Source organism: Leucoraja erinacea, chromosome 15 (assembly GCF_028641065.1).
Source record: "Leucoraja erinacea ecotype New England chromosome 15, Leri_hhj_1, whole genome shotgun sequence".
Taxonomy (NCBI): domain Eukaryota; kingdom Metazoa; phylum Chordata; class Chondrichthyes; order Rajiformes; family Rajidae; genus Leucoraja; species Leucoraja erinaceus.
The window spans coordinates 5,484,008-5,772,365 of record NC_073391.1 but is presented as its reverse complement, the minus strand read 5'-3'; the positions used below and the strand labels follow the sequence as shown (position 1 = coordinate 5,772,365).

Below are 288,358 nucleotides of genomic sequence, written 5' to 3'. Positions count from 1 at the left end.
GGAATGATACTGTTGCATAGTTAATTTTATTGTGATGTACGCATCCAATAAAGTGCAGACTTGGACAGCGAGGTAGTCAGTAAGTCTGCCCATAGCAAATAGTACAGGCTCAACATACATCTGCAGTGAGATGGCAAAATGAAATTCACATATATATGTATATATCAGTCTGAAGAAGGGTCTCGACCTGAAACGTCACCCATTCCTTCTCTCCAGCCTGTCCCGCTGAGTTACTCCAGCTTTTTGTGTGTATCTTCACATATATATTGTTCAGCTTCATATTCAGATTAATTTATTGTCATGCACTCCAGGGCACAATGTAATTCCAAACTCACATCAAACTTAAAGAGTAAACAGGATGCAAAAGTGGAATGACATATGCAGTGGCAGGGCAAAACAGCAGAAGGGTGAAAGATTGCAGTACAATTGAAATAGTTCAAGCATAAAAGATGCAATAACGGAATAACTGAATGAGGCATAGATAAGAGTAAAAATTCAAGGCAGCACCATCGGGAAGTGAGTGTGAAAGATGTGAGTGGTTCAGGGGTCTGATAATGGTGGAGACAAAGCTATTCTTAAATTTGGATGTCTAGGCATTCAAGCTCCTGCACCTTCTCCCATGAAACATAAAATGTGTTAATTTAGTTAATCGTACCTAGATACAGCAACAAGCTTGTGTTGCGTGCCAACCATCCAGTGGAAAGACAATACATGATTACAATCAAGCCATTCACAATGTATAGATACATGATAATGGAGTAACGTTTAGTGCAAGGTAAAGCCAGCAAGGTCCAATCAAAGTTGCCATCCAGTGCCAACTTAGCAAAAAATCAAATCAGAATTTTGTCCTGCCCACTAACTCCAATGCTTCTTAGATGTGTCCTCATCAACACATCCACATCCAATTTCTGGAACACTGAATCAGCCTTTGGGATTACTCGTCTTCCAATATTTCAGGTGTATTGTATACTGCAGCTGCAGTTAGGACTGGAGATAGACACAACACTCTCCAGAGCATATCTGGAGAAAAGGAATAGCTGACGGATCGAGTCGGAACCCTTCTTTAGACTGGGTTCCGACCCGATACTGCACCTTTTCTCCAGAGATGCTGCCTGTCCTGCTGAGTTGATCCAGCATTTTGTGCCCTACTTTGGTATAATCCAGCAGCTACAGTTCCTTCCTGCACATGCAGTTAGGACATGTAATGAAAATTATAAGCTTTGACAAAAAAAGTGGAAAAGTACAAGTATGGAACAAATAACATGATATGAGTTAAAAAAGATGCACTACAACATCAAGAGTAACAACTGCAAAGTTCAAGTCCTTCCCCACCCCATGGAGCCATACACTCATTTCATAAGGGTGAGACACAAGTCTGGTGATAGTGGAGTGGAATGAGGACATCAGCCTTGCAGGGACCGAATTAACATTAAATACTGATAAGCAGGTTCATGCAAAGCTGCTGTGTATTCTAATTATATAAAATTCAAGTCTCTTTTAACTGCAATGTTATGCCTCTTAGAATAGAAAACTAATAAACAATACAAGTCTTAAAAGGATCAAGTTACAATGATGTATGCAAAAGTGGAGATGAGGTTAAATGAATGGCTCCATTCATTACAGAAGGTATAGGTTCTCAAGTACAGTGGCTTACATCTGCGTTACCCAACAATATTGGACTATATTTCAGAAACAGCTTAAATAAGGCAGGTACTGATTACTCACGTCTTATTTGGAGGTATTGTGGAGGCTATTTTTTAGTTTAGTTTAGTTTATTGCCAAGGTACAATGAAACACTTTTGTTGCATGATATCCATCACCAGAAAGATGATTAGCCAACATGAATTTGTTAGTTGACTAGCAAAGGAAAATCAGTTGGACGTCTTCGATGTTTCAGAGTCGCTTGAATCAATTTTCATGTAAGATTCATGAAGCCCAATATTCTCATATAGTATTGGTGGATATATAGGCAGATACGATAGTGGCATTTAAGAAGCCTTTAGATAGGCAAATAGAAGTGCGGAGAATAGAAGGATATGGATCATGTCCAGGCAGATGAAATCAATATAACTAGTCTGAAGAAAGGTTTCGGCCCGAAACATTGCCTATTTCCTTCGCTCCATAGATGCTGCCTCACCAGCTGAGTTTCTCCGGCACTTTTGTCTACCTTCGATTTCCCAGCAACTGCAGTTCCTTCTTGAACATAACTAGGCATCATGTTCGGTGCAAACATTGTGGGCTGACAGGTTCATTTCCGTGCTGTACTGTTCGATGTCCTATGTTCTAAATTGTATAGAACATCATTTAAATAAGTGGATTTATGCTTCAAGCCAGTAGTAGGGCGCGAATTGTTATTTATTGTACAAGTAATTGGAGAATGCGCATTTGCATTTGGCCAAGTTATATCAGGGGGGATTTGTGAGGATTACGACTAAGTCCTATAGATCCTGCAAAACTACAGGAGCCCTTTTCAGTTTCTGAAAGACACAAGTAGGCAAAGACTTCCTGAGACTATAACGCCTGATTGGCTCTGTGCAGTAGTTGGTCAATTTTACATTCTCCCGGAACATTGAGATACAGGACATCACCCATTTACTACCCTCAGTAACCCTTAAATAAGGACCAATCTTGAATATGTCCTGTCCTTTCCCAGGAACATCCATTCTGGGTCACAGATAAATGTCACCATCCCCTCTCCCCCATCTCCACCATTTCGTTCATGAATAGATTTGTGTCCACAGGACTTATGGATTGAAAATGCAAACCACATTCAATAATTTTCCTAATTCTAGATGTACCAGGTAAAACACTCTAGGGTAAATCAGATTGAAGCAAATCAAGCCAATTCAACATATCCTGATGTAACAACGTGAACATCTGTCTCGTTAACATTGATCAATATAAACTACTTTGTGATCTGTCGATAATTTGCTGATTTGTGATAATCGTAGTCAATTATGCCTGGGAAGCTTTGTAGGAAAGAACTGCCAGTGCTGGTTTACACCAAAGATAAACAACCAGTCTGAAGAAGGGTCTCGACCCAAAACGCCACCCGTTCCTTCTTTCCGCTGCCTATCCCGCTGAGTTACTCCAGCATTTTGTGTCTATGCTTAGCAACGCGATGGTGCTAAATAGTAACCTCAGTGCATTTTGCTTTGAGTCCTAAATTTGTTCCATTAACTTAAATGGAATGAGTTTCTAAGACATAGTAGGTGTACTTATTGGGGTGAAATTTTCGGATGTCAAAATTTTAGAAGGGCACAATCTAGGAGTCATTTAATTAGATTGAACACATGAACAAACTGAACGCCAACATCTTCCAGGGTAAACTGAATGTTCGTGGCTTTTTCTGTGTGCGAATAGGAAAGTGAAAGTAGTAGATTGATTGGTATGTCAATAATACTGAAATAAAAAGCCCCTAGTGGCAGGATGTGCGGGAACATGCTGTTTATTTATCCATTTGTACCATCTGCTCTCTCAGCAACTGTGAGATATGGTCTCACAGGTACATCAAAAGTACCAAAGACAACAAAAATAAGAAGGTGATTACGCATAATGAATTCCCATGATACCAGCAGTAAAACTCAAATTATTGAATGTGCTCAGGTAATTTACTTTGCTTAAACGCTGAGTTGGTACTGACAGAATGCCAATGTCTTCGGGGACATAAATGTGGCAACATGTGGTCCCATCACTTTCACAATGGGTGGCATAATACCTAGTCTGTAATGTAGCAATGTAACGTATCATTTCTGTCACAGACATGGATATACAGTTATAATTGACATATTTAGTAAACATTAATAGCCATTAGCCATTTCCTCGTGTCAAAAACTGTTTTGATGAATTAGTACCGGCAATCCTTCCTTCATTCCTGGCAATCTCTTGTTACGGAGACTTAAATTGGAAAGATATGTGTTTTGCCCTCAGATACAGATTGCTACAACAAAGTTATAGGACAAAAATAAAGCGTTTTATTGTAATAAATTTGTGTTTTTGAATACTCCATTTTTGGCAAAGTCTTAATTTTCATGAATAATAGTTTGAGAATTAATTAGCATGGTGGCTACATTATTGAACTTCCAATCCTATCAGGGCCGGCAGCTGGTAAGCATGACTGATGTGCGGCATTCATCATGTGCAGTATTATGTCACTGTGAATAATTTCTCTTTCACAGTGTTTAACTGAGTGGGTGCCAGTCCACAACCTCTTATCAGCTTCTCCTCAAAAATAATGCCAATTGCAGCACAGCTTCATTAAGATAGGGATAGGAGCCAAGAGTCAAGAGTGTTTTATTGTCATATGTCCCAGATCGAACAATTACATTCTTACCTGCAACAGCACAACAGAATATGTAAATATGTAAGTATGTAAAGAAGCAGGCAATTCAACCTCAGCATCCAGTCCTGGCATTTAATGAGGCCAAAGATAGATACAAAAAGCTGGAGAAACTCAGCGTGTCAGACAGCATCTCTGGAGGAAAGGAATAAGTGACGTTTTAGGTCAAGACCCTTCTTCAGTCAATTAGGTCAAATGCCTCAACACCCATTCAGCTAAGTCTGATTCAAGGTCTTGCATAATGAAAAATCCGTTGACTAGTGTTATTTACATGTTTTATAAAGTAGAACACAGAACGGTACGCCACAGGAACAACCTCTTCAGCCCGCAATGTCCGTGCCAAACATGATGCCAAGACAGTCTGCCTGCACATAATGCATATTCCTCCATAACCTGCATATCCATGAGCCTATTCAAAATCCTCTTAAATGCCACTCTCACGTCTGCCTCCACCATCACCTGTAACTGTGTCCCCCAAACATCATGACATCACAACAGTTTAAAGGAGATGTTCCACATATCTCCCTTAAACTTTGCCCCTCTCATCTTAAAGTTCTGCTCTCCAGTATTTGATTTATCCATCCTGGCAAAGATGTTCTGATTACCTATCCTAGCTATGCCTCTTATAATTTGTTATACCTCTGCCAGGCCTCCCTTCAACCACAGCCATTCCAGAGAAAGAGATACAAGTCTATCTAACCTAATCTTGTAGCTAATACCCACTAATCCAGGCAGCATTCTGCTAACCATCCCCGGCACCTTTTCCGAAGTTTCCATATCCTTCCTGTATTGGCCCAACCAGAACTGCACAAAATATTCCAAATGTGACCTTAATAAATTCCTATAATGCTGAATCTTGACTTCCTTCTCTTATACCTAATGCCTTGATCAGTGAAGGCAAGCATACCATATGCCTTCTTTACCATTTTACCTTGTTTTCCTTGTAGAACTAATGCAACCAGGAATTCAGCCAAAATGTACAATTGTACAAGGCATTGGCGAGACCAAATCTGGAGTATGGTGTACAATTTTGGTCGCCCAATTATAGGAAGGATGTCAACAAAATAGAGAGAGTACAGAGGCGATTTACTAGAATGTTTCCTGGGTTTCAACAACTAAGTTACAGAGATAGGTTGAATAAGTTAGGTCTTTATTCTCTGGAGCGCAGAAGGTTAAGGGGGGACTTGATAGAGGTCGTTAAAATGATGAGAGGGATAGACAGAGTTGATGTGGACAAGCTTTTCCCTTTGAGAATAGGGAAGATTCAAACAAGGGGACATGACTTCAGAATTAAGGGACAGAAGTTTAGGGGTAACATGAGGGGGAACTTCTTTACTCAGAGAGTGGTAGTGGTGTGGAATGAGCTTCCAGTGGAAGTGGTGTCGGCAGGTTCGTTGGTATCATTTAAAAATAAATTGGATAGGCATATGGATGAGAAGGGAATGGAGGGTTATGGTATGAGTGCAGGCAGGTGGGACTAAGGGAAAAAAGTTGTTTGGCATGGACTTGTAGGGCCGAGATGGCCTGTTTCCATGCTGTAATTGTTATATGGCTATATGGTTAATGTGTAGGAAGGAACAGCAGATGCTGGTTTATATGGTCAGGCCGCATTTGGAGTACCGTGCGCAGTTTTGGGCCCCATATCTGAGGAAGGATGTGCTGACGTTGCAGAGGGTCCAGAGGAGGTTTACGAGAATGATCCCAGGAATGATTGGGTTAACGTGATGATAGTTTGATGGCACTGGGCTTGTACTCATTGGAGATTAGAAGGATGAGGGGGCATCTCATTGAAGCTTACCGAATAGTGAAAGGCCTGGATAGAGTGGATGTGGAGAGGGTTCCACTAGTGGAAGAGTCTAGGACCAGAGGCCACAGCCTCAGAATTAAAGAATGTTAAAAAGGAGATGAGAAGGAATTTCTTTAGTCAGATGGTGGTGAATCTGAGGAATTCTTTGCCACAGAAGGCTGTGGAGGTCAAGTCAATGGATATTTTTAAGACGAAGATTGATAAATTCTTGGTTAGTACAGGTGTCAGGGGTTATGGGGAGAAGGTAGGAGAATGGGGTTGAGAGTGAAAGATAGATTGAATGGTGGATTAGACTTGATGGTCCGAATGGCCTAATTCTGCTCCTAGAACTTATGAACATGACCTTATAGGCTGAGTTACTCCAGCACTTTGTGTCAATCCTCGGGAATTCAGACTTTGGTGATTAGGAAATGGATGTATCTGAAATAGAACTAGTTCAAGTCACAACCTTGATATTCGACAAGGACATCAATATATCTTGACCTGTCCAATCATCTGCAACTCTAACAATCATTTGACAGTCAGACGTGGAAAACCTTGACCGTGAATGACTTGACACGGTTTTGCCTTTCTGCCTTGAAAATTCTCGGAGGGAATCATACCCCAATATAGTTCTAACCTGTTCCTTTTGATATATCATAACCTAGCAAAGATCCTCCCTCACTGAGCAACACATTGATACTTTAATAAATATATTTAACCTCACAAAAATTCTGACACTTCAGAATTTAAAACCCAACTTGAAGGTGGAAGAAAGGATTAAATTATGGAAATAAATTGAGTAAAAATCTTTGAAAGGTCTCATCTACATGTAGATGAACTAGATGTGTTGACATAATTTCGGGAGACCCAGCTGAAGCATTACAGTAAGTGTTTTGTTGTTAGGTTAAAATTCGGAGACAAGCCCAAAAATGTTACTTATTGGGTTTTTTTCCCTCAAAACCTTTCTGTGAGGAAGTGGTCTACTAATCCTGAGCCAGTGTAGAAATCTCCTTGTCTCCTCTAATCTAGAAATACTTTTAGTTTGGAGATACAGCGATGCAGCGTGGAAAAAGGGCCGAGCAGCGATCGCTGCACATTAACACTATCCTACACACACTAGGGACAATTTACACTTAGACCAAGCCAGTTAACGTACAACCTGTACGTCTTTGGAGTGTGGGAGGAAACTGAAGATCTCGGAGAAAATCCTATATCCACTAGTGACAAATTTTACATTTACCAACCCAATTAACCTACAAACCTGTACATCTTTGGAGTGTGGGAGGAAATCAAAGATCTCAGAGAAAACCCACGCAGGTCACGGGCAGAGTGTACAAACTCTGTACGGACAGCAACCGCAGTCGAGATCGAACCAGGATCTCCAGCACTGCATTAGCTGTAATGCAGCAACTCTACCTGCTGCACCACCTGGCATTCAAAGTAAGATGAATAGGTGTTTAGGATTCCTGCCCAATATGTTTTGAAAACTTTCTTTGTTCCTAACAGATAAACGCAATAGAGAATGCCATGTGCTATCAAAAGTCTTAAATCTACCCAAAATTTTCAAAGACTGAAGAAAAGATGAAACTGCTGCTTCCAGCAACTATTCCATTCAGCGAAGGTAGCTAACTGTATTTTACTCTAATTAAAATACAGATCTATCGTTATTTTTCTTGACTTTTTCCCCATTCCGCAAGAGTACATCAGTGGTTTATTAATTTTAAAACTGAACATTCAAATTTTAAATTCTGTGAATACTGCTTAGTCTTAGTGCCTATTATTCAAAACGTACCAGTCCTCATGAAACTAAAGTTGGCAGGTAATTTGAGTCGGCAATTGAAAAGCTTTAAAGGAAAGTGGGAAAATGACAAGATTGCATCAGGTTTCATTAAGCAGTCAAAAGATGTCAGAACCTCTCCAGTAATTACCTATTTGGCAGAGAGACACTGAACATACTTAATGGATTCCGGTTTGAAGCAGATAAAGATGAAAGATTGTTTGAAGCAAGAAGGTTTTGTGGTTTTAACCCGAGTAAAATCTCCAAGTAATTCTGCCAAACTCTTATAAAAGGCAAGTGCTATGTAAAATATCATCACTGAAAGATGGAATCGCACCTGTCCTGGGTTCAGGAATAGCATGCACATGGAATAAAGCATGTGAACATTGCAACCAGGGGGAAGAACAAACTAGATCTGGTGTACACCAACATTAAAGATGCATATAAAGCAACCCCCCTCCCCCATTTCGGCAACTCTGACCACCTAGCGGTTATGCTCACACCTGCCTACAGACCCAGGGTGAAACAGGACAGGCCAACGGTCAAAGAAGTCAGAACATGGCCACAGGGAGCTACCGCAGCACTACAAGACTGTTTTGAAACCACACAGTGGGCCATTTTCAGAGAGGCAGCAACAGATGACAGTGGCATCAACCTCCAAGAATACACAGAATCCGTGAACGGATACATCAATAAATGTATTGATGATGTAACGGTGGTCAAAGCCGTCAGGAGGCGTGCCAATCAGAAACCTTGGCTAACTGGGGAAGTGTGTTCCATACTGAGAATCCGGGATGCTGCATTCAAATCTGGGGACAACGCAGCATACAAACTGGCAAGGAGCAACCTATCCCGGGGGATCAGGGAAGCGAAGCGGGTGTATGGACAAAAACTTAATAGCCACTTCGCAAATGACAAAGACACACGTCGCTTGTGGCAGGGATTTCATACCATCACTGACTACAAGCCCCCCCCCCCCCCCCGCTGCGGATATGCCAAAACGACCCCTCTCTACCAGATGAACTGAACGAGTTCTACGCGCGGTTTGAGGTTAAAAACAGCACCCAGACACGTGCACTACTGCCATCTCCCAGTGACCAGTCGCTCAGGCTGTCCGCAGCCGGAGTTAAAAAGGCCTTTGCCAGCATCAATCCACGCAAAGCTGCAGGGCCGGACAACATTCCTGGATGCGTTTTAAGAGACTGCGCCGAGCAACTGAAAGATGTCTTCACAGACATTTTTAACATCTCACTCAGCCAGGCAGTAGTGCCCAACTGTCTTAAGAGTGCCACCATCGTCCCTGTCCCGAAGAAACCAAACCCAGCCTGCCATAATGACTTTCGACCAGTGGCTCTAACACCCATAGTAATGAAGTGTTTTGAGCGACTGGTTATGCAGCATATCAAAAATAGTCTACCTGCCGACCTAGACCCACTGCAGTTCGCCTACAGAGCCAACCGATCCACAGAGGACGCAGTCTCAACAACACTGAACCTCGTACTGTCACACCTTGATCGGAAAAATACTTATGCCAGGATCCTCTTCATAGACTTCAGCTCTGCTTTTAACACAATCATTCCGCAGCAGCTGGTGGAGAAGTTGGAGCTATTGGGGGTTGATGCTGGCACATGTAACTGGGTCCTGAACTTTCTATCGCAACGGCAGCAGACAGTCAGGGTGGGCAGTAGGACATCAAAAACCATAGCCGTGAGCACTGGCTCGCCCCAAGGCTGTGTCCTAAGCCCCCTGCTGTTTAGTCTGCTTACACACGACTGTACTGCTAGACTCAACAACAACTTCATCAACAAGTTCGCTGATGACACAACAGTGGTGGGTCTCATCAGTGACAATGATGAGTCGGCGTACAGGATGGAGGTGGAGCTGCTCACAGGATGGTGCAAATCCCACAACCTCATTCTCAACGTGGGAAAAACTAAGGAGATGGTGGTTGACTTCAGGAGGGCGGGAAAACAACACCATACACCTCTGCACATCGATGGAGCTGATGTGGAAAGGGTCAGCAGCGTGAAGTTCCTAGGACTCCACCTGTCAGATGACCTGACGTCCACGACCAACACCACAGCACTGGCCAAGAGAGCCCAGCAGCGACTACACCCTCTCCGAAGACTACGTAAAGCAGGTCTCCCCACTACACACCTACGGACTTTTTATAGGGGGACAATCGAGAGCACATTAACCTACGGCATCACTTCCTGGTTCGGGAGCTACAAGGCGTACGAACGGCACCAATTAGACAGGATTGTGAAGACCGCCAGCACGATTATTGGTGCTCCACTCCCTTTCCTGCTGGACATATACAGGAAGAGATGTATCAGCAGAGCCATCTCCATCATCAAAGACCCCTACCACCCATCGCATCACATATTCTCCACCCTGCCATCTGGGAAGAGGTACAGGAGCATTAGCTGTAAAACCAGCAGGATGCTCCTCAGCTTCTTCCCGCAGGCTATAAGACTGATAAACGGACTTTGCCCCCTGCCAAAGTATCGCGCACCAACCACCAACCTGGACACACTGCAACAGAGCCACTGTCGTGCCGCTGCTGATCGGAACACCTGTTGATGTTTAGTAGAGAGTAGAGTGTTAATTTGTTCATGATATATGTATTTTTATTTCTATTTATTTTTTACTGCACACTGAATGGACACTGGTTGAGCAACGTTTTTTTGTTTCCTCTGGGTATGTGAGTACTTGGGAAAATGACAATAAAAATATACAATCTCGAAAAACAGCAGGATCTTTGAAAGTCATAAAACAGCTTGAGGCAGGCAAGTATCCAGAACCTCTTCAAGGGAGGGAGAAAGATATGCACACCTTTAAATTAATTCCAGCAACACTGCACTTGTCACCCACTCTATGTCACCAACTGTAAAATATTTTTACTCACGAAAAGCAATAGTACACAATTCCAAATTTGATGCAGCATTAGTGGGCTCTTATACTGCCTGTTTCATTTTGGGGTTCCTGCCATACAAATCACCAAAATTCAACCCCTGGCAAATTCACCGCCTTTCCTAAAGGGGCTGTCCCACTTGGGCGACCTAATTGACGAGTTTAGAAGAGTTTGAAAAAACCTCCTTCGACTATGTAGAAGACCTCCTTCAACCTCCTTCGACTATGTTGAGACTAGCTTCGACTAACTACGACTAGCAACGGGAAAATTGAACACCGAAAAGGGGAGAGTGAAGACTACCTTTTTTGATCTACTTCGACCTCCCTTCGACTATGATGAAGACTATCTATGATGAACGACCTTCGACTACCTTTGACTACCGTTGATTACCTACGACTAACATGCCGATCTACTACGACCTACTATGACTAAACCTACGAGTAAAAAAAGTATTGATTTTTTCCATGATGACCTTTTTTAGTCGCGGGCATTTTTTAAGATATTGAAAAAAATGCCGCGACCTAGCTGAGGCCTCGAGTATGCGGAGACCACTCTCGAGCATGAAGGGGAGTTACGAAGACCTCCTACGACCTCATGTCGACCATGCTGCGAGTATTGAGTCGAGGGCAAACTCGCCAGAACTCGCGGATTAGGTCACCCAAGTGGGACAGGCCCTTAAGTTACTCAAGATCCAGAGTTTAGTTAAGTTTTAGTTTAATTTTAGAATCTGGGGGGAATTGATGACAATATACAGAGAATAATGGTGGATTAGACCAGAGTAGGATTAGAGCAAATGGGTGCTTGATGGTCAGTGTGTGGACTTGGTGGGTCAAAGGGCCTGTTTCCATGCTGTTTCTATCTATGTCTCTAGAATAACCTGATTGTTGTCTCAATGATATGTTGTGCAACTGGCCCACTTCTCCAGCCAAACTGCTACAGTGCAGCTGCAACAGCCTTGACCATAAAGTGGGAAATATCCCAACTTAAATCGTCCAGTAAAACCAGGATGAATATCAAAATACATACGTAACTTTTCTATCTCCACAAATTTTGACTGAATTGCTGAGTGTTTCCAGCATTTTCTGTTTTTTCAGATTTCCAGCACCTGCTGTTTTTCATTAGACTACACTATTCATCTTATTCAGTCCACACTGCTCCCAGATTCCACCACTCACCCACAAACTTGGGGTGATTTTAGTGGATAATTAACCACCAATGATCATATGATCAGCCATGATCACAATGAATGGTGGTGCAGACTCGAAGGGCCAAATGGCCTCCTCCGGCACCTATTTTCTATGTTACTATGTTTAATCGGAATTTGTTTAAGATGTGGGAAAAAGCCCAGCACATGTGGGGAAACCCAACCAGTGATAGGGAGAAAGTGCAAACTCCGCACATACGGTCATAGATTCATAGAGTGCTACAGTGTGGAAACTGGCCCATCGGCCAAACTTGCCCACACCGGCCAACATGTATCAGCTGCACTAGTCCCACCTGCCTGCGTTTGGTCCATACCCCTCCAAACCTGTCCTATCCATGTACCTGTCTAATAGTTTCTTAAATGTTGGGATAGTCCCAGCCTCAACCAGCTCCTCTGGCAGCTTGTACCATAAACCCGCCACCCTTTGTGTCAAAAGGTTACCCTTCAGATTCATATTAAATCTTTTCCCCTTCACCATAAACCTGCAGGTCAGGATCAAGCCTTAGTCACTGAGCTGTAAGACAGTGGCTCTACTGAATCTACCACTGTGCCACCTTGAAGGGTCTATAGTAGCAGCCCAGAAAGGAGTTTGACAATACCTCAAAATTACACACAACCCAGTCCATCACAGAGACCAGGCTTCTGGGTCTCTGTGATGGACTCTGTCTGTACCATACGGCTCGGTAAAGCAGCCAAAGACTTGTGCCACTGGGGTCATCCCTACCTCTCCCGGCTCCCATCTGACAGGAAGTACAGAAGCTTGAAAGCATGCATCACCAGACTCAGAAACAATTTCTATCCCCCTGCTATCAGGTTTCTGAACAGTCCTTGCATAAGACAGGGTACTGTCTGATTCATCTCTACCCCATTGTGGACATTGAACTCTGTCTATGGAACTGATGTGCTACAATGCTCCAATGGTGAGAACTATCTTTCTGCACTCTGTATCTTCCCCTTTGTTTCATCTATTGTTCTTGAGGTTGACTTGTTTGTATAGCATCTGTTTGGATAGCGTGCAAAACAAACCTTCTCACTATACCTCGGTACATGTGACAATTATAAACCTAAACCTGGGAATGGCTTCTACGTGAGAATGGTGCAGAACAGGAACTTCAACCAAACATTTCTGCTGCAGTGCACAGCACACACTGAGAAGCCAGCAACCACGCTTATAATAGTGAAATGCGTATTAAGATCTTGCTCGGGAGGAACTGAGTCATGTTTCTCACCACAAGCAAATTTGCAGCTCTTTTCACAGAAATATGTGTTCATTGTACGACACTCTGCTATCAACTGCAGAGGACTCAGGAGGTTGCCTGCTGATTCTGAACTTTATTTCTATTGATCACAACATCTCCAAATGAGGTGGACAACTACTTTGCCACCTCATACCTTGTTACTGGGGTTGTTTCCGTGCTGCCTTTACTGCATGAACTGAAGTTGCATGACGTGCACGGCAAGGATGGCCAAGGTAACCTATGGACCTGAAGGAGAAGGGTAAAGGGTCTGCCCCACTTGGGCCTCATTTGCGCATCACGCAGATGGCGCACGTAGATTTTGTGAATCCCAAAATCCTGGGACGCCTCGGCCTACGTCACCACGCACCATGCACGCGTAATTCACGCCATGCGCGCATCACGTGCGCGCACGCTGGCGTCATGCATGTGAAGCTTAAATGATGTTGCATAAATGATACGCAAATGGCGCCCAAGTGACCCAGGCCCTTAAGGCTCACACAAATTCGTGGATCCCATTCCTAGGATGTTCAAGCAACCATATTCCATCTCCATGGCAGCACGTTGGCGTAGCGGTAGGGCTACTGCCTTACAGCACCAGAGACCCTTATTCGATCCTGACTATGGTAACAGTCTGTACGGAGTTTGTACGTTCTCCCCATGACCTTCGCGGGTTTTCTCCCTGATCTTTGGTTTCCTCCCACATTCTAAGAATGCACAGGTTTGTAGGTTGTGTTGGACGGAACTGCAGATGCTGGTTTACGCTGAAGATAGAAAGATAGACACAAAATGCTGGAGTAACTCAGCGGGGCAGGCAGCATCTCTGGATAGAAGGAATGGGTGATGTTTCGGTGGAGACACTTCTTCCCGAAACGTCACCCATTCCTTCCATCCAGAAATGCTGCATGTCCCGCTGAGTTACTCCAACATTTTGTGTCAATCTTCAGGTTTGTAGGTTAATTGGCTTGGTATAATGTAAAAGTTGGCCTTAGGGTGATGTTAATGTGCAGGGAACGCTGGTCAGGGCAGGCTCAGTGGGCCGAAGGGCCTGTTTCTAAACTAAACTTAACTAAACTAAACGGCTTGCTAAGGGCAATGTATCAATGTAACCACTGAGTTTTTCTCACAGTGGTGTCAGAAGTCCACTTATGCCTGGATTGCTCTGCCCATGGAGGACATCACTGAACTTCCTAGCCTCCAGGAAGTTGTTGCAACCTGTAGTAGACGATATGTTCCATACCACACCTTACAGCTCATGTGAAAGTCCCTTGCATGGAATATCCAACTTTTCCTCCAGTACAGCCCACCAGACCTACTGGAGTTGCAAACTTCACCAAGATGTGGGGTAGAGGAGTGGGTGATGATAGACTGCATTCATACAACTATTTGTGCGTTCCTTCAGAACTCAAAGCCCTTCATGAACTCCAAGAAGCAGCGGCGGCTCACCATAAATGCCGCAGTTGACTATGAGAAGAACATTTCTCATGGTCATTTCTATGCAACCAAAGAGATTACTCGTTTATTCTTCGATACTGCATTACTTTGAGGACTGTTTGATGGAATAAAATCTATTTCCTCCGTCCTTCTGATGCCTATCCATGCTTCAGTGATTATATCTCTAATGAGAGGCATTGAGCCTCCTGCAGCTCTACGGAGAACATCAACAGAATCCTCAAGAAGTATTCACCAGATAAATGCCTTGATGTTGTTTCATTATACTCTAAAAGCATTCATCATCATTGGCGATGACTCGAAACGTGTATGACCGTCCTCTATATGGAGGACGCCTGTGCGTGACTTTGTTTAACGTGGGGAGACTGGTGCACAGACAGCCACCACACGGTCCTTGACAGATCTGGATCAGGATCCAGTGGCATGGAGTCCAAGACGACCAGAGACCCTTTTCTGCTTCAGCCTTCATCCGCCTTCCCAGCCGTTGTGACGCTCCACTCAGGTCAGCCATCATCCTCTGCCTGTTCCACCGTTGAGGTCTTGGTTAGATTGCTCTTTGTCAGGGACCTCCCCCTCAACCGTACCACCATGGGTGGCCCTACCAGGAGCATAGCACCAGACGGCATCACTCTCAGGATCTCAAGACCACACAAGCTTCTCCACCTCGACCAGGTGACAATCCACAGAGAAGATTAAAACTGCATTGTCTATCATGTGGTTATCACCTTTAACTCTGCCAGAAAGTATTTTTGAGTTTCCATGTCCAATTATAGCAACGTGAAATTCCATCAAGGCTGTATCAAAATCCTGCAGATACTCAAAATCTGAAATAAAAGCAGAAAAGTTCTAAATAGGTCAGGCAATATTTGAAGATGGAAGAGCAGAGATAACATCAAAGACCCGCTGTCAGAACTGGAAAAGGGAGAGAAAAAAACCCAATGGTTTTAACTTGCAGAGAAGGATGAGAGGATGAAGAGATAATGGGAACGTGATAGACTGAGGCAGGGTTTGTTAGTGGTGGTCAGTGGGTTATAGTTAGAGAATTTGAGAACACACCTTCCCCCTTTAAAAGTCTAAGCTTTTTTTCTAATATCAGTTGATGTAATTAATAACCATATAACCATATAACAATTACAGCACGGAAACAGGCCATCTCGGCCCTACAAGTCCGTGCCGAACCAATTTTTTTTTTCCCCCTTAGTCCCACCTGCCTGCACTCATACCATAACCCTCCATTCCCTTCTTATCCATATGCCTATCCAATTTATTTTTAAATGATACCAATGAACCTGCCTCCACCACTTCCACTGGAAGCTCATTCCACACCGCTACCACTTTCTGAGTAATACAACAATGCATACAACAGTAAGACTAATTAGCCAACAATGCCCTTTATCTCAACCTGAAACTTTATCCATTCCTTCTCTCCAGAGATGCTGCCTGTCCCGTTGAGTTACACCAGCATTTCATGTCTATCTTCGGTGTAAACCAGCATCTGCAATTCCTTCCTACGCAATGCCCTACATGGCCTATTATCATGATGTCTCTTGGCACCAGAATATGCTGAAAAAACCATGAAATTTGATATCTGACAAACTCTAATGCAATTTCACTGAAACCACATGCCTAAAGCCATACCCAGTGATCACTGACAAAAATAAGATCACAAATTAAATTTGACCCTTGTGAGGGCCTCAACTAAGATGGATGAGGGGAACCACCTTTCCATAAAGAATATCTATCAATATATTCCTTGAACTACATCTCCTTTGATGTCTCATTTTCACACCTTACCCTTCCTTATCTGTGTGTCAAAGAGTAGGGATTAACGGGTTTCAAAGAGTAAGGATTAACGGGTCCCTTTCAGTGTGGCAGGCAGTGCCTAATGGGGTACTGCAAGGCTCGGTGCTGGGACCGCAGCTATTTACAATATACATCAATGATTTAGATGGAGGGATTCAAAGTAACATTAGCAAATTTGCAGATAACACAAAGCTGGATGGCAGAGTGAACTATGAGGAGGATGCTATGAGGATGCAGGGTGACTTGCACAGATTGGGTGAGTGGGGCAGACACAGTTTAATGTGGATAAATTTGAGGTTATCCACTTTGGTAGCAAAACAGGAAGGCAGATTATTATCTAAATGGTGTCAAGTTGGGAAAAGGGGAAGTACAATGGGATCTGGGGGTCCTTGGTGATCAGTCAATGAAAGAAAGCATGCAGGTACAGCAGGCAGTGAAGAAAGCGAATGGCATGTTTGCCTTCACAACAAGAGGAGTTGAGTATAGGAGCAAATAGGTCCTTCTGCAGTTGTACAGGGCCCTAGTGAGACCACACCAGGGGTATTGTGTGCAGTTTTGGTCTCCAAATTTGAGGAAGGACATTCTTGCTATTGAGGGAGTGCAGCGTAGGTTCACAAGGTTAATTCCCAGGATAGTGGGACTGTCATATGCTGAGAGAATGGAGCAGCTGGGCTTGTATACTCTGGAATTTAGAAGGATGAGAGGGATCGTATTGAAACATATATGTTTATTAGAGGTATGGGCATGCTAGAGGCAGGAAACATGTTCCCAATGTTGGGGGAATCCAGAGCCAGGGGCCACAGTTTAAGAATAAGGGGTAAGCCATTTAGAACGGAGATGAAGAAACACTTTTTCCCCACAGAGAGTCTGTGGAATTCTCTGCCTCAGAGGGAGGTGGAGGCCAGTTCTCTGCATACTTTCAAGAGAGAGCTTGATAGGGCTCTTAAAGATAGTGGAGTCCGGGGATATGCGGAGAAGGCAGGAACACAATACTGATCAGACATGATCACATTGATTGGCGGTGCTGGCTCGAAGGGCCGAATGGCCTACTCCTGCACCTATTGTCTATTGTCAACTGTCTAATGTCTATTGTCTATCGTCTATTGTCTCCCTCTCCCCTAAGTCTGAAGAAGGGTCTCAACCCAAAAGGCCACTAATTTCTCCAGAGATGTTGCATGTCCCTCTGAATGAACTCCTGCATTTTGTATCTATTTTCTCTTAGAGCCTTTAGAGAGAACAGGGTTATAAACATGTTCCATCCCCAGTCATGGTAACCCACTGGAATAACCCAACCTTCCTGAGAGTTTCAAAGTAATGCCCTGTAACATCTGGGGAATGGACAGATAGAGACAAATAAACCACACAGTGACTTGCTCCTTTATGTGTTTCCCTCATTGCTGGAAATTTTAGAAACATATGAACATAGAAAATAGGTGCAGGAGTAGGCCATTCGGCCCTTCGAGCCAGCACCGCCATTCAATATGATCATGGCTGATCATCCAAAATCAGTACCCCGTTCCTGCTTTAGTCCTTTTGCCCTAAGAGCTATATCTAATTCTCTCTTGAAAACATCCACTGAATTGTCCTCCACTGCCTTCGGCGGCAGAGAAAAAGGGGGGAAAGATTTTTCTGCATCTCTGTCCAAAATGGCCTACCACTTATTGTTAAACTGTGTCCCTGGTTCTGGACGTACCCAACATCAGGAACATTTATCCCGTGATTAGAGACATCAAACTCTGGCAATATCAGTGCTGTGCTGGGATTGAATATGTACTTGTCCAGACATTCATCACCAATCAGGAGCAATAAACACCGGACCTAATGTTGTCAGGATCTTGTACACTGCCTCTAAAATATCACTGAAATCAATGGAATGAATTTCGGTGGCACAGTACAAAGTGCTGATGCACCATTTAACATGACCAGCTGAGGATGGTTCACATTGCAGCTATTTGTTGCCACTTGAGATTAATAACCTAAATAAAACATTGGTATTACAAAAGGTCGGGATGATCAGAAATATCTTTGTGCTTTAGTGTGTTGAATCAACACTGATCAAAATAAGTTTATATTTTAGTATTAGTCATTTTGCCCAGCAGGGACTGTTCATTAAAAAATAACATTAAAGTTATCATTAAAGTTACAGCACTTATAAGTAATGGGAGATAAAGTCCTGCTTAGAAAATTGATTTCTTCTGTTTAACAGGGAATTGAGATATGTCTTGAGGGGCTAATAATATAAAGAGAAAGAGGAAATTAGTTTGCTGTTGTTTAAATTCTTAATGAGCATTTGCATGGAAATTGGGAGATGAAAATAACTATTAAACTGGTCTGCATTTCGAACAGAGCGATTTCTGACTGGGGTATTTTCAGATTATGTGATATGCATTTATTGCAAATAATTTTATCCCCAAGAACAATTATGTGAATTCAAAAATGATAGCACATTCTATACCTATGCAGCATATGCAGTAACATCTGTCACCCAACAGAAATTGTCCTCTCATTTACCAGAACCTAACTACATGTGTAATTAAGTGATCCTATGAATTATGCTGCCTGTTGCTACCCAACTGTTAAAGGTTAATGGCATGGCCTAGGATGTGCTACTCATTTCTCTAAGTAATTGGACTGTTCTATGTAAAGGGGTATGTCTCTCTCATACAACACAGAAATGTAACAACAGTACCTCTTGTGCTTGAATCAAATCAATCTTTCTGGCATGCGACTCACATTTCCATACCTCCAACCAAAATAATATTTAATAAGACAAGATATGATATGAAATGTTACTACTTCATGCACACATACAATTCAATCAGTACAGGTTATCTTTGGATAATGGTACAAAATGAATTAATGGTATATTTTACTTAGCTTAAGATTACTTTGCTTAAGTTTCTAACTGACCCCCCATCACCGTAATTCTGCTGCTGCCTCCTAGGGGTTTGAGCTTGGTTATAAACCTATTCCTGCAGATTTCAGATTCAAAGAATGGCTCTTAGTTTAGTTTAGTTTAGTTTAGAGATACAGCGCGGTAACAAGCCCTTCGGCCCACCGAGTCCACACCAACCAACGAATCCTGCACATTAACACTATCCTACACACACCAGGGACGATTTACACATATGTCAAGCCAAGCAACCTACAAACCTGTACGCCTTTGGGATTGTGGGTGGAAACCGAATATCTCGGAGAAAATCCATGCAGTCACGGGGAGAACGTACAAACTCCGTACAGACGGCACCTGTTACTGGGATTGAACTCGGGTCTCTGGAGCTGCAAGCGCTGTAAGGCAGCAACTCTACCGCTGCGCCACCGTGCTGCCCCGGTGAATTATGAATGTTTATGTCCCAATTTTATGTCTATTAATTCATAACCAGAAATGAGCACTGATGGAGACAACCTCCGCTTTGCGTACAGAAATACAGAGCACCCAGTGTGATCAGTCTGTGTTTATAATTATCTATTGATGGCACAAGATAAACAGTTGTCATAGTAACAATGTTGCTTCATCAGTTTTAGTTTTAAATAAATCTGAAAAAAACTTGATTTAATAAACCCAATGCAAAATCTATATAATTAAAAGTCTTATCTTGACTACTTCCTGTCTGCGCTGTATATTGATTTTAGAAAATAAATTCTACTATATATTGCTAGGATATTTGGCCATCTTACTCACAGTCTGCTTCCGCTGAGCAGGCCCCGTGGATTTTTCCCAACGATGAAAAATAAAAAAGATATAAGTGTTTAAAAAACCTTGAGATCCTCTCGCCTGTCAATCACCGCAATGAAAGGAAGGTGACGCCCCTTCGGGGGTGGGAGGGGGGGGGGGGGAATTGGGCAGGACTATAAAACCATGGTTGCCTGGACATGACTCAGTCACTCTGCAAGATCAAGAGGGAGAGGCCATGACTCTCATTCTGAGCTATGAATCAACTGAACTGTGAGTCTGCAATGCACTAGCAATAAATGATTTGTTAGTCCTTAACGAAATTAGTTGTTTGGCCTGCCCGGTGTTTGAAACTTCAATGGGAATGAAATGAAAATGCGATGAGCTGTTTGGCGTGCCCTGTGCTTGAAACTGCAAAAACTAAGGTGGAAGTGAAATTACGAAAATGCAATGAGCTGTTTTGGCTTGGCCTGCCCTGTAGGATATTTGGCTTGAAACTGCAATGGCAAAAGATTTTAGAAAAAATTTCACATAATTGATCGGATATTTGGCATCTTACTAAAAGTCCGCTTCCGCTGAAAAACGCTGAAAAAAAAGATATGAGAAAAAACCTTGAGATCCTCTCGCCTGTCAATCACCGTTAAATGAAAAACCATGCAATCAGCTTTTTTACCTGCCCTGTGCTTGAAACTGGATTGGCATTGGAAGTGAAGCATAAAATGCAATCAGCTGTTTGGCGTGCCCTGTGCTTTAAACTTCAATGTTAATGGAAGGGAAATGAAAATGCAATCAGCTGTTTGGCCTGCCCTGTGCTTGAAACTGCATTGGCAATGGAAGTGAAACATAAAATGCAATCAGCTGTTTGGCATGCCTTGGGTTTAAAACTGCAATGGCAATGGAAGTGAAATCAGAATCAGAATCAGAATCACACTTTATTTGCCAAGTATGTTTTGCAACATAAGAGGAATTTCATTGGCCAGGTCAGTCATACAATTAAAAGTAACAGATCACTTCAAAAACACATTTTAACATGAACATCCACCCAGTGACTCCTACACATTCCTCACTGTGGTGGAAGGTGAAATAAAGTTCAAGTCTCTTCCCTGAATTCTACCTCGGTCGTGGGCCTCGAGCCCTCCATTTATGGGTTAATCTTAACTCCCGTAGCCGGTGGTGTTCGGGCTCTCCGCTCCTGCATCGAGGGAATGTCAGCTCCTCTGTGCTGGACGATTGAACCTCGCGTTGGGGTTGGTGAACCCTCTGTGACGTTGGAGCCCCCGACTCGGCCTCACCCGAGACTGCGAGCCCTTGATGTTAAAGTCCGCGGTGGGAGTGACCTCAGGCAAGGGATCAGCTCCGATGTTAAGTCCACGCCCCGCCATGGAGCTCACGACAGTCCGAGGGGGCTTCCAGCTCCATCGATGGTAGGCCACAGAGCCCAGAGAATGTGATCCGAAAAATGATCACAAAAATGAAAATGCAATCAGCGGTTGGTCAGCCCTGTGCTTAAAACTGCAATGACAATGTAAGTGAAATGAAAATGCAATCAGCCATTTGGCCTGCACTGTGATTAAAACGACAATGGCAATGGAAGGGAAATGAAAATGCAATCTACGGTTTGGCCTGCCCTGTGCTTGAAACTGCAATGGCAGTGGAAGTAAAATGAAAATGCAATCAGCAGTTTGGCAAACCCTGTGCTTGAAACTGCAATGGCAATGGAAGTGAAATGAAAATGCAATCAGCGGTTTGGCCTTGTCTGTACTTGAAAGTGCAACTGCAATGGAAGTGAAATGAAATTGCAATCAGCTGTATGGCCTGCCCTATGCTTGAAACTGCAATGGGAATGGAAGTGCAATGAAAATGCAATCAGCTGTTTGGCCTGCCCTGTGCTTGAAACTGCAATGGCAATGGAAGTGAAATGAAAATGCAATCAGCTGTTTGGCCAGCCCTGTGCTTGAAACTGCAATGGCAATGGAAATGAAATGAAAATGCAATGAGCTGTTTGGCCTGCCCTGTGTTTGAAGCTGCAATAGCAATGGAAATGGAAAAGAAATAAAAATGTAATGCGCTGTTCGGCCTGCCCTGTGCTTGAAATTGAAATGGAAATTAAATGAAATGAGTTGTTTGGCCTGTCTGAAACCACTAATTTCGGCCCACAAGACCGGGAAACCAGTCCCTTTTGCCCAAAATGCCCGTATTAGCCCAGGAGGGGCATTTTGGCCCAAAAGGCCCGTGCCAGGCAAGGAAAATTCCAGACAAAGTGCCTTTCACTGAGATTTCTCTCTGATTTCTTTTTTTAAAGAGCCACTTTGGCCCGTCATGCCTGTATTAGCACAGGAGGAGTCCCTTCAGCGCATCAGTAAGTATTCCCCTGTAAGTATTAAACCTCACCCCAGTATTTTTCTCCCTACTTTCGTTGGCTCCATGTGAGATCCAGGCCAGGATAGACTTTCCTATTTCCTTGCTGTGATCTGCAGAAAAAGATGAGAAATGTCTAAAATTGATTCTCCACCCTCTCTCCCTTCTCTCTCACAGTCACTCACCTGTTTTGGGCAGGATTTCTGGCCGTTTCTGAACTGCCAGCCCACTAGGCCTGAGTGATTGAGCTGCCAGCCCACCAGGCTTGAGTGTCTCAGCTGTCAGCCCAAGAATCCATTTGGCCCGCAATGTCCATACTAGCCCTCTGGAAACCAGTCCCTTTGGCCTACAACACCCATACTAGCGGTCCAGAAAGCCCCCCCCCCACAGACCACCAATATTGGAATTGGTGGAGAGGTGGAATATTGTGTTGGGGGACTATCCCTCCAGTGTGAGCATGGGCCCACTAGTGTGATTTAAAGCTATTTGCACAGATTATTTCTCTCTAGGAACATGAATAAATGATCTTAAATGTGACATTTCAACAGCACTTAATATTGTAATCAAATTAGTTTTGCTGTTTTATTAACACCAACCCAAAAATAATTAAATTAAATGTTACTTATGTTCAAAAATAATGCAATATAGCTTCCAGTCCATGCCGTACATTTCCTAAAATAATTCCCCTGCAGAAATTAGTTTCTAGGTTTATTTTAACATGATTTATTGGAAGCCTTTTTGATGTTGACTCATTTTTATATTGCAAATGGAATCTTAAGTATTTTAAAATATTGTAGCACAAATTTCAGTTTGAATTCGACTTATTAGTAAAGCTTTTAAACTAGTGATGAAAAATTGTGAATAAAAGTGTTGGGGAAAAAACATTATCTAAACAATGGAAATAAAGCTGTATTGAAGTGTTAATGATAATGCAGTCTACACTCCTTAAGTTATAACGCACACTTTAAGCAAGTCTAAACCATGCCTGAAGAAAAGCTTACAACCTCAATTGCTTTGAATTTTTTTTCAGTAAATAAGCTAAGGTGATTTTTTTATGCCAATGTGTTTATATTGAGATAGTTTAGAATAATTGTCCCCTGCTGGTCTCTGAAATTGTGAACTGTTCCCCATCAGTTGGCAGCTATCTCACAATGAAGGCAAAAATCGGTGATAAAATGCATGATCAACTTCGGTACACCAACTGATGAGAGTACATTTGGAGATCATGATTTCAAACCCATCACAAGGCTCATGGTCTACTGTCCATCTACACATGGTCTCCTGCAAGTTTCTGAGACATGGATTACCTCGAAGAACTGGAAAGATACCTCTAATGTCTCTGCCAAATCCTCCAATATCCAGTAAGCAGGTGATATAATTGCAAGCCCAACAACAGGCTCCCAAAAGATAGATACAGAAAGCTGGAGGAACTCAGTCGGTCAGACAGCACCTCTAGAGAAATGGAATAGGTAACATTTTGGGTCGAGACTGCTTCAGATTGGCCCGCTGAGTTACTCCAGCTTTTTGTGTCTATCTTTGCTTTAAATCGGCATCTGCAGCTCCTTCCTCCACATCAGGCTCCCAAAGCAGATACTATATTCTGAGCTCTGTCACAGCAAGTGGGCAGAGGAAATGATTCAAGGGCATTTCCAACCCCTCCTTAAAAAATATATTTAATTCTTGACTCATGACCATTCAAAATGGGAAAGACTCATCTGAGATGGAAGCGAGACAGTGGCGAAGTTTTAGTTTTTTTAGTTTAGTTTAGAGATAGAGCGTGGAAACAGGCCCTTCGGCCCACTGAGTCCGTGCTGACCAGCAATCCCCACAAATTAGCACTATCCTACACACACACTAGGGACAATTTACACTTACACCAAGCCAATTAACCTACAACCTGTATGTCTTTGTAGTGTGGAAGGAAACCAAAGATCTCAGAGAAAATCCACGTGGTCACGGGGAGAATAAACAAAATCTGTACAGACAGCGCCCGTAGTCAGGATCGAACCCGTGTCTCCGGCGCTGCAAGTGCTGTAAAGCAGCAACTCTGCTGCTGCGCCACCGTGCCGAGGTTTCAATGTTAGTCTGGGAGGAGAGCACCGCCTGCCAAAATACCCGTCATTTCCCCCTCTCTACTCATGGCAATACAGCAGAGTTTAGCCTCATCGACTACCTCAGACTACACAGAACTGGATTGGAAGCAAAGTATCTTCAACCTGGGACTGGGAGGGAAGAAGAAAGAAAGGCTTGTGTGAGAGAGAGAACGGAGAAAATGTGCGAGACAGAGATCAGATACAGTTTACAATGTGCGTCATTAACTGTGTCCATCGCATTTTAATAATGCCTTATTCTGAAAGCACTATCATAAATAGGTGGAACCATGAACTCTCTATAATGGAAAGGGAATATTGGTGCTACTGACACTACATTCCTGCTATGATGATTAATGATTGAAGAAAATCGTGTGGTTGAACATTTCCTGAAAATCAACATTCCCTGACTCCGTCTGATGAAGGGTCTCGACCCGAAACGTCACCTATTCGTCTTCCCCAGAGATGCTGGCTGACCAGCTGAGTCACTCCAGCTTTTTGTGTCTACATTCCATCCAGAGATATAGGAATCCATAATAATGAAAAGTGAGACCTGTGAGCTGAGTGGAATTATAAATGGAGGACAAATGTAGTGATAGTCGTGAGAAAAAGAACGTTATTTTGTCTGGACAAACAGAACAATCCTCACTGTGGAAACAGAGAACAGAGATTCCAATATTCCCAGCAAGTTAAAACAACAGATCCAGTCGCACGAGTACAACTAAAGGACCTGTGTAATTATTAGGATGTCAATAGTTTAAATGATGCTGTCTTCTCAAGTTCCATGTTTCCACAAAACAGAAACAGTGGTGTCCACTGAGCTCAGTTCAGTTCAGTTCCAGTTTCAGTTCAGTTTATTGCCACATGTACTGAGGTACAGTGAAAAGCTTTTTGTTGCGTGCTACCCAGTCGGCAGAAAGACAATACATTATTACAATCGAGCAGCACGGTGGCACTGCGGTAGAGTTGCTGCCTTACAGTTCTTGCAGCGCCAGAGACCTGGGTTCGATCCTGACTACGGGTGCTGTCTGTACGGAGTTTGTACGTTCTCCCTGTGACCACGTGGGTTTTCTCCAAGATCTTTGGTTTCCTCCCACACTCCAAAGACGTACAATTTTGTCGATTAATTGGCTTGGTAAATGTAAAAATTGTCCCTAGTGTGTGAACGTCAGTGTTAATGTGCGGGGAACGTTGGTCGTCGCGGACCCAGTGGGCCGAAGGGCCTGTTTCGGCGCAGAATTGCTAAACGAAACTAAACTATACTAATCCATTCACAGTGTATAGATACTGTACATGATAAGGGAATAACGATTGGTGCAAGGTAAAGCCAGCAAAGTCCGGTCAAGGATAGTCCGAGGGACAACAAAGAGGTAGATAGTAGTTCACCACTGCTCTGGATGATTCAGATGCCTGATGACAGCAGGGAAGAAACTGTCCCTGAATCTGGAGGTGTGTGTGTTTTCCCACTTCAGCAGTGTGAAGCAGCACTTCTATAAGTGTACCTCATAGGAAACAAGTGCACCATAATTGATGGTGATAGTGCAAATACTCTTGCTTACTTCCAGACTTGCGTAAAACAAAGGTTAGGGAGATGGTGCTGGGGAGCGATGTGGAGACTAATTCTATTCGACCCACCTCATGTAGCACTTCACTTGGGACAACAGCTCAGATGCTAAGATGCTCATCCCTTTTATAAAATTGTCGACTATTTATTTTCAGTTAATTACCTTTGCCAATAGCCGCTAATTGATTAAGATATCATTCAAGCCTTTCTTACGGCTTTTAGATATTTTGTCTCCCTATTGTAATACTTTCTGGTAATTGCATTATTTCCTTTAAATTCCACTTATTCATAATTTTCTGCTTCTATCGTTCGTTTGCTTTTGACATTAGCCCAAATCTATATTTGAATCTATGAGTAACTACACAAATTAACTGACATAATTGAGATCTGTTGGTACATTACCATCCTGACACAATTAGCATCAGCTCTTAAACATTTAGAACTTATTACACCAGTAGATTAAAATTGTCTCAGATGTGTCTAGCTTGCTGATGAAGTTTGATGTTACTGAAGTCACATTTAAGTGACATTAACTGTACAGGCAATTTTATTCTGAAGAACATTGAATTTCATGCTTATTAGATGAGCAAAGCTCTGGGGAACTATCTTCTTCTCCCTTGTGAAAATGCTTGGCCCACAGTGCTCAGGTTAAGTGAATCGCTGTAATTAAATTTTGCTTTTATAATCTTTTTCGTGATCTGAAGGTCATTAATCTAATTCTAGATTGCCCTGTGGCATTTGCAAAATCAGAGAAATTTTATTTCATTGGCATCTTTCACATATAAATGTTGTACATTTGTGTTTTAATTTGGGTGTTATTCTTATTTTAAAATTCATTCCAAAGTAATTTCTAGAGCGAGGATTAAAAGTTGCAAATATATTGTCACATATTGAAAGAAGTAGCTTGATGTGTGAATCTTCTTTTTTTTGTGAACAAATTATTTATTTTGTAACAATTAAGGACCATCTCAACAAACTTCGGGCATGAGTATTTTCTGGTGCTTGTGCATGATATTTCTTCCATTGTATACCTTGCTGCATTTGAAAACCATGTTCAAGGGCGTCACAATGACTGATTGACAGGTTGTAAAAGTTAAGGGGTGACCAGATCAATTTTAGTTTAGTTTAGAGATACAGTGCAGAAAAACAGGCCCTTCGCCTCACTGATCCCGGTTCATTAACACTACCCTACACACACAAAGGCCAATTTTACAGTTATACCAATTAACCTACAAACTTGGAGTGTGGGAGGAAACAAAAGATCTTGGATAAAACCCATGCAGGTCACGGGGAGAACGAACAAACTCCGTACAGACAAGCGCCTGTAGTCAGGATCAAACCCGGGTCTCGGACGCTGTAAGCCATTAGCTCCACTGCTGCACCACTGTGCCGCCTCTGTTGAATGATGAACTATACCCGAACAATTAGATTACTCGTTCATGACATAGTGTAGGAAGTGCACTACTGCTCCACATGAAACACATACAAATCAAAAATGCATCCCTGTTGATAATTGAACATGCACCCAACTCACATTTGAAAGTCTGAAGAAGGATCTCGACCTGTAACGTCACCCATTCCTTCTATCCAGAGATGTTGCCTGTAACGCTGAGTTACTCCAGCACTTTGTGTCTATCGTCAGTGTAAACCAGCATCTGCAGTTCCTTCCTACACAACTCACATTTATCAAGTGCACTCACTTTTGAGGGATGCAAGCATAAGCCTCCACGTGGCACATCCCGGGCAATACTGATGACAGAAACTGTACCACAGTGACTGACTGAAGTAGCCAATTCTGCAACCACCGACCATCAACCATCACTTACCGACTGGAAAAAACGTGTTATAGAAGATGTCCGGACACGAGGAAGAAGACTCACTTTTGAAAAAGCTGCAATTCTACAATTGACCACTGTTTGGAACAAAGCGTACAAAAGCCATATAATTCGAAGTCTAAACATAATTTATTCTGATGAGGTACTTGTGGTCAGGATATAAACATCATCTGGTTTCATAGGATGGAAGAAATAGGCATTGCACATCATTATCTGTGAAGTTCAACAAATTTGCAAATCAAAAATAGTTTGCTGCCAATGGAAATAGACTAAAATATGATATATAGCCTTTTGTAGAATCATTTCTTGCGTAATTCAACTTCCATCCCAAACTCAAGGTCACTTGCAACAGGGATGTATATACGTGTCTAACTTATTAATGATAATTGTGGATAATTACTATGACACATGAATAATATCAAGTCATACAGTTCAACTAATTTTGGTTGGTGTTTTTACACCCACGTGCATCTTCTTTTATTCCATTAACTGATCCAAACCTTTTGGCATATCCTTTCAATCCTATTCTGTGGTTGCCAAGTTTATTTTCAGATTTTTTCGAGCTCTTTGTCTCAACCACTCCCCTGGTAGCAAATTCAATAACTAATCACTCTCATAATTATGAGTGACTATATTCTAATGTTGGCTCCACGTTTGGTTGTTCCATAAGTAGTTTTATTCAGCATCCATCGTATCCAATCCATTCATAACAACAAAGACCCCTAATCGTTCATGTCTGAGTCAACCTTTGCTAATCTTTTCTGTCCTTTTGGCTCCATGTGTGTTTTCTCAGTAAAATGGAGCCCAGAATTCGACATAGTACATCGTGCGTGGTAAAAGTGCATAGTTAGTGTGATTACTTTTAAATTCAATGTCTTAGAAGTGACATTTGTCTTTTTTGGTTATTTTCACAATCACAATCACAATAATACTTTATTAGACAAGTATGTTTTGCAACATACGAGGAATTGCATTTGCCAAGTCAGTCATACAAATAAAAAGCAACAGAACACACAAAACACATTTTAACATAAACATCCATCACAGTGACTCCTCCACATTCCTCTCTGTGATGGAAGGTGAAAAGAAGTTTAGTCTCTTCCCTTTGCTCTCCTGCAGTCGGGGGCCTTGAGCCCTCCGTTGATGGGATGATCTTGACTCCCGTAGCCGGCGGCGTTTGGGCACTCCGCATCAAGGCGATCAGCTCCTGCATCGGGGGGATGTCAGCTACCCCGCGCTGAACGATCGAATCCGGCCCGCGTCAGGGCTGGTCGAACCTTCCGCGACATTGGAGCTCCCGACATCCAGAACCTCTCTCAAGACCACGAGGTCCCGATGTAAAGTCCGCAGGCCTCAGTTGGAGTGATCCCAGGCAAGGGATCGACTCCGATTTAAGTCCACGGCCCGCGGTGGGGCCCAAGGTCAGTCCAAGGAGGCCTCCAGCTCCATCGATGGTAGGCCGCAGAGCGACCGGAGATCGCGATCCAAAAAATAATCGCATCTCCGGCAAGGAAAGAAACTGAAAACAAATGTTTCCCCCAACCCCTCCCCTTCCCCCTCCCCCCCACATAAAACAAACCAGAGAACATTTGCACAAACTTTTAACACACTTTAAAAATGATTTAAAAAAAGACGAAAAAGACAGTTGGCGGGGCTGCCAGTCATGCGGCATCCCTGGTGGTAAATTGCTGACCTGTTTTGAATTACGTATCATGAGATCCTTTCTGTCCTACCTCAATCCCCTCCCTTCCATTCACTTTGGTGTTTTCTAATAAGTGGTAATATTTCTGGTGTTTCCTATTCTTCACAACTGAGTAATCTGCACTTATGTTCTAGGCATACGCACTGGGGCAGGGACAGTGGTGAGGTCTCGGCAATAGTGAAACGGAGGCAGTGGTGAAACCTCGCCACGATGGAGTCTCGGCGGTGGTGAAGTCTCGCACCGGCGGCATTTGAAAGATACTATCAATACTGTCTCCACAAAATCCTCCACATACACTGAAGATTAGTTTAGTTTAGTGTAGAGATACAGCACGGAAACAGGCCCTTACGGCCCTCCTGGTCCGCGCCAACCAGCGAACCCCGCACATCACCACTATCCTATAACCACTAATGACATTTTTTTACATTTTTCCAAGCCAATTAACCTACATACCTGCACGTCATTGGAGAGTTTGAAGAAACCGATCTCGGAGAAAACCCACGCAGGTCACGGGGAGAAGGTACAAACTCCATACAGACAGCACCCTTAGTCAGGATCGAAAATGGGTCTCTGGCGCTTCATTTACTGTAAGGCCACAACTCAACCACTGCGCCACAGTGCCACTCAGAGCTAAACAAACCAAAAGAACACAAAGAGTTCTGGAGTAATTCAGCTGGTCAGGCAGCGTCTCTGGAGAACATCAAGAGGGAAAGTCTCTGGTGGAGATCCTCCTTCAGACTGAGTGTAGGGAGGAAGAAAACTAGAAGAGGGGAGAGGCAGGAGAAAACGTGACAGGTAATAGGTCTTAGGAGGATTCTCCCCCTACAATCGGTCTGAAGAAGGATCTCAACCAAAATGTTACCTATCGATGTTCTCCAGTGATGCTAGCAGACCTGCTGCGTTACACCAGCAATTTGTGTCCTTTTGGTTTGTTTAATCTTCAGTGTATGTGGAGTTCCTTCTGTACATTAACAGGCATCTGCAGCTCTTTATTTCTACATTTAAACAAACTAATGTTGGTTTCCTCCAACAGTCAACATCACTGGTTTTGAAACCCTAATTACAGTCCTCTTCGGTAGGTCACAATGTTCACATAGACGGCACCAGACTCCTGAAAGAGACAATCTACTCTAAACTCTGTTGTGCTGAAGACTAACAGGTGACTAGTGAATATAGTCAACGACTCCAAGAAAAATGCACCATTCCCTTTCCCTCTGCAAATAACTGGGCCGTGACTGCACAAAAAGGTATACCTTGAGTCCAGGGATTTGAAACACAGAGACCCCCTGCAGAAGGAGCACAACGTCTGACAGTGCCCACCCATCCGCACATCAGGCACTTTCTGCCCTCTCTATTGAAGAATATGCCATAATAAATTTGTATCATCAATCATCTCAGAATGCACAAAACCTGAATGGTAGGAGGTTGTCCTCCATCTCCAGGGATTGCCTACGATCATTGTTTACCTTTTTCTTCCTGTAGATTCAACTTTTCTCATTTAATTCTCTTGATTCATCCACATTGCTCAATAATGTGTTTAACTTTTAGTAGAATGCATTTCTTTAAAACACTATTGATTCTCTTTTTTTTTTAAATTAGAAGCAATTGTACAAGGATAAGACGATCGGCATAACAATTATACAGTTATTGTACAGCTTTATTTTTTAACCTTATTTAACCTTTAAACCAAAAAAAAAGAAAAAAGAAAAAAAAAGAAAACAAAGAAAGAAGAAGGAAGAGAATGAAGAAAAAAGAAGTAAAATACAAAAGAGCAGGAAACAGACCCCTAAGCTACCAAAACAGTGCAGAAGAAAAGAAAGGAAATAAGAAAAGAAAAGATGGAGATATACCTCCCTCCCACCAATCCCTAGCGTCGGATTTTAATTTAAATTTGTGGTTAACCATTCTGTTATTGCATTGATTATCTTTTTTAAAGGATTCCCATTTTCCACTCCCTATTTTATTAGTCTTTCGGGGTTTTTTTTACACTAACCCTCATTTCCACATAATTTGCTTTCTCAATCTATTACCTATTAATCTTTGTCCTACCTATGTCACTTTCAATCCTAGCCCTGAAATATGTTGAAGACATTCAAACAGCTTCAGCGTTGAATCCAAAGACACTTCACTCAGTTATGCTCGCACTTGTACATTATTTCTTTCACAATGGCTCAATGCCTCTTTCAATCCCTTCCATAATGTTCCTTATCAGCTTGCAAATTTTGAGCCTTTTCATTGAAATAGAATTTTTTAAATGAAATACTCTGCTTCAAATTTCTGCAGGTACACCATGTTTTTAGGCTATCATTGGCTTATTTAACAATTCACCCTCTCTTAAATTCAAAGGATGATCTGATGGAATCTTTCCCTTCTGGAGCTTTGGTGGATGTTATTAAATGAGTTATCATTTTACATATCTTCTTTGAACCACTTCTTGACAATAGAATTCACTATGTTGTTTAATATTTATGAGATACTAATAGATTACAATTTGCCAGACTGAATAAAGATATACAAAATTGTTCCTAATTACCGTTCCGTTTTCTCAAGATGATTACAAGTGTTTTACAAATCACATGCTGGTTCTTTTTATCCACACCTGCGGTTCATTTCATTTTACTTCCTTTAATAAGGCTACATTTCCATGTATTAAAGGTTACAAGGCATATGATCCGAGAGTATCATTCAATAATCCTCTATAATGAATACCAATAAAATCATCATTAGAAATCTAAAGATTGCTTTTATTGTATTGTAGGAAGTTCTTTCATTTGCATTTAGTAACTCCAGATAATCACATTTTCAGATTTTAAGCGGAAATAATATCTCTCTTTCTGTAGATTTGATAAATTTAAATATAATTCTTTCATTTCAGATGTTGGGAAGTTTCCATGCAAAAATCAGTGCTAATGAATAAAGAAAATTGCACAGGTTATATTAAACTGGAAATGAATCACTGGTTATCATAGCTGACAAACATAATTGTCATCATCACGGTCTTATTATCACACCTGTGTAATCTGTACTTTGGAGAAAAGGAATAGGTGACATTTCTTTAGGGTTTCGACCTGAAACGTCACCCATTCCTTTGCTCCAGTGATGTTGTCTGACCCACTGAGTTACTCCAGCTTTTGGTGTCTATCTTCGGTTTAAACCAGCATCTGCAGTTCCTTAATACACACCCTGCACTTTTGTAATCTTAAATAGAATAGAATAGAATAGAATAGAATACCTTTATTGTCATTCAGACCTTACGGTCTGAACAAAATTTCGTGCCTGCAGTCATACATACAATCATACAATAATAAACAACAATAAACACAAATTAACATCCACCACAGTGTATCCTCCAAGCACCTCCTCACTGTGGTGGAGGCAAAAATCTTAGGGCTGCAGTCTCTTCCCTTCTCTTCTCCTTCTGCGCTGAGGCGATTCCCCACCGGGCGATGGTACAACCAGTCCCGCGGCTCACCGAACCTAGCAAACGGGCCGGCTCAAACACCGCGGCCCGGGGTGGTCGGAGCTGCCACCCTCCAGTCCAGCGGACGCAGCCGCTGGCCCACGGCTGAACCCCGGACTCAGGTCACCGCCGCCAGAACATCGTCCCAGCCACCGGAGCGCCGTTCCAGCCCCGAGCCGGATCGCCCTCACGTGAGTGCGGTACCTCCCTCGAGCAGGGCCGCTCCGACGAGAGAGCCATTCCACCCTTGGGCTGGGCCGCTCCAACGGGAGCGCCACAGCCCCTCACAGGAGAGTCTCAGCCCCTCGCCAGGCCGCCCTCACGGGAGCGCCACACATAAACACCCCCCCCCCCCCACATAAACACAACCTAAAAACCAAAAACTTAACTAGACAAAACGAAAAAACACAACACAAAAAAGTAAAAACAAACGGACAGCAGGCGAGCCGCAGCCGTTCACCAGCGCCGCCACTACCGAAGCAATTCCAATTCTTTCAGTGGTGATAGTGAAAGCAGATATGATAGTGGTATTAAGAGACACTTGGAGACGCACATGAACATGCAGGAATGGGAGGGATATGGATCATGTGCAGGCAGATGGGGTTAGATTAACCTCGCATCATGGTTGAAACAGATATCATGGACCAGTGAGCTTGTTCCAGTGCTGTACTGTTCTATGTTCTTTGCTCTAAGACATTCCACACTAACTTGCAAAGATTGGCCAAGTCAAGTCAAGATCCACTAGTTTCTTTTGTACAATTTACCTAATTAGTTTAGTTAACATTCCTATCATTGACCTCGGTGACTTCCTGACAGCGCTCAGAGTATGCTTAAAATAAAAAAAGAATATACTGGAATTACTCAGTAGGCCAGTCAGCATCTGTGGAAAGAGAAACAGATTCAATGTTTCAATTGACCCTTCTTCAGAACCATCTGATGTGCTAAATATTTCCAACATTTTCTGCTTAAAATTTTACATTTCCTGCATCTGTACTGAGATATGTGACAGTAAATAAACTTATCGATTTCCCCAACCCTTATGTTGGCGAATCTACTTGCTGAACCCATGGCAGATTTTGACAAATGGTCTTTGTTCTGAAACATTAACCCTGTTTCTTTCTCAACAAAGGATTCTTGACCTTCTGAGTATTTCCAGCATTTTTTTTTTTTTTTCCTTGCACAATTTAACCTGGTAAATTTAACCTGGTAAAGTGCTTTGTAACTCTGATGTAGATCTGTGGCAAAGTGGGTACATTATTGAGAAGTAGTTCTGGTGAGCGTTGCTAACCCATTGCTGAAATTATTCAGGAAAGATAAAGAAAAATTGGAGGGAATCCATTATGATACATGAAACTATTATAGATTTTTTAAAAAGAGCTAATATAATACAAGTGGGTCAAAGGAGGAATCAAATTGATAATTAAAGATTGTTAAAATGGGGTCAAATGAACAAATGAGAATAATCATTAGACAATAGACAATCAGTGCAGGAGTAGGCCATTCAGCCCTTTGAGCCAGCACCGCCATTCAGCCCCAATCTGTACCCTGTTCCTCCCATCTCCCCATATCCCCAGACTCCGCTATCTTTAAGAGTCCTATCTAGCTCTCTCTTGAAAGCATCCAGAGAACCGGCCCCCACTGCCCTCTGAGGCAGAGAATTCCACAGACTCACAACTCACTGTGTGAAAAAGTGTTTCCTCATCTCCGTTCTAAATGGCTTACCCCTTATTCTTCAACTATGGCTCCTGGTTCTGGGCGCCACCAACATCAGAAGCATGTTTCCTGCCCCTAGCGTTTCCAAACCCGTAATAATCTGATATGTTTCAATAAAATGCCCTCTCATCCTTCTAAACTACATAGTATACAAGCTCAGCCGCTCCATTCTCTCAGCATATGACAGTCCCGCCATCCTGGGAATTAACCTTGTAAACCTACACTGCACTCTCACAATAACAATAATGTCCTTCTTCAAATTAGGGGACCAAAACTGCACACAATACTCCAGGTGTGGTCTCGCTAGGGCCCTGCGCAACAGCAGAAGTACCTCTTTGCTCCTATATTCAAACCCTCTTGTTATGAAGGCCAACATGCCATTCGCTTTCTTCACTGCCTGCTGTACCTGCAAGCTTAAAGCCCTGTCGCACGGTACAAGTTCATTCCAAGAGCTCTCCCGAGTTAAAAAAAAAATCAAATGAACAATCGAAATAAATAATAAAACAAATAAATAAATAAATAAACTCGTGGTAAGCACGGAGAATGAACGTAGCGGGTACTTCGGAGCTCGGGGATGTCTCTTAGCGGCTCGTAACCCTAACGGCAGGTACTTGGGAAGACTCGCTAACTGCAGCTAAGCACGGGAAGACGGGTGAAGATTTTTCAACATGTTGAAAAATGTCCAAGAGATCCCCGAGTACCGACGAGTGGCCATTACCGTAAATCTCTGAGCTTGAATCAGGGCAAACTCGGGAGAGCTCTTGGAATGAACTCGTACTGTGGGACAGGGCTTTTACTTTCATTGACTGATGAAACAGGACCCCCAGATCCCTTTGTACTTCCCCTTTTCCCAATTATGTGGATATGAAGGAACAGTGGAACAGCTTATGGATAAAGCAAAGATATTTTAATCGATGACATAACTGAAGTTTTATTGACTGTTTTGATTCTGTTATCCCTAAGATACAAACATTGAATGAGATGCTTTCATTTATATAGAACCATCACAATCATTGACGGATTCAGAGAGTACCTTCCAGCAAAGTAAGAATATTTTGATGTACAGTTATTGTTGTGGTTTTGGAAACACAACAGCCAATTGATCCCAGGAGTCTCACAAAAACAATGATTACAAATGGAATGAAGTTATGTTTCCCAAGGGTCAGAACTCTTATGGATAGGTAACGTTTCTGGGTTTGGCAACTGCCCTGGACCACCAGTGCAGAGAAAGATCATAAGTGATACGAGTGGAAATAGGCCATTCGGCCCATCAAGTCTATTCCATCATTCAATCATGGCTGATCTATCTCTCCCACCTAACCCCATTCTCCTGCCTTCTCCCCATAACCTCTGACAAAAATAAAGTGATGCCTATGTGTAGGAAGGGACGGCAGATGCGGGATTAAACCGAACGTAGACACAAAATGCTGGTGCAACTCAGCGGGACAGGCAGCATCTCTGGAGATGAGGAAAAGGTGACATTTTGGGTCGAGACCCTACTTTAGACTGGGAGTCATGGAAAAGGGAAACGAGGTATGAAGAATAATTAAATGTACTCTGTTCCCCGCCACCACAAGGCATTTTTTGAATAAAATGGCATAGCAATAATGCGTTAAAAAATTTGGATGCATACTTTGTTGAAAATTATTACACTTGTTGCCATGGTGACATTTTTATCTTTTTCGATCATATCTATGTCAGTAGAGGGGAATAAAACATTCTTCAGCTTCTTTCAATAAGAAGTCATGGGACCTTACGTAGTACATCTTTGAATCTGGCAGAGCAAGTTAATTCTTAGGATCTTTGGCTTTATTAAAAGGACTATAAAAAGTACAATATGAAGGAGTGCTGTTAAATATTGGTGAAATAACCTATTGAGATGTTGGCTGCAGTAACTGTTGAAGCCCATACGCCACATGCTAATGCCTTGGAGCAGATGCAGAAGAGATTTATTGGATGGTAGCAGGAATGAAGGACTTCGGTAATAGACAATAGACAATAAACAATAGACAATAGACAATAGACAATAGACAATAGACATTAGGTGCAAGAGTAGGCCATTTGGCCCTTTGAGCCAGCACCGCCGTTCACTGTGATGGCTGATCATCCACAATCAATACCCCCTTCCTGCGTTCTTCTCATAACCCTTGATTCCGTTATCTTTAAGAACTCTATCTGATTCTCTCTTGAAAGCAGCCAGAGAATCGGCCTTCTGAGGCAGAGAATTCCACAGATTCACAACTCTCTGGGTGAAAAGATTTTTTCTCATCTCCGTTCTAAATGGCTTACCCCTTATTCTTAAACTGTAGCCCCTGGTTCTGAACTCCCCCAACATCAGGAACATGTTTCCTGCTTTTATCTAGCGTGTCCAATCCCTTAATAATCTTATATGTTTCAATAAGATCTCCTCTCATCCTTCCCATTTCCAGTGTATACAAGCTCAGTCGCTCTATTCTTTCAGCATATGACAGTCCCGCCATCCCGGGAATTAACCTCATGAACCTACGCTGCACTCCCTTAATAGTAAGAATGTCCTTTCTCAAGTTTGGAGACCAAAACTGCACACAATACTCCAGTTATGGTCTCACCTGGGCCCTGTACAACTGCAAAAGGACCTGTTTGCACCTCTACTCAATAATATAAATAAGCTAGAAACACTAGAGATGTCCTGCTCAGAACAAATAAGGTTAAAAATGGATTTAGAAAGGTTCCAGTAATGACCAAATGTTTTGATAGCCTAAATAGGGGAATGTGTTTTCAATAATAGTATTAACTAGACTAAGTGGGACCTGTTGGGTCCCATGTTCACACGGGATGGCTGGTCCCCAACACAATATTCCACCTCTCCACCAATTCCAACATTGGTCGCCAGTGGGGGGGGGGGGGGGGGATTTCTGGAGCGCTAGTATGGGTGTTGTGGGCCGAAGAGACTGGTTTCTGGAGGGCTAGTATGGACATTGTTGGCCGATTGGATTCTTGGGCTGGCAGCTCAGTCACTCAGGCCTGGAGGGCTGGCAGCTCAGTCACTCAGGCCTGGTGGGCTGGCAGCTCAGTTTCGTAGCATTTGAAGCAGAGTGCAGTGCAGGCCACCACATTCAGTTTCATAGCCACCACATTCAGTTTCATAGCATTTCAAGCAGAGTGCAGGCCACCAAACTGCCAAACAACTCATTGCATTGTCATTAAGGGCTAACAAATCATTTATTGCAAGTACATTGCAAACTCACAGTTCAGTTAATTGACAGCTTACAATCACAGTTGTGGATTCTCCTTCGTGATCTTCCAGAGTGACTGACTCACGTTGAGGCATCCATGGTTGTATAGTCCTGCACCCCCTTCCCCCCAGTAGGGGTGTTACCTTCATTATGGTGATTGACAGGCGAGAGGACCAATCAGCTGATCTCAAGATTTTTTAAATACTCATAACTTTTTTATTTTTCATCGATCGGAAAAATCCTCAGGGCTGCCTCAGCGGAGGAGGACTGTGAGTAAGCTGGCCAAAATCATAGTGATATATGGTAGCGTGTTTTCTAAAATCAATATACAGCGCAGACAGGAAGTGGTCAAGATGAGACTTTTAGTTATATAGATATCACTCCCTGAAGAACCAAAGGCAACATGAGGTTTATTTTTGATACCTTGTATCATTACGATAAGGAATTAAATGAACAAAAGGATGTTGGAGCAGATTCACTGCCCTGCCCTCATCAATCCTCTTGATGACCTCTTAAAAAAATTTGATCAGATTTGTGAGACATGATTTCCTACGCAAAAGCCATACAGACTATCCCTAACCAATTTCTGCCTATCCAAATGCAGGTGGATCCTGTCCTTAGGAATCCCCTTCAATAGCTTTCCCATTACTGACATCAGGTTCTCTGGCCTATAGTTCCTTGCCTTGTCCTTGTTGGCCTTCTTAATTAAGGTACGGCATTAGCCATCTTCCAGTCTTCTGGAACTTTACCTGTGGCTAAAGATGATGCAAATATATCTGCAAAGGCCTCTGCAATTTACTCCCGTGCTTCCCACAAGATCTAAAGATGCACCTGGTCCACCTTAATGCACGGTAAAACCTCCAATACCACCTTTTTGATAGTTTGCACATGATCTAAGACAATACAACTCCTATGCCTCAATTCCTTGCATGACCTCCTCAATAAAAACAGACAAGTTTTCATTTAATATCTCCCCCATCTCTTGTGGTTCTGCACAAGAACTGCAACGTCGATCTTTAAGGGTGCCTATTCTTTGCCGAAACACACTTTTACACTTTGTGCACCTGTAGAATCTGTTGGGATTTTCCTTACTTTACCATGCCTGCCAGCTCCATTTCATGTCTATTTGCCTTCCCGATATCCTGATTCTGATTCTGACTGACTAAATCTGATGTATGCCACTATTTTCCTGACCAACGTCTCAACATCTCTCTTCAACCTGGTTTCTCTGAATTTGTCAACTTTGCCCTTTATCAGAACAGGAATGTGTTGCCTCTGCACTCTTTCTAGCTCACTTTTGAAAGCCTCCTATTTACCAGCCATCCACGTTACTACAAAGAAGCTCTCTGAATCGACCTTTGCAAGTTCCTGCCTAATACCTGCAAAATAGGCCGTGTCCCAAATCTGGACCTTAACCTGTAGGCCATTCCTGTCCTTCTCTATAACTACATTAAAACAAATAAAATCATGGTCACTGATCCCATGTGTTAAAGGCTCCATTTTTAATACATCAGTCATTTGTCTTCATGGGACTGTCCCACTTGGGCGACCTAATTGGCGAGTTTAGAAGAGTTTAGGAGAGTTTGAAAAAATGTCATGTTGAAGACCTCCTTCGAATATGTTGAAGACCAGCTTCGACTAGCTTCGACTAACTTCGGGAAAATTGGACACCGAATAGTGGAGAGTGAAGACGACCTTCTTCAATATCCTTTGACCTCCCTTCGATCTCCCTTCGACGATGATGAAGACTATCTATGACCACCACCGACTACCTTTGACTACCCTTGATTACCTACGACTAACATGTCGACCTACTACGATCTACTACGACTAAATCTACGAGTAAAAAAGTATCGATTTTTTCCATGGCAACTTTTTTTTACTCGCGGGCATTTTTCAACATGTTGAAAAATACGCCACAACCTAGCTGAAGCCTCGAGTACACGGGGACTACTCTCGAGCATGAAGGAGAGTTACAAAGACCTCCTAGGACCAGAACTCGCGGATTAGGTCACCCAAGTGGGACAGGCCCTTTGACTTCATTCCCTAAGAGGAGATGAAGCTTATTATCTCTAGTATGTCCCTCGATCTATTGATTAAGGAAATTTTCTTGGGAAACATTTAACAAATTCCACCCGATACAAGTCCTAAACACCAAAGGAAACTCAGTCTATATGAGTGAAATTATAAACTCCCACTAACACCTCCCTATTATTACAGCTAATGTAATTTCCCTACAAACTGTGTAAGAAGGAACTGCAGATGGTGGTTTAAAAGTTGGGATAGTCCTTGCCTCAACTACCTCCTCTGGCAGCTTGTTCCTTACCCCCACCACCTATTGCGTGAAAAAGTTGTCCTTCAGATTTCTATTAATCTTTTCCCTTTCATCTTAAACCTATGTCCTCTGGTCTTTGAATCCCCTATACTCGGCAAGTGTCTCTTAGCATCTACTCGATCTATTCCTCTCATGATTTTATCACAAAACCTGAACCCTTGGCCCCTGCACCACCATTTCAGCCATGTATTCATCTGGCCTGCCCTTCGATTCCTGCTCTCACTAGCATGGGGCAACTGGGACTAATGCAGAGAGTACCACTCCTGAATGAAGACCTTTAAATATAATCATAAAGGGCACACAATGGAATTCTCCTTCGATATTGTTGTAAATTAGACTTACTTAACAATTGATCATCACACATCTATCCGCAGGGCACCTGACCGCATCATGCATACACCATTTTCTGATTTATCATGCATTTGGACAAGATATGTCCCTGTCACAGACTTGATCCTTCAGACTTCTTAAAAAACAATAAATGCTCTTTTCCCCAACACAGAGTAAGTGAATTGAGGACCAGATGATATAGGCTTAAGTTGAAGAGGAAAAGATTTAGTAGGAATTTGAGGGGTAATTTTTTCAACCAAAGGGTGTATGGAACAAGTTGCCAGAGGAGGTCGTTGAGGCTGCGACTATCCCAATGTCTTGGAAACAGTTATGGACCTGTCCCACTTAGTCAACTTTTTAGCCGACTGCAGGAGACTATGCAGTCGCCACATGGTCGCCACATGTTCGTGGGTGGTTGCCGGGGAGTCGCCTTCATGGTCGTGAGGAGTTCTCGCATTCTGGGAACTAGTCACGGCCGCATTATGGTCGCCACAAAATTTTCAACATGTTTAAAAATTAGCGCGACTAGAATGAAGCCGCCATGGAGAGTAACGTGAATTCTCGTGCCGTACGTGGATCGCCAGGAGGTCGTAGGTTCTTGGAGGCTCTCTTAGGTTGTAGCCGGTGCTGACCGATGAATTTCATTGGCTCATTGGAAAAAAAAAGTAAGCAGTAGTTTTCAGAAGCAAGGATAACCAACTGGCAATGTTAAATGTCCGCCGAGCTCCACAGCCGTGTATCTCTGGCTTCTTAAAAGTTGTCTCCACTCCTTCTCCCCACTTCTCCCCCCTCTCCCACTCTCTCCCCCTCTCTTTTAAAGGACTTACCGTATACTGTGCTTTAGCCGTCTTTTTACAGTGCCAGCCTTCCCGTTCATCGTTTTTCAGGCGGCTGCCGGCAATTTGACTGTCGCCAGCAAATTGACAGTCGCTGGCAGCCCGCTGAAAAATCGCCTAAGTGGGTCAGGCCCATTAGACATGCACATGGAAAGGACAGGTTTGGAGAGATATGGGCCAAACGCGGGCAGGTGGGACTAGTGTAACTGGGACATGTTGGGCAAGTTGGGCCGAAGGGACTGTTTCCACACTGTATCACTCTATGATACAGATTTCACTCTAATTGAAAAAGATAAAATGTTACCAAGTTGCCGGCCACCCCAATACATGAGGAAGTGGAGGCTCTGGAGAGGGTCCCAAAGACATATGTCAGAATGCTGCCCGGATAAGAGGGCATTAGCTATAAGGAGAGGTTGCAGAAACTTGGATTGGTTCTGTGGAATGTCAGAGGTTGAGGGGACACCTGACAGATATATATAAAATTATGGGAGGCATAAATAAGGTTGTCGGTCAGAACCATTTTCCCAGGGTGAAAATGTCAAAGACTAGAGGTTTAGTGTTTAAGGTCAGAGGGGAATGGTTTCAATGAGATGTGCTGGGCATATGTTTTACACAGAACATGGTGGGTGACCGACATGCGTTGCCAGAGATGATAGTGGAGGCAGAAACAATAGACGTTTAAAATCATCAACTAAAAAGCACATTTGTTGTAAAAAAACCTTATTTGATGGCGTTTATGATCCTGATTTGATCCTGTTTATTTGATTGCAAAACCTTATTCAGAAAGATTATTGCAAAGTTAATGAAAATGAATGCAGCTTGCTGCAAACAGTCGAATTTAGTGCACTATATCCAAAGCACAATAGTTATGTTCAATTCAACAGCCATTGACTCACGTAGATATACAGGGAATGGAGGAATATGGATCATGTGCAGGCAGAAGGAATTTGTTTAACTTGGCATCATGTTCAACACAGACATTGTGGGTCAAAGGGCCTGATTGTCTGCTGTATTGTTTTATGTTTTATGTTCTAATATATAATGATTAACTGCAAAAGATAGAATCCAAAATATTAAACGCATTAGTGTTATTCAAGCTATTCTCAACATGGTAGCTTTTTCAACTGAAGGAAGAAAAATCAAACTAAAAACTGACATTGGGAGTTAAAGCTGAAGCTTTCACCTGCCTGTGTATCTCTTTGATTTTCAGGTAAATTATGGAATAGTGGTGAGAATGGCATATCTACATCACTGCTGTCATTGTGATGCTCCTCAGAGATATTTTTTAAGTAGAATGGAATAAAAATGTAAAAATAGAAGCTGTGGGGAAACTGAACAGTAAGGAATTGAATTAATTTTCCTGTACTTGCATTAGCTTAAATGCAGTTGGCCTAGAAATTCGATTTCTGAACACGTTTTATGCTAAATGCTGTTGGGTACTCAGTATGCCAAGAGTTTGCCTTTGGTCCCTGAGTATTTGGGTCACATGCATATGGTAGCATGGTGGTGCAGGTAGTTGAGCTGCTTCCTCATAGCATTAGAGACCCAGGTTCAATCCTGACGTTGGGTGTTGTCTGTGTGGAGCCTGTATATTCTCCCTGTGACTGCCCGGGCTTCCTTCAGTGTTCTGGTTTCCTTCCACATCCCATTGGTAGGTTAATTGGCCACTGTAAATTGTGGCTCGCGTATAGCGGAGCGATGGAATCTGGGTGCAGTTGATGGGAATGTGAAGAGAATCAATATAATAAAATTAATATTGAATTACTGCACAATGGGTCAGTGTAGGCAGTTTCCATGCTGTATATTTTAGCTAAGAGATACAGCGCAGAAACAGGCCCTTTGGCCCACCGAGTCCGCGCCGACCAGCGATCCCTGCACATTAACTCTATCTTACACACACTAGGGGCAATTTACATTTATGCCAAGCCAATTAACCTACAAACCTGTACTACTTTGGAGTGTGGGAGGAAACCATACTTCCTGGAAGGAAATCAGGAGGGTAAAAATGGGGAAGGACATAGCTCTGGCAGATAAGATTAAGGAAAATCTATAGATGTTTTATGTACATCATGGAGAAGAGCGACAGAAAGAATAGGCTCTCTCAGAAACCAAAGTGGTTATGTATGTGTGGAGCTATAGGATATTGGCAAGGTCCTAAATAGTATTTCTCCTCTGCTTTGACCGTGGACATGAAGACTGGGGGATTTTGGACAGATAATGGAAATGTCTTTAGGACAGTTCATGTTGTGGTCAAGGAAGTACAGGATGTACTAAGATGTATGAAGTTAAATAACTCTCCTGGGCCTGGTCAGATACATCTAAGGACACTGTAGGAAGCAAGATACAAAAATGCATGAACCTTGGCAGAGATATATGATTCATCATTAAAGACAGGTGCCAGATGACCAGAGAGTGGCTGCCGTTGTGCCTCTATTTAAGAAGGGAAACAGGGAAAAGCCTGGGAACTATAACTTACCATATGTAGCAGGTAAGTTACTGGATATAATGTTGAGGGATAAGATATATATACACTTGGATAGACAGGAGGCTGACTATGGATATTCAGCATGGTTTTGTACATGGGAGATCATGTCTCATGAATTTGCTTGAGTTTTTGAAGAAGTAACCAAGAAGGTTGATGAGACCAAGGCCGTAGACGTTGTCTTCTTGGACTTCAGCAAGGCCTTTTGTAAGGTACCACATGGTGGACTGCTCTGGAAGGTTAGACTGCATACTATCCAGGAAGAGATAGCTGACTGGTTCTAGAGTTATCTTCATGGAAGGAAGCAGAAGATGGTGGAGGAAAATTGTTTCTCATTCTGGGGGCTTATGACTAGTGGCTTCCCTTAAGGGTTGGTGCTGAGCCCATTGCTGTTTGTGATTTATATCAATGATTTGGATGAGGATGTACAAAGCAATAATGGTATGGTTTCATATGACACTAAAGTAGGAGGTATTATCGACAGTGAAGATGGTTATCAAAAATTATAGCATGATCTTGATCAGCTGTGCAGATCAATGTGAGGTGTTGTATTTTGGGAAGTCAAACCATGTCAGGATCTTTACAGTGAATAAGAAGGAACTGCAGATGCTGGAAAATCGAAGGTACACAAAAATGCTGGAGAAACTCAGCGGGTGCAGCAGCATCTATGGAGCGAAGGAAATAGGCAATGTTTTGGGCCAAAACCCTTCTTCAGACTGATGGAGTATGGGGGGGTGCGGGGAGAAGAAAGGAAGAAGGAGGAGGAGGAGCCCGAGGGCTGAGGGATGGGAGGAGACAGTCCGAGGGCTGAGGAAGGGGAGGAGGCAGCAAGGGCTAACAAAATTGGGAGAATACAATGTTCATGCCCGCAGGATGCAGACTACTGAAGCGGAATATGAGGTGCTGTTCCTCCAATTTCCAGTGTTGCTCACTCTGGCCATGGAGGAGACCCAAGACAGAGAGGTCAGATTGGAAATGGGAGGGGGAGTTGAAGTGCTGATCCACCGGGAGGTCAGGTTGGTTATTGCGGACCGAGCGGAGGTGTTCGGCAAAACGATCGCCAAGCCTCCGCTTGGTCTCACCGATGCAGATCAGCTGACATTTAGAGCAGCGGATGCAATAGATAAGGTTGGAGGAGATGCAGGTGAACCTCTGTCGCACCTGGAACGACTGTTTGGGTCCTTGAATGGAGTCGAGGGAGGAGGTAAAGGGACAAGTGTTGCATCTCTTGCGGTTGCAACGGAAAGTGCCCGGGGAGGGGGTGGTACGGGAGGGAAGGGAAGAATTGACAAGGGAGTTACGGAGGTAGCGGTCTTTGTGGAAGGCAGACATGGGGGGAGATGGGAAGATGTGGCGAGTGGTGGGGTCACGTTAGAGGTGGCAAAACTGACGGAGGATATGTATGTATGTGACGGTATGTATTGTTGTATGTAACGGCTGGTGGGGTGAAAGGTGAGGACTAGGGGGACTCTGCCCTTGTTGCGAGTGGGGGGATGGGGAGAGAGTGCAGTGTTGCGGGGTATGCATCCTGCGGGCATGAACATTGAATTCTCCCAATTTTGTTAGCCCTTGCTGTCTCCCTCCCATCCTCAGCCCTCGGGCTCCTCCTCCTCCTCCTTTTTCCTTTCTAATTTAGGAACTCAAAACTATAGGCTGAGGGTGGGCAGGCTGGAACTTTATTCCTTGGAGCGCAGGAGGATAAGGGGTGATCTTATAGAGGTGTACAAAATCATTAGGAGAATTGATAGGGTGAATACACAGAGTCAGGGTAGGGCAACCTGTCCCAATGGTACTTTATTATCCATCTTTAACATTTATTATCCCTTCTGTTGGTGCACAGTGATTCCAGGGCATACCAGCTTTAAAACGCATTGCAGGTACTAACTCAGGTTACTCTGATAGATATTCCCTAAACCACAATCTTCACCACCAAGAACAAAGCCATCAGGCAATTTGGAATAAATACTATGCAGGTTCCCTTCCAACTCAGATACCATTCTGGTGTGGAAATATACCACCAGAAGAAGGGTCTTGACCCGAAATGTCACCCATTCCTTCTCTCCAGAGATGCTGCCTGTCCCGCTGAGTTACTCCAGCATTTTGTGTCTACCTTCGATTTGAACCAGCATCTGCGGTTCTTTCTTCCCAGATTTCCATTGTAGCTGGGTGCAAATCCTAGAACTCCCGACCCCACAGCATTGAAGGAGTAATTTCACAAGAAGGACTGCAGCAGTTAAAGAAGTCAGCTCCCCCCTGCTAATCAAGCATGAGCAATAAATGCTAGCCATGACCAGATCCCAAAAAATGAATGTAAAAATTAATTCATTTTAGTCCTGTTAATGGGAAGTATGGCTGTTTAGATCAGCAAATCAGATATCAACCAGTCCTGATTTCTCATCCTTTAAACTGATGTAATGATAGTTAAAAAGCTGATACACAGAACTCATAACATCCACTCTGATGGTGAATCCGCTAAGTTCGAAACCCAAAGTGGAACATCTATGCTCATTCCGCATTCTTTCAAAATATTATTTTCAGCAGTTTAAAAAAAAATCTTTGAGAGTATTTCTTTTTCCATCTTCATCAAGATGAAGACCAGAGGACATAGGTTTAAGGTGAAGGGCAAAATATTTAATAGGAACCTGAGGGGGAACGTTTTTGCACAAAGGGTGGTGGGGTGTATGGAACAAGCTGCCAGAGGAGGTAGTTGAGGCATAGACTATCGCATTGTTTAAGAAACAGTTAGACCGGCACATGGATAGGACAGGTTTGAAGGGATATGGACCAAGTCTAGTGTAGCTGGGACATGTTGGCGAGTGTGGGCAAGTTGGGCCGAAGGGCCTATTTCCACACTGTATCGCTCTATGCTTCTATAAGATGTTCAACACCATTCCAGCTCACATTTATCAGACTGCTTGCATTTTCATTGTTTCCACATGCCTTTTAATTTAAAAGCAATTTGATGGAACTGTACTTTGACAAAAGTTGTGTGTGTGTTTTTTTCCGAGCTAGACTGTAAATATCTTCTACATAGTATTTATAATTCTGATCCCAAAAGTTACATTAGCTTCCACACTGCCTGGAACTCCTGAGCCATTAACACAGCGATATTGCTCAGTTTGCAACAATGAAATGTCTCTCGGTGCAACACGATTAGTTTCATTCTAAAGGCATTCCCTGCACGATAATGGACTGTTACTTGATGAGGCAGATAGCAAGAAGTGAAATAGGTTCACTGAGCATGACCCTTTCATCAGTTACTTGGCTGAGCACAAGAGCTTTTATATAACGTACACTCGGGAGATTTCAACAATTTTGCCGAATAATGAAACACATTAAACATGGCTCTTCTATCGAATAGTTGATGAACTTATTATCGCTTAAAGCCATCACAGCCAGGGTGATGATATACCTGAGTCAACATGTGGAGACCTCCAGCAGAAACCTTGGAATACTTTTGAGGAAGATTCCTTTATTTACGCAGCCAGGGATCAATAAAAGCAATCCTCGAACTACATCATGAAGCATAAAGGTTTTATGGTTTTCATTGCACAGTGCAAATGCAGCAGGAACCAGGGGAAAGGGGAAATCCTTATTTTAAAAAAAATAAGGCCAATTAAGTTATTTTGAGCAAGAGCCACAGCCAATCTACTGGAGGAACTCAGCGGATTGAGCAGCATCTGTTGGGACAGGAATTGTCAACCTTCCAGGCCGAAACCTTGCATCAACACTAAGAATGAAGATCATAAGATCATCGTAACAGGAGTAGAATTCGGCCATTTGGCACATCAAGTCTACTCCGCCATTCAATCATGGCTGATCTATCTCTCCCTCCTAATCCCATTCTCCTGCCTTCTCCCCGTAAGCTCTGACACCAGTACTAATTAAGAGTCTATCAGTATCTGCGTTAAATATATCCACTGCCTTGGCATCCACAGCCTTTTGTACAAATAAGTCCACAGATTCACCACCCTCTGACTGAAGAAATTCCTCCTCATCTCCTTCCTAAAAGAACATCCTTTAATTCTGAGGCTATGACCACTGGAGGAAACATCCTCTCCACATCCGCTTTATCCAAGCCTTTCACTATTCTGTACGTTTCAATGAGGTACCCCTCATTCTTCTAAACTCCAGCGAATACAGGCCCAGTGCCGTCAAACGCTCAAGATGCCAAGATGGATGATGGAGCTGAGTAATGGCGGAAGAGGAACAGAGTTTGGAGACAGCGGCAGGTGGTCGGGGAATTGAACTGGCATGCAACGGGGAAATCTCAATTGCCATTGCATGCAAGTGCTCTGTAAATTGGTCACCTAGGCTGTGCAAATGTTTGTTGAGAAAGTGCCACATTAAAGACACTGGGAAAACTGTGGCTCATGAGATTAAAACAATGATAATGCAATTGCAACGACTGCAATGACAATGCAAAATATACCACATGGTGGAAAGCAAAAATGTTGGCTTTCAGCCAGAGATTTTTGCCTCTGGGTCAATATTTGGGCCATTGATTTTTTGACACATAGCCTGAAATTGAGGAGACAGTGAAAAATGATTGCAGTGTTTCCTTTCATCAGATAAAATGTGTTGTATGATCTATGATAGATACCCGTGTATTATCTGTGGGAAAGAACTGGGTTGATGGGGAAAGTTGCTGTTTGCTGTTAATTATAATGTTCTACTTACATACTTTTGGTTACCATACTCTTTCCTTAAAACTATTATAAGAACACTCAATTTAATTAGAATTTCGATAATTTATGGGAATTGGAGATTGAAGTGTAAAAAATCTGCTCTGACCCACTTTGCCCAGTAGATTTATTTCCACCTTGAATCCAAGATAAAGTTTTGTAGCACAATTCTAATTTGGACTCTAAGAAATTAAAAATTGACAAACATGATGAAGATATTACTGTAATGCTTTAAAAATTCTTGCAGGCCACAAGATGAAAAATACATGTAAAATGGTGTGAAAGTCACAAAGATGAAAACAATTGAGCAGAAAAATCAATGATGAAGTTACACGATGTCTAGATTCTGAAATTGTGAAAAAGAAACTATTTGATATTTGCATTTGTTATAATTATTTTTATGCTGCAAATTTATTATAATTCAGGGTCCCAACCCGAAACGTCAATATTCTCCAGAGTTGCTGCCTGTCTCGCTGAGTTACTCCAGCATTTTGGGTCTGTCCATTGTTCATTTTAGGTTTTACAGACATTTTATTCTTAAGTCAAACAAGGAAAATAATGTTTGGCCGTGCAGAAAAAAGGCATAATAAGCTAGATAGAGAAACAGAAAGAAAGTAAGATGAAAAGAAAGAGAAAGGGAGAGTAAGTAGGTTATGATTTCATCATCCTAACCGGCATATGAGGGCTGGTCCCTTTTTAAGAGGAAATGTTTGATAAAATATCACTTTCCACTTTCAATACCTTTGTGAGATGTCTCAAGGTATTCTCCTATTTATTGGCAACTATAGTTGAGCAGAATTTACACATTGTGATTTTTCTATTGAAAGGCTTTAAAGTATTTATAGACTGGGCTGCAGTTTCATAAATATTCATTTGTGAAGACTTAGGTACTTTACTGTAATGAATAGCTTTTCGCTTTGGCTCATTTCTGACTCGATGCTACATTGTGGCTTGTACCTTGAAACCTGGAGCGCGAACCCAATGAATTGTTCAGGCTTCATCTATGAAGATGGGAAAGCACTCCCGCCCCCATCACTCCTCCTCAGGCAACTTGCTAGATGGGAGAAATCACATTTGAATTTGCCAGCTGACAGTCGATCTTAAGTATGCCTTAGGGAGAGGACAATGAGACAGGCCTTTTGAAGTCAACACTGACTATCGGAATTGCTGATATATCATCTTACATGACTTTTTTTACACAGCTGGGAGGAGGGAAGATTGGGACAGCTGTAACCTATAAAATGCAACGATGCCAATGACAGAACTAGGAATGTATCAGGTCAGTAAAATGATGGCCAACACGATAGTATCCAATTTCTACTACTTCCAGAATAGTGAGTTATATGAGTCAATGTATAAACATGCAGTGATATACAGACTGTTTAAGAAGGAACTGCAGATGCTGGAAAATCGAAGGTAGACAAAAATACTGTAGAAACTCAGTCTGAAGAAGGGTCTCGACCCGAAACGTTGCCTATTTCCTTCGCTCCATAGATGCTGCCTCACCCACTGAGGTTCCTCCAGCATTTTTGTCTACCAAGTGATAAACAGGCCTTCTGTTCTACCTTAAGACATTTGGATTTTATTAATATCGTTTTGCATTTAGAATTTTTAATTAATTTTAACAGCTATTAGATCATTTTCAACAGAGCAAAGTGGTTCTGTTGGCAACGCAGTGGTGCAGCTGGTAGAGTTGCTGCCTCACAGTGTCAGAGGCCCTGGATTGATCCTGACATCGGCAGGGCTGCCAACATTGGGTGAGAGTTGAGAGTGGGAAACTGCGAGGGAACGTAGCGACCGATGGGGGGAGGGTGTGGGAGGGGGTGTTCCCCCTCCTATAGTAGGCTCCAGATGCAGCACCAATGCCCCCACTCACCCGGTCCGCTCCTGGCTCCGGGCCGGGGTTAAAACTCCATGGGGTATGGACAGAGCGGTCGACGGACATAGAGCCGCCGGAGGTGAGGGTGGGAGGTGTGTGCCGTGCCTCAGGGGGGAAGGGTGAGGGGGGTTGGTGCTGGGACCACCACCGCCGTAGTGTCTCACCTATCACACCATCTGCATGGGAGAAACTAAACTACTTTTTTTTCCCCCAAAATCATCCCGCAGGCCGGTAGTTTGATGGCCCTGCTTTAAACCAATCCCCTCTTGTGCTTGAATCACATATCCTGGGAAAAAGACTCTGCATTCACCTGATATTCCCTCATGGTTTTTACTCACCTCTAAAACAATTTTTGCTTTATTTTGAACTTTCAGCACCCGCAGATATTTGAGCGTGAGAGATTTTGTAATCAGCGTGAGAGCGTGAGAATTTTGTGAAATGCGTGAGTCTCACGCTCAATGCGTGAGAGTTGGCAGTCCTGCTAATAATGCAAACATTTTATGCAAGTTCCAATTGTTTGGACAAAAATCACTTATTACTGCTTTATAACAGTTAAGTTACTTTAAGACCATTTCAGAAATGATGGCACTCAACAAACAATCAACTAACAAATTAAAGCAAACTAAAAATAAATAACATGTTCCCTTTCCTGACTTGACCTCATAAGTACTTTAACGCTGTTAACAGAGCAAATGGATATTAATCTCAAGAATCAAACAGGGGAAAGTGGGGGCAATTTTGCTTAAATGGTCATTCTAAGCCCATTCAGATCTTCATAGAGTCAGAGTTATACAACATGTACGTGGTTGGCCCAATTTGTCCATGATGATCAAGTTGGCATTCTGCGTGCCCAGGGACTGGCTGTCGTTCCCAGATCAGCTCGCGTCCCAGGGACTGGCTGCCGTTCCCAGATCAGCTCGCGTCCCAGGGACTGGCTGCAGTTCTCAGGTCGGCTCGCCTGCCCCGACCCTGCGAAAACGAATTGAAAAAAAACGTGGTTTTTCGGGTTATGGGCCGGATTCAGCACGTGTGCCGTAGGTTGCCGAACCCTGTCCTAGATGTTTGGCCTCATTGTGGTCCTCCCCATGTTTTACAACCGATTCACCTGGTTAGTTTTATCTCCGGCTGCTTCATGTTGTCGGCGGCTGCACATCCAACCAAGAAAGAAGAGAAGAGAAGAGACGCAACGTCACTCACAGCCGCCAACTGACGCGCTTCCCCAGACCGCACAGATCATTGTGATTTGGCGAAAAAAGACTAACTGTGCAGGGACTGAAGACAGCGTGAGAATTCTGTCATCAGCGTGAGAATTGGTTGAAATGTGTGACTCTCACGTTCAAAGCGTGAGAGTTGGCAGCCCTGTCTAAGGCCAGGATGTGACAACAGATGCACAGGGAGACACATGCACAAAGGAAGACACACACACACACACACGAGACACACACACACACAAACAGAGAGAGAGACACACACACACACACACACACACACACACAGGCACACACACACACACACACACACAGGGAGACACACACACACACACACACACACACACAGGGAAACAGACACACACACCTTTCCTTCCCCCTCTCCCTCCTCCCTCTCCCTCTCTTTCCTCACCATCCCTCTTTTTCCCCTTTCTCCTTCCCTTCCCTCATCCCCTTTCTACATTCCCTCCCCTGCCTCTCTTTGCCTCCATCCCTCCCTTTTTTTCTCTCTCTCTCTCTTTCTCTCCCCACCCTCTCTTTCCCGGGCCGCCCAATGGGGAGCCTGGCGGGCACGGTGTAGCGTGGATTGGCGGCGCTGGTGCTGCCGTGTGAGTTGAAGGGCAGGAGCAAAGATCCTATAGCGGAACTATAAGATCTTTGGGCAGGAGGGAGGGAAGGAGAGAGCGAGGTTGCCGCGGCAGCCGGCAGCGCAGAGCTCGCAGACGGCGCACAAAAACGCTGACACCCGCTGCCCGGGACCGACGCGCTTCCCCAATCCGTGCAGATCGCTGTCATGTGGCGCAAAGAGACAAAGTGTGCAGGGACTGAAGACAGAGTGTCAGCGTGAGAATTCCGTCTTCAGCGTGAGGGCGTGAGAATTGGCTGAAATGCGTGAGTGTCACGCTCAAAGCGTGAGAGTTGGCAGCCCTGCATCGGGTGCTGTCTGTGCAGAGTTTGTCTGTTCTCCCTGTGAATGCGTGGGTTTCCTACGGGTGTTCTGGTTTACTCCCACATCCCAAAAACGTGCAGTTTTGTAGGTTAGGTGGCCTCTTCAAATGACCCCTAGTGTGTAGGAAGTGGATGAGAAAGCGGGATAACATATTACTGGTGTGTACAGCGTCGAAGGATCTGTTTCAATGCTTTATCTGTAAACTAAATTTACCTAAGCTATAGAGCAAAATGGTTAGTTATTTGGTAACAATTGGTGAAATAATTATCATTCGCGTTTGCAAATGCAGTTAATTGAAATACTCTAAACTTCTCATATTTTCTTACAAGATCGAAGGAGGCCCATCAAGTCAAAGCCAGCAGTCAAGGCATCTAATCAGTCCCATTCCTCCATTTATTGATTTGTAATCTATTCAAGGTTCAAAGGTCAGTTTATTGGCACATATACCAACTAAGGTACGGTGAAATTCGAATCACCATACAGCCATACTAAAAAAAGCAACAAGACACACAACTACATACAAATTAACGTAAACATCCACCACAGTGAATTCCCTACATTCCTCATTGTGATGGAAGGCAATGAAGTCTAATCTTCTTCCTCGTTATTCTCTCGCAGTCGGGGCTGTTGAACCATCAGCAGGTGGGGCGATCGAAATCCCGCAGCCGGCTATTGAAGCCTCTGAGTCAGGGCGATCGAAGCTCCCGCGTCGGGGTGATCGAAGCTCCTGCTGCTTGGAGCTCCCAAAGCCGGCGTCTGACCAGAGTCCGCGAGCTCTACAATGTTAAAGTCCGCAGGCTCCCACGGTTGGAACTCAGAGGACGATCTTTGGCAAAGGGATCGCGGGCTCCACGATGGTAAGTCCATAGGCTCCCATAGTTGGTCTCCTGCAAAGGCCGTTAACTCCTCGATGTTAGGCCGCAGTGCAGAAGGAGATACGATACGGATTGCGTCTTTGTTGAGATAAGGGCTTAGAAAAAGTTTCCCCCAAACTCCCCCCCCCCCCACAGCCCCCACATAAAACAAGCTAAAGAACACTAAAACATGCATTTAACACATACAAACAAACAACAAAAGAAGGAAGGGACAGACAGACTGTTGGTGAGGCAGCCATTGCTGGCGCCACCCGCTCACACACCCATTAACTCTCTTCTAATGGGCCTGTCCCACTTAGGCGAGTATTTAGGCGACTGCAGGAGACTATGCAGTCGGCAAATGGTCGGCACATGTTCGCCGGTATTTGCCGGGGAGTTGCCTTCATGGTCAAGGGGGAGTTCCCGCATTCTGGGAACTAGTCGTGGTCTCATTATGGTCACCTCAAATTTTTCAACATGTTATAAAATTAACGGCGACTAGAATGAAGCCGCCATGAAGAATAGTGAGAATTCTCGTGCCGTACGTGGGTTGCCAGGAGGTCCTAGAATGTGTTCCCGGAGGTTCTCGTAGGTTGGAGCCGGTGCTGGCCGGTGAATTTCATTGGCTCATTTGGGGGAAAAAGAAGGTAAGCAGTAGTTTTCAGAACCAAGGAACCGACTGGTAATGTTAAATGTCTGTGGAGTTTCACAGCCATGTATCTCTGGCTTCTTAAAAGTTGTCTCCATTCCTTCCCCCCCCCCCCCCCATCTTTTAAAGGACTTACCGTACGCTGTGCTTTAGCTGTCTTAATTACAGCACCAACCTTCCTGTTCATCGCGGTATCACCTTGGCTTTGCACTGTGGGAATTTTTTAGACAGCGTTCCCCCGCTTGCCCTGTCCCCGCCTGCATAACGGGCTGGTGAAGGAAGCGATGTGTTTGTGTTCCACTCTGACAGTTGCCATTCCAGTTGTTGGTTTTTCAGACGACTGCTGGCAATTTGACAGTCAACGGCAGTCCGCTGAAAAATCACCTAAGTGGGACAGGCCCGTAACTCTCCTGCCATGACCAAAGTTAGCTACAATTTAAAGAAGGTGATTAACCTGCCAGCATTTGTTTGGGATGTGGGAGGTAACTCGAAAACCTGGCAAAACCCACACCTCACAGAGAAAACATGCATTCTCCACAACGGCAGAACCCAAGGTCATGGTTCAACCCTTTTATTGGAACTTTAATATCAGCAGAACTAATTGATGCACCTCTACGGTACCTCAATTGGTAGTGAGTTAAGGGAAAACTAGTTTTCACATATTTTGTATAATTCAGTTATTAAAGGCAGTCCTACAAAGGAAGCCACTGAAGTCAGTTAAATCTAAAATGTGCAGAATTGGTAATCTGTAATTACCTGTAAGGCACATCTGTAATATAATTAAAAAATCACTGTGAAAATGTGACATTGCAGGAAAAGTGTGAGTTGCAGATATAATTCCAACAGCTTTTCCATTTGTTGATTCAATTTTGAAAGTTATGCATGGTCTAACAGTTATTTATTTATGATGCATGTCAGAGATACCCAATGTATTCCATAATTTCCCAAATATTAACAGAGATTATGGTCATGTATTGAGAGTTAATCGAAGCTTTGCCGCAAGTCATTACTTTCATAATTTCTTAAATTATAACATTGAGAAAAATAGTTCAAAGCAAGATATGAAACATTTATTAAGATTTTGCAGCATTCTACACATAACTTCACATTGTGTTGTTTCCAAAACATCCATGATATTTGATATGTAACCAATGAGAAACAATTAAAAAAAATACAAAGCAATAAGCAGAAAGCAATAGTTCATTCTTTAGCTCGTTTTACAGAAGGTTATTCCAAAAGGAATATGGGATTCACACTTTCACACTAAAGAAAGCAAACTCAATGCCAACATTTATTTCAAGGAAGCTTGTATACATAAACAGGGATGTAATGTTGAGGCTCTATAAGGTATTGGTAAGGCCGCATTTGGAATATTGTGAGCAATTTTGGGCACCATGCCTGAGGAAGGAAGGCTGGCTCTGGAGAGGGTCCAGAGGAGGTTTACAAGAATGATCCCAGGAATGAGTAGGTTAGCCTATGATGAACATTTGACGGCACTGGGCTTGTACTCGCTGGTGTTTAGAAGAATGAGGGGGGACCTCATTGAAACATACAGAATAGTGACAGGCTTGTATGGAGTGGATGTGGAGAGGATGTTTCCACTAGTGGGAGAGTCTAGGACCAGAGTTCATAGCCTCAGAATTAAAGGACGTTCTTTTAGGAAGGAGATGAGGAGAAATTTATTTAGTCGGAGGGTGGTGAATCTGTGGAATTCTTTGCCACAGAAGGTTGTGAGGGCCAAGTCAGTGGATATTTTTAAGGCAGAGATAGATAGATTCTTCATTAGTACAGGTGTCAGAGGTTATGGGGAGAAGGCAGGAGAGTTGGGAGGGGGAGATTGATCAGCCATGATTGAATCATGGAGTAGACTTGGTGGGCCAAATGGCCTAATTCCACTCCTATTTCTTATGGCCTTATGACTTCCATAAGGCTGTAGATGATGGGGCAGTAAAATTGCTTACATCTGGGATCTAGTGCTTTCTAAGCAAAGTAAATCAAAAATTAAAGATCAATATGAGGGAGAATGGCATTGAGGTATAGGTCGCCCATACGACTGTGTACAACCTTACATCTCCATCACTTTAAAGGTACATTAAGCAGTTGTGAAGCTTCCCATAAAATAGTTTCATCTGCAATTTAGGTATTGCCACATCCTGCTGCTGGACATGAGAGGCCAATTCTCAGCTCAAGTTTGACATTTTATGGTGTGTTAGCTTTATACAGACCAATGTGTATTGATGTCAAATTATATAAAAAAAACATTATTTTTCCTGTGTCAGAATTTCTTTCGGAATGAATTTCTTTGAAAGGGCACTTTTTATTTCTTGAAGTTATGCATTTCGTTCCTGTGGTTCAATGTATTCCAAGCCCAGGTGAGCAAAGATTTCTTCCTCAGTCTCGGCTTTAAGAAATACCTGCTGCAAAAATGAAAAAAAAAATAAAAAAATTAATCAATGGATATTCAATCTGCATCAGCCATGCAGGTCATGTTCTTTTTAATAATAGTCACCACAAAAATCGGACAGATGCTGTTGACAATCCACAGGGAACATTTTACCTGGAAACACTTCTCTAGTCAATAAGGCTAAATGTGCTATTCAGTGTACAGTGAATTGCTGTCTGCCTCTGAAATTCATTCCAATGTCTTTAATGAAATGAATTTCAAAGGCAAAATACAGTGTCTTGACACTAGTCGACAGTGTGACTAAAGGGCCTGTCTCACATGGCTATGTTCTCGGTGACTGCCAGCGTCATATCAGTGTCGCCAAAATATTTAGAACATTTCGAAATCTATCAGCGCAAATAAATGTTGCGACACTTGGGAAAACCCCGCACGTGATACGTCGTCACGCTGCGTCGCCGCCGCATCACGGCGCAAGTTTTTCGGTGACCTTATACGCCAGCCAATGATGCCGTAGTCGCCGAAAAAAATCAGCAAGTGAGACAGGCCCTTAACACTAATGACCTGAGTTCAATTTCCAGGCAGGCGTCTAATAATTCAAGTTAATTTTTAGAATTTAATGTAGGAAAACAGCTATGTTCTGTTCAGGTACAAATAACCAGTTCTGTTCTTTTTGAGTCTATGCCACTTGTATTGTGTCTTGTTCATGACAAGCATTTTGTAAATTCACAATGGCCTCTGCTGGTTTTAACTTTTAAATTCATCCCTGAACATCCTCAGATTCGCATTAAGGCTTCTTATCGTGAGTGCAGACTTGTAAAATTACCCTCTATTGTGTTTAGATAAATGAAACTCCGAAGCAGTTTAATAGTTTATATAAGAAAGTGAGGAGTCAAACATATCAATGTAAACAACAGGCAATGTCCTATTACCAATCATGTAATCTATCAACACCTACGTGCTTGTGTTATAATAGACTAACATGAATTCAGCAAAATGACTCCTGTCAAGATTTTCAATATTTATTCTACACAATGTATGAATCATCAATGGGTATCAGTATGCCATGCCACACACAAAATAGAAATGTGGTTAGAGAAAATCGCTAGTTCAGGGTGGTTAAAAACAATAGCATTATACATAATTATTAAAACGCCGGATTTTGATTCCATTTAATTCATCTATTATGTTGTCCAAACAGCCATTTCAACGTCCATTGCCGTGGTTATCTAACCTGAAAAACATTGCATTTAAAGTGCAATATTAGAAACATCATCTGTCCACTTCCTTCCACAGATACTGCTAACACTCTGAGTTCCTCCAGCAGTTTGTTTTTGGCACAATATTATTACGATCGGTAATACAGTGAACTCTTTCCTTCGAATAGAATAGTTTCTTTATTGTCATTGTAACATGAACCATGTACAACGACATTTAAAAATGTCAGCCAGTCAGTGCACCATTCAAACATTTCTAAAAGCTAACGATACATACAAGATAAAATATTAAAAGATAAACAACTAAAATAAATATCATGAAAATAGCACGCATAAACTCCCAACCCTCCATCCTTCTGTCGATTTCACAGTGTACCACAGTCCCTTAGTATGTATCGCCCCTGCGTTCCTTGGCGGCTACATTTAGTGCTTTAATAGCAGTGGGGTAAAAACTGTTTTTTAGTCTGTTCGTCCTTGTCCTTGTAGATCTGTACCGTCTGCCTGACGGCAACAGTTCAAACAGGGAGTGTCCGGGGTGGGAAATGTCCTTTATAATACTCTGGGATTTTTTGATGCAGCGGGAACTGTGTAAGTCCTCCAAGGTAAGGAGAGGGCAGCCGACAATCCTCTGGGCGTTGTCAATGGCCCTCTGGAGCGCTTTCCTCTGAGCCGCTGTGCAGCTGGTGTACCACACGCATACACAGTATGTTAGTATGCTCTCAATGGAGCACCGATAAAAGGACAGCAGCAGTTTCTGAGTGATGTTATTCTTCCTGAGCACCGTCAGGAAGTGCAGTCTCTGCTGGACCTTTTTCAGCAGCGCAGTGGTGTTCACGCTCCACGTCAGGTCCTCCTCAATATGGATTCCCAGGAAGCAGAAATCCGCCACCCTCTCCACACAGTTCCCTCTGATAGTCAATGGTACCCTCCCCCATCCAGGGTTGCAATAGCTACAGTCGTCTTGTGGAGTCTCATTGTCCATAACTCTTTTTCACTTAGACAACAGCTAACAATAGCCTTTATCATCGTTACTTTTTTGCATATCTTTCATTCATTTGTTTTATATCTCTCTATATCACCGTCTATATCTTTAGTTTCCCTTTCCACTGACTCTCAGTCTGACGAGGAGTCTTGACCCGAAACTTCACCTATCCCTTCTCTCCAGAGATGCTGTCTGACCCGCAGAGTTACTCCAGCTTTGTATGTCAATCTTAGGAAGAAACCAGCACCTGCAGTTCCTTCCTAAACATTTCTATTATTAGTTGTACTTCAAGAGTCAATATGTATTAATATGTTGGGGTTATGTGAATGTGAGGAAAATTTCAAAATTAGCAAGAGGCACCAATCTTGAAGATATGGTGATCGGTAAGGAAGACAACTATCGGCAGCAAGTGAGCATAGTAAAGCCTCTGTCCCACTTACACAACCTAATTGGTGACCTCTGCCAAGTTTGTCCTTGACTCATACTCGCAGCATGGTTGACACGAGGTCATAGGAGGTCTTTATAACTCTTCCCCATGCTCGTGAGTGGTCTCCACATACTCGTGGCCTCAAGTAGGTCGTGGCGTTTTTTCCAGCCTGATAAAAAATGTTCACGAGTAAAAAAAAAGTTGCATGGAAAAAATTGATACTTTTTACTCGTAGGTAGGTCGTAGTAGGTCGTGATGATAGTTGTAGGTAGTAGTAGGTCAGTAACTGGCCCGAGAAAAAAAATGCAAACATGACATAATTTTATCATGTGATAATTTTCCACTCGTAGCTAGTGGTAATTGGTCTTAGGTGTGGAAGACTGAGGTCGAGGGGGGTCGTAGGAGGTCGTAAAATAGTCGTAGGAGGTCATAGACATAGTCGTAGGAGGTCTTTTACTTCGGCGAGTCAACAAGACCTTGATATGAATTTTTTCAACTCGTCTTGTGTCTTCTAAACTCGTGGATTAGGTCATCCAAGTGGGACAGCCCCTTAAGTCTGGAAAACGAGCAGATGAGTAGTAGATCAAGAGTCAAGTCAAGAGAGAAAGAGTAGTCGTCATTTGGAGGAGGTCCAAACGAAATGCCGTTTGCTGCAGCCATACATTACACACACAAATACCCCAGACACAACATAATAGTCATTTTTACATAGCTGATGGAAGGCCAAAAAAACTATCTCACTGCACTCTCGTAGGTCAAAGCCCCCGCTGGTGGCTTTGTCCCGCGGCCATTGAAGCCATGCCGGGTGGTGCGAGGTCGCTTTTGGTGTTGGAGCCCCGGTCAACTCGCAAGACCCGCGATATTTGGTTTTAGGCCCCGCTCCAGGAGTCTTCAACCCCGCAAACTCGTGGAGAATTCGCCGTTGCAGGAGCCCCCGAAAAGCGGTCTCCCTCCAGGGATCCGCGGGCTCCCGGTGCCGCCGTCCGCAGACCCGCAGCAGCAGCCTCCGAATCAGCAGCAGCAGCAGCAGCAGCGCTCCTCCACCGCTCCACCCACTCCAGTCTCGGCCAGCTCCGCGACGGCAACGGTGAGTCGGCACAGAGTCCCCGAGGTTGGAGGCCGCTCCTCGTTGCGGCCTCAACGCACCTGAGACCCGAGAGGGTCTCCAGTGCAGGAAGAGATTCAAAAGTTTCCCCCCCCCCCTCCCACCCCCACCGCCATAACCCACACACACACCCCAACATAAAATAACAAAAAACTACATAAAAACTAAAAAAAATAATAATAACGCGGACAGGCTGCAGAGGCCGCTGCTGGCCAGAGCCGCGCCGCCTACCGGATACAGTTTAATACAGTGAAACCAGAGGAGATTTTCTTCTCGCAGAAAGAGCTGGAAATGATAATACATGCTAACGATAGTACTTTATTAAAATGTGCAGGTGCAGAGAAACCAAGGTGTATATTGTATTAAACATAGCAAATGGAAGGACATGTTGAGAAAGAAGTTAACAAAAATATGGGATCCCAGAAAACTGGAGCCTCCTCTCTCCCATGTACTGTAGCTAAAAGTCAAAGTCAAAGTCAATTTTATTCGTCACATGCACCCGAAGGTGCAGTGAAATGAATTTAGAATTAGAAATTAATCTCCTTTCTTCAAATGGCAGATTAAGTTTCAAAAATACATACAGTTGCCTAAATGTACCCACTATCACTTTACACGATGCAAGTTGAGTTTATGGCTATTGTCAAGTAACTCTAGCTGTTCATTGCATAGGTCTCATGCTATTCACGGTGGCCAATTACTGCAACACACAGGAGGCATGAACCTGAAGTGCATTAGAAACAGAAGGGGCAACTGCACTGCATATGATAATCCATGTATCCTTTGCCACCTCAAAGTGTTTATCTGTTTCATTATGGAATGAACACAAGGAAAAATTCATATATGGTTATGTTAAACAACCATTATGTTAAACATAACCTTATGAACAAACCAGTAAAAACATCTTTTAAAAAATATTTTAGAGATACAGAGCGCGGAAACAGGCCCTTCGGCTGACCAGGTCTGCGCCGACCAGATTATCCCCACACATTAACACTATCCTAAACACACTAGGGGCATTTTTTTTTTACATTTACCAAGCCAAATAACCTACAAACCTGTATGTCTTTGGAATGTGGGAGGAAACCGAAGATCTCAGAGAAAACCAAAACAGGTCATGGGGAGAACATACTATTGATTTTCTATGGACATAACAAAAAAGCTGTGATCGTGCATAGTCAAAAGCCCATAACTTTCTTAAAAATTAAGAGAACTGAATGACATTTTCAGTTATCATAGATTGAAGCATTCTGAAACAAATATAAAATAATCTTACTTGGATTACCTGAAATTAAAGCATATAATTAGTTAGTTACCCAATTGTAGCTAATTTCAGACTTCAATTACTAGATCTAAACATCTATCCATTTCTTAATAAATGATTTTTATTTTTAAATAGCCTAAGTGTCCAAATAATATTCACAAATAATTCACAATAAAACATGATTTTTAAATCTCATTTGCATTAATTTATAGGCCAAATGGAAGGAATTTAGTGTTCAATTGCTGTAAAAAAAGTCAATTTAAATCAGCTTTTCAGTGGGATCCTGTGGAACGCGCTGGTTTAGAACGTTCACATTGCGCTAGATTTGTGCCCCAAATGCCCAGAAAAATACTGCGGGATATAATGGGGCCCAAATTAGCTACTCGCAACATTAAACTTTGTAAACTTATTCTTAAGAAGTCCTTTTTAACGTAAAAATAAACAGCCTACCTTCCGTTTTCCCCTGTATGAGATCCGACCCGTTGTCGGCGGTCGGGGGTTTAGAGGTTAATTTTTAACCTACTATAACAAGTAAAGAAAACCCTTAAAACTGAAAATAGCTCCAGTTACGGAATCTTCCAGCGATTTTTCGTTAATAATTAACTAGGCTGAAAAACCTCGATTTGAACAGCCTAGGGAAAATCACGTTTTAAACCCGCCCCTCTCTAAACGGCGCCAAAATCGCGCACACGGGCTGGGACAGATCTTCAGCAATGCTTCAGGTAGGCTTTGCAACATACCTACAGTAGGGTAAAGTACCAGAAACATTCCACCTTGCTTGGTTCACTTCACTTCACTTCACTTAGGTTTGGTTTGGTTTGGTTTAGTTTGGTTTAGTTTATTATTGTCACGTGTACTGAGGTACAGAGAAAAACTTTTGTTTGCGTGCTATCCAGTCAAAGAAAAGAATACCTGGATACAATCAAGTCATCCACAGTGCGCAGATAAAGAATCAAGGGTGCAAAATTTATGCATCATCGAACATTGAAGTCCGATAAAGTCTGATTAATAATAGTTCGGAGGTCTCCAATTAGTGTTGTTACAAATTCCTGCCATCAGTGGTGCTCTTGATCTGCTCACTGCCTGTGCATGCGACTCGAGAGGTTGTGGGGTTGGGTTAGTAAAATGCAGGTTTTTATTGGTTGTCAGGGAGGGATTTCCTATTAAAACAAGCATTATGAGGAAATTTTGTTCTGTGATCTCGTTCGTGGTTTTTTAAAAACGTTGTTTAACTATTGAATCGCTGGATGAAAATCATCAGATTAAAATGCCTTAAAAATCACGGATCGCAAGTTCAGGACAAAGCAAAAGGTATGTTCTGTCGGTCGTTTATTTAACATCCTATCTAGTTTTTGGTGTAATTTCATTTTAATCTGATGATGCAAAATATGTTATTTAGGCCCCGATATCAGCCGTGTCTTGCGTGTGACTGCGCAAAATCATGGCGGCGGCAACAATCCGATCTCTGTATCTTAATCCACAAACATCCAGTCTCAAGATAATCAAATTCATTATTTTTTGCACAATCATGTCATAAGAATATCTAAATTATCTATATTGTGTGTTATTGTCTATCCATGATCAATATTTTCATACTAAATATCTGACAAAAAACTTCCACAGTACATAGTTTTTGTCAGATATTTAGTATGAAAATATTGATCATATATAGACAATTACACAACATATAGATCATTCAGATGTTCATGACATGATTGTGCAAAGAATAAGGATTTTGATTATCTTGAGAGTGGATGTTTGTGGATTTTGAACAGATGTCTGTGTAAAATGGCCCTTGTCTGCTGCAGTGTTATAAACCAACAGAGTAAAATTTATGGGGATTAAACCTTCAATTCCTTTGATTTGGCATAGAAATCCTTGACAAAGAGAGATTTAAAAATCATGTTATATTGTGAATTCTTGTGTGAATGGGATCAGTTTGTTATTTAGATACTTTGGCTATTTAAATGTTTTTTTTTAGCCTTTTCTTAAGAATGGGATAGATGTTTAGATCTAGTAATTGAATTTAGATGAGTTTAATTGACTTTATGACACTGATGAAGATTCATTTTTTGTTGGGTATTTACTATTTGTTTTAATATTACAATAATATTAAAGGTACACAAAAGTGCTGGAGAAACTCAGCGGGTGCAGCAGCATCTATGGAGCGAAGGAAATAGGCAACGTTTCGGGCCAAAACTCTTCTTCAGACGTTTCAGCCCGAAACATTGCCCAATTCCTTTGCTCCGTCTGAAGAAGGGTTTCGACCCGAAAACGTTGCCTATTTCCTTCTCTCCATAGATGCTGCTGCACCCGCTGAGTTTCTCCAGCATTTTGGTGTACCAATCGATTTTCCAGCATCTGCAGTTCCTTCTTAAACACAATAATATTAAAGTTTTGATCTTGAGAATATCACATTTTTGAATTTTCAAGGCAGTCTGGGTGTTTATTACTATTTCTGTCACAACGGTAAATTTTGTAATTAGCTACTTAATTAGGTAATTAACTAATTATATACTTCATTTTCAGGCTATCCAGGTAAGATGTACTATATTTGTTTCAGAATGTTTCAATCTATAATTGAAAATTTCATTCAGTTCTCTTAATTTTTAAGAAAGTTATGGGCTTTTATGTCAATTGACTGTCCTCGATAAGAGCTTTTGTGTTCAATTAATGGAAAAGCAATAGGGAACAAAATGCTAATTTCCGAGTATGAAAATGACCATAATTTTTTTAATACTGAAGATATGAAAGTGAATTAGGTGTGAAATTAAAGTTCTTTTTATGCTTTATCTTATGGGATAAATTACAGGTTTTAATTTAAAAATCTCAAAATGTTGTAACATTCCTACCCAAATCAGGTAGATGGGAGTAACGACTCCACTGCAGCTGTCGAGAGGACCGCTCTTTTGCCTGATAACAGCTGGGAAAAATGTGTTCCTGAGACAAAGCTTCCATATAAATACACTTTGAAACTGAAATATATAATGTCATTAGCCACTTTTCCTCTCATCTATCACTTTCCACTCTGTAAGCATGGACAAGTGGGCATTTTGCCAGATTTTTAGCATCAATTAACTGGTTAACAGGAAGTGCAAGAACAAGGTGATTCACCTTCTAATTTTTTCCTCATCTCTTGGGGAGGATCGCTGCCTGTGTTTGGCAATTGCCAGATGGCAATCCAGATTTTAGCAAGTGATCAATTACAGAACAAAACGGCATTGCAACATTATATTGCAAAGCAGCCTGATTACCAATGCCTTGCCACGCAATCTACTTAAATAAAATATTTTCCGTATACAAGAATAGACTCTATGGTATTCTGTACCTTTACACTATATTCCGTAAGTCAATGGAACCTTAATGTCTTGTCAATGTTGTAAAACATACCGTTGATGAGTTCTTCCCCACTGTGGAATAATTTCCATAGTTTCCCAATCAGCATAATTTCATTTTCAAATTATTGGATGCATTAAACCCCAGTTTTAATTTCACTAACAATACACAAAAGCAACTCATATTCCGTGTGTCAACAAATTGCAAAAGACATTTTTGTTTATTTCCCTGCACATCCCTCCACACTGACAATTAATTCCAGGTGCTATTTACTCAGATTCTACCAATGGAAACACAAATAGTTAACGAAGCAGATCTGCCGGATTTATTACCTCTATAAAGGGAGATTTTTTTTTTAAATCATCGTCCTTTCTCACTGGAAAAGTCTGCTTTCTGTTTTATTTGGATCTGGTGCAACAGACCAGGAATGGTGGCAGTCAGCATCATTGTCCAATGTCCACATATGTGCATCCACCAGTCACTTTTAATCAGCCTGTGACTTCCTGCATCATTGCTGTGCTTCCTGGTACCTGAGCCTGAGCAGTGAAACTCCATGCATGCAATGCTGGAAATCTCTCCATGCTGAAAATGTTTTAGAGGGATATAGTCAAACTTGAGCAAGTGGAACAAGCTGAGGTGGACATCTTGGCCGGTATGGACGAGTTGGGCTGAAGGGCCTGCTACCATGCTGTGTGACTATGATTCTAATTGAATGATTTTGGATAGTGAGCACCGCACCAAGTTGGCAGAAAGGATTCAGACCACAAAGCTACCAGCTTTTGTGATGCCTTCGAATACGATATCCCAACATTTAAGAAACAGTTAGACAGGTACATGGATAGGACGGATTTGGACGGATATGGATCAAACACGGGCAGGTGGGACTAATGAAGCTGGGACATGTTGGCCGATGTGGCCAAGTTGGGCCGAAGGGCCTGTTTCCACACTGTATCACTCTGTGACATTGAAGACTATAAAATCTTGCAGGTCGGAATCAAAAGACAATAGACAATAGGTGCAGGAGTAGGCCATTCAGCCCTTCGAGCCAGCACCGCCATTTAATGTGATCATGGCTGATCATCCACAATCAGTACTCCATTCCTGCCTTCTCCCCACATCCCCTGACTCCACTATTTTTAAGAACCCTATCTAGCTCTCTCTTGAAAGCATCCAGAGAACCTGCCTCCACCACCCGCTGAGGTAGATAATTCCACAGACTCACAACTCTCTGTGAGAAAAAGTTCCTCGTCTCCGTTCTAAATGGTTTACTCCTTATTCTTAAACTGTGGCCCCTGGTTCTGGACTCCCCAAACATCGGGAACATGTTTCCTGCCTCTAGCATGTCCAAGCCTTTAACAATCTTATATGTTTCAATGAGATCGCCTCTCATCCTTCTAAACTCCAGAGTGTACAAGCCCAGCTGCTCCATTCTCTCAGCATATGACAGCAGTCCCGCCATCCCGGGAATTAACCTTGTAAACCTGTGCTGCACTCCCTGAATAGCAAGAATGTCCTTCCTCAAATTAGGGACCATAAGTGCACACAGTACTCCAGGTGTGGTCTCACTAGGGATCTGTGCAACTGCAGAAGGACCTCTTTGCTCCTATATTTGACTCCTCTTATTATAAAGGCCAACATGCAGTTCGCTTTCTTCACTGCCTGCTGTACCTGTATGCTTACTTTCATAGACTGATGAACAAGGACCCCCAGATCCCGTTGTACTTCCCCTTTTCCAACTTGACGCCATTTAGATAGTAACCTGCCTTCCTGTTTTTACTACCAAAGTGGATAACCTCACATTTACCCACATTAAAATTCATCTGCCATGCATCTGCCCACTCCCCCAACCTGTTCAGGTCACCCTGCATTCTCATAGCATCCTCCTCACAGTTCACACTTCCACCCAGCTCTGTGTCATCTGCAAATTTGCTAATGTTACTTTGAATCCCTTCATCCAAATCATTGATGTACATTGTAAATAGCTACGGTCCCAGCACCGAGCCTTGTGGTACCCCACTAGTCACTGCCTGCCATTCTGAAATGGACCCATTAATCCATACTCTTTGTTTCTTGTCTTCCAACCAATTTTCTATCCATGTCAGTACTCTACCCCCAATACCATGTGCCCTAATTTTGCCCACTAATCTCCTATGTGGGACCTTATCAAATGCTTTCTGAATGTCCAGGTACACTACATCCACTGGCTCTCCCTTGTCCATTTTCCTAGTTATATCTTCAAAAAATTCCAGAAGATTAGTCAAGCATGATTTCCCCTTCGTAAATCCATGCTGACTCGGACCGATCCTGTTACTGCTATCCAAATGTGCGGCTATTTCATCTTTTATAATTGACTCCAGCATCTTCCCCACCACCGATGTCAGGCTAACTGGTCTATAATTCCCTGTTTTCTCTCTCCTGCCTTTCTTAAAAAGTGGAATAACATTAGCAACCCTCCAATCCACAGGATCTGATCCTGAGTCAATAGAACATTGGAAAATTATCACCAATGCAGCCACGATTTCTAGAGCTTCTTCCTAAAGTACCCTGGGATGCAGACCATCAGGCCCTGGGGATTTATCAGCCATGAGTCCCATCAGTCTATCCAACACCATTTCCTGCCTAATGTGGATTTCCTTCAGTTCCTCTGTCACCCCAGATCCTCTGACTACTACTATGTCAGGGAGATTGTTTGTGTCCTCCTTAGTGAAGACAGATCCAAAGTACCTGTTTAAATCATCTGCCATTTCCTTGTTCCCCATAATAAATTCACCTTTTTCGGTCTTCAAGGGTCCAAGTTTGGTCTTAACTACTTTTTTTCCTCTTCACATACCTAAACAAGCTTTTACTATCCTCCTTTATATTCTAGGCTAGCTTACCTTTGTACCTCATCTTTTCTCCCTGTGTTGTCTTTTTAGTTATCTTCTGGTGCTCTTTAAACATTAAACAATCCACAGTAAAATAATTAAGATGTGGCAGGAGGTTTCCTACGATATTTGCAATAGGAGCCCAGCGGTCTACTTTGTTGATTCAATACTGAGAGAACTTTAATGGACTCAACACAGCAGAAATGGCACAATCAACACAATCGACCTCAAACCTGAGGTGAAACACAAGCTCACTTTAATGGGATCCATTTAAACTGGCAGTTCCAGTCAAAGTGTGCCAGGCTGGCTCATTATAAATTAATGCACCAGATGCAGCACTTTATTTTGAGCTTGGCTATTCAACTCTAGCCTGACACGCTTAAACAGTTTGGGAAGCAAAAATAAATTTAAAATTCTTGTCCTGAGATCGGATTTAAGGTAGGTGTGGTCATCTCAGGTTCATACTGGGTTTTACCTCTAATTTGACCTCTAATCCCAACACACAAATTGATACTCTTAAATCCAGCCCGGCAGCTCTCTCATCCCTCCATTTTGGCTTGCAGGTACACCCAATAATTTCTGTCTATCCATCATCTATTCCCATCTAATTGACAATAGCACTCAGCTTAATTTTGCCTATGCCTCGGGCTTATACTTATCCACAACAAATGCGCATCTTTCTACTGTATTTGATACATCCCCTCAGTCACAGGAGCAAAGATCGCAGAACACCTGGGAAAGATGGACAACCAGAAATGGCCATTGAGTCATTTCACAATTCAGTTCAACGTGTTTCGCTAGCAGCGACTCAATATTATGACCTTAGACACAAAATGCTGGAGTAACTCAGTGGGATAGGCAGTATTTCTGGAGAGAAGGAATGGGTGACGTTTTGGGTCGAGACCCTTCTTCAGACTGGTTGGAGATAAGGGAAACGAGAGATATAGACGGTGATGTGGAGAGATAAGGAACAATGAATGAAAGATATGCAAAAAAAGTAATGATAAAGGAAACAGGCCATTGTAATGGGCCTGTTCCACTTAAGCAAATTTTTAGGCGACTACAGGCGACTAGGCTGTTGCCACGTGGTTGCCGGGGTGTCGCCTGTATGGTCGTGAGTCGTCTCCTCAGTCGCCCAAAGAGTCGTAGCATCTTTCTCGTCGCTGCTAGATTTTCAACATGTTGAAACATTTTCGGAGATAGTCGGCAACTGTGGCTTTGACACCAATGAGCGTAGCTTGACAGTCGAAGGGGGCCGGCAGTCGCCTAAAAATAGCCTAAGTGGGACCGGCCCATAAGCTGTTTGTAGGGTGAAAATGAGAAGCTAGTGCAAATTGGGTGGGGGAGCAATTGAGAGAGAGGGAATGCCGGGGCTACCTGAAGTGAGAAAAATCAATATTCATACCACTGGGCTCTAAGCTGCCCAAGCAAATTATGAGATGCTGTTCCTCCAATTTGCGTTCAGCCTCACTCTGACAATGGAGAAGACCGAGGACAGAAAGGTCTGTGTTGGAATGGGAAGGAGAATTAAAGTGTCCAGCAACCGGGAGATCAGGTTGGTTCACACAGGCTGAGTGTTCCTTAAATTAATGTATTTAATTTCACACAAGACTATCTGTTACCCTACATTACACCATATCTCCAAATACGTAGTGTGGGAAAGAACTGCAGATGCTGAAGATAGACACAAAATGCTGGAGTAACTCAGCGGGACAAGCAGCATCTCTGGAGAGAAGGCATAGGTGACGTTTCGGGTCGAGAATCTTCATGTCAGAAAGAACGATCGGTAGGTTTACACCAGGCATCTCATACAGCACGTGAGCAAGAGCAAAAAGGGAAGGTGAGATGAACAGCAGAGAATCTGGGACAAAGGTTACAGGGAACTCCAGGCACTCTTCAATTTGTCTTCTTTACATTTGCTCGTTGACAAATTGCAGCGGCAACAAAGAAAATGTGATGTGTAGGAAGGAACTGCAGATGCTGGTTTACGCTGAAGATAGTCACAAAGTGCTGGAATAGCTCAGCGGGCCAGGCAGCATCTCTGGATAGAAAGAATGGGTGATGTTTCGCGTCAAGACCTTTCTTCAGACGGAGAGTCAGGGGAGAGGGAGACACAGAGATATGGATGGGTATGGTGTGAAAATGAGACATCAAAGGAGATGCATTCAGGGAAATTGTAGTATTGCGACATTGTTAGTAAGGAGATAGCGACAACAAAGGTTACAGAAATAAAATGTAATCAGAGGGACAGTCAGACTGGTCGGAGGATTAGGAAGGGGGTGGGATGGAGCGAGAGGGAAAGCAAGTTAGAGAAGTCAATATTCGTACCGCTGGGGTGTAAGATGCCCAAGCGAAATATGAGGAGCTGTTCCTCCAATTTGCGTTGGGCCTCACTCTGACAATGGGGGAGGCCCAGGCAGTAAGGTCGAGGTATGGAAGGGAGAGTTAAAGTGTTTAGCAACCGTGAAATCAGGTAGGTTTAGGCGGACTGAGTGGAGGTGTTCAGCAAAATGATCAGCCAGCCTGCGCTTGGTCTCGGCGAGGTATAGTCCACATCTGGACCAGCAGATACATTCGATGCACTGATTGATCAGAGCTCCATCCAAAAGAATGCAACATTAGGAGTGCTGGTGTGGATTAGATTGATCAGAGCTCTACAGTGCAGATAATTAGTACAGCTGTCCAGAGTTGCCTTGTATTGCCTTCTAAATTGATGCCGTTTTCACACGCTTTCCAGGTGAGTTTCCAGGTGAGTTCAGACATCCATGAACCCATCTCTAAGCTGCAAACACCAGGATCATGTCTTTGTGATTGACTGATTATCCCTTTGAAATTGGTTATCGCACCTCTCCCAAGAGGGTTAAATGAAGGCAATCTAATCCACTGCCGTTAACTGTGGAAGTCTGCACGCTGGGCTCAGCTTCCCGACATGTCTTCAACTTCATGGGAGTCATCCCTTCCCAGAGTCTCTCAAACCGATGCTCTCCGAAACATTAAAATCCAGCACGTTTCCTTTCAATCAATTTTGATGAATGCACTAGGGGGCTCTCCAACAGTTCGTCAGTCACACAATCATTTCAAAGTCATAATCTCTTGACTTGAAGGAGCTGGAGATAATTATATTTGTGGCATGAAATATTATCATTTCCTCTGCTTAGCTAACAAAAAATGCTGCAAATGTGATCCATGGCATTTCATGTGCATCCTATTTGTCAAATTGTCATTCATGATCAATAACTCCAATAAACGAGTTAAAAGTGCGAGTTGATGCTTTGCCAATAAACACATTAGCATTTTTCTACACTTTGCATTGGGTAAGTGAATCGCTCATTGAAGTCACCAGTCTGCTATATTCGAGGCTTACCGCACTACAATCCCTGAGAAATGGCTCTTTAATCTCACATTTCATTCTCAACTTCTTGTAATGAATTCCATGCACCAGAAATTGTGCAAAACCATTTGCATGGTTTTAGGTTTTCTAAAATGCATGATGGTAATCATCTACAATCGCTGAATAAGTAACATTTCTTTCCAGATTCTAAATCAATAAATGAGATTCATTCTTTACCATTTTAGAGTCTCAGTCTTACACTGGGGAAATGCAAGTTGACTTCTATTCTAAGCTATGGTGGGGTTTGTCATATTCAAGCGTTTCAATGACATAAAAACTGCTGCATATCACTGACGACCAGATACTTCAAAGATGCAAACTTCAAGCAGAGCTTCCTGACAAGCTGTCAGAAGGATTTTATAATTTCAGCAAAGAGGCAAAGTGCTAACATCATACCGCAGAGGATCTTCAGATGATAATTGATTTCAAAAATGAACAACCGTTTGTCCTCAAATTCCTTAGAATTAAAATCCAATGTCTGAAAGTGATTTGGGGCACAGTTAAGAAAGTTGGTAAGTCAGCCAAGGTGTTGCACATTCACTTCACAGACATAGTCTCTGATATATTGGCGCTAAAATACCAGTCACTTGGATCAATGCCAACTGAGGCTTGCCAGAGATCAGCTTCCGAACAGCTACTGAGCAACTGAGGAAAGGAACAAATATCTTGCTATCATTGTGTAGTCAAGACTTTAGAAACATAGAAACATAGAAAATAGGTGCAGGAGTAGGCCATTCAGCCCTACAAGCCTGCACTACCATTCAATATGATCATGGCTGATCAGTATTCTGTACCTGCCTTCCCTCCATACCCCCTGATCCCTTTAGCCACAAGGGCCACATCTAACTCTCGTAAATAAAGCCAATTTTTAGATAGCCAATATAGCCAAATATAACCAAATATAGCCAAATATAACCAAATGTTGCCAAATTTAGATAGAAAACCACCAAAATTACCATGAACAATGACCACAACCCATGCATTATTTCTAGAGGGGGAGCACGGTGGCGCAGCATCAGCACCAGCGACCCGGGTTCGATCCTAACCAGGGGTGTTGTCTGTATGGACTTTGTACGTTCTCTCCGTGAACACGTGGGTTTTCTCTGAGATCTTCAGTTTCCTTCCACACTCCAAAGACGTGCAGGTTTGTAGACTAGTTGGTTTGGTATAAAATGTAAATTGTGTAGGATAGTGTTAGTGTGCGGGGATCACTGGTCGATGCGGACTCGGTAGGCCGAAGGGCCTGTTTCCACGCTGTATCTCTAAACTAAAGTAAATTAAAAACTAAGGAAGGACAATGGATTGTGTGCTGGGTGCATCTGTGATGTGTGTTGACAGCAATGAGATTTCCTGCCAGTAGTGCATACTTAGTCAATTAGCCTTCAGTCAGCTTCTCCAAAATCAGAACTGTCTTCTATGGTACCAGCCATGTTCATTCTTCACTACTAGTGTTCGTCACTGGTGGAAAGGCTTACATCTCCTTTCATTTTGTTAATTATTCACACTAAACTTTCATGTTCTGCAATGCATAAACTATTAATAGATTATTAAAGAAGTGTCTTTGAGTGTCTGTCTAGCTTATTCACTTTGGGTATATCCAAAGCAATGAATACAAGTACAGCTGATATTTACTAATAAGCATCAACTCCCATTGAAATCATGGAAGTTCACAGTTTCCCTGAGATACAAGTAGAACTCATTGGAAAATCACCGAAATGTAAAATTTCTGTAATCATTTGACCTGCCTTGCATTGGGTTTCCATGCGGGATTGCAGAGTGACACAGTTCAAAGAGCAACCACCAACCAGCTGCAAACATCCTGGTTTAATACTGACCTTGGGCACTGTTGTGTGGAGTTTGCATGTTCTCCCAAAATAGCATGGGATTCCTCAAGGTGATCCAGTTTCTCCCACATTTTAAAGACATAGGGGTTGGCAGATTAATTGGCTATTGTAAACGGCACCTAGGTGTGTGGTAGACTCTAATGCTGGTCGATGGGTATGTGGGAGAATAAAATGGGAGAAGTATAAAATAAGTGCTTAATAGTCATCAGAGGAATGATATGTTTCTATATTGAATGATCGATGATTTTATGTTTCAGATACTTGCAAGGCATAAGTTGCCAGGACAAAGGGGCAGCACAATAGCACAGCGGTAGAGTTGCCATGGAGTTAAACATACTCGCCATATCTATCTGGCGGTCTACTGACACGGCCCGAGCGTGGCATGGGTGCCCTTTCACATTTAGTTTTTAGGGGGAAGGATGTAGATTGATTATGCATGTTAACCAATCACACATAGTTAGCATCATTAACCCCACCCCGCTAGAATGGTTATATTAACACTTGCTTCTGGCAGTTCGAGCAGCAGTTGGCATGTTCTGATATCTAACCATCCTTCATGCTGTTAAAGTTTAAGTGCTGATTAAAGATGATTTTGGATCACATAGCGTGTCTGGAGTTCACCTACAGAGGGTCTGGTCCGGACGCGCTCGGCCTGTGTCAGTAGACCGCCAGATAGATATGGCGAGCATGTTTAACTCCACGGTATGGGTGCCCTTTCACATTTAGTTTTTAGGGGGAAGGATGGAGATTGGTTAATGATGCTAACTATGTGTTAGCATGCATAATCAATCTACAACCTCCTACACTCCAAAGACGTACAGGTATGTAGGTTAATTGGCTTGGTAAATGTAAAAATCATCCCAAGTGTGTGTAGATATTGTTAATTTGCGGGAATCGCTGGTCGGTGCTAACCCGGTAGGCCAAAGGGCATGTTTCTGCACTGTATCTCGAAACTAAACTAAACTAAATGGCTCAATTATAATCATGTATTGTCTTTCTGCTGACTGGAAAGGACAAACGACAAAGGACATTTATTGTCACATATACCAATTAGTGCAGTGAAATTTAAATTGCCATTTGCAGCACACCGATTAAAAATAAACACAACATTACATAGCACGCAACAAAAGCTTTTCACTGCACCTCAGTGCATGTGACAATAAACTAAACTGAACAGAACTGAACTGAACTGAACACCAGAAGAAACCCACGTGGTCACAGGGAGATTGTGCAAACTCCACACAGACAACACTCAAGGTCAGAATTGACCCCAGGTCTCTGGCATAGTGAAGCAGCAACTTTACCAGCTGTGCCATCGTACCACAAGTGATGTGGGGCCATTGCTTTGGGGAAGGTTTTAAGTACAGATGCAGAAAATATTTGCATTTCTTCACACGTAGACTCATCGTTTCCAAGTTTGAAAACTTAGTGGCTGACATGTTGTGAGAAAGTTAAAATGGAACAACAGAGACAGACGTAATTTCGAGGTACTGGCTCCTCCAGTTAATTTAAGTTCTTCCTGTGTGTTAAAGACATAGGAAGCCAGGCTGCCTTGCAGGATAATTGTATACGGTGAGAAGCTGGAGCCAGCATGAGATTTTGAAGGTGTTAAACATGAAAGGTGTTAACCTGACGAAGCATCATCACTGTATATTCAGCTTGTATATCATATTTTGATAACCCAAAACAATTTAAATCAATTAGTTACAAGTATAACAATATTTCTAATACAAAATACCCACCTCCATAGCACAAAGTCAAACAAATATACTTAAATATCAATATACTGAAAATTAAACAACGATATTACAATCCTTGTCAAGGATGCATTCCACCCCCGCGGTGCCCGTGGAGAGTGCGCAGTCCCCACCCTGGTGCGGACGTAACCTCAGAAGGCAAAAGTGAGAGAAAGGTGAAGATGTTCTTCTTTTCTAACAATTGCTTGAGAGGTATTGATGGGTGAGGTGATGCTCAGGAGATGGTGGCGACTTTCAGGTTAAGATAGGTTCCAAGTGGCATGAGTAAAGTCTACAGAATAACTAAGGAGTCAGAATGTCTTTCAAAACCTCACTAAACCCCAAACCACATTGCAGCTAATGCTTTTCTGATGTGTACTCACTATTTTAAGAAGGAAAAAGTGGGAAATTATCAAGAGAAAATATCAGAAGTGGTGAAGAAAGTGTTCTCAATGTTGCATAAGTTGTCTAATATTCAGCTTTGCAAAACAGTAAACAGTTTAAAATATTCAGTTGCCACCTCCTCAGAGATAATATTCAGAGATTATCTCTGACCCTTTTTTAAATATTTATCTCACAGAAGCTATTGGACACAATTCCAATGGGGCACACACAATCACGTCCTGAATATGTATTTCCAGCACAGCAGTATTAAAGCTAATTTTTAATGACCTTTTACAACTGCAGGAAGCAGATTGGGCAAAATGGGCTTTTGATTTTGTTTGTTGCTTGGCACAAAGACAGAGAGGAGATCAGTAAAAGTGACGGCTCAACAGTGCTGTGGTAACTGTACAATACTGATGAAATCGTTGTCATATTGAGTCAACAGTGGGTGGAGATCAATGCATAGGCTAGCTTCTTTTGTTAATTATTTATTCTTGCTTAAATATCACACCTGATATACAGCATTCAGATCCATTAACATGTCTGGAATTCAGCCTTGATCCAAGAAAAATACGCAGCTGTGTATTGCTCGCCTCTTTGTAGCCCACCACAGTGACGGATACTCAGCACTTATACTCTAGTCCACCTCTACTTCCTTACAAGGCTTAGGAAGTTTGGCATGTCCCCTACAACTCTCACAGACTTCTACAGATGCCCCGTAGAAAGCATTTTATCAGGATGCATCACAGCTTGGTTTCCGAACAGCTCCATCCAAAACCACAAGAAATTGCAGCAAATTGTGGACGCAGTACAGACCATCACACAAACCAACCTCCCTTCTATTGAGTCAATTTATACCTCACGCTGCCTCGGCAAGGCCAACAGCATAATCAAGGATGAGTCGCACCCTGGCTAGTCCCTCTTCTCCCCTCTCCCATCAGGCAAAAGGTATAGAAGTGTGAAAACGCACCCCTCCAGATTCAGGGACAGTTTCTTCCCAGCTGTTATCAGGCAGCGGAATCATCGTATCACAACCAGAGAGCAGTGCTGAACTACTATCTACCTCATTGACGACCCTCAGACTATCCTTGATTGGACTTTGCTGGCTTTACCTTGCACTAAATGTTATTCCCATATCATGTATCTATACACTGTAACTGGGTCAAACATCTATTGTCTTTCTGCTGACTGGATAGCACACAACAAAAACTTTTCACTGTACCTCGGTACACGTGACAATAAACTAAACTGAACTGAGCAATAGTTCATAGAATTCCTTATGGGCTTTTCCGCTTGAATGGAATGGATAAATGTCAGACCAGACCAATTGTTGGCCCAAAAATATATTTACATAGAGGACAATTCTGTGTGCTGATAATCAATGGTTCCATGTGCATACTTCTATGTTTCCCATCCAACTCGTGATCAAATGAGAACCTACTTTTCCAAGCTGAGGAGTTCTCTGCCATGGGTGATCTCTGTTATGGCTTTGGATCTGTGGAAATTATGGAGTTATGAGTTCCTTCTCATTAATGCAGCAAAAAAAAAGGGCTCGCCATGTTGGGTCCTTAACCTTTTTCTAGTGCATGCTTGTGATCTATCTGGTAAAATAAACATCTCATCAGATGCTTATTCCACTTTCTAGATATGCAAAGTTAAACATAAATAATGTATGTAATGAAATCTAGATATACAACACTATATTGACACTGGATAGAAGGAATGGGTGACATTTTGGGTTTGAGTCCCAAAACATCACCCATTCCTTCTTACCAGAGAGGCTGCCTGTCCAGTCGAGTTATTCCAGCATTTTGTGTCTATCCTCGGTGTAAACCAGCATCTGCAGTTCCTTCCTACTACAAGGTCACTATAAAGCCTCTGTCCGGTATCTTTAAACAATTTAGAGGCATGGAAGGGTAAGTTTTCACATCTTACCCTTCCATATCCCTAAACTCCCTCTCCCCTGACTCTCAGTCTGAAGAAGGGTCTCAACCCAAAACGTTACCCATTCCTTCTCTCCAGAGACGTTGCCTATCCGAACTGTCTCAGGTGTCTATCTTCAGTGTCAACCAGCATCAGCAGTTCCTTCCTACACCTTAAAACAATCATATTTTAAATCTGTTTCTTCATGTGCATCAAATTCATCCAATGATTTGTCCATGAGAACTAGACATAAGCAAAGTCCAGCTATTGTAATTGACATGTTTCTGCAGAGATATGATCATACATATTTAATACACATATAATTTTTTCATATACCGTGAAACTTAGCGTAGAATTACTTTTACTGTGACTTTCTTATTCACATCAGGAATCTAGTGAAAGTCACACTCCCAGGTCATGAAAACCTGTAAGAAAATATGATTTATACTCCATGCTTTGCGCTGCATGATACTTCTCCTGGGTTGTAGAATACTAAAATTGAATTATTTTGTATCATATATATTTCCAAGGAAGAAAATTTGAAAAGATATTTGATATTGTTCCAAAAATAAAATAACATTTTTAAAGTATTGATTTGGAATCTAGTTTCCAAATCAATATTTTAACATTTAATTTTGTGGTGCAAAATTGCCTTCTACATGTTCATACTTGTGTTATTGACAAAATATTTTTTGATATTTTAGTTACTCATTTAAAGTGCAATTCCCCAGAATATTGCACTGTTAGTCCACTTTTTTTTAATAGTCTTCAAGTATTATGTAACTTTGTGAAACTTTCTGCACAGTTTTCCATTCCTCGTGCCAAGGTAGAGTCAGATCCTGGACTGAAATGGCTCTGATTTGGAGCTCACTCAAGGAGATGAAGGAAATTCAATGCACCATCTGTCCTTGAAGGTTTTAAGTTGGACTTGAAGGGATATGATCATTTAATAGATAAGACACAATATGTTGGAATAATAATTCCTCTCAGGTTGGTTTGCAGCAGGGTTGGCCTGATGACATCTGCAAATCAACAGGTAGACACAAAATGCTGGAGTAACTCAGGTGGCAGGCAGGAGTGAGGGAATGGGTGATGCTTTGGGTCGAGACCCTTTTACTCTGAAGGTCTCGACCCGAACGTCATGCATTCCTCTTCAGAGATGCTGCCTGCCCCGCTGAGTTACTACAGCAATTTGTGTCCATCTTAGGTGTAAAACAAAATCAGCAATTGCTTCCTACACAGATAGACATAGTATGCAGTTTGTGGGCAGCTGATGGAATCATTCAGCACCTTGTGAATTCCTGCTATTATGGAAGACCTGCAATGAGGGCTGGAAATCTAGCAACCCGTCTACTTGGAGCTCTAGGATCATCATTGCAACATGCTGAGCAAAGGTTGGCAGTTTGGGTCAATTCATGGTTCAGTGCCTGCAAAACGGGAAGCAGTAAATGGCACATTTTAAGGTTCAGCCAATGAGTCAATGACCTTGATGGTTAACTCTGTTCAACTCTCTTCAGATACTGCCTGATCTGTTGAGTATCCCTAGCATTTTCTGCTAGTGACATAGCAATTCTGCTTATCATGCGCTTGGCTTAGAGGATAAAGAGTACAACATTTAGTGCAAGATAAAGTCCAATGAAGATAGACACAAAAAGCTGGAGTAACTCAGTGGGTCAAATAGCATCTCTGGAGAAAAGGATTAGGTGACGTTTTGGGTCGAGAGCCGTCTTCAGACTCGAGTCTGAAGAATGTCTGAAGTCTGAAGAAGGGACTGGACCCGAAATGTCACCTATTCATTTTCTGCAGAAATGCTGTCCGACCCACTGAGTTACTCCGGCATTGGGTGTCTATCTTTGGTTTAAACCAGCATCTGCAGTTCCTCCCTAAAGTCCAATGAAGTCCAATTAAAGATATTTCTTCCTAGTTCTAAGATGATTGAATCTTAATTTTTCATCACTTGATGTCCATGCTGTAGAGAAACTCCCATTTTACTAGTATGTTTTTTTCTCATATAACTCATGTTTTCATCTAACATTGGTGATGAAATGACTGAACACTTGAAGAGGTTTTTACTAACCACAAAGCATAAACATTGACATATTAAGGATAGCTCTGCCAAACTGTGTTGACATTTTTTGGGAGCATGGTAGACAGGTAAATATCTATGGTTGTATACTGGTTACCATTAGGCATTTCAGAGGTTCAGAAAATAGTATTATTATAATAAATAAGAGTGCACAGTATTGAAGGTAATTGGTGACATTGGTCAATAGTTAGTTAGTTTGTTAGTAAGAGAGGGAGAGATTATAAATAAAAGGAATTTTCTCTGATTACTAGGAGGTGACACGCGGTGATCCACAGATGTTGGCACTGAATCCCCATCTTATTAACTTTGATAAAGAAATCGAAAAGTTTATATCCTGTCTGCAGATGACCAACTTGGGAGGTACAGTTGCTTTGTTGAATAAGGAAAAGTGAGCTCATCTTTATTCTAAATCAGGTAAGGCCTGAATTTAATACCACTCCCCTTCCCTCAAAACGGGCACATGAATGAACTCACACAAGGAAAGGAAAGATGCCAGTTTATACCGAAGTGGGTATAACTCAGTGGGTTAGGCAGCATCTCTGGAGATGACGAATGGGTGACATTTCGGGTTAGGTCCTTCTTCAGACCAAAAGTAGAGGGGCAGGAACTGGAGGTGAGAAAAGGCCGGAACAAAGCAGCGATGTTAACAGATCATCAAGGAATGGTAAAGCCCACAATGGCCCATTGTTGGCTGTGGTAGAGGTGACTATGAAGGGTTACAAGGATGTGACAGTGGAACCACCAGGACAACTACGATGGGGAGGGAGGGATAGAGGGAATGCAAGGGTTATTTGAAATTAGAGAATTCAATATTCCTACCGCTGGGGTGTAAGCTGCCCAAGTAATATATGAGATGTTGTTCCTCCAATTTGCACGTGGCCTCACTCTGGGAGGGGAGGAGGCCCAGGACAGGAAGGTCAGTGTGGAAATGGGAAGGGGAGTTAAAATGTCTGACAACCGGGAGATACTTAGGCCAAGGCGGACTGGGCATTCAGAGAAAGATCGCCCAGTCTGTGTTTGGTCTCACTGATATATAGGAGCCCGCACCTGTATAGCACCTGGTATAACACCTTTCCTTTTACATAATTACATCAACCAGACACACTGTTTCCAGGTGCAGCAGCAATTCATTTGTACTTCTTCCAATTTACTGTACTGCATTTGGTGCTCATGATGTCTATATTTGGCTCCTTACTCTGTTCAAATGAAGCCACTGTCAGATATAAATATGGCACCTCATGTTCTACCTAGGCATGTTGCAGCACATGGAACTCAATAATAAATTCAACAATTTGAGATAACCAGCCTCTGATGTAACTTCTAACATTGACCATGGAGATGCAAGTCTTTCCAGATTTGCAGGAGTTCCAGTGGAAGCAGAACATTGTAATAGCCAGACCCAGCAGTCAACCATCAAGACTTAGATACAGCAGCTGTAGAAAGTATAATGACCTGAAGGGACAAGGTCAGGAGATGCATCTAGACCATGCATCTTATCCCACCAGACAACTAGTCTTCGTCTGAAGAAGGGTCTCGACCCAAAACATCACTCATTTCTTCTACCAAAGATGCTGGCTGTCCCGCTGAATGACTCCAGCTTCTGTGTATAAGCTGTAATGATTATCTGGCTGATGTTGTGAGCAATAGTCCATTCTTTCTCTAAGCAGCAACTACAGTTTGGTCAACAGAGTTAGACATTTGCTAATGTTTGGGGATGAATTTAAGTTGCTGAAGAGAGATGTCCTGCTGCTTATTCTGCTCAATTTGGATCATGTCATCGCTGGAGTTCAGTTCCGTTTAAGTTAATGTAAATAAAGCATCATATATGCTCCTTTTCTCTAGGGTGGTTTAAATGCTCCCATTGGGGAAACATTCCTGAGCAACAGAATGTATATTTACATGTGCAAATCAGAATATTAAATTGATTGGCTGGATTTTCCAGCCAGCAGCAAAACAATGAAGATTATGAGGATTTAAAAAAAAGTAATAAACGATTGTTTTTAAAGCCATGGGCTTAAAAACGTATTTACTCTGAATGGCGGGTCGAAGGGCCATTACATCAAACACAGATAATATTTTAGTTGCAAATCAGTAGAATCCGACAATTAGGCACAAAATGCTGGAGTAACTCTAGCAGCATCTCTGGAGAGAAGGAATAGGTAACATTTCGGGTCGAGACCCTTCTTCAGACTGAGTCAGCGGAATAGGAAATGAGAGATATAGATGGATATATAGATTGTATAGAACAAATAAATTAAAAATATGCAAAAAATGTAACGATGATAAAGGAAACAGGCCATTGTTAGGTGTGGGCTAGGGGAAAACGGGTTACAGACAATGAGACTCAACAAGACGACCATGAAACTAGTCATCCTACATGGCATCCGGCAATTAACAGTTCAAACATTACTTGTTGTTCTTTGCATATTGTACTATTGAATTGAATGCAAAAGACCAAATCAGTTAAGTCCAAAGCGTTCTGAGTTGGGTTTCTAACTCAGCCTGCACTGCACACTAATGAAAATGGCTGCTCAGAAAGAGTCGAATGACAGACAAACCACATAACAATGTAATCAATGCCAAAACGGGGGACATTATTTTACTGAACAATTAGAGCTAAAATAAATGGAACAACCACTTTATAAATAATACATGCATGTTATGTAACATGCTTACAATATAATCATGCATTTTTAATGATTTTAAATTTGGTAATAAAAACTGCATTTTAATAAATCATGTATATACTTAATACTTAATGGTATCTAGAATTATGAGGAGTGTCTATTTCAAAATTGCACAAGCATACGATTGTTTTCTTGAGCAATAGTTAATAACTTCCTAAAATAATTTGCATCTTTCTCTTCAGCTTGTTTTGGCTTCACGACAAAGCTTTCATTTCTCATGAAAAGACGAAGAGGTAACGCTGATTTTTCTGCAGCACTAAAAGCTTTAAATTCGTGATTGAATATTATAGAAATTCAATACTTTATGAGAAACAGAAAATGGTTTTACCATTACACCCAGCTGTGTTTCAGTTTGCAACAATATTTTAGTGGCTGTTTGTCCTTCAAGAACCATATCAATAGTAATGTAAATGTCAAAGGAAGGTACTTTATAGATAATATATCTGTTAATGGTTAAGACCAGTAAATACAGTATATCCATGCATATCAGTCATTACATATTTGTTCCACTTCTCATGTCCAGAGATTATACCAAACATCTGTATTCCTGGCCTTTTGGACTTTCTACCTCCCACTAACATTTTCTTCTCTCCACACAGTGATCCATAAATTCTGAGGTAGATTTCTGTTCATACTAAAGGGCCTGTTCCACTTGGGCGCCATTTGCGCGTCATTTACGCGACATAATTTACATGTCATGGCGCGCGTCGTGATGCGCATGTGATGCGCGCGTGGTGCGTGCATGGTGCGCATGGTGTGTGGTGAAGTAGGCAGTGACGCGCGCGGCGCCCCAGGATTTTGTGATGTACAAAATCTTCGCTCGACATCCGCGTCACGCGCAAATGACGCCCAAGTGGGACAGGCCCTTTACTGCGCAACTGATGGGGCAATTCGTTCACTACATACAAAACTCACCGAATTTCACTGAGGCCAAAGGAAAGAAAAGCGGAGGGTGTTTTAAAGCTTAGAGTTGGGGCGTAGGGTGGGGTAGGAATAGGTGTTATTTGTTCTGGCAAATTACCACCAAGACAGTAAAAATGAAAATCGCAACATATGAACAAGGAAACCATCAACAGAGGGAAGCCTCCAAAGCACAGATGAAACAATGAAATAAATATTGTTTAAATTTATAAAAAATGTAAAACATCTTGTGTAAATGATTTAGATCCTTGTAATGTAGTCCATGACGAAGTGACAAAAAATATATATATAATACATTTATTTATTAAGCAGATTTAAAAACAACTCACGTTGACCAAAGCGCTGTATAGACCAGAGCAGATGGACACAAACAGAGTCAGGGCAAACAGGAGCGGCAAGAAGTGGCGACAAGCAGCCAAACACAGCGGCACGGCCATTGACTTGTTACAGCCATACGAATAAAAGTAACACAATAAACGATATAATTTATTGTGCTCTGACAAAAAAGCTCTGACATAGGATGAAAACAGAGGCGAAACTGGGCAGATGAGATCAACAATTATGGTTGGAGATGCAGTACACCACACATCTATGATGGATGATAGGAATATTGCTGTGGTCGATGCACCTGATGTAACTGCTTTTCTTTTAAGATTTGCAAGAGTAAAGAGTCAAGTGTGTTTTTATTAGTCGTGTACACTGGGTATGGAATAATGGTATTCTCACTTTCTGCAGATCAACAGTCACATTAACGCAACAGCACAACAAATACAATAATCAATAATATTATAAATGATCAATTGTAGTAGATAACCAGACGGTGAAAGTGTAAACCAAAATATGTAGTGCAACATAAACAATGTCCATAGTAGATTGTAGCTGAGGTCGGGTTGTGGTTATGGATATGCTGGTGGTTCAAGAGGTGGGCCGAGGCTGTACTTCAAGCCATGTTAATGGTTCACAAGTTCCTCTTTCGTTATGAAGAAGGGTCTCAATCCGAAACGTCACCCATTCTGGTAGCAGCGAGATGAGAGCGTGGCCAGGGTGGTGTTTGTCTTTCATGATATTTGTAGGAAGGAACTACAGATGCCGGTTTAAACCGAAGATCAACACAAAGTGCTGAGAGTCAGGGGGGAGGAAGGTAAAGGGCGGTGGGTGTTTGGAACAAGCTGCCAGAGGAGGTAGCTGAGGCTAGGACTAGCCCAACATTTAAGAAACAGTTAGACAGGTACAGATTCAATTTATAATTTTTAATTGTCATTGTCAGTGTACAGTACAGAGACAACAAAATGCAACGAGGTACATGGATAGTACAAGTTTGGAGGGATATGGACCAAGTGCAGGCAGATGGGACCAATGTAGCTGGGGCATGTTGGCAGGTGTGGGCAACTTGGGCCGAAGGGCCTGTTTCCACACTTTATCACTCTCTGACTCTATATGACTATACAGAGATAAGGATGTGTAAGGGGTGAGAACGAAACATCAAAGTGGATGGAGATCAAGGAAAATGCAGAATAGATCATTGTTTGCGCTGGGCCTCACTCTGACAATGGACACTACCAACCAGGAGTAGTTTAGCTCAGTCTGCCTAAACCTACCTGATCTCCCGGTTGCTAAACACTTTAACTTCCCCTCCCATTCCCAATCTGACCTTTCTGTCCTGAGCCTCCTCCATTGTCAGAGTGAGACCCAGCGCAAATTGAAGGAACAGCACCTCATATTTCATTGGGCAGCTTACACCCCAGCGGTATGAACATTTACTTCTCTAACCTCAAGTAACCCTTGCTTTCCCTCTGTCTCCATCCCTCCCCGTTCCCAGTTCTCCCACCAGTCTGACTGTCCCCGATTACATTTAACTAACAATGATCTATTCTAAATTTTCTTTGATTTCCACCCCCTTTGATGTCTTGTTCTCACACCTTACACTTCCTTATCTCTGTATCCCCCCCTCCCCTGACTCTCAGTCTGAAGAAGGGTCTCAATCCGAAACGTTACCCATTCCTTCTCTCCAGAGATGATGAATTTCCCGCTGAGATACTCCAGCATTTTGTGTCTTTCATGATATTACCTTCCTTTTTGGAGGCAGCACTTGCTGATGATCCCTTCAATGGTGAGGAGATCAGTCCCAGAATATCCAGGAAGCATCTTGCCTTCTACAGCAAACACTATTATCAATCGGAACCAAGCCAGCCTGATGCTCAGTGATGTTCCTATATGCAGCAGGGCCTTCATGTGTTGAAGACATAGGATCAAAACAAGCAGTGCCCACAAAACAGATGAATAAAACCTTTCGTTGTCTCTGCAATGCATTTCGTTGGCTCTGTACTGTACACTGACAATTATCCAGTTCAGTTCAGTTCAGTTTAGTTTATTGTCACGTGTACCGAGGTACAGTAAAGAGTTTTTGGTGCATGCTATCCCGTCAGCAGAAAGACAATACATGATTACAATCGATCCATTTTACAGTGTGTAGATACATGATAAAGGAATAATCTTTAGTGCAAGGTAAAGCCAGCAAAGACTGATTGGAAGATGGTCCGATAGTAACTCATTGGGACCTTCGGACTATCTTTGATCAGACTTTACTAGATTTATCTTGGTGTAAACAGTACTCACGTTATTCCTATTATCATAGGGGGGCAGTGTTAGCTGTGAGGAGGATACTAGGAGACGGCAAGGTGACTTGGATAGGTTGGGTGAGTGGGCAAATGTTTGTCAGATACAGTATAATGTGGATAAATGTGAGGTTATCCATTTTGGTGGCAAAAACGGGAAAGCAGACTATTATCTAAATGGTGGCCGATTGGGAACGGGGAGATCAAGTCAAGAGTCAAGAGTCAATTTAATTGTCATTTGGACCCCTGGAGGTCCAAACGAAATGCCGTTTCTGCAGCCATACATTACACACAAATAGACCCCAGACACAACATAATTCATTTTACATAAACATCCATCACATGGTGATGGAAGGCCAAAAAAAACTATCTCTCCCCCCCCCCCCCCGATGTCAGAGTCAAAGTCAAAGCCCCCGGCTGGCGATGGCAATTGTCCCGCGGCCATTGAAGCCACGCCGGGTGGTGCGAGGTCGCACACTGGGTCTTGGTGTTAGAGACCCCGGTGTGCGCTCGCAAAGTCCCGCGGCCATTCCAGCCGCGCGGGGCAGTGATGTTAGCCCCGCTCCAGGAGCTCTTCAACCCCGCAACACGGGCGGGAGAATTCGCCGTTGCAGGAGCCCCGAAAAGCGGTCTCCCTCCAGGGATCCGCGGGCTCCCGGTGTCGCCGTCCGCAGACCCGCAGTAGCAGCCTCCGACTCAGCAGCAGCAGCGGCATCGGCAGCAGCAGCAGCAGCAGCAGCAGCGGCAGCAGCAGCAGCAGCAGCAGCAGCGCTCCTCCACCGCTCCACCCGCTCCGGTCTCGGCCAGCTCCGCGACGGCAACGGTGAGTCGGCACCAGAGTCCCCGGCTTCTTCCCGTTGGAGGCCGCTCCTCGTTGCGGCCTCAACGACAACGGAAACCCGACGAGAAAAAGGTCGGGTCTCCAGTGCAGGGAAAGATTCAAAAGTTTCCCCCCCCCTCCCACACACCCCAACATAAAATAACAAAAACTACATAAAAACACAGACAAAAATAATAAAACGCGGACAGGCTGCAGAGGCCGCTGCTAGCCAGAGCCACGCCGCCTACCGGAGACGGAGATGCAGCAAGACCTGGGTGTCATGGTACACCAGTCATTGAAGGTAGGCAGGCAGGTGCAGCAGGCAGTAAAGAAAGCGAATGGTATGTTGGCTTTCATAGCAAAAAGATTTGAGTATAGGAGCAGGGAGGTTCTACTGTAGTTGTACAGGGTCTTGGTGAGACCACACCTGGAGTATTGCGCACAGTTTTGGTCTCCAAATCTGAGGAAAGACATTATTGCCATAGAGGGAGTGCAGAGAAGGTTCACCAGACTGGTTCCTGGGATGTGAGGACTGTCTTATGAAGAAAGACTGGATAGACTTGGTTTATACTCTCTAGAATTTAGGAGATTGAGAGGGGATCTTATAGAAACTTACAAAATCTTAAGGGGTTGGACAGGCTAGATGCAGGAAGATTGTGCCCAATGTTGGGGAAGTCCAGGACAAGGGGTCACAGCTTAAGGATAAGGGGGAAATCCTTTAAAACCGAGATGAGAAGTACTTTTTTCACACAGAGAGTGGTGAATCTCTGGAACTCTCTGTCACAGAGGGTAGTTGAGGCCAGTTCATTGGCTATATTTAAGAGGGAGTTAGATGCGGCCCTTGTGGCTAAGGGGATCAGAAGGTGTGGAGAGAAGGCAGGTACGGGATACTGTGATTGGATGATCAGCCATGATAATATTGAATGGCGGTGCAGGCTCAAAGGGCTGAATGGCCTACTCCTGCACCTAATTTCTATGTTTCTATGTTTCTATCATGTACCTGTACATTGTGAATGGCCTGATTGTAATTATGTATTATCTTTCCGCTGATGGGTTAGCACGCAACAAAAGCTTTTCAATGTACCTCGGTACACGTGACAATAAACTAAATCAGTACTGTATCACACTGTTAAATGGCAAACCAGTGATGCATCCATATTATACAATTGCAGCCCTATTTCCAATAATATAGTTACTCAGTGTAATACAATAACATGCCGACAGCTAGATATGGTTCTGGATCTGGACATAGACCCCAGACTGCGTTGGCCCAGTTTGATCCCTGAGTCTCTGGTTCCTGTCTCCTGGCCCTCAGCTGATCCCAGAGATCAGATATAGGAACTTGAGAGAAGCAACCTTACACCTTATGCCTCTCAAGCCTTCTCCATCATACAACACAATGATGCCTGATTTAACCTAGACCTCTCCTCCATCCTCCTGCCAGTTCCCCACAACTCTTCATTTCCTCATAAACCAACAATCTGTCCACCTTGGCCGTGAGTATATTCAATGATACAGCCTTCAACTATCTTGAGTGGAGGATTCAAATGATTCATGGCACTTGCATTTCCATTTCCATTTCCATCTTAAATGGGTAACTTTTTGTTCTGAAATTGTTCATGAGCAGAAACATCTCTCAGCACCGACCATCACAAACCCCAACAGAATCTTACCTGTTTCAATAAAGTTATCTTTCATTTTTCTAAACCCCAATGAGCAATGGTCCAACTGCACATCTTTCTTCAATGGACAGCCCTTTTCATGTTTCACACCCCTTCTGTCCTTATCTCCTCATCTCACTCTTTATGTCTTTTCATCACTGGCCTTAGCTTATCCATGTATCACACCCCCCCCCCCCCCCCCCCCCAGCCTACCGACCCCCCCCCCCCCCCCCCCCCCCCCCCCCCCCCCCCCACCTCCGCGATCCCTCCACCCCCCCGATCCCTCCACCCCCCCGCCCTCCCACCCACCTCCCCCACCCCCGTCCCCCTCACCTGTAGCCAGCTATCACTTTCCACACCTTGAATGCCCCTACCTCTCTTCCACCTTTCTCACCCCTCCTACAATTAATCTGAAGAATGGTGCTGACCCAAAACGTCACCTATCCATGTCTCTGGAGATGCTGCCTGACCCGTTGAGTTACTCCAGCTTTTTGTCACTGTGTTGGCATAAACCAGCATCTGCAGATCCTTTTTATTACAATTATGTTGCCTGACCCGTTGAGTTACTCCAGCACTTTGTTTTTTTTTTAATGGTTCCCTGTGTCTGATTTCCTAAATTTGACAGGATCAACATAATTTTGCACACCACTGTCATCAATTAGTCACTGTTCTCATGCTGAGCCTAAATAAAAGAGTTTACAATGATATAATGTGAGCAATTTGTAAATTGGTTGTTTCTCTGGGTTAATGATTTGTTAAGGACTACAGCTCTTCTGCAATTCATACCAAATCAACAAACTAAAACTCTGCATGTGTTGTGTTTAATTTCTCATTGCCATTTGCAATAAATAGTCTAATTAAGAGCTGCCTTGGGCAAAATAAAAGTCTGCACTTGAGAAAAATGTATTTGCTATATCCTTCAATATGCTGAAAATAATATACTTTTGTGCCGGAAATGGAGGCATTACAATAATGGTAAAGATTTTTTACTAAGTGTATCAAGATTCCATAATTTGATATTCATATAAAAAGAAGAACAGTTCACACACTTTCCTAAGCAGTGTAAAATATAAGAAATTCTTCTGCACCAAGTTATGGTTTGGTAATAAATCATAGATTACATTCGCAAGAGTACGTGTCTCTCTCAAATGTCATTATTGCAGCATGTAATTTTAATGTCAAGTAATAGCAGAAGTATTATCCATTAAGTCAATGTCCCGAGGCGCTAAACTCAATGTACAAGCATTACAAATGAAGCTACAGATTGTGTAATAAAACTCCTGATAATATTTCTAAACAGAAATAAATCAGATTCAGTTAAATATCATAAATCACATCTTCTTATTGTTCTGGCCTTTTATCAGGTATGATGTTACAAACACTATTTACATTTGATATCAAAGAAAGTTATACACTAAGGAAAATTTTGCAGTTCATGTTGTATTTTTCTTCAATGCATAATATATCTGTGGAAAATGCAGCTACATATCCAGCATTAAAATTTGACGATACCTGCAGTACACTGGTAATTATGACCTATTTAAGACTTTCTAATCAGACATGATGAGGATGATGTTTTGCTGGATATATCACTTCTAAAGTGGTGAGAAGGTGAGTCCACCTTCATTGTGAGACATCATCTTTGTAAAGGTATTGAAGTTGCATCCTACTCTGCCCTCCAAGTTACATATGACTACAGTCTTTGAGTTGGTGGTGGGTATATGGAACAAGCTGCCAGAGGAGGTAGTTGAGGCTAGGAACAGTTGGACAGGTACATGGATAGGACAGGTTTGGAGGATTATGGACCAAGCGCAGGCAAGTGGGACTAGTGTAGCTGGGACATTGTTGGCCAGTGTGGGCGAGTTGGGCCGAAGGGCCTGTTTTCACACTGTACCACTCTATGACTCTATGGTGCCCTTTTGGTGCAATAATGGACATCATTTCAATTTCTCTCTTCCTCCTTTTTTTACCAAAGGCAAGGTGGACCTTTGGTTTTCTTAAGATGTCACACAGACAGGGAATGACGGTGAGGTATATCTTCACTCCAGTGAGCATGGAATCATAACGCTTAGAAGATTTTGATGCAGTATCTGTGCCCACTAGAGGAGATCTTTATGGTCAAATCACATTGAGCATGCCCTCAAGTAAAGGTTTGTGAATTATCGATCAGGAATAGCTGTATATTTGGCACATTCTCCGAGTTGCATTTGGTGCCCTCGGCAGTATCTGCAGGTGGGGCAGGTGGGAGTACGATACGATATGATAGAACGTTATTCATCTCCGGCGGGAAGTCAGAGGTACAGCCATGTATGCAGTGGAGATGTGGATCTCTTGGGATTAAGTTCCAAAAGGAGATTGATTGTTCCACCAAACCAAACACTGGATGTAATGAAAAGCAAGAAGCTGGAGCTCGAGTCAAGATGTGCCTGATCTGATTGTGGTCACTGCCCTCATGAGAATAGCCAGAAGTGCTTCCTCAAGTTACGTAACTCTATACAGACCTAGTCAAGACCTGGAAGAGAAAGGAAGATGAGCATAAATTAGTCCATTGGGAACTCTGCATGTGCACGTCTGATGCTTCAGGTATCTAAAGTGTTGTCGGATATGTCTGAGGAGTGAAGGGCAGTGTGAAGGATGCAATAATGCGTAATGTGAAAAAAATGTTAACACGTTCTTGTGGTAGTGGTCGCAGTGCAAATGCTAAGAATTGTGTTTGGCCTTTAGAGTTTGTGTAAAAGCATTAACTTTCTTGAAGCTCTCCATCCAGTGACTGATCTTGAATGAATGAATAAATGGATGGATGAAACTTTATTATCACATGTGGCATATCACGGTGAGATTCTTTGTTTACCTACACAAGCATAGAAAAAGTCGCCTCACACTGTACAGGGCGCCAACACAGTTACAAAGTCCCCCTTAGTTTCCGGCACCCCCCCCTTCCCCATACACCAGGACGCCCTTTGTTCTCTCGGCAGTTACCCCCCCTCCCCACATGCTAGGTCCCTCTTTGTTCTTGCGATGCGTCCGGCACCCGTCTGACCTCCGGCATCCTCTGTCGGCCCGTCCTTGACCACCGGTCCTTGCAACAACCGCTGGCACCAGTCCTTAACCACCACCTGATAGCATGGCGGCGCTGACCCTGAGTCTGGCCACGGGGAGCAGCCCCCCGGCCTCTCAAGGCCACTGCCTCCTGGGAGCATTTGTCCCAGGTATGCTGCATCACCCAAATCATCATCTGAGTGCAAGACATTCCTCCTCCTATGGGCAATCTTCAACAAGACCTTCAGAAACCCACAGGAAAAGTTCGTAAAGATCCCCTTCTTCTACTAAGCCAATCTGATGTATGAGATGTTTCATCAGCCAGCGAACTCCACAGCTTCTGAAGGACTGTTGGCTGGGGGCACATGTAATGCTCCAGAAATGTGCTCCTATTTAGAGCGTGCATGCATAAGATATACATCTTCAGACTATAGCGCCTACATGGATTTAAACCATGAATTAGTTATATATTTGCATGCTGAATCAGCAGTAGGCATGTTTTATTACCACAGATGTTATGTGGCATCTTTTGTAATTGTCTCCAATATAGCAGTATCAAAAATAGTCCATGATAGACAATGTAGCTAATATATCATATTCTAGCATAACTTATTTCACCTTATTTCTTGTGCAGATATATTTTACTGCTACAACTGAAAAGAATGAAGCCATTAATTTAATGAGGTCCATGCGTTATTTCTATGCCTTGCTGACAACTAATGTACAAAGCAAAACTTGCTTCCATGAGCATATAAACCACAGGAATATTGTACATAACCATGGAATTATACACAGTGGCAATGTTTAATTTTGAGAAGTTTTACATTATATTTACAACGTGAACTGGCTGAGTTTGAATTAGCACGTTTTCCTGTTAGAGAGAGGAGAGAGAGGAATTGAAATAAAAGTGACTTTAAAAAAATGGTTACATTTCTGGTGTTGAGAACAATCATCACTAATAAGTGCTACTATTAGGAAGAATCAATGCATCCAAATTGGTTCAGAAGCACTGATCAGACGGTTTTACGACTGGCCCCAGCAGTCTGGATTGGATTTTTATCTCAGGCAAGGGACAGAGAGCAATTGTTTCCTTTGCTTATCCATTGCCTTTCCCGTAAGACCAAGTCTATTGTGAAAGGCAAGCCTCATCGGCATTTACTTCTAATGAACATTGCCACCATGAGATGCAAAAGGTTCAACGATTCTCGGTGGCTTCATGCTGAATGTTTGTGGAGGAGCAAAGGGGAGCCCTTCAGTCCTGGGCTCAATGGTGAAATTAAAGGACCCCAAAATCTTGGCCACAGCTCAAAATTAATTGAGGTTGTGCATGACTGTCATTTTGTTTCTTCTGGATTTGAGAGAATGGTACCACGCATTTTGAGAACAATGCCTGGTCTCATGGAGGGACTGTGGGGAATTCAATGCTAGTGGGGCTGGATGTGGCAAAAACCAAAATAACCATTTAACAGCATGTGTTCTCATCACAGTGACACTGAACCCAATGTTCTAACCTAAATATAAGTGTGTATGCTGATTAAGAATTTTATGTATAACACTGATGAAATACTTCAAGACATTGTGCAGTCACAAAACCTGCAGATACTTCTATTCCAAACACAGAGAAGGCAAGATTTATACTGAGCTGGCACTGCTGTTTAAATAGATCTGTTCATCTGCTAACTGCGGCAATGGCTTTTGTTAGCTCCGAACGATTCATTGATGTTCAATCGATTTTTCACTGGAGATGATGCAGAATGAATTTACGAGGATGATCCCAGGACAATAGTTATAACCTTGAGGAATGATTAAATAAAGTTATGTTCTTTGGAACAGATGATGCTGAGTGGAAGGTAAATGGAATTCTATACATTTACGAGGGGTGCAGATAAAGTAAATGAGAAGGTCCTAAAATCGGAGGGCAAAGACTTGTGCAAGGGTGTCAATAGCCAAAGTAATGGATGCAAGGATTAATGAAGAGCTGAGGGAATTATTTTTTACCTTGAGGATGGTTTGTGCCCGGAATTCACAGCCTGAATGGTTGGTGGAGGTAAATAACTGATTCACATTTAATAAGTGGGTTTTCTCCGCGATCTCCAGTTTCTTCCCACACTCCAAAGTGTAGTGCAATGTACAGGGGTGTGGGTTAATTGATTTGGTATAATTGTAAATTGTCCCTAGTGTGTGTAAGATAGTGTAAGTGTACAGGGATTGCTGGTCGGCACAGACTCGGATGGGCCAAAGGGCCTTTTTCTGCGTTTTATCTCTAAACTAAACTAAACTAAACTAAACTAAACTAAACTAAACTAAACTAAACTAAACTAAACTAAACTAAACTAAAGTGCATGGATATTTATATGAGGATCAATGACCTGCAAGTCTATGCATATTATGCAGGAAGATGGCATTAGATTGGGTAGATTTTGGTAACTGGCAGGGTAACAATGGGTCAAATGGCCTCCTTCCGTACCCTAAAGGGCCTGTCCCACTGTACGAGGTAATTCAAGAGGAGTTTCCCCTGATTCGAACGCGGAGAATGTCCGTAGCGGGTCCGTAGGAGTTCGTGGATGTCTCGTAGCGGCTCGTACGAGTAAAAAGTAACCATTTTTATCACCACCATGTAGGTATTTCTACTCGTGGGCATTTTTTACAGTGTTGAAAAATGTCAACACCATTACTCGTATGAGCCGCTACGAGACATCCTCCGAGTTTGAATCAAGGGAAAACTCGGGAGAACTCTTGAATTACATCGCACAGTGGACAGGCCCTTAAATTTACTATAAGTCAACCATCTTTACATCTTGTGAAAACTTGGTTGGCCAAGAAGAGACACAATGGAAGCATACACTCATTTTTTCAAGAATAGGATGTTTTGATGCTTTAGAAGTGAATGTTTATTCCTGTTGGCATTAAATAACCCCTGCAACTCAGTGAAATTGGGAAGAAAAAGACATGGGCCTGTCCCACTTAGGCGACTTTTTAGACGACTGCAGGAGACTATGCATTCACCACATGGTCACCACATGTTCGCGGGTGGTTGCCGGGGAGTCGCCTTCATGGTCGCGAGGAGTTCCCTCATTCTGGGAACGAGCCACAGCCTCATTATGGTCGCCGTGAATTATTCAACATGTTGAAAAATTAGCGACAACTAGAATGAAGCCGCCATGGAGAGTAGCGAGAATTCTCGTGCCTTAGGTGGGTCGCCAGGAGGTCTTAGTCGGTTGCCAGGAGGTCGAAGGTTCTCGGAGGTTCTCGTAGGTTGTAGCCCCCCCCGCCCCCCCCCCCCCCACCCCACCTCTTTTAAAGGACTTACCGTACACTGTGCTTATGCTGTCTTTTTACTGCGCCAACCTTCCTGTTCATCTGGTGTGTGTCTGGTTCATCTTGGTTTTGCACCGTGTGAATATTTTAGACAGTGCTCCCCCCACTTGCCCTGCCCACCACCTGCATAACGGGCTGGTGAAGGGAGCGTTGTGTGTGTGTGTGTGTTCCATTCTGACAGTCGCCGTTCCAGTTGCCTATTTTTCAAGCGACTGCCAGCAACTTGGCAGTCGGTGGCAGTCCGTTGAAAAATCGCCAAAGAGGGGCAGGCCCATTATCAAGTAGACACCTCAGACTTGCTGATGGTCAGACAAGACCCTTAAGATAAGAATATTTGAATCTACAAACACACACTTTGACAATTAATGTAATAAATAATATATATATTATATTATATTATATTATATTATATTATATTATATTATATTATATTATATAATAATAATAATAATATCAGAAATCTAGAACTTCTGCTTAGAACATTCCTGACAAAGAACAAAGATTGAACAAAAAAAACTGAGATGACAACAAGCTAAAGCTATTAACTGCTCTGGGAACAGGGAAATTTAATTTGGATATTATGTTGCTATAGAGTACTACACGAGATGTTAGGTAAAACTGATGAATTGCAAGAATTATATAAAGGATCAATATTGAAAAGTTTTGTTTAGTTTAGAGATACAGGGCGAGAACAAGCCCTTCAGCACATCGAATCCGCACCGACCAGAGATTTTCACACGCTGACACTATCCTACACGTTAGGGATAATTTGCAATCTTTACCGAAGTCAATTAACCTACAAACCTGTACATCTTTGGAGTGTGGGGGGAAACTGAAGTTCCCGGAGAAAACCCACACAGGTCACGGGGAGAACATACAAACTTCATACAGACAGCACTCATAGTCAGGATCGAAGCTGGGTCTCCAGCGCTGTGAGGCAGCAACTCTACCGCTATGCCGCCATGCCGTCAGTGTGTGAAATCAAGTCATTAAAATATGCAGCTCATAATTACAAAACACTAAAATATTAATAGTGCATTTGTCATGGCAGTATACTTTCAAACATTTTGGATCTATTATCTTGCTATATTTAATAGTGCTTTAAATGTGAGGGATGATGATGCTGAATATTGAAACAAGACCCAATGTTCATATCGCATTTTGGAATCAAATGCAAAGAAAAGATATTGAACAATGCATCATTACAAAACGTGGCCAAAGTCTTCTGATTTCATTTGTTGATGACTATACTGTTCGATGCAAAATAAACCAAACTTCATTCAGCCGCAGATAGACACAAAAAGCAGCACAGCACAGGCAGCATATCTGGAGAGAAGGAATGTGTGACATTTTGGGTCGAGACCCTGCTTCAGACTCTTTTCAGCCACACACTGGAACTATATAGGGCCTGTCCCACTTAGGCGACTTTTTAGGTAAGTGCAAGAGACTCTGCGCTCGCCACATGGTCGTCACATGTTCGCTGGTGGTCTCTGGTGAGTCTCCTTCATGGTCGCGAGGAGTTCCCGCATTCTGGGAAATAGTCGCGGCCTCAGTACGGTCTGCAAATTTTTCAACATGTTGAAAATTGGTCGCAATGGAGATAATCGATAATCCTGTAGTTGTAGGTGCAGTTGTAGTGGGGTCGCCATGTAGTTATGTGTGGTCGAGGTAGTCGTAGGTAGTTTAGTTCATCGCCTTTGCGGACCGGTCATTTTCATTGGCTCATTGGGGGAAAAAAACGCAAGCACGATTTTTCAGAACCAAGGATAACCGACTGGTAATGTTAAATGCCCGCCAAACTTCACAGCTGTGTATCTCTGGCTTATTAAAAGTTGTCTGGTTTCTTAAAAGTGTCTCCACTCCCCCTCCCCCCCCCTTCTCTCCCCCCCCCCCCCCCTCTCCCCCCCCCCCCCCCTTCTCTCCCCCCCCCCTTCTCCCCCCCTTCTCTATTCTATTCTCCTCTCTATCTGTAAGAAATGAAATTACAAACAAAGTGGAGTATTAGATAATCAATAGAAAAATGCAAAAAGTGTGAACTCAGATAAAACAATAAAATTAGTCGATGGTATTATGAGAACATGGCGTACAAAATATGTAATGTATAAAAATAGAGAGAGACTAAGGAAGGAACAGAAACCAGTCCATTGTTCTAAGAAGCAACAGGACAGTGCTTGCATCACCAGTGCCTAAAGTCGTGGACTGCAGCATGGTGGTGCAACAGTAGAGTTGCTGCCATATAGCGCCAGGGACCTCAGTTCGATCCTGACTATGGGTGCTGTCTGTATGGAGTTCGTATGTTCTCCCCGTGACCTGTTTAGGTTTTCTCTGGGAGCTGTGGTTTTCCCCCACACTCCAAAGACATGCGGGTTTGTAGGTTAATTGGCCTGGTAAAAATTGTACAATTGGCCCCAGTGTATATAGGATAGTGTTAGTGTGCGGGAATCGCTGGTCAGCGCAGACTCGATGGGACAAAGGGCCAGTGTATCTCTGCACTGTATCTCTAAACTAAACTAAACTAAACTAAACTAGACCAAACAAAAGGAACAATCAGAGCCTTACTCACATTTTCATAAGCCTGTGGATGTTAATGTGATGAAAAGAGATGGGATCAGTTCTGCAAAACCATCATAATTGATCACATATCATTTAAGTTGAATGTCACCTTGAAGTGTCAATGGGAGAGCCACACATGTGGTGGGTAATTTTAGTTTAGTTTAGTTTAGTTTAGTTTAGAGATACGGCACGGAAACAGGCCCTTCAGCCCACAGGGTCTGCGCCGACCAGCAATCCCCGCACATTAACACTAGGGACAATTTTTACATTTACCAAGCCAATTAACCTACAAACCTGTATGTCTTTGGAGTGGGTGAGGAAACTGAAGATCTCAGAGAAAACCCACACAGGTCACGGGGAGAACATACAAACTCTGAACAGACAGCACCCGTAATCGGGATTGAACCCGGGTCTCCTGCGCTGGATTCGTTGTAAGGCAGCAACTCTACCGCTGCGCCACCGTGACTGCTTGTCATTTATATTATCCTGTTGGGGTGAAACGAAACAAATAATATGGAGCAAAATGAATTAAAAATATATTACATGCATAGTAATGGCAGAATAAGAACTATCTAAGAATATTAAAGGACACATGAGAAGGATTTAGAAAAATGTAAGATTACCAACACACTGGGTTAGGTTTAATTGGTGAGCATATGACGCACAAATTATTCTGGATAAAATTCAGTTGTGAGGAGTATTCAAATCTGAAATGGCATGATATAAATGGATTACATTTAGAAAGAACTATGCATTTATATATAATTCTAATTTATTGAGGAGATAAAAGAGAAAGAACATTTTAACAAACCACTAGAATGTGAAGTTCAAAATGTTTCTCAAGATAGCATCCAATGCAGAGAGGTTATGTAAGGTCGGGAAAATGGTACCATACTGAATATGGATCATTAGAAAAAAGCTATGAAGATTTTTAAGTAACTCAAAATGATAGAGCAACGGGATTTTGGTCCCAATGCTGAATCAAGGAAAATGAAGGGAACAAATATGGCAATACTAGGTCATAAGGTCATAGGTGATAGGAGCAGAATTAGGCCATTCGGACCATCACGTCTACTCCGCTATTCAATCATGGCTGATCTCTCACCCTCCTAGCCCCATTCTCCTGCCTTCTCCCCATAACCTCTGACACCCGTACTAATCAAGAATCTGTCTATCTCTGCCTTAAAAATATCAATTGGCCGCCTCCAGGTCCTTCTGTGGCAAGGAATTCCACAGATTCACCACCCTCTGACTAAAGAAATTCTTCCTCATCTCCTTCATAAAGAAACGGCATTTAAATTCTGAGGCTGTGACCTCTGGTCCTAGACTCTCCCACTAGTGGAAACATCCTCTCTACATCCACTTTATCCAAGCCTTTCACTATTCTGTACCTTTCAATGAGGTCCTCCCTCATTCTTCTAAACTCCAGCGCGTACAGGCCTAGTGCCGTTAAACGTTCATCATAGGTTAACCCACTCATTCCTCATGTCAGAGTGGATAGAATCAGGACCAATTTAACTATTTAATGGGCAAAATGATCAGCAAACTGGACCAAAGATTAATAATGAGTAAATATCCACTGGATATCCAGCTGCGCCTTGCATCTGATACTGTGAATCAATCTTCTTAATGGCACTGTACCCAATACAAATTAACAATATCCTGTGAATTTACTCTGCCCACTGATTTGTATTTTCCTCAAGGAGCAATAACATTTGTCATTGTGATCTCTCTCCTGTAAATTATATTGGGCTCCTTTCAGATTTGTCTTGTGTTAGATGATCCAGCATAGATAAGCACAACCTCAATGTCAGGGATAAAACATTACATGGGTGGGGAAATTGAACGGCTAGGATTATTTCTACCATCGCAAAGAAGATGTGAGAAAGAACTGCAGATGCCGGATAAAATCGGAGGTAGACACAAAATGCTGGAGTAACTCAGCGGGTGAGGCAGCATCTATGGAGGAAGGAATGGGTTAGAAGGAACCACTCTGAAGAAGGGACCCGAAACGTCATCCATTCATTCTCTCCATAGATGCTGCCTGTCTCGCTGAGTTACTCCAGCATTTTGTGTCTACCATCGCAAAGAAGGTTATGGACTGTTGTCAGATGTAGACACAAGGAACTGCAGATGTTCAAATCTTGAACAAAAACACACAGTGCAGAAGTAACTCAGTGGAGGAACTGCAGCAGACACTGGAATCATAAGCAAGGAGTTACTCCAGCACTTTGTGTTTTTTGTTTAGTTTCATTTAGAGATACAGCACAGAAACAGGCCATGCGGCCCACCGAGTCCGTGCCGACCAACGATCCCCGCACGCTAACACTATCCTACATACACTAAGGATGATTTAAATTTATATCAAGCCAGTTAACCTACAAACTAGTATGTTTCTGCAGTGTGGGAGGAAACCGGAGATCTTAGAGAAAACCCACGCAGCTCACCGGGAGAGCGTACAAACTCCATATAGCCGGAACCCGTGGTCGCGATCGAACCCGGGTCTCTGGTGCTGTAAAGCAGTAGCTCTACTGCTACGCTACCATGCCATCCTTTTACTTATGAGCTGTTGTCATCAAGGATTAAAAATCGTGAATGTTCTTGAGAATATAAATGGGGAAAATTGTCTCCCCTGATTGGAAAAATTAGAGATGAGCGTTCTTCAATTTAAAATTAGTACTAAGGCAGCAGGACAGTAGGTTAGGAGAAACGTTGCAATGCAGCACAGAATTCTCTGTCATGGTCCACTATTAAGGAGGAACAGGCTGACCTTTTAATAGAAAGATGGATAAACATTTGAGGCAGAAATGTGGAGATGGAGTAATGATGGAGTAATGTTGTAGTAAAATTGATAAATAGTTGATATGTTCTCCCTGTGAACGCGTGGGTTTAATTCGGGATTTTCCCACACTCCAAAAACGTACAGGTTTGTAGATTAATTTGCTTGGTATAAATGTAAAATGTTCCTAGTGTATGTAGAATAGGATAGTGTGTAGGATAGTGTAAGATAGCAGCAAAAGGCCTGTCCTGCGCTGTATCTCTGAACTTAATTAATTCAAAGCAAATCCAATGAGCCGAAAAGCTTCTTTCAATGCACCAAAATGCCTTAACTGGAGGGGAAGATGGGAAGGGTGTACATTGGATTTACGTTGGATTTTCCTGTTTCTCACCACTATCAAAACACTAAATGTCTCAGTTGAAGCACATCCTAATGTTCCTGCTACAGTAGAAATAGTGCCAGAGTTCACCACATTTGAAGAACCAATTTTAGCTTCAACTAGACCAAGTGGGACCCGTTGGGTCCCATGTTCACACAGGATGGCTGGTCCCCCGATGCAATATTCCATCTCTCCACCAATTCCAATATTGGTGGCCAGTGGGGGGGCTTTCTGGAGCACTGGTATGGGTTCTTGGGGTGGCAGCTCAGTCCCACAAGCCTGATGTGCTGGCAGCTCACTCACGGCTGGTGGGCTGGCAGTTGACTCATGGCTATTCCTTGAAATTCCATTTCAAGCAGGGTGCAAGGCCACCAAATTCAAATCCATTTTCCTACCATTTCAAGCAGGGAGCAAGGCCACCAAATTCAAGTGCAGTTTCATACCACTTCAAGCAGGGTGCAAGGCCGCCAAATTGACGTGCAGTTTAATGCCACTTCAAGCAGGGTGAAGGCCACCAAATTCAAACACAGCTTCATTCCATTTCAAGCAGGGTGCAACGCCACCACATTCAAAGGCAGTTTCATACCATTTCATGCAGGGTGCAAGGCCACCACATTCAAATGCTGTTTCATACCATTTCAAGCAGGGTGAAACCATTATAAAACCACCATAAAACCACACAAAACACCACAAAACACCAAACACACAGTTCAGTAGACATTCAGTGTGTTCAGTTGATTCACAGCTCAGACAGAGTCGTGACCTCTCCCTCCCCCATCATGTAGAGACTGAGCCACACCCTCACTTCCAGGTTTTATAACCCCTCCCCCTCTCACTAGAAAAGGTGTGGCCTTCATGGCGTGATTGACAGGAGAGAGATTCTCAACATTTTTTAAACACTAATAACACTTTTATTTTTCATTGATGGGAAGAATCCTCTGCACCTGCTGAGCGGAGGGGGACTGAGTAAGATGGCCAAAAATCACACCTAAGTGGTAGCGTTTTACCTAAAATCAATATAAAGTGCAAACAGGATGTCACCTAAAACACCATTTGGAGTAGTGCCTTTTAACTTCAAGCCAAAGCACCCAAACCACCATTTGCAGTACTGCCTTTTAACTTCAAGCCAAAGCACCCAAACCACCATTTGCAGTAGTGCCTTTTAACTTCAAGCCAAAGCACCCAAACCACCATTTGCAGTAGTGCCTTTCAACTTCAAGCCAAAGCACCCAAACCACCATTTGCAGTGGTGTCTTTTAACTTCAAACCAACCATATATTCATTTTCAAACCACATTAAGGGGACTCACAGTTGAGGAGATATGTGTTAAGTGTTATTCAGAGCTCAGAGAGACGTGACCCTCTGGCTTCCACCATCTTGCAGAGACTGAGTGAGGCACACCACTTCCTGGTTTTATAGTCCCTCTCCCTCCCTCCAGCAGGGGCAGCAGAGAGAATGGTGAATTTTTTTTAAACATTAATATCTCTCTGATTTTTCATCGATGGGAAAAATCCTCTGGTCCACGAAGGTGGACGTGGGCTCTGAGCGAGGTGGCCAAAAATGACAGCCATGGGTGGCAGTGTTCTCTCAGAAATTGCACAACAGTGGGCCAAAAACGGTCAAGATCAGACTTTTTGTAATATAGATTCTGTGGGAATGGGGGTGGCAGCGGGGCAAGGAAAGAACTGTGCCAGAAATGTTATCACCCATGGGAAAAACTCTAGAATGTGTTGTGTGGAGGACACTCATCTGTTTGTCCTCCTGCCAATGGCGCATTGTTTTTACCATATGTAGCCTGTGCAACAGCATACATGTAGAGTGGGGTCAATCTCGTTCACTTTTTCACTAGCACATATTTAACCACATGCATTTTTAGGAATCCTGCATAAGGGGAAGGGGGAAACTACCTTTCAGGGTCCCTACCTGGTCGTTGAGGCAGCTTTTCTCCGGGCTGCAGCTTCGACCCGTCCTCGCGGCCTACCAGCAGGCCTGGAGCAGCGTTTCCTGTCGGGGACCGCCCAGAACCTTGGCTTCGGCGGCGGCACAGCGCTGGATGGCTATCGCGGAGCGGGCGATGCCTTGCCCGGGTCGCCGCACTGGAGCTCCACGGAGTGAGCTGAAGATCGCTGAGGAAAACATCGCGGAGCTGCGGGACTGTGGAGCGACCAGCTGCGGGCGGCGGCGCTGACGTTACACCGGGAGCCTGGGATCTCTAGATGAGATCGCCAGTTGTGGAGCTCCAACCGGCGTGGCCTTGTTGGCTTCGGAAACAGCGGCCTCCAGTACGGAAGTGGCCGTTCCAGGGTTCCCAAGCCGCTGAGAGGACTCTCCCGACGCCGGAGCATCACCCGCCGAGAACGGCCTGGAACATCGGGCCTCCGTAGAGGCAACTGTGGAGGCCTCAATAGGCCCGACTATGGGTGAACTGGGGTTGGGGACTGGACTTTGTGCCTTCCCTCATAATGGGAACCATTGTGGGGGATGTTCTTTACGTTTAAAACTCTTATTAATGTTATGTCTGTATTCCTTCTTTATGTGCTGCAAAATGGCAAGAAGCATTTCACTTCACTACACCTAGGTGTATGTGAATGTGACCAATAAAAAAAAAAACCTTTGATACCTCCTTCAAGCATCTGGCTGTATATAATGTCACAAAGAAAGAGGAAAAGCCATTTGATTCTAACCAAAGTTTGACGTCTTCGTGTTGTGAAAGGGGCAAGCCTGAGCTCATGACTCACCCAGATGCAGCCAGCAACTTTGATGTGGTCTTGTTGAGTCTCGTTGTCTGTAACTCGTTTTCACCCAGGCCACATCTAACAATGGCCTGTTTCCTTGATCATCGTTACTTTCATGCATATCTTTCATTCATTTCTTCTGTATCTCCCTACATCACCATCTATATCTCTTGTTTCCCTTTCCCTTAACTCTCATGTCTGAAGAAGGGTCTCGACCCAAAACGTCACCTATTCCTCCAGAGATGCTGTCTGATCTGCTGAGTTACTCCAGCTTTTTGTGTCTATCTTAGATTTTATACGAAATCTTGTCGAATGGAAAAAAACGATACCAGTTAATTATTTAATAAACTTTCAAATGATCGATGATTATTTTAGATAATGCCAATCTAGAGCGTCATGGATACTGTTTTACTAAATGTGGTACAGAATGATTTTGACAGTCATTTATGGGATATGTATGGGATATGGTAGCCACTGGCGATGCCCTTATTGCTCTTGAGGAGACAGTGTTAATCTGCCTTTCTGAATACTGTAGTTGCAGTTCTCCCAGTGGAGGAACTCCCAGATATGAGCTCGACGCTTTAACCCTATTGATGAAGAAGTGTTAATTACATATCTATGTTTCAATTTCACACGGGAGCTGACAATTAGATGTTGCATGGCTATTGACTTCACCTGTCATTTCCACTACCAGTGGCATGGTGGCGCAGTGGTAGAGTTGCTGCCTTACAGCGCCAGAGTCCCGAGCTCGATCCTGACTAAGGGTGCTGTCTAAACAGAGTTTGTACAATCTTACCAAAGCCAATTAACCGACACACCTGTACGCCTTTGGAGTGTGGGAGGAAACTGGAGCACCCGGAGAAAACCCGTGCCATGACCTGCGTGGGTTTTCTCTGGTTGCTCCAGTTTCCTCCCACACTCGAAATGCGAACAGGCTTCTAGGTTAATTAGCTTTGGTAAGGTTGTAAATTGTCCCTCGTATGTAGGAGAGTGCTAATGTATGGGGTAATCGCTGGTCAAAGTGGACTCGGTGGGTCGAAGGGCCTGCTTTCACATTATTTCTCTAAACTAAACTAATCAAAACCTCCACATGTAGTTGCATCTCAACACTCTTACTTTCCAAGCGTATTGATTGTATATCGGAAATTGGATTCCACTCTGGAACTTTTCCAGCCTTTTGCAGTTTTAGCAGGTGGAGTGAAGTTGTTGGTGTTACAATGCCCTAATTAGCTTGTGAAGTAATCGGAATGTAATTGCTGACAAAGTCATCTCTGGTTGTGATGGGTGGAAAAGCACATTGCACTTTGCCTCAGATTATGTGTTAGGTGTCACTGATCGGAGAAGAAATTCCAGGCAAAGCGTTTGCATGCGATTATTAGCAAAGAATGCTGCACTTTGATTTCAATGCAGTTCAATAGTGTATCTTACAAATTGTTTTTCCACAGACATTTTGCTTTGGCCTTCAAAATCATTTGTGGCACCTTATCAGTATTCATTGATTCCATTTTACCAGAGTAACAGAGCACATTGGACTTAATCTTGAAAGAAAGACTTTCCTTCCCCAAGAGGAAGCGATTGAAATTTCTATTTCCCAGATAATTTTCTTATAACATTATAGAAATAGCCAAGTTAATTGTTACATTTGGAACTGGTTGCTGCTGCAATTCACTTCCCTTGCAATTGTTTAAAAAAAAATAACCATCAAAGGAAAAACTGTCATCTCATTCTTTGGTTTTATTGACCCACAGATGAAAGGGCACTTGAAAAGGAGAATTATAACCAGTGTTTTACAGCAGTAGCCCAGAATCAAAGCTGCACCAAAATGGTTGCTGAGTAGGCAACACACACGAGTTCCTCACAGACTGATAGCAGTGCATGTATGCTCTTTTGTGGTGCTATTTTTGACGCAAGTGACAAAGATGATAGATGGAAAAAGGAGGAACACAGTAAAAGTTATTTGCCTTCCATCAGAGTGTGGAATGTTAGGTCGCCGAAAAACAAGATGGACGTGCTGCCTGCGCTGGTGGGGACTCGGAGGGATTGCCGTGAGTGCAGTGATCTCGGTGTTTGCATGGACATGGTTCCATGAGGTCATCCCGTATTCTAGTGCGAGTGTGGATGTCCTTTCGACTGTTCGGGCGGACAGGGACTGCAGAGAGAGTGACAGCGGTCGGGACAACTCTGGTCACATCACAGTGAAGGAGTGTGTGTGTGGCCCGGACATTGAACTGATCACTGTGGATCTCCGCTTATGCTGTGTGCCCTGCGGATTCTCACACGCCGCTGTGGTGGCTGTTTATGGGGTTTTTTTTATGTACAGTGCATTCAGAAAGTATTCAGACCCCTTCACTTGTTCCACATTTTGTTATGTAACAGCCTTATTTTAAAATGGATAAAATTATTATTTTTTAATCATCAATCTAGATACAATACACCAGATTGAAGACGCAAAAACAGGTGTTTAGAAATGTTTGCAAAGTAATTAAAAATAAATAATTGAAATATCACATTTACATAAGTATTCAGACCCTTTGCTATGGCACTCAAAATTGAGCTTAGGTTCATCCTGTTTCCATTGATTATCCTTGAGATGTTTCTACAAGTTGATTGGAGTCCACCAGTGGTAAATTAAATTGATTGGACATGATTTGGAAAGGCACAACACCTGTCTATATAAGGTCCCACAGTTGACAGAGCATGTCAGAGCAAAAACCAAGCCATGAAGATGAAGGAATTGTCCGTAGACCTCCAAGACAGGATTGTGTCAAGACACATATCTGGGGAAAGGTATAAAACAATGTCTGCAGCATTGCAGGTCCCGACGAGCACAGTGGCCTCCGTCATTCTTAAGTGGAAGAACTTGGAACCACCAGGACTCTTCATAGAACTGGCCGCCCGGCCAAACTGAGCAATCAGGAGAGAAGGGCCTTGGTCAGGGAGGTGACCAAGAACCCAATGGTCCCTCTGACAGCTCCAGAGTTCCTCTGGGGAGATGGGAGAAACTTCCATAAAGACAACTATGTCTGCAGCACTCCACCAATCCGGCCTTTATGGTAGAGTGGCCAGACGGAAGCCACTCCTCAGTAAGAGGCACATGACAGCCCACTTGCAGTTTGCCAAATGGCATGAGAAATTAGATTCTCTGGTCAGATGAAACCAAGATTGAACTCTTTGGCCTGTATGCCAAGCGTCACGTCTGGAGGAAACCAGGCACCGCTCATCACCTGGCCAATACCATACCTACAGTGAAGCATGGTGGTGGCAGCATAACGTTGTGGGGATGTTTTTCAGAGGCAGGAACTGGAGGGGATGTTTTTCAGAGTCAGGATCGAGGGAAAGATGACCGGAGCAATGTACAGAGAGATCCTTGATGAAAACCTGCTCCAGAGCATTCTGGACCTCAGACTGGGGTGAAGGTTCACCTTCCAACAGGACAATGACCCTAAGCACACTGCCAAGACAATGCAGGAGTGGCTTCATGACAAGGCTGTGAATGTCTTTGAGTGGCCCAGCCAGAGCCCGGACTTGAACCCGATCGAACATCGCTGGAGGAACCTGAAAATAGCTGTGCATCGACGCTCCCCATCCAACCTGACAGAGCTTGAGAGAATTTGCATAGAAGAATGGGAGAAATTACCCAAATACAGGTGTGCCAAGCTTGTAGAGTCATACCCAAGAAGACTTGGTGCTGTAATCGCTGCCAAAGGTGCCTCAACAAAGTACTAAGTAAAGGGTCTGAATACTTATGAAAATATTCATAAGTGATATTTCAATTTTTTCTTTTGAATTACTTTGCAAACATTTCTAAACACCTGTTTTCTCTTTTTTATTATGGGGTATTGTGTGTAGATTGATGATTTAAAAAAATGAATTTAATCCATTTTAGAATATCGCTGTAACATAACAAAATGTGGAAAAAGTTAAGGGGTCTGAATACTAACTTAATACATTGTAGTTTTGTATCTTGGTGCTTTTGTGATATGACTGTATGGTAAATCAAATTTCACTCTATCTTAGTTCACGTGACAATAAAGGACCATTGGACCATAGAGATAGAGCTGCCAACAAAACATTATTCATTGACTGGCTGATGTAATGATAAATCTATGATTATACCACATAATGATAGACACAGACAATAGACAATAGGTGTAGGAGTAGGCCATTCAGCCCCTCAAGCCAGCTCCGCCATACAATGTGATCTTGACTGCTCATCCACAATCAACAATAATCATGCTCATAATAATCTGGTAAGCATTGTTCTTAAAAATAATAATTCTACAATTCTTGAGCGTAAGGGGATGAGGGATGATCTTATAGAGGTGTATAAAATCATGAGAGGAATAGGTCAGGTAGATGCACAAAGTCTCTTGCCCAGAGTAGGTGAATCGAGGGCCAGAGGACATAGGTTTAAGGTGAAGAGGAAAAGATTGAATAGGAATCTGAGGGGTAACATTTTCACACAAAGGGTGGTGGGTGCATGGAACGAGCTGTCGGAAGAGGTAGGTGAGGCAGGGAGCATCCCAACGTTTAACAGTTGGACAGGTACATGGAAACGACAGGTTTGGAGGGATATTTGCCCAACGCAGGTAAGTGGGCAGTGACGGAAATTGCTGTTAAAATATGGAGGGGGACACGGGGGACACAATTTCTTGGTGGCCGCACGTGCATGCACACACTCGCACACACACGCGAGGCTTTGGAGGCTTCAGCCGTCGGCACTGTGAATGGTAATTACAGCTCAATCCAGCGCTAAATGTAGCTCAACTCTGCCTGTCTCGCCAGATTAACCTGCAGCCCTGCCTGGACTGACAGAACACCATTCTGGAGCCGTGAAGCTAGCGCTGCTACTCCGCGCTGGCTGTAAACCTGCGCCATATTTCCCTTCAGTTCAGGCAGGGCGGTAGGTTAGCCCGGCAGTTCAGGCATAGTTGAGCTGGGTTTAGCGCTGCTTCTCTGCGCTGGCTGTGGGCCTGGGGGCACCATGCCCATCTGACTCCTGATGTCTCTGGCCACCCGTGGGCGTGGGGGAGGGAGGGGACGGGGATGGTCCAGTGGTGGTTCGGCTGCGATTGCAGTGCCGGAGGGCCAGCCGGCCTGGATCGATCCTGGCTGCGGATGAGGCGCAGGTCTGTGCCCAGGGCTGCCGTTGTGACCCTATGACCTGGGCACGTCTCCCTCCTCCAATCATCGTGCTGAATCATCATGTCCCGCCCCCGTCGCCTGCTGACTGACGTCTCTCTCGTCCAATCGGTGCCCTCGATCAGCAGTCCCACCCCCCACTGTCTCGTGGGAAGCGGAAATTTCACCAGGTTTCAAAGCAGAAGGGGGACTTGTCTCTCCCCCCCCCCCCCCCCCCCCCGGATTTCCACCACTGCAAGTGGGACTAGTGTAGATGGGACATATTGGATGTAGACAAAAAATGCTGGAGAAACTCAGCGGGTGAGGCAGCATCTAAGGAGAGAATGAAGAGGCGATGTTTCTGGTCAAGACCCTTCTTCACCATATTGGGTGGTGTGGGCAAATTGGGTCGAAGGGCCAGTTTCTACACTGTTATGACACCTTGCAGGAGGTTACAGCGATGTTCCTTACTTTATTTTACGGGGAGCAGGTGTGATACATCTGTATAGCATATGAGGTCATAGATTCATAATCATAAAGTAAGGAACCTCCGCAAATCATCACCTATCCACAAATAATAAATAGTATCATTTGCTATTTGCAAGTTAAACATTCACATCCTTCTGAAGACATCAATTATAAATTCACCTGTGAATGTTAGTTTGACCTCTGACATTCCACTGTAAAGGTGCCTCTGTTATATCCACTCTTCAACCCTGATGGGTTTCTCTCTTGTTAGCATGGATATTATCCACATGCTTGTGGGTCTCTGGTGTCAAATAAGTACCCAAGCAAATACTGATTGAGAACCTGATCCTATATGATCTGTCCAGCAACATCACAGCCAATCCTGTGATCAAAACCAGGCTTATCCTCAGCATCAGATTCTCAATCTGTATTTACTTGGGTATCATGTGCATGTATCAATTACTCAACATCAGCCTTTCAATGTCTGTTGACCGTCTTCTACATATTGTTGTGACACAAGGAACTGCAGAAGCCCGTTTGCAAAAAAAAAAAGACAAGTGCTGGAGTAACTCAGCGGGTCAGGATACATGACGTTTTGGGTTGGGACTCTGATTGTGGTGGAGCTGGAAGTTGGATGAGAGGTGGGGGCAGGACAAAGCCTGGCAAGTGATAGGTGGATACAGGTGCGTGGGGACATTGATAGGCACATGGTTGGACAAAGGCCGGAGATGAAAAGACAAAAAATGTGAGATGAGGAGATAGTGATCGAAGAGGTGCAAAGTCAGTGAATGTTAATAGGTTGAAGGGGATGAGGGGAGGGGAAGGGGAGAAAAGGATGCTGCAAATCCAGCATTTCCCCATGGCTTTGATTTGTCCTTTTGCATACCTTTCATTCATTTGTTCTATGTACCTCTACATATCTCTAGTTTCCCTCTCCCCTGACTCTCAGTCTGAAGAAGGGTCTTGACCCAAAACGGCACCTATTACTTTTCTCCAGGAATGCTGCCTGACCCATTGAGTTACTCCAGAATATTGTGTCTATCTTTGGTGTAAACCAGTATCTGCATTTCCTTTCTACACATCAGTCTGAATTTTCACTACATCAGTGATTTCCAGTTGACCCTGCTTTAAAGAGCGTAACATTGAATTTCTTCTGCAGATTTTGAACCAATGTGATTTTCACGATAGTCCCAAAAATCTTGGGCCTTCTGCACAATTATCTCTCACCATGACCACTGCTCATAAAGAGCCATCTACTAACAGATTTACTGTTGAATGCCCGATAGGTAAATATACTGAGCACCGTGCAGAACAATCAGCCTGACGAGACCTTATATGTGGACAAACTGGAATGTGGTTGGATCCAATACCAAGATAGAAGGATAAGTCTCCGAGATATATGGAACAATAGATCAAAGGGGAACCTCGCATGGATACTTTGTAAATGTCAGTGCCATTTATATGGCAACTATTTGCATACCTTGGGTATGTAAGCAAAGAATTTCACTGTGAGATGAGGAGATAATTTATTCATTCTTTCATTTTAAATAGATCTGGCCCATCTTTGTAGGATGCAGATATTGCTTTACTGATGGACTCGAGGCAACTTTTCAGGTTGGAATGGTTTTTCACTTACGTTAGAACAGTCCTCTGGCAGACAGAACTTCAGTTTTGAACCCCTCTCTGTTCCCTTGGTACATAACTACCCTGGAATATTACGGCAAAGTTCTCGTTTGTGAGCTGCCCACTGGTCACGCACAAACAACCAGTGATTTGTCAAATAACCTTAAAACTGTGTTTCACTAAATGTGGGTTACACGTAGCACTAATCCTCATTCAGATTTCCGGAAAGAAAATCGTGAAACTGGGCGAAAATGGGTTAACAGCAGGGCTATAAAAAGTGAGTCGTGACACAGAGCTCGATGTTCGTTCCTCAACGACCACAGGATAGTTGTAGATGAGGCTGCCATTTACACGAGGGATAACATGGGAGAGACAGGGCATGGTGATCTCCTGTGTGTGGGAGTGTTTCTCGGTAATAATAGACACAAAATGCTGGAGTAACTCAGCGGGACGGCCAGCATCTCTGGAGAGAAGGAATGGGTGAGAACTCTCAGTCTGAAGAAGGGTCACCTTCCGAAACGTCACCCATTCCTTCTCCCGCCTGTCCCGGTTAGTTACTCCAGCATTTAGTGTCTATCTTCTCTTCTCCATCTTGAGCGATGGACCCCTTAACTTTTACTCTATGATCCCTAGATGAGGAAACTCTCTGACGTTAATGGACATCTTCACTGCATCAAAAGTGTGAACCTTGAATTCCTTTGTTGTAGACCAGCATCTGCAGTTCCTTCCTACACTGTTTGGTTTCCTCCATTTGCGTCAAACCATTCAGAGTTGTAGGCTGATCAAAGGTCCTCTGATCAGGCCTGCACAAACAAATAGGCTGTGAACAGTGAGGATAAAAAAAAACAAATAGGCTATGAATAGTAACGATTAAAAAACAAATGCTGGCAGATTCCTTGTGCAGAATATTGGCGCCACTGCACAGAACATTTTATTGCCATCCCACTGTTTATCACTGCATGAAGAGGTCTTGGTTCTTTGTGGTTACTTTAGTGCAGCTTTTTAACCACAAAAGTCATAGGCCGTATCTGAAAAGCTTTAATTTATGCCAACAGAGCAGGGAACAGGTTGTGCATGAGTTGCAACACCTGCGGGCATTTGAGCAAAGAACATCTGCACTGGAGTAAATCGTGTTTTAGATGTGCCCATTTCAGATCTCCACTGGGGACAATTTGGCAGTGAAATTTCCCCGTTTGCAACAGAAAAGATGGTTGGTTCAACCTACGATGGGCAAAACAGCTATTATGTGTAATTTGTTCATGAAAACCAGGCACAGATTTATTCAATATTTAGGCTGGCATGTGCAGTGTGGTCTGTACTTCATTTAGAGATAAGCGCAGAAACAGGCACTTCGGCCCACCGGGTCCGCGCCGACCAGCGATCCCTGCACTCTAGCATGATCCTACACACACTAGGGACAACTTCCAACATACCAAAGCCAATTAACCTACAAATCTGTCCGTCTTTGGATGTGGGAGGATACCGGAGCTCCCGGAGAAAACCCACGCAGGTCATGGGGAGAACAAAAAAAACTCTGTAAAGACAAGCACTCATAGTCAGGATCCGTAGAACCCAGGTCTCTGACGCTGTAAGGCAGCAACTCTACCGCTGCACCACTGGGCAGCCTTATACTGTACTATTCTGAGATAAATGCACTCTCAAAAATGAATGGGTTCTCAGATTAAAGAACACTACATAGCATTTTAAAAGCATTGCACCACATGAGATCATTTCTGGCCCGAGCATGCGATCCGTGTGTGTATCCTGATAATGGGATTAGATTTAGCAATGACTGCATAAGCAGCCAGTTCCTACTTTGTACACAGATGGGTAACAAATACTCGATGTTACCCATATCATGACTTAAATATCAGAGTTAATGTATTACAGGGAAACTAATAACAAAATGAGGAGCATTGTGATTATGATGGAATTATGTTATTTACTAAAGCTATGGTAGCTAAACCGGTAGGCGGCGCGACTCTGGTCAGCAGCGGCCTCTGCAGCCTGTCTGCGTTTTTATTATTTTTTGTCTGTGTTTTAATGTAGTGTTTTCCATTATTTTATGTTGGGCAGTGTGTGTGTGTGTGTAGAGGGGCGGGGGGAGGGGGTGGGAGGGGGGGGGAAACTTTTAAATCTCTCCCTGCACTGGAGACCCGACCCTTTCTCGTCGGGTCTCGGTTGTCGTTGAGGCCGCAACGAGGAGCGGCCTCCAACAGAAAGAAGCCGGGGACTCAGGTGCCGACTCACCTCACCGTCGCGGAGCTGGCCGAGACCGGAGCGGGTGGAGCGGTGGAGGAGCGCTGCCGCTGCTGCTGCTGCTGCTGCTGCCCGACCTCCGGAGATTTGGGAGGCTGCTGCTGTGGGTCTGCGGACGGCGGCACCAGGAGCCTGCGGCTCCCTGGAGGGAGACCGCTTTTCGGGGCTCCTGCAACGGCGACTTCTCCCGCCCGAGTTGCGGGGTTGAAGAGCTCCTGGAGCGGGGCTTGACATCACTGCCCCGCGCGGCTGGAACGGCCGCGGGACTCTGCGAGCGCACACCAGGGGCTCTAACACCAAGACCCGGTGTGCGACCTCGCACCACCCGGCGTGGCTTTAATGGCCGCGGGACAATCGCCATCGCCAGCCGGGGGCTTTGACTTTGACTCTGACATCGGGGGGGGGGAGAGTGCAGTGGAGAGATAAGTTTTTTTTGGCCTTCCATCACAGCTATGTGATGGATGTTTATGTAAAATGTAATTGTGTTGTGTCTGGGGTCTATTTGTGTGTAATGTATGGCTGCAGAAACGGCATTTCATTTGGACCTCCAGGGGTCCAAATGACAAATAAATAGACTATTGACTATTGACTATTGACTAAAATAGTCATTACTGCATTCAAATAACTCTTAGTTTTGTGTTTGTGGAATTTCAATGAGTTTTGTTTCGTCCTCAAGAAATTGCCATAATATAAATAATCTAAACAGATAATCTTAACAAAGCTGCACCATGAAGTGCGTTCCATAATCTCCTGTTACAGCAGGAACCTAGAAATATAGAAAATATGTGCAGGAGGAGACCATTTGGCCCTTTAAATGCATCCAGTGAATTGGCCTCCACTGACTACTGAGGCAGAGAATTCCACAAATTCACAACTCTTTGGGTGAAAAGTTTTTTTCTCATCTCAGTTTGAAATGGCCTCCCCTTTATTCTTAGCCTGTGGACTCCCTCAACATTGGGAACATTTTTCCTGCATCTAGTTTGTCCAGTCCTTATACTATTTTATCTATTTCCTCTCCTCCTTCTAAATTACAGTGAATACAAGCCCAGTCTTTCCAATCTTCTTTTCAAATTAGGAGACCAAAACTGCGCACAATACTCCAGATATTGTCTCACCAGGGCCCTGTACTATTGCAGAAGGACCTCTTTACTCCTATACTGAAATCCTCTTGTTATGAAGGCCAACATTCCATTAGCTTTCTTCACTGCCTGCTGTACCTGTAAGCCAACTTTCAGTGACCGGTGTATAAGGACGACCAGATCTCACTGCACCTCCCCCTTACCTAACCTAACCCCATTGAGATAATAATCTGCCTCCCTGTTCTTGCCGCCAACTTTGCTTATTTTCAAATATCTAAAGGGTTACGGGCTGACAAAAAATTCTAGCACCATTTCCCTACCATTGCTGTCATTGCCTTGAATAGGCAGGGTTTTTTTTCAGTACTTTCATCAAAACTTCTTATTTCATCTGATTCTCCAGTAAGATGAAAATACGACCCGGGGCAGAAATCTCCAAGGTGTAATCCATCTCTAATGATATGAATCTTGCTGGAAAAGTCCCTGCACTCCAATGCAGGAGACTAATGCCTAATGTTTAACCAATCCACATTGACAGCATTCACGGAGGAAGATTGAACTGAGGCCTCCTCGGTGATGACAGAATAGGCTTAGGATTTTGACATACTCCGCGAAGACAGCGATGCATCTTCACTGTAAGAGGAGGAAGATACACATTCGACGCTGCCCAGCGCCTCCTGCAACTTGTGATAAGATCTGGAGAAAATTCCGCACTGCAAAGAATCCACCAAAAGCAACCGTGCACAAGGGAAATAACCCACATTCCATGCTCACTAACTGCTGCCCGTCAATATGCTCTCCAAGTACTACTTGTCTGCATCAGACCTATAATCAGCTTTACAGCTGTCACTGTGTCTCATGTATATTTATATCTCAGCAGGGCATACTTTTCAAGATGCAACACATAGTTGAAAGCCTCTTCTTAGCATTTCAAATATCTAATAATTGCAGTGAGATTAAAGTGAACGTTGCACAGTGTTTCGCTGGTACCCAGCTTAAAGTAAAGGCTGGATATGTGACAGCGTATGCATTCTGTCAGCTTATAGTATCTCATAGATTAGAGGAAAAGAGATGGGGCAATTTATTTCCCCCATGTTCAGGCTTACTGCCACCCTTCCGCTCTCTGTTGTCCCCATGTCATTATACTAGTGTAAGCATTGAAATATTTAAGAATACACACCATTCTTAGATAATTTCTATGGATTATTTAGACTGGCATAAGGTCATAAGTGATAGGAGCAGAATTAGGCCATTTGGCCCATCAAGTCTACTCCGCCGTTCAATCATGGCTGATCTATCTCTCCCTCCTAACCCCATTTTCCTACCTTCTCTCCATAACCCCTGGCACCCGAACTAATCAAGAATCTATCAATCTCTGCCTTAAAAATATCCATTGATTTGGTCTCCACAGCCTTCTGTGGCAAAGAATTCCACAGATTCACCACCCTCTGACTAAAGAAATTCCTCCTCTCCTTCCTAAAAGAACGTCCTTTAATTCTGAGCCTATGACCTCTAGTCCCAGACTCTCACTTGTCACTGTGTCTCATGTTGTAGCTTTCTAATGTATAAAACACGGCCTTGGTGGTGCAGTGATGGAGTGGTGAAGGGCCTGTTTCCTGCTTTTGTATAAGAGGGAGAACGTGCAGTTTTACACACTTCAGGCTCTGCTGGGAAGGTTTATGGAACCGACTGTCTTTCATTTGTGCTATTTACTTAATTGTAGGGTTGGAACGGCAGCTTGTTAACACCGTCAGTGACCCGGAGCAAGGTAGAGCCATGCGGCATTAATATCCTCCTCATCAACATTTGCCAGCACTGAGTCAGGGAAAAGCAGTTTTTTAAAATAAAAAGCAGCACAACTGAGATAAGCTGCATTGTGAGGCAAAGCAAGTGGATTCCTCACAGAGGGGGAGAAATCTCCTGGCTTACGAGTGAACCAACTGTACTGCAGAAGGAGATGATCGGTTCCTAATGGTGGAGTTGGCACAAACAATTCGGGCTAATCCCACAGATCCACTCACCCCTATGTCTTCCCTTTCCTCAAGCATTCAGTCATTGAAGAAAATCTATTTCCTTTATTTTTTCCCATCCTCCAGCAACTGTCCATTTAACCCTTAGCTGCTACATGAATGCTGCAGTACCAGCTTCACCAGCACCTCTGTTGACTCCATTGTTGCCTCTGATTTTCTTCTCTATCCGCTCACAAAATGAGAACCTTTCTGACAAGGAACACAAACGTCCCTCTAATTATCGACTGGCAAAACCAAAGCAATTGCCTTCACATTCCATTTCTCGGCTACCAAACCCCTCCCGCTTGCTGGCCACCATCAGAGTTATTGCAACTGTTCTGTGTGATTCTGACCTGAGTTACCAACCCATTATCTTGCCATCATCAAGAATTTAACCTGCAGTACATATCCCCACATCTTCATCATTCTTGCTTCTGGATTTGACTCATTCAGTATTATGCACTTTCTGTATTCCTGGACTCATCGAATGTCCTGTTGGTAGATACAAGATGCTGGAGTAACTCCGTGGGTGACGCAGCATCTATGGAGAGAAGGAATGGGCGGCGTGTTCGTATCCTAACCTGCACCAGCTCCGTCACTCTCTGCACCTGTGCCCACTGATTCGCTAGTCAGGCAACACCTTTGTTTTAAAATACGTACTCTTGCATTCAAATTCCTTCATGATTCATGTAACTTCCTTCTGCCTCATCCCTCTCTGAAATCTCAGTGTTCCTGTAATCCTGTCCTTCTTTCTTTTCCCTGGCTCCACAATTGATGGCATGCCTTTAGCTGTCTAGGCCGAAGCTAAATCTTCCCATTTCTCTTCACCTCTACCACGTTTAGATTAGTCTAATCTGAGCAAGATTTTGGCTGGCTGGCTGTATCTGTTTTAAATAAATCAACATCAACTTCTGTTTGATAATTGATCCTGGCTCCAAGGACTCATGCCAATATGCATTTAGTATAGTTTGGTTTATGATGCAGCACAGAAACAGGCCCTTCGGCCCACCAAGTCCACGCAAACTGCCATCCCCAAACACTAGCACATTCCTACACACTCAGGACAATTTTTACTGAAGCCAATTGACCTAGAAACCTGTACATCTATGGAATGTGAGAGGAAACCTGAGCACCCACGCAGTTACGGAAAGAAAGTACAAAACTACGTACAGACAACACCCATAGGAAGGATCGAACTGTTCACCCATACCACCCATTGTCACGATCGCACCCAGGTCTCTGGCGCTGTAAGGCAGCAACACTAACACTGTGCCACCATGCAGCCCCATATTGCTAACATGAGAGCAGTATCAACTACCACTGCAGCACCAGGCTTTAAGAAATCTGCTGTAGTAAATGTTAAGATATTGTCTACCAAATGTATACAAGGAACAGATTGTCCATCACTTGCAACCTCTGGGTAAAGCCCTTCGAATAGTTTCTTACAAACATAGAAACATCGAAAATAGATGCAGGAGGAGGCCATTTGGCCCTTCTAGCCCGCACCGCCAATCATTGTGATCATGGCTGATCATCCACAATCAGTAACCCGTGCCTGCCTTCTACCCATAGCCCTTGATTCCACTAGCCGCTGGAGCTCTATCTCTCTCTTCAATTCATCCAGTGATTTGGCCTTCACTGCCTTCTGCGGCAGAGAATTCCACAAATTGACAACTCTCTGGGTGAAAAAGTTTTTTCTCATCTCAGTGTTAAATGATTCTTAACGAAACATGCAGATTTTCATAGCCTGGCCTAATGAACTTCATAATGCAAATTTACCAACCTCTAGTCTGTGCAATTTCCACTGCAAGGGAATTTATGTAGGGAGGCATGAACTGCCCTAATCCTGCCTTGGCTGCAAGCCATTCATGCCAATAACTCATCCACATAGATATCACTAGTAAGACTAGTGGCCGATTAGGAAAAGGGGAGATGCAACGAGACCTGGGTGTCATGGTACACCAGTCATTGAAAGTAGGCATGCAGGTGCAGCAGGCAGTGAAGAAAGCAAATGGTATGTTAGCATTCATAGCAAAAGGATTTGAGTATAGGAGCAGGGAGGTGCTACTGCAGTTGTACAGGGTTTTGGTGAGACCACACCTGGAGTATTGCGTACAGTTTTGGTCTCCTAATCTGAGGAAATACATTCTTGCCATAGAGGGAGTACAGAGAAGGTTCACCAGACTGATTCCTGGGATATCAGGACTTTCATATGAAGAAAGCTTGTACTCGCTAGAATTTAGAAGATTGAGGGGGCATCTTATAGAAACTCACAAAATAGCATTTTTCGAGGATGTAACTAGTAGCGTGGATAGGGGAGAACCAGTGGATGTGGTGTATCTAGACTTCCAGAAGGCTTTCGACAAGGTCCCACATAAGAGATTAGTATACAAATTTAAAGTACACGGCATTGGGAGTTCAGTATTGATGTGGATAGAGAACTGGCTGGCAAACAGGAAGCAAAGAGTAGGAGTAAACGGGTCCTTTTCACAATGGCGGGCAGTGACTAGTGGGGTACCGCAAGGCTCAGTGCTGGGACCCCAGCTATTTACAATATATATTAATGATCTGGATGAGGGAATTGAAGGCAATATCTCCAAGTTTGCGGATGACACTAAGCTGGGGGGCAGTGTTAGCTGTGCGGAGGATGCTAGGAGACTGCAAGGTGACTTGGATAGGCTGGGTGAGTGGGCAAATGTTTGGCAGATGCAGTATAATGTGGATAAATGTGAGGTTATCCATTTTGGTTGCAAAAACAGGAAAGCAGACTATTATCTAAATGGTGGCCGATTAGGAAAAGGGGAGATGCAGCGAGACCTGGGTGTCATGGTACACCAGTCATTGAAAGTAGGCATGCAGGTGCAGCAGGCAGTGAAGAAAGCGAATGGTATGTTAGCTTTCATAGCAAAAGGATTTGAGTATAGGAGCAGGGAGGTTCTACTGCAGTTGTACAGGGTCTTGGTGAGACCACACCTGGAGTATGGCGTACAGTTTTGGTCTCCAAATCTGAGGAAGGACATTATTGCCATAGAGGGAGTGCAGAGAAGGTTCACCAGACTGATTCCTGGGATGTCAGGACTGTCTTATGAAGGAAGACTGGATAGACTTGATTTATACTCTCTAGAATTTAGGAGATTGAGAGGGGATCTTATAGAAACTTACAAAATTCTTAAGGGGTTGGACAGGCTAGATGCAGGAAGATTGTTCCTGATGTTGGGGAAGTCCAGGACAAGGGGTCACAGCTTAAGGATAAGGGGCAAATCCTTTAAAACCGAGATGAGAAAAACTTTTTTCACACAGAGTGTGGTGAATCTCTGGAACTCTCTGCCACATATGGTAGTTGAGGCCAGTTCATTGGCTATATTTAAGAGGGAGTTAGATGTGGCCCTTGTGGTTAAGGGGATCAGGGGGTATGGAGAGAAGGCAATTATGGGATACAGAGTTGGATCATCAGCAATGATCATATTGAATGGCAGTGCAGGCTTGAAGGGCCGAATGGCCTACTCCTGCACCTAATTTCTATGTTTCTATGTTTCTATGTAATTGAGGCCAGTTCATTGGCTATATTTAAGAGGGAGTTAGATGTGGCCCTTGTGGTTAAGGGGATCAGGGGGTATGGAGAGAAGGTAGGTAAGGGATACTGAGTTGGATGATCAGCCATGATCATATTGAATGGCGGTGCAGGCTCGAAGGGCTGAATGGCCTACTCCTGCACCTATTTTCTATATTTCTATGTTTCTCAGATTTACCTAACTCTCCCAACCTAGCCCACTCATTACAAAATGAATGGAGACATGGGCGAATCCAAGTGGATGATGTCCAGTAGACTAATCACCTTTGAAGACATGAGAAACAATGGCAAACGGAACAACATCCCCGTTGCCTGCAAACTAACACCCTAACCTTAAATTATGCTGTTTCTGAGCTGCTCGCTGTAAATCTCAAACTGGGCGACTGATATTTTGTTTGTGTCATCCTGTCTTCTAACGTTTTACCCGTTGTTCTTCCTCTTCTGGCCATGCTGCACATCCCGTCTGCCTGGAAAGATCATGACTGTACCATCGGCAGATTAGAGATCAGCAGATGTGGGGGGTCAGCAGAAGGAGCGCAGGTTATGAATTACTCTCACGTGTCATTTCACTCCTGTTGCTGGCTATGATCCCAGAGGTAGTCCTTCCAGTTTTGGCAGCCGTCATTTCCTCTACAAGTGCAGAAGAACTTGGCTGTGTTTTTTCCTCCTCTGCTCGGCACCCGTTACCTATATTAGTGTGCCGGCTGTTAGAGTGGATGACGTGTCTCAGTAATGGGCCTGTCCCACTTAGGCGACTCTTTAGGCGACTGCCAGGGACTAGTTTTAATGGATTTCAGCTTCGGCACTTGGCGACAACTCACGACAGCACACACGACAACCTACGACAACGCCTACGTCAACCTATGAAAACCTACGACAGCAGATATTGTCACCACTGTTGCCGAAAATGTTTCAATATGTTGAAAATATTGTGGCAGTCGCCTGGAGTCGCCCAAAAAAATCGCCTAAGTGGGACAGGCCCATATGTCTGCACATTGTGTTGGGTGGGGGGGGCATCCTGTTATGGTTGAATTACTGAGAATAGGTGCAAGCTAATGTGGTTATGAGTCTTGTAACAGATGCAAATGCATGAGATCGAGATGAACCTGTGAATCTTAGATATGTCCTTGTCTAGAAGGTGTCGTTAGATGTCTGATAAGTATGCCGAGCATTTAGCTGTGCCTGAATCTAGTGGTATATTTGGAAGTACATAGCACTTGATAATGCATTCATTGACTTTGACTAAACCTTTGAGGTAAATGTACTCTTTGTGGTGTTTCAACCATGGTGACCCTTAAGATTGCAAGTAGATGCTGCCTGTCCTGCTGAGTTACTCCAGCATTTTGTGTCTATCTTTGGTTTAAAGCAGCATCTGCAGTTCCCGACTACACTTAACATTGACTGTATAGGCTTAGGTTTATTATTGTCACATGTACTGAGGTACAGTGAAAAGCTTTGGTTTGTATCCAAATCAGTATATACATCTATCTATCTATCTATTATTATATAAAACTCTCGTGCCATCCGACCGGCTGCCGTCCGGCTGCCTTTCTGCCTTTTGATTTGTTCCATCGTGTGATGTCACAATGCCCAATGCTCGCAGATGTCCAATCGGAATGGCCGATGCTCGCAGATGTCCAATCGGAATGGATCAATTTACATGTACGGCTGCCGGCTGCATTTCTTCCTTTGATTCCTTGCCACGCCAAATCCAGACGTACAATCGCCGAGATCTTTTCCATTTCGGTAGAGATTTCACTTTTCTTTCTACGTATCTGCTCCTCATTACATTTTGGCGTGTTTAAGTACACTTTTTTAATCAAATCCCTCCCCCCCCCCCCCCCCCACCCCCCAATATTTCAAAAATAAACTGGCTTCTCACCCATAGAAGCAGCCATTTGTGTAGACATTTCATTTTTCATTCCAACTATCCACTCCTCATTAGGTTTTGTTATGTTTATGTCCACATTTTTCATTAAATCCTTCTCCCCCCCCCCCCCCCCCCCCCCCCCCAACCCACCCCCCCCCCCCCCCCCCCCCCCACCCCCCCCCCCTGTTGCCTCCGCTGGCGCCCGCATCTCGCATTCAAAGATGCCATTTAAAACCAGTCGCACTGCTCATTCCTGAGCCGCTTGAGTTGGAGGACCACGTCTCCCGTGGGGGCTACGGATAGGGAATGGCTGCGTTGGGGGAGCAGACCCAACGGGTCTGCCCTTGGTCTAGTATCAAGTAAAACTCAAGTACAATACGCCATACAAATATATTCCATTCACATATAGCTCCCAGTTCAGATTAACTTTTCAAATGCCTGCTGCATCTACAGTGTACCTGTCCTTTAAGGGCAGCACTAGATTTATTTTAGCTTAGTTCAGTTTAAAGATCCAGCACGGAAACAGGCCTATTTGGCCCACTGAGTCCGCAGCGACCAGCGATACCCGCGCATTAACACTGTCCTCCATAAGGATAATTTACACTTATATCAAGCCAATTAACCTACAAACCTGTACGTTTTTGGAGTGTGGTAAGAAACCAAAAATCTTGGAGAAAAGTCACGCAGTCACGGGGAGAATGGACAAACTCCGTTCAGAGAGCTCCCGTGGTCGGGATCGAACCCGGGTCTCCAGGGCTGTAAGGCAGCAACTCTACCGCTATGCCACCGTGCACCACCAACAACAACTTGCCCAGTGTTGCAAGTTTAGTGCAGTCACTCAGAAATATTGTCAGCTCAGGTTACATGCAGCAATCATGGAATTCATCGGCCACAGGAAGTTGGCAAGAGGATGGGTTGATTCCGCCATCGGATTCCTTGAGTCCAGCAGCTCTCTGTTCTTACACAAGTAAGGAGGTGCAGTTGAAGAGAAGCCAGTGGTTACAGCAAGTCATAACCAAATCAAGAGCTTCCAAAATCTTAGATTTATGAATATTCTGTTATTAATCTCTTGCCCTGTTAAACAGTTTCTATTGATTAACAGATGTCACACTTGCCAATGTAACTTTCTAAACTGCTTTAACTTTTGAGTTGGTAGGAACAGCAGATGCTGGTTGAAACTGAAGATAGACACAAGAAGCTGGAGTAACTCAGCGGGTCAGACAGCAACTCTGGAGAAAAGGAATAGGTGATGTTTTGGGTCGAGACCTTTCTTCAGACTGAAAGAGGAAACAGAAACGAGAGATATAGACGGTGATATAGAGAGATATAGATGCATGAATGATATGCAAAAAAGTAACAATGATCAAGGAAACAGGTCATTGTTAGCTGTGGGCTAGGTGGAACCGGACAAAGAGACTTAACAAGATGACTGAAGCTAGTCCAGTGACTTGGGTGGGGGAGGGACAGAGAGAGAGGGGATGCAAGGGGTACTTAGAGTTAAAGAAATCAATATTATACTGAGTTGTAAACTGCCCAAGCTTTTTGAGCATATTGATTAAACGTTTCTTCCATCTTGCTTGACAATCTCAGTTCAGGATCAACTTTGGTAAGTTATTTAATGCTACTATGTAGAGTCAGGTAATATGCATAAATGGTTCCATAGATTTAATGGTCTCAGAATATCTTTATACTGATGGAATATTTTATATTTAGTGGTCTTAGAATAACATACCTCATTATAAGCGCACTTTATTTCCAGCATGAACAGCTTATTCCGAGCAAACTTTCAGCCCAGAAGCCGATTTGAGCTTGATTCAGTACAATATCACATCATCAAGAAACAACCTATGGGAACCTTGCCTTTCATAGGGAAACACACAAATACAGTATATCCTTTGGCAAACCATCACTCAGATCAGACTTGCAGGTAGTGAACTATTCCGTCTTTAATTAAAAATGTCAACAATATGCCTTATGCAAACTGCCTGAATTAAATCTAGTCTTATTCATATGGTGGTATGATAGATGAAAGTAGTTTTGAACAGCGCGGTTACCTGCCATTGGATGTTACTAAACATTTTGAGCGGCACGGTGGTGCAGCAGTAGAGTTGCTGCCTTAAGGGCCTGTCCCACTGCGGCGACTTAATTTGTGAGGTTAGAAGAGTTTGCCGTCGACTCATACTCGTGGCATGGTCGACATGAGGTCCTAGGAGGTCTTTGCTCGAGAGTAGTCCCCGCGTACTCGAGGCCTCAGCTAGGTTGCGGCGTTTTTTTCAACATGCTGAAAAATGCCCGCGAGTAAAAAAAGGTCGCCATGGAAAAAATCGATATTTTGTTACTCGTGGGTTTAGTCGAGGTAGGTCATAGTAGGTCATAATGCTATCGTAGGTAATCAAAGGCAATCGTAGCTAGTAAGTAAGCGGACTGGTAATGGTAAATGCATGCTAAACTTTATTAAAAGTTGTCTGGCTTCTTAAAAGTGTCTCCACTCTTTCACCCTGTTGTTGGGGCAAATCCTCCAAAATTATAGAAGAACTCGGGGATGATGACCATGGACATTTTTAAAACAAACTTGCTGGCTGCAAAGGAAAAACCCCCAATCCACAAAGGATGAACCAGTTTCAAACCTGTCTGTGGGCCTGGGCATTACACGACTGTGCGAATGGTGTGAACAGAAAAGGCTGAGACGGAGATAATGAGATTATCTTGGAAACACAAAGGAAGGAACCGAGCCTCAGCAGATGGGGGTGAACAGCCCAACAGCAAGACAATCACCATCGTGGATGACCCATCCATCGGGACAATGGGAGCCCATCTAGGCGATGGGATAACGATCAGGCTGAGGTATCATGACATCAGCAAGCCCATTATCATCGGAAGCCTATTGTTCATGCCAGATCGAAAGTGGGAATCATCAAAAGACCCTTTTGTCCAGAGGACCACCTGGGGGGTTTCAAGGGAGAAACTCGGGTATAAAAAGCAGGAGACAAGCCAGAACTCGTGCTCTTTCTGCTCTGCTGGTCGGCTCCCGACCATGCATCAATCTAGCTGTAAGTACCCCAGTGACCTGGTGAAGTTCCCAAAATAGGATAGAGGTTGAGAGAAGAAGGGGAAAGGGGGTCTACTTGTAAGTAAAATTGTGTAAAGTAAGTTTTACGACGTGCTCGATAATTTTCCCTCCATAGTCTTAGTTTAAAGCATAAGTTTAGCCACGTATTATGTAGTGTTGGTGAGATTCGATATCTCATTGTTTAATAAAGCCTGTAAATTTTAGACTTGCTTTGAGTCCGTCTTGTTTTCTGTTTTCTCTCATCAGCACGCTCTGGTCAAGTCAACCTTTTATCATATCCCACCATAATTCCGAGGTCTAGAACCCAGGGGAACTCCTTTTTCGGGCAGTTGGGCCTGAAGTGGAGCAATGGGAACCAAAACCCCTACAGTTCCCCCTTCTCTTCCCTTCCCTCCCCTTCTCTCCGCCACCCCCCTCCGCTCTCTCTAAAGGACTTACCGTAACTGTGCCAGCCGTCTTTTACCTTCCTGTTCATCGTGGGTGTGAATTTCAATTAGCGCTCCCCCGCTTTCCTTGGCCCCCGCCTTTGCAATGTGTACGTGTGTGTGTGTGTGTGTGTGTGTGTGTGTGTGTGTGTGTGTGTGTGTGTGTGTGTTTGTGTGTGTGTGTGTGTGTGTTTGTTTTCGTGTGTGTGTGTGTATGTTTATGTGTGTGTGTTTGTGAAATGTTTCCCTGTGTGTGTGTGTAAATAAATAAAAATAAAAAAAGATTAAAAATTAAAAAATAAATAAATAAATAAAACATATTAAAAATAAAATTGAAATTGAATTTAAAAAAAAAAAAAAGCACAAACACAGAAAGTCCACGACACAACATAACAAAAATGGCACCAAGGTGAGGATGGCACCATAGTCCAGCCAGCCTCCCCTCCGTGGTCGTGTGTGTGTGTGTGTGTGTGTGTGTGTGTGTGTGTGTGTGTGTGTGTGAGTGTGTGCAGACGGTCGATAAAATGCTGAGTGAAGTCAATGTTGCCAATGTAGAAAACAAATAGAAAAGTTAAGTAATTTAAAATGGTCAGAAAACAAAAAATTGGTTTTCAAAATTTGTCCTTTTGTATATCAATCATGTAAATTTAGTACCTTGCTGGTACATGGAGTGATTAGAAATGCAAATGGTATGTTAGCCTTTATTGCAAGAGGAGTTATGTACAGGAATGTAGGTGTTTACAAATATTATATACAGCATTGATGAGGCTATGCCTGGCAGAATGTGCACATGTCTCGTCTCACTACCTAAGGGAAGATATATTTGGGGAGAGTGAGATAGTGCAATGAAGTTTCACCAGATTGATTCCTATCCAGAGAGATTAAGAAGATTGGGCCTGTACTCTCCTGAGTTCAGTATAATGAGAGATGTTGGCATTGCAACAAATGATATTCTATCAGCTTGACAGGGGAGGTGCTGGGATGATAGTTCCCTGGCCTGAAATGCCGAATGAAAGGAATCACTGGCTCAAAATTAGTGGTTGGCTTTGGAGAACTCAGATGAGGAGAAATGTCTTCATCCTGTGGGTACTGAGTATTTGAACTGTTTGAAATCCAACTGGAAGTCTGGTCACTGCCTAAATATGAGACCGCTGATGGAAGAAAGACAGAAATGTGTCATTCACACACGCAATCAGTCTGAAGAAGGGTCTTGACCCGAAACATCACCCATTCCTTCTCTCCAGAGATGCTGCCTGTACCGCTGAGTTACTCCAGATTTTGTGTCTATCTTCGGTTTAAACCAGCACCTACTTCCTATTCAGACAGTTGATGGATGTTTGCACGTTAAGGGATAAATGCATGAAGGAAGTGCTAAGATACAAGATCAGCCATAATCTCATTGAACGAGGGGTCTAAAGGCCCATCACTGCTTTTGATTCTTTATTTTCTCATGATCATTGATAACCTGCACACTATCCAGCTGGGTTTTGCCAGGAATATTCTATCCCATATCGCATCATATCTCTTGGTATCAAGGCAGCATTTGACCAGGTGAAGCTTCAGAGTGTCCTTGCACAACATGAATCAGTAGGCTTCAAGAGGTAAACACTTCATTTGAATTCATTTCTCCTGATATCAATAAATATCTGAGAGCACTGGATACAGCAGTGATGCTGGAACATACAAACTATTGTCCTGGGGTACTGATTAACTGATCCATACTGTTACAGCACCAGCATCCACATAATACCATGGAATTGCAAGTATGCCCCATCCACAAACAGGTGCACAAATTCAATCCAACCTATTACCATCCACTCTCAATGAGAGGTAAGAACACATGAACGTTAGAAAAAGGACCAGAAGTAGGTCTCTCTGCTCTGCGTTTGGCCCACCATTCAATATCATCATGACTGATCTACTTCAGCCTCGTTCCTTCTTCTGAACAAGTTCCCCTTGGCCTTCGATCCTCTGATCCATAAATGCATGCACCTCCACTCTAAATACTTCAAATGATCCAGCTTCCACAACTCCCTCAAGCAGGGAATTCCAGAGATTCACCACTAGAATATCACTACTATTTTTTATTGCGTACCACATTTTAATGATCGAATCATTATCGTGAGAATATACTCCTCTTTGGAGATTCTTCCATCAATGAAATCATCTGGAATCTTGACATCTTGAATTTTCCTCCTTGTGATCTTATGTTTCAGTAAGATCAATTTTCATTCTTTTGGTCATAAATGATAAGTGATAGAAATAGAATGGTTTTTACCCAGAGAGTTGTGAATCTGTGGAATTCTCTGCCACAGAGGCAGTGGAGGTAAATTCTCTGGATGTTTTCAGGGAGAGTTAGATTTAGCTCTTAGGGCTAAGGAAATCAAGGGATATGGGGAATAAGTTGGAATGGGGTACTGATTTTGGATGATCAGCCATGATCATATTGAATGGCGGTGCTGGCCCGAATGGCCGAATGGCCTACTCCTGCACCTATTTTCTATGTTTTTATGTTTCTAATTAGGCCAATTGGCCAATCAAGTCTATTCCGCCATTCAATCATGGCTGATATATCTCTCCCTCCAAACCTCATTCTCCTGCCTTCTCCCCATAACCACTGACAATTATGATACTAATCAAAAATCTATCTATCCCCGCCTTAAAAATATCCACTGACTTGGTCTCAACAGCCTTCCATGGCAAAGAATTCCACTTTTTAGAATAGAATTGAATAGAATAGAATAGAATTGTAAGATTAAACGAGAACTTACCAGTTTGAAGTTTGATCTTTATTTTATGAGGAGTTACGGTGAGGGATTACGTGAAGAAGCCCGTTCAGCCGCACGTGCGTCAATCTTCAAAGCAGCGGTGTGAAATCACAGATAATAATAGTGACTGAAGTATGATAGTAAAATGAAAGAAGACTTGAACCACCAGATGATCTTAATGAGGGCTGGGAGCGGAGGGCACGTAATCCCTCATCGTAACTCCTCATAAAATAAAGACCAAACTTCAAACTGGTAAGTTCTCGTTTAATCTTACAATTCTATTCTATTCTATTCAATTCTATTCTAAAAAGTAGAATTATTTGCCATGGAAGGCTGTTGAGACCAAGTCAGTGGATATTTTTAAGGCAGAGATAGATGGATTTTTGATTAGTCTCTGTGATTAGTCAAAGCTCTGTGATTTCATGCCGTGAGAAACAAGTCTATGCCTGTGGAATAGGTCTTACCTGAATAGAAGATTCGGCGGGTGGCTCTAACGTCCCCTGATAGTGGTGTTCACTGCATTGTGTTGGGATGGCAACCTTGCTGCCAGGAATCGTACCTCTGACATGTGCCCTTCATCCCTTGAGGTATGCTCCACGCTATACCCTCAACCTTGGCACCAATTTACACTGACCCGGCATGTTCTCCTCTTCCATAAGGGAGACATTAAGCAGCCCTACTACAAGGCGCTGCTGGTGCAGCCTCTCCAACAGGCCCACCCTTCAGGGTCAGAAATTGCCCTGGTAAGCTCACCTCCTCCATGAGGGAGACATCATGCAGCCCTTCTACAGGTGCTGCTGCCATACATTTAAGCAGCCCTATTACAAGGCACTGCTGGCCTGGCCTAGAGCAATAGGCCAGCACTGCCATAGACTCGGCATTCCCATTATGCAGCCCTGCTACAAGGCGCTGCTGGCACGGGCTCTCCCATCTGCCCAACACTGCCATAGACTCAGCATCCCCTTTAAGCAGCCCTGCTGCTGGCACAGACTTTCCCATAGTCCCGCACTGACACAACTCCTGATGTTAGGGTGTATCAAGCTTGAGCCTCCTCTCAATAGGGCTCCATCCTGGTCAATCTCCACATTTTCCATTTTACCGGAAGGGAACCCTCCCGGCACCAGGACTGACCGCTTGGGTCAGTTTACCCCATATCTTGGGGACCTCTGTGGTCTGGGCACCGCATTGCTGGTGGATTTCCCCTCCCCCGGGAATCCCAGCACCCATATATATATATTACCGGAGGGAAAAAACCCTACCAGCACCAGGGCTGACTGTTCCGGTCCATTTAACCCCGTTCCTGGGGACCCCTGCGGTCTGAAAGCCGCATAACTACTGGATTCCCCTACCTGGGAACCACAGCCTCTATATGTATATTGGGGAAAACCCTCCCGACACCCGGCAACTATATTTATATCGGAGGAAAAACGCTCCCGACTACTGGAGGTCCCCTCCCCGGGAACCCCAGCGTTTATGTGCCTATTGGAGGGAAACCCTCCCGGCACCCGGAGCGCCTAGAAGTCACTGACCACCCGTCAGCGACCGACTTCGCGACACCCGACAACCCAGCTATCCGCACCTGCGGCAAGAACCGGGGTTTCCCCACAGCCCATAGCTGGTTCCCTCGTCGGGCCTCGCAAATCCTCCGGCAGGAAGCCTCTGGAACAAGAGGTTCCTGCAAGGAATAAAACAGGTAAGAAAAACAAGCTTACCTGAAGTTTAAACTTACCGGGCTGGAGGAGCTCCTGCTGCTCCAACCGGCCGCCTGCACCAATGCGCCTGACGTAATGATGCACGTGCAGCTGAACGAGTTTCTTCACGTAGTCACTCACGTGACTCCGAAGTAAAATGCCTTTTATTGTCATTCAAACAACTTGGTTTGAACGAAATAGCATTTTCTACAGTTTTTACATTACAAAAAAACCCAAACTTTACACAGTTTACATAAACGTCCATCACAGTGAATCTCCAACACCTCCTCACTGTGATAGAAAGCAAAGTCTTATCTCTTCCCTTTATTCTTCTCTCGCGGTCCAGCAGTCCAACTGCAGCGTCAAGGCGAACTAGGGCTCCGATGTTAAAGCCCCCGGCGGGCGATGGTAAGTCCTGTGGCCGTTTAAGCAGGGCGATGTTAGGCCCCGCTCCGAGTCCTTTAAACCCCATGATTCCAGCGGGAGGAGCTCCAAAAAGCGGTCTCCCACCAGTGACCTGGAGCTCCCGATGTTCCTGTCCACCGGGCCTGCGGCCGGAGCCTCCAATTCTCCGAAGTCATGTCGCAGCCGCACGCCACCACAGCTCTTCCCGCACCGAAGTCAGCCAGCACCGTGATGTCATGTCCGCAGGCTCCGCGACTGGAGCCCTCAGGTTATTTCCGGCCGGAGGCCACCGCCGGCTCCTCGATGTTAGGCCCAACGACATCGGAGACCCGACAGGGAAAAAGTCGGGTCCCTGTGCAGGGAAAAGATTAACGGTTTCCCCAGCATCCCCCCCCCTCCACCCCCCACATATACACAGTTAAAAAATATTAAAAACTAGATTCAAGCCACATTTAACAAGACTAAAAATGTTTTAAAAGACAGACGACTGTAGTCGAGCCGCTGCCGTTAGGCGCCGCCAAACTAACATAACTCTAAACTCTAAAGATATGGAAGCTGGCACTTATTCATCTAAAACTTGCCATCTGATGTCTCAAGACATAAGAAACTGCAGATGCTGGAATCTTAAGCAAAAAATAGATGGCTGGAAGAACTCAGTGGGTCAGACAGCATCTGTGGAGGGAATGGACAGACAACATTTTATGTCAGGACCCTTCTTCAGACTGATGGAAAGTGGGGAGAAAGCTGGAACAGAGAACAAGGGCGGAGCAAAGCCTGACAAGTGATATGCAGGTAAAGGTTGGGGCGGTGTGACTGGCAGATAGATGCAGTAAGTGATATTGGCTGGAGATGAAAAGGAGCCAAAGGGATGTCAGATACCAAAATAAGACAAGGAGTGAAATGTAAAGCCAGAAGTAGGGATATGGGTAGAAGAGACCAGAAGTCAGTGAAAGACTAAACATTCGGAAGAAGAGTCTCGACCTGAAACGCCTCCCATTCCTTCTCTCCAGAGATGCGGCCTGTCCCGCTGACTTACTCCAGCATTTTGTGTCTATCTTCAGAGCGAACCAGCATCTGCAGTTCATTCCAACATAAAAAGGCATTATTTGACTCGGGGATGGGAGATAAGCATAAGGAAGATGGGAGATGAGCAAGATGATTAGGATGACGGGAGGTAGTGGGAGAAATGTGTGCCCATCAGGGTAGGGGGCAGGGTAAAGAGAGGGAGCGTTTGGAAGGGGTCTTAATTGAAATTGGAAAGTTCAATGCTCATACGATGGGGTGTGAGCTACTCAAGTCATGAGGTGCTGCTGCTCCAGCCACAGATAGAGAGGTCAATTTCCCATTCCATTACTGACCTTCCTGTGCTTGGGCTTCTCCACTGCTAGTGTGAGGTCACACGCAAACCAGCAGAACAACACTTCATATTCCGCTTGGGTAGCTGACATCCCAACAGTGTGAACATTAAATTCTCCAATTTCAAGTAATACCCACTACTCCGCCCCTTACAACTGTCCTCCCATCCCCATGTACACATATTCCTCCCACCATCTCTTACTACCCGAGTCACCCTGTTTCTTTTGTATACTCATCTCCCACCTCCGAATCATATAGTTCCCGTTTAATCCTCTCTGTTCCCCCCCACCCCCATTTCCTTCCACCCAGACCCCTTCCATGGCTTTACTCTTCCCTCCTTATCCTTATCCCTCCATTTAGCCTTATTCAGTCAGTCCACCCATCTCCCAATGACCCCTCTCACCTGTATCCACTTGTCTGAAGAAGGGTCTCGACCCAAAACATCATCCATTCCTTCTCTCTAGAGATGCTGCCTGTCCCGCTGAGTTACTCCAGCATTTTGTGTCTAATTTCGATTTAAACCAGCATCTGCAGTTCTTTCCTCCACTCTTCACTTGTCAGGTTGTCCTACTCCATCTACCTGAAGAAGAGTCCCAACTCAAAACATTGTCTCCCCATTCCTTCCACAAGTGCTGCCTGACCCATTGGGATTCTCCAGCACTCACATAGTAGCCTGCAGCCTACTTAACAATGAAGAGTTATCACAAGTCACAACAAATACCAATTTTGAATAACATGAATAAAAACTGGAAATTCCAGATGGGTTTCCAGAACACTGTTGACAAGGACTTTGATATATCTAAGATATTATTAAAATCCACAAGTAATCAAGTTGAATCCGATAAATAAAACTGGGAAACATGTATTCTATTGTGAAACCCAACATCACTCAAGAGAAGATGTAAGTCCATCTTGCTGACAATAATCAAATACAACCAAAATCACGAGTGCAGGAAGGACAAAGAATGAAGTAAACATTTTGCAGAATAATTCAGATCTGTTACAATTGGAAAGACAAAGCAAAGCAAAATTCATCAGAGAATTTTTAACCAAATATTATATATTGGGGAGGTATAAGCAATCATCAATGACTAATGGGGCTGTCCCACTGTACGAGCTAATTCAAGAGTTCTCCCGAGTTTCCCCTGATTCAAACTCGGAGAATTATGGTAATAACCGCTCGTAGGTACTCGGGGCTCTCGTGGACATTTTTCAACATGTTGAAAAATCTTCACGAGTCTTCACGAGTTTACTGCATTTCCCGAGTACCTGCCGTTAGCATTACGAGCCGCTAAGAGACGTCCCGAGCTCCGACGTACCCGCTACGTACATTCTACGAGCTTACCACGAGTTTGATTTTTTTTTAAACTCGGGAGAGCTCTTGAATTACCACATACAGCGAGACAGGCCCTTTAAGAAGAATCATCACATTGTTTTTTTTGACAGCAGGTTAATTAATGTCAACATGAAGACAGTATGGCATAGTAATTAAAGGACAAATCATATTATCGGACAAATTACTAGAAGATTATATCATTCCAAAAAAAAACACGGTTTTACAAAATAGCAATTAAAACTTATAAAAGAGATAGTGTTCAACCAAATCCCAATCCACTTGTTGCTGTCTCACTAACCCACCATTGTAAGATTTGTTTGGTATCTGTCTGGGTGCTAAAGAGCTACCAAGACAAGCTTAATCCTTTGCCATAACTTTTGCATTGACCTCATCCATCATGATAAATGTGCCTTAAAATAGTGAGCACACACAATGATCAAGGACAGCAAAGGGGACAAGGAATGGTATTAACTGGGCATTGTGAAACATCTTCTGCATTAATGCCTGTCTTCACCCCACCACTATAATTGCACACGAGTTTTGTGCATCGCTCAGTAATCATCTTATTTGTTATCACTGACTTTTCCCATTTACCGTGGGCTACAAATAATTGCATGTTGGCTGTCCGGAAAGAAAATAAATTGTCATACATTTGGGAGAGTTCATTAAAATCTAATGCTATCCTCATCAGAAAATACTTGACTGTTTAACAGGTCTTGAGTGCATTCTGAGTTCACTTAATAACATCTCTGGAGCCGTAGCAAGAGCATCCTGTGAGCTTGTCAGACTATTCCATCACCATTCACAGTGTAATCCAATGCCCAGTGCCCACCACTGGAAGGTCTATTAGTTTGATGAGCACAAGAGGACACTGACATTGCTCTGGTCAAATCTATCTGTATTTTTATTTGGCTGCTAACACAGTCAAGTTGTCAACTGAGTTTTAAATTATGCCCCATTATAATTCAGACAGAATCTCCTTAAAACGCAACTACTTAAGCAAACAAAAAAATGTGATCTGTTGTGTGTCATTTTACCGTATTTTTATCATAGAGACCATGGTTGTCGAGTAACATCCTTTTCTCTTGGCTGCAATATCTTCTTAAATCGCGTTCAAATTGCTGCATGAGTAACAAAATAAAAGAAAATGTCACATTAGCCTTTCAGAAAATTGATAAAGTCAATTCGCTCTCTTGGCATGAAGTTGTTTATCGGGTTATTAAAACATCGCAGTGCGGTCTCAGCAGCTACTTATTGACCAACTTGTTAACTAGCTCAAGTGGAAATGACACGGTGTGGACGTCAACTGCGTTGAAGTTTGAGACAGAATATATTCTTTTGATACATTTTGACGGTACTGATCAGGAATTAACTTTTAGGCCATTGTCTCTACGGAAAATATACTGTGCGAACCTTTCATTCAGCCAGATGGATTGGATATCTTTGTTTCACCGTGATTTACATCATTTCAATATGTCTGTAAACAAGCCAAAATTGATTTCCCGTAACTTTTTTCACTAAATGCTCTTTGGATCCATCAATACTGCTAACCTGACGATAATACTGTAACTGTTGCATATTCAACACTTGACCCATATAAGTTGGAGTTGGAACATCATCAGACAAATAATTATTGTAAACCAGCATGTTAAATATTCTTCACCATAATGTCTGGTAATTATTATTAAACACAGAAACCCCTGTAGGCCTGAATTGGATAGCTCCTGCAAATGGGTACGGAGAGTTCAATGCACAATTAACTCCTTGGTTCCTTACATGCCGTGCACCATTATCCTGCCACCTGCCCAATTTCATAATTTCGCCAAGCAGTTAATATTAACCATGCTGTTAAACGCCTGTTAGCCTTGGCCAGGGACCAAAGACTGAGCGGTTTGTATTACAGATAGCCTGAAGCACATGAAGCCAGTTTACAGATGTTGAGTGTGATTTGTACTGCAGCAGCAGTCGGTAGTAAAAGTAATCGCAGAAATCATTCCAAAGGAGACCAAATTGCTGGAGAAACTCAGCAGGTGAGGCATCATCTATGGAGCGAAGGAATAGGTGACGTTTCGGATCGAGACCCTTCTTCAGACTGATGTGGGGAGGGGCGGGAAAAAGAAAGGAAGAGGCGGAGACAGTAGGCTGTATGAGTATTGGGAAGGGGAAGGGAAGGAGGGAGACAGACAGCAAGGACTACCTGAATTTGGAGGTCAATGTTCATACCGCTGGGGCGTAAACTACCCAAGCAAAATATGAGGTACTGCCCCTCCAATTTGCAGTGGGACTCACTCTGGCCATGAAGGAGGCCCAGGTCAGAAAGGTCAGATTCAGAATGGGAGGGGGAGTTGAGGTGTTGAGCCACCGGGAGATCAGGTTGGTTATTGCGAACTGAGTGGAGGTGTTGGGCGAAGCGATTGCCAAGCCTGCGCTTGGTCTCAGCGATGTAGAGCGGTTGACACCTGGAACAGAGAAGTGATGAATTTTGCTAGCCCTTGCTGTCTCCTCCCCTTCCTTAACCCTCGAGCTGTCTCCTCCCATCCCCCCGCCCTCGGGCTCCTCCTCCTCCCTTTTTCCTTCCTTCGCCCCCCCCACCCCCTCATCAGTCTGAAGAAGGGTTTTGGCCCAAAACGTCACCTATTTCCTTCGCTCCATAGATGCTGCTGCACCCGCTGTGTTTCTCCAGCATTTTTGTGTACCTACAGAGAAGTCAATGTTCATTCTGATCTGAATATACTGGCAAACAGGGTGATCTTTTCAGATGCTGCAGTGGAGCCTTTGTGGAATAGGAAGCGGTCCTCCCGATAAACCCAACAAAGATAATGAAGACATGTAGATGTGAGTGCCATTGTCAATAGCCAAGTCCTGAGGACCTAGATGGAACACGGCAGGACGTTCAATGATTTTGCATGACTTGCCTAGTTCAGTGATGGGAGATTCAGATGCCACATGAGGACAGCCGCAGCAGTGAATATAGACACAAAGTGCTGGAGTACTGGAGTACTGGACAGGCAGCATCTATGGAGAGAAGGAATGGGTGACATTTCCGGTCAAGACCCTTCTTCAGACTTAGAGTCGGGGGAAAGAGAAACGAGAGATATAGACGGTGATGTAGGGAGAACAAATGAATGAAAGATATGCAAAAACATTTCTGACATCACCATCTACTGTATAACTCCCGTTTCCACCCCCGGACTCAATCTGGAGAAGGGTCTCGACCTATAACGTCACCCATTCCTTTTCTCCAGAGATGCTGCCTGCCCTATTGAGTTACTCCAACTCTTTGTGTCTTTCTTCAGTGTAAACCAGCATCTGCAGTTTCCTTCTGACCTCTGACTGTTCACAGTCCAACAATCGCTCAACTCCCAACAGAGATAATCAAGGACAAACGTGACTAATAAACGGGACGGTGCAGGTCAGAATTAGCAGCAGATGAGTTCAAGCAGAGTGAAGCACTTCCAGAAGGCAACACAATACCTTTCAAGGCAATTGAACATGGATAATGTGCTGGCGTGCTGTACAATGCCCAATCCTCTGCATGCGCTTTGCTGTACTTCAGCCGTGTGGTCAGCGGATAGACTATTTCACCCAGTTCCCAGGCCTAATTTTGTTGCAGCAGCTCCAGTCCATTGGCACAACAGGATGCTGCAGAATGAAATCATTGTGCTGCTTCCTGGGTATTGGGTGAATTCCTGGATGATCTGCTGCCTGTGGTCTGTTGCCAGACAGGGAAACAACAGAGTTCTTGTTGCCGATGGAACTTGTCAGAATTTATGGGCATCCGCAAAGAGCAGAAGAACTATCAATTAGATCTGCACAGAGGAGAAGGAAGCTGCAAAGCCACGAATACATTGCACTTGCTGTGAAATGTGGACTGCTCTCCTTAAATATACAACTTCAATTACGCTCTCTCCCCAACCTCTCAATGCAATAATGTAAGAAAACATGCAAATCGTTGGACATACCTACAACTTCTAATGCAAAGGAGACACCTCCCTGAAGGCCACAGAGAAGCCAGAGCCCGGAGCGCGGGTCTGCAGAGCCCACGGCTGGAGCCTGCGTCGGCGCCATGGAGGCGCCCGGAGAGGACCCGGCAGCGTTACTGGAGAGGTCGGTGCAGCGGCCGATGAAGGCGCCGGTCAACGGACGAGGATGGACCATGTGGGAGTGAGGATGCTGCTGCCGAGGGGAGGATCAGCGAAGGACCTGGTGTGGGGCAACCACCATGAGGGAGGGGGAGGGGGAGACCTGGAGAGATGGACCTGGTGCAGGATACTTTATAACTTTGGTGGTGCCCTTTATGTGGCAACTATTTGCATACCTTGGGTGTGCAAGCAAAGAATTTCACTGTGACTTGTCTTTCATTTCATTCATTCATTTTTGCTTGTGTTCCCAATCACCGAAATCCTTGTCCAATTCTGAAGTCGCAATCATGTTTGCAGCAGTTGGGGAGATTATTGTGAGGATGTTTTTTTTTATTTAGTGTAGATGTCTCATTTAATGTTCCTTGTTGGTTCAAGCAGGAGATTTGATCTCTTAACACTTTAGACAGATATAAAGCTCTGTCCCATGGTACAGGTTCATTCCAAGAGTTCTCCTGAGTTTGCCCTGGTTCGAACTCGGAGATTTACGGGAATGGCCACTCGTCTGTACTCGGGGCTCTCGTGGACATTTTTCATCATGTTGAAAAATCTTCACGAGTCTACCTGTGCTCACCTGCCGTTAGCGAGTCTTCCCGAGTACCTGCCGTTAGCGCTAAGAGACGTCCCCAAGCTCCTACATACCTGCTATGTTCATTCTCCGTGCTTACCATGAGTTTGATTTTTTTTTAAACTCGTGAGAGCTCTTGGAATAAACTTGTACCGTGGGACAGGGCTTTTAGGCTGCTGAAAAATCTCTTCTCCTCATCCACTGTCTTTAGCAGCTTGCGCTGGTCTATGTGCCCTTTATTTAATCTTGTAGTAATGCTGTTAAGCAAGGAAAGCAAACCTACGTCTGGAGTCAATCGATTTATACACAAGCCTTGAAGTCAGAACAAAGCCCTTCAGTACTAGCCCTGCCACTTTCTGCAAGATTTCATAAATTTAAAGAATAATTGAAACACTCGCAGCATTGTAGTTACCTCTAGTAGAAAACAGTTAACTATTATTTGCAAGAATTGAATCTTCAACAGGCATTGTTGAAGTGCCCAGGCATTCCGCAGTGCAACGTTAATAGATGACATCAGGTGGAGGATTGTAAAACAGTGACGATAGATGTCAAAAATTGCAGCAGGTTCTTGAACGGTTGGCCAGGTGGGCTGAAGAATGGTTGATCGAATTTAATACAGAGAAATGCAAGGTCATGCATATTGGAAAGTCTAACATTGGCAGGCGTACAAAAATGAATGGTAGGGCTCTGGGGAGTGATGTAGAGCAGAAGGGTCTTGGAGGGCAGGTACATGCCTCCTTGAAGATGGCATCACAGACAGATATGGTGGTCAAAAAGGCTTTTTGGCTCATTGGCCTTTAACAGTCAAAGTATCGAATATAGAAGATAGGAGGTCATGTTGTAGTTGTATAAGAGGCCATGTTTAGAATATTACGTCCAGTGCTGGGCGCCATGTTATAGGAAAGAGTTTGTCAAATTGGAAAGATACAGAGAAGATTTACGAGGATGAGGATGTTGCCTGGGCTAGAGGGTCTGAGCTATAGGGAGAGGACGAGCAGGCTGGGACTTTATTCCTTGGAACACAGGAGGATGAGGGGTGATCTTATCGAAGTATATCAAATCATGAGAAGAATAGATGCACAGAGTCTCTTGCCCAGAGAAGGGGTATCGAAAACCAGAGAATATAAGGTGAAGGCGAAAAGATTTAATAGGAATCTGAGGTGTAGCCTTTTCACACAGAGTGTGATAGATATATGGAACAAACTGCCTGAGGAGGTAGTTGAAGGAGGTACAATTGTAATGTTTAAGAAACATTTACACAGGCACATCAAAAATATAAGTATAGAGAGATATGAGTTAAACGCATGGCAGGTGGAACTAGTGTAGCTGGGACATGTTGGCCGGTGTGGCCAAGTTGGGCGAAGGGCCTGTTTCCACACTGTATGAATCTGTGACTCTATGGCTTCATTTACATTAACAGTGGTCTACAGTAATTGATCTTATGGTGTCCTTCCAGAGTCATAGATTAATACAGCGTGGAAACAGGCCCATCAGTCCAACTTGCCCACACCAACCAATATGTCCTAGTACTAGTACAACCAGGCTGCATTTGGCCCATTTCCCTCTAAACCTATTATTTTGATGTACCTGTCGAAATGTTTCTTAAACTTTGCAATAGTACCTACCTCAACTACCTCCTCTGGCTGTTCATCCCATCTACCCACCACTCTTTGTGTGAAAAGGTTACCCTCAGGTTCCTATTAAAACTATCCTCCCTCACCATCAATCTATGTCCTCTGTTCCTCGATTCCCCTACTCTGGGCAGGAGACTCTGTGTGTTTACCCGATCTATTCCTCTCATAATTTGTATGCCTCAATAAGATCACCCCCTCATATTCCTGCGCTCCAAAGAACAGAATCCAAGCTTGCTCAACTGCTCCCTTTAATTCAAGCCCTTGAGTCCTGGCATCATCTTTGTAAATCTTCTCTGGAACCTTTCCAGCTTGACAATGTCTATACCCATTTTATACTTACCTTGACAATAGACAATAGACAATAGGTGCAGGAGTATGCCATTCGACCCTTCGAGCCAGCACCGCCATTCAATGGCTGATCATCCCCAAAAAGTATCGCGTTCCTGCCTTCTCCCCATATACCCTGACTCTGCTATCTTTAAGAGCCCTATCTAGATCTCTCTTGAAAGTATCCAGACAACTGGCCGCCACCACACTCTGAGACAGATATCTGCATATATCTAGAACTAGACTAAGTGGGACCTGTTGGGTCCCATGTTCACACGGGAGGACTGGTCCCCAATGCAATATTCCACCTCTCACCCAATTCCAATATTGATGGCCAGTGGGGGGTGGGGGTGCCTTCTGGAGCGCTAGTATGGGTGTTATGGGCCGCAGGGGCTGGTTTCCAGAGGGTTAGTATGGACATTGTGGGCCGAATGGATTCTTGGGCTGGCAGCTCAGTCACTCAAGCTTGGTGTGCTGGCAGCTCACTCACTCATGGCTGGTGGGCTGGCAGTTGACTCACGGCTATTCCTTGAAATTCCATTTCAAGCAGGGTGCAAGGCCACCAAATTCAAGTGCAGTTTCATACCAAGCAGGGTGGAAAGGCCACCAAATTCGTGCAGTTTCATACCATTTCAAGCACGGTGCAAGGCCACCAAATTCAAGTGCATTTTCATACCTTTTCAAGCAGGGCGCAAGGCCACCAAATTCAAGTGCTGTTTCATACTATTTCAGACAGGATGCAAGGCCACCCATTTCAAGTGCAGTTTCATATCATTTCAAGCAAGGTGAAACCACCATAAAACCACATAAAACACCACAAAACCACATAAAACCACATAAAAACCACATAAAACCACATAAAAACCACATAAAACCACACTAACAGTTCAGTAGACATTCAGTGTGTTCAGTTGATTCACAGCTCAGACTGAGAGTCGTGATCTCTCCCTCCCCATCTTGCAGAGACTGAGCCATGTCCACACTTCCGGGTTTTATGTCCCTCCCCCTCCCACCAGAAGGGGTGTGGCCTTCATGCTGGTGATTGACAGGAGAGAAAATCTCAATATTTTTTAAACACTAATAACTCTTTTATTTTTCATCAATGTGAAACTTCCTCTGCACCTGATGAACGGAGGGGGACTCTGAGTAAGGTGGCCAAAGATCAGAGCCGTAAGTGGCAGCCTTTTATCTAAAAGCAATATACAGTACAAACAAGAAGTGGTCAAGTTTAGACTTTTAATTATATAGATGTTAACTGCTTGAGCATTGATGCAAGCTGCCATTCTTGCCACAAAGTGGGCACCATTTTGGAACAGAATCTATACCTGTAGCTCTCAACAAAATTTGAGATACTTAATTATATTTTCACTGCTAATCTCCCATATTGAGGGCTGCTATACTTGAAAACATAATTAAAATAACTGGACTCTGAGTAGTAGTCAGGCATTTGTAGCTGCTGTGATTTCCGTTGATTCCTTGAGATATATAAGTAACACATTTTTTTTTAAATTGATTGTTGCAATGCACTTATTCTGAACTCAGCTGAAACCAGTTACGAATCCTAAAAACACTGTTAATGTATTGATGAATTGTTGGATGAAATTCTTGGATCGAATAGAAAGTGTATGTTTCAAAAGCTCTGCAGCAATTATAACTTCAAACTGCAGCAGATGCTATGGATAAGGCAGCATAACAGCAGTCCACAAACAAAAACACAACTGCAACAAGAACAGATGCTCATTAAATCAATGCTGGTGCTTACTGGAAAAAAAACCGAAGTCTTGGGAAATTTAGGTTCATCTGCCAGACGACAAGTGACAGATTTCACACTTGCAAAGAAATGCTCCAATAACCCGACTTCAAAAAATAGTAATAACTCTGCATTTTAACTTTGGTTAATAACAACAGTCTTGAATGAATTAGAGTTCACCGGTACGGGATACAGTGTATGAAGCTTTGTTGCAGTTATTACTGTTGCCAAGTGTCAACTGAAATTACTTTGTGCCTCCCATTAGTCTGAAGATGTCGCTTAAGTGCTGGCAAGTTCTTGTGGTATTACTATAGTTACAAATTAAGGAAAAGTGATTTGACCTGAACTACTTATTTCAGTAGATGTTACATGGAAATTTATCTTCAGTAAATCATTGTGACTTTTGACACATGGCTCCATTTTGAGGAGTAGTCACCTACGCATGGGAAGACTTTAATCTCCTTAATTATACTAGCTCTTGCACATTATTTAATTTTCCTCTGTGTAGATGTGTGTAGCTGTCAAAGGTAATCAATGTAGTTGAGAAGGTGCAATTGAATGGACAATAGCACAGTTGCCTTTTATTACTAATATACTTCCCACAATGCAGAAAATAAATTTGTTTAATTCTTAAGATGGACACAAAATGCTGGAGTAACTCAGCGGGACAGGCAGCATCTCTGGATAGAAGGAATGGGTGATGTTTCGGATCGAGACCCTACTTCAGACAGTCTGAAGAAGGGTCTTGACCTGTAACGTCACCCATTCCTTCTCTCCAGAGATGCTCTCTGTCCCGCTGAGTTACTCCAGCATTTTGTGTCTATCTTCGGTGTAAACCAGCATCTGCAGTTCCCTCCTGCACATTTTTGTTTAATTCTCCTTGGTTTATCTTCCCTTTCATTTGATGGAATTAACTATTCAGTAAAGGTGGATAGTGATTTACGTTCCGATCCCATTGATGGGAGCCAGTAGTTTCCATAAACTTTGAGGTGGAATGTGGAAAAAGACCATCTTCTGTAGCCTTCTGATCTTGTGCAACGACAGAGTCAGCACAAGTGGTGAGGGACTGTTATAAACAAAGATGTTGCACAAATTCTTCATTCCCCTTTTGGCTCTTCAAGGTTATTATGTTACTTCTTTGCTAAAGCATCTGGTGAGGCGTGTTAAATTTGACGCCAGCACTATTTTACATGATATCTCAGCATTTGCAAATTTAGACTAATTTTCAACATCTCTTTCCTTCCTGGTCAGCCATTCAAACCTTGGATTATTTAATTGAATGTATCCTATCAAATCCCTATCCCCACCACAGCTCTTAGAATAACCACAAATAACTTCCTATGTTATTTGCAGTAAAGATAATCTATCCATCCTGGAGGCATAGAGTGATACAGCGTGGAAACAAACCCTTTGGCCCAACTTGCCCACACCGGCCAACATGTCACCGCTACACGTCCCACCTGCCCGCGCTGCATTTGGCCCATATCTCTCCAAACCTGTCCTATCCGTGTCTAACTGTTTCTTCAGTGTTATGATAGTCCCTGCCACACCAATTCCTCTGGCAACTTGTTCCATACCCCCACCACCCTTTGTGTGAAAAAGTTCGCCCTCAGGTTCATATTAAATCTTTTCCCCTTCATCTGAAACCTATGTTCTCTGGTGCTCGATTCCCCAACTCTGGGCAAGAGACTCTGTGCATCTACCCGATCTATTCCTCTCATGATTTTATACAGATAGATAAAGTGGTCAGAAAGGCTTTTGGCACTTTGGCCTTCATCAGTCAGAGCATTGGGTATAGAAGTTGGGAGGTCATGTTGCAGTTGTATAAGACGTTGGTGAGACTGCATTTATAATATTGTGTTTAGTTCTGGGCACCATGTTATAGGAAATATATTGGCAAGCTTGAAAGGGTTCAGAAAAGTTTTATGATGATGTTGCCAGGACCAGAAGGTGTGAGCTCTAAGGAGAGGTTCAGTAGGCTGGGTCTCTATTCCATGGAGCACAGGAGGATGAGGGGTAATCTTATAGAGGTGTATAAAATCATGAGAGGAATAGATCCGGTAGATACACAGAGTATTTTACCCAGAGTACCCAAAGTAAGGAAATCGAGGACCAGAGGACATAGGTTCAAGGTGAAGGGGAAAAGATTTAATAGGAATCTAAGAGGTAACCTTTTCACACTGAGGGTTGTGGTGTATGGAACAAGCTGCCAGAGGAGGTAGTTAAGTCTGGGATTATCCCATCATTTAAGAAACAGTTGGACAGATACATGGATAGGACAGGTTTGAAGGGTTATGGACCAAGCACAGGCAAGTGGGACTAGTGTAGCTGGGATATTGTTGGCCGGTGTGGGCGAGTTGGGCCTATTTCCACACTGTATTAATCTATGACTCTAGGAGTCTATGACCTCTATCTTTCTTTTCTTTCTTTATTCTTTCTTTATTCTTTATTGTCATTGTAACATGGGCCATGTACAACGAAATTTAAAATGTCAGCCAGTCAGTGCAGCATTCAAACATTTCTAAAGCTAACGAAACATCCACGGTAAAATAATAAAGATAAGCAAATAAATAAAAAACACAGACAAAGCACGCATACACACCCAACCCTCCATCCTTCTGTCGATTTCACCGTTACCACAGTCCCTTATAAGATGACCTCTCATCCTCCTGCACAAGAATAGAGTCCCAGCCTACTCAACCTCTCCCTATAGCTCACACTCTCGAGTCCTGGCAACATCCTCTTCATTTTTTTACACAGTTGCCCCAACTATCATCTTTGGTTGGATATGTAACAAATTATGCACTCATTTTTTTCTAACTGCAGGTACAAGAAACTTGAAATGAAAGCTAACATGTTGAGTATATTTGCAGGTCAGGCAGCATCTGTGGACAGTAAATCAGCATTTATATTTCAGGTTGATAAAACGTCATCATAGATCTGATGACTTCTAATAATAGTTTCAACCTGAAATTATTTTTCTCTTTTTACAAATGCTGCCTGACATATTGAATATTCGCAGGATTTTCTCTCCAATTTTGTTCATGCAGGCATTGCTAAAGAAATCACTTAGAATGACTTCCCTTCTGCCAGTGTATACCAAGGATGATTGTTGGATGTTATCCTCTATCCTGCCCATAAGCTATAACAATATTCAAGGCCATTGCACCAGTGTTCACAAGTGGAGAGATGACTTACCACTCATTGCTACCTGCCTTGGCCCATCTACTACATATCTCAGTAGGTTTCACAAACCTCATGCCGGAGTTGTTACATATCCATGTTGTCAGTATTTCCACCTATTTTTACCACTGTGAGAACAGACTATCAGGTTAGCTGAATGGCAAAAAAGGAAGCTTCATCCGGTTGGCTGCAAGTGATTAGCGCAGTTCCGCAGGGCTCGGTGCTGGTGCCGCTACTCTTCACGTTGTATATTAATGATTTGGATGAGTGGACTGAAGGCTTTGTGGCCAAGTCTGTGGATGATACGAAATAGGTGGAAGGGCAGGTAATGTAGAGAAAGCAGGGACTCTGAAGAAGGACTTGGACAGGTTGGGAGAGTGGGCAGAGAAGTGGCAGATGGAATATAGTGTAGTAAAAGTGTGGAATCATGCATTTTGGTAGTAGGAATAAAGGCATTGACTATTTTCTAAATGAGGAGAGAATCCAGGAATCGTAGGTTTTTGGTGCAGGATTCCCAAAACGTTAATCTGCAAGTCGAATCAGTAGTAAAGAAAGCTACCTAATGCTAGCATTTATTTCAAGAGGGCTTATATACAAAAACAGGGATGTAATGCTGAGGCTCTATAAGGGGCTGGTAAGACTGCATTTGGAATATTGTGAGCAATTTTGAACACCATATCTGAGGAAGGATGTGCTGACTCTGGAGAGGGTCCAGAGGAGGTTTACAAGAATGATCCCAGAAATGAGTAGGTTAACCTATGATGAGCGTTTGTCGGCACTGGATCTGTACTCACTGGAGTTTAGAAGAATGAGTGGGGACCTCATTGAAACATACAGAATAATAAAAGGCTTTATCCACTAATGTTTCCATTAGTGGGAGTGTCTAGGACTACAGGTCATAGCCTCATAATTAGACAGTTTCTTTTAGGAAGGAGATAGGGAGAAATTTCTAGTCAGAGGGTGGTGAATCTGTGGAATTCTTTGCCACAGAAGGCTGTGGAAGCCAAGTCGGTGGATATTTTAAGGCAGAGATAGATAATTTCTTGATTTGTACAGGTGCCAGAGGTTATGGGGCGAAGGCAGGAGAATGGGGTTAGGAGGGAGAGATAGATCAGTCATGATTGAATGGCAGAGTAGACTTGATGGGCCAAATCGAATAATTCTACTCCTATCACATGACCTTATGACCTTTATTTATTTATTTTTTTGTTCATCTTCAGTTGCCGTGAGAGGTGTTCTTATTGACCTGCTCCACCCTGCTTCACATCTTCTGATGCTGGGAGAATTGTCCTTACCAATCCTCTAATCCTTACTGCTCCAACACATTTCCACGACCTCATTCAGTTGTCCACATATGTGAAACCTTCCAATGCTCTGCTGCCTGTGTTGTCTCTTGCACCAAGCTTCCTTTCCAGACACTTCTATCCTTGCCAACCTTATTTGTATCCCATTAGAGACTCGCATCTCCCAATCTCTGTAATCACCTATAGATTTACATCAAGATATATGTGCCCCTTCAGATCTAGCCAAAAACATATTTGTTAACAATTGGTGGCCATGTCTTTAGTTGTCAAGTCTGAATCTCTGGCATTCCCTCTGTGAAGCCCATTCACTTCTCTTGTCCTTCAATGTAGTTATTAAAATCTATCTTTGATCATGCTCTGTCACACACTTCATATTCGCCTCATGCGGCTAATTCTGATTGATAACAATTCTGTAAAGCACTTGTGAAGATTTTATAACGCTAATACAATTTCTTGAAAATTCAAATATTTCTTCAAACAGCTGTATGACCAGCAGAACCGTCTCCTTAACACCCTGATGAATCTATTATTTCTGTCTGTTGATTTTTTAAAGTCAATCTAGAAACCTACTGATTAAACTTAATGGTGCAACAGGATTGCAAGAAATAGTCTGAGGTTTAATGTGAAGAGCTGACAAAAGCATGGATGAGGCACTGCCTGTGACCACAGATACTTGCTAATTACAAGTGGTCAGCAGATTTGGGGGCAGGGAGTGGTATCAAAGATAGGATTTTGCCTAAATTCAGCGATTGACAGAGAAATCAGCCTTCAGTGATGCAGGGTTTCTTGATTGTCGATTGGTATTGAGGGGAGGAAAAAATTGCTCAGTGTTCATTGGAATGTGTCTGATAAGATTATGCCGCTCCATCTGACCCACAAGTAGAGCTTCATTTATGGAAAGATACAACCTTTTATTGTTTGAGAAGGAGCTGCAGTTGCTGGAAAAATCGAAAGTAGACAGAAAATGCTGGAGAAACTCAGCGGGTGAGGCAGCATCTATGGAGAGAGGGAATAGGCGATGTTTCAGGTCGAGACCCTTCTTCAGACTGTTCCTTCAACCTTTTTTTGTTGGATTTCCTGGGAAACCAGGACCATGTAGATTAAAGCGAAAGTACATCATTAAAATGGAACCAAGCAACTTACATCCTAGGTGTAAATAACGGATGCACTTCCACGTATACAATGACGGAACCCTAACCCAAGTGATGATACAGCTCCACCTCTGCATCACTTCCCTCAATCATTCGCCATGGTGGTCTTATTTGACTGTTCACCTGCGGATTATTTAGTTACATTGAAGACTCATTGTCATTTTTCTTGCAGGGAAGTATACTATTGATATTTAATATTTGAACCTACTCTTTATTGAGTCATAGTTGAATACATTCTCATTCAAGAAAACAAGAGATTGTTTTGCAGTCTCTATATTAGCGGCCACTTGGAACGGGACAGAACATAGAACAGTACAGAAGATAGACACAAAAAGCTGGAGTATCATAGCGGGACAGGCAGCATCTCTGGAGCAAAGGAATGGGTGATGTTTCGGATCAAGACCCTACTTCAGAACCGAAACGTCACCCATTCCTTCTCTCCAGAGATGCTGCCTGTCCTGCTGAGTTACTCCAGGTTTTTGTGTCTATCTTCGGTTTAAACCAGCATCTGCAGTTCCTTCCTACAGAGGACAGGACAGTGCAGGAACAGGCCCTTCTGATCACAAAGTTTGTGCCGAACATGATGCCAAGTTAAACTGATCTCATGTGTAGGAACTGCAGATGCTCTTTAAAATCTAAGATAGACACAAAAAGCTGGAGTAACTCAGTGGGGGGACAGTCAGCATCTCTGGAGAGAAGGAATGGGTGATATTTCAGGTCTATTAATCTGAAGAAGGGTCACGACCTGAAACATCACCCATTCCTTACACTGATCTCATCTGCCTGTACATGATCCATATCCCTCTATTCCCTGCACTTCCACATGCCTATCTAAAGCCTCTAAAATGCCAATGTCGTATCTGCCTCCACCAGGAGTGATGTTGAGGTGGGGCTGGATCCATCAACATGCACACAAAAGTGCGTTTGCTCTTCACATTTGTTTGTCATTCTGACAGTACTATAGACTAACATATCTTATTATGTATTTCAGATTTATATTCAAAATCACTAAAAAAAATTCTACATAAGAGATTTTCTTTTATACAAAAAGTATATATATATGTGTGTGTGTGTGTGTGCGTGCATATATATACATATATATACATACATATAAATATGATATACATACACACATACATACACACATATATATATATGTATGAAAATAACCTTTTCTCCCTTGTCCACCCAGCCAAGCTAAACGCTGCATAATTAGTGATTTACAGCTACCTCTGCCTGCTGCCACAGAAGCTTCTTTGATGCTCTTGAGGTGCCAGTAATGATACATGGGAATTTAACATTAAAATAAGCAGCACCACAACTCTCAGCTTTCAAAGACAGGAATCCATTATTTCACACCTATGGTATAAATTTATCTACCTTAATCTCTGACATCAAGTGTTTTTTAGATTATGCAGGAATTTCTGGTTGGACACCACGAATGCTGAAGTATGGAACGTCAGTGAAAATAAAGATAAAACTAAGCTGTTTTAATTTAGAGACCTGTCCCCAGTTAATCATAGATGCCAATCCCCTCCCACCCCCTCTAAGTACACAAACCCTGTGGATTCAGACAGCAAGCCCCTTAGTACACATTGTGCTGAATTCAGATTTCCATTAGAGTTAATTGCTTTTTTTTTTATCATGCTGCAAGTATGTATTGGCCTCATTCCTGCCCCCCAAATTATTATAATTGAGCAGGTCGGTCCACTGTTATTATGTCTTTAACAGCTCCGCTCTTCACTGGCTGAGTAGCCATTTACAAAGGGCAGCCGCAAGCCCAGGCGCGATTATTTGCTGAACAATGCTACTTCAAGCCTGATTGTCCGATTTGTGGAATTTGTATTCCCTCTGCCATTTTGCCAAAGTGAAGCTTGTGTTTTAGGGGAAACATGTTTTCTCTTCCGCTGTCTTCCATGTTCACCACTTATCTGTGTTGCATGTCTGGTGAAGGCAGTCTTGTCAGCATGGATTGAAATTCACGACTTTATGTTCTGTATTGCCATGATCACAGTGAATGGCGGTGCTGGCTCAAAGGGCTCGAATGGCTGAAGGGCCGAATGGCCTACTCCTGCACCTATTGTCTATTGTCTATTGTAGTTAGTTAACATATTCACTTGTCCATTATTGTCCAGGATTTGATGGAGTATGAAAATTGTAGAATCATACGTTTGTAATAGCAAAGACCACTCAGCCCATCAGTAAACTACTACCGTCCTGTCACACTGACATCAGTCATCATGAAGTGCTTCGAGCGACTAATCAAAACTCACATCTGCTCCTCTCTCCCTCACACATTGGACCCTCTTCAATTTGCATAGAGACCAAACTGGGCCACGGACTATGCCATCGCCATGGCAACACACACTGCGCCCACCATCCTGGACAAAGGAAATACATATGTGAGAATGCTCTTCATTGACAACAGCTCGGCATTCAACACCAACATTCCCTCAAAGCTCGTCCCCAAGCTCCTATGTCCTGGACTGGAGGCCTCCATCTGCGGCTGGATATTCGACTTTCTGACGGGCAGGCCCCAGGTGGTGAATATTGGCAGCCACACCTCTTCCTCACTGATCCTCAACACAGGCACACCACAGGGCTGTGTACTCAGTCCTCTCCTGTACTCCAAGTTAACGCACAACTGTCCTGCCAAGCATAGCTCAAACATCATCTTAAAGTTTGCTGACGACACGACCATCCTGGGCCTCATCACAGACAATAATGAGACGCCCTATAGAGAGGAGGTAAAGGCACTTAACAGCTGGTGCCAGGAAAATAACCTCTCTCTCAATGTCAGCAAAACTAAAGAGATGATCGTGGACTACAGGAGACAGCAGGGGAGTGGACACCTCCCCATCCACATCGGTGATGCTGAGGTTGAAAGGGTCAGCAGCTACAAGTTCCTCGGTGTGACATCACTGAGGACCTCTCTTGGACACTGCACACGGACACAGTAACAAAGAAAGCCCGCCAGCGGCTCTTTTTCCTGAAAGGCTGAGGAGGTTTGGCATGAACGCCAGCATCCTCACAGACTTCTACAGTTGCACCATCGAGAATCTGCTGACGGGCTGCATCACAGTTTGGTACGGGAACTGTTCTGCCGCAAATCACTACAGAGAGTGGTGAAGGCGGCACAGCACATCACTGGCAACTGTCTCCCGGCCATTCGGGACATTTTCCACCGGTGGTGCCTGCGGAAGGCACACAGCATCATCAACGACCACAGCCACCCAGCACGCAGAGTGTTCTCCTTGTTAACGTCAGGCAGATGATACAGGAGCATGGCTGCACGTACCACCAGACTTAAAAACAGTTTTTACCATCAGGCCATCAGGCTTCTCAACTCGTAAACACATTTCACATCATCTATATGTTGATTATTTTATGATTGTCTTTTTACCTTACTAATGTCACGTTTATCTTATTTTATCCTTGTTATATTATTGCTGAGGTGACCCATTGTCTTGTCAAACAGATTTCATCGTACCGTTGACCCTGTGTTAACCTACATATGACAAATAAAACTGAATTGAATTGAATTGAAACAATAGAACATTCCTATCAGCCCCACGCCCTCACTCCTTTCTCACAGCCCTGCAAATTATCATTCAAATGGTTTTTCAATACTCCTTTAAGATTGATTCAGTTTCCATCCTTTACATGCTGTGAGTTATGGATCATAACTACTCTCTGAATAAACATGTGTTTTCTCCAGCATCTTGGCCCAAAACTGTAAAGGGGCTGTCCCTCTGTACGAGCTAATTCAAGAGATCTCCCGAATTTCCCCTGATTCGAACTCAGAGAATTATGGTAATAGCCGCTCGTAGGTACTCGGGGCTCTCATGGATGTTTTCAAACATGTTGAAAAATCTTCACGAATCTTCACGCATTTCACGAGTCTTCACCGCATTTCCCGAGTACCTGCCGTTAGCGTTACGAGCCGCTAAGAGACGTCCTGAACTCCGACGTACCTGCTACGTACATTCTACATGCTTACCACAAGTTTTTTTTTTTTTTAAACGCGGGAGAGCTCTTGAATTATTTCGTACAGTGGGACAGCCCCTTAACTCTGTGTCCCCAGTGACAGGGTTATGATGGTACATATGTTACCATCATCAGCTTGAAACGGCCAGTCTCCCTGTTCCACATCAGAGATGCTAGTCTACAGCAAATTTGATCTAGTTTATATAATGTCTAGAAAAAAAAATATGCACGCAAGATTTATCTGAGATATTGAATGTCGAATATTTAGGTGCATTAAGTCGCCCAGTTACACGATCAGCGCAGGTGGATCAATTATCATTTTCATCATGGGCCTCTGCTACAAAACACCAATTATAGTTTAGTTTAGTTTAGAGATACAGCACGGAAACAGGCCCTTCAGCCCACCGTGTCCGCTCCGATCAGCGATCCCCGCACATTAACACTATCCTACACCCACTAGGGAGAGTTTTACATTTACCAAGCCAATTAACCTACAAACCTGTATGACTTTGAAGTATGGGAGGAAACCAAAGATCTCGGAGAAAACCCATGCAGGTCACGGGGGGAACGTACAGACAGTACCCATAGTTGGGATCGAACCCGGGTCTCCAGCGCTGCAAGCACTGTAAGGCAGCAACTCTACCGCTGCGCCACTGTGACAATGTCCAATGGAACGTACACAGGGAATTATTGGGTTGCAATCAGATGAGGATGAGGATGAAGATGAGGATGGGCTGGGGAGGTCTTGGACTGCTATTGGAAAGTGTAGTCATCAGGACTGGATGGCATCAGCCAGGCCAGGCAGTGGTAGGTTGGAACCTGGCTGGTATGTCGAGGGGTATCATGCAGATGGTAGATTGACACAAAATGCTGGAGTTACTCAACGGGACAGGCAGCATCTCCGGAGAGAAGCACGTTTCAGGTCGAAACCCTTCTTCAGTCTTTTGTGTCTATTTTCGATTTAAACCAGCATACTCATGCAGATGGTTGCTGGTTGTGGTTGGGGAAGGAGAGAGCAGTAAGGGAGATGTCGCCAATCAGAGAGGCTGGCGTTTAATGTAGTGTGGGGGCTGCTGGATAACTGTTGGTGTTGAAGGCCAGTTGACAGATCTGTGGGGAAGGCTTGAGCCAAAGGGTTGAGATGGGAGGGAGGGAGGGAGGGGGGGAGGGAGGGAGGGAGGGAGAGTGGAAGGAAGGAAAGAGAAGGCCAGGTAAATAAATATTTATTGGTGGGTTCCCAAATATGGACATCCACAGCCACACACAAGCAAATTAAAATCTAGGAAGTGGTTCATTGAATAACATGAATGCTCCATTTCTGAAGTCATCTGTGCTTTATTGTGCCAAACACACAAAGGATCCATTGAGAAGAGCATTGAGTCCATGATCAGTCCCCAATTACTCCTCAGTTTGATTTTGCTGGCTTATAGTGCACCAAAATGTAATGTTATGCCCCTGTTCCACTTAGAAAACCTGAACGGAAACCTCTGGAGACTTTACGCCCCACCCAAGGTTTCTGTGCGGTTCCCGGAGGTTTTTGTTAGTCTCCCTACCTGCTTCCACTACCTGCAACCTCCGGCAACCACCTGCAACCTCCGGGAACCGCACGGAAACGTTGGGTGGGGCGCAAAGTCTCCAGAGGTTTCCGTTCAGATTTCCTAAGTGGGACAGGGGCATTATTAGACACTATAATTTCCCAGGCATATGGATCCGCATATGGATCCTGAAGAAAAATCCAGGCTGCAGTGATTGAGACAGGTGCTACAGACCTAGCGGTAGTTCTAGCCAAGGTGTGTTAAATTGCCCAGGTGTATCCCATAAACAGAAACCAGAACAAATCCAGCCTGGCAAATGATATCCCGATCAGTGACCTCTCAAGCACCATCAAATTGGTGGCAGGGATTGTTGATGCTGCTAGCAAGAAGCAGATGCTCATCAATATCCTTATCAATTATTTCAGTTTGGATTCCACTACGATCACATGGGTCCAAACATCATTGTAGTCTTGGACAACAGAGCAAAATTCCAAACGGGAGCTGAGGCGAGACAAGGCTGATGATAGGAGCAGAATTAAGCCATTCGGCCCATCACATCTCCTCCACCATTCAATCTTGGTTGATCTATCTATCTCTCCCTCCCATTCTCCTGCCTTCTCCCCATTACCCCTGACTCCCATACTAATCAAGAATCTATCTCTGCCTTAAAAATATCCATTGACTTGGCCTCCACAAACTCCTGTGTCAAAGAATTCTACTGATTCACCACCCTCAGGCAAAATAAATTCCTCCTCATCACCTTCCTGAAGGAACGTCCTTTAATTCTGAGGCTATGACCCCTAGTCCTAGACTTTCCCACTAGTGGAAACCAGCCTTCATGATCAAGGCAGCTTTTGATCAAAATAAAAATCAAGACCTACAAACATTGTGTCAAAATGCAATAACATTAGAGTAAAATATTAGTCTAAAATTACAGTTATGGTTAGATGTGGCTCACATATTTGATCAAAATTCTGCAACCTGCAATTTGAACTAATTTGAAATTGGACAGCTAAAGTTCAATAACAATGTGCAGTGTACCGTTAATAACAATTCATTAAACTTAGTTGGTTAAGTTATAAGTATCTTTGCTGGCATTTAATGAGAATGTGCATTAAAAGAACAGTTTCCAAACTGTACCATGACATTGTTATTGCGACAGTAGGTACTTTGCAGACTAGTTACTGCTTGTTTGATTTCTATGATTTTAATTGATCCTCAGTGGCTGAGGTCATCAAAGATCTTTACTTTCTCTTCGACGTTCTGAAGAATGCTCCTGGCATCAGTTTTATTTTTAATTAAAATGAATCACATTTGTCCTTCTGTGTGATAAGTGCAAATTTGGAAGCTGATAACCAGGTAGCAGAATGCAAGATGTTGAAGCAATTACGAAATTGAATCTACCCTGCAACAGCATTATGTAATCTGAGGCACTTCAATTTGGTATGATGAGCTTTTTCATGTATTCTAAGCAAACATGAGAGCTAAGGAGATGGTTAAAATATAAGCTTAAAATATACAGACTGCAATGGTTCATTCCAAGTGGCAGCAAAGAGTTAGATTGACTTTTAAATAAATTATAGTTTTATTAAGTAAGTGATAAATGTTGCCTTTTCGTGCTGAGCATTGGTCCTACTGTTAATGTAGAAGTTACCAGCAGAAGAGAAACCAGAATGTGTCTTCTATTTCTATTGTTCACAAATATAGGCCATTACTGATCACTTAATGAATAATTTGTGAAGAAAATGACATTTTATATTTCCTTGGTTATTTTTGTTCTTATTTTGCTTGCCAATATCCTTGCCACTAACAAGTAACAAACTGCTTCAGTAAACAACAATGTCACCTTTTATGGGTTATGGCTAGAATCGGCTGAAAAATGGATCAAACAAGTACAGACCATGTCATCACTCAAGGACTACAAGTCCCAAAGCAATCAAGGACTTGAACATGTCTGTACTTCATCCCTTGACCATCTGTTATGCTGCACAATATATACCTTCTCCTTTGTTGCCTTTGTAAAATAAAAGTGAGTCAAAAATAGTGTCAAGGTGAACTGACTGGACAATCATTATACCTGGCAAATGTCCCAGTTTTTGTAGCAATCTTCTACTTTTTGAAGCCATTTTGTGCCTTAAACAAAAGGGCACAAGTAGAAACATTCTGGAGTATCTGCTCAGTGGAGCATAACTGTTGGCAGGAACTCAACCTAAATGACCACTGCAAAATTTTCCAAGTGCCTCAGAGATTTTCAATTCACTGCACGACACTATATTTAATTTGCGATGTTCGTTATGCACTTACAAGCAATCCTCTGTGCTTTGGCTAACTGACTGAGAGTGAAACAAGAGGAAAAGCAGAAATGTGAAGAGACAAGAAAGAAATAGTCACAAAGGCTAATACAACATGGAAAAAGGAAACAACAATGGAATCAATGCCAAACTAATGGAGGCATAGAGAAAAGGAACTAAATAGTTTGGGAAAAATACACAAATCTATAAAATGGAATGAAGCCAGGCATTTCAAAAAGAAATAGAGGTGGGCCTGGAAATCGAAAGAGAGAATTACAAAGTGTTTTGTGGATATGCAGCAGTTTAGGTGCCACATGGAAGGCAACAGATATATTGGAACTCCACTGACTGTAATTTACCCTCCAAGTAATGCATTATCTTAGGGCGACAGCAGTCACCCAACTCTCTATAATCAAACTGTTGGAACTTCCTACCATGAGAGTATCATCACCTCACAGGTTCAAAAAGCTGGCTTAACATCAGTTCTAGAGGACAATTAAGAATGGACATTCAATGTGGGCATTGTAAGTGGCATTGTTATCCTCAGAGTGAAGAAAAAGATCAGATTCATGCAAAAAGGCCCTTCGATTCCAATGTCCATGCTGACTAAGATTCCCATCCAAGCTTGCCCCATTTGGCCCATATTCCTCTAAACCTTTCCATGCATCTGGCCAAATCTATATTACTCAAAATCTGATCTTGACCGCTTTTGACTCACTGTGCTGCGATTTCCGAGAGAACGCCGTCACCTACGGCCGTCATTTTTGGCCACCTCGCTCAGAGCCCCCGTCCGCCTTCCGGGATCAGAGGATTTTTCCCATGGATGAAAAATCAGAGACATATTAATGTTTTAAAAAAATTAGCCATTCTCTCTGCTGCCCCTGCTGGAGGGCGGGGGAGGGACTATAAAACCAGGAAGTGATGTGCCGCACTCAGTCTCTGCAAGATGGAGGAAGCCAGAGGGTCACGTCTCTCTGATCTCTGAATAACAATGAACACATGTCTACTCAACTGTGAGTGCCCTTAATGTGGTTTGAAAATGAAAATATGGTTGGTTTGAAGTAAAAATGCACTGCAAATGGTTGTTTGGGTTGAAGTAAAAATGCACTGCAAATGGTTGTTTGGGATGAAGTAAAAATGCACTGCAAATGGTTGTTTGGGTTGAAGTAAAATGCACTGCAAATGGTTGTTTGGGTTGAAGTAAAAATGCACTGCAAATGGTTGTTTGGTTTGAAGTAAAAATGCACTGCAAATGGTTGTTTGGGTTGAAGTAAAATGCACTGCAAATGGTTGTTTGGGTTGAAGTAAATGCACTGCAAATGGTTGTTTGGGGGGGTAAAAATGCACTTGGGTTGAAGTAAAAATGCATTGCAAATGGTTGTTTGGGTTGAAGTTAAAATGCACTGCAAATGGTTGTTTGGGTTGAAGTAAAAATGCACTGCAAATGGTTGTTTGGGGGGTTTTGGGTTGAAGTAAAAATGCACTGTAAATGGTTGTTTGGGTTGAAGTAAAAATGCACTGCAAATGGTTGTTTGGGTTGAAGTAAAAATGCAAATGCAAATGGTTGTTTGGGTTGAAGTAAAATGCACTGCAAAGGGTTGTTGGGGGGGGGGGGGTTGGGTTGAAGTAAAAATGCACTGCAAATGGTTGTTGTTTGGGTTGAAGTAAAAATGCACTGCAAATGGTTGTTTGGGTTGAAGTAAAATGCACTGCAAATGGTTGTTTGGGTTGAAGTAAAAATGCACTGCAAATGGTTGTTTGGGTTGAAGTAAAAATGCACTGCAAATGGGTTTTGGGGTGAAGTAACAATGCACTGCAAATGGTGGGTTGAAGTAAAAATGCACTGCAAATGGTTGTTTGGGTTGAAGTAAAAATGCACTGCAAATGGTTGTTTGTTTGGGTTGAAGTAAAAATGCACTGCAAATGGTTGTTTGGGTTGAAGTAAAAATGCACTGCAAATGGTTGTTTGGGTTGCAGTAAAATGCTCTGCAAATGGTTGTTTGAGTTGAAGTAAAAATGCACTGCAAATGGTTGTTTGTGGTTGAAGCAAAATGCACTGCAAATGGTTGTTTGGGTTAAAGTAAAAATGCACTGTAAATGGTTGTTTGGGTTGAAGTAAAAATGCACTGCAAATGGTTGTTTGGGTTGAAGTAAAAATGCACTGCAAATGGTTGATTGGGTTGAAGTAAAAATGCACTGCAAATGGTTGTTTGGTTTGAAGTAAAAATGCACTGCAAATGGCTGTTTGGGTTGAAGTAAAAATGCACTGCAAATGGTTGTTTGGGTTGAAGTAAAAATGCACTGCAAATGGTTGTTTGGGTTGAAGTAAAATGCACTGCAAATGGTTGTTTGGGTTGAAGTAAAAATGCACTGCAAATGGTTGTTTGGGTTGAAGTAAAAATGCACTGCAAATGGTTGTTTGGGTTGAAGTAAAAATGCACAGCAAATGGTTGTTTGGGTTGAAGTAAAAATGCACTGCAAATGGTTGTTTGGGTTGAAGTAAAAATGCACTGCAAATGGTTGTTTGGGTTGAAGTAAAAATGCACTGCAAATGGTTGTTTGGGGGGGGGTTGAAGTAAAAATGCACTGCAAATGGTTGTTTGGGTTGAAGTTGCACTGCAAATGGTTGTTTGGGTGAAGTAAAAATGCACTGTAAATGGTTGTTTGGGGGGGGGGGGTTTGAAGTGAAAATGCACTGCAAATGGTTGTTTGGGTTGAAGTAAAAATGCACTGCAAATGTTTGGGGGGTGGTTTGGGTTGAAGTAAAATGGGCAAATGTTGTTTGGGTTGAAGTAAAAATGCACAGCAAATGGTTGTTTGGGTTGAAGTAAAAATGCACTGCAAATGGTTGTTTGGGTTGAAGTAAAAATGCACTGAAAATGGTTGTTTGGGTTGAAGTAAAAATGCACTGCAAATGGTTGTTTGGGTTGAAGTAAAAATGCACTGCAAATGGTTGTTTGGGTTGAAGTAAAAATGCACTGCAAATGGTTGTTTGGGTTGAAGTAAAAATGCACTGCAAATGGTTGTTTGGGTTGAAGTAAAAATGCACTGCAAATGGTTGTTTGGGTTGAAGTAAAATGCACTGCAAATGGTTGTTTGGGTTGAAGTAATAATGCACTGCAAATGGTTGTTTGGGTTGAAGTAAAAATGCACTGCAAATGGTTGTTTGGGTTGAAGTAAAAATGCACTGCTAATGGTTGTTTGGGTTGAAGTGAAAAGGCACTGCAAAGGGTTGATTGTCTAAATTTGACAACTTCCTGTTTGCACTATATTGATTTTATGTAAAACGCTACCATCTTACTCAGTCCCCCTCCGCTGATCAGGTGCAGAGCATTCTTCCCATCAATTAAAAAATAAAAGTGTTATTAGTGTTTAAATAATGTTGAGAATCTCTTTCCTGTCAATCACGCCATGAAGGCCACACCTTTTCCGGTGGAAGGGGGAGGGATTATAAAACCCAGAAGTGGGTGTGGCTAAGTATCTGCATGATGGGGGAGGGAGAGATCACAACTCTGTCTGAGCTGTGAATCAACTGAACACACTGAATGCCTACTGAACTGTGTTTTGTGTGGTTTTTATGGTGGCCTTGCACCCTGCATGAAATGATATGAAACTGCTTTTGAATGTGGTATCGTTACACCCTGCACGAAATGGTATGAAACTGCAACTGCATTTGAATTTGCTGGCCTTGCACCCTGCATGAAATGGTATGAAACTGCATTTGAATTTTGTGGCCTTGCACCCTGCTCGAAGAGGTAAGAAACTGCACTTGAATTTGGTGGCCTTGCACCCTGCTCGAAATGGTTGGAAAATGGATTTGAATTTGGTGGCCTTGCACTCAAGGAATAGCCGTGAATTAACTGCCAGCCCACCAGCCGTGAATGAGCTGCCAACACATCAGGCTTGAGGGACTGAGCTGCCACCCCAAGAAACCATTTGGCCCACAATGTCCATACTAGCCCTCTGGATACCAGTAGTCCCTGCAGTCAACAACACCCATACCTGCTCTCCAGAAAGCCCCCCCCCCCCACTGGCCACCAATATTATAATTGGTGGAGAGGTGGAATATTGCGTCGGGGGACCAGCCCTCCCGTGTGAACATTAGACCCAACAGGTCCCACTTAGTCTAGTATCTTATAAATGTTGTTATAGTACCTGCCTTAACTAACCATCTTCACTGTCTACAATACACCAGTTTTGGAATAATCTGAGAAATTACTAACACACTTAATACATTCTCATTCAAATCATTGATATAGATGACAAAAAATAATGAGTCAACACTGATCCCTGAGACACACCAATAGTCACAGTCCTCCAGACCAAAAACATCCTTTCACCACTATCCTCTATCTTCATCATTAAAGGCAATATTTATTTAATTAGATCCTGGATCCCCCGCAATATAATCGTCCACAGCAGTCTTCCATGTGAAACCTTATCAAAGGTCATATAAGTCACAAGCTCATATTAACTACATTCATGGCCCTGTCCTCATCAACTTTCTTGGAGATCGGGAATGAATGAACGTAAAGAATGATTACAAAAATAGTGCAATGGACTATTTGCTCAAATAAATGGTCTGCAAGCAAAACAAGTAAAATAACTGAGATTTAGTGTTAAAGATACATCTAGATGCGCTGGGATGTATCCTCATTGATGTGACCTGGGGTCATCAGGTATTTTGGGTCTCACAACATCAGACACCCTCGCCCAGGCGACCCAGCCGGGGTTGATTAGGCCCCGACTTGTGTCCCAGCAGCAACCGCCCACGGATCAGCCCTCTTAATCTAACGCCACCTAGTGACTTTCTCTGCGGCTTCAATGCGGACTGAATGGCCCTCTTCTTTGCCAGGTCCATAATGCCCAACTGGTTGGGGACTTTGCAGAGTGAGCGTCCTGCAAAGCCTCTACAGCCCACCTCTATGGGCTCACAGTTTGTCTTCCAGCCACTGTCTTGGCACATCTCCGCCAGTTCTTGGTACTTTGCACGTTTCCTCTCATTAGCCTCTTCAATACGCTTTTCCCAGGGCACTGTCAGCTCCAGAATGATCAGCTTTTTTGTCACTTCGGAGGTGATGATCATGTCTGGCCGGAGTGATGTTGCTGTGATGTGCTGTGGAAATTTCAGCTGTTTGCCCACATTGACATGCAGCTGCCAGTCAGTGGCTGTGTAGAGGAGGCCCATCCTAGTTTTTGGTTCTGGTTGAGGATTTTCTCCAGCTTTGACAAAAGTGATTGATTTCTTTGGGGTGTGGTGGTGTTTGCTGTTACCGATGGCAGTGGCTATGCTCTCAGCAACCACCTTGAGCACCTGGTCATGGCGCCACCGATTGCGACCTTCCCCAAGGGACTTTGGGCAGCTGCTGAGGAGATGTTCTAGTGATGCTCTTCTAGAGCAAAGTGGGTAGGAAGGTGTCTTGCTTTTTCCCCAGACATGGAGGTTTGCTGGGCTTGGTAGGGCATCGTAGACAGTTTGGAGAAGGAAAATATCTTCACTAATTATTTAATGAGATTTTTTTCTCGAGTCAACCTATTCAAATTCTTAAACTACAAGACAAAACACCTGCCAAGATTGTAAGCTGATGACTTATTCCTAAGTCTCTCTGTGCTGCTCTGAATCAAATATTGATGGGAAAACTTGCAAGTATCTCTTGTTCTGATATTTGCAAGGGTTAATTTCAACTCCAGCTACCCAGTATTCACAGTTAAAAATAAGGAAACCTAACTATTCATGACCACTCACAAAATTGATTGGATTTAATGTCTGTCTAAAGTGGAAGAAAGCCATTATAATGTATGCAAATTATAGAACTATTAGCTCAAAAAGTGACTAATGCAATTTTATCTTGACCTTCAGCTACTTTAACTTTCCTGCTTGGCGGAAACCATGCGGCAATTGAATTTACACATCAGCTTAGATTATCTGACACTCATTTTTTTTGTAGAGAGGACCACAGAGAAATATGAGGTGTTGCATTTTGGGAAGTCTAACATGGGCAGGACCTACACAGTGAATGGCATTGCTCAGGGCTGTGTTGTAGAGCAGAGGGATCTAGGAGTGCAGGTATATGGTTCCTTGAAGGTCAAATCGCAGGTAGATAAGGTGGTCAAAAAGGCTTTTGGTACATTAGCCTTCGTCAGTCAGAGTATTGCATATAGAAGGTGGGAGGTCATGTTGCAGTTGTATAAGACATTGGTGAGACCACTTTACTGTATTGTGTTCATTTCTGGGCACCGTGTTATTGGAAAGATAGTCCAATTTGCCTGCAATTTGCCATATCCCTCCAAACCTGTCCTATCCATGTACCTGTCTAACTGTTTCTTAAACGATAGGATAGTCCCACAGCCTCAACTACCTCCTCCGGCAGCTTTTCCCATACACCCATCATCCTTTTGTGTAAAAAAGTGACCCCTCGGATTCATATTAAATCTTTTCCCCTTCACCTTGAACCTATGTCCTCTGGTCTTCGATTCCCCTACTCTGGGCAAGAGACTCACTGCATCTACCTGATCTATTCCTCTCATGATTTTATACACCTCTATAAGATCCCCCCTCATCCTCCTCCGCTCCATGGAATAGAGACCCTGCCTACTCAACCTCTCCCTCTAGCTCACACCCTCTAGTCCTGGCAACATCCTCATAAATCTTTTCTGAACCCTTTCAAGCTTGACAATATATTTCCTATAACATGGTGCCAAGAACACAATATTTTTAAAGTGGTCTCACCAACGTCTTATACAACTGCAACATGACCTCCCAACTTCTATGCCCAATCCTCTGACTGATGAAGGCCAAAGTGGCAAAAGCCTTTTTGACCACCCTATCTACCTGCGACTTGACCTTCAAAGAACCATGCAGCTGTACTCCTAGATCTCTCTGCTCTTTACAACACTCCCCAGTGGATACCATTTACTGTGTAGGTCCTGCCCTTGTTCGACGTTCCAAAATGCAACCTCACACTTGTCTGTATTAAATTCCATCAACCATCCCTCCGCCATCTGGCCAATCGATCCAGATCCTGCTGCAATCGTTCACAATCATCTTCGCTATCATAAATTCAGAAGAACTAGGTGTGATGTAGAAATGTAACATAATTTGCATGCATTGAGATTCTGCAGTGCAAATTAAACTGACACTATTCTTTAGAAAGTTAAGTGCGAAAAGTTCTAAAATTTGATTTCTGTCTGCTATATAATTTTAAATTGTTAGGGTAATAATTATTAAAAAATAATGTCAGCCAGCTATGTCAGTGGAATGTCTGCGGAAGATTTATTTTATTCTTTGGCCAAAGTACTATGTAGGTGTAGATTAGATGTGCCTGACTGCATTTCAATTATTTGCATCAAATTATTCAATGTGACTGTCTGTCCTAAATGGATTTTCACTGCTGCTTCAATCCATATTTAGGTGGTCAAAATACAGATTTACATCAAATTGCTTTTCCTACACGTTACCTTTCACAGATTTGCAGAATGGTTACACACGGGGGAGGTCATTCAGCCTCTTGGATCTGTACTCACTACATATAAGAACAGTCCAGTTTACCCCACACCTCCATTCTGTTCCCCATAACCCCTGCAATTTATTTCCTTTCAGATACTTTAGACTTTAGGGATACAGCACGGAAACAGGCCCTTCAACCCACCAAGGGGCCAGTGGAATCAAGGGATATGGGGAGAAGGCAAGCACGGTTTATTGATTGGGACCTATCAGCCATAATCACAATGAATGGCGGTGCTGGCACGAAGGGCCGTACGGCCGCCTCCAGCACCTATTTTCTATGTTTCTATGCTATGCGTCCACGCCGACCAACGATCACCCTGTACACTAACCTACGCACCAGGGGCAATTTAACAATTTTTACCGAAGGCAATTAACCTACAAACCTGGACGACTTTGGAATGCGGGAGGAAATCGGAGCACCCAGAAAAGACCCACGCGGTCACAGGGTGAACATACACACTCCACACAGACAATGCTTATAGTCAGGATTGAAGTTGGGTCCCTGGGCTCTGTAAGGCAGCACTCGACCATTGCACCACTATGCCGCACCATATTTTAAAATGTAATATTTATTTGGATTGTGAACATTGAAACTACCTCCACCACCAACCTTGAACATTTATTCCAGAGCCTGACCTTTCACTCCATATACAAAATGGTCTTCATTGTGTTTTTGGTTCTTTTGTCACTTTGCCTCTATGTCCTATAGTTCTTGTTTTATCCACTCTTGTTTCGGTGCAAAACGATTATAAATGGCATTACCTGAACACCTCAAAATCATCTCTGTTTTATTTCTCTAGTTTATCCACATAACTGAAGTCCTGTATCCCAGGAATAATTCTAAGCAAATCTGTTCTGCTCCCTCAAAAGCATCATGAGAGTTAAGAGGGTTAAAAATCAAGAGTCGAAACAAAGAACTGCAGATTAATGTCAAGGAAGACTCAAGGAGGACTGTCTCTAACTTCTACAGGTGCACAGTAGAGAGCATGCTGACCAGTTGCATCGTGGCTTGGTTCAGCAACTTGTGCGCCCTGGAGATGAAAAGACTACAAAACGTAGTAAACACTGCCCAGTCCATCATCGGCTCTGACCTTCCTTCCATCGAGGGGATTTATCACAGTTGCTGCCTCAAAAAGGCTGGCAGCATCATCAAGGACCCACACCATCCTGGGCACACACTCATCTCCCTGCTTCCTTCAGGTAGAAGGTACAGGGGCCTGAAGGCTGCAACAACCAGGTTCATGAATAGCTACTTCCCCACAGCCATCAGGCTATTAAACCTGGCTCGGACAAAACTCTGATCATTAATAACCCACTATCTGTTATTTGCACTTTATCAGTCTATTTATTCATGTGTTTATATTTATATAACGGTATAGGGACTCACTGACCTGTTTTGTAGTAAATGCCTACTACGTTCTGTGTGCTGAAGCAAAGCAAGAATTTCATTGTCCTATCTGGGACACATGACAATAAACTCACTTGAACTTGAACTTGAACTAATCGGTATTTTTGACCACCTTATCTGATTACTACGTAAAAGGCCACACAAAGTGCTGCAGCAACTCAACAGGTCAGGCAGCATCTCTGGAGAATATGGATGTGATGTATCGGGTCAAAGCCCGTCATTGGCCTGAAGAAGGGTCTCAACCCGATACATGACCAATGCATGCCTGACCTGACCTGCTGAGCTGCACCAGCACTGTGTGACCTTTTATGTATTAACCAGCATCTGCAATACTTTGCTTCTACTCTTGAGCTGAGTGGAGAGCTAACAAGATCACACATGCCTTCACACTGTTGAGCAAGTATGATGCTCACAATAGGACATAATGGACAACAGACAAAAGGTGCAGGAGTAGGCCATTCGGCCGTTCGAGCCAGCACCGCCATTCAATGTGATCATGGTTGATCATCCATAATCAGTACCCCGTTCCTGCCTTCTTCCCATATCTCCTGACTCCGCTGTCTTTGAGAGCTCTCTCTTGAAAGTATACAGAGAACCGGCCTGCACCACCCTCTGAGGCAGAGAATTCCACAGACTCACAACTCTCTGTGAGAAAAAGTGTTTCCTCATCTCCATTCTAAATGGCTTACTCCTTATTCTTAAACGGTGGCCCCCTGGATGTCGATGGTGCATATCAGCCTACATCCAGTTACCCCCTGGTACTGGACTCCCCCAACATCGGGAACATGTTTCCTGCCTCTAGCGTGTCCAAACCCTTAATAATCTTATATGTTTCAATAACATCCGCTCTTATCCTAAATTCCAGAGTATACAAGTCCAGCCGCTCCATTCTCTCAGCATATGACAGTCCCGCCATCCCGGGAATTAATCTTGTGAACCTACGCTGCACTCCCTCAATAGCAAGAATGTCCTTCCTTAAATTAGGGGTGTAAAAATGCACACAATACTCCAGGTTTGGTCTCACTATGGTCCTGTACAACTGCAGAAGGACCTCTTTGCTCCTATACTCAACCCCTCTTGTTACGAAGGCCGCCAACATGCCATTCGCTTTCTTCACTGTCTGCTGCATCTGCATGCTTACTTTCATTGACTGATGAACAAGGACCACCAGATCCCGTTGTACTTCCCCTTTTCCTAACTTGACACCATTTAGATAAAAATCTGCCTTCCTGTTTTTCCTACCAAAGTGGATAACCTCACATTTATCCACATTAAATTGCATCTGCCATGCATCTGCCCACTCACCCACCTGTCCAAGTCACCCTGCATTCTCATAGCATCCTCCTCACAGTTCACACTGTCACCCAGCTTTGTGTCATCTGCAAATTTGCTAATGTTACTTTGAATCCCTTCTTCTAAATCATTGATGTATATTGTAAATAGCAGCGGTCCCAGCACCAAGCCTTGCGGTACCTCACTAGTCACTGCCTGCCATTCTGAAAGGGACCCGTTAATCCTTACTCTTTGTTTCCTGTCTGCCAACCAATTTTCTACCCATCTCAGCACTCCAGCCCCAATACCATGTGCCCTAATTTTGCCCACTAACCTCCTATGTGGGACCTTATCAAATGCTTTCTGAAAGTCCAGATTCATTACATTCACTGGTTCTCCCTTGTCCATTTTCCTAGTTACATCCTCAAAAAATTCCAGAAGATTAGTCAAGCATGATCCCCCTCCCCCCATCCCCCCCCCCCCCCCCCCCCCCCCCCCCCCCCCTCTGGCATTCCCCCCCCCCCCCCCCCCCCCCCCCCCCCCCCCCCCCCCACCCCCTTCGTAAATCCATGCTGATTTGAACCGATCCTGTTACTGCTATCCAAATGTGTGGCTATTTCATCCATTATAATTGACTCCGGCATCTTCCCCACCATCGATGTCAGGCTAACTGGTCTATAATTCCCCTGTTTTCTCTCTCCCCCCCTCCAGAAGATTAGTCAAGCCCCCCCCCCCCCCCCCCCCTTCGTAAATCCATGCTGATTTGAACCGATCCTGTTACTGCTATCCACATGTGTGGCTATTTCATCCATTATAATTGACTTCAGCATCTTCCCCAGCACCGATGTCAGGCTAACTGGTCTATAATTCCCTGTTTTCTCTCTCCCGCCTTTCTTAAAAAGTGGGATAACATTAGCTACCCTCTAATCCACAGGAACTGATCCTGAATCTATAGAACATTGGAAAATTATCACCAATGCATCCACGATTTCTAGAGCCCTTCCTTAAGTACCCTGGGATGCAGACCATCAGGCCCAGGGGATTTATCAGCCTTCAGTCCCATCAGTCTATCTAACACCATTTCCTGCCTAATGTGGATTTTCTTCAGTTCCTGTCACCCCAGATCCTCTGGCCACTCGTACATCAGAAAGATTATTTGTGTCCTCCTTAGTGAAGACAGATCCAAAGTACCTGTTCAGCTCATCTGCCATTTCCTTGTTCCCCATAATAAACTAATCTTTCTCAGTCTTCAAGGGTCCAACTTTGGTCGTAACAAATGTTTTCCTCGTCACATACCTAAAGAAGCTTTTTACTATCCTGCTTTATATTCTTGGCTAGCTTACCTTCGTACCTCATCTTTTCTCCCGGTATTCTTGCTTCCCACTCAACTTTGCTATGTTCTTCTTCAACTTTTGCCATGTTTGCTATGTACTTCATCTCTTTTAATTTGATACTGTCGCTGACTTCCCTTGTCAGCCATGGTCGCCCCTTACTCCCCTTGGAATCTTTCTTCCTCTTTGGAATGAACTGATCCTGCAACTTCTGTATTATTCTCAGAAATACCTGCCATTGTTGTTCCACTGTCATCCCTGCTAGGGTATCTTTCCAGTCAACTTTGGCCAGCTCCTCCCTCATGGCTCCCTAGTCCCCTTTGTTCAACTGTAACACGGACACCTCCGATTTACCCTTCTCCCTCTCCAATTGTAGATTAAAACTTACCATAATATGGTCACTACCTCCTAATGGCTCCTTAAACCTCGTTCCCTTTATCAAATCCGGTTCATTACATAACACTAAATCCAGAATTGCCTTCTCCCTGGTAGGCTCCAATACAAGCTGCTCTAAGAATCCATCGCAGAGGCACTCTACAAACTTCCTTTCTTGGGGTCAGTACCAACCTGATTTTCCCAGTCTACCTGCATGTTGAAATCTCTCATAACAACTGTAGCATTGCAAGTGGATTGCAAGTATGTTGGACACCGCTCATCTTGAGGAAATGCGATTCCTCCTAATGGATAAATCAGACCAATTCATAACGAGTTGGTCTCCATTCGTCGTTTTTTTGGAATCATATGGTGCAACACAATTGTAAAAAATAACTGTTTCAGGACTGGACGAGGGTTGGTCAAGACTATAAATAATGATCTCCTTTTCTTTTCACTATTTTCTCTCTCAGCTTTCTTCACTTACTCGTTTTCTTTCTTCACACACTATATATTTCACATCTTTCGATCCTTTACTATCTAACTTCTTTTTCTTATTTTCATCTTTTTTCAATGTAACAAAAAAAAAAGAAGTTGTACATAAAATGTATTATGAAAATATATATTAGGCACTTTGGTGCCATATGACTGTGCTTACTTCTAATAAAATAAAATATTTAAAAATAAATAAATAAATAAATTAAAAAAAATAAACACAACTGTAGCATTACCTTTACGATGGTAACCTTTACGATTGTAACCTTTACAATGACCTTTACAATGTTCTACCTCTGGCCAAATCAACTTTCTTTTATGAAGGTTCAGAACGATTTGTTTTTGTTCTTTTACCTTATGTCTTTAATAATGCATTTTAACCACTTTCTTCACCTGCCTGCCTATTTTCAATGCCTTGCGCACGTATACCACCCCTCCCCCAGCCCCTCCTCGAATGTATCTGTTCTTGTACCCCTTTTTTTGTTTGACCCTCCAACTTATATTTCCTCTTTACATCCTTCACATTTCTCAGCACTAAAATTTACTGCCACCAACCCTCATATTGCACCAGCCTGTCCATATTTAATTGAAATGTATCTTTCTCCCACATAATTTGTTACATTTATCTTTCTGTTTTTTGTATTCTTTTTTAATTGTGCCTGTACAGTCAAATCCAAATAATTGATAGATGTTAAAAAAAAAACAGTGATCCAATACTGAGCCAAAATCTCACACCTTAATGACTACAGTCCAGTAGTATTTACCTCCACCATAATGGAGTCATTCAAGAGGTTGGTAAGGGCACTCATTAACCCCAGTCTACCAAGCAGCCTTCATCCACTGTAGTTTGCCTACCGCCACAACAGGTCCGCAGCTGATGCCACCACCCTGGCCCTACACTCATCTCTAGAACACCTGGATAAGTAGGACACCTGGGTCAGACTCCTAGTCATTGATTATAGCTCTGCATTCAATACCATTATCACATCCAAGCTCATCTGAATTGGTCTCCAAATCTGAGGAAGGACATTATTGCCATAGAGGGAGTGCAGAGAAGGTTCACCATACTGATTCTTGGGATGTCAGGACTGCCTTATGAAGAAAGACTGGATAGACTTGCTTTATACTCTCTAGAATTTAGGAGATTGAGAGGGGATCTTATAGAAACTTATAAAATTCTTAAGGGGTTGGACAGGCTAGATGCAGGAAGATTGTTCCCGATGTTGGGGAAGTCCAGGACAAGGGGTCACAGCTTAAGGATAAGGGGCAAATCCTTTAAAACCGAGATGAGGAGAACTTTTTTCCACACAGAGAGTGGTGAATCTCTGGAACTCTCTGCCACAGAGGGTAGTCGAGGCCAGTTCATTGGCTATATTTAAGAGGGAGTTAGATGTGGCCCTTGTGGCCAAGGGGATCAGAGGGTATGGAGAGAAGGCAGGTACGGGATACTGAGTTGGATGATCAGCCATGATCATATTGAATGGCGGTGCAGGCTCGAAGGGCCGAATGGCCTACTCCTGCACCTAATTTCTATGTTTCTATATCTCTCTAACCTTGTGGAACTCGGAGTCAGAATTCCCCACTGCAACTGGATCCTGGACTTCCTGACCCACGGACCACAATCCGTGAGGATGGGTGACAAATTAATGTCCTCTTCCTCAATGTCAGCAAGACAAAGGAGATTGTGATTGAGTTCAGGAACTGAAGCAGTACACACAGCCCAGTCTAAGTTGATGGCACCGAAGTAGAGATGGTCGAAAACTTCAAGTTTCTTGGTATAAATATCAGCAGCAAATCTACTCAGGGAATAGGTACAGAAGTTTGAAAAGGCATACCTCCAGATTCAGGGACGGTTTCTTCTCAGTTGTTATCAGGGAACTGAATGGTTTTCTAATCAGCTAGAGTGCGGTCCTGACCTCCCATCTATTTCATTGGAGACCTTTGAACTCTCTTTAATCAGACCTTTCTCGGATTTCAACGTTATATCTTTGTTCTAAATGTTGCAGCCTTTATCCTTTATCTGCTGTGTGGAGGACTTGACTGTATTCATGTATAGCCTTTCTTTGACTGAATAGCACTCAAACAAAAGCTTTTCACTGTATCTTTGTACATTACGATAATAAACTAAACTAAACTACACTAAACTATACACCTGAGTTATAGGGAGAGGTTTAATAGGCTGGGACTCTACTCCTTGGAGCGTAGGAGGATGAGGGGTGATCTTATATGGGTATGTAAAATCATGAGAGGAATAGATCAGGTAGATGCACAGACTCTCTTGCTCAGTGTAGGTGAATCGAGGACCAGAGGACATAGGTTTTAGGTGAAGTGGAAACGATTTAATAGGAATCCGAGGGGTAACTTTTTCACACAAAGTGTGGTGGGTGCATGGAACAAGCTGCCTAAGGAGTTTGTTGAGGCAGTAACTATCCCACCCTTTAAGAAACAGTCAGACAGGTACATGGACAGGACAGGTTTGAAGGGATATGGACCATACGCGAGCAGGTGGGACTAGTGTAGCTGGGACATTTTGGCCAGTATGGGCAAGTTGGGCCGAAGGGCCTGTTTGCTGCTGTATCTATGCAAGCTGCACTCTATGACCTGGGAGACACCACAGTTGACTGTCCTTGCTCTGCAATCCACTGAGCAGTCCCAAAACCAGTTCTACAAGGGTAGACTTTCTTATCTTTAAGCTTATTCTTGCTTTCTCATTTTCTTCCCCTTGTTGCTATTATGTTCTATTTCCGATCAGCCCATTTTCTATCCCTGCTGCTGCAACCCCTTTTATTCGACAATCTACAATGATAATGACAGGTCCATTATGTGGCCACTTATCAAATGCCTTTTGACAGTCCATGTACTCTACAACAACAATATTTACGCCATTGATTTTCTCTGTAATATTTTCAAAAATTCTATCATGTTAGCTCAACACGAATTGCCTTTTAACAAATCCATGTTGGTTTTCATCATTCACTCCAGTCTAAGCCAAGCTGTTAATTCTGTCCCTGATTTTTCTTCATACAACTTCTCTCATGACCAAGTTGAAATTGACATTGTGCAGGGGTTCGAAAAATATCATCCACTTTGGTTAGACACAAAATGCTGGAGCAACTCAGCGGGACTGGCAACATCTCTGGAGAGAAGGAATGGGTGACATTTTGGTTCAAGACCCTTCTTCAAACTGGTCTCCCCTGACATGAGTCTGAAGAAGGGTCTCGCCCTGAAATGTAACCCATTCCTTCTCTCCAGAGATGCTGCCTGTCCCGCTGAGTTACTCCAGCATTTTGTGTCTATCTTTGGTTTAAACCAGCATCTGCAGTTTCTTCCTACACATAAACCACTTTGGTGTCAGGAGTTAGGGTGAGGAGCTAGCTGGAACAAAGTAAACCTTGAGATGTGATATGTTTCCTGAGCCATTAATAGATTTATTGAGTGTGATATGAGTCTACGTGTCCTGTTGGTTAAAGTGAGATGGGTATCTATTTCATTGTTTATAGCTTTAAAATGCAACTTAACAAGATGTCTACTCACTCTCGAACCACTCCATCCTAATAATGCGTAGGCAAACTGCTGAGGAGGCACAATAACCAGATCGACACGGATAGCCTTCCAGCCTTTAATCATCGTCTTGTTTTCGTCTTCTGTTCCCTTATCAGTCAGTCTCACTGCAGACCCCGAGGCCAGGCTGTGGTCTCTCTTGTCCACAAGTCCTTTGTCTAATTTTAGAATCAGAAAGCATTTTTGGAAATGATCCATGGCGTCATATTTTCTGCTGGGTAGCTGTCTCTTTTCCATAGTGGCCTCCACAACATCACAGAACAGAAGCAAGCCCTGAAAATGGCAGGAATTATGTGTGAGTGAATTATTGATAGAAACACAAAGCAGTTATTCAAAGATAAAATTGTCCAATTTATAAAGCAGCACATCGCAAATATAAAGAAAGTGATATCTGCCTATGACCTTCAGATTAACATTTTTACAGCTACTGTCAAGCTAGTGGAATTCAATTTTTCTCCTTTAGGCTTCTGACAGCTCACGTTATTTGCAAAATAGTTAGGTAAGAAATGGCTTTGTAAGGACACTCCAAATGACAAATCTCATCTCCCACACAGGAGGCCAGTGCTGCCATATCAAGTCACCCTAATTGCTAATGCTAAACCTTTTCAAGATGTTATTTCTTATGACAAGGTTACAATGCAAAAAGTCAACCTGTGCTTCCTTTACTTTATCATTGGTTCCCAGCCCTCTGGAGGGCTGTCAGAATCTGAACAGTCTGCAAAAGGCATTGTTTTTTACAGCACTGTAGTTGGCACTGTAGTTGTACAAAGGATACAGTTGTGAGACTTCTGATCAAATACAAAATATATAAGGAAAGGTTAAGATCGCATAATAACATTTATTTTATATATAAAAAGTTACGATAACATAATAATATTTATTTTATATATTTATATATATATAAATATATAAAATAAATACTATTATGTTATCTGAACTTTTTCATAATGTATAAGAAATGTTCCTTACATTATTGAGGATGTGAGATTATATGCTAGTACAGTGAACACTGAATTCTCTATAATTAAATGCAAATCATTTTTTCAGTAATGCTCCTGGAAGGAATGGTATCAGAGTCATTAATAGTTTGTGCCTGGAGATTGAACTTGGAGCAGGGATTGAAATAGATTAGATTTGAGTTTGCTTTTCCTCAGAGCTCTGGAAAGCATTTTAGGATGGGGGGGGGGGTTCCACACCATGGTGCCATATAAACAGAATTTGCTGTTCTGGCGAGATCCTATTGAAGACCTTGCCCGGCTTAAAAATGATACGTCAGATGTATTCCTTGTGCAGTATAAATTCAATGAACTGTGATCAATAATTTCTTCAGTTAATATTGCAGCCACGAATGACTGAGTCATTAAGAATGTTTGAGGCTGCGATCGTTTTTCGTGCAGTGTACAATAGTAAGATTAAACTAGAACTTACCAGTTTGAAGTTTGATCTGTATTTTATGAGGAGTTATGATGAGGGATTACGTGAAGAGCCCCCTCAGCACGCTTGCGCGGCATACTTCAAAGCAGCGGTGTGGAATCACAGATAGACAGTTATTGAAGTAAACATAGTAAAGAAAAAGACATCAGTTTATCAGTTTGACCCATATTATTGAGGGTGGGAGCGGAGGGCATGTAATCCCTCATCGTAACTCCTCATAAAATACAGATCAAACTTCAAACTGGTAAGTTCTCGTTTAATCTTACTATTTTACTTCGGAGTCACGTGAGTGACTACGTGAAGACTTTAAAGCTCTGTGATTTCAAACCGTGTAACAGTTATTACTTCACTCACTGCCGAAGTCCTTGAGGGAGGAAGTGTGTTATCGTAATCAACCAATGAATCTGTTTGTAGAAAAACACAATGGTATTTTTTAACAATAACAACAAAGAAATTAAATTGCTCCCCTGGGCTTAAATTAAATATTTGCAGTCTGTAAAAAAATTTCTGCAAATAAAGTAGGTTTTGCCAACGGCTTATTATAAAAAGTTCTGAAAGTTCTTTCCCCCGACCATCCTGCTGTAACCAGGATGTGGTCTATAGGCATGTCCATTCTTTTGGCCGTCAACGTGGATGCTGCCCTGGTGGAGTGAGATTTGTACATGTTAGTGTTTATCCCAGCAGCTTTTAGCACCTGCTTGAGCCATCTCGAAACGGTTTGGCTCGTCACCCGACCATAAGGTTTTTTATGACTGACCCATAAGGCTTTTTCACTCCCTCGAATATTTTTGGTTGTGTCTATGTAGGACAGTAGGTGGGGTCATGGCACATAACCGTGGTTCTGGCGGGTAAGCCCGGAATTCCACGACTGGATTAGGTGTTCCTGGTCTGCTCTGTTTGATCAGTCCCTGGATAATGAAAGAGATCTGGTCTGGAGCTGTGATCATGTTGTCCAGTCGCAGTAGGTGTGGTGACTGGACCCTCTGTGCAGATACAAGTGCCATCAACATGAGTGTTTTGAGCATCGATTGTTCCAGTTGAGGGATCTGGCTGGTGGCCATCCCCTGAGGTATGTCAGGACCACACTGACATCCCATATATGGGTGTACCTTGGTCTAGGGGGGCTAGAGTTGTAAATACCCTTCATTAGTTTGACCATCAGCGGGTGGGACCCCATGGCCTGTTGTCCTGGAGCTTGTTCTAAATAGACAGACAGGGCACTTCTAGCTGTGTTGATGGCACTGTAGCTGAGTCCTTCATCGTGGTGAAGGTTCACCAGGAATTCCAGTACGTTGGTAACTGTAGCAGTTGAGAAGGTGGTCCCTGTATCCAAGCAGTACTTCTCCCACTTTTTGATGCTGGACAAGTACTGTTTTCTTGTGGATGTGCGGAGGGATGTCATGGAGTAATGGGAACCATGGCTGTGTAGGCCAGTCGGGAACTGTCAAAATACCTGAACCAGGGTCTATTTGAATTTTGCGTAGTACACGGCTGATGAGGCAGAAGGGAGGAAATGCATAGAAGAAGAAATTTCCCAAATCCAGCGCGAACGCATCTACCGCTGCTGCCTCAGGGTCTGGTTCCCAAGCGACATACATAGGTATCTGGTGATTTAGCCTTAATGCAAATAAGTCGATATCTGGCGTGCCATATTGCTTAATAATCTTTGCAAACACTTTGGGGTTTAACATCCATTCGGTGTTGTCATTAAATTTGCGTGAGCTGGTGTCTGCCACTGTATTTAGCTTACCTGGCAGGTAAGTTGCTGATAGCCAAATATGTCTTTCGACACACCATTGCCAAATTGTGTTGATCAATTTGTTGCATGATATCGATTTTATGCCGCCCATATGGTTAATGTAGGCCACCACCGTAGTATTGTATATTTGCAACCGTACATGCAAGTGATGCATATTGGACGCATATGCTTATAAACCATAAAAGGCACCCAACATCTCTAGATAGTTAATGCCCAGTGTAAGTAGTAATGATGACTCTAGATTAGTCCATCTACCACCTGTGCTGGATATGGAGTTAGTCGCTCCCCAGCCTTGAGCACTGGCACCTGTTTGGATAACTAAAGTAGGGTTAATGATGATGATAGGGCTGAAACTATGCCAAACGTTTTCTGCCCACCACTGTAGTTCTGATATTGCTTCAGTGGGTAATTTCATGATACGATCATAATGACCTGCATGCCATTTTAGTGCCTGTACCTTTGCTCTTTGTTAGTTTTGATGCAAAGGTCCAAATTGTGTAGCCGGAAATGCTGCTACCATTTTCCCAATTACTCTTGCTACTTGTCGAATAGTTGGTCGCTCGTTGACCATTAAATTGTTGCATGATTGTGCCAATTCAGTTGTTTTGTCTTTTGGCAAAGTTACAGACATGTGGGCTGAGTTCACTGTGAAGCCCAAGTAGACCAAGATGGCTTCAACTTAGATTTATCTGGATGTAAGACAAATCCCAAGGTTTCGAACAATTGTTTGTTAGCTGACACAGCTGATATGCCAATTTCATGGTCTTGCCTACTAATAAGATATCATCAAGATATGCCATGACCATATGTTTTTGGCTTCTTAATATTGCCAGGGCTGGTTTTAGTATCTTGGTGAATAATCTTGGGGCTGATGTTAAGCCATTGGGTAATGCTTTAAACTGCCATAGCTGCCCCATCCAGGTAAATTTCAGGTATCTGCGATGATCCTTGTGAAGGGGTACTGAATATTAAGCATCTTTGAGGTCAATGCTTGCCATGAAGTATCCTTTGGAAATCAGTTGTTTGGCAGTAACAAACGTTTCCATTTTGAAATGTAAAACTTGACATACATATTTAGTGAAGTTAAGTCAATGATGATGCGACATCCACCATCTTTTTTAGTTTTAGTGTATATTTTTCTAGTTTAAATTGTATTTTGTATCCACCAATGCTATTGAGTATATACTTGTCACTCGTGATAGACTCCCATGCTTCCTTAAACAGGTGTAATTTCCCCCGTTAGTATTGCGCCCCTACTTTTTATATGCTGGTAGGAACCAGACCCACCTACCTCCATGGTTATAGGTGTTTCTTCTGTCCCTTCCCAGACCAGCGAGTCTTGCGCGTTGTCTGATGTGGCGGTGATGTTTGGGGGTGGCGCATTTTCCATGGGGTCCGCTCTGGGCCTTGCTCTAAAAGAGACTTCAGGTGGTGATATGCGGACCCTGAGCTTTCATCAGTCCCATAGGATAGACGTTGACTGGTGGACGCGATGGGGTGCAGCCGCTTGGGTATTGTTGTTTTGGGTTTGCTCCTCCCGAGGCCTGCCCTCATGAGACCGAAAGTTTTTTAGAGGCCTCTTCCACATCCTTTACTTTTTTCGTGAGGTCTTTGCCAAAGAGCAATGTGTCTGGCTCAGTGGCTGGGGTTTTGCACAACCCCGCAAATTTTGTATTTAGGGCAGGTCTTATATTTCTTTATGGAGGTTATTTATCTCGAACTGCGTGTTGCACAACAGTGCGAGAATTGGTTTGTGGTCATCTCCGTATTGTCCACAGAATGAGCAAATGATGTGATGGCTGACGTCAGGAGCCTGAGGATCCGCTGCAGTTTCAGCTCCTGATTCCGAATATTTGGCCCGACGTGCCCCCAGATTTGGTTGTTGACAGCCGGCACTTTGAGAGACTTTTGGAGCTGTTTAGGAGAGGTTTTTTGGAGCTGTGTAAAATTCTAAGGCCTCATTAACCACCTGCTCCTGTAGAGCCTGTTGGAGTGGTTAATGCTGGTCGCTAGTTTAGGCTCTAATGGCCTTCCTGCACATGGGGCTGCCACGTAGCGGTCCACCGCACCCAGCAGCTCTTCCTGGTCCTGCACCCCTTGCATACTCCCGACTTCTGCAGCCAGCGACCCCTCTTCCTGACCAGCCCAGTCCTGGTCGCCAAAGCTGCCCTCGGGTGAGGAGGAAGCGATGGCCAGTGCACAAAGCACTGTGGAGGGAGTGCCTGAACTCCCCCTGCGAGACTGCTCCTCACGCAGCGCGTCTCGCTGGAGCACCTGCTCCAGGAGCCGCTCCATGCGGCTCTCCCCTGAACGGGTGGTGAGACGTCCCCGTCCGACAAGTCGGAAACCACCGGCCGGATGCTCTTCCTGGTGGCTATACAACCAGTCCGCTGCTCAGGGGCTAGCGGGACTGGCCTCGGCACGGTGTCGGGGATGGCGGAGCGCCGGGTAAGCGGTCCTACCGCCTGTTGCTGCCCCCCCCCCCAGATGGAACGCTCCTCCGTTGGAGTCGAGCGGGGGACAGGTTTGTTCAAGAGCCTTTGTTCTCTGCCTGTAAAAGAAAGCAGAAGGCTCTCCTGTGAAAGAAACCCGACCTCAGGGTACTTACCTGACGGTCCGTTCTTTCAATCTGTAGCGGGAGCGCCTGACTCCCGATGCGGCCGCTGTTGCACTGCTGAACGCAATGCCGCGCATGCGTGCTGAGCGGGCTCTTCACGTAGTCACTCACGTGACTCCGAAGTACAATCAAGGGTTATGTGGACAGAGCTGCCGAGTGAGTTGAAGTAAATGAACAGCTCAGCCATGGTTTTAAAGAATGGTGGAGCAGGTTCAAACAGTACTTCAACTCTTCTACTCCTGTTTCATGTTTCATTGGTCTTAAAGCATCATGACGGCCAAAGTGAACATAGACACCAGTGAAGGAGAAAATGGAGGAACTTATAATGTAAGAGGAATCGAATATAGGAGCAAAGAGGTCCTTCTGCAGTTGTACAGACCCTACTGAGACCACACCTGGAGTATTGTGTGCAGTTTTGGTCCCCTAATTTGAGGAAGGACATTCTTGCTATAGAGGGAGTGCAGCGTAGGTTTACAAGGTTAATTCTCGAGATGGCGGGACTGTCATCTGCTGAGAGGATGGAGCAGCTGGGCTTGTACACTCTGGTGTTTAGAAGGATGAGAGGCAATCTCATTGAAACATATAAGATTGTTAAGGTTTGGTCCTGCTAGAGGCAGGAAACATGTTCCCGATGTTGGGGGAGTCGAGAACCAGGGGCTACAGATTAAGAACAAAGAGTAAGCCATTTAGAACGGAGATGAGGAACACTTTTTCTCACAGAGAGAGGTGAGTCTGTGGAATTCTCTGCCTCAGAGGGATACTTTCAAGAGAGAGCTAGATAGGGCTCTAAAAATAGCAGAGTCAGGGGATACGGGAGAAGGCAGGAACGGTATACTGATTGGGGATGATCAGCCATGATCACATTGAAGGGCTGAATGGTCTACTCCTGCACCTATAGTCTATTGTCTATTGTAATGATGGCTGAAAATAAATAAATAGTGGATGATAAAATAACTTTAATTTTATGATAATATTAAATTACTTATATTCATGATCTGTGCCTGTGACTTTAACCCCACCTGCACAACAAGATGTGATGGATGGTCTGTTGAAAAATTTGTGATTTTAGCCCATTAAACTATTCTTGGCATCAACTCCCAATTATACACATGTGATTAAGGGTGGTGGGTGTATGGAACGAGCTGCCAGATGAGGTAGTTGAGGCAGGGACTATCACACCATTCAAGAACAAATTAGGTACGTGGGTAGGACAGGTTTAGAGGAATATGGGCCAGTGAGCAGGCAGGTAGGACTAGTATGGCTGGGACATGTTGGCCAATGTGGGCAAGTTGGGCCAAAGGGCCAATTTCCACACTGTATGACTATGACTCTATCTATGACTGATGTGTCTCAGAGACAAAAGTGTGTCTTGTGAATACAGTCAAATAGGACATGAATGATGCCTGTACGGCATTTCAAGAGAATCTAAAGGGCCTGTCCCATAGGGCGTCATTTGCGTGTCATTTATGCGACATCATTTACACGTCACGATGCACGACATGCACGTTGTGACTTGCGCATGGCATGCATTATGCGTGCATGGCGCGTGGTGAGGCGGGGGGGAGTAAGCAGTGATGTGCGGTCGCGCACAGCGCCCAAGGATTTTGGGATTCACACAATCTTCGCAAGCCAACTGCGTGATGTGCAAATGACGCCCAAGTGGGACAGGCCTTAAGGTTTGCCCAGCAACAAACCAGCTAGGTATATCCCGCTCCTCTATATCCCGCTCACTCCTCATCCCCCCACTCGTAATGAGGACAAGAGTCCCCCTTCTCCTCACCATCCACCCTACCAGCCGTCACATAAGCACATAATCCTCTGACATTTTCACCACCTCCAATGGGATTCCACCATGACCACATCTTCCCATCTCCTTCCCTTTAGGCTTTCCACAGAGACCGCTCCCTCTGTAGCTCCCTGGTCAATTTGTCCCTTCCCACCCAAACCACCCCCTCCCCTGGTACTTTTCCTTGCAACCGCAGAAAATGCTACACTTGTCGCTTTACCTCCCCCTTTGACCCCATCCAAGGACCCAAGCAGTCTTTCCAGGTGAGGCAGAGGTTCACCTGCACCTCCTTCAACTTCATCTATTGCATTCGCTTTTCCAGGTGTCAACTGCTCTACGTCGGTGAGACCAAGCGCAGGCTTGGCGATCACTTCATCCATCACACCCACTCAGTTCACATTAACCAACCTGATCTCCCGGTGGCTCAGCACTTCAACTCCCCCTCCCATTCCGAATCCGACCTTTCTGCTCGGGGTCTCCTCCATGGCCAGAATGAGTCCCACCACATATTGGAGGAGCAGCACCTCGTATTTTGCTTGGGTAGTTTTCACCCCAGCGGTATGAACATTGACCTCCAATTTCAGGCAGTCCTTGCTCTCTCCCTCCTTTCCCTCCCCTTCCCAGCTCTCCCACAGCCTACTGTCCCCGCCTCTTCCTTTCTTTCCCCCCCCCCACAACATCAGTCTGAAGAAGGGTCTTGACCCAAAACGTCGCCTATTCCTTTGCTCCATAGAAGCTGCCTCACCCGCTGAGTTTCTCCAGCATTTATGTCTACCTTCGATTTTTCCAGCATCTGCAGTTCTTTCTTAAACAGGAAGCTGGTATAATCAGCTTCATAACTTGCAACTAAAAACCAAAACAAAAAAGATTATCCCCAAATCATTAAGATCTACTCAAAAGAAATCTGATAAAATATCATCTCCAGAAGTGTTAATTATGTTAAATATGTTCTTCCCATGTTTTTATTTTGATTGACCCGAAACGTCACCTATTCTATTTCTCCAGAGATGCTGTCTGACCCGCTGAGTTACTCCAGCTTTTTGGGTCTTACCTCATTTTTTAGTTTGATTTTTATTTCACTGAGATCCAAGTGGCATTATAATGAATGCTTTCCGGGGATAATTACGAACCTCCAGTTTCCTTCCTTCTGACTTGTATCCCTGTTACTGGTGCACGTTATGCCTTTCCCAAGAAGGAATTCATTTTTGGATGAATAGTAATTTACAAGAAGTAACAACAGCCTCCATGGGTCAAGAGACTCCACTGATAGAACAGAACAAATGAAGACCGATGCCAATACGAGGAGTCATGAATGAATTTTGTAGATGTTTCTAGGGAACAGCGTGAGTTTCGGTAGCATGGTTTGCAGCCTGCTGCTGCAGGACAGCTTGTGGAGAAAACAGTGAACAAGGTCTGGCTGTCAGAATTGTAATATCCTCAAGATTTCCATTATGGGCTGTCACCAGAGTATAATGTGGCCTCCTTATACCTCCCAAACGTTAATGCTTATGTCGCAATTGCTCTCCCAGCCATGATAAATAGTACATTACCTTGGTGTTAAATACTAAACTACAGAACCAGGCAGCTCTGGGATTGCTCTGGCATTCCTTCCATTCAGTGAACAATGCACTGATAATAAAAAAACAATATTAAGTATCGAAAGATGAGCCAGCAGCTTGAACAGGAAATGCTTGTGAATGGCTTCATTAGTCTTCCAAAGCTAGTTAAACTCGTCACTAAAAAAAATAATAGCAGTCTGTTGCAGCTCCACTAGCAACTACCATGATTGTTCAGTTCAGTTTAGAGATGTAGCGCAGAAACAGGCCCTCTGGTCCACCGAGTCTGCTCCGACCAGCGATCACCTCACGCTAACCTTATCCTATACACTAGGAAAAATTTACTATTTATAATTTTACGAAAGCCAAATAACCTACAAACCTGTATATCTTTGGAGAACCCAGAAAAAGCCCATGGGGTCACAAGGAGAACTTTCAAACTCCATACAGCACCCATGGTCAGGATCGAACCTGCTGTGCCGCTGTGCTAGCAACTAGGCCCACAACCACTGACCTCATGTTTCTAGTATTCCACTATCATCATAGGTTGGATTATCTATTATGTTTTAGTTTAGTTTAGTTTAGTTTAAATTAGAGATACAGCGCGGAAACAGGACATTCGGCCCACCGCGTCTACTCCGATCAGCGATCCCCGCACACAAACACTTTCCTACACACACCAGGGACAATTTACATTTATACCAAACCAATTAACCTACAAACCTCTATGTCTTTGGAGTGTGGGAGGAAACTGAAGATCTCGGAGAAAACAGGGAGAACGTACAAACTCCATAGAGACAAGCGGCCATGGTCTACCATTGCACCACCGTGCCGGATAGATGTTCATGGTGCCTATGTCTTTGAAGCTAGTCATCCAATTTACTGTTCAATAGTAATTTGATAACATAGCTATAACAAAAAGTGTTAATTGACCAATATGGAAATATGCCTCAAAGGATGATTTGAATTCTAAAAAAAACATAGTTTTTGATTTATTTTGTGACTAGGTGATTAAACTGCCGTGAACTTCATCAATTCTATTTTTTGTACAAGTTTCGGCACAGTCACCAGAAGATTTGTGCTGCTACTTTGCGAGCTCCAGACATGTTTATAGCTGGGTGATCAAGCCTCTGAGGGCCTAGCTACAGGTTAGATATTTTGGATTCTATCCTTGTTTGTTCCAGCTGACTGCTAGCATAATGATGAGCATTGGCTGCTGGAGGGTTGGTAAATGAGTGACAGAAAGTAGAAATATATAGATATGCAAGTATAATACCAAATTTTAACAATTCCGCAAAATCTCCAAAGACTGTGGGCAGTTTCCTTTGTTGCAAAGGTCTGTCTGTAACTTCTGCTGAGATACACTGCAGAATACTGAAGTGATGTGAGAAAACGCTGTACTGATTGAGGGTAGATTCCACCAGTCTTGTGATGTGAAAACCTCACAATGAGTTTGGTTGTCCTTCTTATATTCCTCACTAGTTTGCCCTCATATTTTATCTTCTCTCTCTATACTTTCTTTATTGTTCTCCTTTGCTGAGCTCTGAATTTATCCTAGTTTTCAGATCTTTGTGAACATTTGCCTCCTTATATACCTGCACAAGTTCACAAGCTGTAGTAGAATTAGGCCATTCGGCCCATCGAGTCTACTCCGCCATTCAATCATGGCTGATCTCTGCCTCCTAATCCCATTTTCCTGCCTTCTCTCCATGACCCTTGACACCAGTTCAAATCAAGAGCTTCAGCTTAATACCCTCATTACCACCCATAGTTAACCAAGGTTGATCCATCCCTCCCTTGGACATTTTCTCCTGATGGGATATTTTTTTGCTGAGTGCCATGTATTCCCTCCTTAAATGTTTCCTGCTTCCTGTCCTGTCTTGTCTTATCTTGTCTTCTAATATAGAAACATAGAAACATAGAAATATAGAAAATAAGGGCAGGAGGAGCCAGCCCTTCGAGCCAGCACCGCCATTCATTGTGATCTTGGATGATCGTCCCCTATCAATAACCCGTGCCTGCCTTCTCCCCATATCCCTTGACTCCACTAGCCCTTAGAGCTCTATCTAACTCTCTCTTAAATCCATCCAGTGACTTGACCTCCACTGCCCTCTGTGGCTGGGAATTCCATAAATTCACAACTCTCTGGGTGAAAACGTTTTTTTTTCACCTTAGTGTTAAATGACCTCCCCATTAGTCTAAGACTGTGGCCCCTGGTTCTGGACTCGCCCAACATTGGGAACATTTTTCCTGCATCTAGCTTGTCCAGTCGTTTTATAATTTTATATGTTTCTATAAGATAACCCCTCATCCTTCTAAGGAATACAACCCTAGTCTTTTCAATCTTTCCTCATATGACAGTCCCGCCATCCCAGGGATCAATCTTGTGAACCTACGCTGCACAGCCTCAGTCACAAGGATGTCCTTCCTCAAATTAGGAGACCAAAACTGTACACAATACTCCAGATATGGTCTCACCAGAGCCCTATACAAATGCAGAAGATCCTCTTTACTCCTATACTGAAATCCTCGTTATGAAGGCCAACATTCCATTAGCTTTCTTCTGTCGTACTTGCTCAACTGTTTGTTCAGTCTACTTTCCATTGTAATTCCTTTATTGCAATCAAACACATTTGGTTCCAATCAAATTTTCTTACTCTCAAACGGAATGCAAAAATCTTTCAAATGATCATCATTGCATCCCAGGGGATCCTTTACCCTAAGGTTATTTATTGAAGGTGCCTCAGTCATTATTACCAAATCCAAGGTCCAAGTTACCGCAGTCATCATTGCCAGATGCAGATCCTGTTCTCTATTTGATCCCATAACATATTTCTCCGGGAAACTATCCGAATACACTCTATGATTTGGTTGTAACAGGTATTCATTCCAACTTGACCAACCCGACCCACATGAGGACTAAACTCATATCTATTCCTTAATAATTACTTAACTATAGCATTGTGCTTTTAATACACATATATTTTTAGTTTCATATCCTATCCTACAGGTTTTTCATTTCATTGCTATTTTTTACCTCCACAAATAGAAACATAGAAATTAGGTGCAGGAGTAGGCCATTCGGCCCTTCGAGCCTGCACCGGCATTCAATATGATCATGGCTGATCATCCAACTCAGTATCCCGTACCTGCCTTCTCTCCATACCCCCTGATCCCCTTAGCCACAAGGGCCACATCTAACTCCCTCTTAAATATAGCCAATGAACTGGCCTCAACTACCCTCTGTGGCAGAGAGTTCTAGAGATTCACCACTCTCTGTGTGAAAAAAGTTCTTCTCATCTCGGTTTTAAAGGATTTCCCCCTTATCCTTAAGCTGTGACCTCTTGTCCTGGACTTCCCTAACATCGGGAACAATCTTCCTGCATCTAGCCTGTCCAACCCCTTAAGTGGTGCCTGGATCACTCTGAGCCTACATCATCACTCTCAGCTCATCTTATTTCATCTGTTTTAACAGTGCTACCTCACCACCTATGTATTGCCATCAATCCTTAAAACACACATATCCCGGTGTATTAATTCCCAGTTTGACCCCTTGTGTCATTGGGTGGCACCGCACGCGGCAGCCTCGCCAGCAGTTTGTCTGTCATTTCACCGTTTTTGTTATTTTTAGTGTCAAAAGTATGGTTTTGGAGGTTTCTTATTCTTTATTATGTGGGGGGTGAAGGGGGAAACCGTTTTCTCAGTCACTACCTGGTCGAGGATGCCTCTTTTTCTCAGAGTCGCATCTTCACCCCCTCACCTCCTCGCGGCCTACCAACTGGATTAGCGTGGCCTTTCCTGCCGCAGACCAGCCAGAGCTTCAGTATCGGTGCAGCACTGAATTCCATCATGGAGCGGGGCAATGCCTTACCGGGGATCGCCTGTGTTGGAGCTCCGGAGTGTTGGGCCTGCTCTACCCTCACAATGGAAAACATTGATTCCGCTGTGTGGAGATGTTCATGTTAAATTCTATCGTGTGTTGCGTTCTTTTTATTCGTATGGCTGTATGGTAACTCAAATCTCACTGCACCAATTGTTGCATGTGACAATAAATGTGACTTGAACTTGAATTTGCAACCACGTCCATTATTCTGCCTTGTTTCTAGGGCCTGCGTATCAGTTTTGTCCTGTTAACAATCTTTGCATAGTTCCTCCAAGCATGATGGTATTTAGCTTAGAAATAGAACTTCCTTCCTACCCAACAAAATCTTCAGAGATTGTTTAATGGACGTAGGCCTATGACTCATTTTGGTTTTAAATATATATTGTCACATTAGGTAGATGTTTTGCTGACCTGCAGTCATTTGTACTCAGAAAATGGAATAGGTTGCTAGTGTGCCAGGGAGCTTGGTGGGAGACCATTTTGTGCATTTCGAATGAGACCTGGCAATTAATACACCCAAGTCGGTCTTCAGAGCCAATATATTAAATTGCTGCACGTGCACTCAAAAGCAACCTGGAAATAATATCTGGAGATTAAATTTTCAACTGCTGCCACCCTCTGTTCTAATTGGTCTTGAAATTCAGAATTGTCTTATATATGTGCTTCTTCATTATCGGCAGTCACTCGAAAAATGTATGACTGTCCTCTATATGGAGGATGCCTGTGCGTGACTTTGTCTAACGTGGGGAGACTGGTGCACAGACAGCCACCCCACGGTCCTTGACAGATCTGGGTCAGGATCCAGTGGCATGGAATCCAAGACAACCGGGGACCTTTTTCTGCTGCAGCCTTCATCCGCCTTCCCAGCCGTTGTGACGTTCCACTAAAGTCAGCCATCAACCTCCGCCTGTTCCACCATTGAGGTCTTGGTTGGACTTTTCTTTGTTATAGACCTCCCCTTCAACCTTACCGCCATGGGTGACCCTACCAGGAGCATAGCTCCAGACGGCATCGCTCTCAGGATCTCAGGACCATATAACCATATAACCATATAACAATTACAGCACGGAAACAGGCCATCTCGGCCCTTCTAGTCCGTGCCGAACACATAATCTCCCCTAGTCCCATCTACTTGGATTCAGACCATAACCCTCCATTCCTTTCCCGTCCATATAACTATCCAATTAATTTTTAAATGATAAAAACGAACCTGCCTCCACCACCTCCACTGGAAGCTCATTCCACACAGATACCACTCTCTGAGTAAAGAAGTTCCCCCTCATGTTACCCCTAAACTTCTGTTGCTTAATTCTCAACTCATGTCCTCTTGTTTGAATCTTCCCTACTCTCAGTGGGAAAAGCTTATCCACGTCAACTCTGTCTATCCCTCTCATCATTTTAAAGACCTCTATCAAATCCCCCCTTAACCTTCTGCACTCCAAAGAATAAAGACCTAACTTGTTCAACCTTTCTCTGTAACTTAGTTGCTGAAACCCAGGCACCATTCTAGTAAATCTCCTCTGTACTCTCTCTATTTTGTTGACATCCTTCCTATAATTAGGTGACCAAAATTGTACACCATACTCCAGAATTGGCCTCACCAATGCCTTGTATAATTTTAACATTACATCCCAACTCAATGCTCTGATTTATAAAGGCTAGCACACCAAAAGCTTTCTTTACCACCCTATCTACATGAGATTCCATCTTCAGGGAACTGTGCACAGTTATTCCCAGATCCCTCTGTTCAACTGCATTCTTCAATTCCCTACCATTTACCATGTACGTCCTATTTTGATTTGTCCTGCCCAGATATAGCACCTCACACTTATTAGCATTAAACTCCATCTGCCATCTTTCAGCCCACTCTTCAAACTGGCATAAATCTCTCTGTAGACTTTGAAAATCTACTTCATTATCCACAACACCACCTATCTTAGTATCATCTGCATACTTACTAATCCAATTAACCGCACCATCATCCAGATCATTGAAGTACATGACAAACAACAGTGGACCCAACACAGATCCCTGTGGCACCCCACTAGTCACTGGCCTCCAACCTGACAAACAGCCATCCACCATTACTCTCTGGCATCTCCCATTCAGCCACTGTTGAATCCATCTTGCTACTCCACGATGAATACCCAACAATTAAACCTTCTTAACCAACCTTCCATGAGGAACCTTGTCAAAGGCCTTACTGAAGTCCATATATACAATGTCCACTGCTTTACCCTCATCAATTTCACGAGTAATCTCTTCAAGAAATTCAAGAAGATTAGTCAAACATGACCTTCCAGGCACAAATCCATGTTGACTGTTCCTAATCAGACCCTGTTTATCCAGATGCTTATATATATTATCTCTAAGTATCCTTTCCATTAATTTGCCCACCACTGACGTCAAACTAACAGGTCTATAATTGCTAGGTTTACTCTTAGAACCCTTTTTAAACAATGGAACAACATGCGCAGTACGCCAATCCTCCGGTACTATTCCCGTTTCTAATGACATTTGAAATATTTCTGTCATAGCCCCTGATATTTCTACACTAACTTCCCTCAATGTCCTAGGGAATATCCTGTCCAGACCTGGAGACTTATCCACTTTTATATTTCTCAAAAGTGTCAGTACTTCCTCTTCTTTGAATCTCATAGTTTCCATAGCTACTCTACTTGTTTCCCTTACCTCACATAATTCAATATCCTTCTCCTTGGTGAATACCGAAGAAAATAAATTGTTCAATATCTCCCCCATCTCTTTTGGCTCTGCAGATAGCTGTCCACTCTGACTCTCTAATGGACCAATTTAATCCCTCGTTATCCTTTTGCTATTAATATAGCTGTAGAAACCCTTTGGATTTACTTTCACCTTACTTGCCAAAGCAACCTCATATCTTCTTTTAGCTTTTCTAATTTCTTTCTTAAGATTCTTTTTACATTCTTTATACTCCTCAAGCACCTCATTTACTCCATGCTGCCTATAATTATTGTAGATCTCTCTCTCTTTTTCCGAACCAAGTGTCCAATTTCCCTTGAAAACCATGGCTCTTTCCAATTTTTAATATTTCCTTTCAACCGAACAGGGACATAAAGATTCTGTACTCTTAAAATTTCACCTTTAAATGTCCTCCATTTCTCTTCCACATCTTTCCCATAAAACAAAATGTCCCAATTTACTCCTTTTAAATCCCTTCGCATCTCCACAAGCCTTTCCCCAATCAAAAATCTCAACCCTAGGTCCAGTTCTGACCCTCTCCATAATTATATTGAAACTAATGGTATTGTGATCACTGGACCCGAACTGTCCCCCAACGCATACCTCTGCCACCTGACCCGTCTCATTTCCTAACAGGAGGTCCAGCACTGCCCCTTCTCTAGTAGGTACCTCTATGTATTGATGCAAAAATCTATCCTGCACACATTTTACAAACTCCAAACCATCCAGCCCATTTACAGAATGTGTTTCCCAGTCTATGTGTGGAAAATTGAAATCTCCCACAATCACTACCTTGTGCTTACTACTAATATCTGCTATCTCCTTACATATTTGCTCTTCCAGTACTCGCTCCCCATTTGGCGGTCTATAATACACCCCTATAAGTGTTGCTACCCCTTTCCCATTTCTCAGTTCCACCCAAATAGCCTCCCTAGACGAGCCCTCTAATCTATACTGCCAAAGCACTGCTGTAATATCTTCCCTGATAAGCAATGCAACACCTCCACCTCTTGCCCCTCCAATTCTATCACACCTGAAGCAACGAAATCCTGGAATATTTAGTTTCCAATCACAGCCCTCCTGCAACCATGTTTCACTGATCGCCACAACATCATACTTACAGGTGACAATCCAGGCTCTAAGTTCATCCACCTTTCTTACAATGCTCCTAGCATTAAAATATACACATTTAAGAAACCCACCCTCTCTTATTCTCTGTTTATTGTCTTTTTCTTCCTTCTACCCTACATTTTGGGTCAGAGTGCTACCCTTCTCTGCCTCCTGCCTCACACATTGACTGCTTGCTTTCCCAATTTGAGTCCCTCCCCCCAACCGTTCTAGTTTAAAATCTCCCCAGTAGCCTTTGCAAATCTCCCCACCAGGATATTGGTCCCCCTCGAGTTCAAGTGCAACCCGTCCTTTCTGTACAGGTCGCACCTTCCCCAAAAGAGGTCCCAATGATCCAGAAACTTAAATTCATACCCACTGCAACAGTCCCTCATCCACGCATTCATCCTCCACCTCGCTCCATTCCTACTCTCACTGTATTGTATTGTATATCTTTATTGTAATTTCCTGAGTATTCGCATACCCAGAGGAAACAAAAAAAACGTTGCTCAACCAGTGTCCATTCAGTTTGCATTAAAAAATAGATAGGAATTAAAATTAAAAAATACATGTCATGAACAAATTTAACACTCTACTAAACATTCAACAGCCGTTCCGACCGGCAGCGGCACAACAGTGGCTCTGCTGCAGTGTGGGGGTTTGTGCGCGATACTTGGCAGGGGGCAAAGTCCATTTAACAGTCTTATAGCCTGTGGGAAGAAGCTGAGGAGCATCCTGCTGGTTTTGCAGCTAATGCTCCTGTACCTCTTCCCAGATGGGAGGATGGAGAATATGTCATGCGATGGGTGGTAAGGGTCTTTGATGATGGAGATGGCTCTGTTGATACATCTCTTCCTGTATATGTCCAGCAGGAAGGGGAGTGGAGCACCAATAATCCTGCTTGCGGTCTTCACTATCCTGTCCAGTTGGTGCCGTTCGTACGCTTTGCAGCTCCCGAACCAGGAAGTGATGCCGTATGTCAGTGTGCTCTCGATTGTCCCCCTATAAAAAGTCCGTAGGTGTGTGGTGGGGAGGCCTGCTTTACGTAGTCTTCGGAGAGGGTGAAGTCGCTGCTGGGCTCTCTTGACCAGAGCTGTGGTGTTGGCCGTGGACGTCAGGTCATCAGACAGATGTAGTCCTAAGAACTTCATGCTGCTGACCCTTTCCACATCAGCTCCGTCGATGTGCAGAGGTGTATGGTGTTGTTTCCCCGCCCTCCTGAAGTCAACCACCATCTCCTTAGTTTTTCCCACGTTAAGAATGAGGTTGTGGGATTTGCACCAACCTGTGAGCAGCTCCACCTCCATCCTGTACGCCGATTCATCATTGTTAGTGATGAGACCCACCACTGTTGTGTCATCAGCGAACTTGTTGATGAAGTTGTTATTGAGTCTGGCAGTACAGTCTTGTCCACAGTGGTCACGTGGCACAGGTAGTAATCCTGAGATTGTTACCTTTGCAGTCCTTCTCCTTAACTCTCCTAACCTAACTCCCTAAATTCTTCTTTCAGGACCTCTTCTCTTTTTCTACCTATGTCGTTGGTACCTATATGTACCACGACCTCAAGCTCCTCTCCCTCCCATTTCAGGATATCTTGGACATGTTCAGACACATCCCTGACCCTGGCACCAGGGAGGCAAACTACCATCCGGGTCTCCTGTCTGCGTCCATAGAATCGCCTATCCGACCTCCTGACTATAGAGTCCCACAGGAGGACCACACAAGCTTCTCCACGACGACAAGGTGACCCTGCTTCTCACCCCTAGTATCATGTCCCAGAAAATATAGGTGACCACAGCCCTCATGGATTATGAATTCCTAAGATTTATGATCGTCTCTAGTTTAATCTCGTTCCACTCATGATTGGTCGACCTCTTATTTTTAAACTGCGAGACCGAGATACAGAGATCCCGCCTGGGGGAAATATCTTCCCCTTGTCTGAAGAAGAGCCTCAACCCGAAACGTCACCCATTCCTTCTATCCACAGACGCTGCCTGTCCCGCTGAGTTACTCCAGCATTTTTTGTCTATCTTCAGTGTAAACCAGCATCTGCAGTTCCTTCCTACACTCTTCCTCTTTTCCCTCTATGTCGAGCCCTGTTTTAAATTTTCATTCTTCTCAACTCTAGTCTGCTTAATGACCTCAGCCCAAGAATAAATCTGGAGAATCTTTACTGTAAATCCTAGATCACACGTGTACTCTTCCAAAAATACTCTCTCTGCAGATCTTTGTATCAAAGATCAAATATGCAGACAGAACTCTAGCTGTGGTCTCCCCAGCCCCATCACTTCATGAAGTCATCCACGAACAAAAGTTCCAACGAGAGATTAATCGTCAGTTGATCTATAATGTGTGGTGCTTTTTATATTATTATATATATTTTTAATTTATGTGAATTTAATAATTAACAGTTAATTACGTCATAATGCCACACAGCATGGAAACAGGCCCCTTGGTCTGATTTGTCCAAGATGCCCCATCTAAGTTACTTCAATTTGTACATGTTTAGCCCATCTCTTTATCAACCTTTCCTATCCATGTACTGTACCTGATCAAGTGGGTTTTTTTTTAAATTCTGTTATATTACCTGCCTCAATTCATATCTTAAAACTCTCAGTAAAAAAGATGCCTTTCAGGTTCTTATTAAACCTTACCCTCTCAACTTAAACCTATGTCCTCTGGTTCTTGATTGCACTACCCTCAGCATAAGACATTGTCCATTCACCCTATCAATTCCCCTGATGATTTTATATACCTCTATAAAATCATCCCTGCACTGGCTATCCTTAATCAGGCCCTGTCTATCCAATCCCTCAGAATCCTCACCAGTAAAGGGTCTGCCCCACTTAGGTGATTGTTTAGGAGACTACAGGTGACTAGGCTGTGGCCACATGGTCGCCAGTGGTTGCCGGGGTGTCTGTATGGTCGTGAGTCGTCTCCTCAGTCGCCCAAAGAGTTGTAGCGTCTTTCAGGTCACCACTGGATTTTCAACATGTTGAAACATTTTCAGCGACGATGGGTTTGACGCCAATGAGCGTAGATTGAAGTAGGTGCTGTCGTAGATTGTCGCCAGGTGTCGTAGGTTGTTGCCGGTGCTGACTTTGGTGAATTCCATTGTCGGCAGTCGTCTAAAAAATCACCTAAGTGGGACAGGGCCACAAGTTCCTATCACAGATCTTAGTCTCTCCGGTCTGTAGCTCCCAGGCTTCTCCTTGTAGCCATCTTAAATTGAGGCATAAGATTAGCCAGCCTCCAGTTACCTGTCTAATGATGATTCATACATCTCAGCCACTGGCTCCTGCAATTTCTTCTCTAGCTGCCCATAGTGTCCTCAGATATATCCGATCACGAGATGTACGCACCTTCATATGCCTTCAGATGCCCACCATCCCTTGACCATTATATGGGCTGTCCTCAAGACATCGTTGTTATCTGTCACAAGTTTCCTAGTCTTCATGTATTTTTCCAAGGTAGACAAAGGAGAAATACCCATTGAGGTCCTTGCCCATCTCATAGAGCTGCACATATTCATAGCCACGTTGAGTCTGAAGAAAGGTCTCAACCCAAAACGTCACCTATTCCTTCACTCCATAGATGCTGCCTCACCCGCTGAGTTTCTCCAGCATTTTTGTCCACGTTCATGGTTTCTGAGGGGCCATATTCTCCCTTCCCTTTAGTGTACTTTTATATCTTGTTCATTTATCTTCCATAGCTATCTCTTGCACTGTACCTCAGTGCACATGAATATATTAACCTGAATCTAGATCTGAACCTTTTCCCCCTCCTGATTTTTATTTATTTATTTATTAATTTATTTTCAGAGTAGGGTCAATTCTTACAAGTTGCAAAGAAAAGGTTAAAGCGTCTACAATGTTCAGCCAAAAGCATTGAGTAAATATTTCATATTGTTTTTCTCCTGAGATCTTCACCATGGCAGAATCCAGTCTCCTCCATCCAATGCATTCAGTCCATATGATATCATGGGAGCAATGGATATAGCAAATGCTGTGGGACCACACAACATCCCAGTTGTAGTACAGAAGATCTCTACATCAGAACTAGCAGAATAACCAGCCAAGCTGATTAAATTCAGCTGCAACGCCGATACCTGCCTTACAAGGTAGAAATACCCAACAGGCATAACTTAGTCTAAAAAGCAGAACAAATCCATTACAACTCATTGCTGAATTGGTCAATCCTCCATCATCAGTGGGAGAGTCTAGGACCACAGGTCATAGCCTCAGAAATAAAGTACGTTCCTTTAGGAAGAAGATGAGGGGGATTTTTTTTTACTCAGAGTGTGGTGAATCTGTGATACTCGTTGCCACAGACTGCTGTGGAGGCCAAATGAATGGATATTTTTAAGGCAGAGATCGATTCTTGATTATTGAGGGTGTCCGAGGTTATGGGGAGTAGGCAGGAGAATGCGGTTAAGAGGGAAAGATAGATCAGCTATGATTGAATGGTGGCCAAATGGCCTAATTCTGCTCCTATCACTTATGAACATCAAGATTTCAAGGTTTCAAGGTCAGTTTATTGTCACATGTACCAATTAAGGTACAGTGAAATTTGAGTTACCATGCAGCCATACAAAGTGAAAAGCAACAAGCCAAAAGCAAGCAGCAACCACATAAAAGTTAACCTAAGCATCCGCCACAGTGGATTCCACTTCTGCAGAGTGATGTCACAGAAGCAACACCAACTCGTCAATAACTCACTCACCAATGACCAGTATGTGTTGAGCCTGGATTGTTAATAAACAAGACTGTGGATGCTCGAATCTGGAGCAAAAAAAAAACACTAGATAAACTCTACGGGTCAGGCAGCATCTGTGGGAGAAATAAATTTGTCGACATTTCAGTTTGAGACTCTGCTTTGGGAGTGGTGATCTGAAATGCCAACCTTCCTCACCACACACGCTGCCTTACCCACAGAGTTCCTCCAACAGTGTGTTTACAACTCAATGTTGGCCCAAGCTGACACCAAATAGCTTCATTGTAAAAGTGAGATGAGAGCAACTACCCTGACATCAAGTTAACAGATGATCACTTGCGGCTTTAAAGTTTCTGATAAAACCCCAGGCAATGAGCATCACAGGGAAAAACATAAATAGCATAGTGTTCCATGAACAGGAAGGTGGCTGAGGTTGTCTGACATGAATCATCCCTGCTCTAGGGTAGTTTTCTAAAGGTCCAAAATCTACACTTGCTTCTTCAGTGACCTTCATTCAATTAAAAACCCAGTAGTGGACATTTGGCTAAAGTCAATTCCATTCACAACTCTTCGAGGGTGGAACAAAGGAGGACCCGGCCTGGGGAGACTGCCGTGAGGGGGAGGGGGATGAAGGGGTTGTTGTGAGGGAGGGAGAACAAAAGAACAAAGGTGGACGTGGCACGGGATACTTTGTAACTTTGTTGGCTCTCTTTATAGGGTGATTATTGTATACCTTGGGCATGCATGCAAAGAATTTCACTGTGGCTTGTCATATGTGACAACAAAATATTCATTCATTCATTCATTCATTCAGTCAATGAAGCATCCCTTGCATGTATTCAGCAAGATCCAAACACCATTTAGACAAGTAACATTGATGCCACAAGACAGTGACTATCTCCAGTAGGTTCCCCAGACAATGAATACCATGGCTCCGTGGGCAGAGCAGAGGTGAGGGTTCCTGCTGCAGTTGACTCACCTCCTGGCACCACCTCCAAACCCCATGCTCTTACCACCAGTAGAAGGTGAGAAGAATGATCTGGATGGGTAACAACCATCTCCTGGAAGCTCAAAACCATCCTAAACAAAGCAGATGATTGGCACCTATAAATATCCCTGTTTAGCCTTTGTGAGTGTAATGCACAGTGTCTACAGTGTGTACGGTTTGAAACAATACCTTACAGATACTCTGCAGATACTGCTCTGGGCTACTTTGACACCAACCCCATGAATGCTACCACCAAGCAGGACAAGCACAGTAGCTACATGGGATCACGACCACCTCCAAGTCATATGCCATCCATCATCATCATCATCGTTGAAAACATCACCAGGCACGGTGCCTTACAACGCTATGTACGACAGTGATCGCAACTTCTAGTGAAGTGTGGATGGCCGTTGGCTCGCTAAGAGTTCATCCACCCTTTGACAGGTCTTGCATTTGGTCCTGCTGGGGGTCCACAGCCCCCTCCTCACCTGGCAAACCAGGTGGGGGAAACGGTTTAGTCGCCGACTATCCGGCCATGGAGCAGGTAGCACGGGATTACATGGTACCCGTGGCGGGGGGAGCCAAATTTTCTTACGCCATCCAAATTTTGCTAACGTTGTGAATCTTTCATTGTTCCTGGCTTTCATCCTCAAACACTCTAATCTACAGTGAAGGAGTTCCTTGAGCAGAAGAACAACTGGAGTTGTTGAAGTGGCTCACCATCACCTTCTCAAAGACAATTGGCAATGGGTAATTCACGCATACCTTGCCCACATTGCCCAGATCCCCAAAAATGAATTTAAAAAATGCAATAGGTGATACCTACCTGACGGTCTAGCTTACTGAGGGCTTTGTGAAGGAGACCTTCTACATTCCCTTCCTCTAGGCAGCTGATCAGAAGGTCTACGTCATGGCCAACCTCTTTACCTCTGTAACACAAAAAAAGGGATTGGAAATCAAGAGCTATGAGTGGGTTTGGTATATATTTGTTGCATAAATAATATGTGATAGGCAGTAAAATAATGCAAAGCAGATAATCAAAACCATGGACATGATTGAGATTTCATAATTCAAATATTTCGCTGTAGGACATAAGTACATAAAAAGAGAAGTTAAATAGCTCAATATTGCTGCCTGAAGCAACATCTACCGCACAAATAACAAATGGAGTAACATTAAATTCACAGCTCAGAAGAATAAACAACAAGAAACTATAACATAGTGTTAAATCATTTTGTGTGAGCTGGTAATTTATCAGTGAAACAGTGAAGAATTACGAACCACAACCAATGCTTTAAAAATGGGAAGATTCTGTCTTTCATCCAAACTGAATACGGTCTAGATTTGCAACTGACGTGGGAGGAGTGATATTACTTGCCATAAATCTGATTCTGATATCTCTTAAAAGCGCCAGCAATATCAGCAATGTACTAAAGATTAACAAGCTGTGCTGTCTGCTTTTCCGTAAGCTATGTCACAAGACTGAAATGATTAAATAATATAGTGCCGTGCAATGCAATGCCTCTGACTACCTGACAATGATAAAGAAAGCATTATCAAGAGCGAAACAAAATCAATAATGTTGATCCAACTGTTTCGCTATTTTCCAAAATTTTGAAATTAAGTAAATCATTTGGACCAGTTGAATGGACGGTCACTGCATGGACCCATCTATCATTATTTGGACTCTTTTGATGGTTGATGAGCTTATAAATGCATTCATTGAATTACCGAGTTACCAAGTAATGCAAAGTAGTCACAAAACAGAAGCCGTGCTCCTGACCCAACACATCTCTGCTTGTGTGGGAAAGAACTGCAGATGCTGGTTTAAACCGACGACAGACACAAACTGTTGTAACTCAGCGGGTCTGAGAGCATCTCTGGAGAAAAGGAATAGGTGACGTATCAGGTTGAGACCCTTCCTCAGAGTATGCTTGTGTGTGTGCTCCACCAAACCTTCTTTACTCCTTAATCTACCCCCATCAATTCAGCCGCATATTCTGTTCTCCTTTGTGGTTAGCCCAGGTCCCCCTTCAATGAATATACATTATTTGCTATAATCATTCCAAGTGAAACTGCAGTGATGACCCAACCCAATCATAGAGTCACAGAATGATACAGCGTGGAAACATGCCCTTCGGACATTGGCCAATGTGTCCCAGCTACGCTAATCCCACTAATCCTTACATTCTGATTAGCTTAATTCCCACCAATCCCATGGGAATGTGGCATCCTCAAGATCTTTACAAAATTCCAGAGTAACTCAGCAGGACAGGCAGCATCTCTAGAGAGAAGGAATGGGTGACCTTTCGGGTCGTGACGCCTGAAGAAGAGCCTTCCTGAAGTTGGTCTTGACCCAAAATGTCACCCATTCCTTCTCGCCAGAAATGCTGCCTGTCCCGTTGAGTTACTCCAGCATTTGTGTGTCTATTTTCGGTGTAAACCAGCATTTGCAGTTCCTTCCTGCACACATCCTCAAGATCTTTGTGGCTTCCTCTTTTCAACATTAAGGCCAAAAGCATTGAGTGTTCGAGGTGTCCCCTTGGTCACACAATGCCTTTGATCTTGTCTGCTATAACAATTTGCAATGGGACAGGCCATCGATAAACTACCGCCCTGAATGCACCAATTTAACTCCAGGGACCAAGCAGTTTTGAGGCCTGAACCATTCCAATGTTATGAAGTTATTGAAATAATACATAAACTTATTTTAACATTACATTAAAAACGGAACATTTGTCTCGGACAGTAAATGCAGCCAGGAAAACTGAGCTGTTATGGGGTGTGCCTGTACTTTTTGAGGACTTATTTTATAATTACTACTTTTTCTGCATTGCCGTGTGATTGAATAATACAATGGCAAGCTGGGGACATGACATCATATCGTGCAAGCTATTGCAATTCCCTCCAGTTAAATACTCATCAACTGTCTGAAATAACCACATTTAGAATACCATGGCATGTGAAATGAGGTTTCAAATCAGCTATGGCTCCTATTACTATTTAGAAACAACTCAGGAACCTGACTAAGAGAGTTGAATGTAACAGTGATATGGTAACATGGTAGGAGTACTTTCAATCTTTGCAATGGTCTTTTCAGTGGCCACCTGTAGGAATGTAAACACTTATAAATAACTATTTGCCCAACTAAATTCTGCAAGGAATGCTCTCACTGTAGTCCTGAACTAATGAGATCCAGTATTTCTCCCAAGATATTTATTGAGCAGATGCATATCGGGAGGTTAATTACATTTAGTTTTTTTAGTTTAGAGATACCAGCGCAGAAACAGGCTCTTCGGCCCACCGAGTCCGCACCGACCAGCAATCAATCCCCGCACATTAACACTATCCTACACACAATAGGGACAATTTTACATTTATACGAAGCCAATGAACCTACAAATCTGTACGCCTTTGGAGTGTGGAAGGAAACCGAAGATCTTGGAGAAAAACCACATGGTCACAGGGTGAACTTACAAACTATGCACAGACAGGACCCGAGTTGGGATCGACCACCCGGCGCTGAAAGTGCTGTAAGGCCCTAACGCTGCACCACCGTGCTGCCCATAAGAGCAATGAAGAGCAATGTAGATCTTCCCATGCTATGAGACTGCTCAACACTGCAGTCGCCTGGAGGAAGGCATGGGATGAAGCCATTGTTAATAACATTTATGACCCAACAATGAAAATAGTAGTTAGTTTTGCACTACCACAGAAAATGTGGACAGATCCAAATGGATCAAATTCAAAGTGGCTATTTGATCTTCCATCAGGTATCGCTGATCACTAGACATTGTTAAGATAAACTTTTCCTCAAGTTTCCTCAACATTGACCTCTAACTTCAAATAGCCCTAGCTTTCCCTCTCTCTCCATCCCCCCCCCCCCCCCCCCCCCCCCCCCCCCCCCCCTTCCCAGTTCTCCCACCAGTCTTACTGTCTTCGACTACATTCTATCTCTGCCCTGCCCACTCCCCTGACATCAATCTGAAGAAGGGTCTCGACGCGAAATGTCGCCCATTCCTTCTCTCCAGAGATGCTGCCAGTTACTCCAGTAACTGAGTTACTCCGGTATTTTGGGTCCAACTTCTCTTTCCTCAAGACTATTCAACTGGTGAAAGTCTCAAATGGGACAAAACTATTGTTTTAAACAAGACTTTCCAAAGAAGAAGAAGAAGAATTACTTTATTTCATCCATTTCAAACACTTATATGCTGCCTGTGCCTTTCTGATAATTACTGGTTAATCAATGACTTCATTTGCTCTGTGGCTTGAAACTCTCACCATACATCATATCTTAATGCACATGCCTCATATCCATGTTCACCAAAAACCAGCTAATCATGACATGAACTCTCCCTAGACACTCTTGCTCTCCCAAGCATCTTGAGTCAACTTGCCAATTCCCATCTTCTCAAGCAGATCTATACCAAAGTCAGGTGTTCCCACCCAATCATTCATCAATCAGAGTGTATTCCTGCTGGCAGAGGTCCTCCCCAATTCTGAAAGGCAGACAACCCTCAAGTCACATCTCTTTGTATTGGGGCATTTTATGTTAATTGTTAGTTGGGATCTTGCTATACTGTAGCATCTTACCTATTCTGTATTCATTCAGCTTCAGATAAGTGCAAATATAAACAATGCAGCATTTTAGTACTAGTTTGGAGGTCTATTTTGAATTAGGAGACAAGACAAGAGGTGCAGTATGGTGGCGCAGCGGTAGAATTGCTGCCTTACAGCGCCAGAGACCCAGGCTCAATCCTAACCACTGGTACTGTCTATACAGAGTTTGTACATTCTCCTCGTGACCTGCATGGGTTTTCTCCGGGTGCTCTGGTTTCCTCCCACATTCCAAAGATTGTAGGTCAATTGGATACGGTTAAAAAAATAGTAAAATGGCCCTAGTGTGTGTAGGATAGTGTTAGTGTGTGGGGATCACTAGTCGGCGCGGACCTGGTGGGCCAAAGTGCCTGTTTCCGCTCTGTATGTCTATACTAAACTAAACTAAACATCCTCATTGTTAACATCTCAATTTTTAGAGACCAAATCCCTCTTATTAAATCATCCCTTTGCCTCAATTGCAGATAACATTAAGTTCTTATATTTGATGAAATAACATCGTATTCCGTTTGATGTGCCATCTGGATCATTTTCTTAAAATGGTTTCTAATTGGTTCACAAACCTATTTATCTGCACTGAGTTTAAGTGCCATCTGCAAGCTATTTCTATTTTCCATATGATATGGGAAGATTGCTTAGGAGTTTCATTGTGTAATGTAAAAGTCAAAATCCATTCCTTGCATATATAATGGTTCATATTGTCTTCTTAAGACAGCACATCGCCCAGTCAGAAGTACATAAAGATCACATTTTAAAGGCAAAGTTAGTGATTTTATACTTTATTATTCCATTTTACTACAATGAGCAGTGGTCAGTTCAAGAGCTAACAACAATTAAATTGAAGTGTTCTGTTACAAATCAAGCTGTTGCCTATCTGTTCATTTGGGTAAAGGCAGCACGAGAAGTTTTCTTTTGTAAGTTTACCATAGTTCATCAAATTTCTTTGCATCCAAAAAAATACTAGGTAGAGTTAGTGAAATGGCAAAATAACACCTTTTTTTGAAATAAAAATTTGTTGACGTGTGAAAACCTTCCCCTTGCTTCATACACAGTAACTAATATACTATAGATCATAAATAATAACCAGTTGTATTTCCAAAAAAAGGAAAGTACAGCTTGCCAAACTGAGAATATACATCATTAGATTTCCTCATGTAGAAATATTGAAAAATTGCACCATTATTATTAAAAATACTCCACAGGAAATATAAAACATTCAGCATCAAACAGTCTTGCAAGCGTGTCTGTCTCCAATTATTTCTGAAGGTAGAGTCAATGGAAAGGAATTATCAGGCAAAGAGAGGAAAAGATTTAAGGTGTGCACTAAGTATCCGTGTAGAAACGCATCATTCACACTGCCTTCTGGAATCGTAGATAGACACAAAATGCTGGAGTAACTCAGCGGGACAGACAGCATCTTAGGATAAAAGGCATAGGCGCCGCCCAAGTCTTTGTACTAACTTCAGAGTCATCTTGTTGAGTCTCATTGTCTGTAATTCATTTTCATCTTTGGTTTAAACCAACACCTGCAGTTCCTTCCTACACACACGTTCCTACCTTCTGCGAACTGTGGGCCATGACTCCTCAAAGAGAGTTGGTGCTAAGGTCGCTAAGACCATGCATTGGGTGCCCACAGAAGTCTCTTCATAAGCAGTGGAGGGAGTGCACCATCTTACAGGCAAACCCGGTTGGTCATCAGTTTTCCATCTGTGAAGGAGTCTGCATTCTCCACATTAGCAACATTTGCCATCTCAGTCTCCAGAAACTCAGAGTTTTAGTAAGTCATCCTTGGAACATCATCCATTCCTTCTCTCCAGGGGTGCTGCCTGTCCCGCTGAGTTACTCCAGCATTTTGCGTCTACCTTCGATTTAAGCCAACATCTGCAGTTCTTTCCTACACACTTGGACCCGGAGAGTTAATCTGAAAAAGCTAAGACCTCACAGTCATATTCATTGACAGCTCTTACAACAAAAAACGGTAGGGATGCAAATTTGGTCCACAAATGCACTGCAAACATCAACACTCAACCATAAATAATGCAAACAAAATCAATGAAATTATTGTTTTTACAATGCTGCAAGCTGCGTGGAGGTTCGGTGTCAAACTGTGTAGAACAGTAAAATCGGCATGCCAAAACTATAATAACAACATCAAATGTGTACATTTTCAGGAAAGTTAATTCATAACTATGTTTTAAGCTGAAAATAAATCTCTAATTCTGCTTGCTTCAAAGGAGACAAAAATGACAATTAAAATTCAATGTATTGTTATTTCTCTTCTCCATCTGTTTCCATATCATTTTTTGCCTATTATTCCAAAAAGCTGTCACCCTTCAATAATCTCCTTTCCAGGATATTAAAGATGTAAGTGAGTCAACGTAGTTTCAATCAAAGTCATGTAACATCGTCAAAATGAAATCCCAAAGAAGCAACCAGTTTAGTTTAGAGGTACAGGGCGGAAACAGGCCGTTTGAGGTACAGCGAGCCCGCGCCGGCCTGCGATCCCCACACCTTAACATTATCTTACACGACGCACAAGGGACAATTTGCATTTATACCAAGCCAATTATTCTGTAAACCTGTACGTCTTTGGAGTGTGGGAGGAAACCAAAGATATCGGAGAATACCCATGTGGTCACGGGGAGAATGTACAGACAGTGGTCGGGATCGAACCCGCGTCTCTGACACTGTTAGCACTGTAAGGCAGCAACTCTACCACTGCACCACCCACAGTGATGGTTTGAAATTCACAGATTCAGACAGTCTGATACTTTTGGGCGAATACTGCTTTCATGTTATCTACAAATATTCACCTAAGTTCCAAGAATTACAATTTTATTTATTATTGTCTACTCGAAGAATTACTTTAAAAATTGTCCATTGCAAATATGTGATTTCATGACAGCCCTTTTCTTGGGCTTGTTTGCGAGTATCTCTGAAATATAAAATATTTTTAGCTCAATCCTCTATTATATTCAAGGACTGAAACGGGATCCCATGAAGGCATGAAATCCAATAGTAAAAGCAATTATCAGTCAGAGTTTGTTGCCAACATGCCAGGTAGATCACTGTAAGCTTAACTAAATCTCAAGGCAAGGTTAGACAATCCTGCATGTAAAGGGAATTGCAGCCCTCAAGAGAGCTGATTAAACTATGCAGACAGCTAAGTCAGTTTGCATGCATCTTGCAAAGAAAAAAAACATTTTTTGATTAACACTATCTGCCTCTAGATTTTGAGGTCATTCTCTAGAGTGGAATGTATGGCAAAAATCTCAGTTAAGCCAATTGTTTTCTTTCCGTAACTTCCCACATTGGGGAGAATCAATGAAGAGCTTGGTAACTTCACTGGAACATCTGGCTATTTCCCTCTCTAGTTTAGTTTAGTTTAGAGATACAGCGCGGAAACAGGCCATTTGGTCTACCGAATTCACACTGACCAAAGATCCCCGCACATTAACACACACTAGTCCTGAGACCTCTTTTTCCTCAATGTGTAGCATGTGTTTAGTTTAGTTTAGTTTAGTTTAGAGATTCAGCAAGGAATCAGGCCCTTCAGTCCCTTCAGCCCACTGAGTCCGCATCGACCAGCGATATCCATACATTAATACTACCGTACACACATAAGGGACCATTTTACACTTATACCAAGCCAATTAACCTACAAACCTGTACATCTTTGGAGTGTGAGGGGAAACTGAAAATCTTGGAGAAAATCCACATGGTCACAGGGAAAACGTGCAAACTCCATTGAGACAGCACCTATAGTCGGGATCGAACCTGGGTCTCCGACACTGTAATAACTGTTAGGCAGCGACTCTACCTCTGCGTCACCATTCCGCCCAGTAACTCAGCAGTATCTCATTAAATATAAGCAGTATATAAGCAGCATCTCATTAAATAAACATTTGTGCCTCCTGCCTATTAAAACCATATAAGTTCATATGTTTATAGATCCTAGGCGTAGAATAAGATCATTTGGCCCATCAAGTCTACTCCACCATTCATTTATGACTGAACTATCTTTCCCTCGCAACCCCATTCTCCTGCCTTTGCCACATAACCCCTGACACTCTTACTAATCAAGAATCTCCTCCTTGCAATTCCTCCCACCCTGCCTCTTGCAAAGACACTATTCCCTATTCTCAATTTCTCCATTTCTACCCATCTGCTCCCAAGATGACACTTTCCATTCTAGGATATCTGAGATATCCTCATACTTCAGAAAGTGTGGTTTCCCCCCTGCTGTCATAGATGGATCCCTCACCTACATCTCTCCTCTGTGCCCCATAGTAATGCTCTTGCTCCCCCTCTCCCTAGACCAAACAAGGATAGAGATCCCTTGCTTCCAAAGCCGGCCGTAATCTACTCTCGGCTCGGGTAGATCTACCCTGGGTGGATGGGGGCGAGAGGGGGCAGAGAGAGAGTAGAGGGGTGGAGGGGGAAGAAAGGGGTAGACGGGGGGGGGGGGGGGTGTGAGAGGGGAATGGAGAAGGGGGGGGGGGGGGGGAGGGAGGAGGAGGGAGGGGTGTGCTGTCGCTTACGGCAGCACCCCCACACCTCCAGTCGCCGTGCTTCACGCGCTCAGCCCCGGCTCCACCCCCCCTCTCCCCGGGGAGACGCAGTGAACAATACACGGAGGGTCGGGCCGGGGGTTGGAGCAACGTTTACAAACCTCAACCTCAGCTCCCACCCGTCTGCCCAGACCCCGGCATCCGCTCCCACTGCCGGTCCTCTCCCTCCCTTCTCTCCTTCCCTTCTTCCCTCCCTCCCTTCTCTCTATCCTTCCCTCCCTCCTTCCTCTCTCTTTTCCCTTCTCTCATTTGCTCCATCCCTTCTTTCTCCCCTCCCTCCTTTTTCTACTTCCCTCCCTCCCTTCTGTCCTTCCTCCCTCTCTCTCTCCCTCCCTCCCTCCCTCCCTCCTCTCCTTCCCTCCCTCCCTTCTATCCCTCCTCTCCCTCCCTCCCTTATCTCCTTCCCTCCCCCACCCACATAACGCACAGACAACTAACACACACACATCATGAACATACAACTAACACACAAAACTAAGTTAGGGTGGGGTAGAAGCCCAAAGGGTAGGATGGGGCTGAAGCCCAAAATGTAATGCCTGGACTGTTTTTTCACCAATGGTTATTGGTTTTCCAGGATCTATTTAATTAAATCACCTTTTTTTTTTCATTTCACAGTCACTAAAACAAGTGGTATTGTAAGTTTGTATTTTTCAGAGGTGATCTACACATTTTGTTTGTTACTTGTAGGCTTATATGTATGCAATTTTATATTAAAATGCAGCTTAGATCTGTTTGGTCCATTAAGTCGCAGGCACTTTTTTAAGTGCATATTTTGATTACTTTCCATTCTACCATAGAGATATAAAGTCTATAATAGACTTTAATTATATTTCTATGAATCTACAGACCTTGGCTGGGAACCTGGGGCTCACCAAAATTGTTCCCAATTGGGCACGGCAACTCCTAAAGCCGGCCCTGCTTGTTCCACACCTTTCACCTCACCAGTTACCGCACCTAACACCCAGAACTACTTCATATCAAGTCCACACACAAGATTAGAAGAGATTCAGCCAGAGCTGAACACACTTCTCGGCTTCTGCATACAATGGTGTCTGCCTTGTCGCTTCTTGTGCTTGTTGTGCGTTGTGGTGGAGACATTGGTGGAAACAGGGCCGCGACGTGAACGCTCTTTCCTTGACCGAACTGAACAAAATATTCTAAATGCGGTCTCACCAACGTCTTTTCCAACTGCAACTTGACCTTCCAACTTCTATACTCAATACTCTGACTGATGAAGGCCAAAAGCCTTTTTGACCATCTTATCTACCTGAGACTTGACCTTCAAGGAACCAATGCACCTGCACTCCTAGATCCCTCTGCTCTACAACATTACCCAGAGGCCCACCATTTACTGTGTAGGTCCTGCACTTGTTTGATTTCTCAAAATGCAACACCTCACACTTCTCTGTATTAAATTCCATTAATCCTTCCTCTGCCCACCTGGCCAATCGATCCAGATCCTGCTGCAAACTTTCACAACCATCTTCGCTATTTGCAAAACCACTCACTTTTGTATCATCAGCAAACTTGTGAATCTTGCCCTGTATGTTCTAATACAAATCATTGATCTAGGTGACAAACAGTAACGGGCCCAGCACCGGAACCCTGAGGCACACCACTAGTCACAGGCCTCCAGTCTGAGAAGCAACCTCCCACCATTACCCTCTGCTTCCTTCCATGGAGCCAATTTGCTATTAATTCAGCTATCTCTCCTTGGATCTCATGCGATCTAACCTTCCAGAGCAGTCCACCATGTACCTTGTCGAACGCCTTGCTGAAGTCCATGTACACAACATCTACATCAACCTTTTTGGTCGAGTCTTCAAAAAATTAATCAGTTTTGTGAGACACAACCTCCCACATACAAAACCATGCTGACTATCCCTAATCAGCCTTTGCCCATCCAAATGATCCTATTCCTCAGAATACTCTCCAGTAAGTTACCAACTACAGATGTTAAGCTCACAGGCCTATAGTTCCCAGCATTTTCCCTGCAGCCCTTCTTGAAAAGAGGTACAACATTTGCCACCCTCCAGTCTTCTGGCACCTCTCTTGTACAAAGGCATATTGTTAGGTTAAATAAGTGGGCAAAGATATAAAAAAATAAGTATATAATGCAGAAAAATTGAAAGATTGAGTTTGGCAGATGGAAAATAAAAGGGAAACACGTTGTGAAAATGTAAGAGATTGCAGAGCTCTGAGAAGGAGGGGGATCCCATATCCTAGTGCATGATTCGCCAAAGGCTACTATGTAGTCACGGCAAGTAATTCGGAAAGTTAAAATAATATAATAATTTACTGCTCAGTAGGTCAAAAACAAAAGGAGCGAAGTTGGAGGGGCAGTTCAGTTGAGATCACATCTGGGTCCTGTGTACAGTGTTGGCCTCCTTATTTACCAAAGAACGTTAACGCATTGGGAGCATCTTGCTAAAGATTTATTTGACAAACACCAGAAGCAGGAAGGGTTGGACAGACCACGCTTGAGTCCATTGAAGTTTAGATGAGTAAGAAGTGGTGATTAAAAAATACAGAACAGTTGAGAGATATTTAGTTTAGTTTATAGATACAGCACGGACACAGGCCCTTCAGCCCACCTAGTCCGCACCGACCAGCGATCCCCGCACATTAACACTATCCTACACACACTAGGGACAAATTACACTTATACCAAGCCAATTAACTACAAACCTGTACATCTTTGGATTGTGGAAGGAAACCGAAGATCTCGGAGAAAACTCACGCGGTCACGGGGAGGACGTACAAACTCCATACAGACAGCACCTGTAGTCAGGATTACACCCGTGTCTCTAGTGCTGAAAGCGCTGTACAGCAGAAACTCTACTGCTGCACTACTGTGCCACCCTAACAAAGTGGATGTCGATAGAGTTGGTGAGACTATGACCAGGGATCATTGCTAAAAATAATGATCACCCACTTGATAGACAAAACGCTGTCTCTCAGAGGACAGTGGAAGCATATCTTTGAATATTGATAAGTCAGGGAGTGAAGTGTGATTTTCGGTGGAAGGTAATGAAAAATTACAAATATCTGCTATGAAATTATTAAACAAGTGAGCAGGTTTGAGAGACAGAGCCCTGCACCTGCTCCTAATTCATATGCCCCATACAATGCTCCATACATATGATGGCATGTGCTACCAAAAGCCTTGTGGCTACTTAGGGGTCTGTCCCACTGTACGAGGTAATTCAAGAGTTCTCCCGAGTTCTCCCCTGATTCGAGCTTGTTTAATGTACGTAGCGGGTCTGTAGGAGCTTGTGGATGTCACATAGAGGCTCGTAACGCTAACGGCAAGTACTCGTGAAATGCGGTAAGTTCGTGAGGTTTTTTCAACAGTGCGGAGAGTGTCCACGAGAGCCCCGAGTACCTACGAACGGCTATTACTGTAAATCTCCGAGTTTGAATCAGGGGAAACTCGTGAGAACTCTTGAATTACCTCGTACAGTGGGACAGGCCCTTTAGCTCTTTTGACAACTGCAAACAGAGTTAATACAGATAGCACTTCATTTTCTGTCTCAGCTGTTGATATTTTAATGTACATAATCTCCAATTTATACATAAAATTTCCAACACAAAAAACATTGTAATTGGGCTGTCCCACTGTACGAGCTAATTCAATAGTTCTCCCGTGTTTCCCCTGATTCGAACTCGGAGAATTACGGTAATAGCCACTCGTAGGTATTCGGGGCTCTCGTGGACATTTTTCAACATGTTGAAAAACCTTCACGAGTCTTCATGAGCTTACCGCGTTTCCCGAGTACCTGCCTTTAGCGTTACAAGCCGCTAAGAGACGTCCCCAAGCTCCAACGTACCCACTACGTACATTCCACGTGCTTAACACGAGTTTGAATTTTTTTTAACTCGGGAGAGCTCTTGAATTAGCTCGTATAGTGGGACAGCCCCTTTAGTCTCATTTATTTCTTCATTTCAAAGTTTGAATTTCAGATCCAAACTATTTCAGCAAATCTGGCTAAGTACACTTGCCTGTAATGTATAAAGGCCAGTGTGTTACTTTGAGCGCTGAGTTTAACTGCTCACAAAGGTGATTATGTAGGTTTACACAAGGTTGTAAATGCTTCTGCACCGAACTGAACCTCCAAAACATATAATGTTGCTTAGTGAGTGATAACATGTGCACTCCTTGTGCTTGTTAACAATTCTCTCCAAGTTCAGTTTAGTACATAAAAATATTTCTGAAAGCATTTATTCCCTTTTAATGGATAAAATCCTCCTAAACAAAACAGCATCAATCTGCAAGCTCACACATAAAAATGCTCGAAACAACCATTTCCATTTCTGAAAGACAATCAGCCAGTGACATTGATATAAAACAAAGACATTCCAGCACTTAATTATTTAAAGAATCATTCAAAGAACAGTTTGTCAACTTCGCATAAAACTCAGAGATAAAATAGATATAAAAGTCAGAGGAATTACTGTAGGAAGCGTAAACTCAAAGTCTTATTTGTTGTATTGCCAATGCAGGTGGAACGCATCCAGACCAAGACACCAAATGTAACACAAATTAAAGAAAGATATAAAATAAGATAAAATCATTCTCAGAGATGTCGAATATGAAATAAGTCTAATGCAATTTCTCTCAGGCTTCCTGGAGTTCCAGTAACTATCAAGATAAAATTAAAGCGACTTTCTAACAGTTATTGCTTGTCATTGCCTGCTGTTAAGCCGAATGCAAAAATGAGGGCATAGAGATTTAAAGTAGAAAAATGCTTATGACAAATGCTTATGACGTCTTAGCCAATATATATCAGTGCCCAAAGAATGAGTTGGCAATTCCATCAATATCTTTCTTCTGCTATTTATACCAGCATATCATATTCCGCTTTGGCATTTTCAGGCCTGAAGTCATACTCAACTTTGAATAGCACCCCACCTTTTTGTTCAATGTATTTTTGTTAAATATCATTTCTTGTTGTTTTTAGCTACTTAACATAGATGCGATATGTTTGATGCCAAAAATGATACATGCCAACCTATAATCCCAGAGCAGGAGAGGAGTGTTGGTGGAATATTTTTGGGCAGTGATATGCAAAGGGCTTGCGGGTCACACGCATCCTATTAAAAAGGACACAGAGTGCTGGGATAACTCAGCGGGTCAGGCAACATCCCTGGAGAACATGGAAAGGCGACATTTCGTGTTGGGAACCTTCCATTGTTGGTGTTAATCATCAGGCTCTCCTGTCATTTGGAAAACCAATCCAGTACATGTAGGAAGAACTGTTATAAAGATAGACGTGTCATGATTTTTATCCTGGTTGGTGTTTGAACTCCAGAAGATTTTGCAAAAGTTATATTGGACCTATTTTAAATTCCAGGAGCAATGTATCTTCCTGAAATAAAATTATTTGATTTTATAAAATATCTACATCCTATTTTCTGCCTTGGACCAGAATTTCTTTATCATCAAAATGATAATCTTGGCCTGAGATCTCTTTTTCCTCAATGTATAACTTGTGTTTAGTTTAGTTTAGTTTAGTTTAGCTTAGAGACACAGAGGGGAAACAGGCCCTTCAGTCCACCGAGTCCACACCGACCAGAGATCCCCATACATCAACGCTACCCTACACACTAGGGACAATTTTACATTTATATCAAGCCAATTAACTTACAAGCCTGTACGTCTTTGGAGTGTGGGAGGAAACCGAGGATCTCGGAGAAAACCCACGCAGGTCACGGAGAGAAAGTAAAAACTCCGAATAGACAGCACCCGTAGTCAGGATCGAACCCGGGTCTCTTGTGCTGTAAAGCAACAACTCTACCGCTGCACCACCGTGCCGCCCACATGTGCTGGGGTAATTGCGTCATCCCTTGCGGTTCCTATAGTAGAATAACTTGGCTTGGAATAACATGCATTTCATTGTCTCTGTACTGTACACTGACAATGACAATTAAATTGAATCTGAATCTATAAACTAGTTCTACAGCACAGCAGTTGAGATATTGTCTGGCCCACTATCATTTTATGCATCTTGTGCTCTTTGCCATTTCTTTAAATCACAGACAGTGAATTAGCTTGGCTGAGGACTGACTGGTGAGATGGAGAAAGCAAAGACTTTGCCAATCCTCTCCACAATTACTATTGTAGTTATGTTTGATGATATTGTAAATAACAGCAGAAAGATTTAGAAGGAGAGAGATTAACAAAGTAAATAAAATATATTGTCACCTAAAAGCAAACCCTGCAATGTCAATATGTGAAGCAGAGGTAGAGCGTTTCATAATGTTGTCAAGCTGGAAAGTGTACAGAGAATATTTACAAGGATGTTGCCAGGACTAGAGGGTCTGAGTTATAGGGAGAGGTTGAGTAGGCTGGGACTATTCCCTGGATGGCAGGAGAATGAGGGTTGATCGTATTGAGGTGTATAAAATCATGCGAGGAATAGATCGTTTAGATGCACAGAGTCTCGTGCCCAGAGTAGGTGAATCGTGGACCAGAGGACATAGGTTTAAGGTGAAGGGGAAAAAATTTAATAGGAATTTGAGGGATAACTCTTTCACACAAAGGGCGGTGGGTGTATGGAACAAGCTGCCAGTGGAGGTAGTTGAGGCTGGGACTACCTCAATGTTTAAGAAACAGTTAGACAGGTACATGGATAGGACAAATTCGGAAGGATATGGACCAAACACAGGCAGGTGGGACTAGTGTAGCTGGGACATGTTGGCCGGTGTGGGTAAGTTGAGCTGAAGGGCCGATTTCCACACTGTATTACACTATGACTTGACCTCACCTTGTTTACTAATGTTCTTCAGAGATGAAAATATGCTGTCCTTATCTGGTCTGCTCTGTTCTGGTCTGCATGTGGCTCCAGCCACATATCAATCCGTCTGCACCCTAACCGCCTTCTTAGCCTTGCGAACGGAGCACCAAGGCAAATTCCTTGTATGTGTACATATTTGGTCAATAAACTTTTTCATCCACATCCTATGAAAAATGTCATCATCAAATATTACAAAGAAGACTTTCATTTGTCGAATGCCTTTCATGACCCTATAACAACCATTGAAATACTTTTCAAATGTGGTTGGCAACGGAGCAGCTATCTCCCAAAAAAAGCAATAATAAGGTCATAAATGATAGGAGTAGAATTAGGTCATTTGGCCCATCAAGTCTACTCTGCCTTTCTGATCTATCTCTCCCTCCTAACCTCATTCTCCTGTCGTCTCCTCTTAATCTCTGACACCCATACTAATGAAAGTGATCATATTCATAATCATACTTTATTAGCCAAGTATCTTTTGCAACATATAAGGAATTTGATTTACCATACTGTCATACCAATAAAAAGAAACAGAACACACAGACTACATTTTAACATAAACATCCACCACAGTAACTCGTCCACATTCCTCACTGTGCTGGAAGGCGATAAAAAATCAAATCTCTCCCTTTTTTGTCCTCCAGCAGTCGGGGGCCTCCCACCTTCTGTTAACGGGATGATCTTACTCCCGTACCCGGCAGCGTGCCTCCTCGTTGGGGTGATCAAGCTCCTGCATAGGGGGGTAATCTCAGCTCCCCAGTGCCGGGCCATCTACCCTGGGTCGGGGCTAATCAAACGTCGTGCGGCTTTTGGAGCTTCCCGACTCCGGTCTCAACCCAAGACTGCGAGCTCTTTGATATTAAAGTCCGCAGGCCGTGGTTAAAGTGTTGAACCCAGGCAAGGCATCGGCTCTGATGGTAAGTCCACGTCCCCCCGTTGGGGCTCAAAGTCAGTCCCGAGCAAGGCCTCAAGCTCCATGATGTTAGGCTGCAGAGCGACCGGAGATACGATCCGGAAAACAATCGCATCTCTGGCAAAGTAAGAGATTGAAAACAAGTTTCTCCCGACCCCCTCCCCCCCACCCCCCACATAAAACAAACCAGAGTACATTAACACAAACTTTTAAAACACACTAAAAATAACAACAAAAAAGCAGATAATCAGCAGATCATCAGTAAAAGAGGTGCTAATGGAGGAATTGATGTGAACAAACGTGAGTTCCTTTGCTTCAAAATCTGCGCTTTTTTTAAATACCGCTGCCATGTGAATGCCCCAGGATCTAATTTCTGCATTAGTGCCATATTACACAATAGACAAATAGGTCTACTCACTTTATACTCATGACTGTGCAGCCGGACACAGTGCGAACTTTGTCCAAGTTCGCCGACGACACCACGGTTGTTGGACAAATCACAGATGGTGATGAATTAGAGTATAGAAGTTAGATTGATCAACTGACCAAATGGTGCCAGCACAACAACCTGGCTCTCAATGTCAGTAAAACCAAGGAACTGATTGTGGACTCTGGAAGAGGAAGGATGAGGAACCATAAACCAGTCTATATTGACGGGACGATGGTGGAGAGAATCAAAGGCTTCAAATTCCTGGGCACGCCTACTTCTGAAGCTCTTTACTGGACCCAGCACACTGATGTAGTAATAAAGAACACCCATGAACGCCTCTACTTCCTGAGAAGGTTACGGAGATTCGGTATGTTTTGAACTTCTACAGGTGAACAGTGGAAAGCATTTTGACTGGCTGCATCACGGCCTGGTACGGCAACTTGAATGCCCAATAGTGAAAATGACTGTGAAAAGTTGTGAACACTGCCCAGTCCATCACTGGTTCTGACTTCCCCACCATCGAAGGGATTTACAGGAGTAGCTGACTCACAAAGGCAGCCAGTATCATCAAAGGCCCACACCACCCTGACCGTACACTCATTTCACCCCTGCCATCAGGAAGAAGATATAGGAGCCTGAAAACTCCATGTTCAGGAACAGTTTCTTCCCTGCAGCCATCATCAGGCTATTGAACACTGCAACCTCAAAATAAGCTCTGAATTACATAGACTTGGGGGCATTGGTTTTGTCTTTTTTTTGCACGATTATTGTTTGTTTGTTTGTTTTTATGTGTATATGTGTGTGTATGTGCATATATTTATGTGTGTGTGTACACACTGAACCTGTTTTTCTCATTTATTACATTGTTTACAGTGGACTATGCTTACATATTCTGTTGTGCTGCTGCAAGTAAGAACGTCATTGTTCTGTCGGGGACATTTGACAATAAAACACTCTCGACTCTCCTGGTTTCACATTTAAGCTGTGGTGAGAATATGGTAATATTCCTCCCAACCCATGCATTGCATTGGAAATCTGAAAACATTTCACAAAGCAATATTTTTAAAGATGATAAAAAAATTATATTTATATTGCAAGCATGAAACTCAGCATCGAAGAGGTTAATACTGCATATAAAGCAACAAACTTCACTTTCCACAGCTTATTGCTTTTTCCAGGCAGAATTTATTGTGGTTGGAGACAACTCATCTATAGTGTAGATTAATGACCTTGTTTACTTGCTTCCAAAGCACTATCAAAAGATTATAAAATTGAAAGTGCAGAGACAGAGTCGAAGCCATCATGAGACAGATGCGTCTAGAGATATCTGCAGCAAAGTGGACATTCCGCAGCAATTTGTAACACAACTCTAGCACCTTTAATTCTGCAAGTTCACCCACCACTAGAGCACAGGATTAAAATAAAGTTTTCCACATATACAGCCCGTTACCACCTTCAGTGAAACATCTCAAACTACTTCAGCTGGAGTTCATTAATTTTGAAATAAAATCATTGCCATTCTTTACATTTTTAGTCATGCTGCTTGATGTGGGAATGCTAACCCACCCCAAAGAAGAAACCCTGTATATATTCACCCAGACTTCAGATGAAGAGGAGGGAGGGTAGAGGGGCAGTGATCGCTCCTATTTCAGCCAAAGCATAAACCTACTGACAATCAGAATCAGAATCAGAATCGTTTATTGTCATTTGAACATAAGTTCAAACGAAATTACTTTTCTGCAGTCATAAAACAAACAAAAAAAAACACACACAATTACACAATTCCACACAGACGTCCATCACAGTGAATCCCCAAACACCTCCTCACTGTGATGGAAGGCAAAAGTCTTATCTCTTCCCCGTCCTCTATGGCCATTCGTCTCCCGCAGTCAAGCACCCAAACTGCTGCATCGAGCCGATCGAGGCTCTCGTTTTTAGATGTTGGTGTCCCCGGCAGACAATGGAAAGTTCTGCGGCCATTTCAGCTGCGCCGGGCGATGTAAGGCCCCGCTCCAGGTCGATTTAACCCCTCGATTTGGGAGGGCGAAGTTTGCCGTTGCTGAAGCTCCGAAAAGCGGTCTATCACCAGGGATCCGCGAGCACCCGATATTAACGTCCACAGGACAAACCAATGTGGCATGTGATCATCACTCCATGGGATCTGTTTCAGCCTGGGAATGATTTCCCCCATTGCTAAATAATTCAGCAGGAAAATACTCACAGGAAAAATAAGGCTCTTGCCAATGAAACTGAAGATGATTCACATTTTAAGAAAATGATCTAAAATTAACGCATCTATAACCAGGTTATCCATTCACACTCTCGTATTTATATCTAATCCGAGTTCAGAGACAGTGGATAGGCAGGTTATTTTATAGCTTTAGTGAACCAGGAAATAAATTAATGCAGCGGGACAGACAGCATCTCTAGAGAGAAGGAATGGGAGACTTTTCTGGTCGAGACCTATTCCCTTTCCCCAGAGATGCTGACTGACCTGCTGAGTTACTCCAGCAACTTGTGTCAATGTCAGCAAATGAATCTGGTCAGGTGGTCAATAAGGGGATACGAGCAGAGATCAGGACTGATGGGAGTATCACTAGCATTGTTGATACATGTATTAGCAAAACAGTAGTTAGTGAAGAATCAAGGGCCTGTCAAAATTAGACGATTTCTTAGGTGACTGCCAGCATGGTTGCCGGGGTGTTGCCTGTATGGCCGTGAGTCTTATCCTCAGTCGCCCAAAGATTCATAGCGTCCTTCTGGTCACCGCTGGATTTACAATATGTTGAAAAATTTTCGGAGACAGTCAGCGACAGTGGGTTTGATGCCAATGAGCGTAGCTTGACTTCTCCTGACGTAGGTGCTGTCGTAGTTGTCGCCAGGTGACGTAGGTTGTCGCCGGTGCTGACTTTGTTTATTTGTGTTGTTAAAGTAATGATTCTATTTCAAATTTTATGTCGAATGGGAGTCCAGTCACCATTTTTTCGGTGATCTGCTATGACTATGACAGTCGCCGGCAGTCACCAAAAAATAGCTTAAGTGGAACAGGCTCTTCAGGTGATGGTTATTAGTTCGGCGCTTGATGAAGATATGATGAAAACTTGATGAAAACAGTAAAGTTACCGTGGGATTTCAAAGACTGTAATTAGAGGTTGGGTAAGACACACAGAGGCAGATAAATGTACTGTGAAAGGACTGCATTCATCGCTTTTAACTATTGAGCCTGGAAATCACCCTGAATAATTATCTCAGGTGTCCGACTTGCTCCATACCTAGGTCATACATGCATGGTCGTGCATTTCCAGGCTCATCGGCACATAACCATATCAGACGACAAAGGCCATGGGAGGTAAATGGCAATCTTTACTCACATTGTAAGAAAAAAAATGCTTTTACTCAGTTTAAAATTAGTTTGTTCACAGCCTGTGCAATGATGTGAACAGAAGCTGGTCACAAGTAAATGAAGTTAAAGGATATCTATATATTACTAAAACTTTCATCTTGTTTGTTTGTTTGTTTGTTTGTTTGTTTGTTTGTTTGTTTGTTTGCTTGTACATGATTTCCCAAAACTCTACAAAAACGGTAAACGATAGCGCTACAATTTTTGGCCCACCTTACTCACCATTGTCCTGCGGTGTGCATTAGCTAAGTCATTCAGATTGATGGTATATTTTACGTTATTGACATTTTAAACTTTACAAAAAAACACTTTACAAAACTACTTTTCCACTTGCATAGCTGCCTTCGACACTACAATGACATCACAATGGGTACCCGAATTTCATTTACATTAAAAAAAATTGTGATTTTCATTCACATTGATTTTATTCTAATAAAAAAAATTGGTTTTAATCAAATTCTTCTGTTTTCTTTAACAGCTAAAATTGTGTTTAGGTTATTTTAAAGAAAAAACAGTTTTCATTGAGAATTTAATTTTTAAATAAACATTGCGATTTTCATTGTGGGGGTGGGTGGGATTGTATTGTATTGTATTCAAATATATTGTCATTGTCTCAATTAGAGACAACAAAATGAATTTCCCTTTACAGTCAGTATCATAAAAATATGCGGTGGTTTACATATAAATCCTGGGGAGTTGAGGAGGGAGAGTGGGGGAGAGGGCGGTAGAGGGAGATGAGGGGGGAGGGTGAGGTGGGGAGGGGGGAGTGGGGTAAGGGGGGAGGTGAGGAGTGGGGGAGGAGGGGGAGGATAGAGGGAGGTGAGGAGTGGGGGGAGCAGGGGGATAGAGGGAGAGGAGGGGGTAGAGAGGGGATAGGGAGGGAAAAGTGACCTCCCACTCGATGCCCAATTGGTCCGGTTCCCACGTGGGGGGAGCGCCGATGCGGGCCCCCTTCCACAAATGTCGCTTGATTGGCTCCGACCTACTGATCGATGCCCGATTAATCCGGGTCCCACATATGGGGAATTCTCCGACGCCGCCCCCCCCCCCCCCCCCCCCCCCCCATTAATTTTCTCCGACCTCCCGCACAACGTCCGATTGGTCCGGGTCCCACGTGTGGGGTCGATTGATTGGCTCCAACTGCCTCGGCTTCTCCCCCTCTCCCCCTCTCCAGCTCCAGGCCGCTCGGCCCAGCCATTCGTGCCCCCCCACAGCCCCCGCCTCAAGTACAACTTCATCGCCGACGTGGTGGAGAAACCAGGGTCGGCGGTGGTTTATAAATCCTGGGGAGTTGAGGAGGGAGAGTGGCGGAGAGGGCGGTAGAGGGAGATGAGGGGGAGGGTGAGGTGGGGAGGGGGAGGGGGAGGGGTAAGGGGGAGGGAGGAGGGGGGGGAGGAGGAGGGGGGAGAGAGAGAGAGGATAGGGTAGGGAGGGGAGAGTGGTTATGGAGGGGGTAGAGAGAGTGACTGAGGATAGGGGAAAGAAGAGGAGGGGGAGGGAGTGCTGGGAGATGAGGGGGGTGGAGGAGAGGGGTAGGAAGAGGGATGGCAAGATAATGGAGGAGGAAAAGGGGAAGAGAGAGGAGGGAAGGGAAGGGGTGAGGGGAGGAAACAGAGGAGGGTTGGTGGAGGGTGTGGAGAGAGAGGATAATGAAGGATGGAAATAGGAGACTGAAGAGACTGGAGAGTGAGATACGTTCACATTGATCTTATTATTTACAAGTTATTGCCATTTTATTCTTTAGGAACATTGCAGTCGGCTCCCATTTGCCGGCCATATCTACGCAGTTGGGGGAGGGTTGCAGTCACCCGCGGCATAACGGGGATCTCAGGCCTCACGACGGGAACCCGTCAACCATGCCTGTGCAGTTGGGGGCTATGAGTGAGTGGTGGAATATTGCTTTGGGGGACGTGCCCAATGGGTTTGGACTTGGTCAAGTACTGGAATAAAATTGAAGATGAAAAGGAGTAATTAAAATTGCAGCTTCAATATTACATTCTTAAACCTTTCCTATCCATGTACCTGTCCAAGTGTTTTTAAAAGTTGCTATTGTACATGCCGCAACTACCCCCTCTGACAGCTCATTCTATACATCCACCACATTCTGAGTGGAAAAGCTGCCCCACGGGTTCCTGTTAATTTTTTTCCCTTTCACCTTAAACCTATGTCATCTGGTTCATGATACTACCACGCTGCGTAAAAGATTCTGTAAAATCACTCTATCTATTCCCCTCGACATTTTATACACCTTTTATAAAATCACCACCCTGTGCTCCAAGGGATCGTCATATCCTGACCAACCATTCCCTGTGACTCAGACTATTGAGTCATGGTAACATTCCCATAAATCTTCTCTGCTCTCTTTCTAGCTTAATGTCATCGTTTTGATAGGAGGGTGGCCAAAACTGAAACAATGTAATACTCCAAACACGGCCTCTCCAATGGCTAATTGTCTAATGTCTATGTCAATGTCTAATGTCTAATGTTTAATTTGAGGAAGGACATTCTTGCGATTGATGGAGTGCAGTGTAGGTTTACAAGGTTAATTCCCGGGATGGCGGGACTGTCATATGCTGAGCGAATGGAGCAGCTGGGCTTGTACACTCTGGAGTTTAGAAGGATGAAAGGTTATCTCATTGAAACATATAGGTTTGTTAAGGGCTTGGACACGCTAGAGGCAAGAAACATGTTCCCGATGTTGGGGGAGTCCAGAACCAGGGACCACAGTTTAAGAATAAGGAGTAAGCCATTTAGAACGGAGACGAGGAAACAATTTTTCTCACAGAGAGTGGTGAGTCTGTGGAATTCTTTGCCTCAGAGGGCAGTGGAGGCAGGTTCTCTGGATGCTTTCAAGACATAGGGCTCTTAAAAATAGCGGAGTCAGGGCGATATGGGTAGAAGGCAGGAACGGGGTACTGATTGGGGATGATCAGCCATGATCATATTGAATGGCGGTGCTGTCTCGAAGGGCCAAATGGTTTACTCCTGCACCTATTGTCTATTGTCTATAGTCTATTGTCTTGTGCAACTGTAACATAACGTTACAATTTATATAATTAATACCCTGAATGATGAAGGACAATGTGCCAAAACCCTACTTTACCACCCAATCTATCACCTTGGTATCACCTTCAGGGAACCATGTACCTGTTCTCCTAATCCCTCCATGTTACAACACTCCTCGGGCCCTTAACATTCGCCATAACATTCGCCATAACATTCCCCATACCATTCCCCATAACATTCCCCATAACATTAGCAGTGAATGTCCTGCCTCGGTTTGAATCCCCAAAATGCAACACCTCACATTTATCTGCACTAAACTCCATTAGACATTCCTTAGCCCATTTGCCTAGTTGATCCAGATACTGCTGGAATTTCTGATAACCAAGTTCACTGTCTTTGATATCAACTATTTTAGCATCATCTGATAACTTACTAATCGTTTCTTGGACATTCTCATCCAAATCATTGAAACTACACACTCAAGTTACCGATCGCTGAGGCACACCACCAGTCGCAGGCCTCCAGTCCAAAGATCAACCTTCCACCAGCACCCTCTGCTTCCTTCCATGAAGCCACAGAGGATTTTTTGGTACCGATATATTAGCCAGAAGTACCAACCAGTATCTGACATTTTTAGAATCAAATGCTCCATGCACGTCGAGTAAATCTGTGAGTGCCAGAGGTCGGGCAGGTCCACGGTGGATGGCAGTAGCTAGTGCAGGACGTACCGCCAAGAGAACAAAGGAGGAACGGCCGTGAGGGGCCACCGATAGATCAAAGAGGGACCACTGGGACTACATTGAGCACTTTACAACTCTTATGGCGTTATATACACGGCAACTCTTTGCATATTTTGTGTATAGTACGCAAAATGAAGAATTTCACTGTGACATGTCACATGTGATAATAGAATATCATTCATTCATTCACTCAGATGATTGTTTTCTGCTTTGTTGAACTGCCTAGTAACCTGAGTGTGTAGTATTTCGGTTCTGTGTTCCACATGGTAAAATTTCTATATGTAAAAAAACTTGAAAACTGATAAGTAACAGAGCAATAACTGATACTGTAAGTTGCAACTGTAACTAACTGATAAGTAACTGATAGGTTAGCATACAAAAACTTCAAACTTCAGTGGGCTGAATGGCTTGTTTCCGCACTGTTTCTCTAACAAAAAAAACAAAGCATGCTTACTGGCTTCAGGGCAAAGTTTTCTGTGTCTTAGTCATGGATGCAAAAACTGCTGCCCACAATCCACACATGTAGAAGAAGGCGTCCACTGTTTCTGTCTTCTTCTTCTTAAGTATGGCGTGCACAGCCTAAAGTTGTAGGACAACTTGTTCTATTTGATCTTATTTGATTGAGCACGCCAGGTTGATTGCATTCAACAGGGTGGACCAAGTGAAGGTTGCAATCTTCCACCCCACTGTTTCTGTGAAGCCTGCTTTATAACAGATTAAAATAACCTTCTTGAATAGGTTGCAGGCTAGCTTTGAAAAAAGTCTCAGGTGGATGTATTTTAAAGCATTTATTTATGGTGTCTCCCCTTCTGCCCTAAGCATTGATCTATAGCCCCTCACGGGCTCATCAACCTTGTCCAGTCACCAACACATTGCATTAAGCCATCTGATGCATTCCGAACACCAACTCCCTCCCTGACCATAAATACTTTCACGAGGATGTTGCCAGGACGAGAGGGTGTGAGCTATAGGCAGAGGTTGAGTAAGCTGGGACTCTATTCCTTGGAGCGCAGGAGGATGAGGGATGATCTTATAAAGGTGTATACGATCGTGAGACGAATAGATCGGGTAGATGCACAGAGTCTCTTGCCCAATGCATTTCGTTGTCTCTGTACTGTACACTGACAATGACAATTAAAATTGAATCTGAATCTGAATCTAAAGTAGGTGAATCGAGGACCAGAAGATATAAGTTTAAGATGAAGGGGAAAAGATTTAATAGGAATCTGAGAGGTAACTTTTTCACACAAAGGGTGGTGGGTGTATGGAACAAGCTGCCAGAGGAGGTAGTTGAGGCTGGGGGACTATTCCAACATTTAAGAAACAGTTAAACAGGTACATGGATAGGACAAGTTTGGAGGGATATGGATCAAATGCTAGCAGGTGGGACAAGTGTAGCTGGGACATGTTGGCCAGTGTGGGACTGAAAGGCCTGTTTCCACACTGTATTACTCTATAACGCTATGACCCTCCCCAATTCTCCCAAATCTCCCTCTTTGACACTCAACACCATCCCCAAACATCAACACACTCACCAACCACCACAACCCTGAAACTCAAAACCATCACATTCACACTCCCAGACACCCTCCCAGTAGCTGCCTTGACCACAGCCCACCCCAAACTATCAGCACACTCCCTGAGCGCAAACACACTCCCCAAACCACCAGCACCCTCAATGACACTCAACACCATTCCAGGTCCTCAATACCCTCTCTCACTCTCAGCGCTCTCCTTAATGACCAACACTCTCCCTGATCACCAACATAGTCCCCATCACCAACTCCCTCCCGCTCAACACTCTCCCTGACACGCAGTACCCTCCTTCCTTATCCACCTACCGGGGTCAAGGAAAGAGCGTTCACGTCACGGCCCTGTTTCCACCAATCTTTCCACCACCACGCACAAGAAGCACAAGAAGCGACAAGACAGACACCATTATGCAGAAGCCGAGAGGTGTGTTCAGCTCTGGCTGAACAACTTCTAATCCTGTGTGTGGACTCGATAAGAAGAAGATCCACCTACCTCCCTGAGCACCAGTACCCTCCGTGACCACCCACACTCTCCCTGACCACCAGCACACTATCAACATCCTCTCTGACCACAATTCAATTTAGTTTAGTTTAGTTTAGTTTAGTTTAGTTTAGAGATACAGCGCAGAAACAGGCCTTCAGCCCACCGAGTCCACACCGACCAGTGATCCCCGCACACTTACATTATCCTACGCACACTAGGGACAATTTACAATTATACCAAGTCAATTGACTTACAAATCTGTACGTCTTTGGAGTGTGGGAGGAAACTGGAGATCCCGGAGAAAGCCCACACAGGTCACGGGGAGAATATACAAACACCGTACAGACAAGCACCCGTAGTCAGGATCAAACCCAGGTCTCTGGTGCTGTAAAGTAGCAACTCTACCACTGCGCCACCGTGCCTCCCATGCAATATCCCACTGGTGCTGGTTCTATAACATGGCACTGTTACATTGACTGTAGGCCCAGGTGATTACAAGAGGAGGGAGTTACCCTCTTCTTATGATTTGTCATATCCCTGGCGTTGAATGAGCTCTTGTTTGTCCGCCTCCTCCCCGGTGGAAAGATCATAAAGGTGTTCATCACATCCTATGGTATTGCAAAGTTAATCAAGTGGTAGGAAAACATTCAATGCTGCTACTACTCACAACAAAATTTGTATCCAGTTGCCGATCATCAAACATATTTTGAACACATCTGAACCGCAACAATGGAATATGGGGGGCGGCTCTGCACAGGCAAATGTAACGGCCACCCAAATTAGATATATGCATGGACACGAAAGCTAAAGTCACTCAGCGGGTCAGAACAGCATCGTTGGAGAAAGGGAATGGGTGATGTTGCAGGTCGAGACCATTCTTCAGAGATACTGTAATCCGCTGAGTTACTCCAGCTTTTTGAGTCTACCTTCGGTTTAAACCAGCATCTGCAGTTCCTTCCTACACATTAGATATATATTTGCTCTGGACGGTGTCATATTTTAGAGAACACATCTGAGAGCAGTCAGTTCACAATATATTCATGAAGGAGACCTGGCCTTAAACATCTCTGCCTGCTCACACTGAGGCTACTTTGAGCACAGTGTGAAACTAAATTAGCTTTTATATATTTTTGCCTAAAACAAAACGGAACAAAACGCTTATACTAAGTGCTTGGGTAAAACATCCAACTACCTGCACCAGTACTCTCATGTTGAAAAAATATCCATTGCAGTGTCAAATAATTTTTTTGCCCTTGGGACCTGGGTTCCATTTGAGCCAAAACTCAAACAATAAAATTCTCCTTTTGCTGACAACTGTTCGGTCCCTAAGTGGAGCCAATTTGAAAAGTCTGCCTTCGTTTCTTAACAGGCCTGAATTTACTGCAAAAACTTCTAGTATTTCAGCACTAATTGGCCATCTTCTTCGGAAAGCATAGAAAGATGCCTGACATGGGAAATGGAAATGCAAAATCTCAACTTTACCTAGATATGCAGAAATTTCACTCAAAGTGCAAAGCCTAGGGAAAATCACCAGTGATGACTGAAAACTCACTTCTAATGCCTTTATAATGTGATCTCAGCCTCACTGCACAATGGTCGGACGGTGATGTGACATTTACAGTGTAACAGCAGATTACATACATTAAAGGGCGGAACGCTGATGCAGCGGTAGAGTTGCTGGCTTACAACGCCGGTGGTAGCGGTACAACGCCGGAGACCCTGAATAATCTCCACTCCTTGGTTAATGTCACACGAAGGCTTGTTTTTATTGCAGTGTCTAGTTCTCCCAAATACTCAGGACTCAATTTGAATATTTTATAAATGTGCCTAAAATATTTCAGCGTTTACAGAGAGTGTGATTGCTCCTACCACGCTCTCAATATATCCTAAAATAACTGATTAGAGGTGTAGGAAGGAACTGCAGATGCTGGTTTAAACCAAAGTGCTGGAGTAACTCAGGCAGCATCTCTGAAGAGAAGGAATAGATGATGTTCTGGGTCAAGACCCCTCTTCAGTCTCCCATTCCTTCTCTCCAGAGATGCTGCCTGTCCCGCTGAGTTACTCCGCAATTTTGTGTCTATTAACTGATAAGAGGGTTGGCTGCTTTAGAATACATTGTATTTCTAAACTTTACTTTAGACTTTAGGGATACAGCGTGGAAGCAGGCCCTTCGGCCCACTGTGTCCATGCTGACCATTGATCACCCGTACACTAACACTATCCTACACACGAGAGACAATTTTACCAAAGCCACTTAACCTACGAGCCTGCACGTCTTTGGAGTGGGGGAGGAAACCGTGGCACCCGGAGAAAACCCATGCAGTCACAGGGAGATCGTACAAACTCCATACAGACAGCACCTGTAGTCAGGATGGAAGCCGGGTCTTTGGCGCTGTAAGGCAGCAACTCTACCGCTACGCCACCGTGCCGCCAAAAAGATACAAGTAATGTCAGAATAGGTTTCCTCTTTTCTTTTGTTAGCAGTCATTTATGCAAACAAGAACTAATCTTCAATCTAGAACAAAGGTGGATGCATGAAAATGCATCATTGACTGTAGAGAGCCAACTCTCGGTACAGTAGTAAAATAAGCCACTGTGGGGTGACTGTGGGAGGCAGGTTCTCTGGATACTTTCAAGAGAGAGCTAGATAGGGCTCTTAAAGATAGCAGAGTCCGGGGATATGGGGAGAAGGCAGAAACAAAGTACTGATTGGGGATGATCACATTGAATGGTGGTGCTGGCTCGAAGAGCCGAATGGCCTACTCCTGCACCTATTGTCTATTGTCTATTGTCAATGACTCCACAATCAAAATTATTGAGTTTACAACGGGGTTTACATCAGCGACGCAAGAGAAGGCACACCAACCATTAAAGCCAGAAACAATGTTAATTGGGTGATGTTGCTTTAGCAACAAAGTATACACTCCTCCTGATTTCCTTTGCCATTAATTTTATTCCAATCCAGAACTGAACATAAGATTTCACTGCATAAAAGTTAATGTCATGTACTTTTATGCTGGGAGACTGTGTTACTGCTAAAATTGCAAGCAAAGTGATAAAAGTATTTTTACCTTGCTGCATTAAATATAATTCGAATGCATGAAATGTGTAGTGGACATATATGACATTTGTGCTAGTTGAATAGACTGGAATAAACAACATTTCAGCAGTTCTCCACATCCCTTCCTGATTCAGTTAGATTTAGTTACAGTTAGTTCCAGTTAGTCTGATGAAGGGTACTGACCCGAAACGTCACCTATTCCTTCTCTCCAGAGATGCTGCCTGACCCGTTGAGTTACTCCAGCATTTTGTGTCTATCTTCAGTTAGAATAAGAACCACTGGTGCATTTGCAAATTAGCCACAAGGATGTGAATAATTGAAGGACAGAGGAAAAAAAGAGAAAAATGCACTTCAAGGCAAATCTTATCCGAACACCAACCAGCTTTGGAGATAACGGAGAGGTTTGAGACACCGACTGCATAGCAGTGCATGGCAGTGCCAAATCATGAGTACTGGCAAAAGTGCAGAAAGGAAAGCAGATGTTAGAACTCTGCATGAAGAGAGAGAACTGATCAGCTGAGAAGATCATGAGTGAATACTTCAGATGAGGACTTGGACCATTCACGTGGAGAACAGAAAGTTGGAGGAACAGCACCTCATGTTCCGCTTGGGCAACTTACACCTCAGCGGTATGATTTCTCTAACTTCAATTAACCCTTGTATCCCCTCTCTCTCCATCCCTCCCGCACCCTAGTTATTGTACTTGTTTTACTGTCATCCTGTTGAGTTCCTCTGTCTGTTTACTTACTGTCATCTATCCCACAGCCAACAATAACCAATTGTGTGCCCCACATTTTATTGATTATCGGTGTTTATTATATACCTTCCATTCATTTCTCCTATGTACCGTCCATATCTCTCATTCCCTATCCCCTGAATCTCAGTCTGATGAAGGGTCTCAACCTGAATCGCCACCTATCCCATTTCTCCAGAGATGCTGCCTGACCCGCTGAGTTGCTCCAGCTTTTGTGTCTATCTTCAGAAAGTTTTCATGTTTCTTTATGATTAATTATGCTAGTGGCACACCATGCAGTTAGGGTAAGAACTCAAACATTCGTCATAATGATATTCTCAAATCTTGGCATTGTTTAATGTTTGATACCCAATATTAATTTTCCATTGATGATCATAGTGAAAACTGAAGCAGCATGGTCATAGCCTCCAACCACTGAAACATAAGATGTGACCAGGATCTAAGATTTGGATGAAATCATTACTGGTTTGCAATAATACTCAGTTTAGTTTATTGTCACGTATGCCGAGGTACAGTGAAAAGCTTTTTGTTGCATACTATCCAGTCAGCAGAAAGACAATACATGAACACAATCAATACATTTACAGTGTACAGACATATGATGATGGAATAACATTTAGCGCAAGGTAAATCCAGCAAGGTCCAATCAAGGATAGTCCGAGGGACATCAAAGAGGTAAATAGTATATAAGCACTGCTCACTGGTTTTGGTAGGTTGATTCAGTTGCCTGATAACAACTGGGAAGAAACTGTCCCTGAATCTGGTGGTGTGCATGAAATGGCTTGCATGGAATATAAATCATTGAAACCAAGTATTCTTGATGTAACATTACCATACAACATATGTACTTCATGTAGTATTAAGTGTGTACCTTCTAGGAAATGCTACATATGATTAACTGCTCAATATATGAAGCCAGAGGAAGAGACACAAAACCTTAGTCCATTCGCTCCACAGATGCCACCTGACCCAATGAGCTTCTCCTACACTTTGAGTTTTGATTAACTGTCATTGAACAATTGTTTTAGTTTGGAGCTTGCGAGAAGCTGCCTGTCTCTGTGTAGGAATACTGCCTGGCACTCAGTAAGTACTTTTGTTTAATCAAATACTTTTGACCGCAACTTGAATGTAATTAAATATCCTTGAGTATCTGAGAGAATGATTGATATAGGATAACGAGACATGATGTCACAAAGGAAACTGCCATGCCGCGATCTGGATACTGAGCATTGGATATCATCTCTCTCAAATGAGATATCACATAGAACGAACAACAACATTTTTGCATGGGAATTTGTTCTGAGGAATAGACATCAGGCAACTGAACCATCCTACGGTAGTCAAAATGCTGGAGTAACCTAGTGGGTGAGGCAGCATCTCTGGAGAGAAGGAATGGACGACGTTTCGGGTCGAGTCCCTTCTTAAGACTGAACCATCCTACCACAACTAGAGAGCATTATCTACCTCAATGGAGACCCTCAGACTATCTTTGATCGGACTTTACTGGACTATATCTAGCGTGAAATGTTATTCACGTTATTCCTTTTATCATGTATCTGTGCACTGTGGATGGCTCAATTATAATCATGTATTGTCTTTCCACTGACTGGTTAGCATGCAACAAATCTTATCGCTGTACCTCAGTACACGTGACAATAAACAAAACTAAATGACCTGTGACGCCACTTTCAAGGAACTATGCACGTGTACCTAGATGCCTGTGCTCTACAACATGTCCCAATGCCCTCCCCATACCTCTGATGTGGAAGGACAGTCAACCCAATTGTCTAGAACCCTCTCTGCCATAATAAAGCAAACACAGACAGGAATGTGTTCTGGATGTTAATCTTACCTGTTTTGTTTTTAATTGTTCGAAGAGGAATATACATAATTGACTTAGCCAATATTAATTGCGAATCACATTAAGAAATACAGCAGGTATTTTAAGTGAAATTTATCAAAAGTTCATCGGGACCCTGATAAGTTTGAAGGGACCCAGAGCTGAAAAAAAAAACTTTGCCTATCCATGTTCTCCAGGTATGCTGCCTGACCCACTGAGTTACTCCGGTACTTTGCGTCTGTATTTCTTTTCTCATGACTAACTTACCTTGAAATCTAAAAAAGAATTAGAATTCTTCTTTTTCTTTCTGAAATAACCAGCTAGGTTATTTCAGGGCTGCAATAATAGCTCTCTTCGGCAATCTGCAACCCTCTGTATAGCGCATCAAGTGTCTTGGGAAGATTGAGGCTTAGCACTGGAATGATGCTAGTGCTGATGAAGAAAGATGAGGCTAATGGAAAAATCAGCAGCCCTCAAATGCACCATTTCAAGCGAAAAGCCACTTACCCAAAAGATGCATTTCATCTCTGCCTATAATGTCCTCTCATTATACATTTTTACAAAGGACAATAATCCAGGCCATATAGCTTCTACCAAACACAACAAGCTGCGAAGGACTTCTGAACAAATAATGCTAATGAACAATAGCATATTGTCTGAAGAAGGATGCAGACCCAAAATGTTCAATGCTCTTTACAGATGCTGGCTGACCCTCTGAGTTCCTCCAGTGCTTTGCTTTTTGTTGAAGAATAGCCAAATGATTGGAAAATGAATACGAATAAAGACACAGGGAAAGCGTGACAGTTTTATAAGAAAAAATAAGGTTAAAGGAAGAAAGATTATGCAGGGAAGCAAAAGGCTGTGTGAGTGTAAGGGAGTTCTCAAAGTCATATTGCTAGACAATAAGTAAGTCCAGAAGCAAATCAAGCACTGGATGTAGTTCTAGAGGAGACACATAGAGCGACTGCAGGTGCTGGAATCTGTTGAAATAAAGAGTCTGCAGAAGGATATTAGTGAGTTATCTATGAGGGGAATGGAATTGCAGACATTGCAGGTCAAAACCTTGCATCAGGCTCTCAATCTGCAATGTCACACATCCTATACCAACATGGATGCTGCCCTACCGGCTGAGTACCTCAACCAAGTCGTCTTTTTGCTTCAGCTCTAGGGGGATGAAATTGAAAATCAGGGAAGATATTCTAAACATGTGGCATTTCTGTAGTTTTAGTTTTCACATTCTATAACAAATATAGGAGCCACTGGTGAGGCGGAAGAAGCATAAATTATTGTAAAGAAGCTGTACAGTTATACCTGTTTGGAAAGGATACATTTCTAGAGAAGTAGAGAAATAGTCTGAAAAATGACAGCTTTTGTTTACTCCCAGAACAGACAATTTTTACTAAACCCGTTTCCCCCAAGACTCTGCCAAGACTATTCAAAATGCACTATTTGCCTTTTCTAGATCTGTGCTTCCCCATTACCAGCAATACAACTTTATACATGTGAATTGCCCATGTCTACCATGGTGGTGGCCAGTGTCATCTTCTTCGCTGCCGTGTGCTGGGGCAACAGGGCGAAGACCGCAGACGTGAACAGAATTAACTAGCTCATCAGGAAGGCTGGCTCCATCCTGGGGGTGGAGTTGGAGATGGGCTTGAAAGGGAGGATGCTCCGCAAAGTGTGGACCATCTAGGACAATACAGCTCACTCCCTCCATGACACACTGGTCAACCTGAGGAGCACCTTCAGCAGCAGTCTGGTTCCACCAAGATGCAGCACAGAACGCAACAGGAGATCCTTTTTGCTATCAAGCTGTTACAACTCCTCCCCCTTCTGTCGTGGGGTAGACTGACCCCCCTCCCCTTCCCTTCCCCTCCCTCCTCGATCTTTGCACATCCCCAATCCTGGACCATCCTCTGGTCACTTTAATTTCATGTTTCATGTATCTAGTTGTGTTTTATGACTGTTGGCAGACCAATTTCCCTCCTGGGATAAATAAAGTTCTATCGTACCGCATCATACGGTAGTTGTGATCATTACGTCCCTCGAGTTACTGGCATCACGGCCATTCCAGACTGCTGCTGCCAGTCTCTGCTACATCTCAATGTTTGATGTTTCACTTTTGCATTAGTAGCATCCACACTCTGATCTGAGAGGCTAAAACTTCATCTACTCTACCTTCAGCTTCAGCTGGAATGGGCATGAACTGTATTGCTGCCTGCCCCTGAATGCAATCAAATATTTAGGATTATTCCCCACAGAGACCTCACCAACAACCCGTAACCAAGAATAGCTGGCTGTAGCCCTGGAGACTTTCCTTTGCCCCCCTTATAAAGAGAACCTACCTCTGAAATCCAATCAACCAGCCTTGATTAAAATGTTTTCAGAAAATATCCTCTTCAATGTGAGATGCTGCCTCAACCGTTGAGTTTCTCCAGCATTTTTGTCTCACTTCAAAGTAACCATATAATATAATAACCATATAACAATTACAGCACGGAAACAGGCCATCTCGACCCTTCTAGTCCGTGCCGAACACATAATCTCCCCTAGTCCCATATACCTGCGCTCAGGCCATAACCCTCCATTCCCTTCCCATCCATATAACTATCCAATTTATTTTTAAATGATAAAAACGAACCTGCCTCCACCACCTTCACTGGAAGCTCATTCCACACAGTTACCACTCTCTGAGTAAAGAAGTTCCCCCTCATGTTACCCCTAAACTTCAGTCCCCTTAATTCTCATGTCATGTCCCCTTGTTTGAATTTTCCCTACTCTCAGTGGGAAAAGCTTTTCCACGTCAACTCTGTCTATCCCTCTCATCATTTTAAAAAAACTCTATCAAGTCCCCCCTTAACCTTCTGCGCTCCAAAAAATAAAGCCCTAACTTGTTCAACCTTTCTCTGTAACAAGTGAGTGTATGTTTTAGATCATACTTCCTTAATATATACATATGTATATCATAGGACTTTAACTTAACTTAGAGGCTTGCACTGAATTCAGGGATGTAATTCTATGCACATATCATACAAGGCTTGTCTTGAATCCTATCAGGCACTGTCAATGTATCAGACACTGAGAGAAGTTATCAGTAGTTGTTTCATTGTTCACCAAATCTCTCTGCCTCTGGAGCACTCTCCCATCCCTGCAGCATCTACTCACACACAACATCACTCTTCTGCAGTCAAAGGTCTGTCGCTTGTTTAAGAAATTGAACTAGACTCAAAACTACACCTGCGATGCTGCATGCTGAGAACTGTGAAAACTGACAACTCTTCTCCCATCAGGCAAAAGGTATAGAAGTGTGAAAACGCACACCGCCAGATTCAGGGACAGTTTCTTCCCAGCTGTCATTAGGCAACTGAACCATCCTACCACAACCAGAGAGCAGTCCTGAACTAAACACTTCATTGGTGACCCTCAGACTATCCATGATCGGATTTTGTTGGCATTACCTTGCACTAAACGTTATTCCCTTATCATGTATCTATACACTGTAAGTGACTCGATTGTAATCACGTATTGTCTTTCTGCTGACTGGTTAGCAGGCAACAATAGCATTTCACAGTACCTCGGTACATGTTACAATAAACTAAACTAAATTGTATCAGTAGGAAAGGTTGTGTTGGAAAGGACAATTTCAGCATGGTGTTCCATGGTGACATCCACTCTTGTGGAACCTCACAATTATAACTTGTTCTTTATACAAATGGCTTTGGAGACACAGAATATCTTTTCAATGCCTCCAAAATGCAAAGAACCATTTCTAGGACTCAACACCAACAGGAAGTGCAGGTACCACCTTTAAGACCATAAGATAGACTCCTGCTTCAGTCGCCCGACTGTGAGGAAGACTATGTCTAAACTTAGAATGGTCGGTCACCAGAAGGATCATTATGTAGTTCTAGCAGTGTGGCTACAGTGGATGTGATGCCTCTAGTTCTGCCCCTTAATGTACAACATTCTCTTCCACTAAGCAGTAGGGAGAAAACCTTCATTAAACAATTCCACATGGGGTGGGAGATTGCAACCTTCACATGGTCCACCCTGTTTCGACTAATGCAATCAACCCGACGTGCACAAACAAATAGATCAAATAGAACAAGTTGACTTTACAACTTGAGGTTGTGCACGCCATGCGCAAGAAGAAGAATTCAAGATGATCTGTCATCAGGTTAGAAGGCAAAAGTAATTGTTCAATAACTCAGGAGACTGTGAAATCAGCAAAATGATTTCAGCCAAAAATATGAGAAATAAAAATCCACACATTGGTTGGATGGTAAGATGCATCTTTGTTAAATGAAAACCTCAGACAATTTAACGGGAGACATGTGTCCCTCTTGATAACACCATTAGCATTGCCATTTACAGAGTAGACTTCACCCGAGCTTTGCTGATATTGTATACAGCATGGAAATGATTAAAAGGAATACAAATAATTCTTCTGTCAGGTCAGACCTGCACCACTGAATAGGACACTGACTAGAAAATAAAATACATAAATGCAGAATATCTGTTATCATGGACTGTTGAAGATTAAGCAAAAAAAATAAATAACAGGAAGTAGAACCCTAATCACAATTACTAAGAGATAGGGAGTTCTGCTAAAATTAAGATCCTGATTTTCACAAGGATTGATCTTTCTTGTTTTTATTTTAACCCCAATTTTATCCCAGTTTCTCTAGTAGATCTCCAGGTACATTGACGTGTTCCTGTATCAGTAAAAGATGAGCGTGGTCTTAGCAGTATCCAGGGCCCGGTGCATGTATGAAGAGGAATGTTTGTAGATGGTTGTTAATAAGAAATGATAAGAACAATCATAATAATTGTTGCGTACAATAATAAATATGAGTTAATACATCAAAAAGGAAAGGGATTAAAAGCCCAGTATATAATGTAGTGTAGGAATGAACTGCAGAGGCTGGTTTAAACCAAAGTAAACACAAAATGCTGGAGTAACGCAGCATCTCTGGAGAGAAGGAATGGGTGACATTTCGGGTCATGCCCCTTCTTCAGAATAGACATAATATAAAGTATATAATATAGGTCAGATTCGTAAGTTCATAAGTTATAGGAGCAGAATTAGGCCATTCGGCCCATCAAGTCTACACCATTCAATCATGGTCGATCTATCTTTCCCTCCCAACCCCATTCTCTTGCCTTCTTCCCAAAACCCCTGACACCATTGCTAATCAAAAATCCGTCAATCTCCGCCTTAAAAATATCCATTGACTTTGCTACCACAGCCATCTGTGGCAATGAATGCCATAGACTCATCATGCTCTGAATAAAATTCCTCCTCATCTCCTTTCTAAAGGTTTATTCTGAGGCTCTGGTCCTAGACTCTGCCATGAGTGGAAACATACTCTCCACTTGTGCTGCCCTTGCAGTCATGTCATCACGAATAGGGAATTGGATCTACTCATGCCAGAGTTCTTGCCCAGCCTTCTTTAAATTCTAGTGAAGAGTGCTGTCCTTCCTCTCCTTGTCAAATGGGGATTGGGTGGAATTAAGAAGCTGATTTCAAAGCTCCTGCACAATCCTGCGTTGGACATATATTTCAAATCATTGGGAGGAAAAGGTAAACAATTACTGAGGTAAACCACTTCACAAGAAAGCCATTTACCTCTTTGGGAATAAGAATTATGATAACGTGGATTTGTCTGGGGCCTCACCAAGCATCGTGTTGGCCATCAGATTGGCACAGCACCACAATGACATCCCAGTTAATGGCTGGGTTGGGAAAGTTACAACCGAACCTCGTACAGCCTTCATTGGCACCGCTCTCACACTCTGGGAGATTAAAATAAATTAGCATGGCAAAGGCATTACCTCAACATATGAAGTTAATGGAGGGAGGTGCCAACCAGATGTTGTTATCGACTGTCTGATGACCTTCATTAGCATGTTGCATGCTAATTAAGATTGCTTCTCAAAGGAATGGAACACTTGGCATGGATAATAACGGCAATGGAATAATGCAGAGGCCAATTCATAGTTAACAAACTAGCAGAAAATAAGCACCAATTTTCTTTCCAGCACCATTTTTACCAGCATCAATGATATGCCTCAGCACTAAATACATCCCACTAACAGTATTACTAGTTATGTACATTGGGAAAGGAAACAGCTGTAATTAATCCCAACGAATAATTGAATAAAGGGTTTAATTATTTGAAAGAATTAGGTCATCAGGTGCTCTCGGGGCAGCTGTAGTTGACGCAAGTATGGCCCGTTCCCTACTCCTCTGTCTCAGTGATCACACGGCTGGCATAGAAACATAATAAATAGATGCAGGAGTAGGCCATTCAGCCCTTCGAGCCAGCACCGCCATTCAATATAATCATGGCTAATCCTCCAATATCAGAATCTGTTCCTGCTTTCTCCACATTCCATTATTGATACCCTGTCTTCCAATTCACCTGGGGTTCAAAGGTGGAGTGGGTCCAAAGGGTTACGACGTACAAGTTAGCATACAATGCAGACTACGATTTCATTGAATCACAGTCTCAGAGTCTTTATGATGTTTTGGCACAGTACTTGTGCTAAAGTCAATGATTCACCACGTATTGTAGGAATATCATACATCACCTGTATTAACAATATTGTTGCATATAACCATATAACCATATAACAATTACAGCATGGAAAACAGGCCATCTCGGCCCTTCAAGTCCGTGCGAACACTTATTTTCCCCTAGTCCCATCTACCTGCACTCAGACCATAACCCTCCATTCCTTTCCCGTCCATATACCTATCCAATTTTTTTATTTTATTTTTTTTTAAAGCATCCAGGCTTTTAATAGAAACATCACAGATTAACTTAACCCCTCTTGAGCAACATTGGTCGTAGTATCCATACCAACCAAGCATAATGGGCCTGTACCACATACGCAACTTTTTCAGCAACTGGCGGCACCCGTCATAGGTCGTTGTAGGTCGGCGAAAATTTTCAACATGTTGAAAATTCAGCGGCAACCAGAAAGACGCTACGACTCTTTGGGCGACTGAGGAGACGACTCACGACCCTACAGGCGACACCCTGGCGAGATGGTATGGTCGTAAGTAGTCGCCCAAAGAGTCGTACCTTGTTCTGGTCGCGGCTGGCCCGACCTATGACGGGTGCCGGCAGTCGCCAAAAAAGTCACGTAAATGGCACAGGCCCATAGGTGACACATCTGACTCAGCAGCTTATCTCACCACTCTCCCATTCACTAGGATTAGGGGCCAGTGCTGATCGTGGAGAATTTCTCTCAGACTTTCACAAGGGTTTCCCAACCCATATTCTGATGTCCTGTCTCCACATTTACAATGTATAAAATCATGAGAGGAATAGATCGTCTCTCTTGCCCAGAGTCGGTGAATCAAGGACCAGAGGATATAGGTTCAAGATAAAGGGAAAAAGATTTTGTAGGAATTTGAAGGGTAACTTTTTCATACAAAGGGAGGTGGGTGTATGGAACGAGCTGCCGGAGGAGGTAGTTGAGGCAGGGGCTATCTCAATTTTTAAGAAACAGTTAGACAGGTACATGGATAGGACAGGTTTGGAGGGATTTGGGCCAAATTCAGGCAGGTGGGACAAGCTTAGCTGGGACATGTTGGCCGGAGTGGGGGAGCTGGGCGGAAGGGCCTGTTTCCACACTCTATGACTCTTTGACAAACTGCCAGGAAATCTCAGTGAATGAAGTCTATCATGCAGACTGAATCTTTTCTCCATATGGTTTGTATCGTTGCCACAGATTTATTGAACATTGAACACAGAATGCAGAACAGTACCGCACACGAACAGGCTCTTTAACTTACAATGTGTCAGCCAAAAATGATGCCAAGAGCATCAATTATCAATCTGTACCTAATCCATATCCCTCCATTTCCTGGATATCCATATGTCTATCCAACAATCTTTTAAATGCCACTAACGTATCGTGCTTCAAACACCACCATTATAATGCTGCATGACCACTTCCTAGCTCATACTCACTGCTCCAACCAATTACATCAAGCACACAATATGCCTTTTTAACCATTCTATCTACTCTCAGTGAGTTATGGACCGACCCAATGATCCCTCCCTCTATACAATACATCAATGCTGTTAAATGTCAGGTGATTCATTGTATCTTTTCCCCTTACATTTGAACAAAATTGTATATTTTCTCCTTACAATTCCTGTTTTAAATACCTCTCCCCCACTTTCCATTCCAAAGAGATTGGATGAGATAGTCTTCTAGATAATTACTATTTCAGCTGGAGTAAATCCCATTGTGGAAAGTAACACTCTCCCCGGGCTTAGGAAAATGCCGCAATAACTTGATGTATCATGATGAAGTTTGATTGACCTAATTGCCTCTTAAATGCCTCATTTACCATGCAAACTTACCTTGCAGTTTCACCACTTGAAGCTGAGTGGTAGGAAGACATAAACAATGTTTTATTCCATTCATTGGTTAAAATAGAACAATCTCAACTGCAAACCACTGTCTGATATGAATTATTTTAGGAAGTCTGTGTGTTACAAAGATAGATCTGCACTGCTTTCCTCTGTTCTCAGGTAGGACGTAATCCCACTATCTTTATTTCCAGCCACTCTGAATGGTTGTAAATTAATACCGAGAAGTTGCCCACATCTTTTCCGTAATAATCTGGACCTGCAATAATGGCTGGTGGACCACTTTTAGAACGGAAGTGTTTCCTTAAAGTTATGATCTGCTGCCCTAAAGTGTTGCTTATTTCCTGCCTAGGTCTTCTATATCTTTGTCAATGTGAAGCCAATAGATACTATATATTCTTTAGCCACTGCCTTCAGAGTTACTGTACCCAGATATGGTGTTATAGCACAATCTTCCTTTTTAATTCCTTTGGTACCAAACCCTAGCCCTGGTTTAGTTTACTTTAGTTTAGAGATCAGCACAGAAACAGGCACTTCGGCCCATTGAGTCCGCACCAACCAGCGATCCCAGCACACTAACACTATCCTACACACACTAGGGACAATTTACATTTATACAAAGCCAGTTAACCTACAAATCTGTACATCTTTGGAGTGTGGGAGGAAACTGAAGATCTCAGAAAAACCCACATATGTCACGGGGAGAACGAACAAACTCCGTACAGACAAGCATGTGTGGTCAGGATCAAACCCGGGTCTCTGGTGCTGTAAGGCAGCAACTCTACCGCTGCACCACCGGTGGGTGGATTGTATACACTGTCTGTGGTAAAACAGAGTTATGTCTTCATTCAGACCTCTGTCCAAATCTGCCATCAATTTAAAGTGTCGTTATGCACTTGATGCCAAACAGGCTCTTTCAGTGTAGCTCCAGCTATATCCGTTTGATAACAATAATTGCGTGGGCGTCACGGTAGCGCAGCGGTAGAGTTGCTGCTTTACAGCGCCAGGGTCCCGGGTTCGATCCTGACTATGGGTGCTGTCTGTACGGAGTTTTATGTTCTCCTTGTGACCTGCGAGTAATTTCTCCCAGATCTTCGGTTTCCTCCCAAACTCCAATGACGTATAGGTTTGTAGGTTAATTGGCTTGGTATAAATATAAAATTGTCCCTTGTGTGTAGGGTTGTGTTAATATGCTGGTCGGCGTGGAACCGGTGGGCCAAAGGACCTGCTTCCTCACTGAATCTCTAAACTAAACTAAACTAAACAGGCAAATCAATTCCATTGCCAGTAGAGGAATCTGTATTCTACAGATGGTAGTCTCAACAAGGTAACTAATGATGCATTTTGTTTGGATACACTGCACTTAGCATCATTGCTTCACTGGGCCAAAATGATGGCCAACCTCTGCGTTATTGATCTTACTATTTCACATCAGCAGACTAACCCTCAGAAAGGCCAACAATGGCCTGTGGCCATTAACTAGTGTGAAAAGTCCTCCATGGAAGGATTGGTAAAATCTTGTAACAGCATTTGTAATTATCAATGTCAATGTCTCCATTTGAGTGTACTGTTACCACATTTGATCAATACTCATAATGTATATTCATTAGGCTTCTCTCGCTCTGAAGATGACTTCAATTTTCTCTGCTGCATTCCATTTCCTAGTCTTGAAATTCTTAAATACATTTTGCACAAAAAAATCACTTGCTTTTTTAAAGCCTTCTGCTGCAATCGCCTTGATGCAGTCTTTTTGTAATATTTCCCCAAGTAAGTTCACTTGCAGGTTTTCTACCTCTACAGATGTTGCAAATAGAATGTCATCTCAACTGCGCAGACAATTGCCCGTCATCTACTGCTCCGCTAAGCGTAACATTAAGGTCTCTGTGAAGCCAGAAACCCTTAATCACCTTGGGTGCCACCACTTGTATATCAGCCAATTACTCTGTGACACTTACAATGCTTTTGTTCTTTAACTGTTTTTCCACTGACTTTTCAATACTGAGGTACGATACGATAGAACTTTATTTATCCCAGGAGGGAAATTGATCTGCCAACAATCATGAACACAAGATACATGAAACATGACATTAAAGTGACGAGTGGAAAAGATTGGGGGGGGTGCAAAGTTTGGGGTGGTTTGGGGGAGGAGGGGGGGGGGGGGAGGGGTGGGGGGGGGGGAAGAGTCAGTCTACCCCACGACAGAAGGGGAGGAGTTGTACAGTCTGATAGCCACAGGGAAGAAGGATATCCTGTGGCATTCTGTACAGCATCTTGGTGGAACCAGTCTGTTGCTGAAGGTACTCCTCTGATTGACCAATGGGTCACAGAGGGGATGAGCTGCATTGTCTAAGGCACTCCGCAGTTTGAGGAGCATCCTCCCCTCCAAGACCATCTCCCATGAATCCAACAGCCCCCAGGATGGGGCTTGGTAATCCTATTGGCATCCGCGGCCTTTGCCCTGTCCCAGGTTTACAGTAGCTCTGCTTGGCATCCACTTTTACATGGATTTGAGTGGGACCCTACCTAAACTGGGACAATTACAGGCAAGCCAGACAAAACTACACAAACTTAATGTTCACTGTTATAAATTGTGATTAATTTATAAAAGACAGTAGAAATATTTATTTTTGGGAGAAATCAACCTAAAACTACATAAAACGTTTTAGTGTTTTTAAAACTTGAATCATGCCTGCAGAATATTGATGATACTATCTATATATTTTTTGCAAACCACATCCCTTAGTTCACAGCTCCAATCTAGTTCAGTTCATAGGAGCTGCTGCGGGAAGAGGTGAAGTTGGGATTCAGGGCAGGAAAGGTTAATGGCAAGCCATGGGAATGGGCTAAACAGGAGCTAGAACCGAAGAAGAAAGATGGAATCCAAACACATTGAAAGTGGCCAAGAGGGAGACCAGAAACTTAGGGTCTAGCCGAGGTGGGGTGGCTGATAGAGAACATCAGGGGGTGAGGAATGCCCAACTGCCGCAGTATTACAGCTTGGATCTGTATGAGTTTTATTCTCCCTTGCTGCCTGTGAGATCAGCAAGAGAGAATTGTCCTATCCGTTTCCTGCATGAAATTCCATCAACCATTCCTCAACCCATTTGTTAGATCATTAGATCATTGATCAATGTTAGATCATTCCCTTCGTTATCATCTCAGGTTTTGCTCAATAATAGCCCTGATAATTCATGATGAATGAATGTTTCCATTCCATTCTTGACTATCGACAAGTGGCACTGACGCCAGTGGTGATGAAGTGCTTTGAGAGGTTGATCATAGAGCAAATCAACTCCTACCTCGACAAAAACCTGGACCCACTGCAGTTCGCGTACCGCCACAACAGATCAACGGTGGATGCGATCTCGCTGGCCCTCCACTCTGCTCTTGGACCACTTGGACAACAAAAACTCATATGTCAGGCTGTTATTCATTGATTACAGCTCGGCATTTAATACAATCATCCCCTCCAAACTGATTAGCAAACTCGCAGAACTGGGTCTCTGCGCATCCCTCTGCAACTGGATCCTCGACTTCCTCATCCACAGACCACAGTCTGTTCGTATTGGTGGAAATGTGTCAGCCTCAATAACAATCAGTACGGGAGCACCTCAAGGCTGCGTGCTCAGCCCCCTGCTGTACTCATTCTATACCCATGACTGCGTAGCGAACCACAGTGTGAACTCCATCATCAAGTTCGCTGACGACACCACTATTGTGGGGCGTATCACTGATGGGGATGAGTCAGAGTACAGAAGAGAGATCGAGCTACTGTCCATATGGTGCCAGCGCAATAACCTGGCCCTCAACCCCAGCAAAACCAAGAAACTGATTGTGAACTTTGGAAGGAGTAGGAGGGGGACCCACAGCCCCATTTATATCAATGGGTCGATGGTTGAAAGGGTCAAGAACTTCAAATTCCTGGGCGTGCACATCTCTGAAGATCTTTCCTGGTCCGAGAACACTAACACAATTATCAAAAAAGCTCATCAGCGCCTCTACTTTCCTGAGAAGATTACGGAGAGTCGGATTGTCAAGGAAGACTCTCTCTAACTTCTACAGGTGCACAGTCGAGAGCATGCTGACCGGTTGCATCGTGGCTTGGTTCGGCAATTTGAGCGCCCTGGAGAAGAAAAGACTACAAAAAGTAGTAAACACTGCCCAGTCCATCATCGGCTCTGACCTTCCTTCCATCGAGGGGATTTATCGCAGTCGCTGCCTCAAAAAGGCTGGCAGTATCATCAAAGACCCACACCATCCTGGCCACGCACTCATCTCCCTGCTACATTCAGGTAGAAGGTACAGGAGCCTGAAGACTGCAACAACCAGGTTCAGGAATAGCTACTTCCCCTCAGCCATCAGGCTATTAAACCTGGCTCGGACAAAACTCTGATTATTAATAACCACTTTCTGTTATTTGCACTTTACCAGTTTATTTATTCATGTGTGTAGATATTTATATCATGGTATATGGACACATTTATCTGTTTTGTAGTAAATGCTTACTATTTTTTTCTGCGTGCTTAAGCAAAGCAAGAATTTCATTGTCCTATACAGGGACACATGACAATAAACTCACTTGAACTTGAACTTGAACCATTTCAGCCAGTGGCTTTGTAGGTTAGATTGCATGGGATCCAAGGAGAGATAGCTGAATGGATAGAAACTTGGCTTCATGGAAGGCAGCAGAGGGTGATGGTGGAAGGTTTTAAATCATCTACAATTATAATTGGCAGGTTTGCCTTTTGCACATTGTAGAGTACTACTCATTGCACTTTCCCTCATATTCTCGGGGTCTTGCATGAAGAATTTCCCAATTTCTATTTTAATGCACCATTCTATTATTTTTGTAATTGTGTCAACATTCATGTTGATGCCTATATAATTATTTTTTACCCTAATTTGAAATTGCTGCTTTTATTTTTCATCATCTTTTGTATCTATGAAATGTTGAGTGAATTACTGCCTTGTTCATTCACCTAAATGTTGTAAGGACCTTCGTTCTGTGGTTTAATATAGTAATTGTTTGCCTTCCATTGAGACATTGCTCGACATTCACTGTTGAGAATTGATATGCTTGGTTTAGCTTTGCATAGTTGTGTGCCCTTGCTTCATACAATTAAAATATTTGGCAGCTCCAAACTGACATACTGTAATAGTGCTGATTGATTCCCATTGCAAATATAGGGGTGTAATGCTGAAGGTGCTGGTCAGGCCGCATTTGGAATATTGTGAGCAATTTTGGGCACCATATTGGAGGAAAGATATGCTGGCTGTGGAGAAGGTCCAGAGGAGGTTTTCAAGAATGATCCCAGGAATGAGTGAATTAACATATGATGAGCGTTTGACGGCACTGGGCCTGAACTCACTTGAGTTTAGAACGATTTGGGGGGACCTCATTGAAACTTGCTGAATAGTGAAAGCTTTGGATACAGTGGATGTGGAGAGGAAATTTCCACAAGTAGGAGAGTTTAAGACTAGAGGTTATAGCCTCAGAATTAAGGGACCTTCCTTTATGAAGGAGATGAGGAGAAATTTATTTAGAGTGTGGTGAATCTGTGGAATTCTTTGCCACAGAATGCTGTGGAGGCCAAGTCATAGAAACATAGAAAATAGGTGCAGGAGTAGGTCATTCGGCCCTTCGAGCCTGCACCGCCATTCAATATGATCATGGCTGATCATCCAACTCAGTATCCCGTACCTGCTTTCTCTCCATACCCCCTGATCCCTTTAGCCACAAGAGCCACATCTAAATCCCTCTTAAATATAGCCAATGAACTGGCCTCAACTACATTCTGTGGCAGAGAATTCCAGAGGTTCACCACTCTCTGTGTAAAAAACGAGTGGGAAAGGTGGTTTTGTAACGGGGATAAGGAAGGGCAACAAAATGTTGGTTGCGTTTACCATGGAGTAGTAGTAAATTAACACTTTGGTACAAAGTTACTAGAGTTCCAGTAAGCACAGAATACTCCATGTTTTGAATCTCCTCCTATTTATTCCATTCCACTCCATCTCACCCCCACATTCTACCCCCCACTCCATTCAAATTATAATTTTACAAATATGCCTTATGGGAATTTTCTTGCTGCTCAACTATATAGGGCTGTACATTTTTGAACAGCATTGTTCATGCCAATTCAAATCAATGGTAAAATGCACAGAAGCCCAAGGTGAAAATGTACTTTTGATAACTACCTTTGAAAAATCATTGTCTCAGCCCAAGGCAATCCCGCAGGTGTGAACTCGTCACCCATGTCCATTAAAAGACCAGAAGGAATGGGTCAGCAGTAACTATAGACAAGACTGTTGCTCTTTTTGTCAGCTGCACATTCCCAAAGCACAGAACTAAAAATTAATTGGCTACACCATAATGTGATCCAACCATACATTTTGTTCCCTCATGGCATCTGAGTAAATATTTCCCAGGTGTGGTAGTTAATGCTAGGAGTTTCTGCATGTTGAATTCCCACTCTGTGTGAATGTACTAAACATGATCATTGTACCAAACATGTTCTAAACTTAATTATAGTTTCCTCTCTTTCCTCTGCTGATGATGTGGTCAAGGAAATCAGATGGAAGTGTTCCATGGCTTTCAACTTGCTGTTGCGCCAGTTATTTAGCTACTGAAAGCACCACATTCAAGCAGAATGCTGGCCACACCTCCAATCCATACGTACTCCAGCTGAAAGGAGGAGGCTGGATTTGATTTACTGGTGCCTCTATTGTGAATAGCTGACGCAGGGCCGGCCAACACTGGGGACTGGTGGCCATCTTGCCAACCTGTTCTTCACACAACCTGTTCTTCACACAACCTGTTCTTCACACAGCCTTCTTTACAAGCCCAAACCATAAAGAGCACTGTGCAGGAGAAGTCAATGGATATTTTTCTGGCAGAGATAGATAGATAGATTCTTGATTACTACGGGTGTCAGGGGTAATGGGGAGAAGGCAGGAAATGCGGTTAGGAGGGAGAGATAGATCAGTCATGATTGAATGGCAGAGTAGACTTGATGGGTGAATGGTCTAATTCTGCTCCTATCACTTAGCAAAGCTTGCAGCCAAAATTTCTCTTCATACCAACTGCATTCACACTCACGTGACCCAGACTCGAGAAACAGACCTTCTACCATTATTCCTGTATTTAGTCTGCATTCATCGTTTGCTCTAAATATTTGTTCCACCCAAAATTCCAATGCATTTGAGGCTACATCTACACATATAATTAACTTGCAAGTCAATTACAATGCTGAATCGTAAGTGTTAAGTAACTTGGACTGAATGTGCACTTCCATTAGTCTACACCCAACTCAACCCACAGGCAAATCAGAAATACTCAAATGACAATGCTGCAAGATATCTTTCACAACAATCATATACCTATAGGTCAAATCTTTTCCATTGGCTTCTGGTTATGAATTCCAAACTCATAATCTATAAACCATAACTTCCTACAATCTCTAACTGTACTGGGATGAAATAATTTTGTGCTTCTTTGTTATTTGTTTAAAAATTTCATTGAGTACGAGTGAATTTTCGGCCTTGACAAAATAACTGGCAGTATTTCTACTGAACATATGTCTTCATGCACTTACCCATACCCTCATTCCAACACCTTCATGCTCTATTTATATAATAGTATTTGCGGAAAAAACATTTGCACCCCTTTGATGAATGAATTGAATGACTCCTGTGCCTTGACATAAGCACCCTAGAGTATTCCCTAGGGAATAATGTTTAGTGCAAGTAACACCAGTAAAGTCTAATCAAAGATAGTCTGAGGGTCTCCAATGAGGTAGATAGGAGTTCAGCAAGAAAATGTGTGGAGGAGTGTGTTCCCACCAAAACCATCCGCACGTTCCCTAACTAGAAGCCTTGGATAAACCAGGTGTACAATCTACTGAGGACCAGATCTCGGGCGTTCAAGTCTAGTAATGTAGATTCATATCGGACCTCAATGTATGACCGCACTATAAATTGGAGGATGAGATGATCATTTGGCAGCTGTGGCAGAACTTGCAACGCCATCACTTCCAACAAGGTGAAGCCAAGTAGCAGCTCGAGCTAGAACAAGGCATCACTCCCCGACAAGCTCAATGTGATCTATGCTTGCATTGAAAGGGGTAAAACCAATGTGCCTTCTTGGGCCCCCATAGCTGCTGATGGAATTGTAATCTCAGTCACCAAGGTCAATGTCAGAAGATCCTTCATGAGGGTGAAGCCTTAGAAAGCATCTAAACCTGATGATTTTCTTGAAATCACTACCGACCAACAGCCTGGAAATTTTGCGAACACCTTCAACCTCTCATTGACTGGAATGGGCATGCAAGTAAACTAAAGTCCGAGGTTCCCACCTGCTATAAAAGGGCATCAATAATACCAGTGCCCAAGAGGTGTAAGGTAATGTGACTGTTACTGACTACCGTATGTGGTGATGAAATGCTTTGAGAGGTTGGGTATGGCACATATCAACTCTTACTATCGCAAGGACCTGGACTCACTACAATTAGGGTGCCGCAGTGGTGCAGTAGTAGAGTTGCTGCCTTACAGCTCTTGCAGCGCCAGAGACCCAGGTTCGATCCCGACTACGGGTGCTGTCTGTACGGAGTTTGTACTGTCTGCCCGTGACCTGTGTGGGTTTTCTCCGAGATCTTCGGTTTCCTCCCACACTCCAAAGACATCCAATGTCGCTATGTCGGTAAATTGGCTTGGTAAATGTAAAATTGTCCCTAGTGGGTGTAGGATAGTGTTAATATGCGATAATCGCTGGTCTGCGCGGACCCGGTGGGCCGAAGGGCATGTTTCAGTGCTGTATCTCTAAAAGAAATATGCCTTCGTCAACAGTAGATTATCAGTGGATTCTCCACTGTGCACCAGACCACTAGAACAATAAGAAAAAGGGTTGGTGTTCATCAGCATTCAACACCATCATCCCCTCCAAACATGTTATCAAACTCAGGGAACTGGACTCTCTACTCATCCCTACGCAACTGGATCCTCAACTTCCTCTTTGGCGGATCAAAGGCTGGTAATAGTGTACATTTTGGCAACACCACATGTCAGGAAATGTAATTATTTAGAATAATAATTCATACAAAATTAAAAATGTTTCTGCAATGGCAGAAGAATGAAAGCACCTCTACATTAGGAAGTGAACATACAATCAACATTATCTTGACCATTGTCTTATATAAAATGAAAAGGTCACTTATTCTTATTCACAAGAAGGTCATTTTTTTGTAGCCTCAGGTGAATTTGTAAAACATCATTTACACGACCACGCAAATTTCTGTTAACCAGTCTCGTGAGAAGAAAAACAAAACTATAAATAGCAATGAACTAACACTAAGGAACATGCCTGAGGAACATTGGCACAAGAATAATGAATGGGACTAAATACAATCAAATTGAACAGTGATGTGATGGGCCTGTCCCACTTAGGTGATTTTTGAGGCGACTACAGGCGACTAGGCTGTTGCCATATGGTTACCTGTGCCGCCTGTATGGTCGTGAGTCGTCTCCTCAGTCGCCCAAAGAGTCGTAGCGTCTTTCTAGCCGCTGCTGGATTTTCAACATGTTGAAACATTTTCGGAGACAATCTGTGACAGTGGGTTTGATGCCAATGAGCGTAGCTTGACTTCTCCTGATGTCGGTGCTGTCATAGTTGTCGCCAGGTTAACGTAGGTTGTCCCCAGGTGACGTAGATTGTTGCCGGCACTGACTTCGGTTTTTTTTTGTTGTTAAAGTAATGATTTTATTTCAAATTTTATGGCGAAGGGGGTCCAGTCGCCAGTTTTTCAGCGACCTGCTACGACTCTGACAGTCACCGATAGCCGAAGTGGGGCAGGCCCTTGAGAGAAGTAGAGGATGAAGCTGGATAATGAGCAGAATTTAGAAGCAAAGAACTGCAGAATTGTAAATAAAATCAAAGTATAATGTATTGTATTTTACTTCCAGTTGTCACAATTTTTGGGTCAGTTTTCTATAAAGGATTAATTCGTAAGAAATATATTATGTGAATTCAACACACTGATTGCACATTCTGGGCCCTGGCCTTAGGATCTAGCTTTGGCTTTCTGTGTTCCACAGAATGCATCCAAATAGTGATATAATTCCATATCAAGTCCGAAACTAACAATCAGCACAAAGATCAATGCAAAATCAAAACAATGGCTTTCACGATAACATGATACATCCAATGTATTGCAATATGGTGGTGATACAGTGGCGTAGCAGTAGAGTTGCTGCCGCAAATGCCTGTCCCACTTGGCCGTCATTTGCGCGCCATTAACGCGACCTCCAAAAATGTGGTCGTCGCATTGTGACGCAAGGGTAGCGTGTGGGTAGCGCGTATAGAGAGCCGTGGAGGAGTGTGGAATTGTGTGCGGTATCGCGCGGTGCTCCAGGATTTCATACTGTACGAAATCCTCACACGCCACCTGCGTGACGTATCGCATACACAAGCTGACGCATTGGCGTCACACGCTGGCGTCCCGATGTCTCACGTGTATCGCGTGGTGACACATGGTTACTTCACCGTGCATAACTATGCGTCGCCGCGCTCCGCAGTGTATTCTAATGACGTCACGCGCACCAGACGCCATGATGACATGTGATCTGCGCGCGATGTTGCGCGTAACGACGCGTCGACCTATTTCACATATGACGTGTAAATGAGGCGCAAATGATGCCAAGTGGGACAGGCCCTTTATATTACCAGAGATCCGGGTTCCATCCTGTATTTTACGGGTTCTATTAGTACGGAGTTTGTACATTCTCCCTGTGACTGTGTAGGTTTTCTCCGGGTGCTCCGGTTTCCTCCCACTCTCCAAAGAGTTTGTAAGTTAATTGGCTTCGGTAAAATTGTAAATTTTGTGTGTAGGATAGTGCTAGTGTGTGGGGATCACTGGTCGGAGCGGACACGGTGGGCCGAAGGGCCTGTTTCCACGCTCTAAACTATCTCTAAACTAAACTAAACCTCACGTTTTCTAAAAAGCTTGTGTGTAGAAATAAAGATGCTTAATTTTTGATGAGCTCTCGGGGAAAAATTGGATGGAATTCCTAGATAATCTACAGGAAAGGGGAAAGAGTATGTCCAGCTTCTTTAATTACATTTCTGTAAAGGTTTGGCCATTTGAGGCATAAGATTGGAATAAGCATCGCAGAATTGCAGGGATAACGTTTTACTCAGAAATTAAATTTTACCATTAAAAAATCAGCAGCAGACATCATTTTGTTGAATGCTGTAATTATGTTGACTATACCAAAAAAAAATATTCTCTTTAGCTTTAAAAGGCTTTTAAAATTATGATGTGTCAGACTAAGGGTCAAATTTCAAAACCGTTTCTGAGCTGAGCTATTACCTGCCTTGTCTAAGTGCATTTATAATCTTTATGAACCGGTGTGATGGAGAAAACACAAAAGAAAAAAAATGATGATTCGGCATCATTCATCACCTTTATTTGGTGTTCTGCAAATATTTGGAAACTAAAGAAAGGAATAATGGTGTCAATTATGAGAATGAAAGAGGATTTGGGACAAGGTGAAAGAGAAAGAAGCAAGGGAGGAGGATCATGTATCTGCATTCCTCTGATGTATCATTATCTTCCTCCATAAAATGATACTTATTTACAATGAAATTCAAGCTAATTGCCTTAGTTATGTTTTTTTGTGGAAATTAAACTACAAGGCAAATATTTTAATTTCCAATACCAAGAAGACATGTATTGAAAATTGCTCAATTAATAAATGTTGTCATTCTAATAGGGTGGCACAGGTTGCGAAGCTGCTGCCTCACTGCATCAGGGACTCGGGTTCCATCTTGATCTTGGGTGCTGTCTATGTGGAGTTTGCACGTTCGCCCTTGGAAAAGCTTTTCCCACTGAGAGCAGGGAAGATTCAAACAAGGGGACTTGACTTGAGAATTAAGGGACTGAAGTTTAGGGGTAACATGAGGGGGAACTTCTTTACTCAGCGAGTGGTAGCTGTGTGGAATGAGCTTCCAGTGAAGGTGGTGGAGGCAGGTTCGTTTTTATCATTTAAAAATAAATTGGATAGTTATATGGACGGGAAGGGAATGGAGGGTTATGGTCTGAGTGCAGGTATATGGGACTAGGGGAGATTATGTGTTCGGCACGGACTAGAAGGGTCGAGATGGCCTGTTTTCATGCTGTAATTGTTATATGCTTATATGGTTATATGGTTATATGGAGTGCATGGTTTTCCTCCAGGTGCACTGATTTCCTCCCACTTCCCAACGATGTGCGGGCTTGTAGGTCAATTGGGCCTCTGTAAATTGCCTCTTGTGTGCAGGAGGTGGATGTACAATTGGGATAAAATAGTATTAGTGTGAATGGGTGCCCAATGGTTGGTGTGGGCCGAAGGGCCTGATTCCATGTCTGTCTGTCTGTCTGTCTGTCTGTCTGTCTGTCTGTCTGTCTGTCATGCAAACTGGCAAAACACCTTATATTCTGCTTGGTTAGCTTACAATCCAATGGTATAGTAAATAAGTAAGTAAGTTTATTGGCCAAGTATTCACATACAAGGAATTTGCCTTGGTGCTCCTCCCACGTAACAACATGACATACAGTGACAGTTACGAATGACTCAGAAAACACTAAACATTAATAATAATAAAACATTAATGATAAAACACCATTGATCAAGCATGTGAACCAACAAAATACCAGATCAAAGGGAGGTTACAGATATTGAAATCTCAATTATAGGTAACTCCATAACACAACCCCTCTCCCTTCTTCTCCATTATAACCCCACTTCTATTCACCCTGCCTCTCTCCGCTTTGCCCCGTCTGAACTCACACATATTTCCCCCCTCCCCTGTCCTTCCACTGAGCTTCAAAATTCACAACTGGGAAAATGCTGATGTGGGAAAACAAGGAAACTGCTTGTGTCCCAGATAACTACACCTGTGGGAATCGTGTCCAGGTGCAGCTCCTTAACGAAGGCATTAGGGACTGGAGTTGCCATCCGGGAGAACGATAGCTTCTTGATAAGGCATAGAGTGAGTTTGTCATGTCCAAGGTCCAGGGAGAGAGAAAGTGGGTGACCAGAGGAAAGGGAATAAAACTGGAGTGCAGGTGACCCCTGTGACCACCCCTCTTCATAACAGGTCTGCTCTTTTGGGTGCTGTGGGGGAGGTTGACATATCAAAGTTGAGCAGCAGTACCTGGCAAAGCAGTGGCACCGAGCCTAGCTCTGAGGCTCAGCAGGGGAGGGTACTGTCAGGCAGAGGCTTAGTGATAGGTGACCCTTTAGTTAGGGGTGCAGACAGGAGATTCGGCGGCAGCAGTCGAGACTCCAGGATAATATTCTGCCTCCCTGGTGCCAAGGTCCAGGATGTCTCAGGGCGGCTGCATTTTCAAGCAAGAGGGTGAGCAGTAGGAAGTCATGCATGGCATAGGTGGCAAAAGGAATGAGGTACTCAAAAATGAGTAGAAGGAGTTATGTCAAAGGCTACATAGCAGGACCCCCAGGGTAGTACTGGATACTCTGAGTGCCACAGCTAGTGAGAGCAGACACAGCAAGATAGAGGAAGTCATCCTAACATCGGGAGAGAATGAGATATCTCAGGAATCAGAGCTGTGCAGAGTTTCAGAAGATCGGCAATGTCCTCAATGAGTATTTCTATTGTTTTTTATCATGGAGAAAGACATGAAGATTGGGGAACTTGGACAGTCAATGGAAGTATTTGAGGTCAGTCAGTGTTATAGTCAAGGAGGTCATCCTAACATGTATGAAGGTAGTCAAATCTCCCAGCCATTATCAGATATATCCAAGGACATTTGTGGGAAATTAATTAAGAAGGGCTGCATGGAGAAGCCTGGGAACTATAGGGCAGTGAGTCCAACACCTGTGGTCAGAAATTTATTAGAGAACATTGTGAGCGATAAGATAAACTTGCATTTAGACGGACAAGGTTGATAAGGGATAGTCAGCATGGTTTTGTATGGGGAGATCGTGCCTCAAGAATCTGATTGAGTTATTTGAAGCTGTGGCCAAAAAGGGTAATTAATGCAGAGCTGTAGACATGTATATAGATTTCAGCAAGGCATTTGATGTGTCTGCATGATACGCTGCTGTGGAAGGTTAGATCACCTGGGATCCAAGGAGACCTTGCTGACAGGATAGAACATTGGCTTCACTGAAAGAAGCAGAGGGTCATGGTGAAAGGTTGTTTTTCATCTCAAGGTCTGTGACCAGTGGTGTACCTTGGGGTTCTGTGCTGGGCCATTGCTGTTTACCATTTATATCAATGATTTGGATGAGAATGTACAAGGCATGATTAGTAAATTTTCTTACTAAAGTGGTAATATTGTGGATAGTGAAGATGGATGTCAAAAATTGGAGCAGGATCTTGATCGGTTGGGCAGGTGGGCTGAGGAATGGTTGATGGAGTTTTATCGAGAAGGGCGAGGTGTTGCATTTTGGGTAGTTTAACCAGGGAAGGACCCACACAGTGAACGGCAGGGCTGTGGAGAATGTTGTCGAGCAGAGGGATCTAGTGTTGTAGAGCAGAGGGATCTAGTGTTGTAAAGCAGAGGGATCTAGGCATGCAGGTATATCATTTCATGAGAGTGGCGTCACAGGTAAAGAAAGCTTTTGGCAAATTGACCTTCTTCAGTCAGAGTAAAGAGTATAGAAATTGGGAGGTCATGGCACAATTGTGCATGAGACATTGGTGAGGCCATATTTGAAGCATTGTGTGCAGTTTTGATCAGTGTCACTGTTGATAAACTGGAATGGGTGCAGAAAAGATTTACAAAGATGTTTCCAGGACTCGAGGGCCTGAGGTATAGGGAGCGCTGGGTAGGCTAGAACGTTATTTCTTGGGGCACAGGAGAATCAGGGGTGATCTTATAGAGGTGTATAAGATCATGAGAGTAATAAATAGAGCCTTTTACCTAGAGTAGAGCAATCAAGAACTAGAGGGCATAGGCATAAGGTGAGGGGGACAAGTATTAATAGGAACCTGAGGGACAATATTTTTACACAAAAGGTAGTAGGTATATGTAACGAGTTGCCAGAGGAAGTAATTGGGGCACCGTACAAACACAACATTTAAAAAACATTTGGATATGGACAAGGCTTTTGTTACCTGATTAATAGGACAGGTCTGGAGGGATATGGGTCAAATGCAGGTAGATGGGAAAAGTGTAGATGGGGCATTTTGGTCAGCGTGGGCAAGTTGGGCTGGAGTGCCTGTTTCCACACTGTATGACTCCACACTTATCTTTTCATCTCTGGCCTTCGTCCAACCATCTGCCTATTAATGAATTCACACCTGTGTTGGTTTAGGTTCAGCCACATTTTGTCATGTCCTGCCTCTCCTCCTGCTTTCTTTTCCAGCTCCCACAATCAGCCTAAAGAAGGGTCCCAACCCGAAATGCCGCCTATCTGTGTTCTCCTGAGCTGAAACTTGCATATTACCTTGTGTGCTCCGCACCATTTATAAATGAGAAACATCTGCATCATTTTTAATCAGTCCTTGCAAACATGTACAGTCCATGTCTGCTTCAAAGTCTCCACAATTGTCCTTGTACCCAAAAAGGCAAGGATTACTTGTCTTAATAACTACAGGCTTGTCGCACTGACCTCTGTAGTCATGATGACACTCGAAAGGCTTGTGCCTGCCAGGCTGAAAATAATTACCAACTCCCTGCTGGATCCTCCGCAGTTTGTATATTGGGCCCATAGATCTGTGGATGATGCAGTCAACCTGGGCCTGCACTTCATCCTACAGCACCTGGACCGCCAGGGGACCTATGCGAGGATCCTGTTTGTTGATTATAGCTCTGCATTCAACACCATTGTGCCAGAGCTACTACACTCCAAACTTTCAGAGTTGACTGTGCCTGAACCCCTCTGTCAGTGGATCACCAGCTTCCTGACAGACAGGAAGCAGCATGTGAGACTGGGAAAGCACATCTCGGATGCGCAAACGCTCAGCATAGGAGCACCGCAAGGCTGTGTACTCTCTCCTCTCCTCTACTCTCTCTACACCAACGACTGCACCTCCACAGATACCTCTGTCAAACTTCTCAAGTTTGCGGATGACACAACCCTGATTGGACAGATCCAGGATGGGAAGGAATCTACCTACAGACAGGAGGTGTCACAGCTGGCGTCCTGGTGCCGACGCAACAACCTAGAGCTCAATGCTCTTAAGACAGTGGAATCGATAGCAGACTTTAGGAGAGCTCCCCCTCCCCTCACCGCACACATCTGTGGAGTTTTTTAAGTTCCTGGGAACCATCATCTCCAAGGACCTTAGTAGGGGGCTACCATCGACTCCACAGTCAAAAAGGCACAACAGAGGATGTACTTCCTACGGCAGCTGAGGAAGCACAATCTGCCACAGGCAATGCTGGTCCAATTCTACACGGCCAAGATAGAGTCTGTTCTCACCTTCTCCATCATGGTCTGGTTTGGCTCAGCCACCAAGCACGACACCTGGAGGCTGCAGCGAATCGTCCGATCAGCAGAGAAGGTTATTGGCTGCAACCTTCCCTCCATTGATGAACTGTACACTGCAAGGGCCAGGAAGTTAGCGGGCAAGATCATCTCTGACCCCTCTCACCCTGGCCATAAACTCTTTGAATCACTTTCCTCTGGAAGGCGACTCCGGATTGTCAAAGCTGCCACAGCCAGACATAAAAATAGTTTTTATCCACGAGTAGTTGCTCTACTCAACAGCCAAAAATCTGTAGCCTCCCTTTGATCTGGTATTTTGTTGGTTCACATAGTTGATCAATTGTGTTTTATCATTAATGTTTTATTATTATTAATGTTTAGTGTTTTCTGAGTCATCCGTAACTGTCACTGTATGTCATGTTGTTACTTGTGGGCGGAGCACCAAGACAAATTCCTTGTATGTGAATACTTGGCCAATAAACTTACTTACTTACTTACATATGGGGTGGGAGATTGCAACCTTCACGTGTTCCGGGGCGGAAAACCCGGGGGAGCCAGAAGGGACACGTCCCCCCCATATTTTGAGAGGTGGGGGTCATCCCCCCCAAGTTTTTGTGATCCATATTTTAAAATCTCCGCTTTCCGCGAGACAGTGGAGGTGGGACTGAGGATATAGTGCGCGATGATTGGAGGAGGGAGGAGGGGGGGGGGGGGGGGACTGATAGAGTGTGGCGATTGGAGGAGGGAGACATGGCACAGACCTGCGCCTCATCTGCAGGCAGGATCGATCCCGGATGGGTCTCCGGCGCTGTCCCCGAGTGCCCCCCCCCCCCCCCCCCCCCCCCGCCCCCCCCCCCCCCCCCCCCCCCCCCCCCCCCCAGGCCCACAGCCAGCGCAGAGAAACAGTGCTAAACCCAGCTCAACTCTGCCTCTCCCGCCATGTTAACCTGCCTGGGCTTGCAGGAAATATGGCCAGCGCGGAGAAGCAATGCTGGTATCCCGCCAGTCCAGGCAGGGCTGCTGGTTAACCCGGTGAGACATGCAGAGTTGAGCTGCATTTAGCACTGGATTGAGCCTCCGAAGCCTCGCACGCGTGTGTGTGAGTGTGCGCATGCGCACGCGGCCACCAACAAATTGTGTTCCCCGTCCCCTCCATGTTTTGATAGCGAGTTCCGCTCTTGACGTTGTCTGCCCTGTTTCGATTAATGCAATCAACCTGGTGTGCACAATCAAATAAGATCAAATAGAACAAGTTGTCGTACAACTTTAGGCTGTGCGCATCATATGCAAGAAGAAGTTAATTACTTATCATGTACCACGGGAAATGCATCGAGAACTTGTGAACTGATATTGTGGCACCAGTCATTACTCTGTGACAATCCACTGTACCAGCTTTATTTGACCAAGACCTCTTCATTTTTAGAAAAGAATATTGTCCAACAGGCATTGTTCATGAAACCAATTAGGAATCTGCGCACAGCACCACAGGAATCCTCAGAATGCCACAAAGAACATCGTTAAACAAACAAGGCTTTAGTCACCTGAATTAAATTAGAGGACCTTGATTACCCTCAATCATTCACCAGCATTATTAAACTATCAAACACTTCGTATTGAATCATAACACGGTATAGTATGGCATTCCAGAGCAGCTTTAGAGTTGCTGCCTTACATCGCTTACAGCACCAGAGACTCGGGTTCAATCCCGACTGCAGGTGCTGTCTGTACGGAGTTTGTACTCTCTACCCGTGACCGCATGGGTTTCCTCTGATATCTTTGTTTTCCTCCCACACACCAAAGACGTACAGGTTTGTAGACTAATTGGCTTGGTATAAATGTAAATTGTCCCTAGTGTGCGTAGGGTAGTTGTCAATGTGCGGGGATCGCTGGTCAGCACGGACTCGGTGGGCCGAAGGGCCTGTTTCCACGCTGTATCTCTAAACTAAATAACACCAACATCTCAAAACTGACACGTACGCGACGCCCAGCTATTTAATTTGGGAGAAGTCTGAAAAAGGGTCTCGACCCGAAACGTCGCCCATTCCTTCACTCCATAGATGCTGCCTCACCCTCCAGCATTTTTAGTCTACCTTCTTTTATTTAATTTGGGAGACACAAGAAGCTGCAGATGCAGGGTCTTGACCCGAACATTGACCATCCCTTTGCTACCATAGCGACTGTCTGACCCACTAGCAGTATGATTTCCGATTCAACCATGGTATTTTCCTCAGGACCCTTCCCCCTTATCCACCTTGTAGCAAGTTGGTGGGAATGGATCACTTCAAATATGTGTGTCAGTAAGCATCCAAACCATTCCATTTTCACCACGTATTGATGCTGGGCCAGTGTGTAACAAAACCCACCGGCGACACACTGTTCTGCTCCAATTAATCACGTATCCACTTCCTATTGAAAGCATCCTGCCTTGAAGAATTATTTTCAGTGACTCACTAGAAGTGCCTGTCACCACGCAGGTAGCCCTGTGTTCTGTTTGTGCAATATCTAAGAACAGATCGATGGTTTGAATCCCAAGGGCATTAGTTACTGCCAATGACAGGAGAAATAAGTGCCCTAACAAAACTACTCAAAAATAATTAAGTTGAAATCAAGGCTCCAGAAAATCCGAGCAATGCCCACTCTCCCAGGAGACACGTAGCAGAGAAACGGATAGTACTCGTTTAAAATTCATGATTTGTTAAAACAATGCCAGAGGGAAGTCTACATTTTTAATTGAGGTGAGGCTCGTGGAGTGGGAGAGAGCGCAAGGCGGGCAAGAACGAAAATAAAGGCTGTAACTCAGGGCTAACCAGCAGAAAGAAACTGACTCTTGGGAAATTGAGCAGTGGTTGTACCAGAATGTTGCAACTGATATTTGCAAGGATGGTTTGCTGTCACATATCACGACATTGCCCTATTTCCCAAATCAGCTGGCTGGCCCAGTAGTCTGACCAGAGTCACAGGTTCAATACTTACCTCTGCCGCTGTCTGTCATTTCTCCCCCTCACCACTTGGTTTTCTGCTCGTTAGCTACTGGCTCATTATCTGCGTGCTCCACATCATTTATCATTGACAAACACTTCCTCCCTCTGCAGCTGATCTGTAACCATGGGCTGAGCACCGAGCATTTGCAAACTGATATCCTGGTCCCTGCCACAACTCTTTCTTTCTGTGACAACCTTTACTGTATTCTGCTTTCTCGAAAACCACCCACAGTGAAAAACAGGCTGGGATATTCAAGTGCTATTGTAAATTACCCCTAAATGATGATGTGACAAAATGATCAAAAGGCACCTGAGAAGGAATATGTTGCATTTAGTTTAGTTTAGAGACTCAGCGCGGAAATTGGTCCTTCGGCCCACCGAGTCCACACGGACCAGCAATCCCCACACATAAACACAATCCTACACGTACTAGGGACAGTTTACATTTATAACAAACCAATTAACCTACAAACCTACACGTTTTTGGAGTGTGGGAGGAAATTGAAGATCTCGGAGAAAACCCACGCAGATCACGGGGAGACATACAAACTCCATACAGACAGCCCCCGTAGTCAGGATCGAACCCGGGTCTCTAGCGTTGCAAGGCAGCAACTCTACCGCTACCCCACCAAGATGTCGCCCAAGGTGTTGGACTAAAAAGAAAATGGACTGATGGAAATGCTCTGCTTGTCGCTGGCATCAACTGGATAGGTTGAACCACATCTCCTTGTGCCATAATAAGCAAGGCATTTAATGTAGAAACAGTTTGTCAGCTATTTGGTATGGCGAGCTAATGATCATCACCCTTCTAGATTCAAAACATGCCCAGCCATTTTCACACGAGATGTGAGAGAGGACAGGGGAGTTACCTCATGCCATGTTCCAATTTAGGTTCCAATCAAGATTACTAAAACAGATCACTCCAGCATGCAAGACTTTTTGCTGGACTAGGAGGAAGTGGCTGAGGTGTAACGTACTTCAGTTCACTGTCCAAGACAATAATGCAGGAAGAATTTCTACCATTTTACAATATGTCAACGTTAGTGCTTCTGTCAGTATAGACCCGTCCCACTTACCCGACTTTTTCGGCGACTGCCATCACCCGTCATAGGTCGTTACAGGTCGCCGAAAATGTTTGACATGTTGAAAATCCAGCGGCGACCAGAACAAGGTACGCCTCTTTGGGCGACTACTCACGACCATACAGGTTTCACCCCACGAGATGTTGCCAGGGTGTCGCCTGGATGGTCGTGAGTCGTCTCCTCAGTTGCCCAAAGAGTCATAGCATCTTTCTGGTCGCCGCTGAATTTTCAACATGTCGAAGATTTTCGCCGACCTGCGACGACCTATGACGGATGCCGGCAGTCGCCGAATATGTCGCGTAAGTGGGACGCGCCCATTAGGAGTGTAGCTCACCTTTATTGCCTTGAAGCACAGGCAATCACATTGATCACAGCTCTGAGTCTTCACCTCACACACAGACACATACCCCACCTCAGCAGTTAGCTCCTCCACTCTCCTATACTCCTCACAACTTTCAACCTTCTCAATAACTCACACATCATACACACACATTGAACAAAGGACATACAGACAAAGAGTCATGATGCTTCCTGGCAGGCACCTCCTTGTATTCCCTCCAGCCTACCTTTAAGGAATGAGTGTGTTGTGTGATAAGAATTTGATGCATCACTGCACCAGACATTGCAGTCTAGTTGTGAGTTATTGCCTTCAATTATAGGCATATGTTTTATAGCTGTTTCACTTGGTTTGCTTATGCAAATATTTCACAAAGGAATCTGTTGATACTACATTCTTATCAAGGCTGGGATTTGATGCAAAGCAATGTTCTAGCATGAAGAAAATAGAGAACAAGGTTCTTCACATAAAGTAGCTACATTGGCCAGCAGTAGAATCATCAGTAAAGTATGAGCAGATTAATCCAAGATAGACACAAAATGCTGGAGCAACTCAGCGGGCCATGCAGCATCTCTGGAGAGAAGAAATGGGTGACGTTTCTGGTCGAGACTCTTCGTCAGAGTCAGGTTTTGACCTGAAACATCATCTATTCCTTATCTCCAGAGATGCTGACTGTCCCACTGAGATACTCCAGCATTTTGTGTTTATCTTTGGCGCAAACCAGCATCTGCAGTTCCCTCCTTCACAGCAGATTCATCCATCCTGCTTACACATGATACACAAGGCAAATTACATTGTCAGGCTCTGCGGGCAGATCGTAGAACAGAGAAATGCAGTCATATACAGGAAGAAAGAGATGATACTGTTGCTGGTAGTCGGCAGGAAACAGAAGAGGGAGTCCACCGTTGCAATGGATTACAGGTGATGTTTCACATAAAGACATAGCATAAACATTGAAGGGATATTCTGGTCCAGCACTATCAGAGATTTATGAGTGTCTCAAATTTGGAGTGTGAAAATAAGGTTCAGAAGAAATGCATGAGCTGTCTAATTACAATTAAAACACAAAGTACTTGTGCTATAACTCCATGATAAGCACTCAACTAAGAAAACCAAGCCCAAAACCAAAGTATTAACTAACTAAATACACCAATTTACAATAAATTACCCCATGTGCAAAAAAAAAAGCCAGCTACCTACATATTAACTCTCTTTAAAAAAAAAACGAATCCTGTGGATGCAAGTATATCATTGGGGTTATCAAGTGGGCACCTCCCTTCATTGGTGGTTCATTGAGTTAGGCACACAACACCTCAGGAAGGCTCAACAGTTGGTTCTGGCCTCTCACTCTCACCCTCACCCTCACCCTCACCCTCACTCTCACTCTCACTCTCACTCTCACTCTCGCCCTCGCCCTCACCCTCACCCTCACCCTCACTCTCAGTCTCACTCTCACTCTCACTCTCACTCTCACCCTCACCCTCACCCTCACCCTCACCCTCACCCTCACCCTCACCCTCACTCTCACTCTCACCCTCGCTCTCACCCTCACCCCTCACCCTCACCCTCACCCTCACCACTCACCCTAACTCTCAACCCTCACCCTAACCCCAACCTCAACTCTCAACCCCAACCCTCACCCCCTCACCCTCACTCTCACTCTCACTCTCGCCCTCACCCTCACCCTCGCTCTCACTCTCACTCTCACCCTCACCCTCACTCTCACCCTCACCCTCACCCTCGCCCTCGCCCTCACCCTCACCCTCACCCTCACCCTCACCCTCACCCCCCCTCACCCTCACCCTCACCCTCACCCTCGCCCTCACCCTCACCCTCACCCTCACCCCTCACCCTCACCCTCACCCTCACCCTCACCCTCTCACCCTCACCCTCACCCTAACCCTAACCCTAACCCTAACCCTCACCCTCACCCTAACCCTAACCCTCACCCTCACCCTCACCCTCACCCTCACCCTCACCCTCACCCTCACCCTCACCCTCACCCTCACCCTCACCCTAACCCTCTACCCCTCCTAACCCTAACCCTAACCCTAACCCTAACCCTCACCCTCACCCTGACCCTCACCCTGACCCTCCCCTCACCCTCACCCTCACCCTCACCCTCACCCTCACTCTCACCCTCTCACTCACTCACCCTCACTCTCACCCTCACTCTCACCCTCACTCTCACCACCTATACTACCAGTATCTACTAAATAAAGGAAGCTGCAGCTGCACCTCACTCTAACAAATGCTAAATACCTGCATTTATCTTCCACTAATCCAAGCCCGTCATTAAACTTGTAACACCACAAATATCACCCTTGCAAAAGACCGGGATACACTTACACAAACTACATTTACAAAGAATACACATACTGCATATCGTATGTTTCCTTTCTGCCCCCAACAGACACTATTTCTTCTCCACCAAATCCACCCACTGCCTTGCTCTGCTGCCTCTGACACCCCCTTTACAGCCTGAAGCAAACTGTCTGCAGATTCCCAGCTCTCCAAATAGCGACATGGTTGATCTCGCTATGAAACCTCTACAACCCACCTCAACCGGACATACTCTTGCTCTCCATCCTCGCTGCTCAAGTTCTGCTGCAAACTCTACATATCTAAGCCCATTCCATTCATAAGCCTCATCCACTGTTCTCCCAAGGCACCGTCAGTTCTATAAAATACACTATCCACTGACTAACTGCCCATAACGTTGCCTATTTCCTTCACTCCATAGATGCTGCTGCACCCGCTGAGTTTCTCCAGCTTTTTTGTGTAACCTTCGATTCTCCAGCATCTGCAGTTCCTTCTTAAACACTGCCCATAATACTATATCAGGCCTCAAACTAGCACTAATTATTCCCTGTGGAACAACAAGCTTTCCTCCTAAATCTCCCACATCTCCCAATCACTGGCTCCCCGTAACTGGCCTGACTCATACCTGTCTGAAAACTTCCCCCCTCTACCTTTCTCTCCCTCACGGCCAAAATGAATTGCTGCACTGTCAGTCCTGATGCCTACTGAATCCATCTGTACTCTCTTCCTCTTAATTGCTGCAGCTCTGCACTTCAATACCTGGTTATGCCACCAGGTATACTGACCCTGAGAAAGACTAGTCCTACATCCTCACAAAACATGCCTCATTTTTGCCACCCCTGAACACGAGGGACTCCTACCCACTATTTGAGGTTCTGCGGTGATCGCAACACATCATAAATAGCCCTTGACCCGCCTCCATACACCACAGGTTCCTCCAGCTAAACCTCCTATTTTCTACACTTTCCCAGTTCATCCACTGTCCATGCTTAACCTGAGCTACTGCCCTTACACATCTCACTGCTTTCTCCTGACGATGTACCTGCTTGACAACCAATGTTCTCCTCTCTGTTGAACCTGCTTTACTCCACACTGGGTTCCCTGAGATGAGCCCTAAACCTCCTTTCCCTTGCTGCACCCCACCAACAATGTCTGTATGCCTCAGAGCTGCTTGTGCTTCTTCTATTGCCTGCTTTGAGATCCAATCCTCCCTCTAGTTACACTTGGCACCAGATTACTATCTAAAGTGTCCTTACTCCCTGATAATTGCAACTCTAACCTCACCTTAGCACACGTAAACTCTTCTGTTAGGTTAGACAATGGTAAATGGAGAATACCTTTCCCATATAAAGCCACATTACTAAGACACCGTGAAACTCCGAACCATTTCCTAATACGAGAACTAACCAATCTCCCTCACCTTTCCACCTTAGAAATTGGCCTCTCACATACTGTCAATGGCCACAACAACCTAGGGACTAGCCCAAACTACAAACACAACAACTTCAATGTGCCTGGAAGCCCTGACTTCTCTATCCTTTCTAACCCGTCAGTAACATCCTTTCTAAGTTGCTGAACCTGTTCACTGTCATCCAACTTCTTGTTCTACCATCTACCCAAACTTTTAACTGGTTTCTCCATTATAGATGGGATTTCTTCCTCATCCACACAAGACCATTTCTCTACTGCTTTTCCTCTTGCCAAAGAAATGCTTTGTGGCTTACTAGGCTTCATCTTCAATCCAGCCCATTTAAGATGATCATTTAACCTCTAACAACCATCTTGTACAAGCTACTGTTGTGGTCACCAAGGTCATATCATCCATATAGGCCCTGGTTGGAGGGAGGGTAAGTCCATTGTGCCGATGATCCACAGTGATGCTCTACTGGCTCCATCACCATTGTATAATGAAGTATTGGCATTGATGAACTTGCTTTCTGATTACATCCATTTGCTGGGCATAGGACAAATGAGCAGTGATAGGCATGCCCAGGAACTTGGGCAGCTTATTTCACTTGGGCAGCTTACACCCCAGCTGTATGAATACTGACCTCTAACTTCAAGCAAACTTTGCTTTCCCTCTCACTCTCCATCCTTCGCCCCTTCCCAGTTCTTTGACTAGTGACTGTCCTCATTTACATTTCATCTCTGTGTGCTTTGCTGTTACCGTCTCCCATCTAACAATGATCTATTCTACATTTTCCTTGAGCTCCATCCCCTTTGTCACGTTTTCACGCCTTGCATTTCTTCATCTCTGTATCTCCCTCTTTCCTGACTCAGTCTGAAGAAGGGTCCCGACCCAAAACGTCACCCACCCCTTCTATCTAGAGATGCTGCCCCGCTGTCCGCCTGAGTTACTCCAGCATTTTTGTGTCTATCCCAGGAATTGTTGACTCACTGATGAAGACAGAGTGTGGGAATGTGAGTAGATTGGTGACCAAAGCTTGGGCCTGGGATACTGATCTACTTCAGCTTGTTTTGACAAGACTAAGAAAATTGAGGTTGTAATATCCATGGAAGAACTGGTCACTATATGTCGGTGCAGCCGTAGTCATTGTGAGGGGCCCCCATAGGTGGCCAATTATTTTGTTATCCACGAGCCCCTATTCCACCGGAACAATAAGGACTTTACAATACAATATATTCCAAAGTTTTAAGAACTTAATGCTGAAAATGCAGAGACCAGATATGCAATAAACCCAGCTGGAGTAGCAGAGTTATTAGTGCCTGGAGTGGATATTTCAAAGATCTCAAGTGCAGCTTGCAATGAAAAGTTTCATTAACAAAGAATGCGAGGGACAAAGAGAATTTATACTTAGTCTGAAGAAGGGTCTCGACCCAAAACGTCACCCATTCCTTCTCTCCAGAGATGCTGCCTGTCGCGCTGAGTTACTCCAGCATTTTGTGTCTATAGTTGAATTTGCCACTGTATATTAATATAAGCAGATTGCTGATAATATAATTTTATGTATGTAAATGGTTATGGGTTCCCAGGGATTTATTCCATTTTACAGTGCAATATATATACTGTAACTCTGAATGCCTCTTTAAGAACAAAACATGCCATATGGCCATATGGTATGTCTTTGATTTCTCGTTGTACCAGACACTGTTGTTTAGCTGAGTGTTATTGCCTTCAATAAACTACGATCTGTTCATAGCACCATCTCTGTTTATTTGCTAATGCAAGCAGGAATGCTAAGAAACCCACAGACGCTCCTCCTCTTGCACGCACCATACAAGTCGGCACATCCACCCATACAACTCAAAGCCAACCAGACAGATTGTAACTATACCATATTGCCAATTGCGTTGGATGCTAGATGCAGCAAAAACATTCCCAATGTTGTGGGAGTCCAGAGCCAGTGTCACAATGTAAGAATAAGGGGTAGGCCATTTAGAACTAGGATGAGGAAAAACTTTTTCACCCAGAGAATTGTGAATCTGTGGAATTCTCGGCCACAGAAGGCAGTGGAGGCCAATTCACTGGATGTATTCAAGAGAGAGTTAGATTAAGCTCTTAGGACTAAAGGAATCAAGGGATATGGGAAGAAAGCAGGAACGGGGTACTGATTTTGGATGATCAGCCATGATCATATTGAATGGCGGTGCTGGCTCGAAGGGCCGAATGGCCTACTCATGCTCCTAGTTTCTATGTTTCTATGTGTAAGTACAGCAAAAATAGGTGCGATATGCTGGAGTAACTCAGCTGGTCAGATCGCATCTCTGGAGAAAATGGATAGGTGACGTTTGGGGTCAAGACTCTTCTTCAGACTGATTGTAGTAGGTAGGTACAGCAGGGGAAAAAACAGGAAGCAAAAAAAAAAAAAGGACAAAATTACAACACCTGTCCCAGTAAAGTGAAGAGATATCCTTGCAGAGCAAGAGGCTTCCCAAGCCCGAGGGCAGTGCCCTCTTCCTGTGGGCACTGGGGAGACAAACGCTGTCCAAGGGCAGTGCAGCTTACAACCCAGCGGTATGAATATTGACTTCTCTACCTTCAATTAATCCTTGCTTTCCCTCTCTCTCCATCCCTCCCCCATCCTAGTGCTCCGACCAGTTTGACTGCCCTCCTGATTAAATTTTACCTTTGTATGGTTCGTTGTCACCTTCCCCGAGCTAACAATGATCTATTCTACCTTCTTCGGATGTTTGTCCCCTTCGATCTCTCGTTTTCACACCTTACCATCCCATGTCTCCTTCTCCCGACTCTCAGTCTGAAGAAGGGTCTCAACCCGAAATGTCACATATTCCTTCTCTCCAGAGATGATAATCCAGCATTTTGTGCCTAATTGTCAGATGCTACTGATTTGCTCTAGTGGGCCTGCAACTAAAATATTATCTGTGTTTGGTGTAATGGCCCTTCGACCCGCCATTCAGAGTAAATAAGTTTTTAAGCCCATGGCTTTAAAAACAATCGTTTATTACTTTTTAAAAAATCCTCATAATCTTCATTGTTTTGCTGCTGGCTCGAAAATCCAGCCAATTAATTTAATATTCGGATTTGCACATGTAAATATAGATTCTGTTGCCCAGAAATGTTCCCCAATGGGAGCATTAAAACCACCCTAGAGAAAAGGAGCATATATGATGCTTTATTTACATTAACTTAAACGGAACTGAACTCCAGCAACGACATGATCCAAATTGAGCAGAATAAGCAGCAGGACATCTCTTCAGCCACTTAAAGTCAGCACTTTCCACTGACAGAGTTACTTGAAAATTCATCCCCAAACATTAGCAAATGTCTGACTCTGTTGCCCAAACTGTAGTGGCTGCTTAGAGAAAGAATGAACTATTGCTCACAACATCAGCCAGATAATCATTACAGCTTATGCAGCAAAGCTCCAGTGCAGCCATCACTCCTTGCAAAGTCCCAACTCTCTGGAGGAAGAGATACACAAGGGTTTGGTCTTACAAGCGAAAGGTGTGAGGGGTGTGAAATGTATACGCTTGAACTATTGTGTAGGAAGGAACTGCAGATGCTGGTTTAAACTGAAGATAGACACAAAAGCTGGAGTCATTCAGCGAGACAGCCAGCATCTTTGGTAGAAGAAATGGATGACGTTTCGGGTCCCTTCTTCAGATGAAGACTAATTGTGTGATGGGATGAGGCAATTCTAGATGTATCTCCTGACCTTGTCCATTCAGGTCATTATACTTTCTACAGCTGCTGGATCCAAGTCTTGATGGTTCCCAGTCCCGCTGAAGAGACTTACCAGGATGGTATCGTGACTTGCGGGCTTGAGATATAGGGAGAGGCTGGGAATATTCTTTGGGGGGTAAAATTTAAGAGAGATTTAATTGCTCTGGGGCATTTTGTTCCCTCGGAGGGTGGTCAGTAACTTTGAAAAAGTTGCCAGTGGATACGAATGTGACTTCCAAAAGACAATTGTACAGATTTCTGGGTAGGAGGTGTTTAGAGGGATATTGTAGCGGCACCTAGTGGTGGGGCTGGGAAGTCAGAACCTTCGTGACCGCGGGGCTTTGTTTGTTGGCTTTTAGTTAGTAATTAGCGCTCCTCATGTCGACAGGAGCTGTATATGTTAGCTAGACTAGGTACGCGGTATTACGAGTTTTTGTTTGTGTTTTGGAATTAAAACATTTCGCTCAACCTGCCTGATGTCACTACAATATGTGTCAAATATAGGCAAATGGGACGTTCAGAATTTTTTTATTTAAGAAGGAACTGCAGCTGCTGGAAAATCGAAGGTAGACAAAAATGCTGGAGATACTCAGCGTGTGAGGCAGCATCTTTGGAGCGAAGGAAATAGGCAACGTTTCGGGCTGAAACCCTGAAGAAAAAAAGTTGCCTATTTCCTTCGCTCCATAGATGCTGCCTCACCCGCTGAGTTTCTCCAGCATTTTTGTCTACCTTGTTCAGAACTTGGTCGGCATAGATGAGTTGATCTGAGGGAGCCTTCTGACTACATGACTCTAATTTCATGCAGTGCTTGGAGTGCAATAATCTTGAAGCCTGGGGTGTTGACATCCCCAAGACTGCAGGTGATGGAGCAGGATTCTGCTTCTATTGAGGCTAGGGCATAGGCCATCCGAATTCTTCATGCCTCAGTGCGGTCAAAGGCTGCTTCAGTCAGAACTCTGTTAGCTTGTTCTTCGGGAACAGAATCCTGTTCTGCCAGAAAGGATTGCTGACACCTAGGATCACACCACATCCATCAGGAAGAAGACTGCAAACATGTTGGAGTAGATCATCTTGTTAGTACAGGATACTGAGTTGGATGATCAGCCATGATCATATTGAATGGCGGTGCAGGCTCGAAGGGCTGAATGGCCTACTCCTGCACCTATTTTCTATGTATCTATGTTTCTAAGAAGCTTTAATGGCAGGTGCACAGTGGGAACACAACCTGTAATATGTCTGGACCCTAATAGAGTTCCACTTGCATTACAGAGCTCATAAGGGCACTCCAATCACATGACATCAGCAGATAGAAACAAAATGCTGGAGTAACTCAGCGGGACAGGCAGCATCTCTGGATAGAAGGAATGGGTGGCGTTTCGGGTCGAGTCCCTTTTCAGACTAAATGTTAGGGGAGAGGGAGACACAGAGATAAGGGAGAGTTAAGGGCCTGTCCCACTAGGCGATTTTATTAGGCGACTGTCACAGTCGTAGCAGGTCGCTGAAAAAACAGCGACTGTCACAGTCGTAGCAGGTCGCTGAAAAAACGGCGACTGGACTACTTGGCCTGTCCCACTTAGGGGATTTTCTAGGCGACTGCAATTGTCTATGACAATGGAATTCGCAGAAGTCAGCACCGGTGACAACCTATGTCATCCTGGCGACAACCTACGACAGCACCTACATCAGGAGAAGACAAGCTATGACAAGACCACGGTCGCCGACTGTCGCCGAAACGTTTTGAACATTTCAAAATCCAGCGGCAACCAGAAAGGCGCTATGACTCTTTGGTCGATTGAGGAGAATATTCACGGCCATACAGGCGACAACCCGGCGACCATGTGATAGCCTAGTCACCGGTGGTCACCTAAAAAAATCGCCTAAGTGGGACAGGCCCTTGAGGTGTGAAAACGAGACACCAAAGGAGATGACGGTCAAGGAAAATGTAGAATCAATTATTGATATCTAGGAGAAGGTGACAACTTAGCATACAGAGATAACATTGGTCTGGGAGACAGCCAGACTGGTCAGAGAACTATGATGGGGGAGGGAGAGAGAGGGAAAGCAAGGGTTACTTGAAGTTAGATAAGTCAAAATTCATACCATAGAAACATAGAAACATAGAAATTAGGTGCAGGAGTAGCCCATTCGGCCCTTCGAGCCTGCACCGCCATTCAATATGATCATGGCTGATCATCCAACTCAGTATCCCGTACCTGCCTTCTCTCCATACCCCCTGATCCCCTTAGCCACAAGGGCCACATCTAACTCCCTCTTAAATATAGCCAATGAACTGGCCTCAACTACCCTCTGTGGCAGAGAGTTCCAGAGATTCACCACTCTCTGTGTGAAAAAAGTTCTTCTCATCTCGGTTTTAAAGGATTTACCCCTTATCCTTAAGCTGTGACCCCTTGTCCTTTACACAGTTGGGGTGTAAGCTGCCCAAGTGAATTATGAGGTGCTGTGCATTTCTCCTCTTGGTGGAAGTGCTCACATACACTCTACAGCCAAGTAGCCCATACTCTGCCCTTCACCCAGTAGCCCACACTCTGGACCTCCTCTGGTCCAGCTGAAAGGGTGATGTCTTCCATCAGCTCTCATGAGTCAGTGCCTTTTATTCTTTCAGATGTGGAATTCTCCACACCACCAGGGGGAAGCAGAGTCTTCCCCTGGACCTGAAATTCAGTCAGACATTTTTGGAAAGTCAGAAATAATGGCACGCAGATTTAGGCTTGACGCTAAGCTAGTTAATCACCACAGAGTCAAGCCAACTGGATGTGTAAGACAGTGTACACGCAGGCAGTATTCTGAACAGAGGCCTCAAGATTTTCTACACAGTCAAAGTTCAAATGTTTTCCTTGAAAATATAAGAAAACATTGTAGGTGATTTCTCAACAGAAGGTAAAATGTTTCCGTAGAATGGGCAGCCACCTTCATTTGTTCCATTTCCAGACTGGCAACACCAAGTAGACAGAGTGGTGAAGAAGGTAGATGGTATGTAAACACAAAATGCTGGAGCAACTCAGTGGGACAGGCAACATTTCTGGAGAGAAGGAATGGGTGACGTTTCGGGTCGAGATGTCACCCATTCCTTCTCTCCAGAGATGCTGCCTGTCCCGCTGTGTTACTCCAGCATTTTGTGTCTATCTTCAATTTAAACCAACATCTGCAGTTATTTCCTACACAATGTTGGGTTGGCGGCACGACCGGCGCCTCTGCAGTCCGTCTGTCTTTTTTTATTTTATTGTCCTGTTGAATGTATAATTTGTGGTGGGTTTTTGACTGTGTATGTGTGGGGGGCGGGGGGGTGGATGGGGGAAACTTTTAAATCTGTTCCCTGCATGGGGACCCGACCTTTTCCCTGTAGGGTCTCCGTTGTCATTGGGGCCAAGCACCGTGGAGCGGCCTCCAACCGGAACGACCTGGGGGCTCAAGTCACGGAGCCTGCGGAGCTGCGGACCTACCATCGTGGAGCTGGCCAGCTTCGGAGCGTGGAGAGCTGTGGTGGCGCGTGGCTGCAACCCGACTCCGGTGGATGGTGACACTGGGAGCTCGCGGGTCCCTGGTGGGAGACCGCTTTGCGGGGCACCGGCAATGGCGACTTCTCCCGCTCGAATTGCGGGGTTGAAAGTGACCTGGAGCGGGGCCTTACAACACCCGGCACGGCTTTAAATGGCCGCGGACTTGCTAGCGCCCGCCGGGGGCTCCAACATCAATACCCGGAGCAGGGCCTTACATCGCCCGCCGCGGCTTTAAGTGGCCGTGGGCCTTGCTAGCGCCCGCCAGGGCTTTGACTTTGAGAGAGGAATGGAGAGCAGGGCAGAGACAAGACTTTGCCTTCCATCACAGTGAGGAGGAGATTCACTGTGATGGATGTTTGTGTAAATTGTGTTGGTGTATGTCTTGGTTCTTTTCTTGTATGACTGCAGAAACCAAATGTTGATTGAACTTCATGTGAGGTTCAAATGACAAATAAACGGTATTATATATGGTTGCCTTCATCAATTGGGGCATTGAATATGAAAGTCAGGAAGTCATGCAGCAGCTTTATTAAACTTTGGTAAGGTCAATGTTGGGTTTCGTTTGGAGTACAGTGTGCAGTTCAGATCACCCCCATTACAAGAAGGATGTGGAGGCAGAGACTTTGGAAAAAAGTGCAGGAGAAGTTTACCGGAATGCTGCCTGGAGTGGAGGGCATTAGCAATAAGGAGAAGATGGACAAACAAGAATTGTTTCCTATGGAATATCGAAGGCTAAAAGACCTGATAGAAGTTGATAAAATTATAAGAGGCATAGATAGAGTAAACAGTCAGAACCTTTTACCAGATGCTGAAGTTTAAAAGAGATGTTTGGGACAATTTTTTTTGTTTAAAAAGTGGTAGTTCTGGAATGGGAAGTTGGGCGTGCTGGTAACAGCAGATATGATAGTGGTGTTTAAGAAGCTTTTAAATAGTCAGATGAATATGCAGGGAATTAAGTAATATGGACCAGATGCAAGCTGTGGAGATCAGATAGCTTAGCATTATGTACAGCACAGACAGTGGAGGCTGAAGGGCCTGTTCCTGTGCTGTGCTGTTCTATGTTTGATGTGCTATGATTGTGCCGACATGGTCTAATTCTACACAATGTCTTACATTTGGATGATGGACGGCATGGCAGCAGAGAAAGGTCAATATTTTGAAGTGTTCATTGTTATTCTCTGTCCATATAAGGTTTAGGCCACTGATTGTACAGATTATTGTTCATATCATGGTGCTCAATGTGGTAATATTGATTTGTGAAGATCAAGGATTAACACACATTTCCCTTTCTCGCTGGTCTGATGGTAGGTGGACCTGTGCCGTGGTGATGTCACCAAAAGTGTCACACACTTAGAGTTTTCTGGGTTTGGGCATTGCAGAGATATGCAATTGTATGGATAATGTTCCCAGATCAGTAATGGAAGCTTTAATCAGTGCACCTTTCTGTAACAATGGAACCATTTGATTGCGGTAAATGATACTTCAGGGGAGGCTGAGAAATCATTGTGATGATGTCGCTGCTTCTGATGACGCTTCCTCCGTTATACATTTCTTAACTTTGGGACATTGGAGTGGGTGCAATAAAGGCAGGAAATCATTTACAAATCAAGAAAATTCATTCCCTCTCATAGCTTAGTCAGGCTGGAAAAGCACATGAATAATATTCAGTTCCTCAGTGAAGACAGACGCAAAATGCTGGAACTCGGCGGGACAGGCAGCATCTCTGGATAGAAGGAATGGGTGACGTTTCGGGTTCAGACTGAAGAAGGGTCTCGACCCGAAACATCACCCATTCCTTCTATCCAGAGATGCTGCCTGTCCAGCTGAGTTCATCAGCATTTTGTTTCTACCTTTGGTTTAAACCAGCATCTGCAGTTCCTTCCTATGCATTGTGTCCTTCAGTAGCATCTGGCCTATTTGGTGCAAACTTTGTAGCAGTTTGAGTGTAGACAGTGGTTACGGTGACGCCATTAGAGTGGGAATCTCAAGAGAATCAGCAGCAATTTTCGTCAGCAAGTAGTGCACATCGCAAGGGGGGTGGGATCCCGTCACTGCAATCTCCACCATCACAAACTCCTCCACAAACACCCCATTATGCTGTGGCAGAAAGGCTTCGGGCAAAGAGTGAAGGGCCTGTCCCACTTGGGCGTCATTTGCGCATCATTTACGCGACATCCTAACAATTGGTTTGCCCGTCGTGACGTGTGAATGGCACGTGGTGAGGTATGGTGGCATATGCAGTGATGCGCGGTAACGCGCGGCGCCCCAAGATTTTGGAATGCTCAAAATCTTCGCCCGCCACTTGCATAACATATCCCTTGCGCACGCTGACGTACTGATGGCGTACGCTGATGTACTGACAGCTTACGTGTAGTGCATGGTGACTCATGGTTACGCACGGTGACGCACGAACATTGCCTATGCTAATTTATTATGCATCACCGTGCGTCAATGTCCGTAACCATGTGCAGCCTGTACGCCATTGGCGCGCAATTTGCACGTCCTTTGAGCGCCGCACCACGTGACCACCCGTGTAAAAGCGCAACTAGTTTTTGAAAAATTTTCACTGGGAAAATCCTTGTCACGGAGATCGTACTAGGTGCGAACGACATCGCAAATGGCTTCCTAAAGAAGCAGGGCCCTCAATAGCACTTGGCGGCATCTGTCGTACTGCTAGATGATTTTCGTGCGACTGTCACACGTCAGTCACTACTGGCCTGTCACATAAATGACGTGCAAATGACGCCCAAGTGGGACAGGCGTAGAGTTCTCCTGATGACTGAACTGTGATGACAATACGGGCAAAATACCACAGGAACGCGATATGTCACTCTAGTAGTCTCCGGAGATACAGTAGGTATTCCTGTCACTCCCATCACCCAGCCCCAACAGTCGAGGAAGAGCTTCCCCCACACAGTCCAGCCACTGTCACTGTCTCCTCAAGCAACCAGACTAGCCTAATGGGAAAAGAAACACAGTGAAAACCGCCACCATGTAAAGATGCCAATCCCAACCAAGGAACAGTTACCACCTGGTCACAGGTGTGACCGGACGACCTGGAAGTGCCTCAATAGGCTTTGTACCAGGATAGGCCGATGCAAGACCAATATGAACAATGGGGCTATGCAGATGCAGCAGGCACAGAATGCGAATGTGGAACATCTGTATAATCCATGCCACACCTACTAAGATGCCCACCTCTTGGTGAACAATGCTGCCTGGAACATCCAGCGATGGCAAAAGATAAGGCTGTCCACTGTGCAATAGCCCGGTCAATTATTTGAAACATAGATGATGGACACGAAAGAAGAAGTCTCTGGTGAGTCTTGACAAAATGACAAATTTGCTGCAGAAAGCGGAAACAAAGACGGTTTTAAAATAAAAAAACAGCAGAAACACTCATCTGGTCAGGCAGCATCTGTGGAAGGAGAACAAGAAATGATGAAAGTCCGTTCTCCTTGTGTAGAGTGATTTTCCACGTGTTATGGTGCACATTAAACTCTGAAATATGGCAGCATTCATAAAATTATGAGGCATAGATAGGGCAGACAGTCAGAACCTTTTATCAGGGTGGAAATGTCCAACTCTAGAGGGCGTAGCTATAAGGTGAGAGGGGGAAAGTTTAATGGAGATGAGCAGGGAAAGAGTGGGTGGAATACATTGCCAGAGGTGATGGTGGAGGCAGATATGAAAGTGGTGACTAAGAGGCTTTTGAAAAGGTACATGGAAATATAGGGAATAAAGGGATATGGATTATGTACAGGCAGATTTAACTAGTTCAGGTAGGTTAGGCATGAACATTGTGGGCCGAAGGGCCCATGCCTGTGCTATACTGTTTTATGTCCTAGCATCTTCATTGCACAGAGGTTCTAGAACTGTGACCAGAATACAAGGAATGAGCTCAGGTTTTGTGATAAAAATTAATTGCATAATGTGTAAAAGGATTCCAGTGCTTTTTTTGCCTAATTTCATGTAGATTTCAAATGTTTATGCCATTGGTGTCAGTACCACAGCCTAGCCTTTAACGGAATCAAAGGACATGGGGAGAAAGTAGGAACAGGGCACTGATTCTGGATGATCAGCCATGATCAAATTGAATGGCGTTGCTGGCTCGAAGGGCCGAATGGCCTACTCCTGCACCTACTTTCTATGTTTCTACGTTTCTATGTTAACATCAGGAAGACAAAAAAGTTGCTTGTTAACTTAAGGAAGCGAGATAGTGAACACAATCCTGTCCTCTACACTGGAGCTGCAGTAGAGGTAGTTGGCCATTTCAAGTTTGTAAGTATCCATATTAACAGCAACCTAACCTGGTCCATTCACATTAACACAATGATTAAGAAAGCGCATCAGTGTATTTACTTTCTTAGGCATCTGAGTAGATTAGGCACATCCACAAAGATTCTCTGGCACCACTACCGAAGCCCTACGGAAGGTAGTTTGATGCAATGCATCTCAGCCTGATACGGCAACTGCTCTGCTCTTGCAGGGAGTGGTGAACACAGCCTCGTCCATCAAAGGCTCGACACTTCCTTCTATCCTGAAGATAGACACAAAAATCTGGAGTAACTCAGCGGGTCAGACGCAATCTCTGGAGAAAAGGAATAGGTGAAGTTTCAGGTCGAGACCCTTCTTCAGGATCCACACTTCCTTCCTACACTTCTTCCATCCTGGTCACATTCATGGTGCATAGCATCAAGAAGCCTATTGCCCTGCCCATTACATTTTCTCTCCTCTACCTTCTGGGAGAAGATATAGGAACTTGAAATCCCAGTTTTCCAACATTCCCTACTGTTGTTAGATTCCTAAAAAAAAATCACCTCTTTCAAAACGCCTTTCCCAGAGGTGCTGGCAAATACGCTTAAAGGGCCTGTCCCACTTGCTGATTTTTTTGACGACTGCCGGCGTCATTGACTGATGTATCAGGTCGCTGAAAGATTTTGAACATTTCAAAATCCAGCGGCGACAAAAAAATGTTGCGATATTTGAAAAGGCATTGCACGTCAATACGTCGTCACGCCGCAACTTTTTCGGTGACCTGATACGTCAGTTAATGATGCCGACAGTCGCTGAAAAACACGCCATGTGGGACAGGCCCTTAACTCTATTTCATTTGGTTATTTCATTATTGTACTTCATTTTTTTTCCTACTAATTTGGATTGCACTACAATCTTGTACCACTCTGCTATTTTGCACTTTATTGTACGTATTATTGTATTCTATGCATAGAGATTACTCCACAAGCTTCATGTGAACAAGAAATGTTATGGCAGCCTAGCGTATTTGACAATAAACTCATCTAAATCAAATGAAGAAATAATATAAACTAAGACTTTTGTTTCTACATTACTCTTCAAGACCTTAGGAGATCCCAGAGCACTCGACAAGCAGTGGAGTACTTCTGTTGTGCATTCATTGTAATGTAGAACCAGTTCATAAGTGATATGAGCAGAATTAAGCCATTCAGCCCATCAAGTCTACTCTGGCATTCAATCATGGCTGATCTATCTCTCCCTCCTAACCGCATTCTCCTGCCTTCTCCCCATTACCCCTGACACCTGCAGTAATTAAGAATCTACCCATCACTGCCTTAAAAATATTCATTCACTTGACCTCAACATCCTTCTGTGGCAAAGAATTCCACAGGTTCACCTTCCTCAGACTAACAAAATTCCTCCTCATTTTCTTCCTAAAGGAACATCCTTTAATTCTGAGGCTATGACCTCTAGTCCTGGACCCTCCCACCATTGGAAACATCCTCTTCACATCCACTCTATCCAGGCCTTTCACTGTTCACACACAGCAAAGTGATAATGACCAGTAAGCTTATTTAATCAATACTGACTGGAATAATGCCTCTGCTCTTATTTGTAAAGGTTCCATAGATCTTTTATGTGAACGGAGCGAAACATCACAGGAAATAATCTGGGATTGAGTCTCGATGCAGGGATTACAACGGGAGAGCAGCCGGGTGCCTGGGACATCAGATCAGCATCTGGGAAAGGATTGTGAGCCCAACCTGGAATAGAGGGAAGTAGAAACAAGGAGTATTGGTTTACATAAAAGGGCACGAAGAAAGTTCCCAACCCAAAAACATTACCGCTTCATGTTCTGCAGAGATGCTGCCTGACCCGTTGGGTTACTGCTCTCCTCTTCTGGAATAGAGGGATTGGTGCATGTGGTTGATGTCAGGAGAAACATCAACATTTAGGGGCGGCACGGTGGTGCAGTGGTAGAGTTGCTGATTTACAGCACCAGGGTCCGGATTCGATCTTAACTGTTGTCTGTGCAGAGGTTTGTACGTTCTTTTGGTGACCGTGTGGGTTTTCTCTGGGTGATCCGGTTTCCTTCCACATTCCAAAGACGTGTAGTTTTGTAGGTTAATTGTCTTTGGTAAATCTGTCCCTACTGTGCAGGATAGAACTACTGCATGGGTGATCGCTGGTCGACACAGACTCAGTGAGCCAATGGACCTGTATCTCTAAACTCATCTGAATTTCATATACCTTGTCAGGTCCTGAAAGAACTTTGTATAACTCAATGAACTTTCCCCTCATTCTTTCAAATTCAAGAGAACATAGGCCCAATATCAACACAATCAAGAAATATCTGTTTGGAATTCTATGGCATTATTTTTTGGCACAGAAATCACTACAATTTTATTTTGGAGTCACGTGAGTGATTCCATGAAGAACCCGTTCAGCACGCATGCGTAGCATTACTCCAGCAGAGCAACAGCGGCACAGCAGGAGTCTGGCGCTCCCGCTATGGAGGTGAAAGAACGGACCGTCAGGTAAGCTGACGTTGGGTTTTTCTTTCACAGGGAGCCTTCTGCTGTCCGGCAGAGAAGAAAAGCTCTGCAACAAACCTGTCAACCGCTCGACTCCACGGAGGAGCGTTCTATCTGGGGGGTGCAGCATCAAGGCAGTAGGACCGCTTACCTGGCGCTCCGCTATCCCGACACCGTGCTGAGCCCAGCCCCGCTAGCACCTGAGCAGCGGGCTGGAAGTAACGCCACGGAGGCGTCCGGCCGGTGGCTCCGACTTATCGGAAGGAACGTCATTCCACCCGTCCGGGGGGGAGACAGCCGCATGAGTCGCATGGAGCGGTTCTTGGCGCAGGAGCTCCAGCGAGGTGCACCCCAGGAGGGGCACTCTCGCAGAGGAGGGTCAGGCACTCCCTCCACAGTGCCTTGTGCACTGTCCATTGCTTCCTCCTTTCCAGAGGATAGCTTTGGTGACCAGGACTGGGCTGGTCAAGAACTGGGGCAATGGCTGAAGATCTCGGGAGTATGCAAGGGGTGCAGGAACAGGAAGAGCTGCTAGGTGTGGAGGACAGCACCGTGGAACCCCACGTGCAGGAGGCCGTTAAAAGCCGGACGACAGCCATCACATTGTTTTTTCCTCGTTCCATGGACAAATACGGAGAGACCACAACCTTCGTAAACAAGTCATAAGACCTGCCATAAAATGCTACATTGCGGGGTTGTGCATACCCCAGCCACTGAGCCAGACCCACTGCTCTTTGGCAAAAACCTCACAAAGCATATCAAGGACATGCAAGAGGTTTTACAAAAATTTTCGGCTCATGAGGGCAGGGCCGGGACGAGTAACCAAAAACAGTAATTCCTACGCAGCAGCACCCCATCGCGTCCATCAGTCAACGTCTACCATATCAGACTGATGAAAGCTCGGGGTCCGCATTCCATCACCGAAAATCTTCTTTAGACCAGGGCCCAGAGCGGACACCATGGAAAATGTGCCACCCCCCAACGTCACCGCCACGTCAGACGACGTGCAACACTCGTTGGACCGGAAGGAAACAGAAGAATACCCCTAACCATGGAGGTAGGTGGGTCTGGTTCCTACCAGTATATAGAGTAATACTAACACGTGGGAGTCTATCACGAGTGATCACTATATACTCAATGGCATTAGTGAATACAAATACAATTCATACTAGAAAAATTGCCACCACTTCAACATTCACCCCAGAGGGTATTTTTTCCCCTCTCCGTTAAAGAAACAAGAGGGACAAGCTGAACTGGTGAGAATAATTACAAAGGGTATCATGGGAAAAACCTGAACCCTTGCAATTCGTATCAAATATATTCACTAAACCCAAAAAAAAAAAAAAAGTGGATGTCGCATCATCATTGACTTAACTTCACTAAATATGTTTGTTAAGTATATACATTTCAAAATGGAACCGGTTGTTACTGCCAAACAACTAAATTCCAAAGGATACTTCATGGCAAGCATTCATCTTAAAGATGTTTACTATTTAGTACCATTCACAAGGATCATCGCAGATACCTGAAATTTACCTGGATGGGGCATCTATAGCAGTTTAAAGCGTTACCCAATGGGTTCACATCAGCCCAAGAGTGTCACCCAGACACTAAAACCAGCTCTGGCAATATTCAGAAGACAAAAACATATTGTCATGGCATATCTTGATGATATCCTAAATGGTAGGCAAGACCATGAATTTGACTATGTTAGCTGTTCAGCTACCAAACAGTTATTCGAAACCCTGGGGTTATCTTACATCCAGATAAATCTAAGTTGAAGCCATCCACTATCATGGACTACTTGGGCTTCATAATTAATTCAGTCTACGTGACTGTAACATTGCCAAAAGACAACATAGTTGAATTGGCACAATCATGCAACAATTTAATGGTCAACAAACTACCAACTACTCGACAAGTAACAGAGTAATTGGGATAATGGTAGCAGCATTTCCGGCTACATAATTCGGACCTTTGTACCAAAAACGACATACAGGTCATTATGATCGTTTCATGAAGTTACCCACTGAAGTAATATCAACGTTTGACATAGTTTCAGCCTATTATCATCACTAACCCTACGTCAGTTATCCAAACAGATGCCAGTGCTCAAGACTGGGGAGCAACTATATAGTAGAGGACTAACCCAGAATCACCGTTACCACTTACACTGGGCATTAATTATCTAGAGATGTTGGGTGACTTTTATGGTTTAAAAGCATATGCATAAATATGCATCACTTGCATGTACGGTTATAAATAGATAATACTACGGTGGTGGCCTACATTAACCATATGGGCGGCATAAAATCGGTATCATGCGACAAGTTGGTCAACACAATTTGGCAATGGTATGTCCAAAGACATATTTGGCTATCAGTAACTTACCTACCAGGTAAGCTAAATACAGTGGCAGACACCAGGTCACGTAAATTTAAGGACAAAATCGAATGGATGTTAAAACCCCAAAATCTTTTCACAAAAGTTATTAAGCAATATGGCACGCTATATATCGATTTATTTGCATCAAGGCTAAATCACCAGGTACCTATGTATGTCGCTTGGGAACCAGACCCTGAGGCAGCAGCGGTAGATGCGTTCGCGCTGGATTGGGGAAATTCTTCTTCTATGCATTTCCTCCCTTCTACCTCATCAGTTGGGGACTACGCACAGTACAAATGAACTCTGCTTCAGGTATTTTGATAGTACCCGACTGGCCTACACAGCCATGGTTCCCAATACTCCATGACATGGTGGTTGAAACTCCGATGGTATTCCCCAGTGGCCCAGAGTTGTTAACACCCAGTGTCGGGCACAAGCCACCCGTGCCATGAAAAAATCAAACTCCTGGGTTGCAGATTCTGCACAAACCACTTCTGGGACTGGGATTATCATAACAAACCGTCGACACCATGTCAGCATCCCTCCGAACATCCACTAAAAAACAGCACTTGTCCAGCATCAAAAAATGGGAGAAGTACTGCTTGGATACAGGGACCACCTACTCAACCGCTACATTTACCAACGTACTGGAATTCCTGGCGAACCTTCACCACGATGAAGGACTCAGCTACAGAGCCATCAACGCAGCTAGAATTGCCCTGCCTGTCTATTTAAAACCAGCTCCAGGACAACAGGCCATGGGGTCCCACCAGCTGGTGATCAAACTAATGAAGGGTATTTACAACTCCAACCCCCTAAACCAAGGTACACCCATATATGGGATGTCAGTGTGGTCATGATATACCTCGGGGGATGGCCACCAGCCAGATCCCTCAACCTGTAACCATCTATGCTCAAAACACTCATGTTGATGGCACTTGTAGCTGTACAGAGGGTCCAGTCACCACACCTATTGCGACTGGACTCCATGCTCACAGCTCCAGACCAGATCTCTGTTGTTATCCAGGGAATGATCAAACAGAGCAGACCAGGAACACCTAATCCATTTGTGGAATTCCGGGCTTACCCGCCAGAAACACGGTTATGTGCCATGACCCTATTATCCTACATAGACACAACCAAAATATTCGAGGGAGATGAAAAGCCTTCTGGGTCAGTCATAAAAAAACCTTATGGTCAGGTGACAAGCCATTTCGAGATGGCTCAAGCAGGTGCTAAAAGCTGCTGGGATAAAAACGAACATATACAAATTTCATTCCACCAGGGCAGCATCCACGTCGATGGCTAAAAGAATGAACGTGCCTATAAACAACATCCTGGCTACAGCAGGATGGTGGGGGGGAAAGACCGTTCAGAAATTTTATAATAAGCCGTTGGCAAAACCTGTTTTATTTGCAGGAAAGATTTTACAGACTGCAAATATTTAATTTAAGCCCAGGGGAGCAATTTAATTTCTTTGTTGTTATTGTTAAAAAATACCATTGTGTTTTTCTACAAACAGATTCATTGGTTGGTTACGATAACACACTTCCTCCCTCAAAGACTTCGGCAGGGATGTAGTAATAACTGTTACATGGTTTGAAATCACAGAGCTTTGATATCTTCACGGAATCACTCACGTGACTCCGAAGTAAAATAGTAAGATTAAACGAGAACTTACCAGTTTGAAGTTTGATCTGTATTTTATGAGGAGTTACGATGAGGGATTACGTGCCCTCCGCTCCCACCCTCAATAATATGGGTCAAATTCATAAACTGATGTCTCCTTATCTTTACTATGTTTACTTCAATAACTGTGTCTATCTGTGATTCCACACCGCTGCTTTGAAGTATGCCGCGCATGCGTGCTGAACGGGTTCTTCACATAATCCCTCATCGTAACTCCTCATAAAATACAGATCAAACTTCAAACTGGTAAGTTCTCGTTTAATCTTACTATTATACGCCATTGTAAGAAAACAAACTTCAAACATGCAGCACAGAAAAAAGAGCAATACAAGAGTCTGAAGAAGGGTTTCAACCCGAAGCGTTGCCTATTTCCTTCACTCCATAGATGCTGCTTCACCCACTGAGTTTCTCCAGCATTTTTGTCTACCTAATACAAACCTAAATTTCCAATTACATCAAACTGGAGAAACAACATTGATTTTACTTCGGAGTCACGTGAGTGACTACGTGAAGAACCCGTCCAGCATGCATGCGCGACTTGAGTGTTCACGCGGATGCAACAGCGACGAACGGGAGTGCAGGCGCTCCTGCTACAAGCCTGAAAGAATGGACCGTTAGGTATGTAATTACCCACAGGTTCGAGTTTGTTGCTCCAGGGGAAACTGGAGAGAGCAAAGCAGAACAGAGGGAAGTGGCCCCCGTTCGACTCCAGTGAAGGAGCGTTCCGTCAGTGGAGGGGGCGAGAGACGGCACCTGGACCGCACACGCTGCGGTCCACAGTCAGGGTACTGAGCCAATGCCGAGTCTGCTAACAGCTGTCTGACCAACAGCAGCGGACTGGAGGGAAACTCAAAAACCGTCCGGTAACCCCTGCATACTCCCGACAAGGAGACTCGCCGCCCGAGAACCGCAGATGCCGCCCGAAAACGGCAGGCAGCCTCTAGCAGCAAAGTCAGCACCAAACCTCGGGCTGGAGACAGACACAGAAGATGGAACCGGCACTTCAAACTACCGCCCGAGAGCAAGTAAGTGTCTGTTCGCCAAGCCTAGAGTAAGGTCATGGATTAAAAAACTCCAGCGAGACTTGCCTCGGGAGCTGGGGCAAGCTCGCCAAGGGAGCATAACACTCCTGCTCCAGTGCACTAACAGCACTGGCCATCTCCATTATCGAGGGATCGATGGCGACCAGGGCTGGGCTGGTCAAGAAGAGGGGTCACTGGCTGAACAACATTGGGAGTATGCTTGAGGTACAGGATCAGGAAGAGCTGCTGGGTGTGGCCGCTATGTGGCTACACCACTAGCGAGATGGCTTTTCAGTCTCAACTGACGGCCAGCTTACTACCTGTTCTTTCCAAAAAACCTCTCCAAGACAGGTAGTCATGAGGCGTTGGATTTCATCACGCCTCCCCTAAATTACATTTACTCAAAGTGCCCACCATTATTGGGGGTACATTGAGCAGGGCATTTAAAAAACCCAAATATCTTAAATTGCATTTGATACCCCTGACGTCGGCTATCATTTTCGCATGCTCATTCCAGAGGGGCAGGGTAGTATGGCTAAACACCTGACCCTACTGTTTCACAGTATGCTCCGCAACTTCTCGAAGGAAGTCATAAAACCTGCCCTCAACCTAGAAATTTCACAGGACTGTGAGAACGCCGACCTCACAACCACAGATCCTGCTATCTGGCAAGGTTACCAAACCAAGCCTAAAAAACTGGACGAAGTGTCCAAGATATTCGGCATCAAGAGGGCAGGGCCTGGAATGAGCACCACACAAAACCAGACAGCAGAACCTCCACGCGTCCACCAGTAGGCGTCTACTTAATGTTACTGGTGAAAGCTCGGGGACCGCATGCCAACCCCCGTAAGCCTTTTCAGGCCAGGGTCCAGAGCGGGCCCCATGGAAAATGCACCACCCCCCAACAACACCATCCCTGCAGACAAGGAACCAGAAACCAAAGAAATGAACACACCACTAAACAACAGTGAAGACAGATAAGTATGGTTCCTACCATCACATAAAAGGTGAAAGGAAATCACACCTGGGTTGGAAACATGAAGAACTATCACACTTGGTAGTTATATACCAGAAGTATTCAAGGATAAAAATTGAATTAAGAAATACCCTCCCACTAAAAAAAAAAAGTACATGAGGGACTAGCTAACTGGAGAAGATATACAAAGGGTCATAAAGTATATATGGCATGATTAGTTGTCGCTGCTCTCTCTTTGAATTGTGTCTTTGAATTGTGTCTTTGAATTGTGTATTGTTGATGTCTTTACTATTTTTTATTTTTTTTTGTCGTTATTTTTTATTTTGTTTCATTCCGCTTACATGTTTTGTATTCTGTTTACTAAATTTTGTAAGGTGTTCTTGAGAGTCTTGAAAGGCGCCCATGAATAAAATGTATTATTATTATTAAAGAAGCCTAATATGAACCTTTGGTACCAAAAAACCCAAAGATGGTGAATGTCGCACCATCATTGACTTAACCACTTGAGTATTTTCACCAGGTATACACATTTTATGGAAACTTGTAACTGCTAACCATGGATTTCCTAGGATACTTTATGGTAGACATCGACTTAAAAGATGCATACTATTCAGTAGCCATTCATAAAAGATTTTCAGAGATACCACAATTTACCTGGATGGGGTAACTATGGCAGTATAAATTATTGACAATGGCTAATATGAGCCAAAACTGTTTCCAGATATTCAAACCAGCCCTGACACTATTAAGGAACATATCGTCATGGCATGTCTCTATGATATTAACGACAGACAAATCCATGGAAATAGCTAAATCAGCAGCATTAGCTACTAAAACTTATTTAGCCTGGGCTCTGTCATACTATCCAGATAAATCTACGTTGACACCATCCACAACTATTGACTATCTGGTATTCAATTAACTCTATCCACTCATCTATAACATTGCCATAAGGAGAGTCAGCGTATGGCACAACCTGTAACAATTAATGGTAACAATCAACCAACCATTCAACAAAGTGGCAAGAGTAATTGGGAATTAGTAGCAGCATTACCAGCTACTTAACTTGAACCTTTCCATTAGAGCTAAGGTGCTAGTGTTTAAACAAAATAACCCATACCCAGAACATGGTGGCAAATGGACTAATCTGGAGTCGTCATCACTATAGACACTGGGCATAAAACCTAGTTGGAAATATTGAGTACGTTCTATTGGCAAAAGCATATTGTTCAGTAGTGCACCATTTTGCATGTTCGTTTATAAATTAACAACATCACAGTAGTGGCATATACCAAACCACTTGGGCGGAATAAAATCGATATCATGTGACAATTTATTTAACAATTGGTAACCGTATGTCGTCAAACATATTTGACCATCAGTAACTTACTTACCAGGTGAGCTAAATACTGTAAACAGACATATTAAACCAAAGGTACACAAAAATGCTGGAGAAACTCAGCGGGTGCAGCAGCATCTATGGAGCGAAGGGAATAGGCAACGTTTCGGGCAGAAACCCTTCTTCAGACTGAAGTATTTGCTGAAATTACAAAGCAATATGGAACACCAGATATCGATTTCCTTGTATTTCAATTGAATCACCACGTACTGATGTATGTCGCATGAAACCAAACTTTGAGGCAGTGGCAATGAATACATTCCCGCTGAACTGGGGGGGGGGGGGGGGGGATCTATCTAATCTCTATGTTCTCCCCTTTTCTACCTTATCAGTCAGGTACTACGGCCTCATCAGTCGGGTACTACACAAAATACAGATGGACTCTGCTTCAAGTATTTTGATAGTACCCGACTAAACCCACAGTTGTGGTCCTCGACATGGTCATCAAAACCCTAATGATTTTCCCAGTAGCCCAGACTTATCAACTCACCCAGTTTCAGGCATAAGCCACCCATGCCACGATAAATTAAACTACTGGGTTGCAGATTTGAAAAGACCACTGCTGGGCCTGGGTTGCAGAATTGGGAAGACCACTGCTGGGCCTGGATTGTCAAACAGCACTATCGACACGATGACAGCATCCCATCGCATATCCACTAGGGAACATACTTGGCGAACATCAAGAAGTGGGAAGATACTGTTTCAAATACAGGAACTACATATTCAACTACAACAAAACCTGTACTGGAGTTCCTGGCAGGTCTTCACCACAATGAAGGACTCAGCTACTGCGCCATCAATACAGCCAGAAGTGCTCTGTCAGCCTACTTAACTCAGGCACCAGGACAACAGGCCATAGGGTACCACCCACTGGTGATCAAATTCAGGAGAGGCATATTCAACTCTAATCCCCCAGACACCCAAATCTGGGATGTCAGTGTGGTCCTGACGTACCTTAGGGGATGGTCACCAGCCAGGTCCCTCACCCTGGAACAGCCCACCCTGAAGACGGTCATGCTGATGGCCTTGTCTCAGCACAAAGAATCGAGTTCCTCCATCTACTACGATTGGACAATATGGTTATAACACCAGACCATGTCACATTTACCATTCAGGGGCTGGTCAAACAGAGCAGACCAGGAACATCAGGTCCAGTCATGGAATTCCGGGCATACCCACCTGAACCACGGTTATGTGTCATGACTCACTTATTGAACTACATCGACACAATAAGAAATCCCTGAGGGAGAGAAAAAGCCTTATGGGTCAGCCACAAGAAACCTCATGGTCGGGTGATGAGCCAAACTATCTCAAGTGGCTCAAGCAGGTACTGGGAGTTGCTGGAGTAAATACTAACGTGTATAAATCTTACTCCACCAGGGCAGCATCCACATCGGTGACTAAGAGGATGGACGTGCCTATGGACCACATCCTGGCTACAGCGGGGTGGTCTAGGGAGTATACGTTCCAAACTTTTATAACAAGCCGCTGGCAGAACCTGTATCGTTTGCAGAAAAAGTATTAGAATCTGCAAAAATATATAATTTAAGCCCGGGGGAGCATTTTGGTCTTGTTATTGTTAATAACACCATTATTGTTTTACAAACAGATTCATGGTTGATTATGATAACATATTTCCTTCCTCGAATGACTTCGGCAGCGAGTGAAGTATGAACTGTTACACGGTTTGAAATCACAGAGCTTTAAAATCTTCACGTAGTCACTCACGTGACTCCGAAGTAAAATAGTAAGATTAAACGAGAACTTACCAGTTTGAAGTTTGATCTGTATTTTATGAGGACTTACGATGAGGGATTACGTGCCCTCCGCTCCCACCCTCAATTATAGAGATCAACTGATAACTTAGTTCTCCTTGTCTTTACTATGTTTATTTCAATTATTGTGTGTTTCTATGATTCCACACTGCTGCTTTGAAGTATGTTGCGCATGCGTGCTGGACGGGTTCTTCACGTAATCCCTCATCGTAACTCCTCATAAAATACAGATCAAACTTCAAACTGGTAAGTTCTCATTTAATCTTACTATTTTTGTGGCTAGTGTCCAGAGTTGGATCTTCAACACAATCTCCTGATTGAGAAGCTGGAGTGCGACCAAATCAGCACGAGATGACATGTCATGTTCCTCTGATTAAAGTAGGACTCTGTGGCCCAAAGGTAAGATAGTGAGAGGTTATTCCTCATGGTTTTGGTATCTAAAACCAGAAGGCATTAGTGAGGAATTAGCAGTTTGGAGGGGAACTGCAGAAGATTTCTCATTAATCGAGAGGGTGCTTGCAATCTGAGCCGCTTTGCCTGAGGGCTTGGTGAAGTTATGAACCAACACTGAGGAAGTGTTTCGACCAGAAACGTCACCCTTTCATTCTATGCCGCCTGTCCCGCTGAGTCACGCTACATTTTGTGTTTATCTTCAAGACTTAAGATAATCTGAATGAACAATTGAATTGCCAAGGCATAACAGGCTATGGAGACTGTACGAGTGGTGTCGTGTGGCTGGTTTTTGCAGGTATAACTCTATGAACTTGAATTTAGGTGAATCGAAGACCAGAAGACATGGGTTTAAGGTGAAGGGGAAAAGAGTTAATAGGAATCTGAGGGGTAGATTTTTTGCACAAAGAGGTGGTGGGTGTATGGAACAAGCTGCCAGAGGAGATAGTGGAGGCTGAGACTATCCCAATGTTTAAAAAACAATTAGACAGGTACATGGATAGGATAGGACAGGTTTGGAGGGATATGGACCAAATGCAGACAGGAGTAGCGTAGCTGGGACATGTTGGCCAGTGTGGGCAAGTTGGGTCAAAAGGCCTGTGTTTGCCAATTTCAGTTGCTATACCAGTGTTTGGTTCCCAGTAAGGACTCTTGTAATGGAAGCAATTTTAAACGTTAAATTAGATCCTGTTTAGAAAAAGGCTGTCGGATGAAGGTGGGGTCAAAATAATGAACAGTTGCAACTCAGCGTGGCCAGAAAAAAATAATAAAATGCATTCTTTAAATAGTCTGAAGGTGCAGTTCCAGTTTAGCCCCTGCTTTGCAGTGATTTATTATGAATCACTGTTATCGTTATCAAACCTTTGAAATTATTAAACTACTTCCTTGTCTGCAGCAATTTCTTTTCCAACAGTTCCAAAGTTCAGTTTCGGTAAATATTTTATCAACAACTTGCCTTTAAAATATTTAAAATTCTTTCTGCATAACATCATGTTATGTTCTCTGAAAAGGCTTTCAATCTTAATAGAATCTTTTCATGTTTTTTTTCTATTCCAATCATTGGAAGTTAGTTTTGACTTACTAAAGGTCAAATGGTTTCATTTCTGGTCAGTACATCATTTACTTTTTATGAATCAAACTGAAATCCAATTGTGTAGATGAAATTGCTCTCAGAAGTAATTAAAATGCAAAAGTCTATGAACATTTAAATAGACCTGGCATATTTGTCTGGCATTTACTTTCCAAATGCCTTCAGTAAGCATTTGGCTTGCTTAACAGTATTATTATTTGTTCAACTAAATATTACCTTACAAACTAAATATTCCCTATTAGGAATATTTCTGTTGTGTACAAGAAAAACTAGTTTTTATAACATATCGTTAGTAAGTATTTTGATAACTGTGATTAGGGCGGTATGGTGGTGTCGCGGTAGAGCTACTGCCTTACGGTGCCAGAGACACGGGTTCAATCCTGACTACGGGTGCTGTCTGTACAGAGTTTATACGTCCTCCCTGCGACCTTTGTGGGTTTTCCCCGGGATCTTCGATTTCCTCCAAAGACGTGCAGGTTTGTAGGTTAACTGGCCTAGTATAAGTGTAAATTGTCCCCAATGCACGTAGGGTAGTGTTAATGTGCGGGGATCATGGTCGGTGCGGACTCGGTGGGCCGAAGGGCCTGTTTCCACACTGTATCTCTAAACTAAACTTAGTTTTATAAACATTCATATTTTTAAAGCATTTTTCTCTCTTTCTCCTTTGCTAACTAGAAGTCTTCCTCCAACTGAAATCCCAGCAGGATTATAAACTCTCGACCTCCATAAAATTGCTCTCAGACTAGACCGACCGTCTCTCCTTTCTTATGAGGCTGTACTCTGTGTTGCTGCCACTTTCCCCAGCAGCAACACTGAGATCATAACTGCTGCTTACGAGAGATTCTTGGGTTTAACCTTAAATCCGACCGACTTTCCTTCTGTAACACCACACTGCCATGAGGTATTTTTAGACCTCATTAAGTGCTTTCACAATATGCAACTCAGGATTTTTTTTTTTCACAGCAAACACATTTTTGCGGCAAAAGTGGAATTGTAGTTACAGCCCTGCTTGCAGATTTGACAGCAAAGCATAACATATTCCCCGTTGTCTCTTTCACAGAACCAGAAAGATAGCAATTACTAGAGATTCTATTTGATCCTGATGTCTATGATGCTAGGCTATGTAGTCCTGCTCATGACTTTTGCATATTATGATAACTAGTTACATTCATTAATTCCATTTTTTGCTGCCATATGACTCTACAATAAATATTGAATATGTTTTCTGGAAGAACTGAAATGTCTGGCTTACTTTAAAATTGATGTCCTTGCATATTAAATGTCAGCAGATAAACATCTTCAATATATGACACTGTATTTTATATGACATTCTATCGCTGTCACAAATTGTCCAGATTATCTTCAATGGTGTCAGAAGTTTCCCACCATAATTATTCACTCTTGGTGGATCGATTAATTTTATTTTGGCATCCTGCACAAACATGCTGATCGCAATATACCTAATGATCTATAACCATTAAAATCTACCCATGCAGACTCAAAACATCACCCATTCTTTCTCTCCAGAGATGCTGCCTGAGCTACTCTAGCATTTTGTGTTGAAAATCTACCCAAGCTCAGTAGGCATTTGTTGGCATAAATATGCAGAACAGTAGCAAGTGTGTTTGGTATGCAGGTTTATCAAAGTTTGTTTTTAAATACCTTGGTATAATTAGGTATCATTTTTCTGTTGTAAACTTTTGATATTCAAAAATTATAAAAAGCTGTTTTATGACCATTATTAAGTCTTACGAGTTGTTTCAAACCAGAAGTAAAATACTACAGATGATAGAAATCAAAATAAAACCAATACTCTGCAGCTCCAACAGTTCCCAGTTCTGATCAACTTTCGAAAGACCTGAACCATTACTGCTCTCTCCACAAATGCTGTCTGATCTGCTAAGTCTTTGGCACTGTTTTCTAGTGTTAATTGCAGAACTTTGGTTGACACTTGACATTTGCATGTTAGATAGATTGCCAATTACTGACATTTATCTTTTCATTAAGGTTGTCATTGTGGAAGCATATTATGGTAGTATTTCTGTACTCATATATGTAGAAACTGTTGTAATCATTTCTTGATTATGACTGAAGCCAAACAATTTCATAGTATCTTCTAATTAAAAAGGAAACCCATGTGGACCTCATACAGATAGTCTGGCAGAGTTATTATGGATTTTCAGTTTCCCACTGAAGGCATCCTTTTGCATTCTAATGGGATGCAAATGTGGTTTGTGATGTTTGTTGACATTCATAGGAGTTATGTTTATTTCCATGATAAAATAAAAAGATGTTTCAACCAACAATTTTGTAATTAGAATTGCTTTTGGAATAATGAATTTTACATTTCCCTTCCATTATGAATGTCCATTCTTGCAATTTTTGATATTTTGAAAACTAGTTTTCCTTAAACTGTACATATCTGGGATGTTTAAAGTGAATCAGGCATGGGTCTGGTGTTGCAATGCTTAATGTCAACTGGGAATATCATTCAAACAAATCTACTTACTTGTAATAGTTAATAATTAAAGGGAGTTAGACAGGGAGTTACTCCAGCAATTGTGTGTCCATGTTCAGACAGGTAGATTATTGTCTCCAGCATCTGTTATGTTTTTGCAAAAACATTGCATGTGAACCATTACTGCTCTCTCCACAAATGCTGTCTGATCTGCTAAGTCTTTGGCACTGTTTTCTAGTGTTAATTGCAGAACTTTGGTTGACACTTGACATTTGCATGTTAGATAGATTGCCAATTACTGACATTTATCTTTTCATTAAGGTTGTCATTGTGGAAGCATATTATGGTAGTATTTCTGTACTCATATATGTAGAAACTGTTGTAATCATTTCTTGATTATGACTGAAGCCAAACAATTTCATAGTATCTTCTAATTAAAAAGGAAACCCATGTGGACCTCATACAGATAGTCTGGCAGAGTTATTATGGATTTTCAGTTTCCCACTGAAGGCATCCTTTTGCATTCTAATGGGATGCAAATGTGGTTTGTGATGTTTGTTGACATTCATAGGAGTTATGTTTATTTCCATGATAAAATAAAAAGATGTTTCAACCAACAATTTTGTAATTAGAATTGATTTTGGAATAATAATGAATTTTACATTTCCCTTCCATTATGAATGTCCATTCTTGCAATTTTTGATATTTTGAAAACTAGTTTTCCTTAAACTGTACATATCTGGGATGTTTAAAGTGAATCAGGCATGGGTCTGGTGTTGCAATGCTTAATGTCAACTGGGAATATCATTCAAACAAATCTACTTACTTGTAATAGTTAATAATTAAAGGGAGTTAGACAGGGAGTTACTCCAGCAATTGTGTGTCCATGTTCAGACAGGTAGATTATTGTCTCCAGCATCTGTTATGTTTTTGCAAAACATTGCATGAATAACCAGAGACACCACAAATTACTGTTTCTTCTCATTTTACCGCTAGATTAAATTATGTTGATGATATTTCCTCAGAATACTAATTAACCGTATGTCCCACCTTGGAGATATTCGGATTCTGCCGAAACATGCTGCTCAGAATCTTGTCTTTCTTCCCTAATTCCTGAACAATCATACAAACATGCTTCACGCATTTTGATCAGCATTCTCTCCTGCCTGAGTGCAGACACTGGAAAATCTCCACCAGCACAACATAATGTCCCAAAGTCACTTTATTTCCATTTTTGGCAACGCTTTAGTTTCAGCCATGGCTCATTGGGGTCCGATTTTCCCATCTGACTGAAGAAAAATGATGATCGACGTCCCACTCCAGCAAAAAGCGCAGGATATGTGCTGACACTCTGGTGCTGCACTGTGGGTTTGCATTCATCTTTGGGATGAGCTGTTAATTATGGGCACTTGAAGTCTGTAAATTGGCTGCTGTAGTTTCTACATTCCAACAGTAAATCAGATTCAGAAATGCATCATTTCTTAATGTGTTTTGGTACACACTGAGTGTGAATGGCAGTCAATAAATGATAGGTTGTTTGATTATTCGTACATTTAAACACATTTTCAACTTGTTAAAGGGGAATGGTAAATCATAAGCTGGGAACAGGTTTATTGAAGAACACAGGGTAGACAAAAATGTTGGAGAAACTCAGCGGGTGCAACAGGGAGTGAAAAAATTAGGCAACGTTTCGGGCCGAAATGCATTGAACAACCCAGTTTACTAATGTGCTTTCCCGGCAAGTTTCAGAAATGTACCATCAGTTGAGACAGAAGGAACGGCAGTCGCGGGTTTGCACACAAAAAAAACACAATGTGCTAGAGTAACTCAGAAGTTCAGGCAGCATCTCTCGAGAACATGGATAGGTAAAGGTTTCGTTCAGTAACGTTTTTTTAGACTGAAGAAGGTGCATGCCCAAAACATCACCTACAGTATCCATGTCCTCCAGAGTTGGTGCCTGATCCACCAAGTTGCTCCAGCACTTAATGTACTATCAATGGTCTGGTTTAACATGGCGATGTGTATATGCAGGTGAACCAATATGGCAAACCACCACCCTATTCATACAGTATGTGGTCGATAGGGCTCTTAAAGATAGCGGAGTCAGGGGATATGGGGAGAAGGCAGGAACGGGGTACTGATTGAGGATGATTAGCCATGATCACATCGAAGGGCCAAATGGCCTACTTGCACCTATTGTCTATAGTCTATTGATTACTAACCCATCAATTTTGACAATTGAATGAGTGTTATAGCATCACCCACCAAGTGCTCTTGTCCCGACTCCTCCGTCACTGAACCAGAGGACATTAACGCAGCAGTTTGTTCCTTTTATGGGACCTTGTTCTCACCAGATAGCTCTGTCGGGGACGAGTGCAGAAGGTCTAGCCACGGTCGACCCGGAGGGTGCCGAGCATCTGGATGCCCCCCTGACACTGGATGAACTGGGCAAATCCCCTGGCCTGGACGGACTGACAGCAGAGTTGCTCCGCAGTTTCTGGGGGATCCTCGGGGAGGACTACACCATGGTACTGAGGGAGAGCCTGGCGACCGGAGAGATGCCCCTGTCTTGGCGAAGGGCTGTCGTGGTCCTTCTGCCCAAGAAGGGCGATCTCCGCCGTCTAAAAAAACTGGCGCCCAGTCTCCCTCCTCTGTACCGACTACAAGGTCTTTGCCAAGACAATGGCAAACTGCCTGGGCCCAATGCTGGCTCAAGTGATCCACCCTGACTAATCTTACACAGTCCCGGGCCAGTCCATCCAGGACAATATCCATCTGGTCCGGGACCTGGTCTACCTGGCTCAGGAGACCGGTGTACCCACTGCCTTTCTCTCCCTCGACCAGGAGAAGGCTTTTGACAGGGTGGATCACGAGTATCTGTTGAGGACTCTGCGGGCGTTTGGGTTCGGATCGCACTTTGTGTCCCGGATCCGACTTTTATACGCCACCGCAGAGTGCCTCGTGAAAGTCAATGGATCCTTGACGGCCCCCATTCCCTTCCACAGAGGAGTACGTCAGGGGTGCCCCATGTCCGGCCAACTGTACGCCATCTGCGTGGAGCCATTCCTTAGTCTGCTTCGGAGGAAGTTGACGGGCATGGTTCTACGCGAGCCGGACATGGAGGTGGTCCTCTCGGTCTACGCCGATGACGTGCTCCTCATGGTCACCGACCCCGTCAACCTGCAGAGGATGCATGAGTGCCAACGAGTCTTCTCGGCCGCCTCCTCTGCCAGGATCAACTGGGGGAAATGTTCTGGACTCTTGGTGGGTCCCTGGCAGGTAGACTCCCTCCCGGAAGAGATGAGGTCTTTCACGTGGAGTACCACGCACCTCCTCTACCTGGGAGCCTACCTGAGTCCCGGTGCGGAGACCTGGCTGGCGAACTGGCAGGAGCTGGAGGTGAAAGTCGTCACCCAGCTGGGACGCTGGGCGGGTCTCCTCAGAGTGCTTTCCTACCAGGGCAAGGTGTTGGTCATTAACCAACTTGTGGCCTCCATGCTCTGGTACAGATTGACCACATTGGTCCCATCAGCCACCTTTGCTGGGATCATCCAGAAGAGGTTGGTGGACTTCTTCTGGGGCAACGGAAAGCACTGTGTCTCTGCAGCGGTCCTGAGTCTCCCGATCGAGGAGGGCAGTCAGTCGCTGGTGTGCATTCGCACCAAGTTGGCGGCTCTCCGCCTCAGGACCTTGCAGAGATACCTGTACTCAGGGCATCCTCCCAGGTGGCACGTGCTGGCGACGCAC

At 43.5% G+C, this 288,358-nt stretch overlaps 1 protein-coding gene across 1 annotated transcript; it reads right to left on the bottom strand.

Moving 5' to 3' along the window:
• Nucleotides 1–54,712: 54,712 nt before the first annotated feature.
• LOC129703920 (DNA nucleotidylexotransferase-like) lies at nt 54,713–194,609 on the bottom strand. The gene is made up of 4 exons (XM_055646633.1): nt 193,048–194,609; nt 169,631–169,930; nt 132,880–132,963; nt 54,713–56,747 (listed from the first exon to the last, which is right to left on the bottom strand). Exons 2-4 carry the CDS (start codon nt 169,892–169,894, stop codon nt 56,661–56,663), a joined length of 435 nt encoding a protein of 144 aa, XP_055502608.1. The 5' UTR covers nt 169,895–169,930; nt 193,048–194,609; the 3' UTR covers nt 54,713–56,660.
• Nucleotides 194,610–288,358: the final 93,749 nt, after the last annotated feature.

Bases quoted from the DNA above. Each gene is read 5' to 3' on its own strand.
- LOC129703920 (XM_055646633.1), bottom strand. From the start codon at position 169,894: ATGGAAAAGAGACAGCTACCCAGCAGAAAATATGACGCCATGGATCAT. The intron at 132,964-169,630 runs GTGAGTAGACAT...TTACTCATGCAG, and splicing joins TAGGATGGAGTGGTTCGAGA to CAATTTGAACGCGATTTAAG. The intron at 56,748-132,879 runs GTAAAATGACAC...TCATTTTTGCAG, and splicing joins GTCTCTATGATAAAAATACG to CAGGTATTTCTTAAAGCCGA.